At 38.4% G+C, this 288,358-nt stretch overlaps 5 protein-coding genes across 19 annotated transcripts; all 5 read left to right on the forward strand.

The window, feature by feature from the left end:
- The first annotated feature begins 36,388 nt into the window (after nt 1–36,388).
- Nucleotides 36,389–39,293, forward strand: rpl29 (ribosomal protein L29). The gene is made up of 4 exons (XM_084928653.1): nt 36,389–36,465; nt 36,939–36,991; nt 37,138–37,202; nt 39,116–39,293. The coding sequence occupies exons 2-4, from the start codon at nt 36,955–36,957 to the stop codon at nt 39,206–39,208; spliced, it is 195 nt and encodes a 64-aa protein (XP_084784779.1). The 5' UTR covers nt 36,389–36,465; nt 36,939–36,954; the 3' UTR covers nt 39,209–39,293.
- An 856-nt stretch (nt 39,294–40,149) lies between these two features.
- Nucleotides 40,150–98,360, forward strand: iars1 (isoleucyl-tRNA synthetase 1). Its single transcript, XM_084928650.1, has 34 exons — nt 40,150–40,629; nt 41,724–41,847; nt 43,304–43,460; nt 43,561–43,680; nt 44,138–44,220; nt 46,847–46,964; nt 47,102–47,249; nt 52,057–52,144; nt 53,757–53,817; nt 54,018–54,113; nt 55,468–55,590; nt 61,320–61,411; nt 63,451–63,549; nt 69,590–69,716; nt 71,700–71,773; nt 73,592–73,786; nt 74,071–74,157; nt 75,058–75,141; nt 76,831–76,975; nt 79,185–79,305; nt 79,540–79,631; nt 80,048–80,125; nt 80,662–80,783; nt 83,231–83,333; nt 84,080–84,163; nt 86,798–86,972; nt 88,772–88,881; nt 91,003–91,098; nt 92,613–92,789; nt 93,090–93,210; nt 93,466–93,591; nt 95,730–95,876; nt 96,715–96,867; nt 97,381–98,360. The coding sequence occupies exons 1-34, from the start codon at nt 40,527–40,529 to the stop codon at nt 97,461–97,463; spliced, it is 3,912 nt and encodes a 1,303-aa protein (XP_084784776.1). The 5' UTR covers nt 40,150–40,526; the 3' UTR covers nt 97,464–98,360.
- Nucleotides 55,601–61,312, forward strand: vimr1 (vimentin-related 1). Its single transcript, XM_084928651.1, has one exon. It carries the CDS (start codon nt 56,418–56,420, stop codon nt 57,549–57,551), a length of 1,134 nt encoding a protein of 377 aa, XP_084784777.1. The 5' UTR covers nt 55,601–56,417; the 3' UTR covers nt 57,552–61,312.
- Nucleotides 98,361–102,878: 4,518 nt separating the features above from the next.
- atp2b2 (ATPase plasma membrane Ca2+ transporting 2) lies at nt 102,879–234,184 on the forward strand. 14 transcript variants are annotated; one of them, XM_084928657.1, is made up of 24 exons: nt 140,986–141,197; nt 146,664–146,730; nt 161,927–162,666; nt 183,542–183,742; nt 187,627–187,884; nt 188,312–188,437; nt 190,284–190,409; nt 190,816–190,848; nt 192,755–192,847; nt 195,117–195,158; nt 198,652–198,816; nt 201,860–202,074; nt 202,486–202,728; nt 215,107–215,348; nt 216,250–216,484; nt 221,427–221,606; nt 221,756–221,843; nt 221,979–222,085; nt 222,899–223,090; nt 223,322–223,535; nt 223,627–223,838; nt 223,974–224,081; nt 224,187–224,369; nt 230,255–234,184. In XM_084928657.1, the coding sequence occupies exons 3-24, from the start codon at nt 162,468–162,470 to the stop codon at nt 230,564–230,566; spliced, it is 3,774 nt and encodes a 1,257-aa protein (XP_084784783.1). In that variant the 5' UTR covers nt 140,986–141,197; nt 146,664–146,730; nt 161,927–162,467; the 3' UTR covers nt 230,567–234,184. The 14 variants fall into 14 exon arrangements, with proteins under 14 accessions (XP_084784782.1, XP_084784785.1, XP_084784783.1 ...); XM_084928658.1 differs by having other exon boundaries at nt 161,930–162,666; XM_084928662.1 differs by lacking the exons at nt 140,986–141,197; nt 146,664–146,730 and adding exons at nt 226,458–226,647; nt 226,960–227,009 and having other exon boundaries at nt 161,508–162,666; nt 230,255–230,367.
- A 15,985-nt stretch (nt 234,185–250,169) lies between these two features.
- slc6a11b (solute carrier family 6 member 11b) lies at nt 250,170–277,800 on the forward strand. 2 transcript variants are annotated; one of them, XM_084928669.1, is made up of 15 exons: nt 250,170–250,467; nt 250,990–251,217; nt 251,806–251,940; nt 252,167–252,307; nt 252,475–252,556; nt 254,758–254,890; nt 260,950–261,084; nt 266,911–267,014; nt 268,154–268,278; nt 269,554–269,666; nt 270,455–270,592; nt 273,446–273,548; nt 274,220–274,320; nt 274,713–274,883; nt 275,442–277,800. In XM_084928669.1, the coding sequence occupies exons 2-15, from the start codon at nt 251,007–251,009 to the stop codon at nt 275,583–275,585; spliced, it is 1,836 nt and encodes a 611-aa protein (XP_084784795.1). In that variant the 5' UTR covers nt 250,170–250,467; nt 250,990–251,006; the 3' UTR covers nt 275,586–277,800. The 2 variants fall into 2 exon arrangements, with proteins under 2 accessions (XP_084784795.1, XP_084784796.1); XM_084928670.1 differs by having other exon boundaries at nt 250,993–251,217.
- Nucleotides 277,801–288,358: the final 10,558 nt, after the last annotated feature.

A 288,358-nucleotide genomic window follows, 5' to 3' on the forward strand; every position in this document is an offset into this window, starting at 1 on the left:
AGCTACCAGAGTGCTCATGACACAATTAAAAAGAGTAACTTAAAACGGTTCCTTCTGTCATATTTGATGGCTCCATTTCATTGAATTAGATTTTTGCAAAAGCAGCATTTGAAATCAGTTGTTGTTTACAAACACATTGCTTGGTTTGAAGGTGCCCTGGTCTGTAACATCACACTGGGCTGAACCACTGCGGAGGCATGGGTGAGCGGATGACATTAACGATTAATGGCCCGGGGGTTGGTTGTTGTCGGTGGCAGATCGCCTGATGTCTCTCCAGACTGGCAGAACGATGATGTCATGCTTTAGAGTATCGATTAAACTCTCCCCTCTTACACATCACTTTGTCTCTCTCTTTTGCTGTTGTTCCCCACGTTTTACTCTTCACATCTGCCTCCTCTCTTCCCATATGGAAAAGCAATAGTAAAAACTTATAAAAGACTTGCATAAGATGTGGCCTACTTCATAGAGGGAATCATATAAGGCTTATATGATTTACTCATGAAAGTGGCCACTTTCTCATTACTTTCATATATTGTTTTAGTAAATATCCAAAACATACACGTTTCATTTATATACTTTTTAAAGGGATCTTATATCTGTTTTCACTCTTGTATGCTTTTCATACAAGTTTTACACAAGACAGATACAAACTTTATAAGATTTATATATATCTTTTCCATATGGGTTGTGTCCTCTTCTCCCTGCTCCTCTTCCCCCTACAGTGACCTCATCAGGTCCATCATCAGAAACCAGAAGTGGCCACTAAAACAATAAAGCTCCCCTCCACAGAGTCATAAAACACATCATAATCAGATGGTACATGCCAGGATCAATATTTTCCAGCTAGACCCAGTACCCTAGAAGGCTGTTTTGGAAGCTTTAGTAGGATGCAGAGGGGGCTGATGATTGATGGGGGCTGGGAGTTGGGTTACAGCTAAAGTGCACCAGAGAATCGATAGTTTGTGGAGGCCCTGGCACGCAGTCAGAGTTATGGACCGGTCTCTGGTGGGATCGTGAGCACACAGGCCCTGACAAAAACAACAGATTGTGTTTCGCTTTAAAAAAGCATTACACGCGTCATCAATTTGGAATCAGCAGTATTGTTATACAAATTGTGTGCACCTGCTTTTATTTATTTATTTATTTATTTTTGTTATGGTCAGTGGTGGAAAGTGTAGAAATACTCTCATACAAGTACGCAGATTTACCATAAGGATGTACTGTAAACGAAGGTGCGTGTTATGGTGCATTGGTCATTTCAGAATATTGTATTGTATTTAGTAGAACACACTTCTACACTTTAACTGTGATTATTTTAATTAATTTCCATTTATATGCTTACAAAGCTTTTGGATCAAGAAAGTCTTACCTCTTAATATATAGTACCAGAGGCGGAGCCAGACATTTGAAACACCCGGGGCTTAGCCCTAAAGGGTAGTATGCATGTGGGATTTTTTTTTTTTTTTTTTTTTTTTTTTGGGAGGGGGGGTTAGAAATGACTGAAAGATGAATAGGCTCTGTTTTGAGTTTTGTTCAAAAAAGAATGACTTCATATAGGGAAAAATATATATCACATGTGCAGGACACCTTAAACTAGTTTTTTAATTAAGCAGCAAGGCAGAACAAAGTCGGGGCTGTATCAAGGCACGAGGACTAAACCCCAATTCAACCAGACCAAGAACTGATCCGGAATTAAAACAGGACTACAACAGTTCAAAATCAGGACTACTGAGGACTTAACCAAAACAGAACCAGAATCAGAACTAGATGATAGTAGCACTAAAAATCATCATAGACCTGTACTACACTTGTTTTTTTAATTCTACCAAAGTCCACTATTTAGATTGAGAAAAGTTTATATAATTATTTAGCCTTGTTGTGCAAACAAGCCTGCATAACTTAATAAATGTAGAATTTGAAAAATAACAAACCTAAAAAGAAACACTAGGTACAAGATACATGAGGACCTATGATACGGTGATACTTTTGGTAAACAACCATTTGACTAACATGTCTGTCTCACCTGCTCTTGTTCCATCTCTGTTCTGTCCTCATTCTCCATCTCCCTCTCTGTTCCTCTCTCTCCCTCTTTGTGCTGACAATAATCAAATATACAGATATTTACACACTCTTCAGATCAAAACACAAACACTTTTTTAATTGTAACATCAAATCAGACTAAATGTTTATTTTTTTTAGATTGATAAATATAAAAACATATTTGTTAACTTTAAGAGTAAAGAGAGAAACTATCTGTATTTCTTAATTGCAAATGGCACCAAATTGTATTCAAAATTGAGCCACACTTATGGAGCTCCACAATTCTTTTTCTGGTGTTTTGGTTGACATCTCGTGATTTTCCCATTTCAAAGAAACAGGCTCTGTGTTTTGCCTTATATGCATCCACAGGTGTGCCACCAATTTACTCACATGGACTCTACTAACCAATCAGAAGCTTCTTCAGCTCAGAATGGAATCGTCTGGAGTTTTCTTATTAATTAACAATAAACTTAGTGTACATGTACTCCTAAATTTGATCAAAGTGATAAAAAATAGACAGCTCTGTCTCTCTTTATTCTGACATTTAACTAATTCAAAAGATATTTCAATATTTATCTAAAACAAAAGTTTACTCTAAATTGATGTTGTACAGTAAAAATGTTTTATGTTTTCTCCCTAAAGTGTATGTAAATATCTGGTTACCAATGTGAATATCCTGCTGTGTACTGAAATCCCTCTTGTTTTGCATAGAAATATACTGAACAACATACAAAGCATAATATATAAAATAACATTTACCTGAGTTTTTTCTTTGAAAGAACCCTCTAATGTCCATTCTTATATTTCAGTACATAACTGAAACCTATTTAGTCGGGGAGGATAAGAACTGAAAATATGAAATAAACACACTAAGCTAAGACTCTCTAAAAAAATAGCATTTGCTCGGCTTTTCATTTCGCCATTTGTTGATTCACTTGAAGAGCAAGTAACGTAATATTGGTCAAGTGATCAGTTTGATATCAATCTTTCGTGATACACCGTCATATTTACATTATTTGTACGGTACGAATGATTTGCTTTGGTACCTGGTCAAACTTAAGCTCTCCTTGGTATGGCTGGCTCCGTTTCTCCAACAGCGCACTCACAGGCAGCAGCTGCCCCGCCCTCTCGCTCAGTCGCTTAGTGCCTGAGCTCGGATCATACCAATATCAGGGGGGATTCACGCACAGTCGTAAATTCCCACAGTGTGCACTATGTGCTTCGAATATTGTGTGTACTTTTTGTTTTATACAGTTGTCAGCCAGGCATCTAACTATGAAAAAATTACACTCCAAAAGACCCCGGGCTTCTGACAAAACAACCCGGGCTTAAGCCCAGTAAGCCACCCCCACGCTCCGCCCCTGTATAGTACATTGCATTGTGTCTTTGTACTTACTTTTGATCACTCCACATCTTGTGATAATAGGAGCTCAGGTTAGATTTTGGTTTTGAAGCTTTTAGTAACAACCATCCCACCAATCTAAAAATTCCTGTTTATTGCTACAGTTTTAGAAAATGTTGCACCAAAGCAGCTTCCAACTGTTTTGGACAAATACAGCATTCTTGAAAATTTCCAATCTAGCTTACGCAGAAACCAAAACAGCTATCCTTAGAGCACAGGGGTCCGTTCTTCGTACCTCGCTTACTACATCCAAGATCAAATGACACATCCAAGATCAAATCATCGCGCCAACTTTGAGCTCGCTATTCCGGTTCTCCGAACACACCTGTTGTTGACGATTAGTACAGCTGGATGAAGTAATGTGAGATCACTGGGTGGCTTAAAAGGGGCTACGCATCGATAGTAGAAACATTGATCGGCAACCCTTTGATTGGTCGGCGAAAATGTCGAAGGAGCGCGCTCAGTATTTTTCGGCAGCAGAGCAAGAACTCTTGATTGAGGGATTTCAGGAGTTTCAGAGTTTAATTAAAACGCAAGGGAACACTGCAAAGGCTGCAAAAGCAAGGAGAGAGGGCTGGCAGAAAGTTGCTGACAAATTAAACTCGTAAGTAATTTAATAATAATAATAATAATAATGGATTGGATTTATATAGCGCTTTTCAAGGCACCCAAAGCGCTTTACAATTCCACTATTCACTCACTCTCACATTCACACACTGGTGGAGGCAAGCTACAGTTGTAGCCACAGCTGCCCTGGGGCAGACTGACAGAAGCGAGGCTGCCATATCGTGCCATCGGCCCCTCTGGCCAACACCAGTAGGCGGTAGGGTAAATTTATTATATTATATTACATTATATCATATTATATTATATTACATTATATCCTCTTTCACATTAGAGCCACAACAGGACCCACTAGAACATGGGAACAAGTAAAAGTGAAATATAAGAATATTCTACAGAATGGTAATATTTATCACTTATATTGCTTTTAGTCTCTTGAAAAGAGACCCTGAAATAATCTGTTTGTTTGTTTATAACAGCAACCAAGAAAAGGGCAGAGCAAAAAAAAGACAGGTGGTGGTCCTGCACCCCCTCGTCAACAAGTTGGTTAAGTAAATAATACCCTCACGGGAAAATCGATATCTCTCTATGAGCACACTGTCGCGCTGAGCTAAAGGATCCTGTCTATCCCGCAATATACGCTGAATTCTGAAAACTCTCCTTATCAATCTTGCACCTTCCGCAATGGGTTGCTCGCGTACAAACGGACAGGACATGGCTGCGACAGACTTCCCAAATCCACCTTCGCTTTTATAGCCGTGGTCTCTCATCTTGATTACACGAAGTAATTTACTATTACTACTCTAAAATATGAATTACATCTGAAATGATCAAATACATGAAATAGAATGATTAATAGTACATTTCCCTTTTTTTAGGAAATGACCTGTATGTATCTGTATGAAATCAATAAAAGAATCAAATACTGCATTATCTTTAGTTACATTGATAATATTTATTTATGGGAAAAACAGTGGAAAAATATCGCTGTTGCTTTCGTATAAATGAAGCGGACATACCTGAGTGGCCGCGATCTAATCCTGTTTACATAAAGTAAGCCTGCTCCCAAGCAGGTTTACGCTTACGGATCTGTTGCTATGACAGCAAGTCCCGGATGAGCTTCGGAGAACCGAACGATCCAAGATCACGCAAAATCGTCAACAATCAAATCCAGCTAACTTACTTAGCGAGGTACGAAGAACGGACCCCAGGTGTCGAGGGCCGGTGTCCTGCAGATATTAGAAACAGGGTGATATCTAAAACCTGCAGGACACTGGCCCTCGAGGCCTTAGAGGCTCCAGTGACACTTTGATGTGAGGCGATGCAGGCAAATGTTCTGCTTTTCTGATCTTGGACATGACCTTTCCCTTTGATACTGTTTACCATATGCTCAGATACTAGGTGGGTGTAATAGGTTGTATTTTGGAGTGGTTCTCATTTGAATCATCCTTTTCTGTGGTTGCTGATAAGTTCAGATCCTCTTCTCTTGCCTGTGGTGTGCCACAAGGTTCTATTTCGAGTCCCTTGAAATTTCTGTTGTGTCTGCTCCCTATATATTTAAGGACAATTCTTGTCACTGCAGATGACATTTAGTTATATATCTAAGCTACAGAACTCACATAAGTTCCTAGACTAATAAATATTGAATTGCTGATGATGTAATCCATCTTAAAGAAGCGAAATCAGAAGTCCTTGTTTGTGCCCCCAACAGCTTTGACCTATGATAATGGAAATTCTAGGTCCCTTTGCCACATGTGCTACATTTTCTATCAGGGACTCTGATGTCTTTTGACTGATCTTTCACTCTAGATAGAAACATTTAATCCACGGTTTGCTTTTGCTTTTATCACTTAAGAAATATTGATAAGTTGAGTTCCATTTTACGATTCTCTTGATTTGGAAATTGTTTTTCATCTTTATTTTGTCAAGTCTGGATTATTGTAATTCATTGTTCACTTGTCTTAACAAAACTTCTTTGGAACACCTACAGGTTGTTCAGTATATCACAGCACTTCTCACAGTCTTGTCAGGCCTGATTTAGACTTCTGCAGTGAATCTGTGTAGCACCTACATCATAACCTATAGAGAAATAAAGGAGACCAAGCTTTGGCAACAGTGGCCCCCACTGTGAGTGAAACTCACTACCAGTGAGCCTGAGATCTGTGCACTCTGTGATCCCTTTTCAAAAACAGCTAAAAACATTTTAAACTTGCTTACCTGTAATGTTTTTGTTTGTTTCTTTTGATGTTCTGGCATTTTTTTCTAAGCACTGGGATCTTTATCTTGAAAGGTGCGATATAAATAAAATTTATCTTACTAATATTAATTTACTGATAGCTTTTTAGCCTATAGCATTGTCCGGTCAAAAGCCTCTTGTATCAATAACATGAAAGTGCCAAAACAGGAGCCAAATAACTGAACTCCATTATATATAGCCACTTATCTATCTAAAAGGCTACAGGGATGACACACAGAGTGACACAACCAACAGATTCACACTTACCGGCAGTTGAGTCACCAACGAGCCTAGCCTGGATATCTCTGAACTATGAACACTGAAACAGCCAGTGGAAACCTATAGGCAGAACAAACTCTGCATTTAGTAATGTTTACATACATGTAGAAAATTGGTGCTTCAATGCTCAATTGATGCCTCAATATTTATGGAAATTATAAACAAAGATTGTCATAATATGATATAATCATTGACCAGTGTTTTTACTATGTAGGAAAAAAATTTTGTTTTTGTGAAAAAATGTCTAGATCATTATTACTCATCGGAATCAAGGATTTCCTAAATTGCTTCTTTTACTGGAATTTTTACTAATGTTTCTTCAGTTAATTAGGTGAGGCATGCAAACATTTGCACTTAAAAATCCTTAACTGCATAAATAATTATAATTAATTATAATTAGTGTTTTCCTGTGACAACACTGCACTGCACTGAAATAAAAATAAAGAATAAAGAAAGAAATGACAATTCTTTATTTAGGCCCTACCAGGGAGAACAAACTCCCTGTGAAATGTTTGTGCTTCAATCTTTGCAGTATTTATTATTGAATGAAAGATTATTGCACACTAGCGGAAGCTACTTAGTCACTTTGGCCAGTGCTATTAGGGTATGTTGTTTACCAATTTTTTATTTTTTATTTTTGCCATAAACATGCACCAAAACAAAAAGACAAAAAGAAAAGAAAAGAAAATGTAGTATGTTTTCTCCCATGTGAAGGACTATGGCCTCAGGAAGAAAATCTATCTCTGTCCATATTTCTCTCACATTCACAGTTTAACCTCTAAAAACACATCAAAACCCAACACTGTAGCCTTGCGAATTTTGCTATCCCTGAAAAATACAATTTCTTTAGTTTTTTTCTTCAGTTCAGAGGCTAAACAAACAAAGTATCTGCTCAAGGTCTACTTGGATCCTTATAACTGAGACCCAGTTCAGGAGCTGGTCTGGTTCCAACCAGCATGCCTCCTCTAGTTCTGAGTGTGCCACGATGACAATGCCCCAGTGGTTGTTAGTGGACTCAGTTCTGGTTAATTTTTTTCTAGTGAGCATCACAAGATCACAGGATGTTTTGTGAGACAGAGGCAGTGCCCAGAATTTCTCACTGCTTACTAAATAATTCACGACATTTACTCCCTGCCATTATATTTTAGCATCAGTGTTAGTGTCCAGAAATAAGAAAAACATCCAAAAGCTCAGGAAAGGACAAAACAAAACTGTACAAAACAATAGAAAGCTAGGTAGCACTTTCTATTACAGCTCAGTAATAAAGTGGTAATAGTAGGATAACAAGGAAAACACAAGGACATAATAATGTAAAAAGGTTATTATCACTCAATTACCCATGGTAGTTTCTGTGCAGGAAACAGAGCTGCAAAATGCAAAAATGCCTGTTTCTCTTTAATAACATATTAATAACCTATGAAAGCTAATTTAAAGAAATGTGGTTATCACCTGGAAATATCTTGGGTAGTTTCTGTGTAATAAGCATGTCCACAATTTTACCCGTGTTTTGTGGCCCCTATTATCCTATTACATTACATAAATCTTAGGGTAATATTACTCAACTGTAACCACCATACCATACCATAATATTACTTAGGATATTACATGGTTATTACTTTGGTAATAGCATAGTAATAACTTAGAAAGGACCACATTATTATCCTCTTGTTTCCCCCTTGTTACCCTACTCTTACCCCTTTATTACTGAGCTTTATTACTAGAAAGTGCTACTGAAATCTATTCTTTAAAGTTTGTCTGAATTTACTTAAATTGTAAAGCCTTTTTCTTTTTAATGTTTTCTCACTCTGGCCTCTGCTGGAGTACCAACAACTAGTGTGCGTTTGTCAAGGATTCAAGGAGGATCAAGTGATCATGTGACTTTTCACAGATCACTGTGTTTCATTGAGGATGTTTAGACACAGCCAATGATTCTGCTCGACCACACATACACTTATACACACACACACAAAACCCTGCCCTGCATTTGCCTTTCTGAACTGCACTGTCGATCGAGCTCCATTCATAGTTAATCAGTGAAGAGGAAATGTTGATTGTAGATTTTAATTATTATTTGAAATGGCCTGTTTCCTCGTAAATCCTCCCCTGTTTTCCTGATCTTTTTTATCCTTCACCCACCTCTGTCTCGACACTCCGTTTCCCACTTCATTTCACCGCCTCTTTCATATACAAACCGGATTCCAAAAAAGTTGGGACACTAAACAAATTGTGAATAAAAACTGAATGCAACGATGTGGAGATGGCAAATGTCAATATTTTATTCAGAATAGAACATAAATCACAGAACAAAAGTTGAAACTGAGAAAATTTATCATTTTAAGGGAAAAATATGTTGATTCAAAATGTCATAGTGTCAACAAATCCCAAAAAAGTTGGGACAAGGCCATTTTTACCACTGTGTGGCATCTCCCCTTCTTCTTACAACACTCAACAGACGTCTGGGGACTGAGGAGACCAGTTTCTCAAGTTTAGAAATAGGAATGCTCTCCCATTCTTGTCTAATACAGGCCTCTAACTGTTCAATCGTCTTGGGCCTTCTTTGTCGCACCTTCCTCTTTATGATGCGCCAAATGTTCTCTATAGGTGAAAGATCTGGACTGCAGACTGGCCATTTCAGTACCCAGATCCTTCTCCTACGCAGCCATGATGTTGTGATTGATGCAGAATGTGGTCTGGCATTATCTTGTTGAAAAATGCAGGGTCTTCCCTGAAAGAGATGACGTCTGGATGGGAGCATATGTTGTTCTAGAACTAGGGCTGCCACAAACGATTATTTTGATAGTCGACTAGTCACCGATTATTTTTGCGATTAGTTGACTAATCAGATCATGAACGTAAAACGTACAGCTTATTGCACCAGCATGCATCTGCTCTTATATAACTATCATTAGCTTACAGCTTTAAGTGTTTAAGGTATGTGCTAGGTAAAAATAAAGACAAGATGATAGTTTATTAAATTTTAATGACATTTGTAGATTGTTTCGGTGAAGTTTAATAAACACCTTGCTATCTAAAATATAACAGGACACCGGAGTATATTCTCGAGCATCTCACACTTCTGATAATCAGTTGTCTGCTTGACATTTATTCAGCTGTGTAAAAACTATAACTTTAATCTCAGCCAAACCGATTTACTTAGGAACAAATAAAATACTGAAAAAAAGCCAAACAATAACATTTTTAAGTTATCTAAGTGACTTATATATCATGTTTAACCTGAGTAGCGAAAGACGGCGGTGGGTTTGAAAACGATTTGCCGGGAGTCCGGTGTTCTCACCGGGTCTACTGAGCGTTAAACCCCGGCTAGCTATCGAGCTAGTGGGTAACAGACGTCTCCGAAAACGTCGGAGCGCTTTTGAAAATATGTGGTGTCTTGATAAACTGAGCAGATATTTGAAGTTTACACAGCTACATTCCTGCCTGAAAATATGTTAAACGTTTATTTTGTGACCCAGAAAGAATAATAAGAGTAATATTAAAACTAACTAGCTGCTGCCATTGTTGGAAACTGAGCAGGGCTGCGCTGTGAATTCTGGGACACAGTCTTCTTCTTCGGGGTTTAACGGCAGCTGGCATCCTTGTATATGCAGTGCATGCAAATCCTACTACTTATTCCTGCATCTTTTGGGATCTTACAACGCTTCAAACGATGCGTCGACTATTAAATTAGTCATCGACGATTTTGATAGTCGACGTAATCGTGACTAGTCGACTAATCGTGGCAGCCCTATCTAGAACCTGAATATATTTTTCTGCATTGATGGTGCCTTTCCAGACATGCAAGCTGCCCATGCCACACGCACTCATGCAACCCCATACCATCAGAGATGCAGGCTTCTGAACTGAGCGTTGATAACAACTTGGGTTGTCCTTGTCCTCTTTGGTCCGGATGACATGGCGTCCCACATTTCCAAAAAGAACTTCGAATCGTGACTCGTCTGACCACAGAACAGTCTTCCATTTGCCACACTCCATTTTAAATGATCCCTGGCCCAGTGAAAACGCCTGAGCTTGTGGATCTTGCTTAGAAATGGCTTCTTCTTTGCACTGTAGAGTTTCAGCTGGCAACAGCGGATGGCACGGTGGATTGTGTTCACTGACAATGGTTTCTGGAAGTATTCCTGAGCCCATTCTGTGATTTCCTTTACAGTAGCATTCCTGTTTGTGGTACAGTGTCGTTTAAGGGCCCGGAAATCACGGGCATCCAGTATGGGTTTACGCCCTTGACCCTTACGCACAGAGATTGTTCCAGATTCTCTGAATCTTCGGATGATGTTATGCACAGTTGATGATGATAACTGCAAAGTCTTTGCAATTTTTCGCTGGGTAACACCTTTCTGATATTGCTCCACTATCTTTCTGCGCAACATTGTGGGAATTGGTGATCCTCTACCCATCTTGGCTTCTGAGAGACACTGCCACTCTGAGAAGCTCTTTTTATACCCAATCATGTTGCCAATTAACCTAATTAGTGTTAATTGGTCTTCCAGCTCTTCGTTATGCTCAAATTTACTTTTTCCAGCCTCTTATTGCTACTTGTCCCAACTTTTTGGGGATTTGTTGACACCATGTAATTTTGAATCAACATATTTTTCCTTTGAAATGATACATTTTCTCGGATTAAACTTTTAATCTGTCATCTACGTTCTATTCTGAATAAAATATTGACATTTGCCATCTCCACATCATTGCATTCAGTTTTTATTCACAATTTGTTTAGTGTCCCAACTTTTTTGCAATCCGGTTTGTAGTTTTTCTTCCAAATTTATCACATATCGCCTCACTTCATCTCTGTCAGCTTCACTTTTCTGCTTCATTCCCTGTCATTCTCCTCATCCCGCCATCTCCACCACCAAGACACATTTTTTGGTTGAATGGCATTCAAACAGTAGCTAGCTGCTGAATGGGAAGGCTTTGCTGACACCGCCTCTCCCCTGCTCTCCTTCTCTATCTCTCTCTCTCTCACTCGCATACACATATACGCCCATCCATATATCACTGAGTAATGTGCAAGAGGGGATCAAAGGGAGCATTAATTCCGCAGCACTCAAAATATACACACATTTGCGCACACACACACTCACTGTGCTGAGAGCTATTCATTCATTAATAGAGTCACATGCTGCACATCTCAGTTTCACACATCGCTGGCTGTTAGTGGAAGAGAGGGAATGAACATGCCTGTGTTCATGCATGTCCGAGTATACTCTCAATATGTCTGGCTTTTGTTTTTGTTTTTTTGGTACATGATCGTGATTTTGTGAGCACAGGAACATAAGTGTGTGTGTGTATAGCTACAGTAGGTGCTAAAGACTGTTCACTCTCACGCTTCGGGAAATACATTAGCAAATCATAAATGCATGTGTAATTATGCATGCATACTCTTGTGCATTGTTGTCTATGCACTTGCTTTCTGTCGCCTGCTTGCCTAGATCTGCTGTCACATGGCTTTAGCTCACTATCACACGAGACAAAAGCGGTGCACAGGAAAATAATTGTACCTCACATTGCTAGGGGTTTTTTCCACCTAAATTCTGCAAGTTGGAAACATTTTGGTGTTAGAAGGCTCTTGAGTTTAGCTCTAAAACAGATTCTCTTTGACACTAACCATGAGATATTTTTTTCAGTGGTGTGGTTTTGATAATAAAACAAATGAAAACCTCATCAACCATAAATGTTTTGGCTTTTATATACCTTTTATTTTAAACAGTCCCACCTGATTTTTGATCAGCCCTAAACTCTTGCAAATGTGTCCCTTCCACAACACAATGTTTTCTGTTGGAAATCTATCTGCCTGTACGAAATTACACACATGCAGCCCTTATGGATTAGTTTCTGCTACGGGACCTGAAATTGGATAAAAATGTCCCTGTTTCCTCGATAGTTTGTATGGTTTCCCTAGCAGCAGATACAGACCAAATGGTAACATGTCTGATTTCCGAGAAGCAGTGATAGGGTTACTGTTTACAGATCAGATGTGGATAAGAGATGGCAATTTATTCGGTTGCTGATATTTACCAGCTGCAACAGCCTGGCTGGTATTGCTTTCACCTCACATGTATGTATGTGTGTGAGTGTCTGTTTCTGTCTGTGCGTCATCACGGCAAAATGCGGTCCCGGTGGCACCTACTGTAGCAGGAACTACAACAAAGGCAGTTTAAACGGGACAGTGTTTGTATGTCTTTCTGTGGACAGATTTTTTTCATATAATAACGTCACAAGTCACAGGTGAGTGTGGTTGAGAACAAAGCACTATGTTGCAACCTTACTGTAATATGATCACTGTTGTTGTGATTTGGCACTATATAAATAAAATTGAATTGAATTGAACTGAAAACTTAATTTTAAGAAAGATAGAATGTATACATTGTTACTGTATATAATGTACATATGACATTACTGTATATATGGTTCACTGGAAGGGTATGAACAGATTAAGCTACGACCGTCATAGCTGAAAACTGAAGCAAACGCAAAACAACAAAAAAACTGCTGTTTCTCTAGATGCCACTTGATGCCAGAAGTCAGTTCCCAAACACTCCAATGTTAAAATGCCAAACCTTACAGCATTAAAAAGCATGTTTACAGCTTTGGTGAATTTTTTAATATTGTCATTCACTTTCCTGGATAATTGACTCAGGGGCATGACCCTGCTGATAACCAGATGTCCCCTAAAGTCTGTTAGGCCCTATCCACTACTTTGATTCATTAAATTGGACCTCTTCACTGTGTGTGTGCTGTTTAACCCTTTTGGAGCATTTGTATTGGATTTTCTGACTGTGGCGTGCTCTGTGATACAGACCATGGGGTGACTGTAGCTCAGGAGGAAGAGCAGGTTGTCTACTAATTGGAAGGTTGATGGGTCAGTCCATGGCTTCTCCAGCAGAAGCTGCTCTGATGCGTTCAGCTGTGTGTAAATGTTAGCCACTAAGTATTGAAAATAGTGAGTGTGTGATTGTGGCATGTTGTATAAGGTAGGAAAGTGCCTTATAAGAACTATTCCATTTATCATGCAACAAATTTGTGTTTCATTTTTGGTGATTGAAATTCTGATATTTTATTGATCTGATACTAATTAGCTGATATGTGCGTCTAGTATGTAGTTTGTTGGGTGCAGTTTGCTAAACAAGCTTAGATATCTATAGCCACCTCTCTCTTTTTTTACTCTCTCTGGTAGAGACACCGCTGTACTTAAGTGAAATCTTTGGCACCGCCACCAAGATGTTACTCAATCATTTCTAGACTCTGCATTTCATCTAGGAAATATGTTGTCAGTTTTCAGTAAAATGCTTTATCACCTGTCAGATTTTTTTTTTTTTTTGCATCATTGCAAAAACCCAAGTTATAATAAACATCACTCATTCTTTAAATGTGCTCTACAGATACAAGATTCCTAGAAGATACAGAAATTCAATAATGACACAGGAGCCTTTATTCCTCTGAATATTGAAAAGTTGAAGTAAACTACAGTATTACTAAATATAATTTTCTGGGATATATTTAAGCATAATATATATATTTCAGTTATAACATGGACACTTCAAGTTCTCAGACAACACTGCCATTGTGGGCCGGATGTCGGAGGGAAACGAACTGAAATACATCAATGACTTTGTCAGCTGGTGTGAACAGAACCATCCTCGCATCAATGCCAGCAAGACGAAGGAGCTGGTGATTGACTTCCAGGGTTTGGACACTGAAGCGGTGGAGGAGTATAAATACCTGGGTGTTCACCTCTATAACAAACTGGATTGGTCCTTTACAAAAAGGGCCTAAGTCGTCTTCACTTGCTACGGTGTTTGAGATCCTTTGGGGTGAACAGGACTCGTCTTACGACACTGTGGTAGCATCTGTTATGCTGTGGTCTGCTGGAGTGGTGGAATGGCAGAGAGGGACAGGGGGAAACTTAACAAATTGGTCAAGAGGGCCACCTCTGTCCTGGATTGTCCGCTGAAGTCCATCGAGCAGGTTGGGGAGGAGAGGATATTGTCTAAGCTAACATCCATTCTGGACAACACCTCCCACCACCTGCATGAGACTGTACGAGCACTGAGCAGCCTGTTAAACAGTAGACCTTTACACCCACAGTGTAGGAAGGAGCACTACTGGAGGCAGCTTCCCAGCACCTGTCAGAATCTATAACACAGTTTAACATGGTTATCTTACTCATCACCTGTTTAACTGACATATCACATATTTTTAATTGATGCTACTCATTTGCAGCTTGTTTGTACACTGTATAGTTCATCAGGATCATTCCCTACAGGGTGAGCCTACAATGGCTACAAATAAACCAGATACATAAGTCTATAAAATAGGAATTATTTTAGGGGTTTAAAAAGAACAAGAAACTATAGGAGAAACAATGGAGTGCAAACAGACAAGTAGACAACTGTAGAAATACAAATATCCAATCCACACACAGGGCTGATACCCGTGTAAATAGGGATTCTTCCCCACAAATGAAAATCGTGGTGTTCCACAGTGTTCTGTGCTGGGATCAGTGCTTTTTACTGTTACGGCCAGAGGCCTTGGAGGGAGTGAAACTGCCTTTTTGTTTATGCAAATCCAAGAGTGCTAGGACTCGTGGAGGATTGGCTGCTGGGAGTCCGGTGCCAGCCTTCTTTTATGCAGATCGCAGAGTGTCAGACCTCACGGACGATTGGCTGCCGGGAGATCCCATGGCCACTCCAAGACCAATTGACTGGCTGATTGTCTGCACCTGGGAGTATAAAAGGCTGAAGATCCTTCACACTATGGGGAACTGCTGCTCTGAAGTGACATGCAGTGTCCTCCTCGTTGCCTCACACTTGAACGTTGTTTGTTGAAACTGTTTGCTGTGTTGCTCTTTGTTTGCTAAACCAGCTGAACTTAGTTTCATTAGAGTTTTGTGATGCTGGCTTGCCTTAGTTAACCCCTAGCTTTTATTTTGTGTGCTGCCAGCTTGCCTTAGTTAACCTTTAACTTATACTCTTGACTGTTTTTTCTTTATGTAATAATTGTTTGCCCAGTGGTCTGTTGAACAGCCCTGTCGGTTTTCTGTTCAAAGTTTGAGATTAAAACCTTTTTCTTTACTCAGTTTTGTGTTGGGGCTTGTGTATGTTACTCCTTCCCTGACGCCTAGCAGAGGGGGTCGTAACATTTACATTATACATATTTCCCTTAGGCTCTGTTGTTAATAACTATTTAATACAGTTTTTATTGCTATGCTGATGATACCCTGCTTTATTTATCCATGAATTCAGATGCAGTAAATCAATTACTAAAATAAAATTTAAACTGGACAACTGGAGATAAAGTCATAACGTCCTAGATAACCTCTAATTTCCTACTTCTAAATTCAGACAACCAAAAATTTGGGTCTAAAAATTCTAGAAACATGGCGACTGACCAGATATTTATTATGGATGGCATTACCTTGGCTTGGATGTGAGAAATCACTGCGTTCTTTTTGACCAGGATATGTCCTTCAACTCTGTGAAATACATTTGTTACTTCTAGGCTGGACAATTGCCATTTGATATCATCAGGTTGTACAAAAAGTTTCCTGAAAGACTTAAATAATCCAAAATACTGCAGCAAGAGTTCTAACAGCGACTAGAAATAGAAAGCATATTTCTCCAATAATTGTTTGTCTTCATTGGTGTTGTGTTAAAACTAAGACCTCTTAAATTCAATTCTAGGTTTTTTTAGTACTTTTGTTTCCACATAGTTCCATACATTTCTAACAGAGCACTGTGCTCTCAGATTCCCTCTACTTTTAAGCTTGAGAGTAAAACTTTCCTTTTTGATAAAGATTATAGTTAAGGCTGAGTCAGGCAGCTCTGAACCCTCTCTTCCTTATGCTGCTACAGGCTCAGACTGTGCTACATTGTTTCTTTTTCGCTCACCTCTTTTGAGTATTAATATAACATTGCTGGATGCACCGTGCTGTCTCCTGAATCAAAGGGAACCAAAACTGAAAAAATGTTTAACAGAAATGATGGAGTTGCAATGATGGAGCTGACCACAACCTCAATATCAAAATCCTTGAGCAGGCCTGTAGCTCCTGCTTTCCCCTTTTTTACCAACGTGCTTAATCAACACCTTCAACTTGCAGTGAACTGCATATGTGTGATTAACCAGAAGAGAGACCTACTTTTTCCTCATCACACAGACAGCACCGGGGTTTCAGCTGTAAGCACTGGTCTCGCTATAAATCCAGTGTGTGTGCTTCGACATGTATAGGCCAACCGCTGAACAGCTTCCACTGTAATTAGACACACACTGCCAGAAGATTAATTCATGCTATGAAATAGAACAGACAGAGAAATGAAGGGAGAGAATAAGAATGAATCAGCCAGAGTGGAGTGACTTAACAGGTTATGGCTGTGTTTCACAACTAATATGTTTATTAAGGTGTAAGCCATTATAAAAACTATGTAGACCCTACTTCTATGAAGTGTGTGTAAATCTTTAAGTGATTCCCTGTAGATTTTGTAAAAACTTGCCTATAATTGTTATATAATTGCCTACAAACACGCATGAATCTTCTGAGACACATTTCTATAATAGTAATCCTATGAAGTAGCTATAAAAGAGAACAACAATGATGAAAACATATGTTTCCAAACATGGGCTTTATGTCATGTAGAGCAGCTGTCTAAACAGGGTTGCCCAGACCTCCATCTCCCCAGCCAACGCCTCCGGCTCTTCCAGGGGTCACCAAGCCATTACCAAACCATCAGAGATATAATCTCTCCAGTGCATCTTGAGTCTGCCTCTTAGGCTCCACCAGCTTGGACTGAAAGCCTGAAACATCCTAGAGTGCATTCTGGTCACATGTCCAAACTTCATCAATTGGCCACTTTCCAGGCGTATGTGCAACAGCTCTACCAGAGAGCCTGTCCTCGTTCTACCTGTAAAGTGTGCAATCCAAAATGTTATATTTTATGTTATACAGATTTAAATATTCTTTTATTTTATCTCCTATATTATCTCATATTATCTCCTTAAAGTTCTTAGTCAGTAACATTTACTGTATATGATGGTCTTCTTGGGCTACTTTATTAGTAATGCTTGTTTAGTTTTGTCATATCTGGCTCTTTAGCAGCTATATGCAAAACTATGTTCACCAGCCAGCTGCCAACTTTGTTTGTAGGGTTGTGCTGGTAATGACGCTCCAGTGTTATTGGAGCTGTTTTTTGATGTAAAACACTGATGCTTAAAATAGCATAGAGTTGGCTGGCAATTTTCTGTAAGTTCATCAATATGCAAAGGTAGTTTCTGACTAGATAAGTCAACCCAGGCTTTCTCAATCTGATATGTATAAACTTTCACATAGAAAGAGTCGAGTAAAAAAAAATACCACCTGCAAACAGTGACCAGTCCAACAGTAGCAGCTAATTTTAGCAGCGATAATGTGAAGAGGTTAAACACATAATACAGGTTAGAAACAGCACAGCTGCTGCAGCTAAAGCAACAGTGTGAGTCTGATTGGACAACCACTTAACACCTTATCCCTATACTACTAAAAAAACAACTCTATGAACATGTGTGTGTTTTGGTTTGTCAGTAATACAGGAAAACTCTAGTCCAAATAAAAAAACCTGACAAACAAATGCAGCATATAGACTTATCAGTATTCCTGCCCCGTCATTAAGACACAGATGATCTGACTACAATTAGACCTGCATATTCTGTTAGACAAATGTGTTTTTTTAAATGTATTTCTAATCTCCTGCAAAGTTTTCAGCTTTTCTTTTATCTGAAGTCTTGTTGGTGTTAAGAAGTCCAAGGGAAAAAAATAGTACAAAGTGTTTGTTAAGTTTAACAACCAGGAATAAAAATGCTTTAAAATTGCTTGCAGAAAAAACAAAGGGTTTTCCAGTAGGTGGTAGTACCTGGTCCCGGGTACTTTTTAAGTACCTATTTGGCTGGGGCTGGCCAGACTGCGTACCACCAATTGGCCAGTCACTGACATCTCTCGGTGACTCATGAGCAACTCCTTCAAAAAAATCAAAACCATAATTTTTGAAAAGCAGCAACGAGGGAAATGGCTACACGAAAACCATCAAAGTGGTCCCAGAGCCTAACAAAAAGCCACAGATCGAGCAGCAGGTATACTATTACCTGTTGTGTTGGGTTGTGTTTGTGTCACATACAAATGACATCATGAAATATGACCCCATGCACATGGACGAGGTTCTCAATTGCAATGGAAAATGACTGAAGCCAGTAGAGTAGATCTCACAAAGTTGATTCTGTTAATCTGGACGTAGCGTTTTCAGTGGGAGAAATGTTTCATCACTCATCTAAGTGACTTCTTCAGTCTCAGCTGACTGCAGGTTTCCCTAACTTTATAAACAGTACATTTGCACAATGACTGACACTAGCACCACTGACTAACAATGGTCTCTGAGGTCAAAGACCATTGATCAATGCCAACTGATAAATAACCATGAGTGCCATTCACAGAGAGTTGGGAATGGCTGCAATCACAGCATTGTAAGATGGTGAAAGATGTACCCTTAGGCCTCCTTGACTCCCCGCTTAAATCACCGTTCCTCCTTGTCCAGGGAGGAATTGATCAGTTGACCACTGATCAATTGTAATTGATCAATGGCCTTTGATCAGTGGTTGTTGATCAATGGTCATGCCAATTTCATAATAATGATCAATATACTGACCTCAGAGCTCATTGTTTGCCAGTGGTGCTACTTTCAGTTTCTCTCCCTGAAAATGCTACGTCCAGATGAACAGAATCAACTTTTTGGGGATTTCCTTACCTGGATGACTGAGCATGCATCAAGACAATTAAAGTGGAGTCACATTGAGTAGGTACTAGTGGAAAAGAGGCTTACGGTCTGAGGGATCTTCCAGGAATAGTGACACTCTTTTCCAGAGAACTAATTGGTGAGCAGGTGTTTCCTTTGTGCATAAGATCTCTTCCGTTCAACTTAGTCTGCTCTGGAGCAGAAACTTTCCAGTACTAGTTACTCCTAAAAGACTCAGGGTTACATCTGAAATCACCTTGGAGCGCTCTCTTTTATGCTTTTGGTTTTGCAAACAGTGACACACAAAGCTGATCAAAATTAGTTTAAAATTGAATGCTGTGTACAAATGAAAAAAATCAACAGATGAACAGCTTGCTGGCACAAATAAAACTATTATATCTATTTATGTTTAATTACCTTGCTTTTCCAGAGTATTGTTTTTCTCCCTGAACACTGATGTTTTTTCCCCCTTACATAAATAATGTTTGGGGGGCATTCAACCTAGATACGACAACATTTGTGGATTCCCTAAAAGCCAAGGTAATTGTGATTCGTTTCCACAGTGGTTTGAGCAAATTAATTGGAAAAGGGTTCAGTATGTAAGTCCTCTTTGATGACTGAGAAAATTATTTGAAAACCACACATATACAGCTGACCAATCACGAGTGGTTTGGTCCAGCCCTGAAGAAAAGAAGCAGGATAATAATCAGAACAAACCCAGAGCAAACAAGTGCATCAATAGACATGACTCAACCCTCTTTGGAGCCTGTCCCTGTTAGACCGCTGTGTGTTTTATTATTATTATTATTACACTGTATCTCTTTACATGGCTTCAACAAAAAATACTCAAGGTTAAAAACAACCAAACAAGACCATCATAGATTTCAATATTAGTGCTGTTTTTCCAGTGCAGAAAAGTAAGGCACGGTCTCTACATAGAAACTGAAAGTGGACAACATTTAGAGTAAATGAAAGTGATTCATAGTATTAAAGCTGTACTGAGGCTTAACATTCATCCCAGAGCATCAAACATGAATTTATTTTCAGTTATCCAGCCTCTTGGAGCACGACCTAAGTCGTCCTCATACTTAGCCATTTTCTGTGTAAAGCATGATCATTCTACTGGAATATATACATGCAAGCTGGAGAGCAAGTAAAAACACCTTTCAGTTGGGTGTTGATCAAATGCTTCTACTAAAGAGAAAAAAAGGAAGGAGCATTCACACTGGAAGACCAGACACCTTTATATGTAAATAAAATGCAGCAACGATGATGACAGATGAAATAACCTTTAGGATTGAGAAAAGCAGGTGATGAGTTGAACTCAGCCCCACTCAGCTTTGTGGCCAGTGTAGTGCTATTGACAGCCATGATGGAGTGGTAGCTCTGAATGTTCAATACTCTGACCAATAGTCAGCTACAAACGAGTGTGCGATGAGCATTATGGGGACTGGGTGTCAGGATCTATTAGAAGAAAGTCAATCTGCTGATATTTAAACAAACAAACAAAAAAAAGTGGGAAGCTTTGTGAAATGTAAGTAAAAACTGAATGCAAATCTCATGAAACAATATTTTATTCACAGCAAAACATAGAAAACACATCAAATGTTTAGAGAAATATTTTCCCATTCTCGTCTGCTCAACAGCCCTGGGTCTTCTTTGTAGTATTTTTCACTTCAAGATGCCTCAAATGTTTTCAGCTGCTGAAAGATCTGAAGTGCTGTTCAGCATCTGGACATTTGTCTTCAAAGGCCATGCTGTTTGACAGATGCAGTATGTGGTTTAGTGTTGTTTTGCTGAAAGGTCCTCCCTGAAAAAGACTTATAGATGAGATCATACATTGCTCTAAATCCTGTATATGCCATTCAGCATTGATGGTGCCTTTCCAAATGTGCAAGCTGTCAATTCCATAGGCATCAGTGCATCCACAAACCATCAGAGATGCAGACTTTTAACGTGAGCATTAGATGGTCCCTCTTCTCTTTATTCACATTTGCCAAAAATAATTTGACATTTCAATTAGCCTGACCACAGAACAGCTTTCCACTGTTCCTCTGTGAATTTTAATAAATATGCTTTGGTGTAGTGAAGACATCGGTGTTCCTCTTCTTTGCGTGATAGAGCTTTAACACAGTGAACTGTGTTTGCAGACAATAATTTAACGAAGTGTTCCTGAGCCCATGCAGTGATTTCCATTACAAAATCACGCCTGTTTTTAATGCAGTGCTGCCTGAGGACTCAAAGATCACAGGCATCCAATACTCATTTTCAACTATTTCTCTGGCTCACACAATTTTCTCCAGATTCTCAAAAACATCTAATGATATTTAGCATTGCAGATTATTAGATATTCAAAGTCTTCACAATTTTACATTTGGGAACATTATTCCAAATTTGTTCCACAGTTTGTAGACAGTTTTTCAGACTGATGAATCTCTTCTTTCATCTTTACTGCTGAGAATCTCAGCTTCACTGTTTTTATACCAAATCATATTACTGACCTGTTGCCAACTAACTTAATTAGTTAGAAAATGTTCCTCCAGCTTTTTGTGTTTAGTTTCACTTTGTTATCACTCACATCAAACTATAGTCCATTTTCCTACAAACTTATACATTTGGATCCGCGGTTTGTACTTTTGTAATCAATATACTAAATAACCTTGTTCCTCCTTAGTACTCTACAAAGGTAATGTATTACACATTACATTTTTTTAAAGTAATGCAGTTCCTAAGTTACACGCCAGAAAAAATAATTAGTTACACAACTCATTCCATTACTTTCTCATTACTCTGTAAAATGACCTGAAATACACAGATAACTTCTGTGATAAAATGTAATGCAAGTAACGACATAACTGTAACTGCAGTGTAAATACTGATTTCAGTACAGTAATGGTTTCAACTGCTACATTATTGACAAATGTAATATGATTGCAGTAACATGTCCCTTTTTAACCCGTTACACCCAACACTGGTTTTTAACTTTCATGCTTTGCTTCTGAAAAACAATGCTAACAACTGTATCGATTCAAAGTGTTAATTTTTGTTTTCAACTTCACATCGTGCTTCTGTATGTAAGTGCCATAAGTTTAGCCCCAAAACTTATGACTCACTATCCATGTGCATATTCAATCAGTGTGAAGTGCCAGATGCAATGTTTTATATTAACTCTCACATCAAAACCTACAGCAGAGGTGACAAAGGTGTCTGTTACCAAAGAGGCGTGGGGAATGATTGACAGAAGCAGTACAGTAAGTGGAAGAAGTCACATATGTGCACAGCAAATCCAGCATGTCCAAATTAACACTGTCAGATTTGATTTCAACACTATTAAAGTGTCTATATGGGTCCACACCAGAGAGTGTTAATTTAACTCTTTTTGGAGAGTTGGTACGTTAACTCTGATTTACTGTTAAACACCAAATCTGTCTGGAGTTGATAATTTAACACTTACTAATGCTAACTAGGTGTTAAGAGTTTATATATTAACTCTCAAAGAGTATTTTAGTTTAACTACGTAAGAGTTATCTTCTAATTAATTCTAAAAAGCAGGAATTTTACTGTTCTGAACTTCTAGAAATTTCTCTTGGAAATAAACATTTACTAAAAAGACGCAATGGTTTTTGAAAAACATTTATTCTGAACTGTGCACCACAATTTCAAAACATTTTCTGATAGATGTAACAGTGTACATGGTCTCACTTTCATTAGAATTTTGTTTATCAAAAGGTCTGACATAGGTGAGCTGGTAAATGCAAATAACAGCATTCTAATCACTTATTTCAATAAATACAAAATACAATATGCATGTCCTTCATTCATCACTTTGTGGAACTGCAACGCACGTCTGCTCTCCCCCATATTCCATCTTCACAAGCATATCCTATGTGGAGATTGAATAAAAATTAGTTGACACTAATTAATGGCACAAATAATCCAGTAATCAATTGCAGCACAGTAAAAAAAAAAGAAAAAAGGAATCCTTTTTGAGCCATTACTTGTGTAAAGTATTTTCCCAAAAGACAAGGACACAGGCAACAGGTAATACTGAACTAAATGTAAAACCTCAACCTTTTTCATTTTTACCTAAACCGTGTGCACAAAACTCTGGAGGGATCTAAATGCTAACGTAGAACCCAGTCAGGACGTCTGCTACTGCTGTTTGCTTGGGGTTTTTTTATTTTTTTTTTATGGGAGATCATTTTCAGGCTTCAAGTAGCACCATTATACCAACATTTCACATTCTAGACATTGTTTTAGGTGTATTTTACCAAAAATTTGACTGAAAATTCACATGCAAGCTTTTTTTCAAGGCTGTACTATTTGCCCGCAAACAATACCTTTCAGCTAGCTAAAACAGAATATTATGCTATCACCGAGCAACATGGCTAATGCCTTTCACACAGCTTTGTCTCAGCTCCAAAGAGCCACAAAAGTAAAAGCTAATAATAATAATTGAAACAATCTTTGAAAAAATGACTTACCAAGCATGGCAAACAACTCAAATATGTAGAGCAAAGTGTTCTGAAATGGCTTCACGAATCTGACTCTACTTAGAGTAAAATTAACTCTACTTTTGCAAGAAGACTACTAACACCAAAACATTTAACACTTTTGAATTTGCTGTGTGATATGATAATTATACATTTAGTTTAACTATGATTAGATACAAAGCATAAGGTATAAAATATTGCTTAAGCAAATATGTAGTGTATTCCAGGTTTGTGTAATGATATTTAAACATTTCTGTATAAAGTAGTATAAATATTCTAGTTTTTGGTCATCAGAATCATTCAATCGCAGAAACCATAGACACAGGATGCCAAACTCATTTTATATGGTGGCAGACTGTGAAGTAGTCAGACTGGAATGTCAAGGAAGGTGGTAGGGAAGCAGACTACACAGACATTTTGGGTTTCCAGAGGTGAGCAATTTATTTACAGTGAACTCAATTTAATGTGTAACTTAAATGTGTCATGTGTGACATCATCAGGACTTTAAAATGAGGAAATGCTAGGCGGGCGTTTCCCCACACCTGACCTACATGAAGACTGAAAAGAAAGAACAAAGTAAGTATGAACAAATGACTTAATCTGTAACATAATAAAATATAAAGAAACATGTAACTGAGTATTTGCCTTAATTTGAAGAATGTTTGATTTGCCGGCAACAGAACGCTTACACGAACAAACCCGGGATAGCGAGTGCAGCAATGTTACTTGACAAATAGAAAATCATAGCAAATAAATAGAAACAGAATAATGTGCATAATGTGCAAAAAAGGTCAACACATATGGGAGAAATGGTGAGCATTGCAACTGCTCATCCACTTTGTCACATAGACCAACTGAGTTTTTCTATATTATGAAGAACAAAAACCATCTGTTGCTGTAGCAAACAAAATAAATCTGTGAACACGAGTCTTTGGGCATAATAATTAGCAATTGTAAAAACAAACAGAAAATCTCTGTGGTAGATCTCTCTGCCGTAGGAAAAGTTGCAAAATTTATGAAAATACAGTTAACAGTCCGAAATGTATGCTCTTCTTTTGTAAAACTGTGTGGGAGTCTTTGCCTGATCAATTGTGGTGCCCAGGCCACATGTTTGCCATATTTGGGAATATCTAGAGCAGTGTTGTCAATCACTAGCATCTCTTTAGGCCAGCAGTGTAGCAAAAAGCTGCTTACCTTCATTTTAAGCCCGGGTTTTGCTCTCAAACATTTTATTCTTCTCTCTGCATAAACTCTAATTTAATGTGCCCACAGACCTAAATACCTCAGGACCACACATTCAAGTATAGACATCGTATATCTGCAGATGCAGCACAAAGTCCATAACAGATATCCAAATGTTATGACCCACAAAAGTTAACACTGATGCAGAATAGATACAATAAATGCATCACGCAATATCAGCTGTTCACTTGGATCAGCTGTTCACTGCAAAAAAAAACATGTTTTCTATAATGATCAATGTCTGTGAAGGTTCTCAGTCATCCAGGTCAACGTAGTCTAAGGAGCTTGGAAAGAAAAGCGTCTGGACTTCTTTAAGTAGCTTGAAGACGTTTCACCTCTCATCCGAGAAGCTTCTTCAGTTCTAGGGTCAAATGGTGGAGAGTCCCAGATTTAAGCTCTGTGGGAGTAACCCACCAAGAGGGACAAAGGACTCCCTAATGATCCTCTACCTAATCACAACAGAGGCACCGCCAACAGAACACTTTACAGATGGTATTGCATGGTGGATTAAAATCTTACTGCACTTTTCTGCATTCATAATTCGGACAAAATCCCCAGCACCACTGGCTGAAATGCAGCACCAAATCGTGCCAGTGCCTCCACCGTGTTTTCAGACGGCTCTAGTCTCTCCCTGTTGTACCTCTTGACCTGTTGCCACTGATTTTCAGTCCACTTCTAGTTTAATTTGGCATACCTGAGCCTTTCTCATTGTTTCCCTCCCTTAACAATGGCTTCTTGAAAGTCATCCTCCCACTGAGACCATTTATTACTATTTTATATTCTTTTTCTGACGAGACTTTTGGCAAACAGCAGATGGAACAGCTGGAAGTAAAGACGTATCTCTTATTTCCCGTGTCAGGTCTGTAGTCAAGGAGCTGGATGGGTTGTTTTTTTCCCACCTTACTCTACAGGACGGGTTTATTATTTATACAGATCTCTCAAAGCAGTACACAGAAGGCTTGGTCTGTGTTGGGAAGGGAAAAGGTGGCTTTTAGCTGGAGTTAAAAAACTGCTGTGATCAAGTGTACTTTTTTCATATGAATTCTTTTACATGTTTGACTGATTGAACTTGTGTTCTGCCATCTTGCTTTTGCATTCACGTTCACTCTCTCTGGTCTCTCTATAAATACAGGAGGGGCCGACAGTTTTGAAAGAGACGACTCACATGAATGCGTTACTGAACCAGCCACCAAAACATAAAACAGAGAACAGTGCCTGTTTGTGAAGCTAGTATCTTCCCACTGAGACAGAAAACAGGTCAGTTTGAGACTGACTGTCCATGAGATGCATATTGTATAACAGGCTACCCAACAACACTGTGTCCTAAAATACCCAGTGCTGAGCTGTAAGGTGTCCAAGTGTGTGCATGTGTAGGTGTAGGTGTGTTGCGAAAACGCAAGCGTGTGTGCGCTCTGTGCGTGCGATAAATATGTGTGTGCTGAGTGGATAAAGAATGAGTGAGTCACCAGAATATGATTAATACAGTTTCTTTGCTTCACATTTATTGCCTCTGATTTAACCAACGAACTGCTTCAACTGTTTCAATTCACTGATTGATGAATCGATTGAGCTGTGTCACCTATAATGATAAGGAGGCGCTTCTTTTGATACAGGTGCTCCAAATAGGAAAGATTAAATCCTGATTAAACGATCTACTGAATCACATCTGTCGCCAAGATAATCAGTAGCTTTCAGTGATGAAGTGGCTGGTTGCTGAGACTGGCATTTCAGCTCAGCCACAGGTTAAAGTATGTGAACACTCATAATCTAATAAACCGGGATGCTGAGCTCAGCTAGAGTTGAATAGTGCTGGTGTTTTATATGCTAGTTTTGTTTTGATTTAATGTGTCAGCTTGGACTACAAACAGACGCTACATATTCCTAAACTAAAATGAAGCAAAAATCAGTGATAATCTAAAATGGGATGTGGTCATTTACTTTTGCACTGATGACAGATCACAAATATCGGTTCCAAGACTTGCACTTCCTTAGGTGGGTCGTTGGTTTATTTTTACAATATAACTATGGTTCTAAAAACGGCAAACAGAGGAAGGATCTCCACCTCTGTTTATGCTCAACTAGCAGGGCTAGAGGCAGAAGTTATAAGCAGAGAAAGATGGTGGGTGACATTACTATAGTGATCCCAGTCTAGCTCCATTACATTCAATAGTGAGTTGTGTTTGTGCTTCTGAGTCACTTTGTCTTTCATTCAGGTTTAAGTTAGTTTAAGGATCAATGTGTGGTTTTCACATTCAGGTATGTTTACTGCGATTTTTCTTTTAACATATTTAATATAGTTTTTTATGCTTTGCATTAAAATTTCATTCCTCATACACTTGCTGTATACTGAATGAAAGCAAAAGTCTGCCTTTACCCCCTAACCTTAATTACTGCATAACCATGACAAAGACACTCTAACCTGAAGTGCTTTTTTAAACCAGGTGTTGTCAATGTTTTGATGACTGAGTGACAATTTAGGAAGCTAGTATCCAGGTGAGAGTGGGGAAAGCAAAAGCAAACATTTACTTTTTGAACGTTAAGCTTCCAGAGAAGCACAATTGAACCTTTAGAGTGGCGGTCACATTCCTAACCTGGCAGCGAGGTGTCAGATTGTGCTTTTTAACACCATAGTAATAAGCTGGCTGTAGTGGCCCATCTTTCCCATCATGCCTGAAATGGACTGAGTGGACTGTACTCCACTGTAATCTGTTTCAGGTTTCTGTTTTAAGTTAAAGTTACTTTTAATTAAAGGACATTGAGCCAGTTTATGTTGGGATTTTTTTTGTTTTGTTTTGGGGTTTTTTTTTTTACATATACAGTACATATACTGACCTCATTATTTTTCAAGGAAAAGAAGAAAAAGCCCTACTTGGTTAAAATCTTCACATTTTTCTTGTACCCATACTTGGACATTTTTTCCACACATCTTAGCATTGCACATATCCTTAAGATACTTGAATTACTGCCTGTGTAACAGCGTTGCAACGATTCAAAAATCTTAGAAACTAATATAATAATTTTCTAATTTTATAGATTCAGTGAATGAACAATTAGGTGAAGTTATTACAATTAACATCTGTAGCAGCAGCGCTTTACTGTGTGTGTATTTTAAAAATGGTATACATGCAAATGCAGTTATTTTCATTCTCACAGTATTTTCCTGTATACTTACAGTTATGTGATAGTAGAGAGCAGAGCCAAAATGAGTCACGGCACTAACCAAGGACAGATATTCGTAATTCATGTAGAGTACATTGGTATGTTTACATATACAGATAAATGACAAATATTCGAAGGTTAAGCTTCTCAAATGTGAAGAATTGCAATTTGTATAATAAAAGATAAGTAAATTCAGTAAAATACTGTCACCTGTGTAAATCTATGAATGCCACTGCTTTAATTTTTCACTGATAAAATAATTAAGCTAAAAACAAACTGGTTAATAATAATGTAATAGCACAGATATAAGATCAATGAAGTCTTATCTCTGTGGCTGTCCAAATAGATCCAGAAGTAGCTGAATTTAACTGAAATAGGAAGATAAAGCACTCCTTGTAGGGAGAGCTCAGATAACCTTTAAGCTGGCAAAAATAAATTGGTGTTGAGTCTCAACTGAGTTTCCAATAATGAGATACCCCGTCTGATACCCTGACATTGCCAAGAAGCTACGATATAAGGCTCAATGAGCATGTATCCAGTGCTGAAAGTTGATATATTGTGCAGCGATGCAGTGCGTGCTTTGGTAGTTAGAGAAAAGAGCCAGTGACCAGAAACAAAAATACTGCCTTCAGTTTACTAATATTGATTTTCTGGCTGCTGTGCTTTGAATTAGTTTGAGATCAAAAGCACTTAAGACAGCTATACTGGCAGAGATAGTAACATGTCTTTTCTAGGTCACATAAATATGGTGGTTCAAAAAGAAGACGACTCAAAGTCCACAACTTTATTAACAGTATTGAAGTAAACAGAGGGTGAAGGTTCAGAAACCAGAGAGCAATTAAACTACCAAAGGCAAAGATCCAGAAAAAATGAAAAACCAAACAAGAAAACATAACAGGAAAAATTAGATAAGGAATGGTCAGGAGTTTATATATTCAAGGGAACAACTGGATGACTGAATTCAAGTGATGCATAAAAGAGAGCAAATAAACATAGAAGAGAAATTTCAAAATACAACAGGAAATGACTTAAAGAACCCACTAAATATCCAGAACTGATCACAGGTATATTTCTAAGAATATAGTTTAAAAAACTGATATTTGGATAGTGATCATGTATTCCCTTAATGTTCAAAAACATGAACATTAAGGGAAATAATAAATATGATTTATTATCAGATTACATAAGGATAATGCAGAATGAGAGCTTTCTTTTCCACATCTCCTCACTGTTTATCTTGACTTTGTTCTGTTTGATTTCCATGAAGGTTTTCATTGTTGCAGGATTTTATGGCATACATAGTACACTTACTGGCATTTGTATCTCTCTGATGTCCTGACCGACTGATTAATGCAGACTGATGTCTGTTGATTCCATTTGCCAGAAGCAAAAAATGCACAAAGTCAAAAATTATGTCCAAAGTCAAAGAAACAATATGAGTGATGGGCAAAGAACATAAATTTAAACAAAATTAAAGGGTAATATATGCTACTCTACATTTAAAAATATGTATTTTTCATTACATTATTGGCACAAATATAGAATGCAAGGCTCCTAGGAAGCAATCACAAGCTACATGCTAACTTTCTAATATAGATAGATAGATAGATAGATAGATAATGACCTCCCTCTATCTCACTTCCCTTCTCCTGTCATCCCAGTGCTGTTTCATGCTCTAATTCCTTGTGACATGTGGTCTTCATTCAAATCTGTGCAGTTTCATTCATCACTCCCCGTTAACCAATAGGAAAGCTCGATGTTAGCAATGTCTGCCCACCTCTCTCCTCTGTCTCTCCCAGAGCAAATGCATACACTCTGCTGCCGTCGACTCCTTTCTCATTCGTGTATTTTGCCTTTCATTTTCATACACTGGTCTGTGCCCTTCAACCACAGTGAATGAAGACAGCGCTGCAGAGCGAACATGGTGTCAGGAGCCGTATGAGGAGAAAGATGAATAGACGGAGAGAGCAACAAGGACAGTATGTACAGAGAATAATTGGCCGTGCTGCAGGGCAGGCGAAAAGGAAGCTCAAAAACTATATCTGCATTCAGACAGGGTTTGACAGACATTTAGGACACACACACTGATGCACATAGCAAAGCTGAAAGAACCACTTAGTGAGTCGTTGTCGATGGCAGTTTGAAAGGGGCAGACTTTAGTGTAATGTACCGGCAATGTTCTCTGGTGGAGGACGGAGTTTTGTGGCAAACTAACACATATCTTTTTTAATGTGAAAGAGGACTTTCATAACAGTGTGCAGTTTTTTGGAAACTGAGGCTTCACATAAATTGCACACCACAGCTTCATCACATTTCTCTTACTGAGCGGCTCCACTTGAGCAATGAGTTGACTCATTGTGCTGCTTAAGATCTCCTTTCCATAGAAACTGAAAATACTGAGAAATACAGGATATTAGTATTTTTTTTGCTAAAGTTTTGAGCCACCCTTCATGTCTTTGTATTTCACTTTCACAAAACCAGACTGTCTTGTAATAATTTAAAGTGGTTATGGGTAATATTTCTCCGGCCTTTGTGAAGGTCTTTCAACTGGCTGCTTTTTCAACTATTTTCAGTCCAGCATGCCACGTCTGCCATATTCAACCTAATCACAGGAGTGTCATGTCATTAAAATGCTGCAGTACAGAAAAAGTGACAGATTTACTATCACACGCTCAACTGTACAAGCTCTTTTCCAAACAGTCAGGGCAAAAACTGAGATCATAGAAAAGCCAGTTTTTGAGTGAGGAAAAATGTTATCTCCCATCTCTGTCTTCTCATTAAAGTAATAATTATTAGAAACACATTATATAAATATATATATTTGCTGTGAACAACATCAAATATAGTTACCATAATGTATGTCTGTGCTTGTAAATTTAGGCATGCTCAAAATTCTTATGTAATACATCTAATTTTGAATTTCAGAGTACATTTTCTGAGATACTTACAGGATATTACGCCACATTGTACAATATTGTGCAAAAGTCATGAACCACCCCTCATTTCTTTGTAGTTTGCTTCAAGGATTCTGAGTTTCTTGTCATTTTTAAAAGTGATTTTCTGAAAATCTTTCAGAGTTTTTATTTGCACACCAGCTGCTTTTTCACTCGTTTTTATTTAACTTCTCGCACCTGATCATTTTCAGAAGAAGGGACTCCTATTTATGTGCTGCAAATTCTCATTTCAAACCAAAATAAAGCACACATTACATTTTCACAACCAGCAGGTTTTTGTCTGTTTATTATATTCATTTGCACAGATGTATGTGAAAACTAATGTATCATCCACTCTATTATCCTACATATAATACCTCCAAAATCCAGAGATATAATGAGCCGCCTCTTTCATGTGTTGAGCTGAAGTGAGCCCTTGGAGGATTAACTTTGTGCTGCTTGGATAAAAGATTTCCTCTTACAGATGAAAAGGAAATGAAAGTGGGTGGGGAGGGAAAAAAAGACAGAATGGAAGAGTAAGAGCAGTTCAGAGGCAAAACGGAGAAAGAGTAAAGGGGTGAAAGCAAAATTAAATAAAAAGAACAGGACAGTGGATGAGAAGGAGGGGAAGGACATTCAGCAAAAATGAATGCAAGTAAAGAAGGAAGGATGTTATATTTAAAAAGCAAAATACAGTCAATCAGCGATCAGATTTTATTCATGCAGCAACATCACTGTGTGAAAATATCACAGTGTTGTGGGAAGTTTGCCGAATCTCTTGACAGATTTTCAAGTACCTGCTTTTCTTCTCTACCCCTCCAGGTTTAACATTTGTAGTTTCTAGTGAAGTTACTGAGTGGATTGCTATAAAAATCGATTATACATTCATCGAATGCTATAACACAAATATCTGAAAATATGACTTTTCCAAATATTTAAATGAAGACAGGATTTGGTTGTATTGCAGGCTTTTTTTTTTTAATGATTTGCACATTGAGATTAGCACATAGCTTAAATTTGCCCTATTCCCATAAAACGTCAGTCATGCAGGCCTAGAGACCAGTTATTGACCCTTTATGAGAAATTAGAAATATATTACATATAATCATTGTACTACAAGTACTCTACCCAGATCATGCTAAATGCTAAACTTTCTGTTATGACAACATATTTCTCATAACAGCATTTTAAATCAAGATATCCCATATAAATGGATCATGACTTGATTGGAAGAAGCAAAAGTAATAGATTTTCATCTGATTTTTTCAATATCAGGAAACCAATATAGCACCATGTGTAATAAACATAAACAATTATAGGAGTGCATATGTGAAGATTTTTTGCTCATAAGGGGAAAACACTTCCAATCAGACCCTCAGATAAGATCTAATGTCTCTGATTGGGTTAGACAGCAAGCAAGAGCTTCATATCCTGTAACTGTAACCAAATTGGTGTGACTGTTTTGTGGTTGCTGCTGTTGTCTGCGTATTTGTAGGTGTCTTTATAAAGAAGACACATGTTTTTCAGCAGTTAAACAAATATATACATAGAAAATTCCAGTAGTATGAACCGCACAGTTCTCATTCCAAGCTGATAAAATAATGCTGACTGTCAAAGCTACTTTATGTCTCAGTTTCATACAAGGTGCCCTTTATGGCTTTACTGAGATGAAGCCGTCTCTCTGAACACCTCGTTTTTTAACTAAGATTATTGTAGTATAATTTACCCAAGCATTAATAAATGAGTGGTTATTAGTGCCTAGTGCCAGGTGAAAGAAAAAGCAAAAAGCCAGTGAAAAAGCAGCTGAACAGTAGGCTGGAAAAAAGCTAAACCAAGTGCAAAACACAAATGGCTAAAAGGGAGACAAATCATGGCTGCTGCCATCCCTACAGCCTCTTTAAGCAAACTTTTTAGCTCCCTATAATCAGGCTAAAATCTCTCAGCTGCCAAAATTACTGTAACCAGCGTGTCAAGACACCTTGCTGTACATAACGGTGAGACACAGGAAGCATCTGTGCTTTCCAGTTCTAAGTAAGAATAGAAACATGCTATACAAGTACCAGTCCATTTAATTTGTACCATGTAAGTAGCCCTGGTTTTACTTACATGGCACAAAGCTGGGCAGCCAACTGCTCACAGACATGGAGCTGCACATACAGACAAAGAATACTTTAGGGAAGGTTTTTCCTGCAGGGGACATACGAATCACTTTCGAGAGATTTTCTTTTCTTCCAGACGTTACCGTTTGTCGGGGGAATCTTCTAATTTATTCCCTTATTATGATCATTTTGAGTTTCACTGTAGCAACTGCGAGAATATAACCTCATTATTACAGAGAAAAACATTCACAGAAATGTGTTCATTTCACAGTATGAACTCACCACGGCACATAACGTGTTCAAGATAACAGAGGAAATGGAAACCAGTACGCACGCCACCACGATCAGATCAAGAAGAATGTATGAAAGAACACATGTAACCAAATCTGTAATTGACTGAACAGATCTGAGTGCTGCAGAGTGGAGTGTGGGGATTTGTATGATCAAATGGGGGGGGATCTAAATATAGGATACTGCTGCATGATTTCCTCCGCTAGGCCTGGGATTCACCCAGCTGAGAAAGAAAGAGGAAAGGAAAGGAAAGGAAAGCTAGGGCCACACATTACAAGACAGATACAAGGAGAGATGTAAGCTTAGTCACATGGCTCTGCATCCATCCCCATCCATTACAACACAGTGGAGTGCCAGCAGCACAGTAATCTCTGAGGATCTGTCTATTAATGCTGGCCAGTGAACAGTCTGTCTATGGTCTCACCATGCTATGAGTTGTAGTAATCAGCATCTTCGGCAGGTCTGTCAGAATGAAATCTCATATAATCCTGGCCAGGCTTAATTCCGACTTTTGGCAACTGAGGATGATTTTCTGCCAAACAATATGTCTTTAAGTGTTTTTTCACAATACTGTTGTCCACTGTTTTCTGATATATGTCTCGTTTTTGGGGCTTTTTTCCCCCATTTTTTGTTTTTCCCTATTAATAGTTAGTAAGTAACTCGTGTGTGTGTTTCATCTTTAATGATAGAAACCCTATTTTTGTAGTGGGGTTTGCAATGCAGTTTCATAAGAAATTCAAGCTCTGGTGCAACCAGGTGCCACTCAACTGTGATCAAAATGCAAATTTTCACAGATCAATTCATGTTGTGTAATTCATGATCCATGTGAAAGCAGCAGAAATTTTGAAGATACAACAGCACAGAGTTACACATATTAACACAATTCGTTTATGTAATACGCCACAATTTTTAAAAAAAAGTCTTATTCAGCAGCTGGTGGTAATAGACTCATCAACCAGGTCAAGGTTTTGCATGGGCTTTTTATGTGGGAGACGGAAAGCGGCAGAATAAAAGAGTTTATTCATTTTTTCTTCACATTATGTGCCTGTGGAACTTTTTTTGAAATTGATGCTGATATTGTATTTTAGATTATTTTTAATCTAGCGTAACAGAAACCCAGCCTTTTTTAAGTTTGTGAAGCTTTAGAATTGAACAATTAAGGCCTTTAACTTACTGGTTGTCTTTTTTTCATTGTAACCTTAATTTTAAGATTTTATATATAATACAACATGACAAAAAAAAAGCTTTAGCTTTAAATAACTTTAAGATGGTCTCACATTTGATCCTACAATACTTTGGTATACAATAGAGTTCTGATATTTAAAAGTAAGTAAGATTGTGTATTTACTTTTTACGATGTTGGACATTAATTTCTCATTTTTCCTTTTATGGAGAAGATGGAGTTTTTTAAGATGTGCAGAAGTACTAAAGGCAAAATAGTAAGTTCACTTAGTCTACTATAAAAATAAGATCAGGTACAACCAGTGACTGTAGAAAACAATCTTTTCTACAGTCATTGGGTACAACCAAAAAGTATACTTACCGAAGAAAAGTGGATTAGAATTAAATAACCTTAAATGTTCTTTCATTTTAAAGCACCATCTCTGCACTTGCCCAAATGCAATATATCGTATTATTTTATTTGTTATCTTTTTTTCCTACATCTATCTCTATGGTTTAGCCCCACAATAGACTGGCCACCTCTCCACGGTGTCCAACCTGTCTGCGTCCCTGAAGTGAAAATTTAAGAAAATGGATCGATGAATTTTATTTTGTTTGATAGTCAGTTTCTTAGAAATCATAGATATCTAAAGAACAAAAAGGCCCACATGCAGTATACATCTTTCTGTAAGGCAGGTATGACAACCCCGTTTTTATATTGTGGGCCACAACAGCCCGCTTTGATTTCATTTATATAGCACCAAATCACAACTGTCACTTCAAGGAAAGACCAGTTCAACTCCCATTCTGTCGGTATAAGGAAGTTTAACTGCACATTTAATTATTTGAAGATATCACTGTATAAGTATATATCTGTCAGCATGACTTGGGTTTAAGTTGTAGGAAATAAATGTGTAAAATCACACTCAAAACCATGCAGTGGACAAGACTGGAGTCTTTGCGTGGCTAATTCTGGCCCCTGGGCCTTATGTTTGACACACCTACTGTAAAGGTTTACAAACCAAGAATGTTTGAGATGGTTAACTTAATCTACAGCAGTGTACGGGAGTGGCTGTACCTCAGGTGGTAGAGCAGGTCAGCTGCTAACCGGTTGGTGGTTTGATCCCAGGCTCCACCAGTCTGCATGCCAAATATCCTCGAGCAAGATACTAACCCCATGTTGCTCTCCAATGCATCCATCAGAGCGTGAATGTGTATGAACGTTAGATAGTAAGAAACAATTTAGAAAAAGTGTTTGTGTAAGTGGTTGTGATTGGGTGAATGAATTAGTTGTATAAAGCGCTTTGAGTGCTCAGAGTAGAAAAGCGCTATATAAGAACCAGTCCATTCATGACAGAAAAAATACCATGGAGAAAAAGGAAGTGTACATTCAACAAAATTGCATTTATATACATTTTGGCCTGTTTTGTATTTCTGATGCTTTTTGTTCCTTTTATTTATATAGTTCTGCTCCAAATATATACTTTCCAAATGCAAAAACAAAAGTGAAAGATTATGCAGAGGAGAATCAGTCAAAATCAAATCAGTGGGTCTTATAGTTACAAGCAGACCTGTCACGTTTTCATTTGTGAAACAGAAAGGCTGTGAGTGACATCCAGTGGCTTGTCGTAGACTCCAGCCTGTTGTAGAAGGACCCACCAATCAGCAGGAGGCGCTGTCACCATCCACATCTGTTCTTCTGCCGCTGACTTCCTCTCTTGGCTCCACTCTTTATCTTTTTCTGCTCGCTCGGGTTTTCTTTCTCTTCCGGTTGTCGTCTGTTCGTGTGGCAGGTATCTATTTTCCCCAACCCGGGGACTCTTAAAAAAATCCTCATCAATCTGAGTGTATTTCATATGTTTGCAAAGAAACAGACAGTGATTTAGATGAGGGGCTTTCTTAATGATGGATCCATGGCAGTATTGTTTAGATGGGATCCCAAATAAAGCCTGAAAATGATGTTCAAGGCGTGCTAACGCTCTGTGTAGCAGAGCTGTAGCTTCGCAGTAGCTTCCGACCACCAGGCAGTCTTTCTGAGCACAGCCGCACAGTCATTTTACGTAGTTTTTTTTAATTATTATTTATTTCATGTGTAGTTTTATATCGTAATTCTGTTGCTACCCAGAATTTTTTCCGACAGGCACAGCTTGTTGAAATGAATGAAGCATCGTTAGCCACCTGATGCTAATCCAATCCCAGTTAATACTGATGGTAACTACAGATTAAGGTCTGATGTGCATTTCTCCCTCCTTTTCTTTACTTTTAGATTAACCAGCGTCGAAATGGCCAAGTCTAAGAACCACACAACCCACAACCAGTGTAAGTAACTGCTGAAGTAACTGGAAAGTCGTTTTAACGAGATGTGGCGCTGTTGCGTTAGCTTTGAGGTTTAGCTACATGCCTGTAGTTAAATATTGCAAAGCTAGCTGCTTTGTATTAATTGTCGCTCCTTTTTATTTGAACAGCTCGGAAACACCACAGGAATGGCATCAAGAAGCCACGATCACAGCGATATGAATCTCTGAAGGGGGTGCGTATTGTTACAGTTTTACATGTTTGTATCTTTGAAAAAAACAAACAAAAAAAAAACAGCAGCTCATGTTCAAATCCTCTGTAGTAAAGTGTGTTTTGTATAACTTTTGTAATGAAGTGAGTAATTAGGAGTGGGTGTTATTGCCTTAAAATGTAATATATGGAGTATCTCTAAATGTAAACCGTTGCATTTGCGCTTGCTTGCAGCAGCAGCATTTACAGTTACAGCGTTTTCTGTCAGCCTTTTCCAGTGTGCTGCTGTTACTAGTGACTTTCTAATTTGAAGAAGGAATATTTTGAAATAAAACGACAGCAGTAGTATTGATAGCATTATATGCAGTGACATAAGTTCAATGTGAGGACAAAAGTAGCCCAGGCAGTGTTTTCCCTGACAATTTCTTGTGAAATTATAAAATAGCTGTTTAACAATAACAAATGGTAACTCATCAGGTATTGTACATCTGGTCAAGCTTTTTAAAGAGTAGTTTAAAGCCCTGTTTTTCCAAAATGTGTTCACAATTGTAACTACTTACATCCATCATTTGTTCTTCCTAGAGTTGAGGTATTTATTTACATTTGGATCGCAGATCAGCAGCAGTTGGCGTAGCTTGATTTGATTCAATAGTGTTTTTGCATGAAATAGCAAATACCAATCAAAAGGACCGAAACTGTGAAGCAAGCTTTCTTTCTATGTTTAGTTGGAATAGTTTTTTGCGTATTTAAGTACTGGACCCTTATTAATTAAAGTTATTAATTAATTAAAGTTATTTATTTATTTTCAAGTTGTTGAAGTAATTCCCTTTGGTAACAAATCATCTCTGGAGGGTGACAAGTGGTTCATGCTCTAAGACAGGCCCTACCTAGTCTCCTTGGGGTTTCTTCCTGTTGAAAGGAAGTTTTTCTTTAGCACTTTTGCCCAGTGCTCGCTCATAGGGTGTTTGTTGGGACAGTAGGGCCTTTACCTTGCAATATAAAGCACCTTCAGGTGACTATTGTTCTGATTTTTGTAAATACAAGTAAAACAAACGCATTGAATTGAATTGTTGCAAGCATTAGCAACGTAAAGACACACCTTTGCTATAGCAGTAGGCTCGAATCATCAGAATGTGCATTCATTAATTATTTAGCTACCGCCCACCCAAGCTAATTTATTAATTCCTTAAGATGGTTGCGTTCTGGATTGATGATTAATTCAGAGACCTGCTCCCAATCAGGCATAAACACAGAGAGACAAGTTGGTTTGAAATTATACAGATAGGCCAGTTAATTGTCATATTGAGACTTAGTGTAATTCTTGTCTGAGAAACCTGAGAAATTATTGCATTACAACAAAATAAAACTGTAACCCATCTGTTATTCAGAATATTCAAGTCAAGGCCCCTGCACCTGACTGTATAACTGTGATCTGTCCATTACTGTAAATGCTGCTGCTTGTGTGTGAAAATAAAAATGTCAGAGGTCTGTCTGACATCTTTTGGTTATTTATAGATCAGATTCTGTTGGTGAAAACTGTCTTTTTTAAATTCCTAACATTTACTTAGGATCAGTATTTATTTACTTTTTTTTTTTTTTTACATTAAAAAAATTGATCACTGCTGAAAGACCTCCTGGTTATTATTATAATCTGGTTATTAAAGTGTGTGTGAATGTGCAGAGTAACAGAGAGGTCCTTGGTAATTTTGGACTGTTGGATTAGGTAAGGTTTATCAAAGTTTCATTTAGGTTAGCACTGTTTTAATACATGATACAAAGCTGCTAACATTACTCTGTCTGTCCAAAGCTCTCCCTAACCTGTTAAAATGAAATAATTATTTTTGCATTGTGTTATTAAAGTTTATTTTGCTTCGAAGAAAACTTTCTGAACTTTCAGTTCAGTGAACCTGCTAACTCTGCTTGTTTACTTTGTTGCAGGTGGACCCCAAGTTCCTGAGGAATATGCGCTTTGCTAAGAAGCACAACAAGAAGGGCTTGAAGGCAGCACGGAAGGCCGCTATGGAGAAATAAGCAGCTAGCCCATCACCTCATGTCTGTCAGAGTCCATTTTGTGTTACCATCATCGAAATAAAGCTATGCTTTGTTAACACACCAACATCTGATTGTTCTTTATTGAGGTTCCTGCTTCTCTCTGGTTCTATAGAATAAATTGTGTTATTGGTTATTAAGGGTTTATTTCTTTCTAATGTGTCTCTAGTTTGTTCATCAAAACTGAAAGTATGTAGAAAACTGGATAATGGTTGAGTTTGAAATATTGCAAAGATTGGGGGGGGAACGGTTTTAATCAGGATAGATGAAGTTTGCACAACCTCAATAGAAATAAGAACTTTCTCTAGATTTCTAAAATCACTAACAAGCTGTGACAGAAATATATTCTAATAAGGAAGGGAGTTGAATAAATCAAGTTGACTTCTAGCATCTTTTTTCCCCTTTCCTTAATCCCGTGCAAAGATTTGAAACACCATGAATGGAAGTCATCAAAGTGTGATATTACCATGTGAACACAAAATCATTGCACAGGTGTTATCACATGGGTAATAACTAAAGCAATTCAACAGCAGGAAGTGAAGTGATGGACCTCCTTGCTGCCAGAAAAGCTTCACCGTGTCTTGACAATGATATTTACTCATTTCGTGTTTTGATGATGTTGTCGGTCTTTAACATATGGCTGCCCACTGAGTGAATGGGTTAAATGCAGAGAGGAATTTCCCCACGGGGATCAATAAAAGTACACTTTCTTCTTTCTTTCTTTTCTTTCATATTAGACCCAAACCGCCCATACAGTGGGGCTGAGATCTGATGACTTATAGCATTTTCACATCTTTTGTGCCCTATCCGTGGCAGAGAATTGTTATTCCACAAAAAAACCTGTAGAGGTGGAGTCAACTAGAGCAAATACCCCCCCCCAAAAAAAAAAAAATGCATAGAGGCTGAACATAGATCTATATTGCACTTCGTAAAGTCTTTGTATCTTAGGAAGTAAATTTACTGAAAATATAGGGTAGTCCAAAATGTTTAAGTTTTTTTTAATTGGAAAAAAATGTTTAAAACTTGTGGTTTATTTTTAAACCTTTAGTAGATGGCATATAGTCACAGGAATGAACAGAATAAAATATAAAAAGAAAGAACCAAAGTGGGAACAAAATATAATTTAGTCGTAGTAAAAGTTAGTAAGTAAAACAAGTAGATTAATAGTGTTTTTTAAAAACACGAATTTCATTATTTAAAAAACAAATCACTGAATTTGAAGATAAGATTAGGAGATGTTTTTGTGGAGTTTTGTTTTGTTGTTCCTGTCTATGTAATTTAGCGTTTTATTTTTATTTTCATGCAACAACGCTGTTTGCCGTCCATTAGTCGTCACTTCCGCTCACGCTCTGACTCCAGCTTGCATCATTTCTCGTGTCTTGTCAGCCGGGTTCGGACAGCATGTGAGTACCTGCATTCAAACTTAGTAATGGCCTTAATATGAAGGTTTGGTCGCAGCAACACTGCGCTGCACGGCTGTCAGTGTGAGTGAGCGACTGAACGTAATTTTTAATAAACTTTGCGTTTCCTTCAGCTACAAGCTAACTAACTGAAGCGCCGACTTACTAGCTTAGCCTTCCAGCTAACAACAAGGAGGCGTCATTTCTCGGATGCGAACTGACTGCTGTGGAAAAGTGATTTATCAGATTTAATTATCACTTTGGTCAAATTTAGAGTGATTATATGTCGGAGGTAGAAATAACGTATAGCTAGGCTTGACTTTAGGGTTAAACATGATTCCTAGAAAAAAGGGACAGCATGTTTTGCTAAGAAAGTATTGAGCTCTGACAGGTTTTTGGCACATCAAAGAATGAGAGGCAGAGTTATTATAATTTTTTAGGTTTTGCATTTAGTTTACAAATTGGTTTTGCCAGTTTCAGTTTGTTGTTTGAAAATGTTCTCTGTTTTAGTCCTTTTAGTTAGGGAAGTCAGTACAGTGTTACAATAAAATACAGAAGTCAGTGAGAGAAGTTGACTCACAGTGTTGCATACCTCCAAAGTCTCAATAAACATGACTCATCAGGCAAATTGTGATTATTATTATTATTATTATTATTATTTTTTTTTTTTACTAATCTAACAAATACTAAAACTACTGTAGTTTTGTGTTATTATTTTTGTTAACTTTTTTTTCGCATGCAGCTTTAGATTTTAGTTTTATTTTTAGTTAAGAACCTTTATCAGAGGAGCGTGAAAGGCATTCATTTAGAAAATATGCTTACAGGTAGTTTCGTTAGGCGTTGGCTCAGTTTAGTTATTTGATCAGAAACTTTTGCGTCATGGAGTCTAAAAGTTTTTAACTTGAAAGTGAGATTTAATTGTTCACTTTTATAAAATAGGGATAACTAGGGATATTTTAATAGGTGATCCTTTACAGTTCTAGTTTGTTAATGCATTAAAAAAATTGTGCATGTGATGATCTTGGCAGGAAGCACAAACTATAATTCCTGTTCTGTGAGTGTATTAAATAACATTTGAGTTTTGTTTGTCCTCACAGACGCAATGGTGGAGCAGGTTCCTGAAAACATTAACTTTCCCTCTGAAGAGGAGAAGATTATAAACTTTTGGAATGAAAAGGACTGCTTCCAGGAATGCCTCAAACAGTCCAAGAACAGACCCAGGTAAATCCAGTTGCAAATTTCCATGTTCTTCTTGTATCTGTATGGGTTTTCTCTAGGTGCTCCCATTTCCTAACGAACAAAACATATTTACACACAAGCTGTGAATAACCTAAGATAATCCTGAAATTTGGTTGAAGTGTGTTTAGATTAAGTTAGCTTTTTGCTTGGAATGTGTTGGTTCGGACAATCTCCAGTATAAACGTCTAAAAATCCACCATTTATTATAACTTATTGTAAAACACAGGTCCATTGGAAAAAACAAGGTAGCTATGAAAAGAGTGTATGGTAGTATAATATCAGAAAGTACAAATACTGTGTTATCATTGCGTCACAGCTATGATGTTCTGGATTCAAACCTGATTATCAGCTGGGCCTTTTTTGTTTGAAATTTGCATGTTCTTCTTGTATCTGTATGTTTGGGGGTTTGTTTGTTTGTTTGTTTTTGGAGTCAGCTCCAGCCCCTCGTTGACCTTGACTGGATAATTGGTTAAGAAAATAACCTGTTGTTTACCTCAGGTTAAAACTTGGCTCTCAAAAAAAGTGTAATGAAAGTAAAAGTGAAAGTAAAGTGTTACACTTCCCATTATTCTTTCATAGCTTAGGATCATATCTGTGTTATTTTCATATTCATTCTTTAAATTTGCAGATCAAATCAGGAAGCTTTTCTCAATCTACACTCTTAACTAAAGTTAAAACATTTCTTTTCATCAGCAACTGTGAGAAGGTTATTTATGCTTTAATTACATGCAGACTGGATTACTGTAATTCATTATATGTTGAATTGAGCAAAACACTAATATCACAGTTGTTATTACTGGTGTGTCAAAGTGCAGCTCCTAGACTCCTGACTGGTACCTGGAAGGATGATCATATTTTGCCTGTTCTTAAATCGTTACACTGGCTTTTTGTGAAAATATTATTACTCATATATAAGTGCTTGTAAGAAAATGATCCAGGTTATGACCCATGTCGCTCACTTAGATATCTCACTCAGATATCTTGTGTCCCACATTGCTCACTCCAGCGATAAGCAGATTTTAGTAATTACAAATTCCCGATTGTCTCATATTCCTGACAATTGTCTCATACAGCCCAAGTCCAAAACTCTGGAATTGGGTCATCTACCTACTAATAGTATTTAAATACCAGCTGAAATCATACCTCTTTTTAATAGCTTTCTCAGATTCTGAATTACAGTGTCATTCTCCCTAATGTGTCTCTCTTATTATTTTATGATTTATTATTCTCTAAATATTAAAACTTTGTGTCTTTTCATTTGATTATTTTTATTGGTCTTAAATTATTTGTTTTTCTTTTAATTATTGATAGATTTATTTGCTGTGTGCTGTATAAATAAATGTATAGCATGTTGCAAGTTTGTTTTATCAGTTAACAAAAATGCTGTTCCACATAGCAGTATTCAAGATTTGCATTTGCTACCTATCTCTCAAACCAGGTACACCTTCTATGATGGACCTCCCTTTGCCACTGGTCTACCCCACTATGGTCACATCTTAGCTGGTACCATCAAGGACATTGTTACTCGCTTTTACCACCAGAGTGGCTTCTATGTGGACCGGCGCTTTGGATGGGACTGTCATGGCCTACCTGTGGTAAGAATTTGCCATAGCTGTCTTTTTAATGTTTCAATTCAATGTTACAATGTGGTCCGTTAATATTTAGTATTTGTCAAATCCTGTGTGTTTTATGTAGGAGTATGAGATTGATAAGACTTTGGGGATCAAAGGACCGGAAGATGTGGCCAAAATGGGCATTGCTGAGTACAACAAACAATGCCGAAGCATTGTAATGAGATACTCCAACGAGTGGGAGGTGAGTCCAGTTTATCTCACTAAGAGCAAAACACAGTTTACACTAAATAGTAGGGCAGGGGTGGGCAACTCCAGGCCTCGAGGGCCGGTGTCCCTGCAGGTTTTAGATGTGTCCTTGAACCAACACAGCTGATTTAAATGGCTAAATTAGCTCCTGCAGTTCTCCAGAGGCCATGTGATTCAGGTGTGTTGACCCAAGGTGAGAGCTAAAACCTGCAGGACACCGGCCCTCAGGGCCTGGAATTGCCCACCCCTGTAGTAGGGCTAGGTTCATGTTGAATGTTGTGGTGAATTTCTTGGCATTTGTAAGCCTGCATAACGAGTGACCTTCTAAAGTAGTTGTAAATATGTGTTACATCTAAATTCATATCATAAAAATCTATAACAAATCGCCCTGCATATATTTACCATGGTAATTTGTTCTTTTCATTTTTACGTGCATTTGTAATTGTATCTAGGCTTCAGTAAAGCGAATGGGACGATGGATTGACTTCCAAAATGACTACAAGACCCTTTACCCATGGTTCATGGAGACTGTCTGGTATGTATGTAAAAAGGGGAAAAAATGCACGTTTTATAAAGACTTGTTTTGACTGCAGCAATTGCAAAAACATGGTGTGGGGCTATGGAAGGGTGTTTTTGGATTGGCAATGTGCAAATTTCTGAACACAAATGCAGCCAGTTTATTTCAACAATGAGCAGCAGAATCTACCAAGAGCAGTGCAAATCAATGAAATGCACCTGAAAGAGAATCTGTATATTCATGGGGACTATGTAGGGTCTCTGAGGTTTTGGGTAGCTGTTATCTGGCTAAATCTGACAGCTCAGGCAGAACGCAGGATTTATCCTGAGAGGGGGTGCTTTGTCATTAAATAAGACCAACACGCATGATGTGTGTCAGACACACAAACCATTACTTCATGTTAGGTCCTGACTATTCGGGCATTAAGTTGCAAATATATGCTGTACTCTTGAGTTTTTGGTTTCTTTTTCTCTGCATGCTTTGTGACAGTGCAGTTGTTTGTTTTAGCCAACCGAAGTAATCAGACTGATCTGGTTGCACCAGCTTCTGCAAAATCCCAAAATACATTCAGTGAGACTTGACCATTATGTTGTAGAATTTAAACAATTGCCTGTTGTTGTGTTCTATGTCAGTGTGATCCCACACCAATTCAGTAATGTTGTCTGATATGGTAAATGGATACTTATATTATGCTTTTCTACTCCAATTGAACACTCAAAGTATTTTGTTTTTCCATTCTATGTTCAGATTTTTTTTTCTATCCATCTATGCTTTTACTACGTGGGCAGTATGTTTGGGATCATTGTAATGAATGAAAATGAAGCTGTTGCCAATCACATGCTTTACTGGTGGTATTGCATGGTGGTGTGACAGTACTTTGCAGCCTTCATAGTTCAATCAATTTTGACAAGCTCTTCAATGCCACTGGCTGAAATGCAGCCCCAAACCATGGCAGAACCTCCACGTGTCTTACAAATCACTGTAGACACTCACTGTTGTACCTGTCTCCTGACCTCCTCCATACATATTGATGAGGAGAAATCTCCAGTTTGGATTCTTCACTCAGTCAGACCTGCTGTCACTGATTTTCAGTCCAGTTCTTGTGCAATTTGGCATACCCCAGGCTTTTCTCTATATTTCCCTTCCTTATGAGTAGATTCTTGACAGCCATCCTTCCACTGAGAGCATTTCTGATGAAGCTTCAGTGAAAAGCAGATAGAGGGACAGATGCATCTCTCAGGTTTCCCATAAGTTTTTAAGGACACACTTTACAGCATGTTGAGATACACGATTTTTCATCTAAAATTTGCTCTTTCTCAAAGAATCTGAAAGAATTAGTTCTCCTCTAAGTTTGACATATCATAACATAACATTGACAATAACAGACAACTTGCAGGTGTAAGAAACTATGACTAAAAGGCTTTTTGTCAATTTTTAACCAACAAATTATTGAGTTGACCTTGAATACCTTGGTGGATGCAATATATAATTTAACAAGTAACTTTACCCCACTCTACACCCCTACAAAGTTTTATCAGAATTCATTCAAAACCTTTTAAGCTATTGTGTTTAAAGACAAAATTGCATGCAAACACTATGAGGTGTGGCTCAAGAGATTTGCACGCTATTGAAAATGAAAGTTATTTATGGATATAGAGCCCTCTGTATGTACACTGCAAAAACTCAAAATCTTAACAAGTATATTTGTCTTATTTCTAGTCAAAATATCTCATTACACTTAAAATAAGACAAAATCAGCTACAAAGCAACATTCCAGTAAGCTATATGAACTTGTTTCAAGACAGTGAATCTTGTAACTAGAGAAAAACTAAATAATTTTCACTTGTTTCATTGGCAGATTTCTTTTCACTTATTTCAAGTCAAAATATCTTGTATTAAGTGAAAAAAGCAACATATTTAGCTTGTGTTAGGCAATTGTTTTCTTCCTTCAGATGCTCAATGTCAAGATTTCCTCTGTAACATTTAAATAGCCATGTTGAGGGCAGGAAATATGCTCTGTTCTACACATTTAGGTCTGTGAACAGTCAAAACAACATTGTGTTCACATAACATTGTGCACAGCTTTTGTAGTTTATTGCATATTAAGATAAATGTAGAAGAGTGCAAGTCCCAGCTTTATGTCTTTGTATGCAGTGCTTGTGCACTGTTATATATTGTAATAGTTGCATCAGAATTCACTCTCTCGTGATTATAAATGATGCAGTTGATGCAAAATATATCAATGGATTCCCTGTGAGAAGTGAGGATGAGCATCCCTTTGCACTCATATTGGTTATTAATTAAAGGCTTTAGCAGGAAAATAAGTTTTGAAATTCATCAGTAATACAGCCTGTGGGAGAATATAAAATGGTCTTTAACTTAACCTTCTCTCATTTCTTCTCACCACTGGCCCATGACCTGACTCTTTTCATAAATGCTCTGTCATATTTGATGAATGCTATGTGGGAAATCAGTCTGAACGATTTTTAACTGTTACCAGAGAGATGAAGCTAACAATTTTATGTATTCATGTGTGAAACTGTTGCAATTTAACTTACTAGACACAGAATCTTTGAAACTTGTTGCGTTTTGTGGAGTTGATGTTTTCTTCTTTATTTTAAAATGTTTGTTTTCTTTCTCTCAGGTGGGTTTTCAAACAGCTGTATGACAAGGGTCTGGTGTACCGAGGTGTCAAAGTTATGCCTTTCTCCACTGCCTGCAACACCCCCTTGTCCAACTTTGAGGCCAATCAGAACTACAAGGTTGGCACAGAACATTACCTCTTTACATATTTGCTGGTGTAATGTAACACGGCTATGGTTGCTTCTATTGTAAGTGCAGGTACTGTACTTCTTAAAACAAAGTTGACCTTGTTTCTATGCTTAATGCTTGTCTCCAGGATGTTCAGGACCCCTCGGTGATTGTCAACTTCCCACTGGTTGAGAATGAGGATGTTGCTTTGATTGCCTGGACAACCACACCATGGACACTGCCGAGCAACCTGGCCCTGTGTGTGAACCCAGAATTACTTTATGTCAAGGTCAAAGGTGAGCAAAGAACATAGCACACGTCTTGTGCTACAACCAGGTACGCTACAAGGGTTGCTGTTTCTTCAAGTCATTGCAGTTATGCACATTGTTCCTTACAATCAGTGGTTTTACACTTTTTTAACTCAGCCAATTACTAAATGCTACAGTAAAGAGGAGCAGGTCATGGAGAGATATGAAGAAAATGAGAGAAAATATTATGACAAAAAGCAACACTGTAACTGTAAAAATGTAAACAAGGAATGCAGCAGAAAATAGTTAATCTTGTAAATTGGTAGATCAGTATATTTATTTTACCACTTAATGCATACTTGGTATTATCATTTACTGATAACGTGACATATGTGCTCTTAATGATTGATACAGTTGAGTATAAGTGGAAGTGCATTCAAAAATGATTCAGTTTTATGGTGAAGGAGTGAGTGATTTCTCCCTGTGATGAATGCCAATAGACGTTAGTTGCTTTATCAGCAATTTAGCCTAAAACGGACTCGGGTAAGGAGAATTAAGAGTCTAAAGAACAAATGTATTAATTTTTTGTATCGTCTACTGTAGTGTTTCCCAACCTTATGGAGCCACGGCACATATTTCACATTAGAGAAATCACACGGCACACCACCAAACAAAAATGTCACCAAAAGCATATTGATGATTTTTCTCCATGCACCAGGCATAGCGGTTTGTCCCCAGTATACCTTTTTTGCTTTCTTCTGACCACTACTCTTGCTAGGGCCTTCATCTGGGTTGAAATTTTCTCCAGGACCCAGGTCAGATTGACTACTTTTTCTTTTCAAATATTTATTTATTGCTATTACGCGCAGTGTTATCTCACTTGCAGCATGTCCTCTTCTGTTTACTGGCAGTTGGCAACCTATTTAATTGGAACAACAGGTTGTACTGCCCTCTAGCGGAAGAGAATGTAATTGTTCTGCCCATTACTCACGCAGGTCGCTTAGAGTACCAATCAGGTGAAACCAGATAATCTTCCACGGTACACCTGATCATTTCTTGCGGGACAGTGGTTGGGAAACACTGATCTACTGAATGCATATAAATTCCAGTGGCACTGTGACACATTTAGTTTATGGAACTGTTAACTGCACAGTCTCATTTTGTGACATTAGCAGTATACGACATAGCAACTTTAGCATATGTAACCTTCAGCTGAAAAATTCTCTCACTCTTATCATATCGCCATGATAGAATCATGGAACATGGTGATTAAAGGCAGCTAAGGCCAGCTGTGTTTAGTGAAGTTGTTTCGTAATCTAGCCAGGTTAAATGAAGAAAACAAATAACAGCCACCTTTGTGCTGCTGAAAACTCTAGCTTCAGGCTCGACATACCACTCTAACCCATTAATCTTCCTTTGCAGTGCACCACTCAGGACAACTAGTTTTGTTAAATGATAGTGCTTAAATGCTGATGCCTGAGGCAAAACTTTTCTGACTGAAAATCTTGTTTCCCTTGTGGCTTTAGTGTTTTGGACCACAGTATCAGCTGATAGATGTTTGTTTTCTTTTAATTCAGAAAGAACAAACAAGAACAAATTAGCTGAAGAGGAGTGCTGCCTTTGCAAATTGCACCCGTAGGAAATAATGGACCCGTAATGTGTTGGTGTGACTGGAACTTTGTTTTTATCTTCAAACAAAACACACAGGCAGTAACTTGCATGAACATCCGTTATGATCCTGCAGGATTTATCCTTAAGTGAAAATACAATCACCCACCTAAATTGCTCCTTTCAGGTTTAAACAACAGAATCTTACACAAGACTGTTTGCGCTAATGGCCAACTTGCATTAAAGTAAAGGCATTAAAGTATTTTTGCAATTATAAGCAATAACTTTTAAACAGAAAGATCTAAAACTTTCTCTATAGTCTGCAAAAAACGAGAGTAAAGCTAGACTACAATTTAATATATTACAAATGTTTTGTTTACTATAGTTAAAAGACACATTTTTAACAACCTTAATCCAGTTTTTATTCTGCTGAACAACAATACTGTACACGAACACATTTTCCAGTTTCTTAATGAAAACTAATGCAGTAGTCTAATTCAACATTCTTACAATAAATCCTGCTTTCATGAAGGTCACAGTGGTTGATGGAAGTTTCAGAAAAAGTGTTTGCTTTTGTTTGTCATGATTTAGTTTGCGGTGCTGTTATTTTGTTCAGTCCATTCATTTTAATTAATTGCATGGCTGTTGTATAAAGAGCTACACCAATGAAACCTAGTTGATGAAACAAAGTAGACATTTTTTCCCAATTTTTTTAAATGCAAAAATACAAAACTTTTGCAATAATTAGAGGGTTAATTAATTATATTTATATAGCCATATATAAATCATTTTACAGCAACATGTTAACAGGAAATGCAAATGTATAACTAATAACCTCTGGAAAAAAAATCAGCTATTGTTTATTTATGGCATTAACACTTGTTTTTCCTATTTTAATGTATCAAGATGTGTTTTTTGGCTTTAGCTGGTAGGGGTGCGTGTGTGCGAGAGACATTGTGTAGCTCAAACCTGAAAATGTGGCTGAATCTCAAATCAGGCCACTCAAAAAAAGCCTTGTCCTTGTTCAAATATAAAAAAAAAAACGATACTCAAGAGAGGTGGCTACTGTTTTTCTGTTACCCTCCTGCTGTAGGTTTTGGTTCCCTATGAGAGAAACTGGTGGGTTTTTAAAAGGATGACCTAGATTCCTTTTACTTTGGCGTAGCGCAGATGATACTGTAGGGGGCAGTGTTGAAGCACAGTCTGTTATCATTACTGCACCGCCTGTGCTGCATGGGAGACCGCCTTGGAATACCAATGAATGTGGTCTTTTTTTTATCAGCTCAGTCTCTTTTTATCTCTCCTTGTTCACTCACTCGATCTTCATCCCAGTTCTTCCTACTCTTTTCTTATCGCTTTCTTTCCTTTCAAATCCACCTGTTTTCGTCCTTCCTTGTGCTTATTCCTTCTCAGTCCGTCTCTTTTAACGTCTGCCTGTTTCCCTCACTGCTTTTGTCGCTGTTTGAGTTGGGGGCTGTCAGCAGGTCTGAGCTGTGCAGTCATTTGTCACACGACTGAGGGGAAGAAAGATCTTTTATTGATGCTGCCCTCTCGTCGCTCTTTTTTGTGTCTCAGTGTCTCAGGCCATTTGGTTTTTGCCCTCTTCACAAGTGTCATCTTTGCTGTTACTGGGGACTCGTCTTTTTATGTTTCTTACAATCTGTTTTTGGCTGTATGTAGAAGAAGGTTCAGTTCTCCCCCCTCAGTGACGGCTGTATGACAGCTATCATTATTATTATGATGATGATGATGGACCCTATCAGAAACAAGATGTTACATCACTGTTACTATTATTATTCACAAATCGACCTTCAGACATGAATACAGCACAGCTATGAGACGAATGGATCTGAGCCATGTTGGATGAGTTTCTATTTATCATCACCTGAAATTCAGGTCAATAAAGATAAATCATGCTGCTGTGGCTTTTTACATGACAGACTTTGAAAAATCACCAGGATACCCCCCACGCACCACATCATAGAAATCTGCCTTGTCATTCCCCCTTTATTATACATACTGTGAGATTTCAAAACTATATGCAAAAAGGGGAAATGCAACAGGGACCTGGTTTCATTTTTAGCTATTTATACTATGGGATTGAGAAACTGGAGGACCAGGTCCACTGTCGTATCTTTTTATTTGTGCGATTTTTATTCATTTATTTTTTTCCCCAGTTCTATTTATCTAATTTATGGGTCTGCTCTGGACTTGCTAAATGTTCAAAGATGGTGTGATGAAGAGCTGAAAACAGCCACGTTTTTCATCACAAGAAAGGAAGGAATGAGTAATGATGGAAAAAAATAAATAACTAGCTGTTGCACACAGTCAAGCGTAAGTTCTTATATCTGTTTATACATATGTACTTATGTACATTTATTATGAATTTTAGCCAAAATTAAAGATTAAGAGGTTTAAGATTAAGCGATCACAGTGTGGAACAGTCAAAAGGCCCCGAGCTGGTGACTGGTGAGGCAGATCGCTGTAATAAGGTCTCAACAGGTCCGTTAAACATACAGGAGCCTGGCCGTGTAGGGCTTTATATGTAATTAAAAAAACATTTTTTAAGTGCATTTCTGCATTTCCCTTTTTCCTTTTGGATGCTAATGAAAAAAAGCAAGAACAGAGGTGATGTATGGCCATCGGCTAATTTGTTAGCAACCTAGCTGCTGTATTCTGGACTATTGAGAGGACTGAGCAATGAAAGTAAAAAGTCTGTTGCCATAATCTAGTGTGACAAAATGTAATTGTCTATTATGTGTGTATTAGTTCCAAGTTGTAGGAGTACATCCCCAATGCTCTAAATGACTGTTAAGTAAAAAATAAAGATGTTTATGTTAATAGTGTTATCACACGTGAAGAAAATGCACTAGTTACATCCTCAGAAATCTTTGTTGCTGACCAGCAGTGCACGCCTAAAGATATGAAGTTTGCTGTTATATGTTCTTTGCTTAATGAATGACCATTTGTGATCCATTTCAGATGTAGACAAACTAAAAATTTGTCAGTCAGCTCGCTGAATAACTGTTGAGTCATTGCAAATCTACATCGTTCTATCGCCTGACATTGAAAGTGTTTGTGGTTAAAGTGCACCTACATTTAACAGTAGCAAATTAATTGGTAAAAGGAGTCTTTGGTTAATGATTTATCTGGATTGATGCTCTCCACAGCTGTGATGGGAAATTTTGAAAAGCAAGAAAATTACAAAAAAACTAAAACCAACGTGATTTTCTATTTTGTCTCTTAGATAATACCACACACAAGACCTACATCATGATGGAGGCCAGACTGGGGGCTCTGTTTAAGTCGGAGAGCGAGTACACTATCCTTGACAAGTGAGTACAAAAGCTATATAAGTGAAGAAAAAGATAAAAAGTTCAAAGGATTAAATTTTTAAAAATGTGCACACTTCAGTCTGTTGGCACCAAAGTGCAGCGGTCTGTTGCTGAGCTACTGAGGAAGTAATTTCCCTTAGGTGAATATACTGTACAATACAGTCTTACTTTATTAACAAGAAGTCAGCTAGCAACCAGAGCTGTGAATAAAGGGTACACAAAATACGAGCCAGCAGCTGCTGTTTCTTTTTGTTAGGAGCATTTCTAGATTTGTGCCCTGATTGCTGGCGTCATGACTTACGTTAGTTGCCTTAATTTGCTTTCCAAAATTAAAGCTGTTTCAGCTGACAAATGCTTCTGAAAAGCAATAAAGAGAAACAAACCGTGTTGTGTTATGTAGTTACTGAAGCATTTCCAGATTTTTATTTTTTGTTTTTAGTCTCAATTTAATTAGAAAAAGTTGAAGTAAAGGTCTAGATAGCAATACATGATTGTTTTGGAAATATAGTTGTTATTATATAATTATAGTTATTTATGTAATGTTAACATTTTGTACTTGAAACCCAGCTGCTGCCTTTTTCAACGAGTAAGAAACTTGTATTTAATGTTTCTTGTCAAAGGTTTTTTGTTGAGTTATGACTTCTCTTCCAGAGTGGCTAAAATTTGTAACAGCCAGATTAGGAGAGGTTGTATTTTACCAGCTAAGTGTTGTTCTTTGCAGCAGAAAGGGGAACAATTCCAATTTCTCAGCTCACTGGATGAGTCTGGAGCACAGGGAAAGCACATAGCAGAAAAAAATAAAGCGTAGTGAGATGACGAAAACAAGTGAGTGAATAAAGACTACAGAATTTACTGAAACCTGATGGAGCAAATTTCTAGGCATGATTTATCCCCTCTCATCCTGTATATCAGATAACTGAACCGGTGATGTAAACAAGACAAAAAAAAAAAGTCCTTCCTCTTCTTCTTCCACAAGGACAAAACCCTTAAACACAGACACAGACGCCTTTATTTGAACTATGATTACAGAAACGGTGCATCGGGACTGTCTCAGCTGCCAATATGAACGCAGCCCTTAAATGGAGATCTCACAAAGATCCTGAGGCAATTTCTGTCCTTACCAAGTGAAATCACCTCCCTTTTTAAAAAGAAAAACATTTAACATCTATCCTTTACTGTGAGATAAGTTATAAAAACTGTATCGTAAAGATGATTTGTCTGAATTTTTTGGTGTGAGCCTGAGAGGTGAAATTCAAGGCTAAGAACGTCCTCAAATTACTCTCTGCTGCTTCTAAGGCTTAAACACCATTACATAAAGCTACTGCTCACAGTTCTAACTCAAGGTGACTGAGATAAGTCCATCAACATGTTGTTCGGCTCCTTTCTTCTCATTTATTTTGTATGAGCTCAACAGTTGGAGGGACACTGTTTAGAAAGATTTTGGTGCGGAAAAACAAACTGGTGTCTGGATTTAAAAAGTGGAATCAATATGAGGAAACTTCTTTTGTCCTGTGAAGCTGTGCTTGTACAGCTTTTCTGCTGGTTTGTGTCTGCAGTAATTATGAATTAAAGTTATTGTAGGAAGGTTTCAAGTGTTTTATTTGCTTTTTAGATTTCCTGGTAAGACACTGAAAGGGAAAAAATACAAGCCTCTTTTCCAGTACTTTGCAAAGGTTAGTACAGTTTTTCTTCCTGGTTGTTTCACAGTTATGTCTAATGTTTTTCAGAAACTAAACAGTATGCCTGTCTTTAATTAACACAGCACAGTGACACCTCTATTTACATCTAAATGCATCCATGCGTTTGTATTGTTGCTGTACTACTCACCCTGTCCTCACCCTTCATCTAATGTCTTGTCATTTTTTAAATTCAGTGTTCAGAGAAAGGAGCTTTCCAGGTTTTGACGGATAACTATGTCAAAGAGGAAGAGGGCACAGGAGTGGTCCACCAGGCACCTTATTTTGGAGCTGTAAGTAGGATCTTTTCTAAAATCATGCAACTGTGACAACATGCAATGCTCATTACATAAGGGGGAGCTGCAAAAAGTAAAATTAAATGTTAAAGAAGTGTTGCTCTTGGTTTGTAGTAATCATAAAAAGCAGAAAAATTAAAGGTTCAACTGATGAGTTACTTCATAGATTCTTGGGATGCTATTTTAAACAATTATCTTATGAGCATCAACATCTTATGTGGATTTATTGGGTGTTTTTATCTGATGTAGGATGCTGTGTTTCTTGCCTGATAATTTAAATTATTTTAATTAAATGTATGCATTTAAGATGAGAGGAAATGAGCACACACATTTTCGAATTCATTTCAAGTTGAGGTGTATTGTTGTCGAGGAGTGTTTGTTTTGAGTGCTATGGTATCAGTGTATTGAGTCCAATGCAGTAGTGCTATCAGATGTATTGGGTCATTGCTAATAGGTTAGATGCCCTTGCCAAGGGTAGACAAGTGCCCCAGTGGCTATAGCCAGCTTTGAATACCAACCAACCGTCTTAGCTTTCTGTACAGCAATCTCTGAACTGTTAACAACACCCTTGTAGTTAGCATCTCATTTAAATTTGCATTTAATTTAATTTACTTAGTTGTCACAATAATTTTGATTTTCAAAAAAAATGAAAAAGATCTTCTTCAGTCAATAATACCATATCAAAAACAAGCACATTAGCTCTGAAGTTGTACAGTAGAAGGGAAAGAACTGTCAATTTACGTTCTTCAAATTGTATTGTATGACTAGATGTGAAATGACCATGTGGCACATCTGTCTTGGGTTTTGACAGGCTGTTTGAATACAAATTACATCTGCAGCCGGACAGTGCTCAGATCTTTCATGCATAGCTGTCACATACCAGCAGTGCTTGTTTCAACACTGCAAAAAGTATCCAGCTCAACAAGGAATTTAATATGGAGTCATAACATATCTTTACACTGTCGAAACTGGGTTCACTTTTGGTTGCACCTATATGCAGTAATGGAATTGTAAAACAAGCTTAAGATGAAATGATCAACATTAAGATTGTGTAGTCTAATTTATTTCTTAAACAACAGAGTTAACTTAAAAGTGCCACAGGCACTGCATAAGGGCCTTATACTAGGCAATGCAAAAGTTTATATATACAGTGAAAAAAACAAAAGTAAAACTGTAGTTGACATTGTGCAAGAGGGTAGTGCAAATTGTATTTGTAAAATAATAAATAATATGTATAATATAAATCTAAGAAAAAAGCCGTGAAAAGGTATAATACAGAAGACTATATTGATAATAAAGATGCCAGACCATGTCAAACCCATCTCTAAACTGTAATATTATCTCTCTGTAGGATGATTATAGGGTGTGCACTGAATACAACATCATCCAGAAGGACCAGGCTCCTATCTGCCCTGTGGACGCCTCGGGCTGCTTCACTTCAGAGGTCACTGACTTTGTGGGACAGTATGTCAAAGTGAGTGACACTTCATGCATTTACATGCAGATTAGGTTAGCAAACATTGCATGTATTCTACCCACAATAGGAGCCGCTGATATGATACACATGATAAATATTTAAACATTATTGATAGCTGGATTAATTCAGTGTTTCATTTTCTGCTTTGTCAGTTCACACTCCTCAACTGTTCTCCATTTCCTCCATTTGTATCTTGGAGATGCATCTTTTCTTAATAGACTTCTCTCTTTCTAAAAGATTTCATGATATGTGCCAAATTTCTGTTGTTAGTCCTCTTTAGAAATATGCTTTAGATATATTCTCTTTAGCTATACCTGCAATAAAATGTTTTACCTTTAACTAATTCTTAACTCAAACTGTCTAAATGTGAAGTTGAGGGAATCTGTGTCAGAGCAGTCTTCTGGAAAAACTTGCTGCCAAAGCACATTGTCATTTACCAGCGCACTGGATAGCCTCTTCAAGTCTGTCACACCCAACTAGAGTCCTAAGAGAATAATGAGTTAAAAAGAGCATTCATATATGATCTCATCACTATTTCACATCCTGGTGCAAAGGCCAGGGAGTGACCTGCCTGGCCACTAACAATACAGCGTTAGCTAATAAAGAGTGTGCAGCCACAGTTCTCCGAAAGTCAGTCATAATCCACTTTTGAAATGTGTTAAAGCGTAGCGTGAGTTTCAAGGGTGTCTGAGACATTCTTTATCACTGCATAAAAACTCAGAGACAGTCTAGGGGGCTGTCAGTCGCAATATTTGCTACACAAGAAGCCAAAAGAGCAGCCACTCTTTTGTAAATTGAAAAACAAAGCCGGTATCTTACACAACATGAGAGCTGCATCTTACAGCCAGAAGAGTCTGCAAGTTAGCAGTGCCAGCAGAGCGAGAGTTCAAAGTCCGTCACCTTCCCGGTGCCGTGGAGCTTCTTATGACAGCCGGGGACGCTCGGGTTATCATGGAACTGCCATCGAGGTGGGCACAGAGATACATCAGCACCATGCCAATGAGAAAGAGGAAATGCAGGAACTCAATGTCAAGTTCGCAGGATACATTCAGAAAGTTCAGGCGCTCGAACAGAGAAATGCTTCTCTTCAAGCTGAGCTAACTGCCCTGCAGAGCCGCTATAAGGGAGGCCCCACGGGCATCGGAGAAGAATACGAGCTCAAATTTAAAGAGGTGCGAGAGCTAATTGAGGTCCTGACTAATGAGAAGGGAGCAGCTGATATTGAACGTGGCTACATCGAGGAAGAAGTAGAAGTTTGGAGACTTAAGCTGGAGGAGGAGCTGGCACTTAAAGAAGAAGCAGAAATGATTCTGAAGGAGTTTCGTCAAGATGTTGACAATGCCACGCTGCAGAAGGCTGAGCTGGAGAAGCGCATAGAACAACTGGTGGCCGAAATAGAGTTTCTCAAGAAGCTGCATGATGAAGAAGTGGCTGACCTCATGAAGCAGATTGAGGACTCAAAAATTAGTGCTGAGATGGATGGCGATCGCCCTGATCTGGCTGCTTATTTGCGTAACATGCGTGCAGAGATAGAAGCTGTTGCTGCTCGCAATGTCCAAGAAGCAGAGAAGTGGTACAAGACCAAGTTTGACAATCTCAAGGACCATGCTGGCAAACATGAAGAACAGATGAAAACCATGAAAGAGGAGATCACCACCTTCCACAACCAGGTGACAGATCTTCAGAATCAGATTGATGGTCTGAGGGCTCGCAATGCCGCCCTGGAGCAGCAGCTGGAGGACATGGAGATCTCCCACATGGATAAGGTGGGGAACCTAGACAGCGTCATCGCTCAGTTGGAGTCTCAGCTCTGTGATACCAAACTGGAGATGACCAAGTATCTCCAAGACTACCAGGAACTGCTGCACATTAAGCTCAAGCTGGATGCAGAGATTGCAACCTACAGGAAGCTGCTGGAAGGAGAAGAGGAGAGGCTGGGAATTCCCAAAGATGTCTAATTACATGGGAGCGGTTCAGCGGCGAGTTTAAAGAATGGTCACAAAGAGGATCCGCAGAGTATCATGGAGTTTCAAGATCAGTTCACTCTATTTCTTACCCTTCTTCTTTCTGCAGGCTTTTTAAAAATGTGTTTTTCTGAGCACAGATGCCAACACTTCTCCTGACACTTTGCCTAGACATGACTCCACTAATCAGGTGTTATAAATTTTGGGTACATATTTTTTGATATGAACTCTGCCTGCATCATATAAGGAAGAGTTTTGATCTATTCTTGTAATCTTATATGTATGCTTGTGTAGTTTTGGATACTCTGTGCTGCAGACAAATTTTCCCTAACAGTTTATTGAGATATAAGACCCAGCCCTTTCCTACCCCTTATTTGTCTGTGATCATATTGTCCTTATGTATTCTCAAAATGATCTTCATTCCTATTCATTGCCTTCCCATAACTCTTGAATGTTTGGGTTTTTTTAGAGTCCTCATTTCTCCTCGTTGCTTTCATTTGCTCATGCTTATGCAGCAACCCTGCTAAATTTATCTTCTGTCTTTTCTGACAAGTCAGCCCCACTGTTGTACCTTCTCTGTTATCACTTCCCTTTGCTACAGTTTGTCACTTTTTGCCATCACTGTCTCTCTTTATGAAAGTTTTGGACCCGTCTGTCTTCTAAATGAAACACTCAACTCAAGCAAAGCAATATATAATCATAGTATTGTGACTGATCTTTACAGCAACTCCAGTTAATTCTAAATGTTTTGACAAAACTGTTGACCATTCACACTAATGTTGACCAATTTAATAAAGATTTAAGTGTGTGCATACAAAATATTAGTAATGAATGTTCTTTAACATGTTGTCATTTCCTAATTTGTCTTTTCCTACAAATAATAAATTGAGTAGACAAACAAATGCCCATTTAATACATAGCAAACCAAATCCCTCACGCAATTTTTCCCTGATAAAATAGCATTCATAAAAAAAAGATAAATTGTTTTTCATAGCAATTCAAAAATATAAACACTACAAAGAGTGTTTCTGATTATTTGCCACATTCAAGTTCTTATCAAAGTCCTAATAGGAAGACTGAGTCTTTTTTTTAAATGCATAATTTGCTTTTCTTTTAGTGGATAGGTTTCACATGATTTTTGTTATTCAGAGCTGTTTGGAGGTGTCAGGGCAGGGTCGGGTTAGGACCGTTATCTTGCACTTAAGAAAACCCAGATTTTTACTATGATTTTTCTACAAATTCAAACGATGCAGAAATAGATTGGGCTCATGTGGTGTTTCTTTAGAAATAATGTTCTTACAGTCCTCCTTCATCATTTATAGCAACCTCTCTATAAAGGTGATAAAATGCAGCATCTGAACAAGTCAAGCCCACTGAATTTGGATTCTTTTTGGTATTTTCTATTCTTCATTATCCTGTAAATAAACTGTAAATACTGTGGGTGTCACAACGGGACTAACTTTTATGCAAATCTATACTTTCACCCTATATTATTTTCATCTGTGCAAACTGGGTTTTGGTTGTGTAGCTGGGATGCACAAACAGAAAATAAATGAGTATTTTGGAACCTTAAATCAGATGCAGATTAATTGCAAAGAAATCACATGCATGTGAGTAATTTTATAACATACTGCTTAAGTCTTATTTATGTTGAATTGGCCAGGTGGTGAAATTATTTAATTTTCTCAGTGCCAAATTTCCTGTGCACATCACAGGTGTATCTTCATGCTTTAATGAGCATGGGTCAGGACACAACAAAATTTATCCCTGGGTGAAAGAGGGGTGGGAGGCTGGCATGGGAACTCTCTGCAAAGAGGTCACGGCCACCTGCCAAGCACTTGCTGAAAAGTCGTATCTATGAGCATCCTGTGAATTGCACTTGGCTAGAGGGACATAAAATATGGGATGATAAGACCCCATATTAGACTGTTTGCCATAAACACTGAGCTCCATTTTTCATAGTTGTATGGGTAGACTGACCTTGGTTGCAAAATTACCTTGGATTTTCTGCAAGAAAAGTCATACTCATATTGAAGTTTTCAGAGAATTCCTCTGATCAAGGTCTATGTCACCAAGTATTAAAGGTATGGTAGCCCTGAAGTGTACTGAAAATCTTCTAAGAAATAAAATGTAAAAACTGAAAGTTGCTCAGTAAATGTCCCATAATAACATGCTATTAGGATATGTGAAATATGTTAGGTAGAGACAGTTATTATTGATATAATACTTTGGAGCATAATATAATGTAGCGCTGCAGATATCAGTTATTTCAGTAATAGAGTATTCAATCGATTATTCCTTCAATTTGTCAAGTAATTGGAGAAAAACTTATTTTTGTCTTATTAATGAGAAATAACAGTTGTTCAAAATGAACTATTCACTGGTTTCCATTTTAAAAATACACCAGTGCCTGCCCGAATAAAGGCTCCGCCTCTTTGCTCTTCATCCTTTTTGTGTAGGCAGACTCTGGCTCCACATTAAACTGCTCACATGGTGACAACTGAGTGCTATGGAGATCTTTCGAAGCAAAGAAATTTGCACCGATGACTTTCTATAATGAAATTATTCAAGTTACTCGATGAATTACTGCAGCCTTAATTGATAGAACTAAACTTTAAATTATTTCACTATTGTCCACTGTATGGTGACCTTGACAGTATAAAAAATGGACGCAACTGTCACCTGTCGGTTTGTGAAGTCCAGCTTCGAAGCTGCAGTCATCTTCTTGGTAGCAAACAGTAGATGTGAAGAGGAGGGGAAGAGACTGTGAAACTGCATGCTCAGTGGATCTCCATTAGCCAGTGAGTGGCTCTCATTAGCCAATGAATGCACAGCTTCATAACACAGATAATCCTCCAGTTTGCTGCCAGATATGACCAAGATTTACAAAATTGACTTAATTTTTTTATTCACTATAATCCAAAATGAGTGACTGAGCCCTTAAGGTCAAGAGGAAAGTGTTTACAGAGGCCAGGATAGACAGCTGTTTTCTCATAGACTTGTATAGGACGAGAAGTTTTGCTGCAACCTCCATCTGGTGGTCATAGATTGATACAATGCATGTTTAAGGCTTTTCCACGGTGACATCATTTGTCTTGCCCAGAAGCTACGTCTGTCTTTTATACTCTGTGGTCTGTAATAAGGGCTCGATTTAATTCTGTCAATTTATACAGTGCATAAAATGACATTGTGCCACTTATTTTTTACTATTAAATGTTTAACAGTGCTGAGATATTGTATTTATGTAATATTTATTTATTGTGAAAAAAAAAACAGTGCTGCAGGTTTTTTTTTAAAAAGACGATATGACACAAATAGTGTACTTAAAAACACAAATAAAACGTTCACTGCAGTTTTCATTCAACTAGATACAATTATTGCATGATCTGAAGTGTGTTTACTGTTAGATGCTTATTCATTAATTGATTAATTCATTTTTGTGCATAGGTGCAAAGAGCAAACCTTACAGTGATTTTATAAAAGTTAACTTTGAAATGAGCTGAAGAGCACTGGCAGATCTCCATGGATTTTTTTAACTTTTCACCTTGCAGCTGTGATGTACAGATGTACTACTCCAGACTCTTTCAGTACGTTGTGACATGACAGTTGGCTGTAGTTTAAAGTGTAAATGCGCACATCTGTCCATGCCTAGCCAGCTGAAATCTTTGACCCTAAATGACATTGACATGTGGCTCTTCAGCCCTATTCTGTGCTATAAAGCATTCTCTAAACAATGTCTCATGTTTGGTGGTTCTGTTACAGGATGCTGACAAAAATATCATCAAGTGGCTGAAGGAGAACAGTCGCCTCATCAATGCCAGCTCCTACAAACATAATTACCCCTTCTGCTGGAGGTGAGACATGTACAGAATTCAAACTGAAAAGCTAATGTTACCTCCAGCATCCTTTTCTGTGTCACTCAAATTAACAGCTTAAATTTTTGCCTTTCACCACGGGGCTTTTAAAGCACCAGTTGAAGAAAAACTCAAACTTCTGGACACAGGAGATTTTTGTCACAAATGTTAAGCCTGACTCAATGAAATATTTTCTCTTTGAGTGCCATTGGCCTTATTTTGTTGTAGAATGTGTGAAGTTCAATGTTTAGCATGCAGGAAAGGGGTGTTCATACAGAGGCTTGAGTGTATTCACTGTAACATTGGCTTTGTGGGGCTCTGTGCAAGTCCAACATCACGTACAAACCATCAGGCACTTGTAGAAACACACCATCAGGCACTTGTAGAAACACACAGCTGTCTGTCGGTTTTTGTTTTTTTGAATTGACTAAGGCTACGTTCACACTGCAGGCGAAAGCGCATCAAATCCGATTTTTTTTTTTTTTACCCTATGCGACCCATATCCGATCATGGTGTGACAGTGTGAACGGCACAAATCCAATATTTTCAAATCCGATCTGGGTCACTTTCGTATGTGGTACTGAATCCGATACATATCCGATGTTTTAGAAAGCGACTGCTGTTTGAACGGTCATGTCGCATTAAATCCGTCTTTTACGTCACTGACACGAGACAGACGCCAATTATCAGCGCCGGAGAAGCGCCCAATAAGACATCGCAAACGCTTCCTGGCCATCCAGTGTAGATGTCAGTGAAACTGTTGGGAAGACAACGTTGGAGAAACGTGAACATTTTATTTGTACTGTATAATCTGCAGATTCTGACAGAAATCTGCAACAATCCTTTGAAGCACAGCTCCTCTAAAACAGCAATAAGGATCATTATTAGGTTATCTACATTATTATGTAAATAACAAAATAACTTAAAGCAAAAATTGGGAAACGTAAAGTCCGAAGTCTTTATATTAAGGGCCATCAGTCAAACAATATTGTTTGCTCTGGGTCTAAACAGAGCGCGTTGTGTGTGACGTCTTCTTTTGCACATGCGGGCCGCTTTGAGCGTTCACACTAGAGAGAGTTTGCTGTCGCATTTTATTTGTAGTGTGAACAAGCAGACAAAAAAATCGGATTTGATCAAAAAATCGGAATTGAGCATTAAGACCTGCAGTGTGAACGTAGCCTTTGTGACTTTCTGACTTTGAGCAGCTGCCCTGCGACCTGAGCAAGATTAATTAACCTCTGCAAATATGAAGAGATATTTTCTCTAAGTCTTTAGAAGACACAAGTTTGTAGAGATCAAAGTAACCATTGGATGAACTATTCGCTGCCTAAAAGGTAAAACTTGTGTTTTGGTGGTTTTCTGAGCTAGAGGATGAGATCCATGTGGTATGTGCCATAACCTTTGAGCTATCAGGTCACCCAAAGAAATCCAATAATAAATACAGCAGATTATTGTAAAGAAAATGGATAACGAAATACCAAGTAAACCTGTATTTTACAGAAGATTTTTTAAATATATATTTTTAAGTAATAATAATAATAATTTTAAAAAGATTGATAAATTGTTTTTACATTTTATGGCTTGACAGTAAATATAAATGAGATCAATATATTATCTGTATTGTACAGGATCCTTTTGTTTGATTTAAGACCCTGAAACAGCTTTATGTCTCAACTTCAAAATAAAAATACACTTTCGAGTATAAGTAAAGTTTTCGTTTTAACCTTTGTGCGGTGTTTTGGTCTTTCATTTTCAGTATTTACCAAAAGGAAAATTATGCGATTTATTTAATTTATACAGCACCAAAACACAACAACAGTCGCCTCAAGGTGCTTTATATTGTAAGGTAGACTCTACAATAATGCATACATACATATGTTATTTGTTACTTTGTTCTTTTTTTTGTCCAAACACTGTCACTGTCAAGCGCTCGCACAAGTACAAAAAATGAACACTACACAAGGGTAAAGTTTATGTGGTATGCCTCTTTGATCCTTTTTTTTTCTTTCTTTTTTTTAAATCTGCTGTTGTTTTTTCAGATCTGACACACCACTCATCTACAAAGCCGTCCCCAGCTGGTTTGTCCGAGTGGAGCACATGGTGGAGAATCTACTGGACAACAACGGAAAATGCTATTGGTAACTTTTTTTCTGAAAAAATGATAACTGGCTTGGAGGCAGTGAAGTGGCAGCTGCGAGCATCTTGCCAAACAAGTGTTCTTAAAAACCATGCCAGACAGCAGATAGAGTCCCAAAACAATTACAGCCCTCCTCTGCACTACTAAATCAAGTTATTGGACTGTCTCTGCAGAACAGCTATCACTGGGTATAGTAGTTTTGAATGGCAAAGAATTCGATTTTAAATAGATGTTGTTTTGATTGTGGTTTTTTTCTATATCTGACATGGCGTTAAACTCTTTCTCAAGGAATTTTAACATGAGTCAACGGGGACTGGTGGTTTCTGTAAAACATTAGCATGATGCTAATTGCAGTGGCAGAACATGGAGAAAACGTAGGCATCAGCATGATGGCTTTGCTAAGTGGTATTACCCCTGGTGCTCCCAATGCTCTTTTCTGAGCCACAGTAGCTGCCTCCAGTAATGGGACTGTCAAACTGAGATGAATGACTAGCCGCTAGGAAGGTGAAGACGCCCAGACACACACATACAGAGAAGCTGAGACAAACGCACACACTACTTTAAAGGCTACGGTCCTTATCTAAGAGGTACTAGTGTTGCAGGTTTTTTAGGAACATCTAGCTAAATGTTATGTAAAGTAGAATAATCCTTGCTTTGACTACTCTAACGATTTATAAGTTATGGCCAAGATTATAATAGAAACACCTGTGATTATAGTGTAAAACTCTTCGCCACACTGCAAACTGCAGCCTCCAACTTTATCATATGTCTTGATCAACACGTGTTTAAACCGTTTCAGATATGTACTGAACATGTTTAAAATGAGAACCCCAACAAAACTAGCATTTATTATAGATGAGCACAACTGAGATAATCATAAGTGCTGAAGCTAGTGATTTAAAACAAAAAAATTGTTTATTATTTGCATGTTGTTATGTTACTCAGTTATGTCCTCAGAAAATAGTGAAGAATTTGTAAGCCAAGCCTCCATTTTTTAAATTTATTTATTTGATTTTTTTGTTGGTTTTTTTTTGCAAACATTGTCCCAAAAAAGCAACTTAAACAAGCTCCTTATCAAAATTTTCATTTTCTATCAAATTGTTTTAGCTCTGGAGTAAAAAGTAAAAAGTTAAAAGGTGTTTTAATGACATGCAACATTGACACTAACTTTAACTTGGCTGTGTTAGTGTGGCTGCATTCTTATGCAGATTTCTTATTAGGTTGATATTTTAAACGTATTTTTATGTATAAATACATATTAAAAATATAAATAACCTTCTTATTTTTTTATTATTAGACTCCATTTTCAGACTCGAGTTCTTGTCCCATAAAGGCCGTCTGCCTGTCAGTCAGGGTTGCCAGCTCATCAGCTTCCTAATGAAAGTAAAGTCCTTGTAGAGTTCAATACATCTATATAAAGTTCATATTAGCTGATGAGAGGCTTAAAAAAACTTGAGAAAGCAAAGTTCTAAAGTGCTAGTTAATGTATTCTCCAAGTGATTTGTTCATTTTATCTCAAATGGTGCAGCGCAGACAAAGGCTAAGTGTCTTTTCAGAGAGCTCGGTTTGAATTCTCCAGATGCCCGTCTGTCAGAATAAATGAACGACTAAATTTTTGAATGCTCAAAGGGTGGCTGATTTCTTTTGAGGTTCAAGGTGCAGACAGCTCGGCCACTGACATGTGAATTTAGCACATTATTTCGTAATAGGTAATCAGCTTAGCCTGAAAAGACTTGGGTTAAATACATTAAGAATCAAGTATTATATTTCTAGTTCATTTTTTTTTCTTTCTTTCTTGTCTGTGTTTTTTTTGTCTTTCATTTTTTCAGGTATTCATTGAGTTCATTCATTCATGTGCTCACTGACACACTTAATTCTTAGTATTTGTCTTTATTGTGACAAATGTATAAAAACCTCCTAATTCTAAAAAAATGTAGCTAACTTTAGCTTCACTACTTATTTAAAAATAACATTACTTGAGCAGCTTTTGAGTGGTTTTCCTGCTTAACCTTAAAATTTGGACATTCTTGACTTGGGAACATGGGCTAAGGACTTTGCTTTGCAAACACTGAATAATAAGTCTGAATTAGTATAGAAATTATATATTTATTATAGCGTTCTGTAATGCCTATACAGTGGGGAAATCTTGAACTATACATAAGGTACAACCTTATATAGTTGTGTGAAATATACCTTGTGTAAATAATCAGGAGTTTGAGTATTTTGTTGCTAGAAGTTGATGCCATTTAATAGTGTAAAATTGATTGCAAAGAAGTCTAGTGTGCTACACTAAAAACCTTGCGATTGCTTTGCTTAATTGCTGGTTGCCACAGTTGCCCATAGTTTGCATGGAATACGACGACTTTACCGATTTCAAAGTAACTGCAAATGTATTTGCTGCTGGTGCATTGAACAACTTTTATTTAGGCCAACGTGCTCTGGTTTGTATCACACTTTTGTCAAATTTCAAAACAGCTCAAAGACTAAAGTCTGGCGAGTGTGGGGGGCTACCAACCTGTCTCTAGGCCTGTGTGACTGCGGCCTTCCAGTTTAATATTCCTGTTTGTTGATCCATGCATTTTCTTAGCTAGTTATCTAATGAGGATCAGAGGTCCAATAAAGCGTATCCTAGCTAAAGCTGAGTGATAGCCAGCCACCCTGAATAGCTCACTCAATCATTTTAATAGACCTTTGCACTATTTTGCATTTTTGTAAACGAGTCAAACCACCAGTTATCAGTATGCTTTTACATAGCTTTGAACTGATTAGTTGAGCCTTGTCCCTCTGTCTTATTTAACCCCCCCCCTTTTTTTTTTTCCTAATAAGTCTTCTGTGTGTCTCGAGCACAAGATCGGACACTTTAAATTCTACATTTAGCATGAATAAGGGGTGGAGGGCGGTGGTGAGCAGCAGCAGCAAAAGGGAAAAAAATCATTAAATTGATATATTAGGAGCCTAAATAGAAATGCCTCCTACAAATGGGAATTGATGAACTCTTTGCTTAGCGTGTGGATCCTGAGGCCAATATATCCCCCCCCCATAGCCCCTTGCACTGTTCTCCTAAGCAACACAGACTGCTGCGGCGAGAAACGGGGACAGAAAAAAATTAGCGAAAGAGGGAGAGATTTGGAGATAGTGGCAAAATAAAAATGAAAGAGCAGAAAGGGGGTAGAAAAGAGAAAGATGCCTCGGAGGGAATGTTAACCTTTGCAGTTGAGCTTCATAAAGGGGCAGTTTTAAATTTATATCCTGGGCTGAAAATAAGGAGTAGTAAAGATGCCAGCAAGGAATAATATTTTCTTGTGAGAGACTGTGTTGCACAGTAATATACAGGGTATGGGTAAGTTTGTGTCTTGAAGAGTAATGTATACAGTTTTCATATAATAGACCTTAGAGGATATTCACAAGTCTAAAATTTAATTTACACATCTCTTAAAATTTCCTTCCCTGCTGGAGGCCATACAGTTAGTTACAAAACGGATTTGTCTTTGACTGCAGTGTGTCAGGAGGCTCTGTATACATATGATCATCACTTTGACAGGCTACACCATCAAAGTGGTAGAAAACACTTTTATCAGTTTTGCTGGTTCTAGTTGCTGGGAAGCTCATCAACTCAGAGCTCAGTAACTGTTGAATTTTTATCAAAATGTAGGATGACTTAATAATTTTAGGTTAAAATGTCCTTCACAGCTTTTGTGTTCACTTCATATTAATATACATTAGATTATCAAAAGTATTCACTCAGCCATCCAAATTGTTGAATTCAGGTGTTCCAATCATTTCTGTGGCTGCAGTTGTTAAAATCAAGAACCTATGCATGCAGTATGCTTCGTCGCTCTTAAGGCGGTGAATTACAGCATGCAGTCCAGTTGTGAAATTTCCGCGCTTCAAAATATTCCATAGTCAACAACAATAACTCAGCCATGGAGTGCTAGGCCACGTAAAATCACAGAAATTGGTCAGTGGATGCTGAGGTGCATAAAGCCCAACCTTCTGCAGAGTCAATCACTACAGACCTTCAAACTCCATGTGGCCTTCAGATCTGCACAAAAACAGTGCACAGAGAGCTTCATGGAATGGCTTTCCATGGCTGAGTAGCAGTATCCAAGCCTTACATCATCAAGCGCAGTGCAAACTGTCAGATGCCGTGGTGTAAAGCATGCCACTACTGGACCCTAGAGCAATTAAGACGTGTTGGAGTGATAACTTCTAATGCTTCAGCATGCTGAGAATTTTTGGACAATTTCATGCTCCTCTGTTTGTGGGAACAGTGTGAGGATGGCCCCTTCCTGTTCCAACATGATTGAGCACCAGTTCACAAAGCAAGGTCCATAAAGACATGGATGAATGAATTTGGTGCCCTGCACAGAGTCCTCAACCTCAACATGATAGAGCACCTTTGGGATGAATTAGAGCACAGACTGCAAGCCAGGCCTTCTCATCTAACATCAAGGTCTGACCTCATAAATGTGATTCTGGAAGAATTAGCAAAAATTCCCATTAACACAATGCTAAGCCTTGTGGAAAGCCTTCCCATAAAAGCTGAAGGTGTTAAAGCTACAAAGGGTAGGCCAACATCATACAAAATCCTATGGAATAAGAAAGGGACATCACTCAAGATCACATGAGTGTGGAGGCAAATACTTTGAAAATATAGTGTATTTTATAATCTCATTAAGAGTTATCGTTGTACGCTTTGGAGAACGACTGGGCGACAAAGAAATATGGTTACTTCTGGTTTACATAAATGGTAAGATATTAAATTGTTCTAGATGTCATTTTAAAAGTATTAAGGTGACCCTTATAATCCTACGGGCAATAATTGTTTTTTACAAGCAGTGTTTGAGTTTGATATTTTCGGCTAGAGGAAGTCTGAAGTGGCAGAAAAGTATGTTAGGTTGCTGAAGGACATGAGGACAGCGAGGCAGTGGTCAGATATGCAGGAGTGACAGATAGGTTCAAGGTAGGGATGGGACTGCATAAGGGACTGAGTCCAGTCTTGTTTGCAGTGGTGATGGACAGGTTGACAGATGAGGTCAGGCAGAAGTCTCAGTAGGTAATGATGTTTGCAGATGACATTGTGATCTGTAGTGAGAGTATGGAGCAGGTGGAAGAGAGCCAGAAGAGGTGGAGGTATACTCCAGAGAGAAGAGGGGTGAAGGGTAGAAGCAAGACAGAATATGTGAATGCGAGGGAGACAAATCGATAGGTGATGATACCAAGAGCAGAGGTAGTGAAGGTGGATGAGTTTAAATACGTAGGTTCAACCATTCAAAGCAACGGACAAGGTAAAAGAGAGGTGAAAAAGAGAGCACAAGCAGGGTGGAGAGGGTAACGAGTGTCGGGGTCGACAGAATGATAACAGCAAGAGTGAAGAATTGCTTCCCAAAATTTAATCAAAAGAACTAATTTAGGCGTTAATTTTACTGCATTTTTCCTTTTTGTAATATGCTAATTAGTGTGTTTAATGAGGCATTGCCTCATTTGCACATTTTAATATAATTGTCAGAAAACTTGTTATACAAAGACAACATGTATGTCTTAAGTTTCTTGTGATGTCTATTAGTTTAAAATGTAAAAATGTTATAGTATAAATGTCACAATACATTTTTTTTTATAAAAATGAGTTGTTTTGTTTTGTTTGTTTTTTAATACTCTGAGCCTACTCAAGTAGCAGTTACAGCCACTAGACATTCCCTTTTTATACTCTGACGTTTTTTTACAGAGTCTACAGAGGGAGTTGTGTATATATCATTCAGAGCCATAAATGTATATTTCTTTTTCATCCTAAAAGTATTCAAGATATTATGTTTATTCATTATTTGGATGTTTTCTGTGAAAACATATCACTTAAAATCTATGTCTTAACGTATATCGCAAAGTGGGAAAGTGAGACTTTAGTTTTGGTTAAACAAGGATATGATGGCAGTCTGTCATCTCGAGCAAAAATACCCCGTTGTTGGCCATGGAGGCCTGACGGTCCTTGTTTGTTTTATGTATTTCTCTTTAATTATAAAACGTATCTTAATGTGTCTCTGCAGGGTTCCAGAGTTTGTGCGTGAGAAGCGTTTCGGCAACTGGCTGAGAGATGCACGCGACTGGGCAATTTCAAGGAACCGTTACTGGGGCACACCAATCCCCATCTGGGTCAGCGATGACTTTGAGGAGGTCAGGAAAACACATACATGCACTTCTTACTCTTTAGTAGAGTACTTAATGCTGATGATAAGTCTTTATACTTTATCACACATTTTGTGTCCTTTCCAAATACCAAGATAGTTCTTCTTTTCTAAAGAGGTAGCGCTCAGAGTTCAATCTGGGTTAAGCAACAGAGGCAATAATTGAAAAGTTAAACTGTCACTTTATTTATCATAGAAAAGACTGGGGCTGCAATATTACAGAAATCAGTTCTTCTCAGAAATTGCTTCTGTGAAAATGTTTCTCTGTAATGATTTAGCATATTAAAATCTTTGTTGTGTATGTGGAGGCTTGTGTAGCAGAGACTTTTTGGCATGGCAGAGCGAGGTGACCATGGTGTCAAGCCAGAGAGTGTAGCATGACTCCGTGTTGCAGTTAGCTACCCTTAAGCGCATTAAGTGCCTCCATAAACTCAACACATGAATGATTCATTAATGTAAACAGCAAATAATCATGAACTAAATTGTCTTTGGTTTCTTTTCATGCCAGTTGAGGTAACTTCAAAGCTCTTTCAAGACAAATGGCTTCTGTTTTTGGAAGAGAGGGTGGTGGTAAAGAAGCTACTGAAAAACACAGCAAGAAAGAGGGGTCAGAATAGAAATGAAAAATGAGAGGTGAAAGAAGGGGAGGATAATAAATGAATGAGTTAAAAGAAGCAGACAGTGAAGAAGCGAGCCAGACTGTAAGTGTCCATTTTGTTATGGACGCTCCTTGCCAAACCCAGCTGACTATGTGAAGTAGACTGAACCAAATAGAGATGTCAGAATTGGGTTGTTTGAGCATTTGAAAAATGAAGTGTTAGTCCCCCGGCTCAAAGAGGGACAGCCAGCGACCTGCTTGCTGGAAATAGCTCTGACTGTTTCCAGAACACTCGCACTCCCTGGTGCCTCCCTCACTCACCCACTGCAACAAATAACACACCCAAATCTGAAGCCGTGAGCGAGCGTTATACGTTTCAGTACAACTTCAGTCTCATCATCACCGTTTTCTTTTGTTCTGTCGCTCTGTGTTCTTGGCTTTTTGGGTATGTTTTTTTTTTTTTTTAATCATTCTGTCTTCTGCATTTGACGGTGGTGTATCTGGGCCATGTTACCTGGTGCTCCAGTAAAACTAGAGCGGAGCCTATAGGTTAGCTCTCTGGGGAGACCAGATAACACACTTTACCATACTTTCGAAGGTAAAGTTACTCGGGAGCTGTGTAGGCCTAGTTTTAAGTTCCGTGCAACAGTACAAACATGTAAAATTTGCTATCAGAGAAGATTGAGAACAGGCACTTGTTACATTTTTAAAAACCAAAGCTCTCAAATTGTTACTTAAAGTTGTTTAACTGTGTCAGCTGTGATTTAAAGAAAATGCACTGTATTGTATACTGCAATCAACAAAAATATGTATTTCTCTAATATAATGTGAAGCTTGCTAATAGCTGTACTTAATACAACTGCAGTGTTTTTTTTTCTTTAATTAAAATTTGTAAGAAAACAAATAAAGGAGTATGCCAAATAATAATAGTCAATTTGAACAGAAGGAGCACGGTAAATAAAGAGTGATTGGGTTGTTTGCTCTGTATTATCATCAAGAAAATTGCATCTATCCACTTAATCTAATGCTTACATCTGCTGCTTTATATAAATTCACTTTTTTGTTATTTCAGTGGGCTGGTGTATAGGGCCTAAAGTGTGGTTTCAGACAGTGTGAAATATTTTAATTTATTTAGATTAATTCTTTGTCAGACCAAAAAAACAAAAGTAATAATTTTTCATTCTAGAAAAAAAGAAAGTTGGTACATTCTCAAAACAGCGAAGCATCAAATTATATTTAGTTGGTAAGTGAGATGTTCTCCTGTTGATCAATTGGTTATATAATTGATTAACTTTCTAATATTTATAAAACTTTAATGAATGTGGGGTTTTTTGCTTACTGAAGATATGCTCTGTGTGTGTGGATACTCATTAGGTGGTTTGCATTGGATCCATGGCCGAACTAGAAGAGCTGACTGGAATCAAAGTGACTGATTTGCATCGGGAAAAGTAAGTCACAAATGAGCAGCTATCCAGTTGAACACGTACTCAGTGTTACTACTGTAATAGTGAGTCACACCCTTAGACTGTACAGGAATCGACGCACGGTGATACCTTTTTGTGAGGTCGTGTGTGTCATTGTGCAAGTTTATTTTTCAATTCTGCATCAGATTCCCCGAATGTGACCTGTCTTCCTGAACCAGACGGGTGTTGTTGTGCATAGATCACCTTTCTCTTCCGCCCTTCATCTACTAATTACCTTTAATCGCTTCCACAGGGCTGGCCATCTTTAATTGATGAGTGAGAAAGGGCTTGCTTTCACCAAGCTTCCGTGTTTGTTTTTCTATGCAGGGCATGACGTTTGTAACAGTAATCTGAATGATTTTAGCAGCTTTCAAGATTAGAGACTCTAATTAAAGAATATCTGATTAGCCATTTAGCAGTCAGTTGGATGTTGTCTTTTAATGTCTGAAAAGTCTGCAATGTTTCTAAAAACTTAAAATGTAGAAGAACCTTAGGTTCACACCTTTAGATAACCTGACTTTTAATACACTTCATCTTTCAAGACCCAAAAACCTGGATCCATGGCACAACTCAGTGTGGGTGCATCATTAAAAACTAGCCCTAGAGGCATACTAAAACAGCTTCAGTGCACCCTGGCATTGATTCTCCAAATCTCTTGAACACTAATAGATGAATTAACACAGTTTCTCAAAAAGATGTTTTTACTCATCTGGTATTTTGATGGTGGTTGCTGAATTTGTTAGCTTAACATGTTGGTCCAAAATTTCCCATTAGTGTGCACCTGGTTGAGATCCAGTCACTTCAAAGGCCATAGCATATGATTGGCATGTTATTTTTATATTCATCTAACCTTTTTGGAATGAGTGGAGCCAGATGATGCCAAAATGTCCCGTCAGTTTCACCCCGGTCCTTCATGATAGAAATCAAGGTTAATATTTTGCCTCATCTACTCATCTACCCAACTGTAGATGATGACTTACACCATGGATGTGACATAGTTCATCAACAGTTAATTCTGATCTAACCAGTCCTTAACATGTACCCTTTAAAGAAATCATTTTCTTTATTTAAAAAAAACAAACCAAAAACTATGAAAAGATGCTCATGTGGCGTGACCAAATACTGAAGATTATACTTTTGCCTGCATTGCATGACAACCTGCAAAAATAAGAGCTGATGTACTGCTCAGAATATGTTAACTTATTTTTATTTTTCACATCCTTCCTTCAGTAAATTGAAAAAGAGGCTTCTTAAGAATAGAAAAGCACTTTTATGTAACTGCTTAATCTACTTTTCTTTGGACGTCCTGGGTTAATGTTTTTTTGTTCTTGCTCTTATAAATAAATGTTTAACGGGTTTTGGGGCCTTTCTTGCTATCTGACACTTGATAATTAAGAGAATATTCAGGTACATCTGTTTGTCTCAGGTTAGCTTAATTTATCAAAAAATAACCAATTTTATTTATTGGCTGAATCTGACCAGATCAGTAAACCAGTAAAAAAAGAAAAGAAAACTATACCCTTTTTTACCCAAAGCTGTAATAAAAAAGCTTAATCCAGTAAGAGCCAGCTTTATATTACCATTGTTCTCCTCTTAAACCTCATTCTCAACAGTGAAAGCCTATAAAATCCTTGTTCTGGTCTGCAGCCCAAATGCCTCAAAACCTTATTCCATGTAATGCACATCTGTTTAAGAAGTGCCTTGTGATGCTAACCAAAGTCAAAATGAAACAGAAGTCCAGCTGTAATTGCTTCTTCTTATTTTCTGCTGGTTAATTTTTTTCTTTCTGCTTTATCTGCACAGCATCGACGATCTGACAATCCCCTCACGGCGTGGTAAGGGCGTGCTGCGGAGGATCACAGAGGTGTTTGACTGCTGGTTCGAGAGTGGGAGTATGCCTTACGCTCAGGTTCACTACCCCTTCGAAAACAGGAAGGAGTTTGAGGACAGTTTCCCAGCAGACTTCATTGCTGAAGGCATTGACCAGACCAGAGGATGGTAAACTGAAGATGAATGAGTGAACTGATGAGTGACACATAAGAAGTCGACACATAGAGAGCTCCCTGAGTAATTTAATTTAGGGAAATCATGAGAAAAGATCATTGGCAGATGGAAATACAGTTCGGATGAGTGTGTTGCTGAAATATGACGTACATTTATTTTTAACTGTATGAAATTATATTATTAAGAGTGTAATTTTAAAATCTCTGTCCAACCTAAGAGGGCAAATTAATTTTGTGTTATTGTCGCCCTGACCTACTTGTCTTTGTACTCCACTGTAGGTTCTACACACTGTTGGTGCTCTCCACAGCCCTGTTTGGGAAACCACCCTTCAAAAATGTCATTGTTAATGGACTGGTGCTTGCCAGGTAAGCTTAACAAAACATCAGTTTACTTACTCAAAAGGTGACCCGTTTTTATTTTCTTCATTATCTGCCCTAAATATGCTGTTACTAATCAATGAAAGTAAACATAGTGCATCTCCTTTAAATGAGCTCGTAAAATGTATTTTAATTAAAGAATAACACTTTTTTTTAAAGTATTTGGGTCTCCTGATATTTGATAACTTTGAAATACCATTTGCAGCTTATTCATTTCTTCTTAAAATGTTAATTTTCACAAACTCATCACTAATGTGTAGTTTTCGGGACTTAATGGCAAACTCGTTTGCGCACTTGGGGCGATTTTGAGCTGAAGAATTGTGCACCGAGGAGTATTCATGGCAAAACTGGGACTGACTCAAATAAACCTCACTATTCATTTTCCCAGTAATCAATGGATATTTCATGTACACAGAGGGGAACTGAGGTCTTTGGAACAGAATAAAATTCAGTAGCAGGCTCATATTTGTTTTCATTGTTTAAGAGGATTTGCTGACAAAGCAAATATTCCGGGCTATTTTTCCTGCACGTTTTCTGTGCAGAAATTTTCTATTTCCCAACACATATTGTGTTTTGTGCTCTCCCCCCACTAAATCCACTATTTACTTCACCTCATTACCACCATTTTTATTTTAGTTTTCTTCCCCCTATTTATCCCATCTTTGTTTTTCTTTTCCCCTTTTACTCTTAATCAGTGTGATGTGTGTATGCAGCATTTAGGCTTCAGAGCCGCTGCTTCTCTGCAGCCTTGGGGTCTAAGTGCAGCTCTATGTTTGCCGGCCTACTGACCTGGAAGGACTTGACTAATTTGAATATTAAGTGCATGGTTTCCAACATACACTTTAATGCATGCGTACATTGATAACTTTGCTTGTCTCAATCCCACAGCGATGGACAGAAGATGAGCAAGCGCAAGAAGAACTACCCAGATCCTGGACTGATAGTGCAGAGCTATGGAGCTGATGCCCTCAGGTCAGCTCTGTGAGCAAGTGTGTGTTTGTGAAGCGTGAGTGCTTGTGTGCGCCGGTGGCAGGGTGTGGGCTAACTTCACTTGTGTTTTCGTTTTAAAAAGTTTGAATTGCTGTCTATGCTTAAATACAAATGGGCCCACTCCTACATACGTTACACACACACACTCATGCACATTACATGCATACAAATGCCCCTCTTTATACATTCTCCTTTGCCCCGAGCAGGAAGAGCACTATGGCCATATGGCCTAATGAATAAACCACTATGCAGCTGCACCATATGCTCACATATACACTGATGGGGAGAGAGCTGCTAAAATGGAGAGGAAAAAGGCAACAATCTGATTCTATTTGAGACCTTCATTTTTCACTTTTCTGGCTTTAATCAGTGCTTACAGTATAACCATTATGGTGTATTGAGCTTCAAAAGGCAGACTGATGTACAAACTATAAGGACTTTTTCTTAGTACTTTTGAGTAGTGACAGCTACGTCTCCTACATATTTTAGCAGTCGGAGATTCTGCCTATTCTGTATTTTTTTTTCTCTTCCAAATGAATCTCAGTGTTGCTGCTATTAAAATTACTCATTGCTTGTTGCGTGAAGTTTCATCATCATTCAGCTTGCTTACAGAACCCCCCCAAAAAAAATGTCCATCAGTGTGCTGATGCCTGCCAGAGAATATTACGCTAATATGTGTTATTTGTCAACTGTGGCTTTAATGGAGGCAAGAAATTAATTTGCACTGTGATGGATGCTGCTGGTAAAATCAGATTTTGGCACAAAATGTCCTTGAAGCATTTCAGGGTGGACATGTGTAAATTTATATTGAGAAAATGCACACTGTCACATAACTTTATTTTAGTACTTTTCAGAAAGTATCCAGTAATGTTTTCCTAGCATTTATAGAGAGTTTTGTTCATTTTTAACTGAGTTTTGGACAAAACTCAGACTCTTTTGTCAGTGCAGCTGGGAGCTGATAGGGCTGCTTAGAGGCTTTTGCTCATACCTCCATACACTGATTGGCTGCTGGTGTGTGTTTAATGTGCTTAACAGAATTTTAAAAGAAAATCGCTTGTGTTAGGTTTTAAGAACACACTCTAATCCACAAATATTGATCTTCCAAAGTGGCGTAAGACAGAAATGAACATAAATCAAACTTATTAAACCATAGCTTTGGTTCAGCTTGTAGATAGCCCACTGGTTTCCATAAATCAGCTTTGGCATCTTTGCCAAGATGTACATGAACTAATACACTAAAATAAAAACTGTCACATCATGCATATATTGTTGATGTGAAAATTAATATCATGCATCATGTTCTATGTAAGTCATAAAGTCATGACCCTCAGCTGTGTAGTGTAATAACCATTAGAAAGACTGAATGTAAATGAAAGTCACTGTGTATTTAAAATGGAACTGAGAAAGATAGATTTTCAAAAGTGAAACTCTTTTCATACTTTGGTTGTAACGAGTGGCATTAATGAAGCACTTTCATCCAGAGAACTGTCACTGGATATTTGCCTTCTCTGTAAACCTTCGAGATGGTTGTGAAGGAGTCAAGCCATCAGCAGGGGTTGGTTGGGGTTATCCTTATTCAGTACCTGTATACTCTCTGTTTTCTCTATTCTCAGTTGCTAATATTTGATCTGCACTCACCACCTCCTTCACTTCCACTGTCCCTCTCTGCAGACTGTACCTCATCAACTCTCCTGTAGTGAGAGCAGAGAACCTGCGTTTCAAAGAGGAGGGCGTGCGAGATGTGCTAAAGGATGTCTTCCTGCCGTGGTATAATGCCTATCGCTTCCTGGTGCAGAATGTTCAAAGGTTACAGAAGGTACATTTGCAATGAACAAAAGTCAGACTCATTATCTTTACAATTCCTGCAGTGTTCCTCTAGCTTTTCCTGCTTCACAAACCACAGCACTTTCTCATAATACATAAGTTTGCTACAAATATCTGCCAATTAATTATTATTTGGTTGTTGCTGGAACAAAAAAAACTTGTTGTTGTTAATCCAAAGTCTGCAGTAATAACTTGTATTATATATAGTGTTATATTATATATTATATTAGTGTTTAATGGATGGCTGGGTATTTCAGCCTAATTTGAAAAACTTGGAAGCTAGATTCTGCTGTGCATATTTATATAAAAAAAACATTATTATTATTCATTTGTATTTGCTCAGTATCTTGACTTGCCTAATAATGGGATACTTACTGAGAGTAGCTTTATGTGGCATAGTGCTCCTAAGAAAATAGTAATTACCTGCAACTGCCTTTAAGAAATAACTAAGTTTAAATATAAAAAAGACAGGAGAATTATGCGATTTGCCAGTTCTCCACTTGTTCGTGATGACTTTTAGATTTGCAGTCCTTAGGGAGAGTCATGGAGTACAGTTTAAATCCAAGTTTAAAACCAGAACTCAATAATGCCAGAAAAAAACCATGAATGAAGGTGCAACTTCAAGCTAGACTGACATCAACAGTGGGTTCTGTGAATTTTTAAGTCAGGTGCTATTAAGCTATTGTTAATGGGATGAGTTGATTAAAAGTTCAGATTCAAAAAGATGAAATAGTGCAGCACCTGTGTGTGCTCAAACTTTAGAGCCCATGAACGCCAACATATTCGATTAAGAGCAATTGCATCCTCTCACTGCATTTCCCTGCAATCTATCTGCTGTCAAGTCTGTTTAAAAATGCCAAAACGCTTAAAATACCTTAGAAATTGTGAAGAGCAGATCTTAGTTCTTGAACCATTTAAATATCAGGCTGTTTTAGGCGCTTTACAGTCAGAAACAAGAGTCTGTATAATACTTGTCCAGAGAAGCAGTTGCCTCTTAATATCTTTCTGATTAGTGAGTGCCAACTGCAGTTATAACACTGTGCATGGAGATGGCACGGGTATCAAAACTACAGCAGCAACTGCTTTCCTTCCCTGTAGATGGTACACATCAGCATGTTCAAACTGATATACCACTATTTTATTCAACTGACTGTGCCACAGTTTAGAAAACAGCACAACTTCTGCAAATCACCCATAAAACTAACCACATCTATGAGCTATATTTAAGGATTGTGCTCATACGCAATTTATACCTGTTTAAAAAATTTGGTCCATAATGCTGCTGTCATACAAGAGGTGGAATGGTTGGCGATTGTGGCATGACCAAAAAGTTCGCACTGCGCATATTATGAGCTTTGGTTCTTTTTGCCTTTAAAGTGGTGACTTAAAAAAGGAGGCCAGGTTTGCGACCACTTGCAGTCAGTTGGCATCTTCAAAGTGACTTTGGCACGCCAAGACAGCAATAGGACGACGATAAAACAGCAATAAAAAGGAGTCAGTCAGCTATCGGTCTGCTGTTGCAATTGTGTGCAATCTGTTGTTGAGGAATTGGCCAGTTGTATGCACAGAAATTCACATTAACTGCTTAATTCAGATATAACCTTTCTTTTTATAGGAATATTATGGCGAAGAGACATGTTGCAGGCATCTTGCGCTTGTTAGTGCAGGCTCAGATTGTTTGCAAAATGTTTGCAGTCTGTCTGCATTTATAAATTAAATAGAAGTTATTTACAAACCTTCACTAGCATGTCAGAGTGTGATTTCAGTCAATCTGAGTCAAACCAAGATTGTTTGGAGATAGGTTGTCTCCCACCAAGATACTGGTGTGATGACCTTGAACTGCCCAGAGGTTGAGGGTGTGGCATGCTCTACCTCTGGGCTAAACTACTTGCAGTTTGTCTTTGACAGCAAAACGAAAAACAACAAGAAAAAAAAACACACACAGCATAATCAGTGGGTAACCACAGGTTTTCCTTGGTCACAAGGAGACTCCCATCTTATTTTTATTCTGTGACTGAGCTGTAAGCGTGGCGGTCCAAACTACTGCTGCTTCTACTTTTCTTATTGATGCACGAAGCATATTTTTGGCAGGTTTTCTAATTCTTCACCTCATGCTCTTGTAAGAGGACCGAATAGCATTAATTTGCATCTGTGCTTGAGTAATGATTTTATATATATGGCTGTATGTATTTACATCTTAGGAGGAGAATATTCACTTCCTATACAATGAAAACACAGCAAAGAAGAGCGACAATATCATGGACAAATGGATTCAGTCATTCACGCAGTCCCTCATACAGTTCTTCAAGGCTGAGATGAAAGGTGAGACAGACGCTCTTAACACATGCAAATGTTTCAGTCATTTTACGTGACAATGACTCATAATTCTCTGGAGACTTATCCTATCCTAACCCTAACCTTAAACCAGCAGGGGTTGAGTCCCCACCACCATTAATAGATTTATATCTAACTCTTATATCCTTAAGTCTTGCGTGCAACTATTTATGATGTTTCTCTTTCCAGTGTAATTAGACTGACAGTTTTTTCTGGTCACAGCTTACCGCCTGTACACCGTTGTGCCTCGTTTGGTCAAGTTTGTTGACATGCTCACCAACTGGTACGTCAGGACCAATAGACGCCGCCTGAAGGTGAGATCACAGCTCTAAATCTGTTCTTGTTTTTATGTAAAGAAGATGTGGGTGAAAGCAAATGATATATCACACATACTAAACTCTAAATGATGACTCAAAATATTACTGTATACAAAAATAGATATACATATTATTACACTTTGCGGAATATTTTCTTTATTTGGTGCAGAATACAGTCTTGTAATTACTAAATGAATAGTATTAATTATTTATTTAAACTACTGTTAAAAGCATCGTTAACACATCCTTCACCTGTGAACATTTTATAGAAGTGCGTTTTTAGCCATGCTTGTGAATAATTGGTTCATTTCAACTCAGGGCACATGCACTAATGTCAGCGAGGGCATTTTTTTTTTAATCTTTTTACTGTTCCAAGGGGAAAGAACTTATTGATGTGCATGCGAACTTTATAGGGCGAGAGTGGCACTGAGGACTGCTTGTGGGCGCTGGAAACCCTCTTCAGTGTTCTGTTCTCCATGTGCAGGCTGATGGTGAGTCATCCGCTTTCTGTGTTTTAGTGTGTGTGAGACTGAGAGAGAGGGAGAGAGAAGAGATTGCATGAGGAAAATTTCTTGTGGTGAGGTTGTGCTTTTGTGTATGCAAGAAATAAAAGCATAAAGCTGCTATTGTAAAGGTGTGTTTGTGTGCACACTTAACTATGAATAATTCATGAGTAGTAGGAGTTTTTTATTTATAACACATTGATGTTTGCATGTGAGGCATGAGGCTCGCTAAGAATCAGTAATCCTAACACAGATCAATACAGATCAGCTGTGTGGTATACAAGTTAATTAGCCATGGTTGGAATAGAAGAGAATCACATAAGAAGTAAACTCACAGTGGCACGATTCTGTTTGATCTTTAGCGACAGTTAAGGGGGAAAAAAACTACATAAAAATTGCGCTTCTGACTTTTAGACCTTCTTGTCTGAAAAACGTAAATTAACTACAGTGTCACTCATCCAATAAATTTTCCTCTTTCTCTTTTTCTCCCTCTGTACTTGCTTTCTTGCCTTCTACCCCTTCAGGCTCCTTTCACACCCTTCATTACCGAGATGATGTACCAAAATCTGCGTCACCTCATTGACCCTGCTTCTGTCGAAGAGAAGGACAACAGCAGCATCCACTATCTCATGCTGCCTCAAGTCAGGTTGGAAAAATCCTTTCAGTAATCTGAGAGGAATTTTTTTGCCACTTAATGTGTTTATTATCATTACTGTCAACAGTAGATCACATGGATACGACAAAAACAGAATTCACAGCCGAGGGGACTCTATTGAGCTCCGCTCAGCTCTGCGGTGTTTTTGTCACTGCTGTTCAGGGGAAAAACAAAAACACTAGGCGAAAAAAAATGAAAAGAAATCACATAGAATGGGCCAAAAGTTGTTCATTTAGTAGCTTCAGTTCCAGATCCAGTTATCAATAGTTGTTGGAGATCCAGACAGAGCTAAATAGAGGGTAATTGATGGAAAATCCAAGTTGCTGGAAACACAGTTGAAGATGTATTCTGATATTGTTTAACGATTTGAAATGAGGAACAACCTTTCTTGAATGAATATTAAATGGTACTCTAAATCAGGTTCTCATCTACAGATAATTCAAGTACATTTTCATATAGATAATCAGCTGACCGTTTAGTAATACAGAAGACAGAAGTAACTCTTCTATCTTGGCAGCAGTAGTCCTTGTTCTGCTGTGCAGTCTTGGTTAGTTTGGCATAGCAGCACATGAACCATGCTCTGGTCAGAGTGGCCCTCCAGCTCACAGCAAATCTCCCAGAAAGCAGAAAAGGTCTACCATTGCTAGTGGCAGTTCATCATGGTGTCATAAAAAGAGGAAGTGCTATGGGCTGGCAGGTTAGCATGACTTAACTTTTAAAACAGGATTGAAGAATGTGGGGAACCACCTCCAGCTGCAAGTATATTCTGCAATTTAGGTGCATAAGTAAACTAAGAATCTGTAACTGTTCTTCAGCCATTTTAATCTAACCAAGGTCAACTGGGTTCATTGGCTTTTCTTGGCACATGGCACTCAGCAAAAACAGAGAGCACACTTGTGTTAGCTCCTTTTCTGAGAGGATATCCACTGCTTATGTAGTCTAATCAGGGTCAGGCACAGTGTGTGGCTGTACTTTATCACAATTGTACTGAACTCTTAACTCTTCAAAGTAGATTTGGAGAAGTTTTCAGTATTTTCTTTGTAATTTCCAGGCTTTTCTCATTCTGTCCCTTAATTCCTGTTGTTCTTCATCTTCATCCATTTATCTTTGAATGTTTAGATTGTTTACATATTGAACACAGTGACCCTAGTTTTTAAAAAATGTGCCCCTCATTACATTTTAAAAGAAGAAAAACAATTCTTGATCATTCTTAAAATTGCTATTTGAATGGAATAGCCAGCTAAGACTCTTTGATATCGAGAGTTACTTTTTCAATTTTTTGTTCACTGCTGTTTTCTCTAGAAAATGAGTCTAATCCTGTTTGGGGTTTTTAGAGTAATATCTTTTTCTGTCTTTAGACAGTGTTATAGTAGAGATTTTAGAAGAGGCTGAGAAATATTCATGCAGAATTGCACAGACCCTTTCTTGATTGTCGGCCCTGCAGAATGGATATAGCTCACAAAATGTGTTCTTTTCATTTCCTTTCACTTCAATTACTCCAGTAAAAATTGTGGCTTGGCGGCTGATCAGTTTTGTAATGCCTGGGAGGAATTTCTAATTGCCCAAACTTAATTGCATCATCTTTAACTATAAAAAAGTTCTGACGTGATTAAATATCCATTTGATTTAGCATAAGGAAAATAGTTTGTGTAATGGTTCATATAATCTCCCCTGTCACTTAGGCAGCCCTCAGGGCTGATGCTTTATTAGCTGCTTGTCCTTCCTGCTGTCAAATGAGAGTACTTCACCTTCCTCCCAAAGGTCAGCTACCAATCAGCTGGTGGGAACAGCCGCTCGTCAATCACCTCATTAAATGATTGGTTGTCCCTGGCCACCCACTCCTCTTGTTTTACTCCAATGTGGCGTGCACACTGAGAAGGCACAAGCCACGAGTAAATGAACAAGCATTGTGCATAGTTCTGTGTGCCTGCAGATAGTTAGGGATAATATTGCTATTATGTGTGATTATTAGTGGCTGAACAGCTCTAATTTGAATTCAGAGGTGGAAGTCTTGTTGTACCTTATTAGTGGAGCTAAATAGATGGTTCTGAACTCTGTCTTTTATATATGCGGTACTGACCCTGCTGTTCTCTAGTGTTTTCCTCAACAGATAATCCAATTAATTTCTTAAATCACCATTAACGAAAGATGAGGATTGCTGCTGTCCACCCAAGTATTCCCTACACATAGTTTTACAGAATAATGTATATTTATCCTAAGAGGATGTGTTATTGTTATGAGTGGAGACTGACATCACATGGCTTAAATGAACAGAGCTCAGTCACTTCTAGTTTCAGTTGATGGTACTCCCATTCCCAATCTCATTCTCTCCGGTGTCACAGAATAGGCTGAGTTATCCAAACACTGATTCTCTCACTCGGTGCTGCATATGATAACATGAAAAGTATGACACTCAATATTTTTTTCTGTTTTTACAGGGAGAATTTGATTGACAAGCGCATTGAAGGCGCCGTCTCTCGGATGCAGTCTGTGATTGAGCTGGGCAGAGTGATCAGAGACAGGAAGACCCTGCCTGTCAAGGTAGATTACCATTTTGACCCTATCCACTTCTGTAATCCACTGGGATCTACATTGTGCCTACTCTATAGGAAACATGATTTAAAATGTGGCAAGAAGAGTCTTTACTCACTGGTCACGTACTTCATTTCTCCAGGACTTTCATGCACATTTTACATTGTTTATCAGTAGATTCATCCATTGCCTTCTTGTGATGTGATTGAAAGCTTATGAAAAGGCTCTTTCAGATAAAATGTTGGACTTAATTTGAAAAGCACCATTGGAGCTGCCAAAAACAGAAATGCATTCAGAAAAACAAAAAGAGACACAATTTAAACACAGTCAGATTCAATCAGATGTGATGTAATATGGACCATGTCTGACTCAGGTGCTGGATCATTTCCTGAGTTACTGCCATATTATGTTTGTTTTGCTTGGTAGTAGTATTCTTTATTTATTTTGGGTAAAAACAAAAAAAAATCATAGAAGACTCAATAGATGTAATTGTCCAAATGTAAATAATAATAATACTATATAGAAAGTTCTGTTTAAAAAAAAATGATCCAATATATAGCCAAACACAGGATTTAAGAATTGCAGTTTTGCTTTTTGTTGCTCATTTTCTTGTAATTGCAGTAGATTGACCCTGTGTCAAAATGTACTTACTTTTCATACTGTAACAAGGTTTATGATGAATTGGTATTTTACTTTACAGCTACATTATCTAAATGCTAGTTTGCATTGTTTTAGCTTTTTGGTTTGTGTTACAGTACCCATTGAAAGAGGTTGTAGTCATCCACCAGGACCCAGAGGCTCTGAAGGACATTGAGTCACTGCAGAAATACATACTTGAAGTAAGTAAATAGAACACCCAACCGTTCAGACATTTATATTGTATTGTGTATTCATATTGCATTTTTTTGTTTTGTTTTGTTTTTTGGTAAATTGGGGAGATTGATTTGCTTTTACTCATGCACTGTTGGAGGGGGTATTTTCTTGTCACTTTCTTGCAAAGGTTTCCCCCAGCCTGTAATTCTGTTGCTTTACTGTGCTTTGAGCAGTACTATTTAACTTATAATCTAAAGAGAAACATCCCTGGAACCGTGTTTACACTCCAAAGCCACTGCTGTTGATTTGATAGAGGGGATGAACATCAGAGGGAGTACATGTTCACACACTACTTGGATCTTTAGCTGTAATTGAAATTTCAGTGTCTGTTTCGTGCAAAAAAGAGGGGCGAAGCACATGCCTCTAAATGTTATTTAACATTTGATCTACCTTAGTTGCCACATTTCTCAACTACAAAGTGCAATCACAGGCATGCTTTCTTTTTTTAAGAGCATATCATAAGTCTTCTGTGTACCAATGTCAGTGTGTGCTTATTTACTAGACAGTGAGGATCGATTCAGGTGTGAGCTGGATTAATTCAGGTGTTTAACAGGCTTGCAGACTAATCCCCATTGTCTTTAAATCCTTGAAGTCCTTACCTTTTTATTTTTCCAACAAAAGAAGACATTATAGTACTGTCATAAAGAAGAATGTTCTCACCTTTGCAGGATTTTTGTACGTCTTTGTTTCTTGAAATTGGAAAATTGATTCAACCCCCCACATGACTGCGTTGACGAACATTAACACAACTTTTACAGAAAAGAGCTTCTGCTGCGTCTTCTGCTGGATCCTCCAAGCTTTATCTGAGTTCTAGCCACTTCTTATCTATCACTCTGTTTTATTTCTGGTGGGGAGGACATTTAACCTTGTCAGCCTCTAGCTTTCCTGCCAGTAAACAAGGTTTATCCAGTCAGAATTGAGAGCAGTGGAGGCCGTGCAGCTCGGTAAACAATCTTTGGAAGCTGAATTTTTCTATTGTTTCTTAATTTCAATAAAACCACATTAAGTATAGATTCATCTTTAAGCACAACAAAGATATTTTATGTTTTAGGTTTGACCTTTTTTGTGGCCTGTGTTCGTGTGTCTGACATGACGAGTACTCAGGAGCAAGAGAAATATTAACTAAGATGCAAAAAACGATTTACATGTTTTTATTGTCCTTGTGGAACAGGTAAACATTTAATATAATTGAATGAATTCTCCTAACATTCAGGGAGGAGAGGTTGGAGGCAGAGTGAGACTGGCTGTTGTGGCCATCTGAATTTTAGCTTGGGTCAGCTTTGCTTTGTTGACAGTCTTGTTGGTGACTCTGTCAGCTTAGTTTCCTCTGAGCTTTATGTCAAATATGAAATGAGTTGCTTTTTTGAGCTGACAGCCTTCCTTCATTGTAATGCACCAGCACACTAAGTCATCACACACACGCTCCCCTACACAGACTAACAGAACCTCAAAGCCATATTTACCCTCAAGATTAAATGAGCTATTTCTTTGTGAAATCAACCCATTGATAGAATCCCATTTTAAGTAAGCTTATATTTTCAGCCCCCCAGTGCCCTTAAGGTTTATACATCGACCCTCTACAGTAAGCTTATCTGTGCTCTCTGTCAGCAAGTCAGCTGTGCTAGAGCTTGATCTCAGTCACAACCTACAGCATTGTGATTGACTGGACCAATGGATGGCAAGGCCGGGCGGGTGTCAGTATGGCTAAATTAAGTATTGCTGATATGACTGGATCACAGATGCCCCACCCCCCTCCCTCTCTCTCTCTCCAGACTGAAAAATGAAATATTGACTGAAAAGGGGGGATGGCTTATTGGAGATTTACAGATTGACTGGCTTGCTGACTATTTGATTTCAGGGCTGATATACTCTTTGAGTGAATGGTGATCATTTTTGACTTGCCCTTTACAACACTAGTATATAAAGTTTTTAACTTTTGTATTATTTCAACTGAATAGAAGTATCTGCTTGTTTTTCTACATAAATAAATAAACCTTAACCATTTTCTCTGTTAACAACTGAAGCCCAGTGAGTTTATTGGCAGGTTCACATTAATTCTCCTTTCTGATCTAATGGGAACAGCCTTTGTAATGGGCAATGAATGAACATTTTTAAAGTAAAGTAAAGAAGGGATTGGAGAAGGACCCTTCAGCCATGTTGCACAGTTTGTCTGTTTGTTTGGAACAACAGCGCCAGAAGAGCCAGCTTATCCAAGCAGTCAGGAGATGCATAAATCAATCATTTATCAGTCAACTTCTATTAACAGCAAAACTTGAGTCTATAAATCTTGTACATTGTGAGTGTTCATGTACGTAATCATATGTGTAGTAGTAATAAAAGTACAGTAACTCCCCTGTAACAGTTTACTTTAGCTTAGGTTTTGCTTGAAGTATAGCAGAATAAGATGTTGGTATGTCATTACAGTGAATTTTATATTGAGTTCCAAGCACATCCATAGTACGAGTGACCTACTGTGCACTGTTTTTGTACCTGTATCAGTCTTGGGCAGATGACATTGTATTCCCCAGTGTGGGATATTAACAATTTTGCAGCCAACTAAAAGACAATGACATGGTGTTTGACTATTCTTCATTCCCTAGGAGCTTAATGTGCGACAGTTGACACTTTCAACAGACAAGGACAAGTATGGTATCCGCCTGAGAGCCGAGCCAGACCACATGGTGCTGGGCAAGAGATTAAAGGGGGCCTTCAAAGCCATCACTGCTTCTATCAAGGAGCTCACCAGCGAACAGCTTGAAGCCTTCCAGAAGAAAGGTGACTAAAAATTTTAAAAAGTAAATAATCACAAAATTGTTTCAGCAGTGTTGCTGAAAATTAGCGGCCTTATGTTCTGTATTGACTTCATCTTTATATATCCTTTTTTTTTTAATGTTTGCTTGTTTTCTAGCGGTGTTATCAAATTATTAATCAGCTGGCAGTGATATTGCTAAACAAATAATAAAGTGGTGAAGAACAATCAGTTAGTGTTAACGACGAATCCTCGACGAGGAAACCAGTTTATCCTCTGAATCCAAACACTAGCTGGTCTGGAACAGGGTAGGGATCAAAGCAATGCAAGGTATCTTGTCTCTCCAATTATAGAAAGATGAGGAGAGCCCCCAAAGTCTTTGAGGAAGGAGGCAGAAGAGGTCAGCTGGACTGTGGGAACTTAAGATTTCCAATAACTTGCATGTTTGAAGTCCAGCCAGTTGTGAGGTGGAAAGAAGCGATGCATGGAAAGAGACAGATGGTAGAAAAATGTTGGAGAGAGGGCACAGAAAGAAAAAAATGTTTATAGTACTGCAAAGTTACAGTTCATCAATTAAAATCGAACGCAAGCCATGATGTGAAACTGCTTGCTACTAAACTAAATGGAAACTATGAACAACAGAAGTCCTTTGTTTTTGGTTTGCAGATGAGTTATATTGATCCGCTAGTGGAGCATTTTGTCTGTCTGAACAGTCAGAGTGAATGAATCTTACCATGGAAAAAAGCTAATGGCTCACACTTGAGTTGAGTCCACTTTTAAACTTTTTGTGTAATTTCCATGACTCTAAAAGCGAGAGATTGACCGTTAGGCTAGAAAGTGATTGTAGGTTGTGGCCAATATTCATAACCTATACCTTTTGATGCTATTACTTTCATGAGGTGGAAGAATAATGGTTAAGATAGAAGATGTAAAACAGCAACAAAGCAGGGAGGGACAAAGGAAATTAAAGCGTGGAAATCTCAGATTAGAGAGAAATGAAGCGACTGTTTCACCGAGCCTCCAGGTGAGGAAAAGTGAAGAGCACAGGAGAACACGGTCATGGTTTTTAGTCAGAACAGAGATATGGGTAATTGCTGCCACTGGCAAAATGGAGATATGAACCTGAGCAGATTGCATTTGCTGTATTGTTTTAAAGCTCAGATCTAGTGCGGATGCAGCTAGAAAGACTTAAGTTTTAAGTAATATTAAAATACAAACAAACATCAGTCCAGACCCCAGAAAACAAGAAAACAAATTAACTTTCAAGTTATAAATGTAAAGAGAGCACTTTATTCATTGTGATTAAAACTCAAATCTTCTTTAGAAGTCCTGTCAGGATATGAACTCTTCCACCAAATCATTGGGCACATTTATTTAAACAGAGATATAAATAGGTTTAATCACTTTTAACAGTGTCTGCAGCCAGCTTTGATTCATTCACAACACACATCAGTAATCATTATGGCAAACCTTTTTTAAAACACTTAGAAATAATCCATTATCTCTTGCCAGCATAGTAATTCTTGTAAAACTAGACATTAGAATAGAAATGCAGATATTTTGTTGCATTAATTTATTATCAATAATTTTAATCATACACTAAGTATAGTGTTTAACATGGTTATACAATCCACATGTCATCCTTTTTTTTCCTTAGGAAAAGTTGTTGGACTAATTACTATTTATTGAGATTAGAAAAGAAAAGATTTGTGGTAACCAACATTTTCTTACTTAAAATACTCAAAAACGTTGTTTATCTTGGAATTGATGAACGTTATATTGCTAAATGTATATATTTATGATGAATTATTTGGTTAATTTGTAGGCTCCATAGTGGTGGATGGTCATGAGCTCCATGAGGATGACCTGAGGCTCATGTACACGTTTGATCAGAGCTCAGGCTCTGCACAATATGAAGCACACTCTGATGCACAGGTAAACCCAGTGCTCTTGGTATTACAACCCTGTATCCAAAGAATTTTGGCCACCATGTGAAGTTTAAATAAAATGCAAAGAGGAGGTCTTGCAACCTCTTTGCTTTGGCTACCTGTCGATGTTGACTATATTCAGGTGCTCAGTGACTAGATCTTAAAAAAAAAAAAAAGAACTACTCTGCTGCTGTTGCTACACCAAGCTGCCACATGCTGTAAATGCATTTATGTTTCTTTACTGTGAGTGTGATGTATGAAATTATTTCGCAGCTAAGTGGAATCAGTATATATGCATTTCCCAGAGGCCCTCTCTAATCAGTGCTCTTTCAACCGCATACATGCCACACGGCTGCAGCTTAATACCAGTTTACTGAGCTGGCTTTTTAATTCTCTGTTGCTCACTCGCTCACACTGACTCTTCAGGTTCCATCTGTCTGACGCTCTGTTCTCTCTCATATTCTGTTTCTCCATTGTTTTATGTGTACATTCACTCATCTTTCTCTCCTTCTATCCATGATAAAATGAGAAGCAGACAGTATATCCTTTACTGCTGCCTGGATGTTGTCTTACATTTTGACACTGTAAATGTTTGGGCAATAGGATAGCAGACTAACTGCTTAAAGACTGCTCTTGTCAACTCTAAATGTTAACCTTTTCAAAGTAATAGTTTGTAACAATGAGGTAAAGGACTGGATGGTTCAGTTTTAAAGTAATTTAATTACACTCACTGGCGCTTTTATGTATATCTTCCTAGTACTGGGTTGAACGGCCTTTTGCCTTCAGAACTGCCTTAATTCTCTGTGGCATAGATTCAGCAAAGGACTGGAAACATTCCTCAGAACTTTTGGTTCATATTGGCACGATAGTATCAGACAGTTGCTGTAGATTCGTTGGCTGCACATCCATGATGATAATCTTTGGTTCCACTGCATCCCAAAGGGCCTCTGTTGGATTGAGATCTGGTAACTGTGGAGGCTGTTTGAGTTCTCCTGTTAGAAGGAGCCATCAGAAGATGGGTACTGTGGTCATAAAGAGATGGACATGGTCAGTAACAATACTCGGGTAAACCGTGGCATTTAAACAGTTTAAACGATGCCATGCACATCACCACATCACCACAAGCAGTCTAAATCATTGATACAAGGGAGGATGGAGCCATGTTTTCATGTAATTTATGCCATCCAAAAGTTGAAGCGGATTCAAAGTCATCTGATGAGGCAGTGTTTTTCCCAGACATTTATTGTCCAAATTTTGTTGAATTGCAGCCTCAGTTTCCTGTTCTAAGCTGACAGGAGTGGCGTGGCAACCAATGCAATATTTTGTTCCTGTAATCCAAGTTTGATATTTTGTGCATTCAGAGATGCTCTTCTGCTTACCTTTGTTGTACCAAGGGTTTATTTAGGTTACTTTTGCATTCCTCTCAGCTGGAAACAACCTGGCATTAACATTTTTGCTCATGAATTGCCAAAAAGTGTTGGCTGATTAGATATTTCCATTAACAAGCATTTGAACATCTGTAGAAAAAAACATGGCCACTGTATGTGTATATTAGGAGATTAGTAATGCTTGAAGATCTTTATTTTGTGTGAAATACTTTCTTTTTATGACTCGTATTCAGTTTTTGTGGCAGTTTTTGTATGCCAGGACGAGCACATTTCACCTCATTGTTTCTTTCTATTTAAGAGTATTATTGGAAAACACAGCACACAGTTAACTTGCTGTGCAGACAGTGCTATGTACATTTTTCACAGTTATAGCTACATTAACTAATGGTCTTCTCACTTTCTGGATCAAAGTACCTGACATATCTTAAAGACATAAAAGCTTGGATTAGAATAAATACTAATGAAATTAATTAAACCTCCAGCTTAAATATTATTCCAAACAGCTTCTTTAATCTAAAATAAAATAATAGTAATAATAATGTAAAATGGCTTTTTTATTTTTTAAATTTGATAGACCTGTTTGAAATATTAAGTTATGATCACCCAGAATTTAATCTTGTTTATTAGAGCGCCACCTTCATCTCAAGTCACAGAAAAACATCAGGAGAGTTCTGTCATAAATTTTGCTAAGAGTTTAATCTTCCCCTCTTCTCTTCTGCTCATGATCTGTTATCATTTAGGTCCTGGTGCTGTTGGATGTCACCCCAGATCAGTCTATGGTGGATGAAGGCGTTGCCAGAGAGGTCATCAACCGCATTCAGAAACTACGCAAGAAGGTGGGGCATTTATTTCTGGACCACTACTAGCTGTGGAAACAAGAGGGACACATAACACACCACTCCTGAATTTTACAATCCAGTGTTTAATAAGCAGAACCTGACGTAGTTGCAACAGCAAAACAAAACATGCCACTAAGGCAGTTTGAGTGGTTTTGCTTCAGATGTGAACTTTTTGAGGATGTTTCCTTTATTTAAACAAACTAAACAATCCCCTGCTTTCACATGTATGATCATAGTCCTTTAAACCACTCCCATTTTAGTTAATCTGATGATGTTTCAAGACTGCAGCGTAGAGTCAAAACAGAAACTTTGCTTTTTGTTATATTTCCGTCACCCCAGTCCTCCCCCCCGTTCGTCTTTATGTCTCATTGTATTGTCCGGGCAGTTTTGAAATCTTTCCACTGCAGCGTCACAGTTAGAGGTTTCTCCATCATAAGGCAGGCTTAATGGAAGCTTAATTACAGTCTGGCCCCTTTCAGATTCTAATGTTCGAGCTTTGAAGTGGTCTGGGGAGTAAAGACGGATTAGCCAACAGCCCCTTGTTTTCACAAGCAACAAACAGTTTTTTCCGTCCCCCTATAGCAGTGGTGTGCATTGGCTCCCTGCCAGGTTAAATTCCTCCAGTTATTTCAAACTGAGATCTGTCAGGAATTTTCCACCCTGTGGATGGGAATTAATTTTTAGCAATTCTTGTACATGTTTGGTAGTAGTTTGGTGGGTTGCACCTGTTATCACTGTTTGCGTGGGAGGCAGAGTTGAGAAACAGGGGTCACCATTTCCTTATTTTTAATGGACTGTTCCCCAACTGGAGAGATCTGTTGCTTTATTCCCCCCCCTCTCTTCCCACCACACACACTCATACAGAGGCTCATGTGCACTGTACTAGCCCCATCAGGGTAGGATCAATTACCTTGACTTGGAGAACCCTTTAAACCTTCTTCCTCTTATGGACTTCTCTGTACCTGGCTGTCTGTCTGCCATTGAGCCAAATATTGCAAATGGCGTGTTTGCAAGAATGTGTGTGCTACACTGTTGGTACATGTGTGTGTGGCCGTGCATGTGTGTGCCCAGCTGCACACTCAGAATAGGATTAGATCAATGTGTTTGATTATGTCAAGGTTATTGGAAGTTTGCGGCATACGATGCCAAAATAAATGGGCTGTCATCCAGTAAAAATGTCCCCTTGTTTGCTTTCACCTTTATTTCTTCCTGTATGGTCTCTGCTTTTTAATCCAGCTATTCTACTCTTCTGTTCATCTTTTCATTTTGTTTGCCTCCTTCTTGCTTTCAGGTAATCATTTCCTCCAGATGTAATTTATTTATAAAGGAGGAAAAAAAACTTTGAAGAGAGTTACTTGTGCTAAAGATTTTTTGTGTCCTTTGCAGTCATTGGATTTGTGTTGTTGTTTGAAGACCTACTGAAGCAAGACTTTTAGCCTGTTTACTCACCTGCTCCAATAAAGAAAAACTCTCACTTCTCATGCCACCTGTCTCTTAATGTCTGGTCTTAGGGGCATTTGGTGCCATCAGATGAGATAACGGTGTACTACCGCTCCCAGCCAGAGGGGGAGTACTTGGACTCTGTGATCAAGGCTCACACTGACTTCATCCTGGCTACCACCAAGGCTCCACTTCTCCCCTTCCCTGTCCCAAAAACTGCCAGCGTCATCATAGATGAAAAGACCCAGGTATAAAAGAATAAGTTCAGACCAAGCAGGGTTATATATGACTGAGTTTTGTAGCAGCTTGTAGTCTGACACAACCTTAAAGCATTCATGAAACGTGCTGTAAAGTATTTAGCATATACATAATATACACAAGGAGCACTCAAATTGGTTTTACAGTAATAAAATTTGTTTTAACTTTGTGTTTAGTGGTTACCTTCGTGCATATCTCTTAAGTATATTTGTTGCAGTTGTCATGAGACTGAAACTTATGTGTGCTTTTCTCTATTGACTCTTTCACTCTTTGTTCTACGTCTGTTGCAGCTGAAGGGTTCAGACCTGGAGTTAACCATAGTAAAGGGATCTTCAGCCCCTCGGGCTCCTCTAAATGGACCAGCTTGCACATATGTCAACCTCCAGGTGAAGGTCAACAACAAAGAACAAGGTAGCACATGGGGAGAGAATCTGTTTTTCTCCAGTTTAAGTGGTGTAACAGGAAAACTGTAACTGTCTAATTTTAAATAGAGTTAAAATAAATCTTCTCTGCTGATGATTGAGATTATACATATGTGCAACCAAATGCACATATAATATTAAATACAACTATAGTATAAATACAGTAACATTATCTTACCTGTGATTTACTTTTAGTAACTGTTTGGCTATGTTAATAATCCTCGTGAACTGCTTTCTTGTGCAGAGGGTGTAGTGCTGTTGGAGAATCCCAAAGGGGATAACAGGCTAGACTTGGACAAGCTGAAGAAAGCGTGCAGCAGCATCTTTGGAACCAATAACACACAGCTCAAATTCTTCAGTGACGGAACTGGTGAGAACTAAACTCCCTTCTTTTTTATGAGAACATTTAATCATGTTATTTAAAAATGTACATCTTCTTTTTACCTCCAGATATTTAATAACAATGAAAATTCTTCCTTTATTACCAGTCGGTTATTTTATCTGTCATTTATTTCACTTTTCTTTTTATATATTTCTGGGTCCTTTATTTTGGCTGTTTTCGTGCTGCACTTTAACCATTTTTAATTTTATAGTTTTTCCACAGAATTTTGACTGTTTTTTTCTTTTCCTCTTTTCTGATCTTCTTCATAGCTATAATGTCAGTAAAAAATAACAGAAAACACGGGTAGTTACACACAGTGTAGCAAACTTTCGCTGTAAAACTCCACTTTGCAGAGCAGTTCATTTTTAAGAGTAAGGATCATTTAAATTATTATTAAACAACATAATATTGTACTTTTTTCCCAGCAAATTGAAATCAAAGAGAACTAGAAAAATTTGCATTTCCTGCGAAAATGCTGTGTGGATGCCTTAACGCGTAAGATGTCTGCTGAAAAAAGCTGAAAAAGTTAAAAAATTGCAAAAAGTTGTATGGCGGTGAAGAAACTGAAAATTTTGCAGAAAACAGGTGAAGAAGCAGAAATTTTTTGCTGAAAAGTGGTGAAAAGCAAAAAATTCTACTGAAAGGGGTAAAGACGGAGAAATTTTTGCTGAAAAGTGGTGAAAAAAAAAAGTTGCCCTGAGCCGGATTCAAACCTGGCCCTCCTGGTCTCAAGGCAGCCACTTGTCTCACTGAGCCAAACTCATTCCTACAAAGAAGAGGTGGAGAGACTGACAATTTTGCCGAAATGAGCAGAAGCTGCTGAGAATTGTGCTGATAAGAGGTGAAAAGGCTAAAAAATTTTCAGAAAACAGGTGAATCAGCAGAATTTCTGCTGAAAAAAGGAAAAGAAGCAAAAAGTTGCGCTGAAAAGAGATGAATCAGCAGAATTTCTGCTCAAAAGGTTTTTTTCTGAAAAAAGCTGAGATTTGTGCTAATAAGAGGTGAAAAGGCTGAAAATTTTGCAGAAGAGGTGAATAAGCAGAATTTGGGCTGAAAAGAGGTGAAAATTCTGCTGAAAAGAGGTGAATGAGCAGAATTCTGCTGAAAAGAGTTTTTGTTGAAAACAGCTGAAAAAGCTGGGATTTGTGCTGAAAAGAGTTAAAAAAGTTTAACTGTTAACTGAAAGAAATTTTGCCATAAGCGGGATTTGAACCCGGGCCTCCCAGTCTGAGAACTGATGCTCATCTCACTGAGCTAAAACACAGGTCAACCCGGCAAGGAAAATCAGTGAAAAAATTCAATATCTCAAAAAGTATAGAAGTTATGAGCACCAAAAGTCATAGCTGGAAAGAGCAGAATTTTTTAAGATTTGAACGGTGAAAATAGCACAAAAACTGCGGGAGTAGTTAAGCGCCGAAAAACGTACGTAAGCAACTTGAAGATGAAGAAAAGATAAAGAATAAAGAGAAACAGGATCTCAATAGTGTGGGGCATCCACACAATTAATTAATTAATTATTTAGTCATAAAATGGTTCTTTCTGTTAAACTGTAGATAAACATTTCATAAAGCCTTCTGACATAAGCTAGAGCACTTTATCATGCGAGAAATGCCAACAGAGCTTAGTCAGTTTTTTGATTTCATTTATCATGACAACAGTAAAAACAAACATTATCCTGTGATAATAAATGTTAAACGAATTTTATCTTTTAGGCCCCAGTCATGCAGGCCTAGAGACTGGTACATGACAACCACCAGTCGCTAGGGAAAAATGAGTATTCCACAAAGAGGTCTTCTGTGCTGAGACCTCGTTGTGATTGCTGTGGTTGCCATGGACGTAGTTTCTGCCGACTTGTCTGCAAACACTCGACAGCTACTCACTAAGCAGTAACTGTGATGCAAACCTAAAGCGAATACTGCCTTGCCTTCATTTTATCCAGCAGCAGGCAGGATGAAACAACCACTGACTAACTGGTTAGAGAATAAGCATTGCTCCCTAGCTACAGGTGGTTGCCAGGGGGTCTCCACCAGATCTCTAACTCTGTGTGACTGAGGACTTGTTGGTTTTATAGATTTCACAAAACATCATGAAACATATGTATATATGTAACTGTCTGTTTCTCACAGAGCTGACCAGCAAAACGGACCTGAAGACTCTGACTGGTAAAACTTTGTCAGTGACTGCGGGAACTGCGTCACCTGGCCCTGCCCCCTCCACCGACACCATCGTGTGTCCTTATGTAAACCTTCTACTATGCAACGCTCAGCCAGCTGGTGAGAGAAGCAGCCACAGAAACTGAATTTATGTGCACAACACGCTTTTCTCACTCCTAAAGATTAATCCTAATTAATCTTCGTCTGACCGACGTTTTATTTGAGAGAAATATTGAGAGGATTTTCTTTGTTTTGTTTTGTTTTTGTCCTTTTATATTTGCATTTATATTCGAGATTGAACTAGTTTTAAATGAAAAGTTTGACATTGATTTTGCTCCAGGCCAGATTTTCTCCACTGGGGCTTCAAACATTGATTCATATAATTATTCATTTATTCTGTACTTGTGCCTGCACAGCCACTTAGATTAGCTTACCACCAAAACTAAAAATAGTAAAGTGCTTGCCTGTGGTCATCAGCACCACAGGCAAATGGTCATCAAGATCATTTTTCATTTTTTTGTAAGTTAACCAGCTGTTGGTGGAGACAGAGTGGCATCTGTCTCCTCATCGCTACCATCAACTACCATGTATATGGATTTCTTGTCAACATTACAGTTATTCCTATTATTTTAAGTTGATATTGACAAGGAGTAACTGTAGCTGTATTTAGGTTTTTCTTCCATTTCTTCCAAGTCATGCATGCTGGTTGTGCAGTTATGATGCACTTTTGTTTCTACTGCAGGAAATTGAGTATAATCCAACTTTATCCTTTGAGTCATTCAGTCTCAGTCCTTTCACCTTTCCCTTCTACTCAGCCAGGATGTTTTTCCTCATCTTTTCCCAGCTGAAGCTTGTATATATGCCCTCTCAGGACAGAACTAGCCTTGCTAATAAAAAACATTGTTAATGATGTAACATGTGGTGCAGTTCTCTTTAACACCCTCCCTATCTCTTCTAGAGTGCCAATCAGGAGACGTGGGTACCCTCCTACTGGTCAACCCAGTAGGCCAGAATCGGCTTAACCACGAAGGCTTGCTCTCTGAGACTGCCAAAGTTTTTGGCCTCCGCAGCAGGCGGCTCAAACTCTACCTGGATGAGGACCTTACTCAGGGTAAAAAAAAAAAAAAGATCACTGAAACAGATTTTAAGGCAATTAATGCCTGATAGAGATACGGTAATTCCCCTCACACTTTCTCATGAAAAGTTAGTAAAAACATGTAAATGTATTTGCCAGACTTTCCTTAAAATACTACTCAGTACCTAGTAGTACATGCAGAAAAATGGCTTCTGTGACTGGAATAGATTTTGCAAATCTACACATAGGCAGATTTTTTAAAAAAGATTTTCAGCTTGTAGGGAAAGCTGTAAGATTCTAGTTGTGTATGTTGTTAGATGCTAAGCTGTGTATTCTTCATTGTAACCAGTAGGACGTCCAAATCAAGTATAAAACATGAGTTAGTGCATTGTCATTTTAAAAAAATCGAAGCATTTTCCTGAAAGACACCAAGTTTCTTTTAACTTCTTTGATAAAGCAAAGTAACTTTCCTTAGCTGTAGGGTTTTAAAAGTTTTAAAAACTGCTCTTCTCAAATGTAATTTTAGCCATAAATATTTCTGTTTTCCAGAGCTGCCAGCTGATTCTTCAGTCAAATCTCTTGACACCAAAACTCTGTTTGTGAGAGTTCTTCCTACGACCGCTGAGGCATAAATCCACAAACCACCTGAAGAGCATTTGTCTCTGACAGACCACATGTTCCCTAAATGAAGGTTTCTACCACTCAATAGCCCGATTGATGTACGATGGAGTAGCATGGAGTAGCTTCATATGTTTATGATGCTTTCTGAATGCAAATCAGGGGTTGTCTGTCAAATTCAGAACTGTTAAAATGCGGAGTCACGAACAGCAAAGTCTTTGTGTAACATAAACTCAGATGGAAAAAAAAGAAGCACGTTTTGCGATGTCTTTATATTTAAGTGGGGTGGGGGGGGGTCTTTATAAGAGTCGATGGTCTCTCTCGCTCCAGTTTCCTCCCTGACAACCACACAGGTTTTCCCTCCTCATATTATCCTTGTCAGCAACTGTAAGTAGCTGTTTCTGAAAAGTATCTTGTTAGGTCATATTTAATGTGGACCAAGAAGGGATTTTTCTGGGTGATGGTGTACATTCTCTCCTAAAAAGTGGGTTCACCTCTGTAACACAGTGATGGTTCATACATAACCAGCTCTTTCCAGGTTTCGAGGAAACAGTTTAATTCGATTAACTGTCAATTTTACCAGTGGATGATTTTCTTTATTATGATAATGATGCAAGCTACTTCTCTTTGAGGCTTATTTGAAGGCAGCTTAGTCCAGAGTAATTATTGCTTTGTCTCATAATTGGAAAAGCAAATTTGGGCTATTGTGCTTATACACCATTTTGAATTTAACAGATAAACTCATTGTGCTCACTGCATTGAGAATCCTTTGACAATGGAAAAGGCATTTAAAAGGTGAAATGGGTTTTTGGGCTGCTGTACCTGGGGACAAAAAGGTTCTGCAATGAAAAGAGCAACAAATGAATAATGTACTGTTTTAGGTGACTGAATAAATCAAAGGTGACTTGGAATCAGCATGTTTTTTTTTCTTGTCTCCTTTCTGTTCACTTAAACCTCTTCGTGGCAGTGAGAGACAGAATGTTTCTGTGGGATCCTGCAGTCTGACATTTTGAATGACTGATGTTACTTTCTTTAGCAGCAAGGTCAGGGAACAAATGCATCAAAATGCATTACAGATGCTGTCAGCTGAGGTAAAAGTACACTTTGGCATGTGGACTTACTTTGAAAATGAGTTACAATAAAATCTCTGAAGCTAATTTCCCTCTTTATTTTAACTCCACGTGGGTGCTTTACTTTTTTAGGCGACTCACTTTCTAAACTGAAGTATTAAAGTTAATGCATAATTTAGACTGTAGCTTCTTGTATGACACACAGGTACTCTTAAGGATTTGGCTGTTCAGTTTCTGTTTTCTCCTAGTCCGAAATAGCATCACATTCACTATCACAGTGAATTAACAAAGCAGCCCATGACCAAGATTAGATGACTAGTGCTAGCATAACTCCCAGCTGAACCCTCTGATCCAGATACATTCATCATTCAGTTGACTAAAAACAGGCCAAAGCAAGAAGACCTAATGTGTGAGTTGGACTTCTGTCGGAAGTAACAAGGTAACTGGAAAGCCCTCTTAACCCTACACCACAACCTGCCACGTCGTTGCAAGCTGCATCGATACCATGCATCGTGTTGCAAGTTTCTTGCAGAGATTAACTGTGATCTCACAATAACTAAGTCCATCTTTTATATATGGTGTAATACTTTGTTTCTGCATTTGTTTCCATTTGAGCCTATGCAAAGGGGTTTTCACCCTTTTGAGTACTCAAAGGCATGTAGCTCCATGTAGATGATCCTATGCTGGGGCCAGGGACAAGCACAGATGGTAGCATCAGTGGATGCTTTTCATTGTTTGCAACACTGTTTAATTTCAGCTTTTTGTATGTTATAACTTCTTGGCTCTTCTTAGCCAAAAAGTTATAACTTAGTAAGGACCAAGGGACAGTACAAGCAAAAGTACTATCCTGAAGTATTATCTTAATCTCAGAAGTATTAATCTTCCCATTAGGTTATTCTTTTGGCTCTATTGCTTATTGTTATGTCTGGGCCTGTTTTTAATTCTGATTACTACAGAGCATGCATTAGACACTGATTTGGATGATTCCACAAGTGGTTTTCATAAAGCATTTACCGGGCACAGTGTGAGGCTGATGTGGCTTTCCAGTGGATGTTTAAATGGGACTTTTATTAATCCGTGTCTGCAAAAACCAGTTTCCCGTTGGTTTGGTTGTTGATTTGCATATTTTGATTATTAAAAAAAGCCAGGAGGAAGAGCAGTCTACTTTGGTAGTTGAGGTAATTCTCAGCTGGGGGCGCTGCTGCAAAACATCATCTTCTACACATCCTTGCAACGCCATACCATAAATTTACTATTAATTTACATCCAAATTAAATGCATAAATAGTCCATTAATCTTCTACCGTGCAGCTAATGCTCATAAACATTTCTTCACCCTGCACCCTGCTAAGTCATCAGCACCAACACTGTATAGTAAACTGCTTCCATTCACAGTTACCCATAAATACATCGACGTCATTGAGATCCACTGTGGAGCACCTGTGAACACATAATTTCCTCTGGGATTAATAAAGTATTGTGTGATGTGTTATGTTATCCACAGAGTGATTTTACATATTAGCATTCAAAGTTATTCTCATATTAAAGGAACAGTGTGTAGGATTTAGTGGTCACAGAGTACAAACAACCAACTATTCCTCCTTTAACATAAAAAAAACTTTGGCTTATAATGTAGCTAATTCTAAGCTAATAAAAACAATATTCAAAGTACATGTGAATATATACTAATTAAAACCTAATTATCGATATCATAATTAATGTCTGGAAATAGTTTTCTCTAAATTTCCCCCATAACTTGTGGAAGGTGAAGTGTAGCTACTCAGAATCTTGGGGTGGGGAACAGTGATGATGTCATTTCTGTTGGTTTTATGTTGTAGGATGGACATTTAGTATGTATTGAGGTTTCTTTAAAATCTATATATCTCATTATTATACCATATGTTATTGTACATTTATTACCATTTATTTGTTAATGAATTGACCTTGATCTGGTTTTTGTATTTATCAGGTCAGCTAACAGGAAAAATGACATGAAAAGGATAGCAGAGAGGAATAACACAGATTTAAGTCAATTATCTTTATTTGGTTGTCAAAACTCAACATGCTCCACAAAACATGTTTTTGGTCATAACTCAAGAATTCATGCGCAAATCAAAGCATGATTTCACACAAATTTAGTCAAATTTACTGATCAGTATGATAAAGTGATGGCATTTTATATTCAAAACAATAAAGGTTAATCTTACTGTGGCATCGGTTCACATTTATCTTCATTGTTTCCTCTCAATTCTATGCAGTACATGAAAAAGTAAGTATACAGTTACTGTTTCCAAGTACCTTACCAATTAGAGTAGTAGAATACCCAAACATTATTTGGTGAGGCCATATGTTCAACAGCTTGGCTCAAATCGGGTGATGCAACAGGACGGGGCAGCAAATCTACAATAAAGGGTTTATACTGGTCTTTTTTGGTGTGTGTGTGTGTGTGTGTGTGTGTGTGTGTGTGTGTGTGTGTGTTTTAACTAAAGTTTCTTGCAACCTAAAAAATACTTCAGTACATCATAATTTGAGTATAGCTCAGTACATGATGCTTCTTTTGAGCACAGTATTTTCTACCTTTGATTCCAGCATCCCTACAATCAGTGTTATTTCATTGTGATCATTTTCTCCTCTCCCCTCCTGAGAGGAACAGCATGCATGTTCACTGGTTAAATATTAAGTACACAGCTCTGTCTCATCATCCTGTCATCCATCTCGCTCCCATCTGCTCCTGCTGCTCCCTTTGTGCCTCTACACACCTCAGCCTGGGCAAGTATGCAGGTCGACGACCCATCTGCTGATAGGCATTACAGAAATACACTATGCTACACAGATGAATTGAACATGAACCCTGTCGTGTGATTCTAATGACAGACAACAAAACTCATTATAGTGTGCTGCAGTGACAGAGAAAAAAGAAGTTGCTTGTGCAGAATAAAAACGGGTGTTCTTTCACGATATATAGCCAATAAGGGTCGTTTCTAACAATCTACCCTGGCAACAAGTGTGCTGTGTAATGGAAAAATCTAAATCTCTGCCAGTAAAACAATTTTCAGTGCTCTGCATGTTGCCAACTTCAGAATGACAGCAGCAAACACTACCTAGTAAGCACAGCAGGTAAGAGGATAAAAAAAGAAGTTGTTACTTTGGATGCAGAGCTTGGTAAGCCAAATGAGGGGAATACACCAGCCACTTAATTTAAAATAAGTTATAGTGGATGGCAGCATTTTACCAGATATGTATGTATATTCCTTGCAAGACTGTAGTAAAATAAATAATAGACTCTCAGTGTGCTACATACTAAATGCTGTGTAATAGTGGGAAGACCACAGCACATTGTATGCTGACGTAGAAAAAGAAATAATAGTAGAGTGTTATATTGAATTTTATTCAGAAGCAGAGATGCAGTTAGATCGGTCAGTTTGGATCCGTACTTTACATACACGATCATTTATTAAGCCTAGAAGCTGACATCAATAAACATGTTTCAGATTAGTATTGAAATAATAATATTAAGATAGTACCTTGAAATTTTCTGCACTGATGGGGAAAACAGGCTTCCACACAAAGTCAGAGATGTTTTATTTACTTTTTATCGCTGTGTCCCCTGGATTTAATTATGGCATGTCTTGAAAACGTTTTTTTTCCAGAACCTTTGACTGCATAATTATCAAACTGTGAAATCTTCAAAAAATCAGGTTAATGAATTTTGTTACTTTTGTTAGGTGGGTACTTTGTGTTTTCTTGAACACGCCACACATTTCTTCTTTTGTGGTCTGCCTGCAGCCATCTTTATTATGACAAAAAAAAGAGGGAAAGGGTGTATTTTATGAGAAATTTAACATGTTTCTCCTGTGAAGAGTTCAGGGGAATATGAAAATGTCCTAAAATGTGGTAAGTGTTGATTTTAAAGTCCGACTTGTTGTAACAGAGAATAGTTAGCTTTAAGGTTTGTTTTACTAGCTAACGAATGCAGGTAAACCTTAAAGGATAGCAAGAAAACAATTAATTAATACATAGATGAAAATATAAATTAATAAATAAACAAAGAAGATGCATAAGAAAAAGAAATGAAGTATGACTACCCCCAAATGGGTGGTGTGGAGTTTTATGACTAACATTTGGATTCGTTTACATGAATAAACTATAGTATTTGTAGTGAACCTGACTTGGTATCCTTGCACCTTGCTTCAGCTGTGGTCCATTTTCTGCTGTTAACTGGTAAGAAGTATCCAATACAAATAAATAACAGGCAGGCTCCGGTAAATTGGATTGAGTCTTTTTTTTCTTTTTCATACTAAAGCAGCTGTGCGTCAAAAGTAACCGTCAAGCACAAAGTGGATAAATGCACTGGCGACGTGCATCGTGACTGTGGAGGGAGCACCAGATCCCAGCTATCTCCTGATCATCTAAATGCGGCATCTATCTACATCCTGATGCGCCTGCTTCTCCTCCTCCTCCTCCTCTCCTCCTTCCTGGAACGGCAGAAACAGGTAGGACACGCTTCCGATTTGAAAACGCATAACCCACATATGCAGCTCGGGGGTGGAGGTGGGAGATAGTGCTTTTACATTCTAGTTTGTACGTTCCCTTTTTAGTTTGTCCATGTCGTGGTTGTTAGGAGACCGCTGTCAGATGAGGAATCGGTGATAATGGGAGATGTCCTGGCATCTGTAGTGAGATGCGTCGGCAGCAATAACACACTGTTGCTACCCACGCTCTCTTTGCCACAGAGACGTGCGTTCTGCCGCAGGTATGCGGTGGAACAGAGGGGATGGATGCAACCAATTAGTTTGGTCCAGTATAGTTCCACTTTTATTTGCGTGCATTTCTGCTGTACCTTTCCCCCCCTCACATTGTACAATTTGAAAACATCGAGGCTAGTATAGGGCGACCCATTTTCTGTTCTTCTATCCTTATAAAGAAAGCAGTACAACTCAAAATAGCACAATTTGAGACTCTGCATTAACACACTTCAGTCACATCTAATTGTTTGCTAGCACATGCTACCTAAGCTGCAATACAATGTTTAATGAAAAAATGCTTATAATCTCCCACTTTTCACATTGTTCTATTTATAGACTGACAGCAGAACTTGTGCAGCTCCTACTATGTAAACTGTCATCAGTTATGAGGCCATATTTCAATTTATACTTTCAAAGGGCATGTTTTGTTATTTTGCATGCATTTACGTATTTCTTTTCAATGGTTTTGGAAATACCTTTGCTTTGTTACATTGTTGCTTTTACTGTACCTCTTATTATTCTTCTGTTATACCTGCGTAGAAGGATTTTTGGTGCGTACCAAAGAGGATTTAACCAGAGCCACATCATGGTTATAAGCCCTCTATACTTTAATTGTAGTTAACAGTATTTTTCTTTCTTTCTTTTTTTTATTCAATTTTTTTGCTGTGTTCAAGGTTATTTGTGTTATTTGTCGCTTTTGTCACATGGTATACTTTGGGTTAACTGATTCCCTAGTGCTACAGTCTCACTAATGATGGCAGTGGTTGGAAACCATAGCACGACCAAAATTGTCACTGTGTGCAATAAACTTGGGATCTTGTTGCTTTTGAAATTGTTGATTTGAAGATGGGGACCAGGTCTGTGGCCACTCTCAGTCAGTTGTCATCTTCAGGACAGCGATAAAACAGCAGTAAGTCGGTCTGCTGTTATCGGTTCATGATGGAATGAGATCAGCTTGGCAATTACATGCAATCTGTTTGTGATGATGCAGCGGCTGACTGTGATAAATCAGCAAAAATCACTATCTTCTGTTACAAATTTGTTGCCATCAGCGTATACAGAAATTCACAGTAACTACTTACATTCAGAGTCCAGTTGTGTTTCAAATCCACCAGAATACAACCAGCTGGCAACCAGCTGAGTCGGGTCCCCTATTGTGAAGCGATAATGTCACAGATGAGTTGAGCGATCAGTCTGACTGCGTTTACAAATTAGACCGAAGTTATTTGCAAACCTTTTCCAGTCTTTCTGAGAGTGAATGCAGTCAGTCTTCAATAGAGAGACAGGTTACCTCCCAGCAGGGGATCTATGCAATTACTTTGTGATCGAAAGTGATTACCGCAACTACTTGCAATCAATTGCAGGATACAAAAAAATGAAACTGGCAGTTTTTCCTAGTGCTAAAGAGATTGTTGTCCTATTTTTACTTTAGTATGACTGAGCCAGGAAAACCTAACTGCAAAACATTACAAAGCTGTTACCATCTTTAGCATAACAGAACCCTTTTTATCCTTATACCAGTGGTCTCTTCCAGGATGACAGTGCCCCCCATCTGTGGAGACAAGGTGTCAGTTGTATGATGAGTATGAAAATGATGTAAAACATCTGCTGTGACCTTCACAATCAGCCAGATTCCAGCCTAATTGGAGCATTTTAGAAAAGCATGTTCAATTGTATCAACGTGGTCTGTCCTTTACTTTTTCAAAAGTAATAGATTACTCCTGTAAGGTTATTGTTGTAGTACGTTGTAGCGTAGTGTAGTGACCAGTTCACCTGGAAACTACAGGTGAGGGAATGTCTTTCCTTTCATCCTTCCAGTGGAGTGCCATAGATTAGGAGAATTAATGCAAAGGAGCACAACCCCAAACTAACGCACTGTTTATTTCCCTGCTAATTTGTCACCAAATTGTCTTTTAAAATTGTACTTTGAACCGCACACTGTAATCCCTATTGATCTTGTCACAAGCAGAAGTTCCCTCGGTATTGCTCTTCTGACACTTTCAGTAAATAATGCATAGTTACTTTGTTTTGGGGGTTTGTAGTCCAGCAAGAGCACAAATCTATGTGTGTGTGAAATCTCTTGAAGGCTTGAAAAGCATGAGGCTGAAACACCGAGCACCTTGGCAACAGTTATAAGTGATGGGTAATCCATTTGTGGGAATTTGGGCAAACCAATGCAAGCTGAAGAGCAATAGACACTCCAATCAAATAGCATTTAGGTACGTTTGGAGAAAAAAAATGTGTTCACACAAACAGCCACTCATAAAATAGTTGATTAGTTAATGAAATCACGAATTGTAATGAGCCATTTAGGACTGTTAATTACTGCTGCACATTCAGTGCTCCTTCTGTCTGTCATTTTCATATCACAGCCCAGTGTTAGAATTAATTTTACCATGACCAATTCTCACTGCAACAATCAGAAACACGACTGCAGGCATAATGGTCCTCACAGAATCTCTAGACAGATGGATGAAAAATCAGACTGTAATTATTTCATGTGTATTTTCCCTCTCTTCTCTCTTCCCTCCCTACTCGTCCTCTCTTCATTCCACTCAGCAGCCTGATTAAATGTATTTTTTGTCCGTGGTGTAATCAGTGATAAAGTGGATCATTGTTTGCTCTGTCCAGATGTGCCAATTAAAAACTTGACACCACAGTTATCTGTTTCCAAACCATTTTCAGTGCTCTGTTTTATAGCGGCAGAGCACGCATGTCTCATTTTTGTCTTTAAAAAGAAAAAAATACATCTTAAAATCAGTGGATAGGCAATGTGAATTGTGGTCAGTGCTGTGAATGGCATTTTCACACAAATTACAAGCCACAGATTTCCCTGGATGAATACAGCAATTTTCCTTTGATCATTCTTTTCGTTAAAACCCCCAAAGAGAACAACTGTGGAGTGTTTGTTTCACCGTTTTGATGTAAGCACTTACTGTCTCATTACATTTGTTGGGTTGGTTGCTGTTAAACGTAACAGCTTAAGTTCAGTGGCTATTGCAGCTCCTGTTATACACATCCATTCATTACTCAATTCTGCTGTTAACCTTATTACGTAAGCTGAGTGTTACGCCGTTGTTAACCTGATTTCTGAGTCTTGGCAAAAGTGGACTTTCAGCATTTGCAGTAAGAAAATCTGAACTCCAGGGTAAACTGCACATTAGAGGGCTTACAGTGAGCCGTTTGGATTTGGAGCACTCGGGTCAAACCTTTCGCTCGGCAAATGCTCCAGCGCGACTAAAGGAACTCACAGAATTACACTTTACTATAATGTAAGTGACAAACTTGTACGTAGACAATGGTTCTGTGCTATTGTTGTGTCTCTATTCCATGCGCTCTATAGTGTGTGTAAGTTGTTTGCATAGTAGTATTTTTCATACCCTTACTTTGTAGGCTTAAAATTCCTGCCACATACGAGGCACAGCAGTTACCTCCTTCCTGCTGACTTGCTGTTCTTTGTTGCATTCTCCCAGAAATCAATGTGCTTGTCTTCTGGGCATTAGAAAAAAGTAGAACTTTTATAACTTGCATGGTGAGAGTAGCAGACTTCATATTGTCGGCTTATTGGAATATGCTCAGTGACAGCAGCTAATTTAAAAACTCAAAACAGATGAAATAAACAGTGTTTTTTAATTAAATATATTTTTTAGAATAAATAAATAAGGTGCTGATATAAAACACAAACTAATTACTCTGAGCTGCTACAATATGATATATGGATACTTTTATTTATTTATATATTTATTTATTTGCTACTGGCTATATTCTGAAAAAATTTTGGAAACTCATTCTTATTTATTGCCTGCTGTGTTTGGCAGTTTTTTCTTGCCAAGATAATTAAGCTCAAGAAAACTTTGAAGGCCAGTAGGAAGGAGGGAAATGCTTTAATGCCTATGTTGGACAATAGCCGATACAAATATTTCATTTATTTTTATCATTTGTATCTATTTTTGTTGTAGTGAAACAATGAGAAGTACTTTATACCAAAAACAACAGCGACAACAGCAACAAAAAAGATTCTTTAAGGTCTTTATTTGGCTTGGTCAAAATTAATGTCACACAACGGACAACTGTCATAAACCAGTATCAGTTAACTAGGCCGATATTGGGTGATACCAATAATCCCAAAGTAGTCCTGTGATGTCACCCAAAAGCAGTAATTTTATGTTATTATCACAGAAGAAAAATTAAAAGAGAGCAGGAATTAAGAGAAGAGTAGGTATTGATAACCTAGCCACCTCTCACGTCATTGTGGAGGAATTTACACCAGTGTTCTTTATAACATTGCTTCAGTTCACTGATGTTTACAGACGTGTATTCATGCACATCTCTCTAAAGGTCTCACCATCAGGTTGGGGTCTGGACTTTTGACCTTGATTCTCTACATTTTTCAGCCATTCTATTGTGGAGTTGCGGCTGTGCTTGGGATCATTGTCCTGTTGCATTGTCCAAGCTTGGCCGTTAGACACATGCCATTTGAGTCTAGAATACTTTGGCATACAGAGGATTACATTTCGATTCAATGGCTGCAAGGTGCCCCAGTCCAAATCGTCACCCCCCAACTAGTATGGGATTTTTGTGCTGATACAGTGTGCCGTGTTTTGTTTTTGCCAGAGTTGTCACTGTACATTTTGGCAAAGTATTTCGACATTGGTCTGGTCTTATTGCAAAAGTCTTCTCCTAAGAACCTAAGGTGCCCTGCTATGTTTTGTTGCAGATAATATACTTCCCCCTGACAACCCTTCCAAACAAGTCACACTTGCTCAGTGTTTTTTTAATTGTACTTGTTACTGTAACTAAAAAATTTGTCATGCTAAATGAGATAATTAGCTAACATTACAAAGTCTATGTAGTATGGGTATTTTCAATGCAATGTAAGACCGCCCTGTCCTCATGACAGCATTAGTAATCTTAGCAAATACCCAAAAACACCATATGTTTCCAATCGAACCAGAAAGACCTCTAGCAGCCATACATATTATAAACAGTGTTGGGGAGTAACGGAATACATGTACCGCCATTACGTATTTAAAATACAAAATATGAGTAACTGTATTCCGTTACAGTTACAGTTTAAAAAGGTGGTATTTAGAATACAGTTACTTTGTTGAAATAAATGGATTACACGGCGGTACTTTCCTGTTTCATATTGTGGCGGGTCAGGACTGTTTGGGTTTTGTTTGACAGCTATGTTCTGTTGTTCCAGGCGGCAGCGTTATGGTTGCCATGGTTACAGGGTGACGCTCTCTCTGTGTGTTTCCTGGGTGAGAGAGCGCCTTTTTGTTGTTGTTTTTGTTGTGCTAAGCTAATAGGCAGAATGCTACAGGTATAGCTCTAAAGAATGTAGCATCATGGGTAGGGATGGGTATTGATAAGATTTTCACGATTCCGATTCCAGTTTCGATTCTGTTTAACGATTCGATTCTTTATCGATTCTCTTATCGATTCTTTTTTTTTAAAAAAAGGAGAACACTAAGGTCGATTAGCTTAGAATTTTGTTTTATATCTTCTCTTTGAACAAGATAGAAATTTAGGAGTAACATGGCCTTACAAACCCAACAGTGAGATCTTAACAGATCCACAGCCTATGGCTCTTCCATGGGGTGTCACAGGGTCCCCAGGAAAAAAAAATAGTAAATGTAAAATAATAAAATAAATATTCTTCTGTAGCAATAACAAAGTATAACATAAATTATTCTGTAGCAATTACACAAGAATATCCAGTAATGTCCCTGCCTACAATTAAACACATCCACTTACTGAAAATCGGGGCATCTGCTGTGGCAAATGGGTGCAAGCCTTTTACCACAAACTTAGTCACTGCTCGGTGACATTCGTCTATCCTGGCCTGAAAGGAGACGCTACCGGTAAACTGCAGCGAGAACTGCCAGCATCTGAGCCAACCAGACTCTGTCTGTCTCTCTCATCATGGTCACCTAAATGCACAGTAATGGCAGGTTTTGTAATAAGGCAGATCGCGCTAACATAATATGCACTGTTAGTTGATTATTTACCTGCCGCATTAACGGGAGAGGACGTGCAAACGTTACCGCTGCTGCTGGGTTGAGATTCACGAGTCCGGAGCGGAATTAAAAACACGACATTCATTTAAGGTCCTCGCGTGTTTTGTGAGCAAATACTTTTGCATATTCGTAGTGTTTCCTCCCTTAAATGAAATATCTACTTTGCAACTATTGCAAGTTGCCCTGTTGTCATCTGTTCTCGTAAAGTATAACCAAACTTTTGAGCGTTTGAGCCGCCATGTTTCCTGCCAGGTAAATGACGCTCCGCAACGTGGTGACGTCATTCGGGGCGACTGGAATCGACAAGGGAATCGTTTGCAAAAATGGCAAACAATTCCAAGGAATTGAATCAGTGGGAACCGGTTCTCAACAAGAACCGGTTTTCGATACCCATCCCTAATCATGGGCAGTGTAGTCCGTGCTGCTGGGAGAATGGCCTGCCATGTGTCTGTGAGCGAGGGAGGGAGAAAAGGGAAAAGTACGAGCTGTCACCGAGCAGAAACGGGAGCTGGAAGCATGTAAATATAATAATAACGACTGCAGCCAAGAAGAGAGCCTGACGAGCCCAGTTGTAAGTAAACTATTAAGACTCGACTGTACACTGTGTTCGTGTTTTCCTCTGAAACAATAAGTTTCGTTGCAGCAGCCTTTCAACGCCTCTCTCTGTCTCTCGCTGCAAAGTTGACCCAGACAACAAAGTAAAGCTAGTTTTCAGCTACGAGCCTGACAAGAAACCCACCATATTAGCCAGAGGTCCCTTTGCTACGGTTCGGAGCCGCGGACCTTCAGTAACAGTAATAAATCACAGCAATAGTACATTCACGTAGTTGTAAACAGCATATATTAAGTAATCCAAAGTATTCAGAATACGTTACTTTCATCGAGTAACGTAACGGAATACGTTACAGAATACATTTTTGGGCATGTATTCTGTAATCTGTAATGGAATACATTTTAAAAGTAACCTTCCCAACACTGATTATAAACCATGTCTCCTGGGAGAAAAAGAGGAAATAGTGTACTATTTTTATGGTACCACAGAGTTAGCAAAGGGTCAGGGTGGCAGCATGGGGCAACAGAATGTTGGACAGTAGAGGATTATTGTTTAGTTTCATGTCTCTGCTATGAGTTATGCTTTTCTTTACCCCAAAACTGTTCTCACAGTGTTGCATCATGAGAAGTATACATTGTGATTGTGCTGTGAGTTTTTTTTCTGAATGAGTTTGGCCTAACATTTCTTGGTTGTTCTACATCATACCTGAACTCTACAGTCTTTTCAGGTTAGAAAACTCAGATTTCTTTTTTAACAATTGAAAGGTAAGATTGTCCTGCCAATCAGAAAAATCCATGTACGTGTTCCTCTATAGGGGAATTACAAATCATACGTTTTGGTATCTATATTAGATGAGTTGTAAAAATATTTAGTTAGAGAGGGAAACGGACATTGAAGACATATCAAATTGAACTTTTCTGTTTAAGATCAGAGACAGTGATTGGAGTATACTCGCTGTATGTAACACTAACGTAATGCTGAATGTCATGATGGAGTCATCTAAGCAAACGGCAGGGAAAGTGCGTCTCTCTGCTGCTTTTTGGGGTCAGGCATGGCTGCTCAACAGATGGTTTACCACAGCAGCATGGGTAGATTACTGGTTTTCTGTAGATCTGAAAATGTGTTGACAGCAAGGTTGAAGGATTTGCTCTTGTTTAGAGGTCACCTCTACCTTATGTTCATCTATGAAGGGCAGCTGCTCATGCTGTAAGTAGCAGCCAGTGTTGAGGGTCTCTACTAGCCCAATATGAACTGGGACATGAAACATTATGTGGCACGGACAGATACATGTCAGTAATAAAATATGATATATAGAGTTCTTTTAGGTCAGTGTTATGCTACAGTTTTTGAGGTTTCATAATAAAAATTATTTAGTGGGACTGGACATATGAAGGAATCTCAGCGTGTATCTATGGGTGGGGACAGGGTGTAACGTGATGCTCATGGTAATTTATGATCATAAGGCCATTTAAGCATCAAATTCATTTGTCATTAAATTGTGGCCTTTAGGTTGTCCTTGTATTGTAGCTTTTGTCAATAATTTTACAGAACAACCTGCTCTGAAGCACAGCCAAAGCACACAGGTGACCCTGTTACGACATCTTTATTCACTGCCATCTTCCATAAAATTGCATAATATTAATTCAGGTCAGTTTTAGGAGACCTGTATTCCACTAGTATTTAATAATTTTTCATGAAAGCACATTAAGCCCCATGGATGAACCAGTGCTTGCTGAGTGACACAGACTCTCTAAACACCACTAAAGCTGTGCAATGAGATTCCTGCAGGGTGAAAGGCATTTGGAAATCCATCTGTCCTTACAACTCTCCTCTGTGAACATGTTTCTCTTGTATCTTTGCTCTCCCTCTATCCTCCTTCATGTTTTAACCACTCTGTATCAATTACTCATTAATTACTCACAAATAGTAATGTAGCTACAAATACACATACGAAACAAGTTAGGGCTTTGGATTTGAAATAAACAGCGGCCGCTTCTAAGCTTGTCACTTAGCCTGGGGTGCTACTTCGGTCTAAAAGGTGGTGATGGGAGGGAAAAGTTATCTGCTAACACAAGCTCCTTATAATTATTATTCCTGAGGGAACAGGCTAAAATCAGATATATCTGATCTGTTACTATCACTTTGCACTTTTCTTTGTGCTTTCTGAAGAACTAAAAACAATAACAGAAAAGAAAAGACAACTTCACATCCAATAAAAAGATGAATGATGTGTGTCACTGTAAGCAGTTGAGAGGATCTCCTCTGGGCAACATGCTGTTGCTTTAATTCTGCCTCGATTTCACTGATGTTCTGTCCTCATAATCTAATAGACTAAATACAGTCTGGGTGCTTTTTGGCTGCAGGGATCTGAAAAAAGAGAAAAAAATCAAGACATTGCAATAATTGTGTGAGTTAGTGCGTTTGTGTTTACGCAGCTTTCTGCGCTACCTAGTCTGAGGCTTTTGTCAACAATTACACCAATCTGAATGGTAATATTTTAGGCTACATTAATTTACTGTACTTTACCAGAGTGTGCTGCAGTGTTTTATAGTACAGTAATTTACTGTGCAATCTTTGAAGTGGCTTGCTCCTGACAAATAGTTCAATAAAACCTTGTTTCTGTTCTGTGGTATGGCTATTAGACCCCTCCTGACATATCATAAACTATTACTGTGATCTGTTTGGACATTAACGGTTACAGATGTTCCCTGAGCTTGCCAGAGAGCCCGGAAGCTGCACTGCATGCAGGGAAGTCTGCTGCCGTACTGTACTTTATCAAACCTATGCAGGACAGTGAGTGTACAACTTTCCTGAGTTGTACTTGAAAACTGTTCTACTTCAAGCATTTTGTCAAATTGAAACTCCCTGTAGTCAGAGGGTAGACGTGGTTGAGTCTCTGTTGAAAGAGTCAAGCTGAATGCCCCTTCTCACTGTGGGAGGAGGTAGTGTGAGTACATGGCAGCGGGCTGAAGTAGGCATCTAAGTATAGTTGTGTGTGCGTGTGTGTGCGTGTGCGTGCGTGTGTGTTCATGCATATGTGTTGTGTATGAAAGTTTTTGGGGTACTGGCTATTTACAGCTCAGCCTGTGGGAGATGTCCAATTCCAACAGAAAGGGCAGGGGGGCATGGGAAGACCTCCACTCTGCCTCATGTGTCATCCTCTTCTGTTAAGACTTGAAGCAGTCTGTGTGTGTTTGTGTGTGTATGTAGAGTTGTGTATTTGTGGGTGTGTACACACTGTGTGTTGTGTCAAGGTTGCTGAAAACAGTCTTGAAAACAGTATAAGAATATGACACTTTTGAACGCTCATGCATAGTTGTTCAGGGAGATTTGTCTAACAAGACTTGAAATTTCCTTGTGGCTCCCTGTTGTTTACAAGGCCAAATACTTTCTGTTCAGTGAGTCATTTTCAGAGAGGGGGAGAGAGGGATAAAGAAACAGATACAAGAAACTTTGATTCCACATTATTTTTCATTGAAGTGAAGAATATTTCAGTGCCTACATAAATGCGCTGGCCTATGAAGAAAACAGTTTGTTTTTCTATGTAAATGAACAAAATGACAAAATAATTTACTGTCCAGTCTTTTCACCAGTTTCACAGTTTGCTCAGTTTTCAAAGCAATGGCTTTGAAAGAAGATTGTACTTTGACTCTGTGGTAAAACTATTGTTGTCTGTGTTGTAAAACTGCTATTTTCAAGTAAATATTTATCTTTTTTCACTTGACTGTAATTCTTCTACTGGGGGGATCAAAAGAGAGCTACAATGCCAGAAGTCAGCCTAGGAAAATCGAAAACCATGCCTGATGTAAATTTGATCTTGCCTTACTGACCTCATATTTGGTCCATGCGTTAGATCGATTTTGCTAAAACTACTTGGTGGAGTCTCTGACACCTGGAGGAAAAGTGAGGGTGAAAAAGGAACCCATTAGATTTTGGTGCAGATCCAGAAAGTTTTCTTTAAAGTTGTGAGTTATTAGTTTTGATGGAAGAAGGCTATGGCTTGTTTTAAATACTAGCAGATCTCATTTCACTCCTGTGAAAAACAAAGTTTTTATGGGAATCTATGCAGTCCTATGACAAACCAAGTGCACCATTCATCACTTATGATTCAATAGTAACCAACTTTTGTATGTCTTTAGTCTTTGACCCCTGTAGAGGAATTATGGACTATCTGTTTTTACAGCACGCCTTCAGTTCTGACTGGTCTGCTCTCATCTGATTCTAGAATACTTTAGTATACAGATGAGCTCGTGGTTGATTCAGTGACTGCAAAGTCTCCATGTCCTGTACCTGTAGAACAAGCCCAAATCAGCACCTCGTCACCACCGTGCTTAACAGCTGTTTTGAGGTGTTTGTGCTGATATGCCGTGGGTTTCTCCAAACATGGTGCCGTGCATTATGGCCAAACATCTCCACTTTGGTCTTGTCAGTCCAAACGACATTGTTCCAGGGGACTTGTGGTTTATTCAGACTTTCCAAAGAGTTTATGTGGAAACTTTCTTTTTCACATGAATGTTCGCGTTGAAATCAGAATGTTCGTTTGGAATATTAACAAATTCTTAATTAATAGCAGTAATGTTTTTTTTAAAGAAGTTGTGTTGGTCTGAATTGGGGTGTAAGAAGTGGGTCCTCATTTTAACAGACAGAAGTGATTTCCATCGCATTTCTAAATCCACATTTCCAAGAAAATGCAGCTTGGCAGGGATTGTTGATACCCTGCTGTGATAAAGTTGATGCCCAGCTGTTTCTAAAAGTGCACCCTCCCCGGTTATTTTATAAAATGTGTTTAGTATGCGATATTGACCGTTTAGAAGTGCTGTTATTGAATAAAGGTCAACAGTTTTCTGTCTGTTGACTCCTGCATTTAGACTGTTTTTCTGGTTAATTTTTTTAAGAGTTCAAATCATGCTAAGCACAAATAGTCATTCGACTGTTCATGGTATTTAATTGGGATTTTTCTTAGAAAAACATACAACTGTGAGAATTTTACAATTTTTTTTATTATATTACATTTATTAAATTAATCTTGTGTGTGATGTGGAGATTCAATGACTTTCTGTACTATTGCGAGGATACGAAGCCTGACAGGTGTATGCCTAAGAATTGTTTAACTTGACTGACAGGTCCCTCATATTATTTACTTCAGTTGTGAGAATTATTGTTTGCTTGAACCATTAACTCTGCCTAAGCTCAACCCCCCAAATTACGACTTCATTAAAAAAAAGGTAATAATGCTATTCAGCTTTCAGAAACCTGCAGGAACATGGCATGCATCAGTTGTGTTTTTCTATGATCTTTCATCTTATTTCAAAATTTTACGGTGCTTTTTAAGTGGAATATATTGAGGAAAGGTTAAGGACTGATTATAGCTGTGGTCCTTTGCATTACTTTTTCATTTATGTGAAAGTGTAACTTTTGTTTTTGTCTTAGCAGTTAACATAATACATCTTTTTGAGAGCAAAAGAAACCACAGAAATTGCCAGCAACCAGATATACACTCAGTTTCAGAAAAGTTAACAAATGTTAACTGATGTCCAAGATAGAAGGTTTTGACTCTGTGTTTGTGCCAGTGTACATACGCTCTTCACAAGAGGTCATGCTAGCTGGTCCTATATACACACGACACCAGCTCTCTCCCTCGCTGCCTCCCTCTCTTTCTCTTTCTCCATCTCTCCCCTCTCTGCCTCCCTCCCTCCCTTCATTTGTTCTAGGGACAGAGTCCTAGTGTGAAGCTTCTTGTTCTTGTCCTTTCCCTGTACTCTGCAGCTTTTCAGCCATCCAGAATGAGTTTCCTTATAGCAAATACACTGTACATGAGACGTGGAAGAGCCTGGTTTGGCCCGCTCTGTGTTCCCGCTACAAGCTCTCTAGGTTATATTTAGCCTTCGACAGGCCACCCTGCTACTACAACTATCATCAGCACCAAAAGGGATATCGGGGGAAGCTGTACCAATTACCGCCAACACATTTTCCTCTCTGCTGTTTCATTGTAAGTAAATCCTTTTAAAATAATGTGTTTGTTGAATTTGAGAGAGCATCAGTATGTCACTACAGAGAGAGCATGAAGGAATTAGTTGGAAGCAGTTGCACTATAAGTGACATGTTGTAACGTACTTCAGCTCTTGTAGTCTTTCAGTGTTATGCCACATAGGCCAGTCTGTCATTGTTGTGGAAATGGTAAACTTGACTGTATGTCCCTGTGTTTAAGTCTGCTTTTGAAAGAGGCTCAATAAGCAGCATAGCTGTGGAAAGATTGCAGTGTCATAGTGTATGATTTATTTGTTTTAAGAGATCTGTTTGTATGTGGATCTGTGGATCTGGGTATAGAGCAATACTATTTGGAGCAGGCTGATGGTCCAGTTTGACCTTGGTAGCTTTAGTTTTTCAGCTTGTCACCATATCACTAAAATATCAAATGAAACCTGAGGTATGAAAAAAGTATCTAATGTGATTTTTAGCTCTTGGTAATATTTCTACCTGTTTTTTGGTTGTTGTTTTTTTTTTGGTCACACACCATCTTTGCACTGTTTCTAAGTAAGGAAATGCTACAGTTAGGTACATATTTGTCTGCAGGGAGAACATTTCTCTTACTCATCAGTTATAGCGGGAAGGGAGGGGGTGGGATTTGGGCAACAGTTATGCTTGCATTTGACTGAGGAAACAGGCAGCAAGACATGGAAAGTTTAGTTTCTCATCCCTGAAAATGGAAATTTAGAGAGTAGGCAGATGCAAAAAAAGGGAGAGAGGGAGAGATAGAGAGACACGGAGACAGGATGGTGGGAACATCTGGAGAAACAAGACCAGTGAAAAAAACCCTGTGACAACACGAGGGGACTGGAAAGTCTCTGAAGAAAGTCTTGAACATAAAGAGTTGTACAAGTGCATTCATGTCAAAGAGTACACTAAATTATATGATAACATATATGATATACATGATTGTATAAATGAAAATGAACTGAATTCATTATTAAGTTTTTTCTTTTAGATTTAAATGACTTAAATATTTATCCTTTTACTTAATTTGTAAAATAATCATCAGTTTAAGCTCAGGGAGCTGTAATGGAAATATGAGGCCTCTCACCTACTGTACTCTACTTTGGCCTTTTTAAGAAGATGCCATGGGACTTTATATTCTTTATAGATTTGTATAATCCAGTTTCACATTTTAATCCTTTGCTATACTCCATGGGGAATCCTATACAGCAACAGTAAGTACATTAAACATGAATTAATTATAATTGTTGCTTATGGGTTTTATCTGACACTTTTTAAATTATAGTAAACAGGCAGCATTACCATTACTGATGGGATTTAAGATATTCACTTATATAATTGCTGCATTTTCTACCAGCAGGTAGAAAATGCATGTTGTTTTCTTTCATCCATCCATCCTTTCGTGACCACCATAAAGAGTTATAGTTCATGATAAACACCGAACATGTGTGAGGGATGGGGTAGACTGTAGGTTGTGAGAAGCTTTCATAACACCAATTAGCTGCAGTGAAGATGCTGTGTGCTTCTGTCTCGATGCGTCTAGAATTATTCTCCGCAAGTCTTTTCCCATACTTTACTGCAGGTAAAGAAGCAGCATAATGGAGTACTCCCAGCTGGAGAATCACACTTCCGGCATATTTGATCTAAGTCTTTCTTCCTTTAAGAAAGTGGCTGTAACTGAGGTGGTAATTAAGGTCATCTACAAATTGGAAGGTTAGTGGTTCGATCCCTGGCTGCTCCATTGTGCGTGCCCAATGTCCTTGGGCAAGATACTGAACTGCAGGTTGCTCTCTGATGCATCCATTGAAGTGTCAATGTTATATAGGAAAGACTTAAGCACAGAAAAAAGTTGTTGCTTGAATGAGTGAACGGGGCATACATATAAAGTGCTATGAGCGCTCAGGTACATTAAAAATGCATTATATAAGAACCTGTTCATTTACAGCTTAAAGGAAGGATGGTGGTGGGTGGGGTGTACATATGCTACCGTATGGGCATAGATGTACAGTAATTATTAGTCGGCCGAGAACTTCACGTTTTTTTCCACCACCAGTTGTTGTTCTCAAACTGGACGTGACAGTTGGGGACAGATGTGTTGGTAAAACTGAGTGTTACCGCACAGCCATACGGTAACAAGTTTTCAAATACAAGGTAGGCCTGCGTAGTCTAACAACTGCTTTATCTTCCTTTTTGACTCTAACGTTGACCATATGTTATATATAATATTCAGAAGGACTTAATGTTTTGTGACTGAGACTGTAAACTAAGTGTCTCATGTTCAAGACAAACATTTGGCCTCAATTTTAAGACCTGGAACCTACATCAGTCTTTTATATATCATTTATACATATACATATAATGTGCCGAGGTACACTTTTACAGAACATAGTTAGAAGCTGGAAGAATTTTTTTTAACTCAGTTTTTTTTCCAGCTAACATGTAACGTGTAGTATGTAACCACCTATAATGCAAAGAGAAATTTGTTAGAATCAAGTAGACTTTCTACTACTTTAATAAAAAACAATTTTTTCATAATTTAAAAAATGTTATGTTACCAATATCCATTAATCCATGGATGGATGGATATTGAACTGCTTTTTAATATATATACATCAAAGCACAGTTGATGTGTGACTTCTTTCTCCCTGTACGGCTGCACAGTGTATAGGAAATAATGGAAAAACACAGCTTGCCATATTCTTACACAAGTTTTAAGGAGTCAACGGAAAAATCCTGTTTGGTCAGTGGAAATAGCCCCTGAGAGGAAATAACTTGACCATGCTAATGCTGGGTTCAGAGACGAGTGTACCACGACCATTAAAGTGCCAGGAGAGAGATACAATCAATGAACCCACGCACTCAGTGCACTGTAGAGTAGCACAGGACTGAGCGAGGAGCTACCTGAATGCCTGCGCTCACACAGAGTTGCTGCTACACAAAAAGTATAAGGACTCTGCCGGCCGTCTTTGTTTCTGATGGGGCTGCAGGATTAGTTTGATTCACTGACCGGGCTTTCAAAAATAGCCAGCTGCTTCTTGTGATGATTGCAGCTACGAGAAAAAATAGCATATAAGTAAAAAGAACAGGAGAAATGTATGAAGACCTGGTGATGAAAAGAATATGATGTTAGGGAGGAGCAGAAGAGGTAGAAAAAAAAGCCTTGGGAATATTATTAAGCACAAAACTGGAATTTTCCAAACAAATTGTGCTGCAAAGTTTACCTTTACTTTTAGTGCAAAGTAAATATTTGATCTTCTTTATCATTTTTAGGAAATATGTTGGCATATGAAAATGGCTAATAAGTAATGACTTTAATCTTATTTCTATGTGTGTACATTTACATACCAGCACAGGTTGAAGCCACAGCACAAGTCAGCACGTTGCTCAGTAAAAACATGTATTGATATTAAACAGGAAGAATTGGCTATATGAGTGTACTAAAATATGGCTGTTTGGTCATTATATCCAACGTAATGATAATGTAAATACCAATATTTACGTTATCATTATCTGATGATGATTCTCTGCTATAATTTGTTTTATAATTGTTCAGAAGACAACAATTGGACATAAAAATAGTTTTTAAAATTTCTATTGAAGAAATGATAAAATGATTAATTTGTCTTTAGCTTTAATTACAAGCTTAATATTTTTGTCTTGGTAGAGTTACAAAACAGGTTGTTGTTATTGTTTAAGAAGTATTTGAGTATATTTTTCTATTTGTCTATGCTGCTCTTTAGATACTTTGTCATTTTTGAACTGTTTGTTTTATACAAATAAAATAATAGACTAAACTAAAATACTTATTAACTGCACTAACCCATTCAAGCTTTCATCATGGAGGTTACTGACTCTTCATATGAGTACCAAGTCTTATGCGTACTGTTTCAGCTGTTAAAACGAATGGTTTTGCGCACTTTAGCCCATTTAAAACAAATATTTAAGCAGTAATATGTACTTACGAAGCACACAGTGACAAAATCCAAATGGTTCGGTTTTAAAAGCAACACAGAGTTGTTATGAAAGGAAAACTTAGCTATAGAGACCAAAATAATATTTATACCAATGTTCCAGTCTATAAACTTCATTTTATGTTGCCTGTCATGAAACTTAGCATTTAACATGCCAACTGAGGCCTGTAAAATTTGAGCCCTTGGGTTTTTTGCAGTGCCTCTGGGCCTTGCACACTCTGACCTTAGGGTGAAGTTGCCTTGATATTTACTCCTGGGAAGATAGTGACATTGTGTTAACACACACCTGAATTCTGAATTCACACGACTCCACCTCTTTGTGCAAGAGAAAAAATACCGCTCCAGTTTTCCCTACATGCATGTTAAATTAAACTTCTTGTAAATATTAAAACTGCTCTGCTTGACTAAACTACCTGGCAGTTTTTGTGGTAATGATTTAGTGTAAGGAGATGTAAATAGAGAATACAGACACTTAGTACTAAATTGTCAGTTAAATATGCGAGTTTCCTCTGAAATCCATATAATAACCTTTTCTAGTCTTACCAGGCTTTTTCAGTTTTATCTCATTATAGACTTATTTAGCTAAGGTCAGAGAGACGTGCTAACAACCTGCTGTAATGCTAAGTGTGATGCTTACATGGAACAGTGGAGGCTTGTTAGCCTAGTTTAATGTCCGCATACACAATTTATTTCCAGTGTGAGAGCATATTATAGTTAGAATGTTGTAACCTACTGTAATCTGTAATACAATAGGCTACAGTATGATATAAGTGAATATAATTAATTCTTGTGGGCTTTTTTAATTACTTTTTTATGATTCATTATAGTTATTTGCACTATTTTATGTGTCTGCAATGAAGAATGGTAACAGTATGCTAATAATATTACATTAGTTAACTTAATGCTTCTAGATTCTGTATTAAAAAGTAAACAATCAAAGCAAAGAAAACCTTAATGCTCTGACTTGACTGCTGGGCTTATAATAGGAAGAACCACTGAAGGTGCAAACCACTTACTCCACAGTTTTAATGTGTGGTGACAGTAGAAAAGGCATTCCATTGCACTGAATTTAGGAATTGCAAGTGATACATAAAATGCTTTGTGCACATGTACAGAAGAAATTGGCCTCTCAGAAACTCCAGGTCGGAAATTCCCAAATGCCCCCTGCAATTAACCAGGACCTAACATCATTTAAATATCGAGTTTGACTAAATTGGGCCAAGTGTCTTGGGAAAATTCTCATTCACCAAAATAAATTCTAAGATGACAGTAAAACAAGTCAGTAATGTGGAATTTATTAGTTTACATGCTTCAGGGTACATTTGCTTTGTTAATTTTCCTTTCTTATTAATTCAGCTATGACTACAAAATAGTATGGTTCATTGATATGCCCAAGACTAAACATGCTTCAGCAAAGCAACACACATTCACTGCAGGTTTAACATAATCATGATTTCGTGCAGTCGCTTGTGCCTCGGCCTTGTCCAACACAAGGACATGAGTTTTCCTCCTGTGATGGACAGTTTGCTTCTGTCTTTAAATTCCTATAACACCACAGCAGAGACTCAGCTTTTGAAGAACATTTCCTTTTACCTTTTGTGTTGTTGTGCTGTTATTGATATTTAGAAATAGTGTGCATTATTGTAAGAAAGAGCTGTATTATAACCTACTTTCTTCTTGCACATTGTGGAAACTGTAGTGGAAGGGCATGCATTTCTTTTTGTGATTGATGACTGACATTTAATATGCGTTAAGTTTCCTTGATTTGGTGTCTGGTATTGCTCTTGACAATGAGAAATATTTTATTTATGCCATATTTGGGAAGTAATTTTGTTAGAATATCTATCAGATGATTCCTTTCCAGACAGATATATAGTATTATAGAGGGTGATGGCATGTGGTATGAAAGATTTCCTATATTTGTCTTTGTGGCAGTGGAGCTGAATCAGTCAGTCAGAGAAAATGTGCTCTGCTGCCTGTCCAGTAAATGGTGCAGAGTGTGGTCAGGATTATGATGGATAATAGTTTGTTCAGTGACTTCCTCTATACCAGAACTCTCAAAGTGTCCAGGTGACAGCGAATCAAAAACACAGCCATCCTAAACAGTCAATTCAGTCTGTTGGCGCCACCAGCCGTGATGCTGCTCCCCCAGCAGAACACAGCAATGCCCACTGCACTCACCACAACTGAGTGGGAGAAAATCTCCATCATTTTGCTGCACATATCGAAAGATCTCAGCTCAAATAGAGCATGTGCATCAATTCTTTGGTATACAGCATTGGTCTTCAGGTTCAGCCTATTGTGCATCTGGATGCCATATCAACATCCTGTTCTAGGACAGATACATGTTGTGTAGCTGCCCTCTTCTATATGAAGTCAATAACCACCTTTCTGGTCTTAGTTATATCACATCCAGAAACAGATTACTTTGCTCAGGCCAATCTAAAAAAAATCATCTCCTAGTATCCTGTACTCTTCCAGTCCATCACGAATATATGTGACTTGTGCAGAATTATTGAAGTATTTCTGTGGGTCACATGATCTAAAGTTGCACTGAACGATTGAGTTGTACAAGGTGAACAGGAATGGAGACAGCACAATCTCCTGTAGACCTTCTTTTCCGTAGAAAGGCGAAATACAAGATAGAGGATCATACAGCAAAGTACAGAAGACAACATACAGAATTTAACTCGCCTCACATGTCACTCTGCAACATGTTATAAATTTAAAGTGAAAGATGATGAGAAGAGTTAAATGTTTCTGATCATAGTAACACAACAGGGGAGAGTTTGAAGTAGGTTTGATCTCAATCTGGATGACACAGCAGAGGAATGTATGCTGAAAGATATAGGAGTGACCCATGCTGATGAAGAAACAAGGTGCGACAAACAGATGCTGTTTCTGCTGGTGAAATGCTGTTGGTGGTTTCCATCAAAGAGATGTGATCCAACCTATACAGGAGACAAGCATTTGCCATTTGTTTAAATCCCAGCAAGAGTCCCACATGTCTATGATTAGAATCACAATAAAAGAGTTAGTGTAATACTAGCACGTTTCCAGGAGTGTGAACCATCATGCATCACATGTGTTTTAATTACCTCAATAACACCCATTTCCACCAGGTATAGAAACAGTGAGCCAATCAGAGCTTTTTAGGCAGGGTTACATTCATGAACAACATAGCTGACTACAGATCAATACTGTATTCCAGAAAACAACTTCTTTAGAAATGGTGATGAGAAAGAGGAAGATTGGCAGTCTTGTACTGGTTGTTCCATGCAGCACATCCTGTGTATTCTATAAATTTCCTTGAACATTAGATCCTGTATTGACTGAACTGATGCAAGACTGCCAAATCTTTTGCTGCACTCATAGCTTAAAAAAAGAATGACACCTCTTCCACCTTTAAAAGGAAAATTCACACTGTGCAGCAAAAAGTAAGTAAGGAATAGCCTCTGCAGCTTTCACTGGAGATGTAAGAAATGATTTAATGATGAAACACATAAAAAATTACATTTTTTAGTATTCAACTACTTTTATTAACTTGTATAACTTTTCAGATTGGTTTCATGGTCACTGGTGTGGTAGGTCAGTAACGAGCAAGACTTTGGTTCTTGCTGTCAACTAAGCAAAGATTGCTCTGTGTTGTTGTTTCAAACCGAACTAGTGGTTGTTGATAGACACGAATCCTGTAGGCTCTCTAATGAGGTGGTACAGTATCAACTTGATATCAGTTGATGCAGCTGGTATCAGTGGATGGTTTTAACCAACTGTATGTGCTGGTATTGATGTTAAGATATCCAATGCTCGCTATATACATACAAACAAAACAGTGTATATTTGTTTAACGCTAAACTAGTCCCTAGGAGACTAAATACAGCTTCTTTTGAAGCAGCTTTTGACAACGCTAAAAACAACAGACAAACTTTGCTGATGTTTGTCATGGCTCTTTTCTAATTTCAGAGCACAGCTGGATACATTGTAATGATTTTTGTTACAGAGAACACACTGAACATACAGAGGGTGAGCCACATGGAGACTGTTTCATCAAAGAGATGAAACAGCTGATGACTCTGGGTTTCTTTCTTGGGAAAATTTTGTATTCCCTAATGGGAAGCTGTTTCCGTAATGGGTTTTTATAGATTTATTTTGTGTATTTATTTCCTGGTTAATTGGCAAATGCAAGATTTCTTTAGCAGTGTTCTGCTTCATTTTTTTTTTCCTTTTATGTTTTTTTCTTAGTTCCATGTTTTGAAAGCTGATGTGCATCTTTGCAGGTACAGCAACAGTTAAACTCCTACATCAAAGATGTCTTCATGTCCCAATCAATCCAAGCTGGATTGAAGCTGGATTGCTAACAGGGTTGCAGGGACATAGCATGTAGTTTGGAAATATGCTACTGGAGTCACACTACATACATTTCTAGTTCTAGTTTTTTTAAGCACACTTTTCAGCATTCGTTTCTGATGGCTTTTAATAAATAATGGAATTCAAATGCAAAACATGTAAATGTAACAAGTTAAAGGCAAGAGACTTTGTAAACAGTTTTAGTGAGACTAGAAGATAAATAAGTCTGTGACTCAGCAATTGTTGAAAATCAAAGTTGCTTTGGTTATATGCAGTAGTGCTGACTTTGAAATTCACTCCCATTAGCATTATTATAGAATCATCATGGACATCAGTATGAATTTATTCAAGCATCATCTTGCTGTATCATCAGCATCATCAAAGTTCAAATCTCAACATCTTCCTCTCCCCTTTCCTCTCTCTCACCCTCCTTTCCTAACACTAATCTCATCGTCTTTCTTTTTCTCCTCCCCTTCTACTTCCTCTATTCCTTCTCACTTCCCTCTTCCTTTAATCAGCCCATGTCTTCTCTCGTCCTCTATCACCTCCTTTTCCTTCTTCCTCCTTCTCTTCCTCCTTTTCTCCTCAGTTTGCTGCAGTGCATCACTGGCAGGCACATTAACATCTCATCTCCATTACCCAGCAATGCCCTGCCCTCTCTCACTGCTTTTAACCACCCTTTTCTCTCCTTCTTTTCTCTTTCTGTCGGCGCTGTTCCCGTTTTCCTCTAAATTTAACACTCTCATGCTATCCCTGTTTTCTTTTAAAGTGTCCATTATCATCCCTACTGTCTTTTTTCTCTATAAATGTGATCATCCTCATTAAGGGGGTGCTCTCCTCTCCTCTCCTCTCCTGTGACGAGCTGTGCTGTAGTGTTTCAAGGGAGTGGATGCCCTTGGTGTGACCATGAGAGAGATGGGCTAAAGCTCTGCAGTAGCGAGCCAGTGAGTGAGCAAGTTGGTTTCACTGTGTATTTGTGTGTATGTGTGAGTGTGTATATTCAGCTAGTAAGATGTGAGGAGTGAAAAAAGCATAGCTTGTGTGTGTGTGCATGTGTGCGCATCCTCAAAAGCACCGGTCTGTGGTACTGGTTTAACACAACTCAACCAGAAAACCATAGTTAACATTCACACCAAGCTGTCTTTCCCTGGAAGCCCACCATCCCCAAACTAACGTTGCCTCACTGCTCATCACACGATTCCTGGTCAGGTAATCCGACTTTCTTCTCAGGAAATGAAAAGCTATTTTTTTTTCCGCATTTGTTAACACTGGCTTGTGTTTCTCACAAACACTGCTTCCATCCTTGTTCACTAGACAGGATTTAAGATTGGTTCTACTTATAGTGTAACACAATATAATAAAAAAATATACTGTAGAGGGGAAAGGAATATTGCAAGGACTTTTTCTAAACTGGCAAATGGCACTGAAAGAACATTGTTTGTATTAAGACAGTATATCAAAGCTGTGCAGTTGTAGTCTTAAGTCAGGAGTAAGCATTCAAGTCTCATCCCGAGGACATCCAGTAGACTAGAAATGGCTAATGATGTAGTGATTTGCCATTACTTTAAAAGGATTGGGGCTTCTGTCTGATTAGTTCCTTGAAGGTGTCACTCAGGATTAGATTCTCTATTTCTTGTTATATTTGTTTTTCTCTGTCTCTGTCTTTTTCATCCTGTCTTTAACCCCTTTGTTTCCAACTCTGCTTCATATGCCATAATTATTACATATGTACACCTATATATAGTGATAGTGGCCACAAACCCTGGTCCTTGCACCTAAACAGACAAGTACCAATAGTGCAATTTTACAGAGTTACACAATGACAATGAAATTTGCACAGAACCAGTTGAAAAATGTTACTGAATTGAACTCAGTTTTCTGTTCTAGCTTAGCCTTAACTTAAACTTTCTCCTGGTCTGCATTATTTTAAATTGGGTGTTTGATTGAGCATAATTGGACACATTAAGGGAAATTTTTGCAAAAGCAAGTAGGTTATGCATCTGTGTCATCATGTTGCATCTGCTAACCCAGGCACTGGAATTAGCCTGTCAGTGCAACTTCAGCCAAAGTTTAAATGTTGGAGCATTTTCTCGAGAAATTTGACCAGAAATCAGTAAGGATCTCTAAAAGTTGGATTTCATGATCATGAAAGCACATATCACTGGAAGTAAATTCCAGCATGTGTTCCTTCTTCACCAAGAAGCCGACAGTGACGCACAGATTTTACAACAGGATCTTTGAAGTTATAGGCTCCAGCCCCATCTGTATCCCTGAACTGGTTTAAGAAAATTGATGGATAGAAAGTTTGACGTTATCACTGGAAAGCAGGAGTGTTTCTTGGATCAAATCTTTACAACGGCTTAGCCCCCAACAGTGTCTTGCAATTAGTATTAATGGAATATTCTGCTTGCAAACATATTCAATCCTTTTCAGCTTTGCAAACTGCAATTCAACAGGGTACATATTACAATCTTACCTTCAAAATCAGTCTAATTAGTTGGATGACCTAGTGTCTAAGAATGCTTCAGAACGAATAATCACATTATTTAATAAAATACTATGGTTTTTCAGTGGCCACTTGAGTTATCAAACCGGAGGCAAAGGCTCAATCATGTTAAACAGAATTTTCCAAACTAAGTTAAAAAACAATTTGTTGCAAAGCAAGTAAGAGGAGAAATATGCTGTGTAACCGGTTTATACACCAGTAAAATAAAAGAAAAAAAGTTTTTGAATTTATGTAAACACTACCTTTATTGTGCAGAATTAACACAAGATATCAGGTACCAAACAAAGAGTCGAGAAAAGATTTGTATTCTACCACCTTAATGTAGTGGCAGCCATCCTGTTCAAGCCATGTTTGGACTGATATAAATCCTTTGGCCAATTACAGATTACATCCTTCTGACTTTTTCTCTGGAGACCTGCTGAAGCCCACTTTGACCAGAATAGGAATAGGACACTAATAAAGTACATCAGCTCCTTGGCTGGCAACTAGCAATCTGACACCAGACTTTTTGCTCAGAAAGCTAAAGTTAGCTAATAATCCTTAGCGAGCTAGCTTAAGTTAGCTAACATTTTGATGCTTTAGAGCAGTGGTCCCCAACCCCCGGGCCTCGGACCGGTACCGGTCTGTGAGTCATTTGGTACCGGGCCGCGAGAGTTGAGACTAAGGTGTGAAATGTGTGGTTTTCAGGGTTTTTATCGGTTTTCAGCGTTATTTTGTTATCGTTTTTATCGTTAACTCGGTTTTCCTGGGTCTTTTCACGTGTGTTATGAATAAATCTTCTTTTTTTCGGTACCGGTACTAGTTTTATTTTGTTGTATTTATCCGTGACACCTTAAAGGCCAGTCCGTGAAAATATTGTCGGGCATAAACCGGTCCGTGGCGCAAAAAAGGTTGGAGACCGCTGCTTTAGAGAACAAATATACATAACCAATACTTTGTACATCACAGCAGTGACCCTGTGTTGTCAGAAAAGTGTGTTTTGAATCTGCACCACAGATGTAATTACCTCCCGAGGTCTAAACTCATCAATCCTGTAAAGACATTTTTCACTTTTGGAGAATAAAATGTTTCTTCTTCTTTTCTCTTTCTCCTCATCCCAAAACTGTTATAGTATTAAGTGCCTTAATTGGGTTTTTGTGATTTGGCACTATATAACTAAATGTGAATTTAATTTAATTAATTTAATTATTCTTTGTAAAAACATGGTTAATATAGTCTTTTGAAAAGTACTGAAGAATAATTACTCCAGAATTTTTAAAAAGTAGTTATTTGCATTCTTTTTTATTTTAAATGCTTTGCATCCAATTAAAATTTTAATTTTCTTTAGCTATTTTCTCCCCTTTATGCATTGTAAAATATATAAGTAAAAATGTATTAGTTGCTATCATGTCCTTTAGGGTAAATCATGTAAATACTATCCTGTTTATTTTATTACATTTTTACTGTCTTTTCTGGAAGCTTTTGGAATCAGTAAATAGAACAGTAAATAATAATAGAAATTACTAGACAAATGAGTATTTGTTTAGTTTTTTCTGTTATTATTCATAGTACATGTGTAACGTTGCAAAGTCAGATTTGACAGGCAGGAATGCAAACAGACAGACAGAGGGGGACAAAATAGGAGATCAGGACAGTATTTGTCAGTACTTTTTAATGTTAGATCGCTTATCAGGAGAGAGTGTGGTGCAAAACTGTAAAAGTCTTTCATTGTTATAAAATAATATAGTTGAAAGATGTATTTTTCATACTATTAGTATTTTAACAACCACAGGATGTAGGCTAAGAGCTGCTGTGTGTGTGGTGTGAGGGGGGTTGTACTCTGTGTAGCCTGTGTGAGCTAGCATTATTCTCAGTGCCAGGCAGATCAGTTGCATAGCAACAAGAACTTTTGAGGGCAGGAAATGTTTCACCAGTGGAATGTGTCAAGCACAAGAACAGTAAAAATGGAAAGAGAGAGATACATACTGTACATGTCCCAAAATTCCATATACAGCTGGGGAAAATTACATAACATAAAAGACATTTAAATGAAGACCTGAAGAAATCATAACTGGTGGTAATGTCTGGCATTAAACTATCATGCAAAAGACAATCTTGGTAACTATAACTAACGATATTATAGCATCATATGACAGCCATAAATTTCCATTACATCCAGCATAAAAGTCATAAGAATATAGACTTTCCTTTTTATGCTCCATTAAAATTGGAGCTATCAGGCAAACTGTACTGTACTCTGTGTTACCTAAACAGGCACATAACAGTCAACAGCTGAGGTATTTAAAGGCTGACTCCAACAATGTTAATTAAAACAGTTGCAATAACTGATAGAAACGTTAGATAGATTTTGTGTGAACTTATCTTTCAGTGTAATGAAGCATTGTGCTGCATGCTTTGTTCGTACAAGTGCTTGGGGTAAGACAAGCTTCGTTTTATTGAAAACAAAAACCATTTAAAAAGAAATACCAACACGTCATCATAACAAAAGGACAGACTCAGTCAACTTCCAGAGACTAACAAAAATACATCTATGTGTTTTTCCACATTTGCAACACAGAACTTGTAAAGAAGCATAAACAGTGAGTCTGCATTGCAGGTTGATTGACCTGAGTTTGCGTTCTTATTTTAGCTAGCTTACCAGGGTTTACAACAATGTGTTACAAGCCCAGCTGCAAATGGCTGTAAGCATCTAGATTTAATTATCTATTTGTTTAGGGTTTTTTTTCCCCATTAGTTAATGTAACATATTAGCCTATTATTCCCATTATTGTTCCCCATTATTGTAAAAACTGCTAGAAAAAGTATCAAGAAGTGAGACGAGACTCCTTGTTCTGTTTTATTGACTTCTTCATACCTTTTTCTGTTTTTACACTTCCAGTATTTCCCTTCATATTGAAAGTAGGACATAAACTCCTTTATGTTTCTCCGACCATGTGTACAGACCTGCATTTAGGCTGTCCTGCTGTTCTATCTGTGCCACCACACAGTCAATTATTACAGAAGTGAATAAATCAAGCAACTTTCCTCATGGAAAACCTTTTCTGTATTTTAGTTGTTTGTAGTCCCTTTTTGGTTAGATAGGGACAACAAAAATACCTGTTGGATTTAGGAAAGGTTAATCATCCATCCATCCATCCATCCATCTTTTTTAAACTCCACTGGGCAGACTTCAACCTATTCTAGGCGTCATAGGATGGGACGCGTGGTACATAATAGACAAGCTGCCACTCTGTGGCAGGGTTAAAATGAAAGCTTTCAGAATGTTAACCAAATGTTAGAAGAAACGCTTCTCACATCAACAAACTTCCTCCGTTTTCTTTGTGTTATGAGTTCCACCCCTTTTTCTAAATGTCTAACATTTTACATGCACTTATAAACTTAGACAAGTGCAAGAGTTAACTTACAGAAATCACATTCAGAAATCATTCATCAGTTTTCTGGCGAGGTCTGTTGGGGTTGATTACAGCATGAAGTCAGGCAACTAATTAGTTGATCTACTGCTGAATTTTTATGAATTTGACATGCAAATTAATTGATAACTTTTGTGTCATTTGTTTTGTTTGGGTTTTTTTGGTTGATATTCTATCTCTTTCCACTGAAATAAAACTACCATAAAAAAGACACTATTCATTTGAGCAAACTTACAAGGGACCAAAAAGTTATTTTCCCCACTTTGTTTCTGTGCTCTATGCTCATAGTCTGCAGTGAAATTTGACATCACCATAAAAAGAAAGCTTATTGGAAATAATTCAGTAATGGATATAGTGTGTCTGATGTTATGCTTTAAAAAAGAAGTAAATGTAAGCATAATTACGCACTAATAGGCTGCATTAAAGTGATATTCTATAGGCTACTTTAAAGCTGCAAAAGTGGCTGGAGTAAGAAGCGCTATTAATGACCCTGTAGAGTGCTTACCTTGCAGGGTGTGTGTGTGTGTGTGTGTGTGTGTGTGTTGAATGGTGCCAGAGGTCAGTGCAGAATCAAGTTAAACAACCGTGCTTCTTGCTGCAGATTATCCTCCCATCCTCCTTTCACCTTTATTTTTGCCACTTATTTTCACCTCTCTGTTGTTCATTAGTGTGAATGACCAGCTGTAACTGGAAATGATACACTAAATGACATTGTAGAGTTTCTCACACCCTTGTTGTCTTGTTTATTCTGTTACAAGTAATTATTTCTGTGAAGGGACTGTAGATTGTTGCCTTTCCAGTAAAGAATGTATCCCTGGCTGTCTTGTATATCCAGCTTCTTCCCTCTTCTGTTTCTTCTGTAGGGATATTCCAGGCACATTTCTCAGTTAACTTTGGACATTTTTGGTGAGAAAAAAAAGAGCTGACTGATTGTTTTTCCATCATTGAGGTTTCTTTATGTACCTTACAAACATAAAACTAGTTCAGCTAAAGAAAGAACAAGTAGACTTGCATTTGAACTCCACCTTTACAGATAATAGTCCCAACCTTAACTTGTTGTCCCACCTAACTTACCTCCTATGGAACTTTTTTATGCCTTATGCTGCTCGACGGATCTGATACGCAGAATTTGCTGAAATGTCCTGACACAGGTTAGCTTTAAGCCTTAGGAAGAGAACCTACAGAAGGTGTGTATTTCTAATTCCCTCTTACAAAAACTTTACATTCTTCTGAAAAATGATTTTATTCTTTTTGTTTGTTTGTTTTATTTTTGTCTATTGTTGCCAAAAGTTTGTTTCCTAGCCTTGAGGTAGGTTTTTAAGGTACAGAGAGGTGGCCAACATTTTCACTTTTACTGCCCCTTACATATTATTATTATTATTATTATTATTATTATTATTATTATTATGCAAAATAATTATTGCCTAGGGTAATACAAAATTAATTATATTAATAAAATAAAAGTAAATAAGTGAATAAAATATTGTAAATTAAAGTAAGTAAGTAAATTATGTATTTTATTATATATTTTAAAATTCTGCTTCAGTATTGGAATAAATGTACTGTGCTATTGTTCAATAGTGGACTAAATCAGTGGTGAGAGTAGCATTGTCAGGTTGACAGTACTCACAGTACCTGCAAAGCTTTTCGCTGCATATTCAGTAACAAGTGCCGAAAACCATTATTTTTCACTTGACCTGGGTTCACTGTCTCCACTATAGTGTCTCTTCTCTGCTGTCTGTCCACTGTACATATCAGACAGAGAGGAGAGGTTGTGGCTTCACCAGAAATTTGACTTTGTCAACCTTTTTATTAAAAAACTGGAAGAAAGACCAGCTCTTTAGGGAATCTTGACTTTGCTTTAGCAACTTAATATCACAGGTAATTGTGATCTGTGTGTGTGGCTCCATGAGGTATTAGTTAACCCATCTCTCTTGCAGATAAAAGATCATGAGTGTAATAGTTTTTTTTACTCACGACAGTCCATCAGACCGTGATCAGCATGCTTATTTGCACTCAGTGTCTGATATTTAGTTTTTTATGTCAACTTTTAGCAACTTAAAAATTGTTCTGACCTAATACACATTGTCTAGTGTTGTTGAGAAGACTGTTTAACTCAGAGTGAACATTTTCTATCCGCTTTTTAGTCAGTGATATATTGGCGTACCTAAAACCTTTTAAACTTTCAGTAGTGCATCAGTTTTTATTTGCTTTTGAAAAGTGACAGAGTATTTGGACTCAGAAATAACTTGTGTGTTTGACGTAACAAGAAGATTGGAATTGCCTGGAAATGCTTACAGACATGCTAAACCGATTAATCATGTAGCACAGCTTGAGTCTTACACCTCACCAAAACAAAACCTTTATTTCTCTCAGAGGTGAAGGAACAAGAGCTACATGGACTCTGGAGAGATTGAACAGGTAGTCCAACTTCTCCAGGATTACCCGTGAATATGTGCCATTGATAGAAGGTCCGAATCCTTGGACCCATTGTCAGACTCTACACTCGTGCGGTGGGTCCAGGGTTCCTCCTGGTCCACAATAACGCCTGGCCTCATGTGGTGAGACTATGCAGGCAGTTCCTGGAGGATGAAGGAATTGATAACAGTGATTGATCCCTACGCTCGCCTGACTTAAATCCAGCAGAACACCTCTGGGGCAATATGTTTCAGTCCACCTGACACCGTCAGGTTTCACCTCACACTATCCAGGAGCTCAGTGATGCCCTGTTTCAAATCTGATAGGCGATCTACCAGGACACCAGCATTTTAGTTTGAATCTAATATCATTTTACATTAACGTTGGTACAGTACGGTGCGTACGGTGTACATCTCCCACGCGTGTGATCATTAAAATCATCGTTTGACTCAACCCGGCCGGACCAGTGTTGTTATTGTGGTTTTTCCTCTTGTATCCATCCCCAATATTTGAATCCGTAACAGTAGACATTCCAGCCTACTGGTTTTGCTGGGTTTTTAAAGGTAGAGTGGTGCCAAGAAATAGTTTATCATTCTCTTCTATTTGGATTATTGGTGCCAAAACAAAAAAAAAGAAAAGCTGTTAATCCCCCTCCCCATGGCTCTGATGTCGAATTGTTAGTCTTCCTCGGAGCTCTCAGTGGGCCAATTGTTTTCCTGGAAACCACTGCTTCATGCTGTGAATCAGTCAAATCAGTTGAGTGGTGGGATTTGCAGTTCTGGACTCAGAGAAGAAATACTCAAAGAATGTTTTCTGTTGGAACATTCGTTTTTAACTTTTACATTTAATCCACATTTCAATGCACCCTTGCTCATTTACTTTAGGCTGATAGATAACGAAAGGCCAAGCTCTGACTGTAGACAAATAGGCAATAGACTAGAAAGCATCTGAGTGTCAGCAGGCATTGGATAGGTCGCACTCTTCTCCATGCAGTCAGGTAATCTCTCTCAGGCTTCTTTCTCATTCTAGGCAAGTGCTGCCTCTCTGTCACTCTTCTAATCGGAACGTCTTCTTCTTTGTATTTCGTGTTCGTCCTCCCTGTTCCTGTCTATCATTGTAACTACTTGGTTTAAATTAACTGGCTGTTTTAAATGAAATAAACAAAGAAAAAAACAAAACCATTGCCCTTTAAAAGTTCCCATCATTTTAAAGCGGCTGATGGAGTGCATTAGTGGCTAATCATGGATAATGAGGCCACTGATGTTGAGGCAATTTTGAACCTGTTATCCTCTGTCTGTACTCAACATGCTCTTTCAAACCTCCTCAGTGGCAGCTGTTTGCACTTTTATACCATTTATCACAGCTTCAAAGCATTCTGACAAATTAAAAAAAAGGAATTATTTATTTATCAATTTACATATATGAGTTTTAATATGTGTCATTGTTGTTGTATCTGGCATTTTTGGTGTACACTAATGACTTTGGTATAGTATGAATGACCATGAAAAGCTGTGAAACTTAAATAAAATATACAGTAAAGGTCTGAAATCTATGTCCTCCTTCACATTTTCCAAAGCCAACCAATGGCCGAATTAGAGACTTTTCCGGGCAGATTCTGGCTCCTGGACCTTATGTTTGACACCCCTGCATTAAACGGTTAAATTATTTATTTATGATCTATGAGGATATTAATTGATAATCACTGTGTTTGTCACTAACCAAGCAGATCTTATGAGAATGGCAATATAATATTAAAATGTGCTTATATAATTAAAATGGGAAAATACTACACAGTAAAAAAGCATCACACTCATTACATTATTCAAGCCACGATTCATTATGTTAAACTCGGCTGAGGATGAATTGTATTCATTCACTACCCGCTGTACCTATCCATATGCATGTTCCTGTCTTTTTTTAATAAACTATCTGGAGCTGTCTAGCTCACAGACGTACACTACTGATTAATCTTCTGGCACAGTTTAATCCTCACACCTCACCTCAGCCGCCCATTAATTTCCCTTGGAAATGGAGGAACAAGGACTGAATATATGGCTATTTAGGAGAGAGTATGTGTGTCAGGAGCAAGAGGAGTTGTAAAGGAATAAAAAGAGCAAGGTTGTTTAGATTAATAGCTTTGGACATCCAGCTTTTCTCATCTGTACGCCGCCCAGCTAAACAGGCTTCTGGAGCAGACTGCTTTGTTGGGTTATCACTGGAACAATGTTTCTGCTTTTAAAGCTTTGCTTCCAGGGGGTAGCAAATCAGAGACAGGTGATGGGTTCTGCCAGCAGGACTGGGCTCAAAATAGACTTCTTCCTAACAAATACCCTAACTGTATATGGTGGCATAGCTTCTTTAAACAAGTGGCTCATTTTGTAAAGTGACAAGTCCAGAAAATAAAATCTTCTCCTTTTACGTTGTTCTTTTTTATATGGATTACTAATTAGCAAAGGAAGAAAAGAAGATTAATTTGAATTTTAAAGACACATGTAAATAGACAGCTGGTGTATGCAATCCCAACCTCAGTGAGCTGAGAGGACATTTTCCCCTGCTTTTTGTAGAAATTGCAGTTACGAATGTCAGCAGTGAGTATTGCACCCACATCGTCGCGCTTAGCAACACTCTCTATAACCTTCTTAAACTTCTGTGTTTACATTTGTTAGGCGTTACAAATGAACAGTTAACTCATTCTTTCAACATAGTCACAAATCGCCACAAAGCCAAAATGTCGGAGCACTTTCTGCATCTTAAACTGTGATGCGATTCAACAAAGGACACTGTATTCTATTGAATTCGGTATGCAATACTCACAGTCTAAACTGTGTCCTTGCTAAAATGACTCAGCAAATGTAGTGTGAAATATCACAGAATGCCAGCATTGAATAACAGGTTATTTAATCTGATTGATGCAGTGCTAGCCAGATAACACCAGAAATTAATGTACTGTGAATATTTTTTCACCCTTTTTATGCTGGACATGCTACTGTAAGTATAAAGGTGTTCTCATTTGTTCCAATACTGCCTTGTATTATTAAAGTGGTAATGTGTATTTCCATGTGGGTCTACCCCTCGGAGTCATACAGTAGAGCCCATCTTTGTTTCTCAGTTGACCCTTGGGAAAGAATAGGATTAGCAAAAAACATGGAAAGAGGTGTTCCCGCACAGGACACATTTTTGGTTTGGTGTCCTCACATGACAGCACGCATAGAAAGACAATTTCTAAATTCATCTTGATGGCCAACTTCCTGTATTTGACACCAAGGATACAGCCTAAATTGGAAGAGCTACAGTGAGTGTTTGCTGATATTTTATGTACTGCTTGCATGATCTGTCATTGTGTAATATCCTCTTGTCCTTTGTCTCTCCTTGCCTTTGGGTTTTGTATGCATGAAGCTTAGCTAAAGACAATTCAACCGAGTTCACCCCAAGAGTCAGACAATGTCTCCCTGTCCGCTGGCTCTGTTTGTTGGAATGAGTACGTGGATGTAGGTGTCTTGAGTTTTTGTGTGACTATCAGGGTTGTATATGTGTGTTTCTATTAGTCTTAAGGCTTATAGCTGTCCTTAGGGAGCTGGAATAAGTTCAAAATTACTCACGGAAAAGGACCTATAGTAGATAAAAGTGAAGAAGAACTGGAAAAGAAGAAATAAGACAGGAAAATTGGATTGTATTGACTTCTATGCCGATTAGGAATTGGGAGTCATAGTATTAAAGAGTATTAAAAAGCTGGATGCTTTGCTTAACAAAATGTAGACTCAAAAGTCTGTTACTCCTAGCAATATTTATGAACATACAATACTGTACAGTTTCTCTATGTTTTGAGCAGTATCCCTAGGCTTTCTGAAGATCTGTTTTTGTTTACCCACTTAAGATTGACCTATGAATCATTCAAACATAGAAAAAGGCAGCTACAGTGACTGAAGTGATGAACCACTGTTGTCTCTACACATAACAGACAACTTAGCAATTGACCAGTTTTGAATTGCACAATGCTACTACCTGTCACAACAATATATAATTTTTTCCAATTTCTTTAGTTGAATCTTTGAAGAATGCAAAGATGACAAAGTTTGACAGGCATAAAATAGCATTTTTGCGTGGTAATTACAAAGTAATTCCCAAGGAGCTTTTAGCCAAAAACTTGTCATATTGTTGTATTGTGTGCAGTGTGTCCTTAAAAATTTTGAGGAAACTGGACAAGAGGAGGAGAGGAGACAGTAACAGGAACCCAAGTCTTTAAGAAAAAATCTGACACAGGACATGAGAGATGCATGTGGCCTTTCAGTTGATCCATATACTGCTCACTGAAGCCTCATCCAAAATGGACTCAGTGGAAGGATGGCTGTCAACAACAATAATGAGATATGCTAGATGACACGAGAATTAGACTGAAAATCAGCAGAAACAGGGCTTATGGAGGGATGAATCCAAGTTTGACATTTTTGGCTGAAATCATTGTTAGTTATGCTTGGTGAAGGTCAGGATAACAGTCACCTGTGAAACACAGTGGAGGCTCTGTCATAGTTTGGAACTGCATTTCAACATTAATGAAATTATGAACATGTAACAAATACGGTCATATTTTCATCTTCAATGCAATACCATCTGGCAAGCATCCGATTAGTAGCAACTTACCTGGATAGAAAAACAAACAATGGGGCACTCAGTCATGGACAGAGCCCAGACCTTAATATTACTGAAGCAGTAGAAAAGAACAGAAGGCCTTTGAATGTCCTCCAAGAAACCCGGAGAACTATTCCTGAAGACTTTTTAAAGAAACTACAAGAAAACTTGTCTAACAGAGTTTAGGCTATGTTGAAGAATAAAGGTGTCCATACCAAATATTGACATTCAGCCAGACTTTGTTTTAAATATTATGTACTGTATTTTCATGTATGTTTGCACTTTTTTAATAAACAACTTGACCTATTTCCCATTCCCCAGAAAAATATTAAGAAATGGAAGGTGTCTCAAGATTTTTGCACAGCACAGTTGTAGACCAGTTGAAGTTTCACTTTTGCTAACTGTTTAAATTTAAAGGAAATACAGACATGCAGCACGTGGGAAACGTATTAGATAAGAGTTGGGGATGCATAATGGTGACCTCTCATTGAGAGAGGTTAGAAACCTTTGGGAGTCATCTCATTAACTGCAAGCATGTGTGCCTGCCCATAGATAGACACAGCCCTGGTCTAATTTTACTCCAGCACTCAGGAGATACTCTGAGGCTTCCGCAATTAATAAGTCTAATGGTTATTGGCAGGAGCTAGAAACCACTATATGGGATGTCTGATTGACCTGAGGTAAACATGACACTTTACTGGTTAACAAATCCCTAAACTGGAAGGAAATGGAGCTTTTACTGATGGAATATAAGGTGCCATTTATAGAAAATCACAGAGAGTATTATACTAATGCGCCTTATAGTCTACTTGCATGGTTGTGATTTAATTAAAACCTATGGCACAAATTTTTCTTAAGCTAAATACACCTGGGTTTTCTCTGGTGCAAAGGCAAGCCTGCAGCATTTTTTCTTTAATTTAACTACCCTGCAGTATTTGACGGAGCTAAAGCTGACTTTCATGTTAATGAGACAAGTGATAGTTTCATTTTAAAAGTACAGCATCTTACTTTTTAGCAAGTGCTTTAGGATCTCTTCATGAGACTTCACTCATAAAGGCAAGCAGAAATATCAGACAAGGAAAATGATGATTTGCCACGATTCTTCCAGGTGGCAGAAACTATTGATGGTTTGTTGGACGGATATTAGCTGTGCAGGACTGTCACCTGCAGCTCTGATTGGCTGTGACGCTACTGTGCTCTTTCTCCCAGGTTTTGGTGCACTGCAGCCCTGAAGTCTTGTAGACGTGCTGCATTGATATTCAGGGCCTGTTTCTGATCCCCATCACTGCTCTCATTCTCTCTCTCACCATACTTCACCATAAGCTTCTTAACTAAACTAAGTCACTATACAGGAAATAATGTTATAAAATGTGGTGAAAAGTTATCCAGTCACTACAGTACTATATGGATCCATTCTAGGTTTTCTGTTCTGTTCTGTTCTATTATAGTCATGATCCCCACTTTTGCAAAGATAATTCTATTCACATTATCTGCTTTGTGTTTGTTACCTGCCAGAAACGTCTCTTCACTTCAGACACATTTGCTTCTTACTTCCCTGCAGTTACTTCCCGTTCCCCCAATCACTCCCCACCACACAGGACGCTCTCGTATTCTGTCATTTTGAAGGATGTTTCATTTCTTAAGGATGAAAAAATGTAATTAAAAGCATCTCATTTTCAAAACCAACTCAAACATTCGGTGTCATTGTTCCCAAACAAACAAGCAAAAAAATTATTTTTCTCTGTCAGTCATTCTGTTGTAGGTATTACTGCTGTATTTGGAATCACTGTCTTGTTGCATGATTCAGTTTCAGTTAGGTTTTAGCTGTCAGAAAGATGGTTTCACATTTATCTCTAGAATGCTTTGGTATACAGAGTTGTTCACCTTACAGTCACTGAGTTGTGACTGTAAGGTGTCCAGGTCCTGTGGCTACAGAATAAGTCAGAATCATCACCTTTCCACCAGTAAACTGCCTGAATTTCTGCTTTTATAGACATGCTCGCACTTGCTGATGATTATTTAACCAAGTGCATTTGATTAGCTGTAGGTGGACATAAACTGCATGTAACTGTAAAGGCAAACTAATATTTGGGTTTGCATCTTTTTGCCTCAGACATTAGAAAAGGTCTCAACTTTAAAATTTTACTCTGCACTCTGTTGCTTGATGGGAGACTAGAGTACCACATGACCCAGAGTTTTTAAGTCAGGGGAGATATTACCCTAGTTAAGTGATCAGAGGGTGGAAAGACTGTCTTAATATATAGTACTGCAAGCACTGCAAGCAGCGTGTGCTCCTTCCATACTTACTTCCACAGCGGAATGTTCAATGCTATAGAAGTGGCGATCGTGCATGACTACAAGCACTTGTTAAGGTGTTGTATGTGCATAATTTGATATTGTGCAACCATAAGTGAATGAATCCTAGCTGAATTAAGAGCTGTTTGTCTCTAACCTGCCTGTGTCTCAAGTCTTGTGTCTGAGTATTCTATTGTGTAGAACTTGCATTGGTTGAGTTTTGTTATTACTACTAAGAAAACCTGATGATAATGCAAAACTGTCTAGAGCAGACTTCAGCCATTATCCTGCTTTTCCCTGTTTGTTGCAACCATTGTGCTGAATGTTTTGTTTTCTGACTGTAAACCTGTCAGTTAAAACAGGATGCACTTCTTTTCAAATGGTACAATTTTGCAGTGTACAGTATGCAGGCAAAATTGAGACCTCTACAGTATACCCTTGGCACGGTATGTCAGAACAGGTAGTGTATTGTATTGCTGTCCCAGCCCAAGCCTTCATGTGCCGAGCTCACCTCTGTTTAACATGTTTTCATCCTGGTGGGAATCCTGCTGGTTCTGTATAACATCTTACATCTACATATTACACTTGTGACACAACACGAGAGACAATGTAATGTACACGTTGAGCAAGAGACAGGAATATAGGCATTGGTAAAGCAGAGTGTGTGTGTGTGTGTGTGTGTGTGTGGGGGGGGTGATGAAGACATACTAAAGAGTGTGAGGTTGTACCCTCTCTTCCTCCTCCTCCTCCTCCTCCTCCTCCTCTCTACCTGCAAGCTGTGATAGGATAAGATCTGGGATTCATGAGTGACAGTGTCATGAAACTGTTGCTGTTACCTTCTTCTGGAGCGCCTGGCTTACACAAAGGTCTTGTGTCCTGCAGCTATAATGTCCACTGGGGTGAGCTGTATCCAGGTCTGTGGGTCTTATATGGGAATCCCGATCTGCAGAATGCAAGAATGACGCATGCCCTTGAAAGTTATCCCTCCTCTCCATTTTTATTCTCATACTGGCTTCTTCTTTACATCTACAGCTTTTTGTCGCGTTTCTGTCTTCAAGGCATTTCAAATTTTGTCCAATCACCTTCTAATTTCTAAATTCTTTGCCTTTCCTTTTTCACTTTGCCCCCCCCCCTTTCTTTTGTACATCGTTTATTTATTCACTGTACGTCCCACCAGCCCACCCCTCCTCTTTTTTTTCTTTCCTATCTCTCTTCCTTCTTCTGTTATTTCTAAAAACTAGGTTGCATGCATGTCTACACTGGACCTGCTGTTCTGTTCTCGGGGCAAAATGTCAATGAGAGGGAGTAAGAGACCCACAGGGATGTAGAGAACAGGATTCACCATCATATCCTCTCCTTCCTGTCTTTTATCCTCTCTATTCTTATCAATCCAGTTATCGGTCTTTCTGTCTATCTATCTTGAGTGATCCAGTCAGATAGTGGAAGATCTGCTATGCAGCACTGTCCACAGACACACACATACTCTCTCTCTCACGCACACACACAAACACACACACGCACGCACACATACATACGCCCACCCCTGCTGCCTGCCGACATGGTACAGGCTGTGCATTGAGACAGCCCCAGCTGAGGCAGTAGCAGTGAGAGTGCAGCTTAGCGAGTCTCCACACACACATGCACACCTACACTCACTCACACACACATGCACGCACACATATCGCACGTCGCTGTTGTGCCTAGTCCCCTGCTGCATGTGCCGTTGCAGTATCGTTTTTAGGTGGGATGGTTTTCACGTCACGGTGACGGTGCTTTTAACCTTTCTGCCATGTAAGTATGCGTTGCTCATGTATGAAAATGTAAATTAATCAGCACTTTTGTTTCGGGTATTTTTGTGTGTGTTTGCTGGTTCGATCATTTGCTTTTGATTCTGTTAAATAAATCAGCTGCATGTGAAGACACTGAATTGTACACATTGTTCCATGTGTGTCTCTGGTTTGTGACAAAGAGGACAAAGATAAAAATGTAACCCTGTACTGTTATCCAAAATGGTCTAGGAGCAGGTGGTCTGTGAGAGAGGGAGAGGAGAGATGAGGAGATCTGTTAGAGCTGTCTGCACGATCCATCAACACGTGCATAATATATGCAGCGGTGACATTTTTTAAATATGCAGATATGTTGTTCAAGTTCTACCGGTCAATGCTGTGTGTTGGTCTTTGACTTTCAGGTGAAATCAAATGCCCTTGTCTGCAGTTTCTGTATATAAAGATGTTTTATTGCACACCTCTTCTCTCTCTCAGGCCATCTGTTAGCAGAATAAACTCTGCAGTTTCTCTTCTCTGTCATACTTACTGACTGGTTCTGGCATGGCAGCAGGTTTCACTGCTGTAGCTGATCATGTGTTTGCTGTCATTACTGCATTAGCCAACTGACTATTTGGCATGGCCACTGAATTAATTGGGAACATTATCACTTCTCCTCCTTACTCTGTTGGCTGTCAGTTTTTCTTGTCTTGCTGGCTGGCTCTGTGGCACATTCCAATCAGTGGTCAGTGAATTGGTAATTGCATTGGCTGGTTAGTTGATTGGATTTTTGCTTGTCTGATCAACTGACTGGACTGATCATCTCTGCAACTGACTGACGGGGTCAATAGCTTTTTGTCTGGTTGGTTAACCAGAATCAGACACTTTGGTTCACATGCAGTCAGTGTGACAGTTGTAAAAAAAAGTCAGCCATTTGCATAGCCACCAAGTTATTCATGCATTCATTCATACAGTCAGTCAGCAAGTCTGCCGTCCAATCATTCAGCTGTACTCTAAGATAGGCTGTCATAGGAAATTGATCGTGCCTCTATTGGGGCTGCGATGACTGTGTGACCTTAACCATCAGCTCCACTGCACCAAGACAGCCGGGCAACTCAAAAGCAGAGTGTCCACATTTTATTGCCGTGTTCTTGCTTTTTTCCCTCTTCATGTTTTGCTTGCTCGTTATGTTCAGATAATAAGACATAGATAATAAAAGTGCAAACATGTGTGCATAAAAATTAAAAATGGAATACTTTGGAGGCAAAAAGAAGAAAAAAAGTAACATATTCATGAGAATTTAAAAATGTGCCAAATTGTGTATCTGTTTAGAGTAAACCTTGTGAATTCAATGTAATTACTTTAACCAAGTTTGTAACTCGCAAAAAAGCCCAAATAGTAATTTCCATAGCCACTTGTTCCCCAGGATGGAAGAGTCCCTACAAATTAATACATTTTTTGTGCATAATGACCTTTAACCTGTGAAGAAATATTTATACACTAATAGTAATGGTAAATGGCCTGTATATGTATAGCACTTTTACTAGTCCCGCCTAGGGACCCCAAAGCGCTTTACACACCCAGTCATCCACCCATTCACACACTGTTGGAGGCAAGCTACAGTTGTAGCCACAGCTGCCCTGGGGCAGACTGACAGAAGCGAGGCTGCCATATCGCGCCATCGGCCCTTCTGGCCAACACCAGTAGGCGGTAGGTGAAGTGTCTTGCCCAAGGACACAACGACTGAGACTGTCCGAGCCGGGGCTCGAACCAGCAACCTTCCGAGTTACCTTACAAGGCGAACTCCCAACTCTTGAGCCACGATCGCCCATAATAGTGGTGGTCTTTCCTGGATGATTGTCCCTCCCTGCATCTATGGAGGTTCACTGAATTATGAGTATGAGTATTATGATACGATTCCCATTTATGACCTTCACAGTCATATCATAAATGCACACAGAATGTGCTCTCCACCCTCGTTGAAAAAAAGAGTACCATCCTTCCAAAAGATTTTCAGAGAGCTGGATAATCATTTCCAAGGCACATTGGATGAGTTTAGACTGCATGTGGCAAGACTTTTTGTCATTTAGTTTCTTGCCTGTCTGTAAATATAAATTATTTTGTCATTGTATGATTTATTTATCACTAGGAAGGATAACTAATTACAGTCAATGCTTATCACCTACAGATACAATCCATATGTTGCTCTGCTTTCTTATAAACTTCTGTAGCCGAGAGTGGTGCATGCACCTCATTATTTTTGCTGTGTCATCATCACGTCTTAGGATCTTACAGCTTAAAGACAAATAAAAATGGTAAGCAAGGCTAACCCTCAACCCTATTTTACCTTAAGAAAGAACTAATCTGTAATGTAATGTGATTAATTCTTGCCTTAAATGACAGGAATTGATAGATAACATATAGCAACTTCATTGCTTATTTTTCTTTTGTAAGCATTTCTGTCAGTGAAGGAAAGCTATTTTAAAAACCTGATTAGTGGAAAGAAGAAAAAGAGGAGACTGAGACGTATAAATATAGGATTTGGCTGAAAGGGACAAGGCTGCCATTGAGCCAGTTTAAATTCAATTCTTACTCCTACTTCAGCCAAACAATATCATGTCTGGAGTAAATGCAGCAACGAAGGCAGGAACAAGAATAAAAGGTGGAGAGGTAAGATGAAACTGAATGAAAGAAGGAACATTGCAATCCAATGAGGTGACCATCATTTTCTAGGGTTAGTGAGTATTGATATACAGTTGTGTGTGGATTGTACAAGTTAGTGGAAGTTTAAGATCTGTAATTTAAAAACCAAAATGAAACCAAAGAAAAATTAATTGCATGTAATTTCCATGGACCAGTGATTTATTGTGCTTTATGTGCAGTTTAGAAACATTAAGTATATTAAGTAAGTTATATATTGTATATATTAACCGGAGCTCCTTAAATAGAAAAGGTATTCTGTTAAGGACAAATTCATATCAGGTACCATATCCATGCCAACTTTATTTATAAATCACTTTAAAAACAGCCTCGCAGGTAGAAGTGCTGCAGGTGATGGAATAAAAGTTTGAGCACTTTTGTTGTTGATGGTTTTTGTTTCCTCCAGTCATGAAATCTTTCAAATTTTTGAAAGAAAAATATTTTGGCTGGTGAGACAGTGTGAAAAAAATGCACCTCTGATAACAAGTGTTCATAAGATGGGTTGAAAGCCTGGGTGTGAAGCAATTGAAGACAGCCACTTGACACTGACACCCACTTGCTTTGAGTGTAGTGACACATTAGAGAGTCCAGTGTTTTTTCTTTCCAAATTTTTCTCAGGTGAAAATACTTTTAGTTTCGCCTACTGTGTGAAAATCTGACAGCACAAAGTGGGTTTGTACATAGGTGTATGACACAATGACTAATAATTTTTCCTCCATGTCTATACCTGTCTTGTAAGTGATCATATTTTTGGTGTCATGCCTGCTGATTGTTTGAAATCACTTTTTATAGTGTCCTGGTGATTCAGGACGTGTTTGACATGGTGAGCTGTGACCTAGTAGTTGATGTTATTTTCTCGGCTTTCCTTTGTGTAAGTGTATAATCTGAATTGATTCCATAAATTGTTGATTCCATAAATTAAAGTTGAAATGAGATATAGATAGCCGTGTGTTGAGGACTAGAAGCACGCGTTGCTGTTTGATAATGGGACAGCAAAGGCTGAAACGTTCAGATCTTGCATCTAGGAGCTTGTGCCAATACAGCAGTGTAACACGTGACATTTGTTGGATGTGGTATTCTCTTGAAGTGAAATTGTTTGCATTGCTTCTGATAGTATTTTTTCATCTACTTTGCTTTCTTCGCTGCTAAGAATCATTATGGGGAGAAAGGAATAGTGACGTGATAAACCCAATAAAATATCATATCATCAGCAGCTCATGCTTGATGAAACATTGATGCCACACTTGCTAACACTAACACATACATGTAGTGTTAGCAAGCTTTTTATAAGGTCTTGGCTATTGCTTTACTGGTTACTACTACTGGTTAAAAAGACCATCTTCATTCATCATGAATTGATCATTGCAGCATGATAAATGGATGCTTTTTCTATTTTCTTTTTCAATGTATTTGATATTTCTGTGAGAAGGTAATGAATATTTGTAATTATAATTAGGATATTTGGATTATTGCATAGAACGTGTTGAATTTGTTTATTGATGATGTGTTTTTATGTGTATTTCTATTTATTTAACTGCAGATGGAAACTAAATGTGGTGAAGTGCATCTTTCTACTTAGATGAATGTTTTTTCATACATTGCCCCTGACAGAAAGAAGAAGGAGAAAAAAGTCTAAAAAAATCAATAAAAAAATCTAATCGAATCCACACCATAGTTTGTAATCAGCAACTCTATTATTTAGACCAGTCAGCCATTTCTAAGATATTGCAAATCAGAATGTTATTTTAACATCAACATTTTCTATCGTCCATGAATCATGTCGTTTTTGTAGCGGCAGGCTCTGAACAAGCTAGCTTAAGTTGATGTTTATCAATTTAGTAAAGGATCTCAGAGTTATGGTTGTATAAGTACCTAATACTTGAATTTAAAGTATGATAAATTAAATTATGTTTTAGATTATTAGTATTATTAGATAAAATTAAATGTAATGCTGTCAAATGTAGAAATGTCGATCCATAAAGTTATATAGGCTAACTACTGTTAAAGTTAAATTAGTTACTACTAATAATAAAAAAAATATCACATTTTGTTTGAATGACTTGAAAAAAATTGTATTTACAGGCAAACTTCAAAGGAAACTGTAGTGCTTCCCTTCTCCCCTCTTCTCTTGTCTACTCTCCTACATCACAGTTCGCTTCCATGTGTTGAATTTAAATAGCCCAATAACTCCCTCATGATTTTTACAGCCTCATCTGGAGCAAGGAGAGGGCCACAGCAGCCTTTTTTCTTTTCGTCTAGCAGTGACCTTGCAGTAGGAAGTTAATATAACATATGTGTGTGTGTGCAGGCATGTTTGTGTCCATGTGTCAGAATGCACAGAATACAGCTTATGCATATATATAAGAAGTATGAGGTCTATGATTTTGCTTAATAGACTATAACTATGGGTAAATATACATGAATGAATGTATATATGGCTAATATGTCTAAATTATCAGTACATCCAATTTCCACAGGGGAAAAACAAAAACAAATCAAATTCTGCCTTTCAGTCTTCAGATTGCATCTAATCTTGATACTTAATCAAGATAAGAAAACTATGTGTCACATTATAATGTGCTTATTCAGTTCTAGTTTGAAACATGTGAAACTGAACAGACTGCTGCTGGTGCTAATTCAGGTGATAAATGGGTTCTGGTGGACTAAAATGGCTACCAGTAAAGCTTTTGTAAGCCCGCTCTTTCGTTCTATTAACAGTTAGATAGATGTGCTCTACTGCATGCATACTGCAGCCAGTATTACACAATTTCAGTTCCTTCTTATCTTCCCGCAGACAGCTGAATTCAACGTTGTCTCTTTCTCTATTTTTGGACCATATCTCAGTGAAACCTGGAACATCGGTATGATTCCTTTTATTCTTTTGCCTGAACAGATGATTTCTACACCAGACACAGACAGTGACACAAACATATCACCACACTGAGACATTTTAGCTGTTTTGTAGATGTGCATGGTCTCATCAGGGAGATTGGTTACAGAACCAATTTGTCACATGCATTTGTCAAACTCCGCCTAATGTAAGATCCTAACAGACTCTAGTCCGTCTCCAGGAAGATTCCAGCATTATATAATGAACCACTGGTGGGCAGAGAAGCACGCAGGCACAAGGAGGTGAGCCGACAAAGGAGAAGTTTAAAGAGAGCACAGGCAGACAGATGGGATGGTTTATTTAAATCCAAGTGGGGAACAAGGCAGGAAAAAAGTAGAATAGTTATATTCTGATATTTAGAAGTAGACATAAAAACATAATACCTGTGAACTGATTTGATGTCACACAAGACTTTCTTTTTGTTTTCATGACACACACACACACACACACACACACACACACACACACACACACACACACACACACACACACACACACACACACACACACACACACAAAGATGTGCATAAGTGTGCATATGTCATCTGATAGGTATAAGTAATTCTAGCCACAAGTTTGTTTGTGACCAGTATTTAAAACAGACCAGGCTTGTATAAAATGAATAAATGGATGACACAGCTGGCGCTAATTAGCTTTCAGCTGGAGGATTAACAGCTTTATTTGCTTGTTTTCTGACCTGTATGTGATCATCAGTTGCACCGCACTGATTTTTTTTTAGACGTTTAAATCTTGCAACGTTAAGTCCAAATGGTGACAGGCTACAGCGTGTGTTTGGATTAGATGCTGACGAGTGCTCGCATTAGATGTTGTGCTTCCACCACACACAACACTTTGTTTTTTTTGTGTATGACTTAGACGATGATGAACGAGGTCTAGTAGTCTGCGATCCTTTTAATCCTATGCAGGCTTCCCATGTTGGACTTGTTAAAGTTAAATGTGACACCCAGTGTTTACAGCAATGTTAATATTCTAAAGCTACTTTTGGCTGCTCCCTTATTTACAAGGGTCACCACACACTCTAAAAAGTAATTCAGAGGCTTAGTAAATATCACTATAAATATAAGTTAGATGAGCCTGATAAAATCTATGAATATCCTTATAGTAATTATCTGAGTTTGATAAGTTGAAATAAATGTCTAAAATATTAAATTATATTTTGTGTTAAATTAAGGTATTCATTTACATTTATCTCAGACAAAAAATTCAGTATGTGGTTCACAGAATACCTTCTTTGCATGTACTTAATATTTTTGTTTAAAATTGAATCAAAATATTTGAGAAATAGGTATCTATACTCATCTGTATCTTGTACTAAAATCATTAATTATTCAAATCAATATTATTTATTGTCAGCAACTACAACTGAAAAGTGTAAGTAAAACACGATAACGTAGAGTAATTGAGTACCATGAGCCTTTTTCATTGTTTTGTTCATTTTGTTTTTTAAATAATCTGAGCTTTTGTGTTTTCTCTCTTGGAAAAATGTTTAACATGTGGTCATTTTTCATACATGTATTATGAAAAACACAACTACATATTAGTTTGTTTGGTTTTTTAGACTTAGACTACCAGTGAAATACAATAACATTCATATTTGAATGTTAGGAGGCGGTCGTGGCTCAAGAGTTGGCAGTTTGTCTTGTAATCGGAAGGTTGCCGGTTTGAGCCCCGGCACCGATAGTCTTGTTGCCTACTGGTGGTGGTCAGAGGGCCCAGTGTCTGGCAGCCTCGCCTCTGTCACTGCGCCCCAGGGCAGCTGTGGCTGCAATGTAGCTTGCCATCACCAATGTGTGTGTGAATTACTGAATGATTCACACACACATTCAGGATGACTGAATGTAGTGTAAAGCGCTTTGGAGTCCATAGGGACTAAGTAAAGCGCTATACAAATACAGGCCATTTACCATTTTTAATATTAGGTACAATTTTAATTATGTTCAGTTTACAATATTAAGTAAATGGAACAAAATTTTGGATTAACTGACCAGCTATATTTCAGTTACATTGACCAAGCATGTCAGTGTTATTTACTCAATTTTTTCATGTTTGTGTAACAACTACAATTATTCATTTCAACTTAATATGTTTAAGCTTTAGTTATTCAATTGATCAAGTATATTGAACAGATTTGACTGGTTTTGAATCTACTCAATATTTTTAAGTGTAAAAGTGTTGCCTCAAAAATTCAGTTTTAGTTTTTAGAGTGCAGTGGGTACCTCCACATGTTTGATTTGTCAGATTTTTAATTCTTACGGAAGCTTGTTTCTGCCACTGAAAAAAAAATAAAATAAAAAATCTTGAATATTATGTCAAATGTAGGGCTTAATAACTCAAAATTTGAAGATATCTTCTTAATTTCAAGCCATTTTCTCAGAAGTCTGAGTTAAGAAGTTGAAATTTTGATACCTGATTTGAAATTTTGATGATAGCCTGAAATGTTGAGATAGTAATTTGAAATTCTGACTTTGGGATGGCAACAAAGGTATTTTTCAATAGCAGAATCAAGTTTCTCTACCTTCCTGACTAAACACCAAAGGGATTTATCTCTCTTCCTGGCTGGAGATCTTTGACTTCTGAAACTAACTGGTAGATCACTTGGACTAAACTGAGTTTTGATACTTAACATTTAGTACTTATATAGTAGTGCTGGTGTAGTGACAAATTAATTTCAGGCTCTATATTAAAGTCATCTCTAAAAATTGCCAGAAACTAGAAGGCTTCGGGCCATTCGTGCGACTCTCATGTGTGGCTGTGCACATTTCCTTTTCTGTGACATCTACAGATGTGAAAGAATTGCTCGAGCTGTCGTCTCTACTTCCATCATCATATATTGTAGGTAACCTCTTCTGGCAATGAAACAGCATGAACTTTTGACATTTGACATAAACCACTTTTTCTATAAACCATTGCTTACACGCTAGACTTGGCTTTAGTGGCATTTGTGAAGAACCGACATAAAATTTCACTGTCCGTGCACATGCTCATATGAATAGTCAGAGCCTTAGGTATATCATTATGTCAGAGATTTATCCCAAAACCAGACCTTACAAGTTGGAATTCACAGTCTCTGCCTCATGAAATCTAAGCTTTGAGCATTCATCCTTGAAAATGGTGGTGACTCAAATGCTTTGCAGGCTCTTTCTTGGTTTGAAACCCTCTGCAGCAAGTGCCAGGCTCAGTGTCTTTTCCTATTCACCATATTACGTGTGGACTGGACCATGTGACATAATATGTATGGATTAGTAAAATCCCCATAAGCACATGTGTCATTCACTTGTTTAATGTGATACTTTCCTCGAGGAGTAAACCTGAGTTTGAAATAAAATAAAAGAGACTTCTTGTAGGTTGGACTAGGTTCAGGCAGGTAAGGTTATGATAGCTGGATGTGAGCCTGAAGCTAAAAGGGTGTGAAAGTTGTTATCCATCAGAAAGGTCAAAAGTGAAAAGGTTGACCCCATTACATTTTCTTGGTTCTTTGTGCTCATGTTTTAATTGAGTCTGCCAGGTATTGCCTGCCATACATGTTTCTGGCGATGTTCAGGGAGACTGTTTAATATTTGAACAATGTACCACAGATATGGGTGAGGCAGTTTAAACTGGCTTTAATTAAGAAACAAAACCTAGAGCCAGATTTATTAAGCAGTGCAAATTGGTGTGATGCTACAATCTTCAAAAAACACACATGGAAGTGGAATGTTTTGTAGGTGCCCAAATTTCTATCCAGGTCATTTTATTAATGACAAGTGCAAGCTAATTAGAGCTGCACAAACTATTAAAATATTGAAAGAACAATAAATAAAAGTGTATTTATGATGTTGCAGAGCTGCAAACCGTCCCACTGGCTGTTAAAATGAACACATCAGTGTTTTAAGTAATGCATCCCTGGCTTCTTGTATAGGGAAACCATATATTCTCTCTTCCTTGTTAAGCTCTGTTACATTATAAAAGTAGCGTTGCAGACCAGAAATATGCAGGGTCAGCTCCAAAGATTTAGGACGAGTCAGTGGAGAGCTACAGTACAGAGCCAAAGCCTTGGCAAAGTGTACACAGCAATCCACCCGTGCCAGTTACATGCCCATTTTGATAACGTCGCCCTCTGTCATTCCAAATAAATCCACACACCTAGTGGTAACTATTACATATATGATGTTTTGTCACTATTGCATTGTAATGTTTGCAAAATAATACGATTCGTTTTTGTTTCGATAATAAATAAGAAAGAAAATTTAAATTCCCACCTGAAACCCTTAGTTACAGTTAAATCGGTAGATCCATCCATCCCTACTGTCATAACGTGAAAGGCAAGCTACAACCTAGGCAGGTCACCTATCTATTGCAGCTCTAATACTGAGACAGGCAGTTAACTGTTCGCACTCACATAACCCTAACACCTAACCTAGAGCGAACCCACACAATTATGCTGAGAACATTTAAACTCCACACGGAAAGGTCGTACGCGTCAGAAGGAACGATTATCCAGGTTGTGCGTATTGGCTAATGGTTATGTGACTGACTAATGAGATCGACCCCTTGCTAATTTTCAGTTTCAGCATCTCATGGCCTCATGTAACATAAACAACTGAAAAGTTGAGAGAGACTTGAATAAATAAAGTAAGGTAAAGGACACAGCTGGCTGGAATTGCCTGTAATAAGTAAAGCTAGTAATGAAAAATGTAGTCCTTATTAGTTATGAAGGGCGAATTAGAGCTAATTAGAGCAAAATAATTTTTGCACAGGGCTGCAAATGTATTCACTTGGGCTCTGTAATGAAAGTACAAAAAAGTTATTTGTTGCAAGTCTTCAAACAATGAACCAATGTTATGGAAAAAAAATGCTGTTCTTAAAAATAACGGGAGAGACTGAGAGTGTCCAGGCAGTATAAGAAGAGCATAAAAGCATGGGCATGGCAAGAGAAAATGTCACATCGCTGTACCTGCCAAAATTGTAGGGTGTGCTTCAAAAGAAGAAAAGCAAAAGTAGCAGGTGGAAGTCAGGATGCAAGCAAGAGATGGCATTGCAACAGCGACACACCAGAGATGCAAACTCATGGTCCTTCAGCAAAATATGCCTTATTCTGTCTCACTACTAAACAAGTTAACCAACAAAGGCAGCGAGTATTAGCAAGTCTGAATGGGAGTGCAGGTTGGAGAAAAAGACCTCAGTATACACGTCCTTGTTCAAGATATGCTTGTTCTACGAGTTCTAACAATTCGATGATCAATAGTTCGAAGGTATGACATTGATGTGTTGGTTATTGTAGTGGTGGTGAGATCAGCAACAATGTCTGCTTATCACCTTTTATGTGTTTTTTTGTGTTCCATTTATCACTCTAGCTGTTGCAGACGTCCTTGATCCCTCTCATCTTTCCAGATCTATCCTTTTCCTCTTTACCTCTTTGGATTCTTTGCATCACGTATGATTGAGACACCAGTTGTCTTCTAAAATAATTCTTTTTCTTGTAGATCTGAAAGATGCCTTTCATGAGAGCTTCACTATTTGGTGCAAATCTTTGCATTACTCACTGCCTTGTCCTCTGTCCTTTAGCCCAGTCATTTTACAGCTATAGCATATTATCATCAGGTCTCACCTATTTGCTTCTTAATCTTAGTCTGGAGTGACACATAGCAACCCCTGCAGCCATTCGCATTGTCTGGCCAACTGACTGTCTTCAAAAGCCCCTCATCAGCTACCCCTAGCACACAACCACAAACAGAGTTAGGTCCATAAATACTTGGGCAATGGTCAGTGGATTTAAAATCAAGATGTGATTGAACTGCACACTTAGCAATTTAGAAAATTTAGAAGATACAACCCCTTTTTCTTATATTTTTATAGACATTTCTCAGTTGTAAAAAAATAATTGGTTGGACTAGCATCATTTACAAGGTAAGGATTGTTTGTTTTTAATACGTGGGTGAAAATTCTTTGCAGTCATCCTTTTGCAGAATGCCTGAATTTTAGAGCAAATCACCAAATGCTGTTTCCTCCCCTAAGAGGCTTTGCGAGGTCTTTAGTGCAGCTGCATTCAGTTGCTTGTTTACAGATCACAGTATAGCCTAGAGTATAGCTATGTACACTTCAGAAGTCATCCATGTAATTCTAACAGTAATCACGTTACCACCAAAGACCAGTGACCTGTTTCTACTGGCAGCCATACATGCCCATGCCATAGCATTGGCCCCATCATGTTTGACAGATGATGTGATATGGTTGAGATCATAATCTGTCTCTCTTTCCATCATTTTGATGCCGGTTCATCTTGGTTTAATCTCTCCTAAGATTGTTTTTATTTTATTTTTTTGCTTTCAGATCTGTTCGACTCTGACCTTCCTGTTTTCAAGCGTAACAGCTCTCTGTATTTCCACTGATGAAGGCGTCTCTTAATTGTAGATTTTGACACTGATACACTTAGCTCTTCAAGTGTTCTTGGCTTGGTTAGAGTTTGTAGTTGCTTTTCTCAACCATAGAAATAATTCTGTCATTTTCTCTTTAACTGTCTTTTGTGGGCTTTCAGGCCTTTTGGAGCTAATGAGCAAGCCAGTGCTTTGCTTCTTTTTAAAAAATAAACCAGACTGTTGATTTGGCCAGTCCTAAAATTTTTAACTGTCTGAGAGGGTTTATTTTAAGCCTAATTATAGCTTCGAGATCTCCAGTTAAAAAATACGAAATGCAAGTTTAATACTTGGAATCATCTCCTGATTTTTTATCTGCTTAATGTCTCATGAAATATTGAGGGATCATGCCTCACCTGGCCACGAAACTGCTTGTCAGTCAATTCTAGTGTTACTTTTGTGCCTCTGAAAATAGTAGACTCCTTTAAAATAAAGCTTTAAATCTGTATTTCAATCACATCTTGATTGTTTGATTTAAAATCAGCTGCGGTGGTGCACAGAGCCAAAAGGATACTACCAAGTACTCATGGACTAACTGAACAAGGACATATTCACATGGGTATTTGTTGCTCTTCCTCTTCCTGTGATACCTTTCTTGCTTTCTTTATCTTCTTTTTGGCTTGACATGGGTTGGATCTGCAGTCGTTATCGAGCTCCTGCATTGGTTAGTGAAGAAAAAATGTATTTATTTTTCATCAGGCTCTGTCTGCACATAGTTAGCGTGACAGCTGGTTTCAACCCAATTAGAGAGCACTGATGGTGGCTGAAAGAAGAATCTCTGTGTGGTTGTTATATAACAATTCACCTCTGAGACAATGTCAGTTAATGTGTCTTTCTCTCTGTCTGGTTGTGTGTTTGTGTGTGTTTGTGTGTGTATGTGTGTGTATGTGTTCCACAGCAGCTGCTACCTAATGCACCATGTATTTGGGGATTCCCTGAACATTGTGCCACTGCTTATGCTGCTTATTATTTTCTTACCCCCATTTTATGAGACAAACTGCCTTTTTTAATTGCAGAAACTGGCAGCCTTTTGCAGGTTATACAATATGATGCTGTTTTAGTGATGGAGTTTATTGAACTTATTGTACATCACTGTTTATAAGTCTTTGCATTGTAATTCAACCCCACTCAAACTACATGCAATAAATGGTACATTTGAGAAGCTTGTATTATATTTTTTTGAGACTTTGGTAGTATGCTGTTCATTTTTTCCTTTCTGTAATTTGTAGTGGCAACAAAACTGTCATTGCAGTAGAGTTATTTTTGTCCCACCTGCATGAACGCCTAAAAAAAAAGAGTGTTTTTAACATTTTATAAATTTAAAGCATGATGTGATTTCACAAACTTGTGAGCATTTGTAAAACTGAAATTACGATGTGACATCTGTGAACTGTCAAAGGTGCAGAACAGCTCTTACTAAAGTCTTCTGCACTATTTTATGTCACAGGCAGGGGGGGCTGTATGCCAGCTATGCTGGTGGCAATGTTGCAGTGGGCACAGCTCATACCTCAGCTCTGCCTCACTGTGCTCAAGGACATTTTGAGAGGCACAGAGAATGCACATGACTTCACTGGAGGGCAGCAAACTGCCCACTTCTTGTCAGACCAGGAACTTTACATCAAGGAGAAATCAGCAATTATTAGAACACAGTTTCATCATTAGCACTTGTTCTTTACAGTCACAGAGCAGAAAAGAGAGACCAAGGAGAGAGAGGACTAAACATAATGCAATACATCACAAATGTTAGCATTAAAGGTAAGATCAATTTTAAAGTTAAATATATATTTTTATACTGTACATATTGTGCAGATTTGAAATCCGTCCTTCAAATGGTTGCAATAATGTCATCACGCTGCATTTCAAAATATTATAACCTGTATCCTTGAGTGAATCTCAAGCTAAGTGTCCTAAATGGAAATCTTGCGAAGCGTAACGGTTGAAAAATAGTGATAAGATAGTGGGATGACAATACATTAGTGGACTGTGCATGCTATTTGTACTCCATAAGTACTTAGAAATCTCTATCTGTGACTATGACATGTCACAAGCTTTATAGATAACAGCTGTTTGGTTTTATGTAAAAGGCCTTTTTTGTGTCTTACCGATAATGCGTTCCTCTGTGATTTCTTAAGAGTTAGTTAGAAGGCAAACACAATATAATGTATTATGGTCAGATGCTCTTAGCATCTGGTTGCTGGGCTCCACATTTTAATGTTGTTCCCATATGGTGTTTAAGTTCATAAAGTCCCATTAAGTGCGTTACGCACTTTAGATAAAAAGCTGTTAATTTTTGCAAAATGTGCACTTTCTCCTTCAGTGTTTAATCAGATGTTACTCATTACTCACTGTCAGCTCATGAGGGGCATGCCAACAAATATGTAGATGAACTGGCACACAGGCAGGGAATTAGACAGAAGGATAGCACAGCAGGAGGAGTTTCAGTCAGGTGCAAATAGACAGGAAAGCAAGAACACTACATCGAAATTTGTCATATTGGGTGGCACTATATGGAGAAAAACAGGTTGGGGTGGTAGCAGTAGAACATATTGGTGTCATCAGGATGCTAAGAAATCAACAAAAGATACAAATCTTTAGCACTTTAGTTAAGAAAGACGCCTACAACATTGAAGAATGATCATACCTTTTATCAGAATTTCATCTCAGTTCGTAAGACCACCAATGGCTCCCTTTGCAACCACAACCTCCCTTCCAAGGAAAGAGGAAATCAATTGTGCGCATAAAAGATAGTGTAAATGTCTGTATGTTTGCAGTCCATAAAAAGTAGAGCATCAGCTGCTTTGAAGTTACTCGGCTCAGGTATTAACATTACACCTCACCTTTATCTACCCTCTGCTTTGCACTTTCTCTGCTTTCCCCTCTTTATTTCATGATTATGTATCACTCATTCAAACTCTTCCTTTCATCTATGCCTTCCTCCATCTTTCAACTTTCCTCCCTTGGCTGTCTCCGGTCTCCTTTTTTCTCTCTCCCTTCCTCTCATCTTATCTCCCACTCTTGCATGTGACTATAATTTAAAGATAGCCAACTGCACACCAGCAGAGTATAACACCACCATCACCAGCACCAATGTGACAACATGAAGCTTGAAATACAAAGCTTCACGTGGTCCGTAATAAACAGATGTTGTTAAATGAGCTGCACTGACATTCTGCAGTATACTAGTCACGTTGCGCTTCATCCTGCAAGCCAATCTGGAATCAAGCTCTAGTATGGATTAGATTTTAGCAACTTGTTGATTTTCCAGTTTTCTTTGGCAAGTTATTCCTAAAAAATGTCTTTAAACTAGTTTCAGACCAATCAATATGTACTTTAAATCCTATCATGGATTGATTAAGCAGTGTTTTATCCCTTTTTATCTCTGTGATTAGGGATGCACCCATTCAACTTTTTTCATCAATGATAGAATATTGATACCTTGAGTACCAATCTGATACCAGTGTTAAATAAATAAGCTGTATTTGTGACAGAAGGGTAGCAACAGGAGTCAAAAGAGATGGTTTACAAGATGTTAGTGAGACCTGCTATGATGCATGGTTTGGAGAGGGTGATGCTGAGAAAAAGACAGAAGGCTGAGCTGGAGGTGGCAAAGTTAAATATGTTAATATTTTTGTTTCGAGTTAGACTGAGATAGTTTGGGCGTGTGCAGAGGAGAGAAAGAGGATATATTGGACAAATGACGTTGAATATGGGAGGGTGAAAAGGGGAAGACCACACGGAAGATTCATGGATATAGTGAAGGAGAAGCAGAGGGCTAGTGTTACAGAAGAGGAAGCTAGGGACAGGGCGTTGGAGGCAGATGATCCAATTTGGCGACCCCTAAAGTTAGTAGCTGAAAGCAGGAGAGCAATTTCTCACTGTGAGGCTGTGAAACATTAGTTCATGTGTACGTTTCCATCAGGATTGACTTAAACATTGCTAAATTTGCTAAATAAAATCTAGCAAAAAATCCTGTCCAAAAAATAACATTTCCTACATTGATATTTATCAGTAAAATTAAAGAAGAGGCAAGAAAAAATGTATTACTTTAACAGTTTATTTGCACTCATCTCACTTCAGCTCAAATGAAGTCATTAGCCTTCTGCATACTGCAGTCATTTATAGTTGCAAGTTAAATGAAATCTTCCCAATAAGTGTGAAAACAACACTACTTTTTCCTCTCTGACCATGCATTAGAGAAAGTGAGCCAGAAAGCGAGCTGGAAAGAGAAGCTTAAGCACTCCCTCATTGGAGCTTTTCCATCACTTGAACGCACAGTTAACACACTTCGCAGTTAAATAATAAAACTTGTTCAAACATAAAGAGAAAAGCTGTTGGTCTCCAAACTACTCCTGCTTTCAGCTATGTTAGCTAAGCCTCAGATGCTGGTAAATTAAATACATAACAACATAGACCTGAACTGAAAGATCAGCCCATACTGTAGATCGACAAGTTGTCATCAATGTCCGATCCAACCTTTTGGATCAGGACTCTTCTGATATCTGATACAAATGTGGGATTGTTGCATCCCTACTAATGATCAATACTCAAGTCAGGTCTTTTGATCTAATGATCAGTTTTTCTTAATTGTTATTGGGTATGCTGGTAAACCCCGGAACAGTCTGTGCTTTGCCAGTTCAGATTTGCAGTTTCACAGTCTACAGGATGCACAGCCTAGTTTGTTTCCATTTGTCTCATCTGATTATTACTTTGGCTTACTGACTGATTTGCTGATAAATATAAACTTGCAGGGCATGATAATCTTTGTTACAGTGCAGGTCTACCAGCATAAAAGTGATAGTGGCCATGTCCCTGTCTTTTGCAGGTGGTCCATCTGGTGCAAAAGAGAATTACCTGTGATGTCGTTTCTGTTCTCATTCAACCACACACACACACATTCTGGGAGAGCATTTGTTTACTTTCATCTGACAGTTTTGGAGGATCTTGCAGGCGCAGATGTCTGCCTTGGCACGCACACAGTAACGCCAACATTGATTGGACCTGAGGGGCAGGCGAGGGGTAGGGGCGCAGTATAAAAAGTTTGAGAAAAAACAGAAAGGAACATCCAGTCTTTCAAGTTCACCAAATAAAGAAACCATCAAACACTGTTCATCACAAATGTAATTAATATGCCGGTTGTTAAAAACAGAACATTTTTCTGAGTTGGAATCACGTTCTGTAATCAGCTTTACTAAAAGGGTGAACACATTTGTTAACTCGTAATGTCCGAGTGGCTTTGCCATTGCCGTCTAACTCTATAACTTCAAAAACAGCTGGAGCTCATTAGCATGCAGCGCTGGAGCCTGTGGAGTTACACAGTGCCTCCATCCCACAGATGCATATTCACATGTTGGCAGGGTCTCTCAACACCATTCTGTGACAAGGTCGTGTCCTGCTGTTTCCAAGCACACTGTTGTGTCATTGTGTGACTAGTCCTATCATCACACTTGAATGTACACCTTGCTCACTGTGTTAGTCTGGCCAGATTAAGCAGGTATATCCCTAGTAGTTTATTCCCATGGCTGCTTCCAAACAGGAACAAATGTGCAGACAAATGTCATAATGTCCTACCGTCTTATAAATAGGGACAAACAGGGCATATTCAATGACATTATAAAGCATACAAGTAAAAAAGTAGCTCTGTTATTTTTCAGTTACAGGTTGCACTTAAAGTCTCAGCAGCGATCACTGGGAATGTGTTTTAGCTGCTTCTTGTTCACTGAAATCACTATGGATACACCTCATTAATGACAATTTATAGCACAGATTTGCTCCATTGGCCTTTTACATGTACAAATTTGTTGCTTAGTAAAAAGGTGAACTCTTATCGCCTTAAATAAAAAGAATACTGTGTGTGGCCTCATAATTTGTGGGATGGACTGACAAGATATTGACCAGCCATGCTATTAGTTTTTTGGGGGGGGCTGACTGTGCTTTTCGGTGTGATTATATTATCTGAATAAGCCAAGTGTCTCTGAGGGCTCTCAGACAGAAATTATTTGCAGTATTGATGTTGTGCAGTACAGATGATGGATAGACAGTATAGTCATTGCAGCATTCAACCAAATACAAAATGGTGCTTTGATTCCAGGTCCCCCCCTGAGTGGGTGGGTGGTGATAAAGGGCAGCTGTGAGGCAGTGGTTGACTTTGAATAAAAACATCAATAATAGATAGATAGATAGATAGATAGATGTTACTCCACCATAAACAACAGATAAACACTCACAATAAAATGAAGAGCAAAATTTGCACTTCAGAACAAGACACAGAACATCTAATTGGCATATACACAATATATACATTTAAATCAGTAACACTAATGAGAAAAAGATCAGTGAGAACAGTTATGCAAAAAGGCAGCAAATTAAATATGTAAGAAAAACAGGGTGTTCAGGTAGTATAGCAAAAGGTACACAGTGTATCTGTTGTTAGTTTTACACGGAGGGAATGTGCAATGTTTGTCATGGAGGGGTGCGCCGATTGTGTTGAGGAGCAGGACCCAGATGCAGACACTGGAAAGAGGAGTTGGTGGTTGAACAAAAAGTGATCTTTTATTTGGATGACGGCAGCAAAGAACAAGAAAACAATGAAACTTAAGAAAGAACTGAGAACAACTATGGACACTGTGTAAACTAAGGCTACTTTGAAACACAGTGAAAACTATGAGAAAAACCTACAAAACACTATGGCTAAGACTGTGGTGGGAATAACAGACGACCTGACAATGAGATACAGCAAACAGAGGACTTAAAAACACAGGAGGTGATTAGGGGAAGTGGGAACACGTGGGGAAAGCAGCTGACTGACTTGAACATAATGACGGGACAGGGGAAGTGAAACTAAATACAATGACAAAGGCACAGTAGACTCCTCCAAAATAAAACAGGAAACATGGAGATGTAGACATGGCATTAACTTGACAACAAGAACCACACAGACATGAAACATGACAGATAGACGCACCATGGAGACTTAGTATAGGGGAGGATGACAAAAGGAACTAAGAGACAAAGGACTAAACAGCAATCTAGAAACTAACTAGATGAGCTAAACTGGAACACAAATAAATAAAAAAGAAACATAAAAACTCAAACACTAGGCCACACGACCCAGTACCATGACAGTGTTAATATGAAAGGTAAAAATAACTTAAAACATTTATGGCAGCAAAGCTGAATGTGTCTGTTTCAGGCTCCGCCTTTTTCTGTCTGTGATGAATGTTGTGAAATGGGTCGTGCATGATATAGAGCAGTTTCTTCAGTAACCTCCTGACTCCCCGTCTCCAGGTTTTGACCAATGGTAGTTCTACCTTTGCAAATGAGTTTATTGATCCTGCTGGCATCTCTGGCACTGATGCTGTTCCCCTGCAGACCACAGATGGTACTTTGCAGCCACAGATTGGTACCCAGCATCTTGTTGCATAGAGCGAAAGATCTGGGCTTCCTCAGAGAAAATCGTCCGTTCCTCCCCTTTATGTCAACAGCACCAGTGTTCGTCCACCCATCCAGTCTACTTATGAAACGTACCCAAGTATTTGTAATGCTGAATTCTTACCTCGTCACCTATGAGGATTAAAGGATTGTTAGAAAGGGTACATGCTACCACATAGAGTCTTTGGAGACTTTCTGTACGTAGCATGAGTCAAAGTCATCCTGGAATTAGAGAGTCTCTTGTTACATGTGTATTTTACTAGCCACTTCAAGCCAGGAGGTCCCTAGTTGAATAAAACAGGGATGCTTTAACAGATAATTAGCAGCCCAGATGAGAGCAAATGCCCTGACTCCCATCCTGAGGAGTTTCTAGATTAATCTAGTCAGGATGCGATCAGCATGTGGCATGCTGGGTCACTGATGGTACTGATTAAGTCACTTAAATTATAAGGTATAAAGTATTCTGTATATATCTGTTGTCAACATATCATGCAAATTGTTGCTTTTTGGTTTATGTAATACAATAAAAGAAAACATAAGCAAACAAGCAGAAAATGAACAACATGAGCAGTCTGGGTGGATGTTTATTCCAAGCCCTGGTACTTAAGATCACCAGATGTCTGTTAACTCTTATTTAGTGATTACAGTCGTCATTGCTTTTACATGTAAATGCAAAGAGAGAGGCGAAAGAGGTGGAGACATTGATCCAGTTCATTGCTGCAAAGCATTATAAGACAACAGGTGGAGAGGAGTGTGTCACTGAGGCAGAGTGACTGCATAGAAAAGGTCATATACTGTAGTATGAGGAAGAACGAGTGGTGAGATAGCAGCAGCAGCAGCAGCTTCACAGCTCAGCCCATCCTCCCATGACAGCGCAGAGCTACGTTCTGCCTCTCCGCTTTGTCGTCAGAGCAGCCCCAGCCTCCCGCCCGCGCACAACTCCTCTCCGCTCTGCACCAGAAAGGAGCATTCTCCTCTCTCCCTCGTTTTCATATCCTCCCCCCCCCCTCTCTCTCTCTCTCTCGCTCTATCTCTCTCTCTTTTTCTGTCAGTTAGTGTGTCCTCAGAATGAGGTTAGCGGCACCAGCAGCAGCATCAGCAGTAGATAGAGACAGCAGAGGAACAGTTACTGCAGCAGCCAGGAGAGGCTGTCCTTCAGCCGTGCACCATCTACCGCTGCATTCACCCCTGCCCTGAGAACGCAACGCTCATCCCTGTGCTCTCTTTCTGTGCCTCTCCCTGCTCCTCCCTCACCTTCTGTCCTCCTTGAATTCGTCTCCTGAATTCACCCCCCACCCCTCTCTCTCTTCCTCTCTTTCTCCATAGCAGTGATGGGGGAGACCACCATGTAGAGACAGAGAGGCAGCGGAGGCAACAGCAGAATAGCAGCAATGGGAAGCCACACATGGAGCGGGTCTGGACTGCAGCCGTGGTGAGCCTGAGACCGACAGGACTTGCATCTACCATCACTGCCCTTCTCAGGACCTGACCACTGGGGCTGTCCAGTGCTTACCTGGATGCTCCCCACTTGTGTTTTTTCATCCCCTCCTCTTCTCCTCCTCTGCTGCTCTCTCTTCTCTTCTTCTTTTTCTTCTCTGATGGTTTTTTGTCTGCTGAAATCTGTCTTTCCTGAAACAGAGAAGCTGCTCATCAATTTATCACCACGGATTTTTTCCGCTTTTTAATCCCTGTATCTGCTTACTTTTCTTTGAAGAGATTTTTTTTTCTCATTTTGTTGCTGTTGCCTCATTCACACCTATTTTGGATTTTTTTTTTGTTGGAAGAGACTGAGCTCTCTTGTGAAAGCTTTTGTTTGATCTATAAGCAATAAGAAACACTAATCTAACTGACTTAACTAGCTGACATCATGGGAGACATGTCCAACAGCGATTTTTACGCCAAGAACCAAAGAAATGAGGGCAACCATGCAGCAGCCTTTGGCTGCTCGCTCATGGAGCTGCGCTCGTTGATGGAGCTGCGTGGAACAGAGGCGGTGGTCAAGCTCCAGGAGGACTCCGGGGGAGTAGAAGGACTGTGCAAACGACTGAAAACCTCACCCACAGAAGGTGAGTTACCGCGCTTATTTATGCATGTGCGTGGTTGTGAATGTGAAAATGGATGCAGTGGTACTTATTGTACCAAAGACCATTTCTTGAAGAATATGTCCTCCTATGCAGACTGCAGATTTCCAGTATCTGTTCTGTATTTTATTTTTTAATTTTATGGATTACCATAACCTGCTGTATGGATAACCTGCTTCTTTGATACCAAAATCACTGATAAAATCACAGACATGCAGCAACCTTGTAAAGCACCTGGAGAAATGCATAAACACAACATCAGCAAAGTACACATGGGAGGGAGTCCCGTTTGAGGGGACAAATGAAAATTCTTCACAGCCAGCTATGTTAGACCTGTTCAGTATGCACAGAAATCTCTGTGGACAATTTAGCCCCCCCTTACTCCCCCCTCCCCTGCAAAAGCATCCCACCCTCCCTTGTCATTCTCTTTTTCAGCCAATTGGCTATAGCCTGAAGGAGCAGGTCGCTGGAGCAACACGGTAGAGATTTTGGCCATGTGGGATGTGCTGCGGTTCTTGGGCATGAGAGAAATGGCATAAAAATATCCAAATCCTAATCTGTTTCCTACTTCTTATTTTTAATTAAAAAATAAAACAGTAAGAATTTACATGCAGATGTGCCTCTATGGTTTTACCCTAGCGTGCGTAGCATGTTTGTTCTTACAGATTTTCATTTAAGAACATGATGCAAAAATCCATAATGGTGGTTGTATTTCTGCCAGCCCAATCACTTAAAGCAGTTTTTTTTAATACATACCTAACATAGCTTTGTCATCATAAATCATTCATTTAAATATATACACGTCTAGTTATTCTATTTCTACGCATAACTTGCTTTTTTATGGGGGTTGCATAATCCCCACAAGCAGAAAAATTGGCCTCTCGAATAGCTACACCAGCGTATTGAATATTTATCACAGTACTTAAATCATCTACCTCCCCAGACATTGGGATAATTGATCAGTATTCGTGTAGTGTCACCAGTGTGACATCAGAGGTAGCCTGTAACGTTATAGGCTGACACCCAAAGAAGATTGTGTTTCCTGATCGTCTCATTTCTGTCAGACCATTTCTAGGTCAACTCATGGTTACGCCCACTGGCTATAAGAGCAAACTAGATAAATTTAGGGAAACTTTAAAAAAAATGTTTTTATTATTATTGCACGGTTAAATAAATAGTGAATAAATATTTTAAAAGAGATGGAATAAAACAAAACTGAACACAGAATCAGATAGAACACTGATTCTTACCCTTCAGTTTTCTCAGAAGCCTGGTTCCTTGATGTATACCTACACCCGTGATGTAGTGGCTGACTGGGAGGTGAAGAGCTAGCATTTCCTTTAGGCAGCCAGCTGGTGAATGGCACGAGTCATTCAGGGGCTCGATGGGCTGTCGGGCTACAGCTTGGTTTCCAAGAACAGTTGGCATTGAGCTGCTTGGTGAATGACCTGTTTTCCTTCAGATAGGAGAGAAGACTGTTGGTGGATACGACTGTTTTCTCAAGAGACAGTAGAGACATGCAGAACGTCAGTAGGTCCACCTTGGTAGAAAGCAAAGAAATACGAAACTATGGACAGTGTTGCCCCTTGAGGATTGGGGGGATGGAGAGATGCTCGGGGGATTGAAAATCTTTAATACTGTGGAAAAGCAAGAGTAGGAGGGTCTTTACCCAGAAGAAATTATTATAGTGCGGAAGCCACAATATGCTCAAAACACCGCTGTAACACCCATAAAATTGCGAGTGAGCTTTTCAGGAAAACATGCCCTCACATTTGGATAAAATTCCCTAATTAGAGAAGAACCAGTAATGCTGTAAAATACTCACTATTAAAAGGTTACGCTTCAGTTTATATTATAGTGCCACTTCTTTAGCCTTGTGCTGAATATCTAATTGTGGTGACTACTGCTCATCACCATATTCGCAATATGAGCAGAAACAATGCCTGCAGTGTTACAGTGATACTCAAATTAAATTGAATTTGAGCTAGCAATAAAATTATCATACCAGACATAAAATTATAATTTCATTTTCCCATTCTCACGAGGATCATGATTACATGATTGAATACTACATTTTATCAGTCAACTAAATACTAACCCAGGATCACAGCCTGCCGATGTGCAATAACACACAAAAATTTTTAAGCTAATGTAATAAAAAGAGGGGACTTGTAATCATTAACATACTGTTGTCTACACCCATACTTAATTACCTTAAAACATTAGACAAAAGCAAATTAATCTGCTCAAGGAATAATTACAAATGCATCTCATTTAAAACCTATGAAGGTCTCACATTAAATCACCCAAAACGTCTGGCATTAGATTATCGCCTTCAAATGTAGAACTCCACAGTCCTTCAAAATATACTGCTTTCTGCTTGATATACCCAGTTTTTACAATAAAATAGATAAAAGAAGTGGAAAAAAATACATCTATGTGGTGCAGTTAACAATATATATGAGTCACATACTGACTGCATTACTTAAAATAGTACATCACATCAAATGTGTGCACCATTAATTATTAATTCACCATAGAGTATGTATCATTTAGTGGATTTACTCTGAGTACTTCAGCTCAAGGAGGTTTACCCGTATCATATTTATTTATTACTACTTTTAGCTGCTTGTAGGGGTCACCACAGCAGGTAAGTCTGAATATTTTATTTGGCAGATTTTTACAATATACACCCTTCCTGACACAAACCCCCTTGGGATTTGTGTCTCCAGGGATCTTTCATTTGTCAGGCATATGTGTCAACCACTACACTATAGACACACTATCACATTTATTTTAGGATATACCATATTTATTTATTGAAGATTTTTAATTGGTCAGTCCATTTAACAAGTCATTTTTTCAGTTAGGGTCTGAGCTCTATTGCTAACAAGCAGGCTGTCTTCTCCCTGGTGCCTGGTTAGGCTTAATTACTTTTGATAAATTAATTGTTTTCTTTGACAGGATCAGTGACTAAATTTAAACTGAGTGGGTGGGTGGTGCAATTGTATATTAGAAAATACATTATATTATATTAGAAAGATGATCCTGGTAGCTCTTTCAAGTTATTTTATAAGGCTTGCCGTCATGTGTGTTGTGTAATATGAATGTGTCCCATGGGGCTGTGTTAGATCATAAGAGACCCCCGTGTTACATTGTTTCTATGATGATTCATCCTGTATTTGGAAGCAAATTCCCAGGTCTTCAGGTCTGTGTGACAAAACCAGCTGAAACCAGTCAATCAAGCTCAAAAACCAGCCCAGTACTCAAGAATCAGACAGTCAAGAGCAACAACACAACAGCGTGTATGCTGATCTGGAGTCAGTTCGATTAGTAAAATTTGAGTGTTAAAAATATTACAGTCATAGTATGCTTTGAATTTGTAGCTATAATTTTCATGCAAAACAGATCTACCAAACTGGTGGACACGTCATTCAACCTACAGCAACTCTTCAGCAGTAACCCAGTTCTGCAGTCAAACCACCAGATGTACATTATTCATACAATCGCTATAAAATCAGCACATACAATAGTTATATTTCTGGGAAATACACTGCACTGAAATACACTTAAATTTAAAATTTCTGGGTTCTCCAGTTCTTAGCCTTCAGAGGTTCAGTACCTTTACCCAGGATGTAGTTACCAAGAAGGTGAGTGTAGGAGTGAAGAGCTAACGTTTCTCTCAGGCAGCCAGCAGGTGAATGACATTAGTCATTCAGGGGTCGGATGCGCTGTCAGGCTACAGCTTAGTTTCTGAGAAGATATGGCATGCGGCCGACCAGCATATGACCTGATTTTCGGAAGACAAAAGGAAAAGGTGTTTTTCGTGCGAGTTGACTTGCTGGTTTCATAAGACACAGTAGAGAGCTGCAACACATCAGTAATCCTCCTCGGGAGGAACGAGAAATCAACAGAGAGAGCTCAGCCGTTCCTCGAGGGTCTGGATGATAGAGAAGTGCTCAAAGCATTGATGGTTTTTGATGCTGAGAACGAGGGTAGGAGGATACTTAGGCAAACATTTGCAGGGAAGCAGTTGTAAATATAGATGGGATTAGAGCCCACATTTTATAGACAGTTTTTCTACATTGCAAAACTACAGTGGTAATTTACATTAAATTAAGCAATAAATACTAATTAATACATGAGAAACTTTGAAGATGCAACAATAATAGTAAAATTCAGATTTTCTTTTTTTACACAACCTGTTTTAGCCTCTCTGAGTCTGAATAATTAAATTTCATTTCTTCAAACTCACACCTTTCCTTTAAAATGCTTTTCTTTGCCGTGCCTCATTTATTTATCACTGTTACCTACAACTCTCAACCTCTGCTTGGACACAACTTCTAGAACTACATAGACCGTTTCACACCTGTTTTTGAGTCCTAACTAATTAGCTACAAACCTTAACTGCACTGCAATTGTGTATCTAACAGGATTATGCTCGCAGCTTGATCATTTTAATACCACGACCTCATGTCTACTATCCACCACTTTCTTGCCTCTTCTTCACTCTACAAAAAGTTAATAGGACTATTTCAAGCTTGCATGGGTTTGAAAAAAGCTAATCTGGTTCATTTTATACAGACAATGTCAAGTTTTTCAGGTGTGAGGGTGACATTTTTCAGTTCAATTGTTAGAACAGAATTTGCGTAACCAAATGGGATCTTTAATTTAGGTCAAATGTAGAGGTCTGTGCACTTAAAAAAGTATGGAAAGAAGCTAAATTGCAAGTGGCAAACAAGAGGGATATTTGATGATTGTGCATCACGCTGGCTGGCTGTTTTCCCCACCCTCTGTGCTAAACTGTTATCTGTCTGCAAGAAAAAAACCTGCAGATCTCAACATATTGAACTGACCTTTTTAGAACTGGTAAAATGATTTGCTCTCACTTTGCAACCATGCCATGGATATCTTCTCGCTTACGTTGTCTTACTTTTTACCTGCCTTTGTCTTTATTTGTCCTTCCTACTTCCACCAAGCTTCCTCCTAATCAACCCCCCCCCCCCCAGCTGCCCTTTATCTCTGTCTCCCATCCCTATCTATCACCACACCTTACCTCTCCCCCTCTTCTCTTTTCTTTCCTCTGCTCCCATTTCTATTTCAGTGTACTGGTCGGTCGCTGGTATCCCAGTGGGCCAGTGTACAGCGTAGCCTAAATAGACTTGCTCTAAATCTATAACCTTCATCATCTCTGTCTTCCATTCTCACTTCTTTTACTAAGTTAGCAACAATACAATAATGCTATGAAAGTAGCTCCAAATTTTTAAACTTGTCTGTCTCTAACCTAGTAAAATATTTTCACATAATATAAACTTTACTTTTTATCGATATAAAAAAAGACTAAATTTCATTTTAAGCAGATTGGCTTTCATAAACCACAGAGCATAGTAGGCTTTGATGAGTAAAAAACATGACTGTAACTGAGTGAACACAGATCCAAGAAGGGGACTGCTCCTGCATGGCCTTGTGTGGCAGTAATACCAGCGGCGCATAACCAGATGGCACATCATGCACGTTGCCTGCACTTCTCATGGGAAAACTTGGTTCTTGAGTAAACAGTTCCATCTCTAAAGTGAAAACTGAGCTTATTCATCAGAATGTAATTTGAAACCAGATTTGGATTGCCTCCTCACACAAAGACACAAGTTAGAATTAGGTTTACACAGCATCAAAATCCTTGTAGAGGAAAATCCACATTCCACATTTTCAAACAACTCTGTACACTTATTTAGATGGTAAGTTATTAAACATTATATAAATAATATAAATAAATATATAAATAAATGGCAAAAGGACATAAAAACTGCATGTTTAGCGTCACCAGCATGATTATATTTCCACCCTGTTTTCTGTTGTTGATTTAAACTGAGAATTTTTTGAGTTTGATGCTCATTCCCATTCTGTTTTTTTCTTTAGTGTTGTTGTCCTTCATATCTGTCCTTGCTTTACTTTAGCGATGGACATAGTTACCATGATGTCACCTTCTGGTTTTTGAAGTCCTATTTTGATACTTCGAGATGAGCCTTTTTGCTTTTGCCATGTTGATCCAGATATAAAAATATCATTTTTTTATTCAGTATGTTCTAAAATCAGTGGTTAAGAGTAACCATAAAAGGTAGCCATTTATATTTTTCCGTAGATTTCTACAGGGCTGGAAGTATTTTTGCAACCACAGCTATCGCCATATGGTGGCCTTCAAATCAAATGCAGGTGAACGTGCTTGAAATCTGCATTCTTTCTAATGGCCAGTAGGGGTTGCAAAAAGATGAACAGTTGTTTGGAAGTAAAGGGGAAAATGAGCCAACTCACTCCTTTTTTATACCCCTGTGAACACTTAACTGATTAGTTTATGGTTTCAATCACTAGTTTCATGTCGTATTAAATACAACATGATTAATCTTTTTTGTAAATGATGGTCTCCTGTCGAGTCAAAACACAGGGTATGCCTAAGGGTGGGCTTAACATTTGGCATATGTTTGGCTACAGTACAAGAATACGCTCAGTCAGATCCTCTCGTTGTGCAGTTTGTAAACCCAAGATGACAGCAGCCAAACTGCTTAGCTCGAGGCTTTATAATATGATTTCACCAACCGAAAGATTCCATCTTTTATATACAGTTTATGACTTCATTACAAACTGTCCGATTTGCTTCTGTTCAAAATATCAGCTTAATGTGTTTCCACTGCTGAGACCACTCATTCCCTGAAAACAGTCACACAGGAACCACTGGTTTCTTTTTGTACTATGCTGTACTGCTGTTACTGCTTCTAATCATGCAACTCTACACACTTTAGTCCCAATGTTCTGTACTGTTGCTGTAATGAGGGCTTTATAAATTCTATACATAGCCCAGGAGAGTGTTTTCTCCCCTCATCTGTCATCTGCTTTTCTCACTTCCTCTTTTTCTTCACCTCTCCTCTCTCTTTCCCTTCTGGGACTGCAGAGTTCAGTTGAAACACACCACCTGTTCTCCCATTTCATCGTCTTTAGTCCTCATTCTAATGCATTCACTCCCATATTCTCTTTGTTTTCCTCCCTGCTTGTGTTCTCTTCACATTTCAGTGTGCATTCTGACATTTCTGCACATTCTCCTCTTCTGATCGTAACCTCCATTTTTCTCATCTATTTGTCCCTCATCACACCTTTCCTCCTCACCCCCTTTCTTTTCCACCCTCCCTCCATCTCTCCATCCCCGATGTTCATACTAATCACGTCCTCCAGTCGCAGCACCATGAGCACGTTCCCCTCTGACGCAGTCTATTTAATCTCTGTCCCACAAGGGATCTCTCACATGGCGCTGCCGTCTCTTTAATAAGGACAATTTCTCCTGCTCTGCTCCTCCTCTGCTCCTCTTGTATCTGCCCTCCTCATGCTCCCTCCTCCCCTAGTGACTCTGTAAAAGGGCTGGAAGAGGTAGGGGAAAAAAAAGAGAGACGGAATGAAATTGGAGGCAGCGAAGAAGGGAGAGAGAGAGAGATGGCTCTCAGAGGACAGATTATAAATGATACACAGCCATTTTGCTCTGTGAGAAAGCAAAACCACACTGTGGGCAGACACGCACACGTAGACATGTACACCACTACTCACACAGGTGTTCTGCAGTGTAGTAGCAGTGACCTTGAGGCAGACTGAAGCAGTAATCTGGCACAGCAGTCAGTCACTGCAGTACCACTCTATATGCGGTATTAAGAAGATTTACGCTGGTGCCCTAATGAGTGGTTCATGTAATACTTCGGATGTCATGAAAAAAAGTCTGTTTTCAATAAAGGCTCATCAATAATTCATCAATTCTTTGCAAATTAGTGATAAGCAGTAATCATAAGAAAACAACATGGGCTTGCTACAGTGCACCCACAAACAAAAGTCTCTCTGATGTCTTTTTCTTGTATTTTTGCACGTTTTTTCCCCTTTAGCTCAGCTGTTGTGAAATAGTGACCAGATAACAGTAAAATTAAACTATATAAAGCACGATATCATACATAAATCCAGTTATTAAAAGATGACAAAGTGCTTTTAAATGATCCTAGACTGTCAGGAATGTGAAATCAGGAAAAAAATAACCTTTCAGCTGCACTGACACTTGAATCTGAAAGCTTGATAGCGTACTGAAACACGAGAAGTCAGCTACCTCACATGCCATCAAACCTAGAGATAAAAAAAACTTGGATGGCTTGATATAAAAGAGAAACCCATAAAGGTTCACCCTGGCAACCTAAATGATTCCAATTAAACTTTGATAAAAGATTAGAAAAATTGCTAGTGAGAGCTAATAAACCATTTGCATGCCTTATTACAAAACTAGTGCAAACTTTTTTTTTAATTCGGTGTAATAAAAAAGGACTAACAGATGTTAGGGAACAATAATAATGGCTGGTGAATCTTTCCACTGCGCTGGGAAGTGCAATCATTTCTCAGAAGCTTAGACTATTATCTTAGGCTTTTATCGCTGTTCCTAGAGAAGTACAACCTCAGCTACAGGGATTTGTTATGTAAGAGAGTGGCCTCCAATGTATACATTAACTGTATACTTTATTATTGATTTCCTGCATAACAAATGTGCTAATTTTGGTTTGAAGATATTACCAGCCATGTCAACGAGGTGAGTCTGTGTTTGTTTTCATGGTGACGCACCTCCTGCAGGAACTACAACAGAAATGGTTTTGGTGACTTTGACAGGTTTTTATATTTGTGTGTCTGGACAGATTTTAGTCAACATGATGACTACTGTGAAAGGTATAGTCAAAATGAAGGGCCACTTAAAAGATGGGTACAGTCTGACTCATGAGCACTGAATAAAGGGTAGCTGAATCATGTGCAAAGAGGCAAGATTACACTCATGTTCCTACATTGGGTTTAATTCAAATATGGTTGTGGTCTTATAATGCGCTGCAATATGTATGTATTTAAAGTATCTATATCCCCTTGTTGCATATGCGTGCAACTCTCTGATGAAATCACAGCTTTAGAGGGAATGTCAGAAAGATACACACACAGATGCTGGGCATGTCCCAAGAGATGCCTGACTGAATTAAGAGGACAGCTGCCAAAAACCAGACTCTACTGGCCTGTTCCCATGGAGCCTGGTGCTGACTCATGACAGTATACAGTATGTCTGTCTGTGTGAGTTTATACTATAGTGTACAGATTGGCACAGTAAACATGGCTGAAGATGTAAAATTTCTTTTTAGAATCCAAAAAGTGACTGTAAGCTAATCCAGTGCTAATAAAAAAAACAAGACATGTGCTTAATAAACTTTTACTTGGAAATTAATTTAGAACAAACTTAGGTGCCCTCTCTTATGGATATAACCTTATATTGGATCATATCTTTATTTGAAAAATAATTTATTGTGTTTGCTTAGAGCTATTACGCCTATTAAGTCTGGCTTTGTAGAAGTATTTAGATCTTTGTCCTAGGTTGCTGTTGTATATCTACATGCAGTTCTTGTCTGCTGAAATGTCTTAAATCTGAAATGCTGGAAGTCAGAAGTATCTGGATAGGGAGTTGACAGGCACGGCAGGGCTTTTAGCTGGATATGCAGAGTCCTGTATAACCGGCTTGTTTCTCTCCATGTCAGCTCTTTTCCTGAGTTGACCTCTCTCCTCTCTTTTCTCCCGCTGTGGGGCAGAATAAGGGTGTTACCACTGCTGCCAAACAGACAGACAGCATTTCCTTCTCAAGGGCACATAAACAGATAGTCTTGAACCAGATCCAGCCCTGCCTTGCTCAAGGGCACAGAGCAGCTGTCTCTGAGCTTTGAGTTTACCAGTAGTTGAAAACTGTATAACAAGCCTGTCACATCAGAAAAGACAAGCACAAACAAGGAGATAGAAATAAGCTTTTCTGGACCTTTAAAATGTGTCTGTCTGTGCCATACCCATGATCATAAAGCAAGCAAAAGCTTAATCTTGCCTATTTTCAAATTTTTACAAAACCTTATTCAATGCATCCCTATAAACTCTTGGAGACTTTAATGATATTTGAAACTATTTAGGAGATTTTATAACTTAAAGAATTTACTGAAAATCCTTTCAGTAAATCCACTTATCTAGCCGTTGTTGCAGGTGTTGCTGGAGACTCTCTGAGCTGTAAAAGGCAGGTTACACCCTGGACAGTTTGCCAGTCCACTACAGAGCTTACACAGAAACAAATGTTCACGCTCACATCCACACCTACACCTACAATTTAGAATCACCAAATTATGCATGTGTTTGGACCGTGGGAGGAAGCCTGAACACCTGGAGAAAACCCACGCAGGCACAGAGAGAACATGCAAACTCCACACAGAAAAGCTGGTTCAAGGAGTTTAGTTTGCCTTTTTCTCTGTGACAAATATTTTACCAGTATTTAATTATTTCACTGCAGAAGCAAAGCAGAGGCTTCTGACACAACTGCCAAGGTGCAGAGGTTTCAGAGGATAAAGATTCAGCAGCACTCGTAGCACATTAAAGACTTTTATTATGTTCTTCATTGTGTTATATGTACTTCAAGTGCTGCAGTGTTCAGTCAGTATCTCTACATCACTGTGTAAGTTAGAAGCACAACAGCAGGTGTATCTATTTGTGCAGTATAACTGCAGTAAACAGGCCCCAGGTTTGAACTTCTAGGCTTATATAGCTTATATAGATACCAAAGTTGAAAATACAAATGTAAACATTTTTTGAAAAAAAAAAAAAATATATATATATATATATATTTTTTTTTTCTTTTTTTAATGGTAAAAAGAAATAATTACATATATAAAGCAGATGACTTCGTTTAATAAAGGTCATTGAATAGTGATGCAGAGTCAGCATTTTTTATTTTTATTTATTTCACTGGGGCATTTCTGTGTGTGCAGTTCAGATGTTCTCCCTGTGTCTTCCTTCGAGTGCTCTGGTTTCCTCCCTATGGATAGACATGTATAAGCTGTAGGTTTGGATATGGGAGCGTTGTCTCTCCTTGTGTTGGCGCTGTGTTTGTTTTGTACCCCCCGTCCCCTGTACATGTCACTAGTGAGAAAGTGACTAGTGATATGTCTGGGGGGAGGGGGAGGGGGGGGGGGATGTAAGGTGGGATTGGCTGTAGCCTCCTGTGACCCTAGATAGATAAGATATTTAGAGGATGGATGGATGAATAGATTATAGCTTAGCATTTTAAAGCATTGTTTTGGCTTTCTAGTCCAATTTCCTGCACCCAATGATCAGAAACCCAAACTCTGTTTTTTCCCTGCGCTTTCAAACAGACAGATGATAAAGGGGGCATTAGAGTGTGTTGATTTCCCTTACCTGTTATGACTATTTCATGACTCTCTCTGGTAGTTTGAATTTTAATAGCTGTCCCTATTGTGTCCGGAGCTTATCTGAGCCCCTGGGCGAAACCAGAGACTGACACCCAGATGGGAGACAGCAGATAGACCACTGTCACTCTCCCTTTCAGCCTCTTGGCCCTGGATGCTCTCCCTTTTCACTCCCAGGGGGGAAGGATTGTAGATTTGTGTGGGCGTGCATGCACTGTGTATGTGTGCAGTTAGAAATGTTGGAAAAGCCCGGGTGACAAAATTAGAGACATCAAGACTATTTTAAACTAAATTCTTTGAGTTTAGTTTAAAATAGTCTTTAAATTGTCTTACTGCTTACTCTTGTATTCTTTGAAAACAAGAGTAAGCATCACTGTCTTTGTATGCATTTTTTTCTCTTTCAATTTTCAATATATACTGTTACACCATTTTATAAGCTCATGCATGTTTTACATAATCAAAATGCACTTATATTTCTGCTATTATGAATACAGCAGCTCATACATAACTGCATTCACAGCCTGGTCATACAAGAGTGGAGTAGGCAACAGATGTGTTTCTTCCATGCATGTATGCATGTGTAAAGGAGAAAGTGAGAAACAGATGGAAAAAAAGTCAGAGAGGTTGTTTTTTTTTTGGGTTTTTTTTTTACTGTAAGTAGACACCTACAGCTTTTATTTATTTGATCGTCTGTAAGGTACAAAGAATACAGTAGCAATAACATTTCATGAATGACTGACTTTCAAAAAAACATAAATAAATAAAAAGCAAAAACTCAGTAAATTTGTGTTAACTGGATGAGCGAAGAAGAATGAGAGCTACATGGTGGATTGATTGACTGAATAAATGGTTGAACGGTCTGGAATTACAGGATGAAGTTACTGACCTCATTACACTTTGCCCTTATCACTAAGTTGTGTCTAAACATGCTGGCAAGGTCTCATTTTCCCTTACAATGCAAACACACACACACACACACACACACACACACACACACACACACACACACACACACACACACACACACACACACACACACACACACACACACAGGCTGTAAACAGATGTCTCATTAATGTTGTGTCCACATCCAGGGCACTGGAGCCAGCTAACTTTACAGTACTTTCAGGTGGTGGAACAGATACACTGTTGACTAATAAATTCAGTCAGGCACTTGTATTTTTCTTCTGTTTTTTCACTTTCGGTGGATTCATTTTAAGATAAGTTTCCACAATTTCAAACTTTTTTTCTGTTTAATTCTGAAAATATTTTGAAAGTTAGGTTCAATGCAGCATCTCTGTCCATTAGAACACAGCAGAATTGTTAAGAATGAGATTGCGCGGAGATCTTAATACGATGAATCGTGCAGCCCTAATGTACGCCCCCGTTTGTGGTGTGGACCTCGCCCATGTGCATCATTTTCACAGAATAAATAACCGTGTAATGAATTTTGAAAGGAGCCATATGAACTGCTTATGAGTCACAAGGAGCCTGCTCCCCACCCCCCACCCCTACATTTGCTCTCAATGTGCTACTTTTCAGGCCTCCAAAAAGATTTTCGAAGAGGTGTAAATTAAACCTCTGGGCATTCAAATTCTGTGATATGAGCATCTGTCACTTCAGTAGAGAGAAATACTTCATGATTGATTTTTTTGTCATTCTTTTGAAAAAGCTCTGCACAAAAGTATCATTATGGAGCTGTGTATACTGGCTCAAAGCTTTAAATTAAATATTCAATGGTTTATTTATGTTTTTAAGCCTGTATTTTTGGTTCCATGTTCATTCAATTGTCACTACACATTTTCCTTCCAACATTTACGCTGATATATGCTGCAAAGTACGAATGATAAGTAATTATCAGTTATCCTGCAGAGTGCCTGGTGTGCGTGTTTTTGTGTATGTATGTGTTTGTAAGAGAGCGCGAGCTGTGAGCTGCGTTGTCTCACTCCACTCTGCCATTTCTCGCATGAGTCAGACTCATAGAGCACAGTGCCTGACAGCAAAACTCACCCACTTGTACAGCTGCCCCCACAGACTCTCATGCGCACACACACATGCACACACGGTCACACATTAGTGAATATTTTATTTTCGGCATTGCAACATACATTTAATTGTGGTTGGTGGGACACACTGCTCTGCCATTTGAGCCTTTTAGTTATTAGCAATTTATGTAACACCGGGGACTAAGTAAAGATTTAGCATTTTATTTGTCTTTGTAATGAAAACTTTTAAGACCAAGTGAAAATTGCATTTCTAGTGAGCTTGTATGTGAGCTTGTAGTAGCTAAATAAAAAAAAAAATCACCTCGGCTGTGTAAGACGTGGACGTGTAGATGTCTAAGACTAATGATTTGACATTTGGAGAAAAAAAACCCACAGTAACTTAGCTGAGTTGTCCATTAGTTGCATGGCAACCAGGCCCAGTAATAACCCGACTAATAAAATGTTGAAATGTTGTATTTTTTCATATCTTAATTACTGACTTTTAGAGGCACTGTTAGGTGGATTTAGTTGCATTTGGACTGAGCCAGTTTAGCTTTTGCCCTCTATTTTTAGCGTTAGTCATGCTAAGCTAAGCTAACAAGCTACTAACTCTATATCTATCATATATGTATAGAACTGTGCAAACATAAATGGAAATACAATATATAAGGCAAAAAAGAGTTTGTAGGTTTCTAACTTCCCTGAAAGTCAGTATTTGGTATGGCCACCTTTAGTCTTCACCACAGCCTGAACTCTCTTAGTCAGGCTTGTCCTTTCTTTAAGTAGTCTTCAGGAATAGTACTTCTGGCTTGAAAGCTCTTCTTTGGTTGTTGACAGGCTTGTGTTTTGAAGATGATCGGTCAAGGTGATTTCAGACTACTTCAATAATGTCTAGGTCTGGGCTCTGAGGAGGCCAGTCCATGACCAATAGCACTTCATTGTGTGTTTTTCTATTGAGGTACGCTTTTAGTCCATTGTTCGGGATAATTTTCACGCTGAAAAATGAACAGTGGATCAAAATGTTGAAGACTTTTCCTTGTTCTCGTTTGACAAGATCCCCAAGACCACTGATCTCAACAAAGCCTACATTGTGTTTTACAGATGGCTGCAGACACTTACTGGACCTCTCTCCTGACCTCCTCCATTCTGATTATAATTTGATCTTGAAGTTTCAAATTTGGATTAGTAATCTGGAACAAAGAAGACCTGTTGCCACAGATTTTCAGTCCGGTTCTTGTGCAATTTGGCATACCTCATCTTTTTTCTCCTTTCCTTATCAATGGCTCCTTGACAGCCAACTTTCTGAAGAGTAAACAGTAAGATGGATAAACTGAAGGGACAGATGTTTTTCATATGTCAGCTTATTGGGAATCACCTTGTTGGAGCAAAAATACTATTTTATGCCTGTCAACCAGTATTTTCTTTGTTGTTATTGAAAATTAAACAAAAGCAGATATAATATAATAAGATATGATTTAAAGGTTGTACTTTTTATGTTTATCTGTTATATGTGGACACAATACTGCTTCACCCCTTCAGTTAAGTGCCTTTTTTAATGCTTGAGTGAGTTACAGGTCAGTGTTAAGTGGCCCAACAAACAAAAAAGATTAGTCTGAAAATAGCCAGCTGTATGGACCGACCTGAAAAATAATGAGAAAAAGGTTAGTTTGCAAAGAAATTGGTAAAAGCCCTGCAGAAAGCCTGAGTAACTATTGCTCAAGACCACTTTAAGCAAATTCCAAGAAAATCTGGCTTTTTGAGAGCAAAATATAAAGAAATAAGAGGTGGCTCTGAACTTCTGGACAGCACTATTGTGCACTTATGCAAAAACCATGGTTTTGCATAGTTTCAGTTTCCAGCCTATTAGCTTTTAGCTGGGGCTGACCATAGGAGAAGGAAAGATAAATGTATGCTTGTGCATGTGCATGTACTCACATATTAGTGTTTGTGTGACCTTGAATCCTCATGAAATGAAAGAATTTTCATTCATGCTTACACACAGAGCATTATGTTTCCTTGCATCTCTGGCTTCTGAAAATATGTCTGATTATAATCTGGTCTCTGAGCCAAACTGTAAGATTGCATATGTGGTGCGTGGAGAACAAGCCTCCTGCCATGGCCTCTTCACTCTGAATCTTGACACACTGTGGAGTCCCTAGAGAATCTGTGCACCCAAGCACCGATTAAATAGTCTATAAATCTAAGACAAAACAACTCTTTAAACTAGAGTACACTCATGTCCATCAAAGACACTGTTGGCAACCCCAAATATTCAGTCATACCATGTTTAAAAGACGTGATTGCACATATTCTCTTACTATATGTGGATACCGGGGATCAGCATCTGCAGAGAATGAAAACAGTATTTAAAAAACCCCATCAGCTTAAACATGTATGGGCATGCATGCATACAGTAAAAGTATCAGACACGCTTTAAGCACTGTTTGTGGTGAATGGCAGAGTGTCCTCTTTGCTGGAAGCAGACACAGTTGGGGAGCAGCATGTGAGACATGGGTCAGCAGATCTAATTCAGGCTTTTGCTTACTTCTATCTCCTCACATTTATTTTATTCATTTATTTATTTATTTATTTTTTGCAGGACTCTCTGAACTTTATTTTCATCAAAAAAGAAAACAGCTTGGCAGCATGTGTGCTGTGAGAAAATGCATCGCCTTGGAAACTGAACTTTGATTAAATATACTATATATTAAACAATATCACTAAGCCATGAACCATTTGCATCAGTGTTTACACACAGACTAACTGATTCACAGTCAACTTTATTGGCCAAGTATATGAAATATATTAAGCATACAAGAGTATTTTAATACAGATGCGTGAATAAATGTAAAGAATTAAAGATATAGCGTAAAAGCAAGGACAAGTAAAAAGTCATTCTAAAAGATTTTTGGAGGACAGAAAGGTGTTTCTTTTTTTTGCTTGTTACATATGTTTTTCTTCCTTTTCTTGTAGTAATGTGTCCTTATCTAGTATTCTCTGAATTTTACATTCCTACCTTTGTCTGTCTCACATCCTCTCTGCAGCCACAATGCATCATTTATACCGGATTTTTTACATGTCATAGTGTTTTCTTAGAGTATTTTATACCTGCCCATTTTATCCATGTTGCCTTTATTCTGCCTTTGCACACACGGTAACAAACCTCTTCTCCTTTATGGCATAAAATGATGTCATTATTATGGAGGTCATTCTCAAGGACACTGTGACACATTTCTCCATCAATCCCTCTTCTAATAAGAGCATGATAATTATCCACATTTTATCCACTGATGGGTTATTATTCATAGAGTTACTCCACATCCAGCCTAGTCCCCATCTCTCTGTTCTTCTTGTTCTCTTGCTCTTGTGCTCTGTGAGTCACACCTCAACAGCGCCCCCCCCCCCCCCCCCCCCCCCCCCCACTTCCCTTTCAAAATGGTGAAAGCTGAAAATAAATGTTGAAGCTATTGATTTGCTTTTTTGGGGGGTGGCGGGGGGATCAGCATCATCATCATCATCATCATCATCATTGAATTGTGTTGCCATGGCAACTTGTTTTGGACACTTTAGCGCACAGTGAAAGAGGGGAAAAAAAGTTGAGGCAGACAAGTGTAAGGGGGGGGGGAGTGTGTGAAGGGACCTGCTGAAACACCTCAAAAAACGACCTTCAGCTCACTATGTGTATTTTTAAAAAAACACCCTTTGTTTCCCGCACAACGCTGACGAGCCTACTTTTCAAGGACATTTAGAGGTCATCTCGTTATTTCGGTCTGCGCACACACAAATACGCAGGCATGCGTTCGCTTTAACACAAAACACGCATACGAAGCGCACAAAAACTGACACCCACTTACTTATTCACACTTTCTCTGAGGTTGAGAGTTGCGGGTATTTCCACTCAACGAGTGGGATGCATAGTGTTTCCATGGAGATCTATTTTTAGTTGCTGACAAAAAAAGGGCAACTGTTAAAATATGCCATCATGTTCCCTCTGAGTGCAAAAAAAAAAAATCTAATTTCGTTTCATGCAGGGGTTTTTTTTGTTTTGTTTTTTTACAGTTCCTTTTCCTGTCCCTTGTCATTTGGAATTCGGATGTTAGGCCGATGCCATTTGCCATTGTGGATTTTGATCTCAGGTCTTGCTGCTTTTGACTGATAAATATATTGCCAGGAATTTAGTATACGAGAAGAGTCGTCGGGGAAAGGTAGAATTGATGCATTGCTAATAATCCTCACTGGGAACTAAAAAACTGCTTAAAAAGTTTTCTGATCACAATGAGCTGAAAATGTTTTTGTAGCCAAAATCTCTCTTAGGTTACAGAAGTTTGGACAGCTTATCTTAGCCCTGAACCAGAATACCAAGAAAAGTCATTACTGATAGCCTGTGATGCAGTCTTTTCCACGAGTAATAAAATAATCTAAACGTTTATCGAAGTGGGAAAAAAACAACAAAAAAAAGGATTTGTTGTTGGTATATTAATGACATTTCCCTTTTCTTTCCCAAAGGATATTTAAACAATACTGTGTAGTTATCTTATCCCACTATTCCATCAGTATTGTAGACATAAAGTGACTTTATGTCTACAATAAAGTCCGGTTCCGGGTCGCTGCTCATGCGGCTGACCGGCCAGCTACCTAGTCTGACCTGTCTCCCCAATGTGATGTTTTTGTATTGTATGTGCGGTCGGCAAGGTCAGTCTCTCAATTGCCCCTCAGGGATAAATAAAGTCTTCTGAATCTTAATCTGAATCTGAATTTATTTGTGTAGCACTTTACACACAAAATAGTTCAGACAGTATTACAGAAGGAAACAGAAGAGGAATAACAAATAAAAAACATTGTAAAAATGAAAACATGTTTGTTTAACAAGTAAATGAAGAAAAAACAGACACATGATCAAACACAGCACATAGAGGTTATATAAAGATATCAGCTGTTAAACGGGAACTGCTTACGTTTGGCACAGCTACGGGCTAATGACTCTTTAAATAGCAGTGGAATTGGAAAATAGCGGAGGAAGAAGGGCTTTACAGTCTTAGAGGTAACACACTTTAGTGCTTTGTAGACAAACCTCCGTGTTTGGTACAGTGAGGTGGAGTAGTGTTGGGGTGATGGAGACAGAAGGGCTACTGAAGTTATGAAGGCAGCGGAAAAATGACAATGAAATGAAACCATCAATGACTTTAATAAAAGCAGAGAACTGTTTGACATTTGATTTAAATACCTTGGGGGGTTTTTGCCATTCGCTCATGTTCTTTGCATGCTGTTGACATTATAGCTTGTTGTGTTTGAGTTTCATTACTTGGTAATGAATGGTCACACAAAGACTCCTTTGCAATCAGCCTTGATCCTTTCTGAGAAAGTTGTGACTCATTTGTGTGTCACCACAGTTTAAACTGCCTCCACTGCCCGAGCAGTTAGTTGGGTAGACTGACAGCATTTACATGGCAAGCAATATTTCATAAAAGGCCAAATAGATGTTTTTCTGTAAGCAGTATTGTAATCAGTGATCCGGGAATGAAAGATAACTAAGCAGAGGCTTTTCCAGGAAACACTGAGTATTTAATGACTGGGGAGATTGATTACAGTGTAGCTTGCATTTCAAGGGCATTTAAGGAGAATGTAGTTTAAAGTTTTAACAAGGTTAAAGGTCATTTTAAACCAAAGTAACGCCACAAAGAATTTTGCCTAATACATAACAGGTCAGATATCATCTAAGTGAATGCTAGGATTAGTATATGCATCCATTGTTTTGTCATATTTATTTTAAAAAACATATATCACTGCAGTATCAGCAGAAATTGACTTTTTTAAAAGATAGAAAGGGTTCATGTAAATATGTATTTATAAGCAGCGTTTATTTTTGTGTGTGTGTGTGTGTGTGTGTGTGTGTGTGTGTGTGTGTGTGTGTCTAACCAACTGGAACTGGCTAAAGCCCTGTTATATGAGCTCTACTCTTACTGTTTGATATTGCAAGCAACTGCAGGCATGCTTGGCCAAGCTTATTAAACACACACGCACACATGCACACACACAAAGCTCAAGCAGTCGCTCAAGAGTCACGAGCTTATACTCACACACATGTGCGCACACAAGCACATACACATGCTTGTGTAAGATGTGAGGCAGGATGCTGTGGAGATCAATGGATGTACATGCTAGGTTTTCTCAAGAGACAATTAAAAGGGAATAGATAATGAGGTTATTTATAGACTGATCTATTTGTAACCGGGGCATTCTCCATCGTAAGAGCTGGGAATTGTTCTCTTTCCTGCCTTCCCTCCTTTTGTTCCCATCTCCTGCCTCTCTCCTACACCGTCTCCGTTTTGTATATTTTTGCTCCTTTCTTTTTTTAAACAGCTCTGTCATCATTTCTCGTTTCTCCTTTAGTGGATGACCACTTATTTTCCACAAATGTTAGTAATTTATCGCAGGGAATCGGTGCGCATTTACATGTGAAACATTGTCATGCAGCAGCAATGTTATCAGGTGCAATCCAGGGCCACTCCTGGGAAACCCAGTGACGCACTATGCATGACATAATGCTGTGGTAATGTCTGCATTTGTGGGGGAAAGAGACAGAGAGAGCAACCGTGAAAACACACTGGGCTTATGTGCACGCTCAGCAAACACCGAACAGCGGCCGGGTAGATTAATGCAGCTTGATGTAATGTCTGTAATAAATCAGATTTTATAGATGAACATTTATATATATATTAAGTTTAACATGTTATACACAAATTTGAAGGCCATTATGTAAGCGAAGAATGCTGGTAAGAGATACAAAATCCACCACAATGCTTTTTTTTTCATATCATCCCCTGAATTTGATCCCCTCAAATCAATAAAACTGTACAGACCAAAACCTTTTTGCATAGATCTTAACCTTCTGTGATTATATAATGTCCTTATTATTAGCGTTATAATGTTCAACTGTGGCTCTTGTCAAAGCATTGAAACTGTTGTAATTTGGGCTCGTGTACGAGAATCGTTTTCTGGGCTGTAATCTAAAAGTAAACTGTGCCTCAAGCAGCCAGTATGAATTTCTTCACATAAAAGAGCAAAAGATATTTATGTGCAGTAGTTCATGGCATACGAGGAGGTGGATGAGGTCAAAGCATAAGGTCCTTATCTCCCGAGCAGAATTATATAAGGAATGCAGAGCTGTAGTCCACCATGACTCAAACTGGTAATTAGAGATATTTTGTTTGTGGTGCTATGTTATGCTATTAAAAAAAGATTGCACATTTTCCCATATCTGTGTGGATTCTCTCCAGGTACTCCTACTTCCTCCAACAGTCCAGAGTCATGCAGTTAGTGGGGTTAGGCTAACTGGTGATTCTAAATTGCCCATAGGTGTGAATGTGAATCGTTGTCTATCTCTCCGTGTTAGCAGGGCGACAGATTGGCAGCCTATCCAGGATACTCTGCCTCTCACTCTATGGCAGCTCGGATAGGCTCCAACCTCCCCACAACCCTAAATTGGATAAGCAAAATAAAATTGATGGATGCATGGATGGATGGATAAAGCATCCACGCAACATTAACTCTTTATCTGCTTCTGTCTCCCTATCTATTTCTGTCTTCCATTTTCAGGTCTTGCAGGTGCCCAAACTGACCTGGACAAGAGGAAAGAAATATTTGGTAAAAACCTGATACCTCCAAAAAAGCCAAAAACCTTCCTGCAACTGGTATGGGAGGCCCTGCAGGACGTTACCCTCATCATCTTGGAGATCGCTGCCCTGATCTCCCTGGGTCTCTCTTTTTACCACCCTCCCGGGGAGACTGGCGGAGAGTGTGAGTGAAACAGCTCCTGTGACTTTAAAGTCTGTACATTTTTGCTCTGCGCCATTATCTGTGGTATCTTCTCTGTTGCGGGGAATGGAAGTGGGGCTATAATTGTGCTGGCGCACTGGCATCACTTCCTCTGACCTGACTCGCCCGGGCTAACGTGCTTACACCTACATGTTTGCACACACACTTTTTAATTGGCGAGGCTGGTCATACTTTGTTTGTGGCCTTGCCTCAAGAGGTCAAGTGACTCATCAAGCATAGGGCTAATTTTTGGTTGTGCGTGTGTGTGCTCGTTTGTGCAGATTATGACTGTGTCAAATGTGTGTAAGAAAGGTACTGGGAAGGTTAATGAAGTGTTGAGTAGAGAAATAACCTTGAGCTCCCAGGGCCCATACATCAGCCTTGTGAGCCGTGAAACAGGAAATGAAGACAGAGACCATAACGAGGTGCTGAGTCAGCTACATCAGTCATTGCGCCTTGCCTTATCACAGTAATGGAATTCAGTTACCCTGCCAAAGGGACAAGTCATAATTTTAGGGGGTTTAAAAAGTCTCATCAGGCTGGAAACATTAGAAAATGAAGAAGTGGTTACCATTGCATTAGTTGGATGTGTTTATTTAGTAATTTCACAGTTAATCCATGTTTAGTTGTTTGAGCGTAGCAAACAATACATGATTTACTAACTCAGTCAAATAATTACACTATAAATTTGCCTAATTGGAATCTGATCATCAGTTATGATGTCAAGACACTTGTTTCTGTTCTTTGTGTCGTTTTAGCTGCTTAGCTTTATCAAAGAACTCCCTGTATCAAATAAAGCAAAGAAATGCCGAGGGTATCGTAATGCTAATAACTGCACTATCTGTAGATACATTATCAAGCTTCTCTTTAACCGGCAGCAGAATAGGTGCCAGTGTGCAAGTCTCTTTTCACAGATGATATGAATATGTATGGATGTAAATCAGGGACCTAAACTGTTATGAATAGAAGCCAGTATCAGGGCGATTGAGATAGATATGAATTCAAAGCATTTTGTCTCACCTAATTCAGAGAAATCCCAAATGAATATGTGTTTGTGTGTTACAGACAAAGGCAAAGATGGACATAAGGTCATAGAAATGGAAGGATACTTAGAGATTCAGATCTCTCACAAAATGTGAGAACAAAAACAAGGATGATAGGATGATAAGGATGATAATAATGAAAGAATAGTCCACAGAAATGATTTGGATTGATGCAATAATTTCTTTCTTTTTTTTCAAATTTGACCAAATAAAATGGCAGAAATACTACGTATAAATTAAATTAATGCAGTAAACTGCATTTTAAAACAAAAGAAAACAAATTAAATATATGTGATAAGCAAATATTGCATTTCTTCACCTATACATTTGTCCATATACATATACCAAGACAAAGAAAGTCTGACGACAAGAAAACATATTTATGGCGTGTGTGTGTTTGTGTGTTGGGGAACTAATACGACCCCCCCAATCTGATCACACACCATCAACCCACACATCTCTCCCTGCTCGTTTACTGTTTTTATAAATAGATCAAAAAAGCTCAAGAGTCCAGAAATAGAAGCTGGTGGGATGACTTAATGCTCATTTCCATATGAAAAAGATTCACTGCAGTTGAATCAGAAGGCTCATTATTATGTCTAAGCACATAAGATGCAACATAGGAAAACTTTGAAAGACCCATATAGAAATCAGCATGATTAAGCAAAATGTGAAAGTTCCCTTTGGAGCATATAGAAATCCACCCATTCATCCATTTTCTTAACTACTTACTCAACTGGAGTTCATTCTAATAGTAATAAGGCAAGAAGGAGAGTACACCCCATGCAGGTCACTAGTCTGTCACAGGTTTGTGCACATTTATTTAATCATGTCCTTGACAAGGTCAGCTGCAGTAGATGCAATATTTTGCTCTTCGTCTTTTTCAGATGCTTTAGTGCTTTGCTGCATTAGTGTGTGAAGAAACGTCATTTCAGTACCATGGACAGCTACTCACTGACCGTGTCACCATCAGTGTCTTGCCAAGCAGGATAGACCAAACTCAGTATGACCACAGTTACAAAAAAAGAAAAGGGAAGGGAAACTACTGCAGGACTATTTGATGATTTAACAATGTTCTTTAAAAATAACAAAGTACTATTGAATTGCTTTAGATCAGATCAGTGTTTTTATTCATTTTGTTCTTAAAAGCTTTATTGGGTACTTTTTTGTTTGCCTAACACACCCATGTCAAAATATGCACACTGTTGCATTCGTAAGTATCAAGCTGTCTCTCACAAAAAGAAAACATAAAAATCACAGGATTTTTTGTGAGGGGGCATTTGTCCCTGCTAAACGACATAAAACTAAATACCATGTTTGTCTAAATGTGTTGATCGTAGCGAGTACATAGTGTATGGTTTTGTACGTTTTTGTGCGTACGGATGGAGTACAAATCAAGGAGGCTATAATCTGTTAATTAATGTAGTGTATCTACTTAATGAACATCATATTGATTGGAGTCACTATGTTGCATACTAGTTGGTCCAAATTGCTTCTTGGAGTCTGGTTTTTGGTTAAAGCACATCCTGCATATGTAATGTCTGTAACATGGGGTTTCTGCTCATTCCCTTGTGAGCTGCAAGTGTTTTACAGTGCAAAGCAAATCGCTCCGCTGTGGGCTTTTGAAGTCCGCTAGCCAGGAGTGTGCAGCTCAATAGCTCCGAGAGAATTACATGAAGCTGCACAAGGAGGGCTGGGAATAGGCCTTGTTTCATTCCCATATATACCCCAATATGTCAGGGCACAGCCAGTAGAATGCAGAGCCGCGTTTGAAGTAGAACAAATATATCAAGAGAAAGAAGAAGTAAATACACTTAAGGTTTTTTCAAAGAGAGTTCATGTAATTTCACAGTCATTGCTCATATTGCACATACAAATAATTTCCATAAGCCAGTTCATAAGGAATAGATTATTAAATAAATCTAAAATATGTACGTCATCTGACCTTGTCACTGCCCACACTCTAGCATCAACCTGAAATCAAGAGAGCGTTTTGAATGAGAGTACAAGCTTCCCCCTAAGAGAGAAGACAGATTTAGAGCCTACATTTGAATGTTCACGGGCTAAGCCTGTGAAATGCTGTCATCAGTCGTATGAGGAATAATTGGCTATAGTTTTCAGGACTGCAGTGTGTGCAGACAGGCATCAAAGAGCGTTATGCTTTTTTTTTAGGAAGCTCCAACACTGAATAATATGGGAAAATAAATTTTTAGATTGCAGTATTTTCACAGATCAAATACTCAAATTTCATAAGGGCTGTTAATAAGTTAATTTTTTAATAAGTTAATTACTAAGACTGTATACCCTTACTCCTTTTTAATGTGAAGGGAAGTTAAGTTGTGTTCCCAGAACTTGCTGACATTGAGGCTCAGCATAATTTATATGCACTGCAATTGCAAAGACATTACACACACAGTCACAGCTGTGTTTATGTGCAGCTTCTCTGTTTCCAGTTTGAGCTTTGATTACATCTCTTTGTATATTTTTCTGAAGTGTTCATTAGTAGTAAATGTAAATACCTATGTATGAAATTGTTGATTTCATTTGTGTGAACAGAGTACGTCAGCATTTATCCATGTACGAAAATGCAGTGTGCTTACATGTGCATGCATATCTATCTATCTATCTATCTATCTATCTATCTATCTATCTATCTATCTATCTATCTATCTATCTATCTATCTATCTATCTATCTATCTATATTTACACACACACACATATGTGTGTGTGTCTCTGTGTGTGTGTGTGTGTAAATATCTAATGTATCTAATATACTTTATTTGACTATGCTTCTCTTTTCTGTCACTGTTCTGAAATTGCAGCCTGTGGCGCAGCAGCAGGTGGAGTGGAAGATGAGGGTGAGGCAGATGCTGGCTGGATTGAGGGTGCCGCTATCCTGTTGTCTGTAGTGTGTGTGGTGCTGGTGACGGCCTTCAATGACTGGTCAAAGGAGAAGCAGTTTCGTGGGCTGCAGAGCCGCATTGAGCAGGAGCAGAAATTCCAGGTGGTCCGTGGTAGCCAGGTCATCCAGCTGCCTGTGGCTGACATAGTGGTGGGGGATATCGCACAGATCAAATATGGTAGGTGCAACAAAACTGTCAAGATTACAATAATTGATTATGGACCAAAACTAATCAAACTTCCTAGAATATTTTGATTAGTTTGGCTTCGTTGGACGTGCTTACTGGCTACCACAGTTGGCTCTGTGTAAAGTAATTTTCTAGGTTCATAAGCTGAAAATAGACTACAGCCTCATTTCCAAAAGGGGATTAAAGTTGTGAAGTCCACCTTAAGCAATTAAACATAGTTAAGCTACATTCACGCAATTAATTAGCTGCAGACTGACCCCATGCATGCTGAGCAACACATGCACATCTTCAAATTCCATAATGTGAGTGACAACTGTCAGTAATGCCTCACAATGGTGCAGAATAAATGTGGTTATCCTGAGTGAGCCTGTTTTTTTTTAGTACTTAGAAAGCAACAAAGCCTCTTTCATTGTTGCAGGTGATCTGCTTCCTGCTGATGGAGTGTTGATCCAGGGTAATGACCTGAAGATTGATGAGTCATCACTGACCGGAGAGTCTGACCACGTCAAGAAGTCTGCAGATAAGGACCCAATGCTGCTGTCTGGTATGGATTCAGTTTAGTGTAGTTTATGAATGTTATATAGTGTTTGTAACAGCCATTTTTCCCTGCATGTTGTTTGGAAAAACAAAACAACAAATAGACAAGTCTGGGGGATTTTTCTGCCAGTGACAGCTTGAAAAACATTGTTTTTAATCAAATGTTTCTCTTTACCTATTTTGCTTTTTGGTGCAGCAGAAACACAAGCGGGGTTCTTGGACTACAGGATTATTAGAATTTAAGAATATTCCTGATAAGAGAAATGTGGGATAATCGGATCATATTAGTATGTTTTGCTGCAGATAATTAGCTGTGTGACTTTTTGCTGCCTTCTTTAATTACCCTCGTATTCACCTACACCAACTTATTTTCCCCAAGGTTAATGATGTTCTGTGTGCAAATACAAGTCTGGCACATTATTAGTGTGTTAAACTTGCCACTCTAGCACATTTTATATGAAATGAAAGAGAGTTTAAATTATTACTCATGATTTTTGAAGAACTCTGTCTTTAAGATGTTTGAGACTTTTAATCCCTTTGACACATATAGTAATCCCCCATTTTTAGGTCAGTGAAGCCACTGATGTAAATTTGGAATCAATATGCACTTTTTCCTGGCTTCTCACTTTACTTGTGATCGATGAAAGCCAGCTTTGTGTTCTGGTTTGATTCTTGTTGCTTGTTAATATGTGTGATGTCACTGTCATGCATAAATGAGCAGAAGTGACAGAAGACCATAGGTGGCTGCACAGCATGGAGATTCAGAAAAGCATGTGGACAGTTCCTTAACAGCGACATGCCCATCATGTCTTATTACGTGAATCAAAGGCCTGACATCAGCTACACTGATATATAAGCCATTCTAAAGTAACAGTATAGGTAATGCAACAGGAGAGTGCTGTGTGACACAGCCTCCTTTAATCACAACAACCAATTTGCCATCCTGCTGTAACGCTAATCATCAATCACATCAGTGTTTTCCTCCTCCTGAATCCCTCCAACTGACCCAACACAAAATAAATAAATAAAAAATGTATCAGGCCAAAAGAAGAGACAAGCTGCAGCCTTGTGGTCCTGACAAACTTTACCACACATGATGCTTTCCTCTTACCCTTAACTAGATTTGAGCCCACTGGATATAATGAGAAGGATCAATCTTCAGTCAGGAAGCATGACACACCCGCTATGCAACATGTCACACTCCATACTGGCTAGTTATGAACATTAGATTAGAATGTTAAATAGAAGCAGGACATAATGTTACCCTCACCATAACCAAATGTAACCTTTAAAGCATGCCTTCACCTTACTTGCTATCCAGTGCGTCAAGACTCCCATTTTACCCTACTGAGTGCACTGGTCACTGTTAACAGTCTAACTCTGAAAGAATAAAAAAAATACCAAATACCCAATCTGGACAGTTCCCAGTGGGTCTCAAGATTGCAGTATCAATCAACGTATTCCTCTTTTGCTCTCTATGCACTCTTCACATGGATACAGCTAAGCCCACTGTAACAAGATTAGCCAGTATTACTCTGTATATAAATGGAAGCCAGACAGCGTCTGCTGCTATAACCTTTCTCCTAGTCTACAGGTTCTGCATATTCATTGATAGATATGATTTTATTAAGATTGGGACATAACAAGATCAACTAACCTGTTTGTAAAGCGCTTTAATGTTATTGATTGAGCAAGTTAGTCGCATAAGTCTTTGTATTAGGAATGAGCTGTTATAGAAATTAACAGTCAACTTTTGCTAGAAAAGCTCTAAAAAGTAACAAAAGTGTTTATCTTTTTTTAAGTTACTGAAAGTATGCATATCTGTAATATAGAAACTGCTGCGCTTTCTTTAGGGACCCATGTGATGGAGGGCTCGGGCCGCATGGTGGTGACGGCTGTCGGTGTCAACTCTCAGACTGGAATCATCTTTACACTGCTGGGGGCTGGCGTGGAGGAAGAGGAGAAAAAGGAGAAGAAAGGTAAGATAATTTGATCCTTATATAATCTTCTTATATATAACCTGCTCCATACTCAGGAGTACTGAGTAATTTGCTTTTGTGTCAGTGTTGCCCAGCAACATACCCCTGAAAACAAGCTTTTCTCATTTCATTACCTTATGATCTCAAAGTCTGTATACCTCATTGCACAATATCAGTGTTTTAACTGTCTTTGTAAACAGAGGGGTTCTAAAGAATGAACTCACAAATGGACAAATGTCCACCTTTTGTAGGTGTTTGTAATACAGTATTCAACACTAAGTGAATGTGTATAGATACTGTATGATATCAGTATTGGTGGCTCAGTAATCAGCTGCAGTATGCAGGTTCTGTGGGTTCAGGTGCATCATTGTCCTTACTCTCTTATCGTTCCAAATTTGCCTCGAAGGAGGGGCAGTGGAAGACGGACACCAGAATACAGGTAGAGTATCACCTTTCTCTGACCCCTGGGAGTGGTACAGTACTTGAACCTTTTGATCTTTAACCCCTAATGCTTACCAGTAAACCACTGTTGCTAGACTACCCTTTTCTCTAACAAAGCAACCTTGCTTCTGTTAAACTCCTCACTTAAAAAGAGAAGCATCATAATCACAACACTGCATCTTTTTAAGTGTTGATAGATAACACATTTCACAATGCATAATCCTCTCCTCATATAACAGGCTCTGCACTCATCAGACTAACTAGCTAGCATCCAACATAAGCCCTGCTTCATAGACGTGTTGAATGCCATGAATAAGAACGGGCTTTCAGACTCATCTCATTGCTGTATTACAGAACAATGATATGAGAGCAATAGCCTTGTGGGTGCACAACACATGTACCAGCAGTAGGGTGTAAACTAGTTAGTACAAGCTTGTATAAGATGTACTTTTTTACATCTTAATATGTATATGTGCACAGTTTATCCTTTTAGTAGTGTCTTTGCTACCACTTCCGTATTTTCATTAAATTAAAAATAGCTTGCATGGAAACATGTAGTGATATTATAAAAAGGTAAAGATTTGTTAGATCATCCCTCCAGCTTAAATCTAATGCTGTGTGTCTTTTTAGTGTGATGTTTATAATAACTACAGTTCTTCAACAACAATACGGTTTTAGGTGCATCGCTGCTATAATATTCATTCATTTACTTTTTTGGTTTTTATATATCTAATTTGATTGGCTAAACCAGGGGAAAAAAAATCTTCTATGATGATTCAAAATGAATAATAATTACTGATCAACAATGATAATTTGACAATTTCATGATCAAAATCATACCAAAATGTTGCCACACATTTGAATATCCTTTTGCATTTAATAATTGATTCACATTTGGTCTAAATAGTACAGCTCTGACAAAGTTAGGATTAAGACTTTTTAAAGAATCATATCTGCCAGATGTTGGATGAGATGGATCTGCTGTGAAAATTTGAGACCAGAATCACAGAAGTCCTGTGTTTTTAAATGAGATGACTGAAAAATTAAGTTATAATGAAACTGACAAACATTTATGCACCACGCTTTGTTTTAATTTTGCTGAAACCAAAAGGACACTAAAACATAATAAAAATTTCCCATGTTTATCATTTAAAAATAGCAACTATAACAACTATGGAAAATAAAAAAAAAACTGATATATTACTATGTTTCCTGTTAAAGATCACTAGTCTCTTCACTTAACTGGCTGGCACATGTGTGTTTCACTGGCTAATGAGGTGGATCCCTCTTATTTTTTGTTTAGTTTGGACTGGGGAGTTTGACTTTAGTTTTAATTTTAGCTCATTTGTTTAAAATTTTTGGCTCAAATTAGGATTTTTGTTTTGCTAAACGATATTACACGAATAACATGGTTTTGATAAAAGTTAATATCGCTAACGGTTTGGGGCACAATTGACAATACATGAAATTTGATGGGTAAAATGCATTGCACAGAAACAAACAGGTGTCTAAATTTGTCTGACAACTGACTTACTTCTAGTGTAGCTGTGGTTTCATGTTTTATTTTATTGTTTCCCCCAATGTTATGTTCAGATTTCATGTTTCATGTCCGTCCACTGTTATACTTGTCTTATTATTAACATTTGATAAAAATCTTCTATCAAATCTAACATCAGCTAAATACATAATAATAATAAAAACATTTGCAAATGCATTTTTTTCTCCACACTAATCACACGGTCTTCACACAGTCTACATATGATGAATCTCTTAAATGTGCTATAACCATGTTATTTCTGTTCACTGTCTTGGGTGTGCACGTGTGTGTGGGTGTGTTTGTGTGTGGGCGTGCGTGTGTGTGTGTTTTTGTTTATTCATGTTTGGCCCTTATTGTTACTGGCTAGACTGCTCCCATCCCCCTATCCACCCCATCGCAACTATAGCCACGGATGGGGCTGCAGGCATTAATGCCCCTGGCAGTGCCAGCCTAATTAATGGTAGGTCGATAAAACCTCTGATCTCTGATCTCTCTCTTGTGACTTTTGACCCCTCCTACCTTCTTCATTCTCAAACTGCCTCCTCCTACCGTGGGTGCTCATCTTTTGCTTTTCTCTCTGTTGTTTTGTACCTTTTTCGTATCCATGCTATCAGTGCATGCCATTATTATCTGTAGAAACTGTGTTTCTTGTTCTTCTCTATATGCTGTTGTTTGTCTTGTAAGAGTTTTAACGAATATAGCCATCATGGACACATTTCTAACGTTTTTCCTCTGCATGAATCTTTAAATCAAGACTAAAATAAATAAAAGTCCCCAGGTCCATGGGTCTCTATAATGTTGAAAAGCAAGGAAGATCTTTTGAGCCTTTTTATATTGTCAGGGATAACACGAATAACATTAAAAGTGACTTCATTCTGTTTCTTGCTCAGAATCTGGTAAGAAAAAGGCATATAACATATAACCCCTGCAGTGTTGTTGCTACATATGAGTTTTTGAACGATTAGGCCAGGATTTACAAGGCACTTTTTTATTTTCAGACATAGACACACTAGTCTTTTCCCTATTTTATAGTCTAACTGACCTCTTGGCAATAAAATGGTGCATTTGGATAGTTTCCACATTTGAAACCCTTTCTTTATATTGTACTCTTATTTTCCTTCATAGTTCAAATTTGATTTAATTGTTGAGATTTGAAAAAAAAAAAAAAAACACAGGTTGATGACTGATGGAAAAATCTTACAGTAGGTCCAATCCCCTTTAGTCTGATGTCCCCTGAGGTCGCTTAGTGAAAATCCTTCTGTGTTAGCTGGACACAATGCAAAAAGATTAACTTCATTGTGGCACTGGGTTCTCTCTTATCTGTTTCCCCTTGGAGAGTAGCCCCAGTGTGTTTGTACCCAAGGCAGGAGTGGTAAGATTTGTGCTGTAATGGTGACCTTGTGCTATCCTGGGCTGGAACAAAGCGATTTGTCATCTTCAACTTTATTGTGACTCCGGGGAAACTGGCTAAAGTGGAAGTGAAGGTGAAATGAACCAGCTCTGGTCTGATGTTCTTACAGCTCTACCTGAACAATTTGTGACATTTATGTACAAATCCCTGAAAGACAGATTTGGTCAACTTTCTGGCCTGCCTTCCACCGACTCCAAAAATAATGGGATCAGAACTGCAGTACAAAATAAAATGTTTCTTCTTTTTTTGGCACACTGTGTATCTATTTTGCTTGAAAATGCAAGACGCTTTACTAGATGCTTAGTCTTATCTTTCACCGGCTGCAAAATAATATATATTTTTACTTCTAACAAGGTCTTTCACAGCTCAATTAGACTACCCCCAAGTTGACTGTATAACTTAAACAGCACTGTGTGATTAAACTGCACATTTAAATTAAGTTAACTCCTTTTGAGAAGAATCCAACAGCATAATAAATTCATTGTCTCCAAACTTATTTCAGTTTTCTTCCAGTTGTTCTTATGTAACTTCACCATGTGGGAGGCTTTCCCTTCAGGCTCTCTCTTTCTCCCTCTGTATTGTTCACATTTCCAGTCTGCTTCCCTTTAAGTGTGTGATCGTGTGATCTTGCATGCCTGAACTTTCCTCTTATGCATGCTGTCTCTTGTTTCTGTGTACTGTACGTGTGCTTTTGGTGTACCCTCTCTCACTGTCAGTGTTTGGTGTAATGCCTTATCTGCTGTTTGTCTTATATCTCATTTGATAACCCGACAATTTGATTCATGTTGTTGCTAATGTTGCGTGGAATTGCCTGTGCTCACAGTGTGAGTATGTCATTCAAAACAATACAAAGAAAATGAAGAGATTTTTTAAAAAGTGCAATTTTAAATGTGAATTTTACATCACACTTAATATACTTTGAAGAATTTTTTATTTTTTTTTATTTTAGAAAGGCCCTTAATTGATTTTAATTACCTAATTAATTTCTTATGCAATGAAATAAAGTGTATCAAAACAATGGTTTCTCCCATTTTGCAGTAGTCTACACAGCAGTATGTCAGTGATCTGTTAGAATAACCCGTTTAGTACATTTTAGTCTTTCTAACTCCTTGTCAGCTGTTGTAGCTACTAGTTGCATCATTTGCTTATCACAAGCCTTTCTATGTGACTGTCACAGAGATGTATTAAAAGTCATTTTCCTGTCTCCCTGTTTGTGAATTTTGGTTCTCATTGTTTGTGCTGTCTCTGTGGTGATAATTTGTTGACCTGTCTGCCTTGGTTATTTTTGTTGTTGTTGTCTTGTATGTCTCCATCATAGGTAAAATGCAAGATGGCAATATGGAGAGCAACCAGATTAAAGGTAACCAAACCATATCTTTCACTCTCTCCTCCTCGTCCCCCTCCTCCTCCTTCCTTTTCCTCTTCTCATCTCTTCCCTTTTATGGTGTGTAGCGTAAGCTCTGGGTCAAATGCAGGTTACTTTATTTTTATCAGCCCACATTGTTCTTAATCATGGTCTCTCTAAGCATTGTGCAGTGCTAATTCAGACTGGATTCTGCTCATTTTTGTGACTGAAGTCTATTGCAGGCTGAAGCCAATCCCAGACACTGTATGTGTTGGAAGGAATTAGACCTTTTATTTGACCCAGGTTTTACCCACAGTCAAATTATGTTAGACATCCTGCTCTTTCCCACTGTCTGTCACTGCTGTGTCGTCCCTGGTCTGTTGTTCTGTTCTTCTTGTTGTTTTGTTGGCTCATCTTGGTCTTTCTGAGAAAATAGCAACCTGTCCCTCAACTATCCCCTGTCAGCCTTAGCCAAGTCGCCTTTTATCCAGGGACACCGACAAGTGTCCTCTCTATAATAAAGTTTTCCTTACAGAATTTGATTTAAATTGGTGTCAGATTAAAGGGATCCTCTTTCATTTTTATTTATTGTTTGGTCTCTGTAGGGGTGTGGGTAATGCTGATTTATATTATATCAGGTTAGACTCTGGAAAGAAAGCACATAACACAAACACCATAGGGATTTCTTCAAATAGTATAATGTGGCTGACAGTCACAAACCACTAGGCAATTAATTTCTCGAAAATATTAAACAAAAAACAAGCTGCTACTGCTCTCAGATTTTTCATACAAAGGTTTCATTAGAGGTATGTTAACCTTAGCTCTGCTGATTGATTAGTTGCTGCTTGTCACATGCTTATTTGATGATGTCAATAAAGGTGTGACAACATACAATAGAAATGATTAATTATTATATTGTTAAACTTTGTTAATCTTTCCATAAATATAGGAATTATGTAGAAAATAACTCAAAGAAGACTGTTTCATGAGTAAACAAGAAGCATTCAGAGAGTACAAACCAATGCCAAGCCAGCTCACACGAGGCAGTATTCATGTTTAAGAAAGCAGTCTTTTATTTTACATATATTCCATTTGCTTTCTTTGTTCTTTTTAAACTTACTTCAAGAAGTTTGTAGTGCAGTAAAAATAATGTATTTTGGGCAATTCTTAATCTTAATATGATATTTAGAATCCCAATATAACAGTATAATTTAAGGCAGTAAAATTTTAAGCATATTTTTAAAGATCAAAGACATTTTATGAAAGATTGACCTTTTCTGACCTTGAAGATGAGGTCGGGGGTCCTGAAGTATTGTGATTTTAGAATCCTCATATATCATTCCTTATATGTTGTCAATGAAAACAATGGCAGTAAGAAAGATGGTTTTTATTAGCTCTTCATAGGATTATTGTCACTTTGACCTTCAGATCAATCTATTGACCTTGAAGTAAAGGTCAGAGGTGAAATGTGACATGATTTATTAAATCTTGATATGGTGCTTTCTACATGTTGATATACACACCACACATGTAAGAGTCATAGTTTCAAAGTTATAATGTTTTAGTCAATTTTCGAACAATAAATTATTAAGTTGGCCTTGAAGACTTTGGTGGATGTAAGCCAAATTGTAATGGATTGTTAACATGACCGTACTCTACACCCCTTAATGTAATGTAAGCATTTATTAGTGAAGGCGATGTGTATATTATATTCTATTTTATGCTTCTTGACAATATGGGTATCTGCAAGCCTTGATGTCATGGCAAATATAATAAAAGCATGGTTGTATAGAATAACAGACACAAGCTGAAGAAAACCCATATCTTCAAAGAATTAATACTTTCCTATAGTAAAACTGTGGGGTGTGGTATGATTACGATGATAATTATTGCTAGAACGCTATTTAAAGAACAAACAGTCTCTTTCAGAAGATGAACTTTAGTCAAGAGTGTGTTTTAAGTAATGCTCTTCTCCTGAATCCACCTGGATACGGGCGATATACTCTGTCTTGTGTCGAGGGGGTGAAAGAAACAAAATGCGCAACCGGAGAGTATGACAAATGCTCAACATTAAAAGGTTTTTCATGACCATCAAAAAAATGCCTCATTGTGATTGGGAAACTGGGCTGAAATGATTCTTGGTAATGGCTTACATTAACAGAGAGGTTCACTTAATGTGTCTTTTCAAGGGGAGAGCACAAGAGATGGAGTAAGGTAATTGTGGACTGGTTTTACTGCCTAAGAGGGTTTTTTTTTCTCATAACGTACATAAAATATCAAATACACTTTAAGTGGGAGTAGAAATTGCATATATATATTATACATGGGCCAAAAGATGTCTTAGACAACAGTCTTTAACAGCCCCTTTGAGTTGAATTCATTTTACTTTCACTGTGTTATCTTTGTGTTCCAGTCTACTCCATATGCATTATTTCAGTTAAAAGTATAGTCCTACTGATTATACCGTCTTACATGATTATTAAAAACACACTTTTCAAAATTTCAGATACGTTAAGTGATTCTTTTGCTAGAAAAGACCCTTTTTTCACTGGGTTTCAACACTACTGCCAACTATCATGAGTTTGAATGTTACTCAACTGATTAGGCCCAAGATATATTTCTGGCAATCAAGTTCATCATATCACTAGGAGCTTGTCTACAAATTGTTCTCAGTGAGGGAAAAAAAGAAAACAGTTAAAGACTTGAGCAGTTTTATGCCTATTTTGTAGATAACAGCCTTTTACACTGATTTTGAATTGTTCACGTTACCTGAAACAACAACCCAAATATCAGCAATTACAATTCATCCTGAGAAACAATGACTGTAATATCCGAAAATAAGTTTTTCTATCATTTAATGAAGCGATCAAAAATTACGATTTTAGATTTAAGTCATTTTGTTTGCATGGTGTGAAGGCAAAGACTTTTTATTTATCACACTACACTTTGAATTAAACCTTCAGTGAGTTTTACGCTAAAAAGAAGATATTTACTTCTCATGTTTATTTAGTTTATCTTTTACTTTTTTGTTAACTTTAAATTGTGCTCTTCCTCACTATTATTTTGTATTTTTATATACAGTACAGGAAGTGTAATTTTCACGTGGTATAAATGATCCTGAAATGCAGACTATTAAATACTCTGAAGGTCTAGATTTTAAGATAGTTAATGTATGGATAATTTATGGTAAATATGTTTTTTTGATGAACGATGGGAAGAATAAGTGTGTCTCTTATACTATGGTACATGCTATAAAAGTGCAACATGTTTTAGTTTTCTTACACATCATACAGTAAGATGGTCAGAGCCAAGCAAAATGTCATTGGATGTAGTTATTTTTTCTTGGTTTTAAGTCTAAACTGTTTGCCAGTGCCGAATGGTACTGGTGCGAGTAGCACACCTGGGTGTTAAGTGAAGTCCCTCTTCCTCCTCATTTTATTGGTCTAATCTCCTTATCTAACACTGGTGCTGTCTGTTTTTTGTTGTTTTTTTATTGTTGTGTTTACAGTGAAGAAGCAGGATGGAGCAGCTGCCATGGAGATGCAGCCTCTAAAGAGTGCTGAAGGCGGAGAGGCTGACGAGAAAGAGAGGAAGAAAGTGTCAGCTCCGAAGAAAGAGAAGTCTGTGCTGCAAGGGAAGCTGACCAAACTGGCTGTCCAGATTGGCAAAGCAGGTACAACAAATTGCACACAGACAAGTCTATCACTCAGTCACGCAGATAGATCCGGGAAAAAAGAGGCACTAAACCATCATCCTGTCCATCAAAGTTGCACAGATAAGACTGCTTTTTATTTGTTTGAAGCAATCAAAGGAGTTTAGAAGAAACCTAAGGTATCTGAATTACAGAGCTCTGGAAGAGTGTGTTCAGTGTTTTGTTTTGTTTTTCCCCACTGCCCTTGAGAAACTGCTGAATCATTGTACTAGTAGAAACAGAGATTTTGTCATGCAGGTCGCCCAGTTTTGCAATGTTACACACAATATCATAAAATGTTGTTTCTAATATAATTTAGGGTAGGGTTTAGGCCACTGAGGAGCTGATGTGAGGCACATTTGCAGCATGTGAGTCCTTTCAAATGAAGGTAACACATCGAGAAAACAGGACCAGTGTGAATATCGTATTTGCTTTTCTTAATCTGCCGCTTTTTCTCAGAAATCTTTAACCTTTAGTGCACCAAATAATACCTGTTTTTAAATAACTGTTTGATTTTTCTCCCAGACATTCGTATACCACGACAGGCCTGCTTGGGTAACAAGTGACTGCATAAATGTTTTAGTTCCAGCTTCATCAAAATAAGTGAGATTTCCCTTTACACAATCAGCTCACTATATAAGGCCAGCCATTTTGAGTAGAGATTCAAATCTGTTACTGCCTGCAGTGCAAAGATAATCCACAAGTGGGCAGATTGTTGGGAAGTATTAATTATGTTGATAACATACAGGCCTCGAAAGCTTGAGTGTACAAATGGTGCTTCTGTCCTTAAAAGCTGTTTAGGAAGTTAAGTAAACAGAGCTTCCAGTGTGCTCTAGTTCTTATTTCTCCTTGTAAAGAGTTGAAGGTTTTACAGCTTCAAGAAGTCCCTGTTTCTACAGTGTGCTGTTACATCAAACTGTTGGCCTGAGTGATGGAATGAGGACACTGTGTCAGAACAATGAAATACCAAGGATGGATTAGCATACAAGCAGTGCTTGTAAGATCATGTGGCATATTGGGGAAAATACTGGAACTTCAGCATCTGTGTGTCTTAAAAAGCCACACCCAAAATGTAGCTATTAGCTGTCCTCCTTTAACAAGCTGAGAAAGAATAAAGACTGCAAATAGTTGTTTTTATTTACATTTAACTTTCATAATTAGATAGTTATGGCCATTAAAACATGCCCAAAGTTTATAATAATGAGATAAGCATGTAAACATATATAAATATGTGAGCCAAATGCACAGCCTTCAGTACATAGAAAATGATCCAATGCTCTTAATTATGTTTGCGACAAGCTGCCCCAAAACTGTGGTTTTCTTGATCAATTTATGTATATGTTCTTGCATGACAAGCACCATATAATCAGTATTATAAGCTTTTAATGTACTCCAACATACAAACAGTCAACTATGCATGGAGATATACAGTTCTCAGGAATACAGTTTTACCAGCTATGATACCATCAATGTTTCTGACAGCATACATTTTCCACTTCAGTAAGCTTTTCAGCACATGCCTATTAAAAGGGGCTCATTTTGATAAAGATATATTAGATATATCAGTCATGAAAATATTATGTCAGCTCAAGCAGGCAATGAGGACAAACGGTGTACCAAATGGAGTCATCCAACTGTATTTCATTAAATGTTTATGCTGACAAACAGGGCATACCACCCCTCAGTATGATTCCCAGTATTGACCAATCATAAGTAAATGTTCTTTTAGGAATGGGGGAATTAAAGAACCAGTAGCCAAGGCTAGGCTGGAGGGCTGAAGGGCTGAAGGGCTCCACAACACTTAAAAAATGTTCTCAACCCTCATAAATATGAAGCAATAAGTTTGAGTAAAATGCAACTGAAATATATAAAGTTAAAGGTTTATTTATTCATATAACTGTCATAATGGAAAATTCCATTTTCATTAAGGAAAATATGTTTGGTATAACATCAGTGTTTACCAGTCAAGTTAATTTAATTTGACCAGATTTGACCAAATTAAAATTATTGTTTTACATTTTACTCATGTAACTAAATTGCATGGAGATTTTTCATGCAATCAAATTACTTAAAGTCAGCATTTTCAGCATAAATATTTCTGAGTGTAAGCAGCATGAAATGCTGTAATTGCAATATAGACATTTTTTTTTAAACTGTGACTCAGCTGAGTTAGTGTCCCAGAATAAAAAAAAAGTTTATTAAAGTTGGAAAAATTACAACTTCTACAACATAATTACGTTCCCCTCCCATAGGTGCATGAATGAAATCCATCTCCATTATTCAGTTAGGTTTAAGTTACAGCTTTTTCCTACCCTAGCTTTTTTGTTTTTTGAACATTTATCAACTTGCAGTTCCTGCATTCAGGTAATTCATCTTAACCAGCATATTTATCATTTCAGTTTTTTTCAGCAGCAGGCAGTTTAAAGTAATAAAAATGTCATAGATTTTGGAACCACCCTTTTAGTTCCTGGCAATAACAGCTTGTCAGATCTGGCAATAAGGTGCTTTGGCTGTCAAACCTGTGTTTCACTATGTGTTTGCCACACAGAGTTTAGCTTAACAGTGATTACTGAGTGAAAATTGAGCACTGGAAAAGGGAGGGTAGCTTGCTCACCTAGCTAGACCTCACTGATCAGTCAGAGTTTTCCTGACACTGATACACATTAATATAACATATATTATTCCTTTGATAAATTATTTTATCAATGAATTTAGTCAACTCAGATTTTAGGCTACTCACAGCAACAACACACTGAGTTAAGTCCCGTGTGTGGCCATTCTCTGTGGAGTCATGATAAAGCGCTTGGCACTAGGAAGGACTTGAGCTGCTCACCACATGCCGCACTGATGGATCGAGTAAGCAAACTGAGTAACCGGATTTGTCCACAGTCATCAGTAAAGTGTAGCAAAGCGATTCTCTGCTTAGACTCCTGTATCAAACTGTTCCCCTCTATAGTTTTGTTTGATTACATGCCTCACTTTGCCATTCCTTTCCTCAGCTAATACTCGCCGTACTTTTCACCAGGTTTGCTCATGTCAGCCATTACAGTCATCATCCTGGTCCTGTACTTTGCCATTGACAACTTTGTGATGCAGAAGCGCCCTTGGATGCCTGAGTGCACTCCTATCTACATCCAGTACTTTGTCAAGTTCTTCATCATTGGTGTAACTGTTTTGGTGGTGGCTGTCCCAGAGGGACTGCCGCTGGCTGTCACCATCTCCTTGGCTTATTCTGTTAAGGTAAGGTAACTTTTAAGCATTGTAAGACTCCATGGTCTCACATTTGTCATTAATAGATTTGTTATGTAGTTAGATATTGTTGTTTTTCTTTGTCTTTGCATATGCAAATGTGTGCACCTTTCACAGAGATGAGACTTGCATGCTTACTTGAGGATTCAGGGCAATTAATTCTCCCAGCTGTGTTAATGTGCTTATTTTATTCACAGCGGCAAATATGTAAATAATTCAATTAAGTCTGACTGTGCAAAGAATTAAATTTTTTTTGAATGACATGAATCAAATTAAAATGTTATATGTACCGACATGTACGGTGGCCATTTTTGCCACTGAAAGTTAAGCAGTGTGAGGCTCGGGATAGGCACTTTATTGAAAAAAAAAATACTTTAAAATGGACCACATTGTTTTCTACAGAAAATGATGAAAGACAACAACCTGGTGCGTCACTTGGATGCATGTGAAACAATGGGCAACGCTACAGCCATCTGTTCTGACAAGACAGGCACGCTAACCACCAACCGCATGACAGCTGTGCAGTTATACGTTGGTGATGTACATTACAAAGAGATACCAGATCCTGGAGTCCTGCCACCCAAGTCATTGGATTTACTTGTCAATTCCATCTCAATTAACAGCGCCTATACCACAAAGATACTGGTAAGTCTTAGAGAACACAGTTAATGTATAAGTATAAAGTTAAGTGAATATTTGAATACCTTATCTGTCACTTTTATATACTAATTCATGCTTGATGCTCTCCGTGAACCAATATTTGGGCTATTGTACTGTACTACACACAGAGAAGATAAGCCTATATTATCCTGGGTTAGCTTCTTAGATTTCAGCTTACTCTGTGTAAACAGTGACACCATATGATGGGAGCAGCCCTGAAACAGCGAGACAGCTCTGCAGTGCTTTCTTTTTGGCTAAGCAGGCAGGCAGTGTCCTTGGCTGCTGCTTTAGATTCATTAGGCATTCACTCAACTTGTCACCTTGAGAACGGTTGTGTAATTTTGTCTTATCTGATATTCAGAGCATAGCAGACTGTAATTGAATCCAATCTGTCTAAGTGCTGGAGATGTTCTCCTGTCTATAGTGAATGCAGCAAGGAGACATTTTCTCTAAGCCAATTAGACCTGCATTCAATAAGAAATACATAGATATATGGAGAAACACACTCATGCTGTTTCGTATTCTAATCACAGAAAATGTGACTAGTCTGCATGGAAATCTTGTCCAGGACACAGGTCTGAAACATTATTTGCATGATAAAGCGCTTGGTTAAACAATCTAAAAGCAATGATTGCCAAGATTAGCATGTCTTCAGCCTGTTGGAACAACATGCCTGAGTAATCCATTTCCTGGCATGTAGACTCACCTGCACACACACACACACACACACACACACACACACACACACACACACACACACACACACACACACACACACTGTTTGTGCCTATCTATTTGTCACCATCCTTGTAAACTCCTGTAGAGTCTATTCATTGATGGTTGACCAACTGACAAATGCCCTTATGGAACTTGCATTAGCAGTGAGCTGAGCAATTAGGACATCTATGAACGAAGAATCCAACAGATTTCACTTCCTACCTTTCAAGACACAAATACCGTGCTTTCACTTTTGGAGACATTGTAAGTGCAGGGACATGGGTCCTGAATGGAAATCTATGAGAGAATTTTGCAACATTAAAGCTAGTGTTTGTCCTTCCCCTGCTACCCAAAGAACCGATCAAAAACTGAACCGGTAAACATATGTGGCAGTCGTGTTTTTGAACACGTAAACACACAATGGAGTTTCATTATTAAATTAAAGATGAAGGTAGGTGTACTAATGGGAGTTATAGCATTTGTTCAAGTGATTAAGCACAGATGCTGCCTGGCTGTACTAAGGATTTACTCAATAATGAGCCTTTAATGCTGTGAAACTTTAGGTATAAACCTTAGAGGGGGGAAAATGTTTTTAAAAACTTATTTTAGAGTATAGTTTCTACATGTGCATTTTTCTGTCTCTTAGAGCATTGATAATAAATGGTTATCTCTCTTACAATTTATTTAGATAGCTCTAAAAAACTGCGTAGATCTTTTGCAAAGATAGCTTTGAGTGCAAAACATGCTACCAGAATGATTTTGGTTGGTCACCTGTGTCTACTATCATTTCAACTTTTCATTTTTTTTATTTGTAAAATTTACTGATAGACAGTAGATTGAATTCAGTAATTTTTGCCATACAATTACCCTTCTTATCATAATGCCAAGTAGTACAGAGATCTGCTTGTGTCCCTTTAATACTAGTTTACAGTATTGAACTATATTGCCAAAAGTATTCACTCATCCATCCAAGTTGTTGAATTCAGGTGATACAATCACTTCCATGGTCACAGGTGTATAAAACCAATCACCTGGCCATGCAGACTGCTTCTACAAAGTGAAGGAATGGGTCGCTCTCAGTATATCAGTGAATTCCAGCATGTTACTGTGATGGGATGCCACCTGAGCAACAAGTCTAGGCATTAAATTTCCTCGCTACTAAATAGTCAGCTGTTAGTGGTATTATAACAAAGTGGAGGAGATTGGGAATGACAGTGACCCAACCATGAAGTGGTAGGCCATGTAAAATGGATCAGTGGATGGTCACCAACTTTCTGCAGAGTCAGTCACTACAAACCTTCAAACCTCATGTAGCCTTCAGATTAGCTCAAGAACATTACGTAGAGAGCTTTATGGAATGTGTTTCCATGGCGAGAAGCTGCATCCAAGCCTCACATCATCAAGCCCAATGCAAAGTGTCGGATGCAGTGACGTAAAGCAACTGGAGCAGTGGGGATTGGTTCTCTGGAGTGACAAATCAAGTTTCTCTGTCTGGTAATACTACAGATGTGTCTGGGTTTGGCAGTTGCCAGAAGAGCAGTACTTGTCTGACGGCATTGTTCCAAGTATAAAGTTTGGTGGAGAGGGGATTATGGTGTGGGGATGTTTTTCAGGAGATGGGGTCGACCCCTTAGTTCCAGAGATCATCTTAAAGTTTCAGCATACCAAGATATTTTGGACAATTTCATCCTCCAACTTATTATTGGGAACAGTTTGAGGAAGGTCCCTTCCTGTTTCAACACCAGTGCACAAAGCAAGGTCCATAAAGACATAGAGGAGCAAGTTTGGCCAGCGCAAAGTCTTGACCTCAACCCCATAAAGCACCTTTGGGATTTGAGACTGCGAGCCAGGCCTTCTTATCCAACATCACTGTCTGACCTCACAAATGCTCTTCTGGAAGAATGATCAAAAATTCCCATAAATGCACTCTGAAACCTTGTGGAAATCCTTCCCAGAAGAGTTGAAGTTGTTATAGTAGCAAAGGGTGGGCCAACATTATATTAAACCCTACGGAGTAAGAATGAGATGTCACTCGTGTGCAAATGGCAAATGGCTGCATTTCAGTCTGCACTCAGTATATAAATGGTCCTTTGATTTGCTCAGTAAGTATTACATTTCCACATTAACTCCACTTCTCAAATACCAAATAATGATACTGCATTTGACCAGGACCTAAACCTGTGTTGTAATTAAGACCACTTAAGCGTAATCTAAGCAGGCTTGAGACTGAGTTAGACTGAATCAAAATCAGCTCATTTCCAATTTTAAGCACTGTAAAGTTTTTGACATTGTTAACTGTTTGTTTTGTGTGTGTGTGTGTGTGTGTGTGTGTTTTATAATCACTGTCAAATGTAATGCAGCTTTAGTTTTAGAAAAGCTTTCAATTACATAGGAACAGGACATTCTTGTGGTTCCAGTTTAATACTGTGTGTTCTGAACAGATTAAGGTTTGTTTTCTTTCAGCACAAACTGATGAGGTAAATTAGTCCAAACACGTCAATATTTGCTATAATTGTGATTACCACTCTGAAAAAAAAAAACATGATTAATTAAAAGCCCTCACATGAGAGGATTGCATATTTTCTCATACATTGTGGAAGATGCACTAGTGGTTCATGCAAATTACAGTACAGTAAATGGGCATGGTAAGCAAGGCCAAAGCAGGCAGATCAGACAAAAAAACAAACAAACTTAAGAGCAGACTGGGACCTCAATCCTGTCACAGTAACTAAGAGGGGGAAAAACAGCAAGTCTTCAAATGCGGGTGAATATTTCTTGTCACATACAGTAGTAAACAATGAGAGTGAGGTTGACTTAGTTTCCTTTTCCCACAGCATATTTCTACTAAGATGTACCACAGTTACAAGATGTTATCCCTTAGAAAAATCTGGAGAAATGCTTTGCAGCATTAGATCAGGCTATTGTACTTCTATAGCTGCTTAGCTCAATGGAATTAAGCACTGGCAGAGCACAGCTTATACGCTGGGGATTAAGCAGTACATTTACTTCTTTCCAGATCTTTTCATTCGCAAGACGTGACCTCACGCATTGAAAGACAAATCAAACTTAATGATACTAACTTACATACCTTTAAGTTCATAACTTGCCAGCTTGTGTAAATACAGGATCGTCTGTCTGCCTACAACTTACTGTAGCTAAGACTACATTTATACGTCTATATCTTTATGTAGACTTAGATAAATGCACGGTATATAAATGTACAATTATAGTACAGAATATAACATATAAATAGTATAAAAATAACATATGTTGTGTTATTTGAGAATGAATAAAAGGAAAGATAAAGTATGGTGTAAAGTACAATGTAATTAAGGAATGAAGTGAATTCACAAAGCAAGATACAGCAGGAAGCTTTTCTGAGGAATATTTAGTCCATCCTTCTTTGCCTCCCCCAGCCGCCCCCACTCCCTCAGCACCACTCCAGCCCTGCAGTATGCTGGCTGGTGTGTTCTTATATAAGAGGCCAATCCTGTGGGAAGCCAGGATAGCTATGGAAGTCTTTGATGGCCACCACACAAAGGCAAAGAGGCAGGCTTTGATACTCATATCAGTCCCCCTATTGCCTCTCTGGCGTCATAATACAGCCACTGGTATAGCTCTGCTTCGTCTGTCAGCACATACAGACTGCTGTATAAAGTGGAAAAGCCTCTTACTCAAGGGAGGAAGTTCGTACGCACTTACACAATGAAACCCTGCACATGGACAGTCGCACATGCTCATTGATCTGGCTTGCATTCATGTTTTCAAAGTATTCTTTAATGCATACTGTAAATACATCTTGGTTGCCTTGGATGTCTCTTGCGGGCAATGACATCAATACACAAACGTCATTTCCAAGAACATGCATCATCCCCAGTGGCAATACCTGCAAAGGACTGGAATTTTCTTTTTGTCCTTTACCTTTTGTTCTTTTAGTTTTTCATTAAGTGTTTGAAATATTAACATAGTCTGTAATGTACAGGAAGGCTGTGTGTAGACACTTGTGAAGGGGCATACATATATATGACACACACATCTGTCATTTCAGGGATAGTGACATTGTAGGAGGTATTGAGATCACAGGTGTTTGTTCGCGCAGCACAGTGGTGTGTGTTTAGCATGGTTGTGTGAGTGTCCCGGGAGCTCAGTTTCATGTAGCTTCAACCACCTGCTCAGGTCATTATTCCGGTCAGGGACAAGAAAGGTAGATAATGCTCCCGTACAAACAAAAAGAGGACAGAAATAGAACTCTGAAGTATATGTTGGAGAACAAATGTCACGTAAAATTGTTGGCAATGTTCCTATAAATTTATTCAACAGAATGTGTCTGCTGATTTGTAGATTTTAGAAAAACTATATTCAGTTTATGTCTACTTGTCGCTCTACAACAAACAGTTTGTAATTAAAATGAACTTTCTTCTTCTTGTTCTCTAGTAAGTGGTGATATCTTGATTTAATTAGCTGTTGCTGACAGTACTTGTGTCATCTGGACATTGCATGCTTGCATGCTTGTTTGCGCAAAAGGAAGGGAGAGTATTTTGGATGTCTTTAGCTTGAAGCACCCAGCCTCTTATGTTTGGAATATTTTGGGAAACTGAGAAGACAGATACACAGCACAACTATGGCCAACAGACTTCTCTTCTCTTCTCTTCTCTTCTCTTCTCTTCTCTTCTCTTCTCTTCTCTTCTCTTCTCTTCTCTTCTCTTCTCTTCTCTTCTCTTCTCTTCTCTTCTCTTCTCTTCTCTTCTCTTCATTTACTTGACAGTGCTGCTGAGATGACAGTGACGGGATTTGTCATCATATTAGAATGACAGTGTTTTGATGTTTCACTGGCATAGCACTGTATTTCTATGTCACTTTACATAATATATTTAATTTTAGTTTTTAGGGGAGCAGCATCAATTAAATACTTAGAAGAGTCAAAAGTAAGGCAAATTGCAGGAAAACCAATGATATTTGAGATTATTTTTATCAAGTTGCATCAATTTGTATAGTAATTGTTGTATAATATATAGCAGTAACAACAACAACATATCACGGTTTACTTGCCAAAAAGACGGCCAGATATCCCGTGTGAATCATGAATAATTTTTTGTATTTGTCACAGCATGTTGACAAAGAATTTTGCCAGTGATTCGACTGAAACAATCTAATTAATAAACTGCCAATCACTCATCAAAGCCAATGCCCGGGGTAATACAAGAGTCCATATTTGGATGTTATCAGTCTGAGAAACACATGATTGAAACACATGATTGCATGTGCATCAACAGAAATCAAACTATGTCAAGGCAAATTTCAGGGCACAATTACCTGTTAATATTCAATTCAATTTTATTTATATAGCACCAAATCGCAACAGCCATCACCTCAAGGCACTTCATATTGTAAGGTAAAGACCCTACAATAATGCAGAGAAAACCCAAACAATCAGATGTTCTCCAATGAGCAAGTACTTGGCGACAGTGGGAAGGAAAACTCCCTTTTAACAGGAAGAAACTGTTAAGAACCAGGTTTAGGGAGGGGCAGCCATCTGCGACAACTGGTTCTGGGTAAGGGGAGGAAGAGAGGACAAAAGAGACTGTGGAAGAAGGCACACTGTTCATTATTATTATTATTAGTTGTAGTAGTATCAGTTTTATTAGTATTGGTGGTGGGTGTAGGGTCAGTAGTAAAGTATATTTACTAGATGTTGATTCTGTGTATTATGACTGCCTTGTGCTTTTGCAGTAGTCAGAAATCTGCAGTAGAGAGGCAAGTAAAGAATATAATGAAATGGAGAAACGAATATGGAGAGAGGGGGATTCAATATGTAGAGAAGAGGCAGTGAAATGCAAAGTAAGGATACATGCAAATCAGGATGGAAAAAGAAAGGGAAACACAAGAGAAAAGACACTCGCGTGACAAGTGTCCTCATCATGCCCTGGAAGACCGTGTTACTGCCCCCCCAGCACTCCTCCAGGCCTTAGCCCAGTTGGCTGTTAGAGTCATGCAAGCGAGCAAGGATATCATCTACTCCTACATGCAAAGAGAAAAGGAAAAAAAGAAAAGAGAAAAAAGAAGGTGTGGGCTGAGGAGGTGGAGCATCTTGTAAGAGACTGGGACAGCTGAAGATGAGGACAGAAAGTCATCCAAAACAACAAAGCAGGATAGGACTAGAGTGTGAATAAAAAATGGGGGGTCGGTGTAATAAAGGCGGTGTAACTAAAGTAGGAAAAGATTGCAGAGAGAGCATGATAAGGGAGTTGGAAGAAGCAGGAGGGATGGATTAAGGAGAGCCCCAGGTGGAAAAGGAAGTAAAGTTGCCAGCACTCCCTCTGGCATATGTCCTTGCCTGCAGGAACACCCAAGGACTAGAGAGAGGGCAGCTGGTCGTTAGCCATGTCCAGGCCAGGGTGTGCCAACAGTTGTCTCGTCATGCCAACACTGGGCATCCCATGCCAGAAAGCGTCCTTGTTCGTAGAAACCGACGTCAAGCTAAACCTCTGCGGAATCTCTGAGAAAACAAGGCAGAGGTGTTTGTGGCTGTCTTCTGTTTATTATCTGTTTACTCACTGCTTTTCCTGCTGTCTTGTTTTGTTATTGAGGTAGCTGTAAATTCCTTTTATTCTCCGCAATACTCTTCTGCTGGAGCAGGAGTTGTGCCAGTAGCTAAGCTGAAGTTAAAATATCTGTCATTTAAATTAACAAACATGGTTAAGTATTTACTGCTCTAATATACTGTATTTGGATTGATGGATGGATGGGTGGATGGATGGACTATGAAGGCAGCCATTACACAACATTTAAATGGAGTAATGACTGTTTTCTGTATGATTTAGTTGATCTAAAAATTACCATTTATTTTTTATACACTGTGCGTTTTTCATTTTGGTCATTTTGTTCAGTCATTTTCATTTTAGAGGTTTAACTTGATTTGGTCTTCTGGCTGGGAGCCTATTCTCCCAAACACTTAGCAGACAGGGCAGATGAGGCCATTTGTTCCATCTCCTCATTTGCCAATGACAGGCAGTGTCTTCCTGATGTAATCATTGGTCATTAGAAAAAGGCATTAATTCTGTTATTTACCATAAACTCTGTATAAAGTATTTATGCTCTTGTCTGTGTCTGTGAGACATACAGCTAGATAAAAACCAGATATGTCAAATTGCTAGGTGAGGATTGGCCAGTCTTCTGATTGGGTTTTAATGATTAATGAGATTTTAGATGACTTTTTCAGCTGGGTCCACTGGCTCTCAGCAGCTGCAAGGATAAGTAAAAAAAATGCCTCAGCCTGAATTAATCAATATCCAATATTCGATAGTCAAGAAGGTCAGAAATATTGAGCTCAAAATATGAGCCTCTAGAGCAAATATTGATAGCAGATACAGTGCTTAACAAATTTATTAGGACCCCTGCCATAAAAACGAGACAACACAAATGTTTTAAAAATCTGTCAAAAACTGAAAATGACTGAATTCACATTTTTATACCCAAATTTGAGCTGGCACAAGAAGTCAGAAATTAATTCAACCATTAAAGCAAATTTTTATATGCAAGTAAATGACTGTAATTTGGCATCTTAATCAAACAATAATAATGTGTTTTTGTGTGTTGATTAAAAGGCTTGCACATGCTGGTGGGTTAACCGTTACAGAAACATAAAAATTGATTTTGGTAATCATTTTAGTACAAATTCTGATAGCTGTGGCATAACACTTTAAAATTTTTTAAAGCACTGTATAGCATTTGATGTGATAAAGTTAAATTCTAGTCAGTTGTTTAGCCTAAAATCACAAATTTACCTTAAATTATTTCAAAACCTGCAAATCAACCTCTTTATTTAGACTTCTGTTTAGATAAGGAAAATCCATCCACATATCCAATTCAGGATTGTGGTTGGGCTGGAGCCTGCCCAGGTCACATTTACACCAATTTCAAATCACCAGTTAATCTAACATGCATATCTTTGGATTGTGGGAGAAAACAGAGTATCCTGAGTCAGACCCCAGTTGGTGGATTGAAACTCAGGACCTTGCTGGGAGTCACCGGTGCTATTTCGCAGCACCACCGTGCTGTTTCACATAAGGAATAACTGGTGAAACGAGGAAAGAGCCCTCCAAGTATTTTCACTCCACATACTTTTCTCTTCTTAGGCCTTTTGTGTATCATTAACCTTAAAAAGGATATCAAAGCAGTTAATCAGAATTCTATCAAAGCCTCGTTAGCATGTGGACAGCTTTAAATGGAGTGCATCATCAATGTTATTAACTATAGTGCCAACACAGAATCTTTATGAACACACTGTGACAAGGACCAAGTGAAGAAAACAGCAGTAAAGGCAAATACAAATCGTCAAAATGCGAAGCTGTCCTTTGAAATCTAATCCCGGTCGCAGGCTTGTTTAACGTAGAACAGCCTGCAGTCAGTCTATTTTGGAGCAAATAGCTCAAGCTGAAGGTGTCTGCTGATCAAGCAACCAAGGTAGAAGCATTATTTTCAAAGCGGTTGCTACATGCTGCTGTGTGTGTATGCGTGTAAGAAGACAGTGTACCCGACAAGCTGTTCTTTAGCAGTGAGTGTAGGTGTCAAACATACTGTAGGTACTATGTAGCAAAAATCCCGGGGAGACTAGCTGTCAGCTCAGTGCCAGCTAATAGGGATCGGGATTGTATTCCCAGATATGATTAACTGTGTTTTTCAACATGTATACAGCCAATATAATTTATTACCACAAAATTATTATTTACCTTTACTTTTTTTCTTAGTCAATTGAAACAGCGAAATAAAGTAAAATTTAAAAAATGAGTTGCAACTACTATGATAATCTATTTGTCTGACTTATTTCTAGAAAATCAGTGATACAGTAAATAGTCATTTTTCATTATTTTCTAACATTATCTGAGCACACTATTTATTTTAAGAGTGAAGTTGAACAGCTTTTTAATTTAGTTTTATGTTTTTATATTTTAGTCAAATGTAAATAGGGTTGAGAGGATGTGCAGATTTGAAGAGGCGTGTTATGAATAATAACAGCAGGGATCGCTCCTGAGATGTGTCTGAACATATGAGTCTCTGTAAGATTCATGCTTTTGTTTCATTGCGATTGGATTACTGCGGTGCACTATACACAAGTCTTAGCAAAACCTCCCTAGAACGGTTGTTCAGTATGTTGCTGACAGACTTCTGATAAAATCCTCACGTGTGACTCAAATTTTGACGCAGCTACACTGGCTTCCGGTTTATTTCAGAGTGCAGTTTAAGATTCTTTTACTGACATGGAGAGCTTTTCATGGACAGGCACCAGGTTACACCAGAGGGCGTCTGCACTCATATGTCCCTGGCAGGTCCCTGAGGTTCTGTGACTTTGGACTGGAATGCTCTTCCTTTGTTTTTTCATGCTTTTTTTGGCCCTTTACTTACTAAGATATTGACTATAGTGAGATTTATCCTGTCATAGTGACAGGTAGTTTCTGTACATGCGTTATTTCTTCCTAAATAGAATAAAGCTCTGGAAATGTTAATGAATGGGGGCTGGGAAAAGATGAAGAAGGAAACGCAGAAGGATTTGAGGATATGTGTGACATGAAATGAGGGAAAATCATGAAAGAGGAATGGAGCCAAGGAGTAAGAATCCCCAAGTGGTCGAGAGTGCACCCTCTCTTTTCCCAAGTCTCTTCGTGTTCTTCTTGTTCTTTTGCCCAATGTTACCATGGCAACGCTGGGCCTTTGACAAGCTGACCGCATGCACAAACATTCGCACTCTTGCTCGTAGCGTGAGTGTGTACATGGTGGCACACATGTACTGTAGCCACCTGCACAGATACTGTATCACACACAAATGTACACACACACAACTGGCAATAGAAATTACTCCTCATGGCTGCTAATAAACTCAAAACACTGGATGCACACCTAAAACACAGAGTACTCATGAGCCTATCACAACACATTTCCAACCATACTTGCATATGTTAGGTAGAAAATGATATTACGTGCTATGTCTATCCACTGACATGTTCACTGAACCAGAGCAATACATGGTTCCAAGTATACAATTACAGATTTCACAGGGTTGAGCTGTGTGCCTGAAATAAGACGATCTAAACCTGATTCCATCTATCTCATCTTCTGCCCTCCCACACAAAGTGACCCTTTCACCTGCTAGCTGGTTAATTATCACCAGCAGCTATTTCAAGCATTACACTGGTCGCACTGAGCTGAAGGAGAGAGAATCTCATTCAGTGAATAGATCACATGAGTGTATGAAATATATTACACTGGAAACTTAATCTCTGTGGCAGGATTATTTTCATTTACCCTATGAGGAAACACAAACTAAGAACATTTAAAAGTCGAAGTGTTGGATTAGGTAGAAACAATATGTGTAACAATGTTGTAAAATTATCTTAAGTTGCAGTTAAGTGAATAACAATTACAGATAGATTAAAAAAAAAAAAAAAGTAAAGCCATATGTACAGTCATGGAAAAAAAGAGGGTAAATTCTCTGACGTCATGGAGTTCTGTGAAAAACTGAGTACATCCCATGACTCAGTACCTTCAACTTGTATTGACGTTTGCAGACATTTGTTTGTGCACAGCTCTCTTAAGGTATCACTGCCGTCATTCTGCCGTCATTGTCCTCTTTTATGACTCATTTTCAGTCAGGCTTTAGCTGTCTGGAAGATGGCCTTATAATTGACTAGAAACCTTTCATGATCCATTCAGGGGCTACAAAGTGTGCAGGTCTGGTGGCTGCAAAACACCAAATCATCAGCCCGCCACCACCATGCTTGACAGTTTGTATCATATATTTATGGTGATATGCTGTGTTTAGATTTCTCCAAAAGTGGCACTGTGCATTATGGCCACATATCTTCATTTTGGGCTCATCTGTCCAAAGTACATTGTTACAGAAGTTGTGTGATTTGTTCAGATGCAACTGCGTCTATGTTCTTTTTGAAAAAAAAAAAAGACCTTCCAAACCTGGAAGATCTTCCAAAACAAGCCATAATTCACTTCAGTCTTTTTTTAATTGTACTGTTATGAACTTCAGCATTTAGTCTAAGATGTAGCTCTTTGGGTTTGTTTTTTTTTTGCAGCATTGCATGGTCTCATCTTGGATCTGATCCCCCACCCCAAATCTTTCTCATTGTAAAATAATGGAGTAAAAATTGTTTGGAAATAGGCTTGTAGTCTTTTCCAGATTAATGTTTAATCCAGATTCTTCCTTCTAAAGAAGCATAAATCTGTGCTTCTTAAAGATCATTGCAGATGTGTTTAACACGCACCTCAATGCTCCAGACAACTTTTTAATGAAGTGCAGTTAATTAAGAGCATTTGATCAGCAGCACCTGGTGGCTGCTGCTTGTTGACTTCCTCTTAGTTCCTATGGAAGCAGTAAGTGTGTATTTAGTTATTCACATCACTGATTCTTTATTTTGGCTTAGTTTTTGTTAAGTAGTGAAAGGTGTAACATGTCATGTTTTGTTGTTCATCTGCGGTTGCATTTATCTAATTGTAAAACTTGCTGAAGACCAGTTTATTTTTATTATTTCCTGATGCGTAAAACCTTAGGACTTCTTTTTTAGCATGCCTACTTAATATTAGACTAAAAATATAACTGAACACATTTAAATCTTTTTTTTCCTGTCCCTCATTTTACAGCCCCCAGATAAGGAAGGCGGTCTGCCGAAGCAGGTGGGCAACAAGACAGAATGTGGCCTGCTGGGACTAGTTTTGGACCTGAAGCGGGATTACCAGCCAATAAGAAACCAGATCCCAGAGGAGAAGCTTTACAAAGTCTATACCTTCAACTCTGTCAGGAAGTCGATGAGCACTGTCATAAAGCTGCCTGACGGTAGCTTCCGGATGTACAGCAAGGGAGCCTCTGAGATTGTACTCAAAAAGTGAGTCTGGTTTTATGGTTTAAAATAACCCGGAAGTTGCAGTTATATAATTTAATAAGGTGCTCTGCAGATTTACACTGCATTCAGTGCAAGTTTCTAGCAGTATGTCTTACAATAATGTCATTTTGCAGGGCGTTACAGTAACATTACAGTGAGTGGTTTTGAGAAAAACCTGAGATGCAGAAGGAGAAATGTGAAATTCTATTGCAGGCATTACTAACATTAACATTAAAGTCATAAAATGACTTGAATTCAATAGTATTTTTTATGTTTCTACATTATAGGCGTTACAGTTAATATAAACAGAGATTCAATAATACAATGTATGAAAGGTTAAATTCACATTTTTGTCAAGCTGACAGGTCCTAAAAGGACGTTTGCATTAATTATGGTTCATTTGCTTTTCCGTAAATGATGTACAGCATTTGTATTTGGCTGTATGCCAGTACACCTGTTTGTTTTCAGTTTGTCTGTTGATATATTTAACTTGTTTAGCAAATCAGTTTAGTCTTGATCAAATGTAATTATCTTTTGGCTACAGTACTTTAGTTATTTAGGAAATGTGTTAGCTAGGAAATTGTTTGTCCTCCATTTGAGCTCTCTACAGTGTGTACCCCAATGCACTTTCTTTTTTTTAATATTGTGGTATCCTGCCACAAAAGGCATATTAGTCTCTATGTCTTTTCTCTTGCACAGCATTGCAGTTCTCAGTGCATCCTTTTTTGATTCACCAGTATTCATTTAAGCAAAGCAGTAATGCCAGGCTGAGAGATTTGACTATATATTTTGTTCTTTTTTAAATGCTGGCTCATTTCCAAGCACTAAAAACACAGACAATACCAATGTTACAGTATATAATTTAAAATGACCCTCACGACCTACGCCACGCCCTTGTTTGCAGATGCAGCCATATCCAAAACGAGGTGGGTGAGCCAAGGGTTTTCCGTCCACGAGACAAGGATGAGATGGTGAAGAAAGTGATTGAGCCCATGGCGTGTGATGGCTTGAGGACCATCTGTGTGGCGTATCGTGACTTTTCCAGCAATCCTGAGCCCAACTGGGATGATGAGAACAACATCCTGAATGACCTCACAGCCATCTGTGTTGTCGGAATAGAGGATCCCGTCAGGCCAGAGGTAGGAGAGATATTTTAGTAATGGACTGAGAGGAGGGGGATGTCGAACAAATGGTTTATAATACCAGCTTTCAGCAGCTGTGTCATAACCAGTGGTGTGTCCTCGCTGTTACTTTGAAGCAGTGTCTCTTTACATAAAGGTTTATTGTATAGATGAGGATCAAAGTATTAATTTGAATTTTAAACACCAAATCAATTCTTATATGAGACCAGCTTATTTCTTCTGATCACTTCTGTAAAATCATCCGTTGAAACAAAAAGAAATGTTCAATGCAATAAGTGACTCATCATAAAGCAATTTCTTCAGGGGTACAGTTTTTAAATGATAAATTTCACATGAAGGAATAGAGTGTATTATAATTGGAAGAAAGAGGTATCTGTGTACAGTAGGAAAGCTGATCTCGCTTGACAGCTCCAGTGCAGGGAGAAGGAAGCAGGAAAATTAACTGACTACTGGATTATTCAACTGCTTCCTTTCATCTTGTTTCCATCCCCCTGCTCTTTCTACAACAGCATTGCTCATTCAGCCCCAACCCAACATGTTTTCTCCTCTCCACCTCTGTCTGTGGTGATGTTCCTCTTTTTGATGACTCCTTTTCCTTTTGCATTTTCTGCAACTCTCTTTCTATCTCTCTATCTTTCTCTCCAAAGCTGAGATATATTAACTGAGAATCCCCTCTTGTATTGCAATATTATGGAAGGGTTTTTGCAATTTGGGGAAAATTATAGTGTTAAGATGAATAAATACAAAAAAAATCAAATATTTAATGCTGAACATACTGTACAGTAAAATGAATATGTAGTGTGGCCACATTTACATAGTGTTTTTATGTTGTTACTGTCCACTCAAAGTGCTTTAACTAGAAGTCATATTCTGAGCATATACCAGCAAAACCCTGCTCTTATCAATCAATATATAAGCTGTCAATATAGTGTCATAAACATCAAACAAATGTACACATAACATAGTTACAATTATGTTGTTCGTTTTGAGATCAGCTACTACACACATATAATTTGTAAGAATTTGAGTGTTATAAAATAATTCCTGAAAATTATTAGTATTCCCTAAACACAATTTCCTAAAGCTATTGAATAATAGAAATTGATAACCCTGCCACCTTAGACAGTTTGTTATAGTTTCATCCAGATTGATCAATGTGTCTAGGAGGAGTTAGGGAAAAGACACGAATACAAAACCTGGAGTTATTATAGACTTATTATTGTAGAGGCCATGGATGTAAACTGTTTTACATCCATGGCCAATTTAGACTCACGTGTTAACCTGATGTGCATGTCTTTGAACTGTGGGTGAAAGCCAGAGTACTTAATGGAAACCCATGGACGCACAAGGAAAGTAAGTAAGCTCTGCACAGGAGGGTCTCAGTTTGAAGCAGGAACCTTCTTCCTAACCACACCACCACTATGCCACCCATATATACCTTGTTAACATAGCCCTTCGCAGTGATGCATAGCCTCAAAGTTTGCAGATTACTCTCTCTACTCAACCCTAGAGGTCACTCGGTATCTGTCATTTTCAATAACCCAGTTGAGAAGCAGTGCACAGAAAACTGCTGCAATCCAGTAAAAACTTTCCAGGCTCTTTGCTAAAACTGGTTAATACTGGAAATTAGATGACATTCCATTATTTTAAAACGGTCAAACAGACTGGTAAACATGGTTTTGGTTTGTTTATTAGTCTCTAATTTCTTCCTCTGTAATGCAATGTCCGTTTAATAAGTGGATGCTCTCTGAGAATGCCCCCAGAGAGACGAGAGAGAATAGTGGAGGGAATGAGAGACTGAAAAATGTTCAAAATCAGATTTCTGTCAGAAGGATGACAGAAGGCAGGAGGATGATGGGTAGGAATGGTAGAGAGAAATGGTAGAAAATGAGAGCGTAACCAGATCCATATAAGAGGCACGAGGTGCTTGTTTCCCAGTCTCACCTACTAGACTCCTACTTTCTTCCTCTGATGGACCAGATTGTATTTTTAATAAACCTCCAGTCTTTTCTTCACCTCCTAGTTTCAAGTGACCAGTCATCTTGAGCAGTACGAGTCCAAGAGAAATGAAAGGTTTAAATAAATAATAGGGATGACAGACGAGCCAAACAGGAACCTGATATCTTGATAACAATGAGTCAATATCTGGATAATATAGAGCATGAGCTTGTTTAACTTATAAAAATCATATTACTACATATTACGTTTTTCTTTTTTTTTTGTTTACATTTGAAGAATATTTAACTTCGTTGACCTCTTCAGAGTATTAACTGGTATACGTATTAGTTGGCTATTTTATTTTGTGTAATTGATGAAATGACAGGCTGATATAGGTTAAAGATGGTTTTGTTGTGACTGAAGCAAATATTGTTCTTCTTCAAATATTGAATTAAATGAAATAAATTCCCTTGTTTGACTGTTGTAGGTTTTCATATTTGGGTTAATTATTTTTGCATGTAGCAGCTGCTGAGCAAAAGTTATGTTGTTCTAAGTAGGCGAAAAAATCATATGTTTTTATTTTAACCTCCAACCTCCAGCTTATTAAAGACCTGCACTCCTCCGCTGTACAGGGAGTGCAGAATTATTAGGCAAATGAGTATTTTGTCCACATCATCCTCTTCATGCATGTTGTCTTACTCCAAGCTGTATAGGCTCGAAAGCCTACTACCAATTAAGCATATTAGGTGATGTGCATCTCTGTAATGAGAAGGGGTGTGGTCTAATGACATCAACACCCTATATCAGGTGTGCATAATTATTAGGCAACTTCCTTTCCTTTGGCAAAATGGGTCAAAAGAAGGACTTGACAGGCTCAGAAAAGTCAAAAATAGTGAGATATCTTGCAGAGGGATGCAGCAGTCTCAAAATTGCAAAGCTTCTGAAGCGTGATCATCGAACAATCAAGCGTTTCATTCAAAATAGTCAACAAAGAAGCGTGTGGAAAAACCAAGGCGCAAAATAACTGCCCATGAACTGAGAAAAGTCAAGTGTGCAGCTGCCAAGATGCCACTTGCCACCAGTTTGGCCATATTTCAGAGCTGCAACATCACTGGAGTGCCCAAAAGCACAAGGTGTGCAATACTCAGAGACATGGCCAAGGTAAGAAAGGCTGAAAGACGACCACCACTGAACAAGACACACAAGCTGAAACGTCAAGACTGGGCCAAGAAATATCTCAAGACTGATTTTTCTAAGGTTTTATGGACTGATGAAATGAGAGTGAGTCTTGATGGGCCAGATGGATGGGCCCGTGGCTGGATTGGTAAAGGGCAGAGAGCTCCAGTCCGACTCAGACGCCAGCAAGGTGGAGGTGGAGTACTGGTTTGGGCTGGTATCATCAAAGATGAGCTTGTGGGGCCTTTTCGGGTTGAGGATGGCGTCAAGCTCAACTCCCAGTCCTACTGCCAGTTTCTGGAAGACACCTTCTTCAAGCAGTGGTACAGGAAGAAGTCTGCATCCTTCAAGAAAAACATGATTTTCATGCAGGACAATGCTCCATCACACGCGTCCAAGTACTCCACAGCGTGGCTGGCAAGAAAGGGTATAAAAGAAGAAAAACTAATGACATGGCCACCTTGTTCACCTGATCTGAACCCCATTGAGAACCTGTGGTCCATCATCAAATGTGAGATTTACAGGGAGGGAAAACAGTACACCTCTCTGAACAGTGTCTGGGAGGCTGTGGTTGCTGCTGCACGCAATGTTGATGGTGAACAGATCAAAACACTGACAGAATCCATGGATGGCAGGCTTTTGAGTGTCCTTGCAAAGAAAGGTGGCTATATTGCTCGCTGATTTGTTTTTGTTTTGTTTTTGAATGTCAGAAATGTATATTTGTGAATGTGGAGATGTTATATTGGTTTCACTGGTAAAAATAAATAATTGAAATGGGTATATATTTGTTTTTTGTTAAGTTGCCTAATAATTATGCACAGTAATAGTCACCTGCACACACAGATATCCCCCTAAAATAGCTAAAACTAAAAACAAACTAAAAACTACTTCCAAAAACATTCAGCTTTGATATTAATGAGTTTTTTTGGGTTCATTGAGAACATGGTTGTTGTTCAATAATAAAATTATTCCTCAAAAATACAACTTGCCTAATAATTCTGCACTCACTATATAGCCATACTTTGTAAAAACAAACTTCTCTATGCTTGCATGCATAAGCAGTTCGATTCGGCAGTTTAATGCATGATGCAAGCGCACATTTCAATGATGGATCCATGTTTTATGTTTTTTATGTGTGAAGGCAGAAAGAATTACTTGCCTGCATGTATGTGTAAACTGATGCAAGTTGTTATTATGGTACGTGAGCACAATTGTTTATGTGTGGGTTTGGAGAGCAGAGCTCGCCCACACTGACCTTTGCAAGGAGAAATATGTGTTTCTGAATTACTACTCTTTTGCTAGATGCTTCAACTACAGATCCATATCCATACATGAGTAGTCATAATTAATTTATTGCAATACTATCTGGAGAACTTAATAATAATGGGGCTTTGATTTACTTGCTTGCATGTGTTTGTGTTTTGTGAATAACTGCAAGATTGTTTTTTCTTTTATAAACACTACTCAAATACTGAAGCTCTGAAAACTGTGCATGTGCCACCAGATGGCAAGTGGGATTTAAAATTCCCTCAGGAGTTGGTGGAGAACAAAACCAGAGAAAACCAGAGAAAAAGTGAAAATCTTAATTTAATTCATCCAGTGGTCAGAAATGCAGCTCCTTCTACTACTGGGTATATCAGAAGGCTTCCTTGAAATAAAAGGTTTGCCAGACCTCCGCACAGTAAAAGCTGGCTGCATTATGCTCAGTCTTAGTATTAATTGGTTAAATTTGGTTAGTGCAGCTTTAAATAATAGGTGAAATATGCTTTCCTTTTTACATATTTCTGTTGTACTGAATTATTGTGCATGTGTCTCCCTATTTTAGGTCCCTGATGCCATTCAGAAGTGCCAGCGTGCAGGCATCACAGTGCGTATGGTGACAGGAGACAATATAAACACAGCCCGAGCCATAGCCATCAAGTGTGGTATCATCCACCCAGGAGAGGACTTCCTGTGCATCGATGGCAAAGAGTTCAACAGGAGGATCCGCAATGAGAAAGGAGAGGTACAGCAAATACTGTCAGTGTGAGAGGAGGTAAAAAGTGAGCCACTCATGGAAGAGAGTTGCAGAGGTTAAGGAAAAATAAGCAGAAGTGTTGCTCTTGTTCCTCTCTTTCAATTTGTGTTTGTGTGTGTCTATGTGTGTGTGTGCAGGTGGAACAGGAGCGTATCGATAAGGTTTGGCCTAAACTCCGAGTACTGGCTAGATCATCCCCAACCGACAAACACACACTCGTCAAAGGTGAATTGGTTGCACACTTTTTGCTCTGACTCAGACAGAGATCATTACTGTTGCCTTTCCTTGTTTCTTGAGTCTTTGTGCTTTATGTGTATATGCACTTCCTCCTATGCTGCTTTGTTTATCTCTTTATTGCAGGCATTATTGACAGCACTATGGCAGACCAGAGGCAGGTGGTGGCTGTGACTGGAGATGGGACCAATGATGGGCCTGCTCTAAAGAAAGCTGACGTTGGATTTGCCATGGTAAGCAGCCCTTCTTTCCTGTTTTGTTTGGCTGTTTGTTCGTGCCTTATCTTGCATTCTTGTGAGACTGATCTCAGTCAACATCTGCAGATGTCTTTTTCACCTCTGCAGTGTTTAAGAATTCTTCTCAGGCGCTCTCACTCTGGCTGTGTGGATAAGGAGCTCCCCCTAGTGGATTTCTTTATTAACGCAGTTATTCTGCAGAAGATTGTTAAAAACGTTATAGCAAAAACCATATATATATATTTTAATAGGTCTTATGTAACATGAGTTGCAGCTCTCTTTCTACACTGTGGTCCTGTAAGATACTGTAAAAAATTATTTCAGCTTCTGTGCTTAAGCAGGAAATCTGATTGAAGGAGATTGGTTTGGGCTCAGATTTCAACCTAATCACGCACATTAATTCATTTAATGAGACATGTTTAAAAAGATGTCCGCATAAGTATTCACTCCACACTTTCACTAATAAGGGCATCCTTGTCCAAATCCAGCCACTGCCTAGAAGGTGCTGCTCGTGCTTCTCCTTCAAAATATAACATAATACAGAAAGAGAGTCCTTCCTACAGTCTTCGCTTTACCTGATTACATGCACACTGACTCCTTAGGTAGCTGGTATTATTATTAAACACAATAGTGACTCATCTACAGGGTCCAGCTTTGTCCAGCTGACTGCAGAGTTGATTATATGCTTCAACGTTATTTTTAACGTGGTAGGCTGAGGAATACTGCAGTGTGATGAAGTTAGAAGGACAGCAGCTGTGAAATAGAAAACTCCAGTTTCTTTCTCACTGCAGCTTGTCATCATTCTTCCAGGGTATTGCTGGTACAGATGTGGCCAAGGAAGCATCAGATATCATTCTCACCGACGACAACTTCAGCAGCATCGTGAAAGCAGTTATGTGGGGCCGAAATGTCTACGACAGCATCTCCAAGTTTCTTCAGTTCCAGCTTACTGTCAATGTTGTAGCTGTCATTGTGGCTTTCACTGGTGCCTGCATCACACAGGTCAGAAGGATGAAAAAGATTGCAACGTAATACCAGCCCGCTATCATGGTCATTTTTAACACAGTTGATGGTGATGAAATGGAATTTCATCCAAGTTGGTTCACTGTTGTAATTTGAAAGATCATAAGTGCTTACAACTTCAAGAAATACACTTGTGTTTCATGCCTGGTTATATTGTAGTTCTATTATTCTATTCTGTTATTGATACATGTTACTGTCACCTTTCTTTAGGACTCTCCTTTGAAAGCAGTGCAGATGTTGTGGGTGAACCTTATCATGGATACTTTTGCATCCCTGGCTCTGGCGACAGAGCCTCCCACGGAGTCTCTGCTTAAGAGGAAGCCATACGGTCGCAATAAGCCTCTCATCTCCAGCACCATGACAAAGAACATCTTAGGACATGGAGTCTATCAGCTCATTATCATCTTCACACTGCTCTTTGTTGGTATGCACGGTTATTTACCGATGTAGGATATTACAGATTTAAAGACTATGGCATAAATCTGACTCCTTGATTCTCTTTCTTTTCCTTCCAGGTGAGCAGATCTTTGACATCGACAGTGGCCGCAATGCTCCTCTCCACTCTCCACCCTCTGAGCACTACACCATCATCTTTAACACCTTTGTCATGATGCAGCTGTTTAATGAGATAAATGCCCGCAAAATCCACGGAGAGAGGAATGTTTTTGACGGTATCTTCAGGAACCCCATCTTCTGCTCGATTGTTTTTGGCACGTTTGCTGTGCAGGTAAGTGGATGCATTAATTCCTGAAATTACTTGTTTTTCTCAGTTATTTTTAATTTTAATTATTAATTGTTGTATATTTTTTTCTGATAAGTAATGGTAATTTTCAGTTTTCTGCGTACTTTATACTTTGCATAGATCGTGATTGTGCAGTTTGGAGGGAAGCCATTCAGCTGTCAACCTCTAGACTTGGAAAAGTGGATGTGGTGTGTTTTCCTCGGGCTGGGGGAGCTTGTGTGGGGACAGGTAATAGGCAAAGTTTTCCCTTTCTAAGTCTTTTGGTCAATTTTCCTGTCTGTGCATCTCTACAGTAAGTACATCACTTAGTGCTTTTACTTCTCTGCGGGTTAGGTGATAGCCACCATACCCAATAGCAGACTGCGCTTCCTGCGGCGGGCAGGGCAGTTAACTCAGAAAGATGAGCTGCCAGAGGAGGATGTTAATGAAGAAAATGAGGAGATCGACCACGCAGAGAGGGAGCTGAGGAGAGGACAGATCCTCTGGTTCAGAGGACTCAACCGCATTCAGACTCAGGTGAGGGCAAGTAACAGAGACAGTTCAATCCCAGTTAATATATGGATACAGCATGTGGACTTTATGGTTACTTGTTTAAAAATCTGTTTAAGATTCCCTTTAATTTTACACAATAATATGCTGAGTTTCATAATAATAATATAATAATTTTGTCCAGTTATATAATAAAAACACTAAAAGGTAAATATGTCACCCCTAATATTTACTAAAAAGCCTCTCTTTTACTGTTTGTCTGTGTTTCTCAGAAGATCTGTTTCGTGTAGGTCTCTCCACCTCAGGCATTGCCCATGAGGAAGTGATAGACTGTATTTTATATGTTGGTCATGTTAGTCAGTCACAGTTTTAAAGTCCTTTTATCTCAAGATGAATTACTCAGGAGCATAAAGATGCCACTTCCCCTCGCTGGACTGCCTAGATCACCGCCGTGGACCTGTGGAAGCTCCAAGAGTTAAATACAAGTATATAGCCACTGAACTGTTTTCACATTTGTGAGCTCTGCAGACCGGTATCACTGTGATATTGCAGACAGTCCGGCTTGTGTGCTGGATCTGGTTTCGTCTCACTGATGTGTTATTGATGGGCCTGGGTGTAGTACTGTGGACAGATGCTGCCTAACATCCGCAAGAGCAAGTTAAAAAACTACAGCCAGAACAGTATCTGTGCTGTACGCAAATGACAGTGTTTAGTGTTAAAGTATAGAATCCTTATTAATAAGCTGGTTATGATCAAATTAAAATGAGTCATTCTACATAGAGCTGTGGTCAGAAGTTTACATACAGTCATCATGGGCATGAATGTCATGGTACGTTGGAGCTTTTAATGATTGCTTTGAACTGTTCTTTTTCCAGGGTTGAATGATTGTACAGCGAATGTCTCTAATGACTTTAAGAAACAATAACTGGGTGCAAAAGTTTGAATTTTGTATTTTCTCTGATCCATATCTAAGCTCAAATATATATGTACACTTTAATAAAGTCTGCTTAAGGTTCTACAATGCCTTTTAAATTGACTTTAAGGCTTAATAACTTCTCAATAGTGATCATGACTGATCAGTCACACTCACATTCAGAACAATATGAAAGACCAAGGAATTCACTGAGGATCCAAGAAGGAGAACTGTAGATTTACACAAGATGGGAAGGTTTCTTTCCTTTCTGGTTGAAGTGGTAAATTCTGCATAATCATTCTACCCTGCAAAAAGAACAGGTCAAATAAATAATTTAAAGCCCCAATTTACCATGACATTGACACCCATGATGAGTACATATAAACTTCTAATCACAACTGTATATGCATTGGTCAGGAATTTAAACAAAAGAAGGAAAAACGAAACCCAATTTGAACTAAATCTTAACTTTCTTCTTCAGTGAAGATGTCACAAAACAACATGCACTGGATGATGTGAATGGCTGCATCTGTGAATTTAATTTGTTTACATCAGATAGTAAGTCAAAGGGTGGGATCACCCAAATTAAAGGAAAACAAAGCTTTTGGCAATCTTCCTCTTATGCTATCTGGCCATGCAGAAAGTTCTGATTTGCCAAGGTTTTGTAATATCATATTTTTAGGTACTGAATACAAGTTTGTTCTGTGGTGCTAATAACGTAGAACAATAATGCACACAACATCAGTGTTACTTTGGGTTAAAAAAGAAACACTATCAGAACGAACATGAAATGTTTGCTTTGTAGAAAGTTCTACTGTAGACTGCTCACGCTTACTTCTCTTAAATTTTACACAAAAATGATTTGTGTTTTTTTTCCAGAGATAAATATTAGCTACTGAATTTTAATAAAATGTTTTTAATGTTGCTCTGTATCAGCATCACGCAACAAATCTGAAGGGAACCCAAAGTATTTGCATGGCCACCATTATAGCTCACATGTAATTTGGGTGAACCAGCTCTTTAGATCAGATTCAGTGTTTTTGCTGTGGGGACACCACACCCTGACCTTTAGCTGCCCTCCATCATGTCATGACTGAGATACTCCCTCTACCACCAGTCACCCTACCAATCAACCTGTGTTACCATTTGGTCTGTGTCACTCTGAGCAGCCATTTGTCCTCTCCTGTCCCGCTCTCCTACAGATTGAAGTAGTCAACACCTTCAAGAGTGGCACCTCCTTTCAGGGGGCAGGGGCTCTGAGACGCCAATCATCCACCACCAGCCAGACCCAGGATGTAACCAATGTTTCTAGTCCTAGTCACGTGTCCTTGTCCAATGCCCTTTCCTCTCCTACAAGCACTACTGCTGCTACTGCTCCTCCCACTACTGGCCGTGAGTCAGAACTCTGTCAGTCTGCTTCTCCACTCTCTTTGCTTCAGGGGTGCCATCCTGTCATGAGCAGAAAGTTATTTTTTGTAGTTTATTGATTTATTTGTTTTTAATTTACAACAACAGTCTCCATCTTGAGGTTGGCATTTCTGAAGATTTTTTTTTTTGTCTTTTGTTCTTGCTATTTGCGTTTTCATTTTCTCTATTTCTTCTGTCTTTTTCTTGTTCACGCTGGATTTCAAATTCATCTTGATATCTCGTCCCATGGTTGGGTGTACTGTCTTCTCATTGGTGAATGTGTGTTTGTTTCCTCAGAGTGCTAGGAGCGCAGGACTAAGGGTGATACCCACGGCGTGACATTTCAGGTTGTGAGTTTGTCTCCCTCTGCTCATCTTCCATCCATCATCCCCTCATCCAAACCTCACATTTTTATGTCTTTATAGACATTAATGTGAACTAATTCCAATCAAATCACCAAGTCACTGGGTGAACATTCAAGTATAAGTTGCAGTGTTAACTTTGTTTTTGTTTTTTGTTTTTTTTACCTGGGAGTGTGACGCTGTTGTGGCAAATCACATTGGCTTGGCATAAAAACAAATTTTACCTCCTACATGTCCTTTGAGCTGAATCACCAGCAGTGACAAGAAAATATTCAGGTAGCGGCGGTATATTTGGCTTAAAATATTTTCACATTTGACTGCCACATTGCAAACTTTGAGGCGAGTGTGTATTTTATTCAAAAGCGTCTGTGTTATTTAATGATTTGCCCACTTTCATCTTTCTGTCTCTCTCACTCTCTTTTTCACACATGGACACACACATCCTCACTGACAACAACCTGCTTTATGAAAATCAAATTAAATCCCATGTGAAGGTTGTGCGAACTGGAATCGGGGCCAGGGTACTCACTATAAGGCAGTAGTGTACCAATAATTCATCCCGTCTTGTTGCTTCATACTGTTGGTGTAGTTGACTGTCATGTTACCATAGTTACAGACATAGATCCTCTGCAGCAAAGTAAAATCAGCCCCCACCCTTTTTTGACACCCCATCAGTGTTACTTGTCAGACATCCTGTCACATGCAATCATCCAGACAGGCTTCTGTTTATTATTAATTTTCATTTCTCTCCTTACACCTACCAGAATGTTTGCCATATAATATGCACTATTCTCAAAACTTTATAAATCTAATATCTTAAAATTAGAAGGAATATTGTAGTCTTAAGGTTTGTGGCAGAGTTTAAATTTCAAATACACTACATGGACAAAAGTATTGGGCCACATTTCGTAATTACTGAATTCGATTGTTTTCACCATAAAGTTACAGAACAAGGTTGTTCTAGCATCTTTTGGGGCCCCAGACAAAAATTCACAGAAGGACCCGCCAACAGCATTTACTGCCACTTTGTTTTAAATAATTTGACACCACCGCCACAAACAATAGTCCGATAAAATGACAGTAAAACATTACTTATGGCAGAGACCATGTTTATTTTGGCAACAATGCCCAAGACTAAGTTAAAAACTGTTAATACTGTAGCTAGCTTCTGTGTTGCTTTAACATGCTAGCTATGCAAACAGGCCCATTGCCAGTGTCCTATCTATGCTGCTCTGCTAGCTAAGTTAGCTAATGTTAAACATCTAAGTAAAGAGAAGAAATAACTTCATGTTAGTGGAAGCTTCGTGATTTTGACTGTCTCTCCCCTACATTTAAGGCTAGACTAGTAGCATTTACTGTAGCTAGTGAGCAATATATTTATTAGCCATTATTGTTTGCTTCATTCCCCACTGTCCTGCTTTTTTCCCTCTTCTTCTTCTGTCTATTTTCACTCCTAAAAGGTTTCCTAACATTTGGCTTGTTTAAACAGACTCATGTGTGCCACTTGCGATGGGAGTGAGTAAAGGTGGGCAGGACCCCTTAGGGAAGTCAGGTCTCAACTACTGGCATTGCAAACCTTGCATATTACCATTGCTGTAGTTTGAGGTTGATCAGACCTTGGGGTCCCCTGCTGGCCTGGGACTCCAGGCAGCAGATTGCCATGCCTGGTGACAAGTGAAGGCGCATAATGTGTAAAGGTTATCAAGTCTCGGCTCCAAAACTCCTCTCGCATTAACATCAGCATAAAAACTGTGCAGCGGGAGCTTCACAGGCATGGGTTTCCTGTCCCAGTATTTTTGTCCATTTAGTGTATTCACTGCTCCTGTGAAGAATGAGAAAACAGGTTTCTTATGTTTAATTAAACGTTTTATTAACTGGAAACACAAAATACATAAAAGCATTGATATGTTGTTGCTACATTCAACAGCAATTTATTTTCATTTCTTTAGTTTCAGCTACTTTAAACAAGAATTGAGTTAATAATGTAAATGTAAAGCCAATTATCAATTAAAACCCAGCAACAATACTGATGCAGTTTTTTCCAAATACCTCACATTTTTGTCATGATTTAGTTTCTTGTAAAACGTTAGTAGGATGTTTTTACAAAATAAATTGAAGATGCACACAGGGTTTATGAAAACAGCAATTTGCCATAGTCTGTGACTACTGTGCTACTTTTTAGTCTCAATAAATTGTCACATAGTTGTTTGGACCTTATACTTGAGTGTTTACTTCGACGTGCATGGACTCAGGAACATGCTTTGACCGTCAGACGTCTGACAGTAAAACTCTTATTTTCATTATTCACTTCCATGTGTTTAGTGTCTATACTCTGTGTGCCGGTGTTCACCACTCCCTCACTGTCCTGTTGTCATGTTGCATGTAGTTTGTGTTTAGCTCCTGTTCATTTTCTGTGTTTGTCACATTTTAACCTGCTGTGTTTGCTCGTTGTCTCAATGCCACTGTTTTGCTTTTGGTTTTATTGTTTTGTTGTGAGTTTTTACACTGCGATGCTTGTGTTGAGCCAACCTCATGCAGGCTTGACTGTCCATTGCCCTGTTTAAGACCATGCCATACCCACCGTGTGCTATACTCGTGTGTTTGTGTGTCCCACTCAGAGTCTGTGTGGATATTGTCCCAGACAGTGTTCTGGTACCTTCAGAAGTTTTTAAACCACTTGATTGGATCTCTCAGATCTAACCTCCTTCCTTCTTACTGACCTCGTCCACCAGATTTCTACAAACTTGCATGTGATATTCTCCTTTAAATTTTCTGTAAGCATTCCATTTATTAACGTGGCTTGTTTCTAGGTATACAGCACATTGGACTAAAGCGTATACTTACAACGAGCATTCGTGTTGCTTTGGTATTTGTTTTTCTTGAAATGTATGATTTTGTTGTGTTTTTTTATGATTGTGTTCCTCACAGTTTTCCTTAGTGCACGCCAAAATTGAATGACTTGTGACTGTAGTCATCTTGTGAAAGCAGAACACAGGCTGCAGTCGCCTTCTCCCTTGCTGTTCCTCCACCTTCTGCTCCTTCTTTAACTCTTTATCCTCAAATGAGAGGATCCCTCCTTCTATGCCCCTTTTCTCTTCAAACCCTCCCACCCCCCCCTGCCTTTTCTTTCATCTCGAGGGTACCTCCAACCCTTTGATATTGTCTCCGGCATCACCTCTTACCATTTTTCTTCTTGTTTTTTTGTTTTGTTTTGTCCCTTTCCATGTCAGATCCGAGTTGTGAATGCATTCCGTAGCTCCCTGTATGAAGGCCTGGAAAAACCAGACTCCAGAACATCCATCCACAACTTCATGACACACCCTGAGTTTAGGATAGAAGACTCCACGCCCAACATCCCCCTTATTGATGACACGGACGATGATTCTGCTCGTAGAAGGATGAAGTACTCAAGCCAGCCCTCGTCCCCTAACAAGAACAACAACGCTATTGACAGTGGCATTAATCTCACTATCGATACCAGTAAATCAGCTGCGTCCTCCAGCCCTGCCAGTCCTCTGCACAGCTTGGAGACAAGCCTCTAACCCTGATCCTAAACTCAGCTCTAACGTCTAATGTTGTTTCCTCACATTGTCGGGACACCTCCTCCAATTCCTCCAGACCTTTAACTGTAACCATACAAGTCTTCACCCCGAAATTTTCACCCAATTCTCAACTTCGAGCTCCCCCAAACCGCTACCTACCGGCAACACAGTCCTGGGGGGAAAATGTCCACCATTTTCCCTTAGCCTAGAGCCCTTGAAGCGCTCTGCTCCTTTCAAAGCAGAGAAAATCTAAGTAATATGTCAAGGTGAAAAGAAAAAACAAACTAGCATACAATCAAAAAAGCGCAACAAAGCCACAAAACCTACACAGCCATCCTGCTTTTGTGGTTGTATGAGTACAGCGGCAGTCATGGTGGCGTGTACGACAATACACTTGTACTGGTTAGCATGTACTGTATAAGCGTGGGTCTGACTGCACATATGTACGAACGGTGTCTTTAGCGGCACTGGGAGGAGGACGATGAGGAGGGAGACTGCTGAGGAGTAAAAATCACACAAGAGGACAGACTTTAAACTCTGCTCACTCTTCCTCTCCTCAACAAAAAACATTGTTAATACTGATAATAGTTTAAATTAAATTGAAAAATATTGTTATTATTCTAATTCTGATTCTGATTATTATTGTTCTTATTATTGTTGCTCCTGCATGAATGTACATTACCCAGGTTTTATTTAAAAGGCTTTTAATTTTATTGGAGTTCTTTGGTTCTGATGGGCTAGGCCTCACTGTGGACTGCGAGTTTAAAGACAGCATCTCTGAGTTTCTGGCCTGCAAAGTCCCCTCTTCTGTGTGGCATGAACATGTACCCAACTGTACAAATTTATTTCATCCATAAACGGAAATGTGTATCGAGGTGGTAGGGCTCAACTTGCACAACAGTTTTGCACCTGTCCGTAAAGAGGAACGCAAAATAATAATAATGATGATAGCATTTATGGGATATATTCTATAAATTTAAATACATATAAATATATTTAGAGAGAGTTTATCTTTGTTTGTTGGCATGTTGCCTTGTTCCTGCTTCAATGGCTCCAATACCTTTGACTTATTTATGTCTTAAAGAGAATGTAATTTGTTTACAACCTCGTAGAGATAAACTTCCTGGTTTCTAGAAGGAGGAAGGCGAAGTCGAAGCTCAGATGGACCAGAGCTGTTTCGGTGTGTTATTACTGAAAAACCCTGTGCTGGAATTTGCCTGCTGTCTTGTCAAATAATGTAGATATTTTTAGAGGTTTAACAACAAAAAGAAACCAAAATATAATGGGATACATAGTAATTGTGGAATCTTAGTATTACTCTATATGATTGTTGGGATCAAGTTGGAGTGGCTTGCCTTTGGTTTTTTTCTAAACAGAGGCCTCCTTTTTGTGACAGAGGGGATATTTTATTCTTTTTATCCACTGCTTCTTCTCTTTTGTTAAGATTATGTCTTATTTTTCTCTGTGCTTCAGCACTGGCCTGGGGTCAGGGCTCGAGTCAAAGGCTGATATCAGGACCTTTATAGCGAACTCTTCTAGATAAACCTGCTTCTTCAAAGGACTTGACGTTTTTAAAAAAACAAAAACAAATCTATGACCATCAAAAGGCTGCAGCTGAGTCATATTAGAAATTTGCAGTTATATTTGGCTTCTCTGTACCGCACGGAAATCAAAACGTTTTGGTTGAAAACATTGAATATTTTTTGCGTTGTGTCTATTTTTTATTTAACCTATTGGTTTATTTTTGTTTAAAGGAGTTTCTTTTCCTCTAGCAGAGACACATGCAGCCACACAAAGCTGCAGACATTTTTAACATCTAAGAAAACAGAAAAACTGACAAAAAAAAAAGAAGAAATGAGAACAAAAATGGAATGTTGCTTTGACTCTTTTTCTATATATATATATATATATATGAGAAAAAAAAGATTTTCTGCACTATCTGGTTATGAATGAAAACTTCTGTGGTGTAATTCTAGATGTGCTTTTGTGTGTTTTAACCAAGCTTGTCTTCCTGCCGTCACAGAATATACAGTACTCTAGCATCTCAACTGTACTCACTAGTTGTAAACTATTTATTGTGCTTTGACCAATCAGACATTACCAGAGAGATGTTACATACAGAAGGCACATTTACCCAGTCTTATTGCACTCCGAAGGACAAGGCCACTTAACTAGCCTGTACTATTGTATTTCTATTACTAATCGAAATCACTGGCAAGCATGACGTGATAGGCTCATTATGCAACTTGAAAAGAAAAAAAACCTCCAGATTTTTCTAAAAACAAAAATTCTATAAGCTAGTAAAGTATATACGATCATTTATCCAACAAGTTCTATCTCTCTTCTTTTTTATATCCTCCTCCTCTGTCATTTCTCAGCCAATCTGTCCATCTGGAGAGGGTGCACAAGCTTTACCAGTCAGCTCAGGCGTGTTGAAAACGTAACATGGACCATCTGAATAAAAAAATCTGTCTTATTTAAGTTGGAGAAAGAAAAAAACCCAGTTTGGGTTCTAATATTTTGCTCGAAAGCTGTTGATTTCTTTTGTTTTCTTTCCATTGTTTTAACTTGACAATTTATTTGTTTCTCTGTAAAAACTGTAAAACAATAAACAAAACAAATACAAAACAATAGCATTTTCAATAATAATAATATTAAAAAAAAAGACTTGAGCCAATATTCTCAAACCACTTTTAAATCCGGGAGGACATTCAGCTTTAAGGGGATGCAAAGAAACTGAGTTTAAAAAATAATCTTTGTAAATACAGCGATGAGTCCATCGAGGACAGGAACTCCACTGGTGTGGACACAGGAGCTCCTCCTGACTACATCTACCATCATGCACCACAATGAGTCATACTGCCGATGCAGCCGTTTGGCTGTATGTGATCGATCACTGCTCCTGTCAGAAAACATCGTGATTACATCCCAATCATAACACGTGCTGTAGGAACCAATAATAACTTTGACGATGACACTGATAATGATGACGATGATGATGATGATAACAATGATACTTTTTGCAATATACTCTCACCTGCCTCGATGTACTGTATTTAGCAGCATGCAGTTTGTGGAACAAAGAAAAAGAGAAATGCCAACAAATAACTTTTTTGGCATACTTAGCCATTTATGGGTAAGTGATTTAAGTGTTCATCTCGTTTTTATGATATTTTTTTTATCTATACAATAATTGTAAATAAAGAACTCAATGTCTTTGTTCATTTAATACTATGCAAAAAGTCATGCTTTTCTGATTGTTACCCACCCTTATTCCTAGATGTTTGGAATGTTTGTGGTCTCAAAAGTCAGTAAAAACAATGTGATGTAAATTATTTTCTAGCTTGAGAAAAAAGTTCAATAATGATGATGATGATGAAATTATTATTATGATACCATTAGGAGAATGATAATAATGGTGGTGATAGTGATGATGATGATAATGATGATGATGAACTGTGACTCTTGCTGCTTGACTGTCCCATTTACTACACTCCTGACAGCGCAAGTGAACAACATAATAAACAAAAGAAAAAAGAACAAAAAAAAAAGGAAAAATCACTAAATAAATCTCCCAGAGCAGCATGACCCAGCATGGTGTGTCCTGGCCCCATCTAACATGTCCTGTTCTGATTTGGTGTACGTCGCCTTGTAATGTCAGTGATGACTTTGATTGTTTCACTGTTTTCTGTTATTTTTTCTTTCTTCAACTTTACTGATTTACTTCAAAGGATTTCACAAATTTTAGGATTGTCAGCATCACTGAGAAAGAACTTCCTGATGTTCTTCACCTAAAATCCTTTTATTTTTATGACCGCTTATACTGAGGAAACACCAGAGCGACCTAGGCGACGACCACATAATTGCTACCTCCTCATTTCAAGTTGGGCCAGGACTTTCGTTGTGAGTCAGTTCTTCTTTCCCTCTCTCTCGCTCTTCCTTTCTTTTTATTTATTTTCTGCTCTAATACACTTTTGCACTGTAACAGGTTCAACCAAAGGAAGCTCTCTACTGTTGCCTTCAAAATTTGATGCATTTTTAAAGTAAGCTAATTTTAACACAACATTTCAAACTAGTACCACGAGTTAAAGGTGCCTTATAGAGTTTTCTTTTAAACTAATATTTAATATTTGAATGTATATATCATAGTTATGTGTGTCCTTAAGGTTCCGTGTGAAACAAAGCCATAATGAGCAGTTGAAACTGGGCTAGTGGCATAGGCAGCCTAGAAGATTGACTTAGCTACAGTAAAATCACCCACTGATTGGTAAAATGAATATTTTCATCCTCGTCATCCTTTTGGAACCAGATGTGACTACAAGGGGTGGATCTAACGGTGAAAGTACACGCTCAGGGATCACTCACTTGTAAGTCACAAGTTCTCATCCCTGCTGAGGTCCTGGCAGTCAGCCTTTTCCATAGCCTCCTGAGACCTATCCTATTCGTGTATGTCCTCTGTAATGGACATTTGTTTTTGGTCTGTATCTTCTTACTTACTTGAGCTACCCTAAAAAGTCCTATTGTACTCAGTAGAGGACATCCTGGCCTTTCCAATGATATCTCATGTGTTTGGGTAGCCTCCAAACATGCAGGAAATCACAAAAACAGTTACAATGAAAGATGCCTTTTTCATTCGTTCTCAGGATGATAGACATTATTTTGCATTGTCAGCTATTGCCTCCTAGTGCCTGAAACAATGCAGGTTTCAGGCACTTCTACTTTGGCTTCACCTTTCGAATCCATCTTTTTTTAACCATGACTAGAAGCCAGCTACTATCAGTCACATCAACTGGAACTCTTCACTATTTTTGTAGTGTTGATGCCTTTTGAGAGTGTTTGCATGTGCACAGTTACTTTTACAGTCTACACAAGAATTTTTCAGAACTTTTAAAATTCTAGTAGTTCTTACAAAAAACAAAAACAAGTGGCCAATAACCAACATATTACACTTGAGGCTTTCGATAAAGGGTTAAACACCAGTGGGTAATGTCACAGCAGCTACATAGCAGCTACATCAATTTTTATGAGAGGTCTGTGAGAAGAAACAAAACAGGAACAGTGTGTATGGTGAATGTGTATGATTTAAAAAATTGAAAACGGACAGATGTTGAAAGCGTGACTATTGATCTGAAACTCCATAGGGTACCTTTAAACTCCACACCAAATTTTAGAGGGTAAAAAGAGCACATAGGGTTTTAAATATATATGTGTACATATATATCATACACTACATCATAGCCGGAACACCACAGACTACACCTGACTGGACCCAGCTGTGTAGTGGAAGGGAAAATAAATACACTGGGTCCAGATACTTTAAAGTCACCTCTTCTCAAAAATGAGCTTTCACCAGTGTCATTTGTCTTTGATGTTGTGTGTTGTGTGAGTTTATCTAGTTTGTTTTCAGATTAACTCACCAAGAGTGGAAAGCTAACACGTGTACTGTATTGCAAACACAACAAGATGGATCTAAAGCAGCGAGAGAGACAATATCAGAACATGAACATGACAGAGGAGAAACAGTATATGCTTCTGAGAGGTTTTTATAGAGACACGTACACTTTAACCACTTTTGGAGGACTAATACAGTATTGGGGAAAAAAATGAAAGTGATGACCAAATGAGTCTGAGTAGCAGTGTGATTTTCTCCTCAATCTTAGTACAGTTTTGGAGGGAGCCTACATTGATATTCACCCAGGTACACCTAAAGCTGCTCATTACAGCAACACTTTTATCTGTTTGTAGAGCTCAAGAGGCCTTGCTCATGTGGTAATGAGGGAAGGGAAAGTATTTATTTTGGTTTGGACAAATTACACAAGTCTATGTTCAAGTACTTACTAAAGTCCAAGTATTGAAATTTTAGGTTGTGCTCGTTAAAGGAGTTGTGTTTAAGTGAAATACATTTAAAAATGTGGAAGAACATCTGCCCATACCTGAAATCTGGTGATGTCCAAAAGGTTCTCACTGGACTGGTCTCCAGCGTTGAGATGGAAGGCTTGATGGTGTCTTTTCCACTAAGTTTGTGTAAGTTATCAGTCATTCAGATCATGGTAGTGTTGGGAGCTTGCCTTCATTTCAAGTTCTCATGAGTTTTCTCTTTACTTTATTAAAAAATGTACTACACCTGCCAGCATCAATATAATCAAACTCAGACATTATTTATTTTTATTTTTTTGTTGCGTAATAGAAAGGTCCTGGTTGATGTTTATCTGAAAGTTTGATTCCACTGGAGGGCAGTATTTCACTAAAGATGGCATATGTCCTTGTTCATCCATGGGAAGATCGCGAGAACATCTGTATGTCTGTATTATGAGACAGAGGTTGTGATGATACAGGCTGGTCATTCTGCAGCAGAGTATGTTTTCCTGAGGTTGTCATCACATCATTCAGTTGGATGTATTAGATTCACTTTGGTGTATTCATTTAGATGCAAAACAACTACCCTTATTTTCTTGTCCTTTACTTTCTGTCATAGGCTGTTATCAGGATGTTTGGCCGCTCTGAAAACAAACTTGAACAGCTTGATTGTAATCGGGAAAAAAAATCACATTTCAAGCAACAACTTTATAAATGAATGACATTGCATGCAGTTGTGAAAAATGAAGCCAGTAATGAGTGTCATTTGAATTTTTGATAATATTTTGATAATACTGAGGAGGAGACTCCTCTGGCTGCAAAAGAAATTCAGGTTTTATAATAGCCTATGAGAAGATGTCCATGCTGAGAGGGAAACAGGTAATGTGATTGAAAATCTCACGCATACACATTGTCACATCTTATTCTGCAAGTTCTCACACCTACAGCCTCACATAAATGAATGTGTTGTTGTGTCAGCTACAGCAGTTACACATTTGTAACTTCTGGTATAAATTAGGCATCATCAGTACTTGGAGTTTTAGGGAAAATTTAATACTCTCATTTCAACCTTTCTCTTTAACTGCTAAATGTTTCACTGTGTTCACCAGCGACATACTGTATTGTTAGCCCTGTTTGGCCTAGCTTTAGCTGTGTTTGTAGGATATATAGTTTTTTAGTTTTTTTCCTTTTAGCAAATAAGACCAAAACAGTACAGTTACAGACAGGGGAATCAAAACACCAAGCTAAAGGGGGCTAAAATGCTTCAGAGGGCAGAAGAAAAGGTGATCATCTGCCAAAAAGTGATTGCTAATGTCTGTTTGTGGGTTTTTTATGTGCAATATTCTTGTTAATATTTGGGGGATACGCTGTAGTCAACATGAAGGGGTTATGAAGGGGTTATACCAAAAATTTTAAAAATGACCTGTTTTACATCCTTATGACTCTGCATTGTTGTAGCTCCTCTGTGGTCTACATTACAATGAATCTTGCCCTTTGTTCCAATTTCTACTCCCCTTTTGCCCACGTCTCTTGAAAAAGAGATGTTTTTTTCTGAATAAAATAAATGATATATGAAATTCACTTAGCCAACATAATGATTGCAGACTTTACATTTGTGACATGTTCTTTCTAGATGACTTATAATAAGTCCTTTTAGACAGTTTAAACACAGAAAAATGAATTATTTTGGCAAATGCCAACAATCACTGTTTGGCAGATGATGACTTTTGACACAATTACTCCCAGTACCATTAGATAATAAGCAATGACATTTGATAGGCAGGTTAATGCATATTACTGTCAATACATTTTTCATGTACTGCAGCCTGACGTTGCTTCCAGTGCTCACTGATAAGAAAATAAAGACATGCCATGGCTGTTGTTTTTCTTCTTATCCCTTTGGTGTATTCATGATGTAGATGTCAACTCATGGTCGCTGTACTTCAGTATCTACAGTAACACAGAAGAGGAGCAAGCATGAACAGTAACTTGAAGTAACAATTTCGAATGCAACTTTTCAAACAGCTCAACAAATATCACCAAAAACACAAACCGTTGCTGAGCAGTTAGCCACAAATGTGTTTGGGAGCTAATGCAATGTAATGTAATGTTACTGAGAGAGAGAGAGAGACATTAGTTTGTGACATTAAGAGATAAAAAGATGAGAGACAGAAGAGGAAATGTGAGATTATTCTCAAAGGTAAGCACTGCTCAGCTGTTAAAAAGGACATTTTTAAATTTTACTGTTATAATTTAAAATTCTTCTGATTCTTTAAATCAGTTATTAGATCTATACATTATGTGTGCCTGATGTGTTTCTATGAACCATCTCACAAAAGAAATTGAAGTAAACTAGATTTGTGTACCACACTGAGCAGTGTGATACGGTTTAGTGTAGGCTAAACTGGTAAGTTGGGCTGACATAGAGCAAATATGGTGTTCATGGTCAATGATAGGTTACATCAACTTCTACCCTTTTAGCATATAGGGTTTGGAAAATTACACATACAGCTTGTTAAACATTTGAATGTGTCTTGTTAAGTTCAGTTGGCTACATCCACAATGAGCAATAAATATAGTACCAGCACAGGTCAGCTGATCACAACCTCACAAAACAAGATGTTATGTGGCTTATTTCTAAGTATTTCTTTTTCTTATGTTTTTAGGCTCCCCACACCTGCAAAATCTCACTTTAACCACTGTTGATAGAAAAAAATAAATCCCGTCTAATCAGCTATCAATTTGCATCATACATGTCATAATGAAAAGCCACAACAGGAATGAAAATTTCTCTCCATTAACACACACAGCGTTTCAAATAAGAGGCTGATAAATTAAAGGGTGCAGTTTCAATCATTGACATGCGGGCTGTTATTTCACTGAGCCATCAGGGCAGAATAAGATGCAGATTATTAATCGACTGCTGGCTGGTTAAGGACACGCTGAGGAGGAGTAGATTCATTGCTGAGAACATTATTAATGAGGCAATGAAAACAGGGTCAGCATCTAATGATAGTGAAGGTGTCCTCAGGTTAATAGATGACGATGACCGTCGTCCCTCATGTGCCACTCACCAACAGTAATGAGTATAACCTTGACACGTGTGTTTGTTTAACAGCTTGTTTAGTGTGTGTTTTAGGAAACTATTACTAGAATGGGACATCCATACTTACTACAGTATAACTGCCCTCTGAGCTCATTTTAAATACCGGTGTGACAACTGTTGGGATTCATTCAGTCTGACAGGTTTTGATTGCAATGCGTGCTTCCCAATCCAATCCTTTTAGCCACAATAGTTTGGCCTGGTAATGGCCCAAACCTGGTTTTGCCAGATAAATAATCAGGCACAGGTACAATATATTAATTACACCCCTGATTTGGCCCAAGTATGCTGGCTCAAGTCTGGATCCTGAATCCAAACCAGCTCTGTCTCTTGCCCAAATTCAGGTCACCATACATGGACCAGACCACACATGATGCTCTCAGCAATTTGAGATGACACTTGGCCTGGCTGTGAACAGCTATCTACTCCAAGTGCATGAAAACTGTTCACACCATTTTCGTGATTTGCACTGGAATTTTTTTTGGGAGTTTGATGCTATACATTTATTCTGGAGGAGGAGGTAAAGTACACAAAAGTGTATTTCACATTAAAAATACAACAAAAACAAAACACAAAGCTATTTACATGGCTTGATGAATAGAAGATTTTAAGTGAGAAATGGCACGTTGCTAATTTATTTTACATCCCTTTCATGTCCTAATAATGTTCTAATATGTTTGCTGGAAAGAATAATGTAGTTCGGTACCTTATTATGGGGAACACAAAAAGGTTTCAACATACCCAAGAAAATATTCACTTGTTTATTCTTTATTACTGGAAACGTTAATTCTATACATCTTAAAATATATCCTTATCCATATTTGCAGAGCATATTATACAAGATGTGTGATGGACACATTAGCATTAACCCTGACTTAGCTTTAGCACTAGCTTAGTGCTGTGTGTAGTGGCATCAGCATGCATGGCCGTGCCTGCTGGGGTCGCACAGCCTGTGAATATAGATTGGACTCCCACAGCTCAGGAGATTAGCCTCAGGCCGCATTCAAGTCCATGTGCGAGGGCTGATTTCCAGGAAGAATAGCCCTTTACTGGGCCCCAAGTTGAATCCTGCTGCTTCCCTTTGGCCCAATAGAAGACTGCGGTAACTGACAGTCCTTTACAATCAGCCAACACTGGTTGAGGTTTTGAGGCTCTCATTCTTTTTTCACTCTTTTTCTTCAAAAGGATTGATTTTGAAATTACTCTTTCTCTGCCCAGTGTGTGTGTATGGGTCAGTATATTTGTGTGCATTCGTCCGTATATGTGTGTGTATGGGTGTGTGTGCTTTCGGACACACACGCACGCACGCACAAACACGCACGTGCACACGTTTGAATGCCAGTCTTGGCAATTGTCTTAATGGGATAAGGGGAGACTATGGTTCCTGTTGGGGGGATGGGACTGTGGGAATGACATGGGAAAACACACACGTTGCATTCACTGCACAAACAGCTATGTTGTTGGTTGATTCAAAACAAAGGTGACTATGTGGTGACTCATTATATCCCAAAGACACCTCAGGGCCATGGCTACTATGCAAACTAGCCAAAAAAAGATATGACATGCCTTTCGGCAGAGCTGAAACTTGCAAAACAAAATACAGCAATAATGAAAGTGTGCGTTGATTTGTGGTTCACGTGTTAGACTGCATTGTACTTGTGAAGTATGAGATCATTTTCTTGTTGCTGATTATTTCACATGCAGCAAAGCTAGGGGTCAGTCGAGGAGACTGAATGAACATCACAGAGAACTGAAGGAGGATGAGTGGAGGGCTGGAGGTGGGAACATGCATCGCAAAATTCTGACCAGCAGAGGTCATCTGTGGCATAATGTTAGGTCTGCCGTCTCTGCTGTTTCTGTTTCTGATATTTCTGACTTTCAGCCTGTTATAACAAAAGCAGCATTCATCTGTGGTTTCTTGTGAAGGATAAAAATCTGAGATACTGATAATTTTAGGAGAAAATGTCTACCTGTTTTTTTAATCCAAAAACAGTTTGGGGCCTTTCTGTGTAAGTTTGCATGTTCTCCGTGTGCCTGTGTGGGTTCTCTCCAGGCACTCCCATTTCTTCCCACAGTCCAAAGACATGCATGTTTGCATAACTGGTGGTATCTAAATTGACCATAGGTACCATAGGTTTGAAAGTACGACTGGCTGTCAGTGGTGGCCCTGCAAAGAGTGGTGGCTTTTCATGCGTTTACTCTCAACCCATGGAACGCAGTTCCACCACCACCACCCTGAACTGTATAAGCAGAATAGGATGGATGGATGGATGGATTTGTTTCCTCTCATCATGTTCATCATTTTAATGTTCATCAAGTACTCCATTGTTTGGTTTGGTCACAATCAATCACACTGACCAGATGAGCATGAATTAATTAGTGAATAAGAAGGAAAACTGTTGATTCAAATCAAAACTTGATGAGTTAAATGTCAGTGGACCCAAAAAATGAAAGAAAAAAAAAAGGTAAAGCTCTGGCGGTCACATTTCTTCTGTCAAATTAGATGCATAACCCAAGAACATACACAAAAAACATCCTAGCCCAGATATTTGTCTCTCAGACACACAATCACACTCAATTCTCCAGTGACAGCAGATGGACAGGTCCGTGATTACCATTCTACCTCAAAACCTCGCAGGCATAATTGCTCCATTCCCCTGTTCACTGTGCCGATACCAAGATGTCACGCAGCGATAAGTGAAATGATAAATTCAGAGGAAGATGCAGAGGTGTCATATTTCCTAGACTGATCAACATTTCGTCTTTATGTACGGATGGACTGAAGAGGGGGAGGACTGATGAAAGTGAAAGAGAGAACAGAGAGGAAGAGACCACCAGCTGCCATTATTTGGGTAATATCTCCAGTTTGTCTTCATTACCTATGGTCCACCACACTCCAGGATGTGGTAATAGCTCATTCATCAAAAGGTTGTCTGGCAGGTGAGCATAGTAGACAGACAGAGCTAAGAATAGCTGAATGTATAATTGCACATCAGGTTTAATATTTCCAGGAACCCATGAGAAATCTCCAAGGTGAAGGGCTTGAATGAAATTATTACCTGGGTAGCTGCTCATCAAGACGGTCATTGTGTGAATCAAAATGACAGTTATCAATACTGACATTTTAGTCTATATTCAACATTTGGATGATAGAGTGGAATCACGACTGTTTATAACTACAACCCCCTTTCAGAAAACCAGTGCATTTTTTTGTGATGGAAGGAGAATTTCCTGCAGACATTTGGGAAATAAATCTTTGTTATTTGCACTAACCCCCAAAATAAAGTCATAAACAAGAAGGTTTTCTGTCATTTTGCCCAGCTGTGTGCAAGATTACATGACAAATGATCTCAGTTGTTGCACCATCTAACTAATTAACACTTCTTTGGAGCCATGCTGCTTGCTGAAAGAAATTTTGATGTAGCGCCGAGGAGCGAGTCTGGTAAAAAAAAGGGTGAACAACACAAGTCTTCAGTGCCAAATCACTTTACAGACACAGTTATTCATTCCGTTCTACTTTTTAGGGTATTATTAAGACAACATTTTAACAGTGTCACACTCGTTCAGTCTTCAGCTCACTATCACAATGCATGGCGAGAAACAATGCCTGTCAGGTAAATGCTGAATGAAGGATGTTTATACCAACAGCTTGGTCCAGACTAAAATATTTGTACAATTACTTGATTGATATTCTTTTATACTTTTACACTCCTGCTATCACTAAGATCAGTAGCAACAGCCTTCTAGTAGTAGTATTAATAACAGTGCCAATGCCAAAGGGAGCATCTTCTTCTTCTTTCAGCTGATCATCATAGTGGATCATCTGCCTCCATCTCTCCCTATCTGTAGGATCCTCCCTTTGCATGTCTTCCTTCACTGAATCCATGAACCTCATCTTCCTCTTTTCCTCTTGCTTGGCAGCTCAATAATCAACATCCTATAGCCAGTGTACCCCTCCTATGCACATGTCCAAACCATTTTAGCCTTGGCTTTCTAAATTTGACCCTGGTATACACATTTGTTATCTATTTTGGTCACTCTGCTACCTTCAGCTTGGACTCCTGTTTTGCAGTGCATGTACGCTTAGCAAGCACTGGAAACACAGGCTCAGGCAGGAGGTCAATCCACATGTCAGGCACAAAGTGTAAAATAGTTGGTTTGATGGTTTCTGGTAGGTGTTAGTGGGAAGCGCTCCCTACCATATTCCTGTGGAACTGTGATCTGTGTTCTGCTTCAAGTCTTTGTTATATCATTTTTGTTTGTGTATCAAGATAACATTTTATCTACTAGATTATTAGTATGACATAATCTTCTTTTAAGGCAGAAAATGAAGATGTTAACTGATATGGGAAGTGCTCTGTTTACTTACAGCCACAACACTGAAAGCTGTTTATTTCTGGATTACTTAATTGACTGTTTTGACTTTGTTTATGCTACTGTTTTAACTCTTTTTTTATGTTTGTGTATAATTTAGGGCTTTTAATCCTGTCCTCTCTGGTTCTAGCACTGTGGCTGTTGCTTCACGGGCATAGATGGCATACTGGGAGTTCACTCACGTTTGCTGGCAATATAATTGGTATTTTCATGCTTGATTAGCATTTTAATTTGCAATGTAGTGTATTTTGCTCAAACATGGAATATTTTCAGCACCCCAGCAGTGGGTAGCTGGATTCCTGCAGATGTGGAATGACTGTCTTCTTGTTTGTTTCCTGCTTTTGATGCTGTTTTATTAAAAGATTAGATTTACCCTGTGTAGCTAAATCTGGCATATTTTCATGATGAATTTAAGCGCTCATATTAATTTATATGCGCGGTCTCTTTTAAATAAACATACACAAATATAAAGGTTTAAATAAATAGCCAGTTATGGGCCTTTACAGTATCTGTAGGCCTTTAACTTAAAATCTCACATTATCTTTTGTATATTTTTTGCATTAGTGTCCAAACAGTACCAAAATATATAAATCAGTCTGCTGCTATAACAACCTTCACCCATTTAAGAGTGCTCACCTGAGGATTTGGGTTATCTTATGTTGACCAAAGTCATCCACGCCAAACATTTAAGATCTTATCCATGTCCACGGGGATTTAAAGAGGCCTTTGAGTGTAGAGAGTATGGAGAGTATAGCTCTGTACATACCTCACTGTTCAGCCAGCTACCTCTACCAGCAATATTAACATCATCAATAAACACTAGTGGCCTAGTTCCACTGGTGGCTGTCCAGTAATCTGCTTTATAAAGTAACCTAAATCAGCCACCTCTCTGCTAAAGGGCTAAGATATAGTTGGTTTTAAGTCATTGCCCTGTATTGACTCCAATCCATGGCGCTGTCCTCAGTGCTGAAATAGTACTGCTGTCTTTTATCTTTATTCTTAGAATGCACTCCACCTTTCCCTCAAGGTAAACAGATTGTCCTCAAAGTCAAAGTAATAATAATGCTGTACAGAGCTATTTAAAACTATGTTTCTTACCCATTATTTGTATTGACAACATATACTGTAGGCTTATAGGGAATGATATATCGGGATTATAAATTAACATTACTTTGGACCTCTGACCTCTTCTTCAAGGTCAAATAAGTTCAAACTTTAATGTCTTTAAATTTGACTCCAAACTGTGTTATATCTGTAAAGTAGGTACTGTCAAGAGAAAGAGAATGAGCTGCCTAGTTAGTTAGAAATATACTGAAGTATAATATTATATAATAAGGTCAAGTTATTCATGTCCAGTTAATTACACCTATTCTTAATCAAAGTTAACATCTGTCATGCTATGCTTATCTGATTTTTACTCCACTACAGACTTGTCTCAGTACGTTTAAAAAGACAAAGAAAATAAAATGACAAAATGTAAATGAAAACCATCCTCTGAGAAGCAAATGGTGGCCAGAGAGAGAGCTGCTATAGCGTAAGGCCGATATTTTCATCGCAGCTGAACATACAGGTGAAGTTGACCATTTGATTTGGTCACACCTTATGAGCAAATGAAGACTTGTCTCTGCAGAAATGTATTATTATTAATTATTATCACATTTATTGATCAGGCCTTTGCATTTGTCAGTGACTTTAGTCTTTATTGAGTGTATTCAGTAAAGTAAGACTTTTTTCGAGTATTGTTTTTTGTCACTTTTATGCTGCTTTAAAACAATGTTCTCATTTTTGTGCATATGCTAGCTAGCCAGCACCAGAAAGATTTGAAGCCTCAGACTTGTATTGCATTTGTACGTGTTGTTGCTTTAGTATTATGCAGCAGTCACTATGAATTAATATTCATCATACCAATATCAGCTTTTCTCAGCTCTACTGGCATTTGCCTGGGGATTTTGCTGGCAGGTCTCACTCACTACTGGGTGGCCTGGTTGGTAGCTACTCAACGCTCCTTTCATGCCAAGCATAGAAAGCTATTGGACTCTCCTAAGAAAGCTGTAAGGTGGGGTCAGCGTGTGCACTGGTGTGTGTGTGTGTGTGTGTGTGTGTGTGTGTGTGTGTGTGTGTGTGTGTGTGTGTGTGTGTGTGTGTGTGTCTGTGCCCACGTGTATGTTTATGACTTGAGATAAATAATCACATTCTTATTGTTTTACACTGTCACTGATAGTGCTAGTCTAATAATGTCGCACTACTGATGAGGGTAAATAATATCTTTTGTTGGACGGCGGGCTAAGTGTTGCAAAGGGATGAAAGAAATGTGGGCTGAATAATTGCTGTGGATTGGCTGCAGCCAGTTTGTTGAACATTAGTTTGGGATCTGTTGCACTGGGCTCTTTGTCTTGCATTTCCCCTGGCTTCTTTTCTTTTCACCTTACCTCACGGTTTCTTTTTGTGCTGGTGAAAATTGTGCATGAATGCAGTCTAAAGCTTTCTCAGTGAAGTGACCCGTGTTTAAATGTTCTTGGGGCATCTTGGTGAATTGCTCAAACAAATTGCTGTTGATATGAAGATGTGGGGTTGTGCTTCCAATGAGATGAAGGCTTATACCCTTGGCACAATTTTAGCATTGCACGACACTGAACGGTTGATGTGGCTGAAGTTATAGCTTCATTCTTTGAGTAAGCTCAGTTGTATCTTAAATATGCCAAATGAAAACTTTCAAAAGAATTCCATTCAAATTTCTCCTACAGAATAATGTTTAATCAGAAAGACTATTCGTCAGGCATAACATTAAACCATCTGACTTATTGTGTAGGTCCCCCCTTGTGCTGCCAGAAAAGTTTCGGGGGCATGGATACAGGACCTCTTGGGATGTCCTGTGGTGTCTGGCAGTGATACTGTAGTTAGTGGGATGTGTGTTGGAGCCGCTATGGATCTGCTCATTCTGGTGTGTTCTGTGAATGCTCTACTGGATGATCATCTGGGGAGTTTGAAAGATGGGACAGCAGTCTCTATGAACTGCTGCTGTGCACAATCTGTAGTGTGTTGGGAGGCATAGTCCAGCTGGGGGAGCCCAATAGGATCAGGGTGGGGTGGGAAATACTTTTTTCTTTTTCTCACAGCTCACATCATTATATTAATGACAAATTACCTAGGAAAATAATAATAATAATAATAATAATAATACGCCATGAGACCAAGGTGTCATGAACAAGCAGTGCCCTTATCAGTGCCCTGGCTCACACACACACACGCACACAACAATCTGTTACCCAAGCAACAAGTTTGCAGCAAAGAAACATTTGCAAATGTCACACATTATGCTTTTTTTTAAATCTACAAACATGACGAGTTAACTGAAAACAATATTTAAAACATAAATAACATTGGGTGAGGATTTTGTTTTAAATCCTAAAATACAAAGTCTGGGAAAGGTTGTGGAATATGTCCAAAAAAAAGATGATGATACACAGACAGTAAAATACCTAAAAAAACACACCCAACAACTGACATCAGCTGCTTTTTTTAACTTTTGATTCATCATTGCTTGACTTGTTCACATGCTTCATTGTTAAACTGCCACATTCTTTCAATCAAGGCACTTTAATTTGTACACATTTTTCAAACAATCCCAGCAGAGTCCTAAGCACTGTATTATGCCATCCAGCCATCCATTCACGTATCCATCCATCCATTTTCTACCACTTAGCCAGGTTTGGGTTGCAGGGGCAGGAGTTTGAGAACAGACCGCCACCTCTTAATACCATCTAATTCACAAAGCACTAAACTCCTACGGCCCCTAATGTAGCTTCTTAGGGCTAAAGCCTGGCCACCAGACACTCACCCTTGACCCTAGGATTGGCTCCAGGATAGGAACCCAGTAACCCTGTCCCAGGGTCTGCTGGACCCTTTATTTTGTTACTCAGCTTAGGGATGGTTTGAATCACTCTTTGTCTAGTGCCTCACCAACATCAGTTGGCCTTGGTCTATGGCTTGCCTAAAACAGAGAGAGTGTTGACTTTTTATGCTCATATTCACGCCTGCAGTCAGCTTACATGCATATATTTGAACTGTGAGAGAAAGGCTCATTACCTGGAGAGAATGGAGAACATATAAACTCCACACAGAAAGGTCCACCGAATCTGATCTTGATGTGAGGCAATCGTGCTAACCTCTCCAATACCCAGTGTTACTAAGATTTCATAATTAAATGAATGACAGAATAAGTTTTTCAGGGAAAAACAATACAGCATCTTCTCAGAAATTCAGAAAAAATGGGATATCATTCACAAGTAAGGGGGGGGGGGGGGGGGGGGGCAGTTACATAACATCATATGGGAAACGGGTGAGATACATTCGGAGTGACAGCTTTATCAACTCTCCCCTCGCTGTCTTTCATTTTCCATTGTGCTTTTTTCCTTTCTGTCTAGTTCTTCCTTCTGTTTTTTGCTGCTCATTCTTTATATGCCTCCTATCTCTGCCTCTAACATACTTTAACTTGTCTGTTTTCTTCAACTATTTTCACTTCCAGTGCCTTGAACAAACACTGATCTTAGGTATCCTGGCAACAAGTGCTTTTTTCCCCCTCACTGTTCTAACTGGACAGCAAAGAGATGCAACTCAAACAGCCAATGAAACAACCACTTTGTGGTCCTTCAGGACTCAGGCAGCCAATTATTTCGCAGCATCTTTGTTGTTTCGGTGTCAGTAGGCCACAAGGACAATGGTTAAGTGGAAGGACCTCCTGACAGCTTGTTAACAGTATTGAATCAAAACTATTTTTTTTTTCCAATTTTTAAAAATTTGCCAGTGTATTAGAAAGCATTGGAATTTATTTGAAAAACTTTTATCACCACTTCTTGCACTGCAGCTACACTAAATACTTTCCAGAATTCTTCTTAGTAGGAATATATGGAACAAACACAGAGGAAAACAAGCAGGCTGAGGCAGTTTCCTTATTAAGAATTCACCTTCTGATAATGTTGTGCAGGGCAACATAAATAAAGAAGTTGACTCTGCCTGAAAAGCACAGTGACTGTTTGCCAGCCTCTTTGGGTGGCCATACTTTTTATGCAGGGCACTTCCTTTAAGCTTCTAATGACGACTGACCCTTGCATGAAGGGATTCTTAGAGACTAGGTCAGGCTTTTAGAGTCAGGGGAGTTCCTAGTGCACCGATCATCACGCCTGGAAACCAGGCAATCGACTTGTGTATGAACAAACCCTATAAACTCCCTTTTTAAGCACATAAGGCGATAATCGTTTTGCAAGCAGCATGGGTTATTAGAGACTTTATGACAGGCTGGTCATTCATCATTAGCTGCTGACAACAATCCAGTGTTTCTCACTAAAGAAATCCACCCGTGTTGTGTTATCAGGTGCAGAGTGACTTCTAGGAGAGACAAAGATGTGTGAGTTGGTATGCTAAAAGCAAAGCTTCAACTGCATTGACATAGAAGACCAGACTGTTGACATCAATTCATACATCAGACAGGGTCACTGCCTCACTGAAGATTAGGACTTGACTTCCCACAACTGTTCAACCAACAAAAACCTTAAGTAAAAGAACTGTTTAACCTGTTGTTACACACACACACACACACACACACACACACGCACAATTTTATCAAAAATTTGTGATAGAGGGCAATAATAATTATGTATTAAGTGACAATCTAAAATATATGACCAGGACAGGGTGACAATCAAACGTTCTTTAATTTAAAAAAAACAACTTTAACTATATTTAATTATTTAAAGGTGAGTAGATGCTCTCTGAAAGTGATTGGCAATGTATGTTTGTCTTATTGCTTAATTATTATAGGGTATTATTAACTAACTGTTATTAACCGTTCCCTTAAAACCAAGTTTAAACAGAAACTTTCTGTCGTGCAGTGGCTCACAACCCAGAATATTAAAAATCTGCTGATATTTGGCAGAATGCGAACACTTGTTAATCTTTGAGGGAAGCTTTTTTTCACTTATTCATGAAGGTAGACCACCAATTATCCACACAGTTCGTGCCCCAGATCGTCCCTGATCCCATTTATGGATTTACATGCGTGTGTTCTCTGTTTGTTAAAGTAGTCACACGACAAACAGTATTAGAAGTGCGGTTATTTTTCAACTATAAACCGCATCCCTAAACTTACATCTCCCCAACTTTTTTCTCGTGCTTGTCCAGTCTCCCCTTATGGCCACCCTGCTCCCTGTGCCGTGGTAACGCTGATGTGAGAGCTAGACTGGTTACCAAATGGCTTTTATCCAAGTAGAGGCGCTTGAGAGTAGACCGCTCGGAGAGTGGGAGCGCAGTCGCAGGTTACCCATCGCCTGGTGCAAGATCAGCCGTTGCTCTGCCACGTCTGCGATCTTCCTTTATATAGACGCGAGACTTAACAAAATCACATCACTCAACGCGGACCCAGATTTGTTTTTCTTTTTCCTCTTTTGCCCCCTCTCGCCTCTTTTCACCCCCCTGATCAGGCTTAACCATCCCGCGCTCTGTAAAGGCAATTGTTAGTGCGCATCATCGCGGGAGCCAAAAAGGAGGTTAGACATTGTTCCATAGGAGACTGGTAAGTAGAGCCACTCCGACTTTATTTTCAGAAAGTTTCATACTTGAGCCAGAATGTTTTAACTACCACGTTTGTTGTCTTCTTGCTCGACTTTTTTTTTTTTAACTTACTGTGCTGCTAACTATCCAGTAACTTCATTTTGAGTCATGGTGACGTTTATATGCGTTAGTTTTTATTTGCTGAAGAGGACGATAGCTTTAACACTCAGCATTTTTTTATGTTTATTTATTGGTTTATTCTAGATTTGCAGGTGGTCAAAGTGCCTGTGAGCCGCAATCATTAACTGGACAGCTTTCACTTGGTTTGAACCTTCGCGTATTATTTAAGTCTGCGCTGGGAGATGGGCGTGGTTTTGCACAAACTGGACACTCATTCAGATGTTCCTTTAAAGATGGAGGAAAAAAGAGAGCTGAATTCGTTTAAAGTCCCGGTTATGTTGTCACCTTTCTTTTCTTGTCGTTTTTGTTTGTTTGTTTGTTTGTTTTTTTCATTTCTTTCTGCTTGTGTTTTTTTCTGTCTCAGCAGGCTGCTGGAGCGTCATGACAGCTGAGAAGAGCGGGCCTGTTATAAACGGAAAACCAGAGGATGGCAGAGACCCGGAAGGGTCAAGCTCCAGCCTAGACAGTGGGGGATACAATGAGAGGGGCCAGTGGAACAACAAGATTGAATTCGTCCTGTCTGTGGCTGGAGAAATCATTGGGTTGGGCAACGTCTGGAGGTTTCCTTACCTCTGCTACAAGAATGGAGGAGGCAAGAAAGTTTCCTTTATTTAGGGGTAGTGGGATGGAAATAGAGTTGCTCTTTAAAAATATAATATAAAATTTTATAAATTGAAAAATAGAGATAAAAGCAACTGCCTTACACGAAGGCAGACTAAAAGAAAAAAAGATTGAGACTATGTTTTAATTTTTTCAAGTTACATAACCAATTCCTGCATAAAAGACCTACAAGTTATTTTTTGAATTCTATTTATTTTGTTGCATCATAGGAAAAGTTAGAACTTTCACTTTATGAAAATTAAACAGGCAAGTAGTTTGAGTAATTTATTATATCATCTATTATGCAGAATATTGTCAATAACAGGCAGGTTACCTCATTAGGCACCATTAGACTGCACAGTATGGCTTTGCCTCATGATCTAAAAATGTCATCCTGCAGTGTGAGTGTGACTCGGTAATGAGTGCTTTCATATGAATTTGGTTGTTTTGCCCTTTACTCTTTTTTTTTCATAGATGCATTTGATGCAGGAATTTTGATCTGCTTTTCTTCCAGACGTTTTACTCTCTTGTATAGATCGCATATATTGATGTACTGTGTGTGTTTTTATTTGTCTACAAGGTGCATTCTTTGTTCCATATGTCATCTTCTTCATCTGCTGTGGTATCCCCGTGTTTTTCTTGGAGACCGCTTTGGGTCAGTTTACCAGTGAGGGAGGCATCACCTGCTGGAGGAAAGTCTGCCCACTGTTTGAGGGTGAGAAAACACACACTTGATATGTTTCTTCTAGTATGCGCTTGACTTTAACAACTGATGAGAAAGCCGATGGAAGACACATTAGTTTGGCTGATAAATGTTGCCTGTTTTATGAGTGCCTTATAACCACTGGAGCAGTGAAGGTTGCAGTCATTTATAAATCTTGCTATTACCTGCATTTTTTTTCCAATTTCCTTCTTTTATCAGCCTCACGTTTCTTTTTCAGGCATTGGCTATGCAACACAGGTGATTGAAGCTCATCTAAACATATACTACGTAGTGATCCTCGCCTGGGCCATTTTCTACCTCTTCAACTGCTTCACCACTGAGCTGCCGTGGGCTGGCTGTGGGCACTACTGGAATACAGGTAGGAGGAAATAACAGTGGAGCAAATTCTTAGAAAAACAAATACGCCTGCGAACCTGTGCGGAGGAAAGAAAACAGAAATTACCTTCTAGGTTTGATGTGCAAAGCCAACTCTACACATACACCTGCATGGTGGTTTCAACATGATAACCTATTGTGTATTTACAGAATACTGTGTTGACTATTATGGAGAAAATGCCACCAACATCACAAACCCTAATGCATCTTCTCCAGTCATTGAGTTCTGGGAGTGAGTACACTTCTATTTCTATATTTTCACATCTGCTTGCAAGTGCAAAACCTCATTATTTTAACTGAATCACCATTTGCCTTCTAACACCATCCTTTGTCAGTTCAGGCAATCTTCAACGCAACGCTCTTCCCCTCCATTCTTAATGTTGCCATATGCTTCAAACGCCGAGCCACTGACAGCTCCAGACTCTTTTGCTGCCCCCACTAACCTTACGCCTGAAAATTAGTCAGCCCTTTTCATATTTGTGTGTCAGCAGGCACGGCCAGCTGTCTCCCAGCTAGAGCCATGTGTGTGGCAACAGATCAGGCCTTGTCAGTGTGTAATGCTGACCACACTTCCTGTCTCACTGCCAGTAGCTGTGTTTACACTGCTGGGTCAAATCAAATGGGCAACCTACTTAAGAATATTTTTAAAACAGCATATTTTGATCAAAACTGTTAGATTTAGATTGTGGTTAGGTTCAAATTGAGAGAGACGACCAACTTAACTGTCATAGAAAATGTCGGATCTGAGCCAGGAACATAAACCGAACCCAGGAGTAAGACATGGCCAAATAGCCAACCACCATGTTGTTGGCAAAAATAGAATCTGACCAGGCTTTGTTCAGCATATGCCCAGATGGACTGCTTTGTACTGTATGTACAGAATAAACAAACCTCAGGCCTCTAAAAACTGTATTTTATTTTCTGTAAAAAAATGTTCTGATAAAAAAAAGCTATTATTGGTCCCTATAGTTTAAAATGCAAAGCTGAGATTACAGAAGAAGAGTTTGAAAGGACTCCTAAACTGACACGTTTTTAGTACTTCCTAATAATTTTGAATAGAAAAAAATGCATAGCGGTACAGTATTATTTAAGGATACCTGGAGTGCTTAGCTTTGGTTTGAACCGTACCGAACCTTTCAAAACTACTAGCCTTCAAAAATACTGAGTGTCACACTAACAAAAGCACGTCAGCATGACTCACCCTTGACCGATTTAAACAATTTCAACAAATCTGAGACCCCACACAACTTTATTTACACACATTAGTGTCCACATCTTGCCCTTTCGGGTGACCAGGGAGGGACAGTGGGGCTGTGTTGGACCTAGCCTGTGGCCGGCCACCAAGAACATGTCACCATGATCAATGGCTGGTCAGAGCCCCAGGGTTGAACTCGGTGGCAAAGATTTGGCAGCACCATGTAGTTCTGTGGCTTCGGCTCCCGCTTCTCATCCTTTATCAATGCTGTTGCCTGGCTGTGTTTTAACAAACAGGAAACACACTGTTGATTCCCCACCACTGATGTCATTACTGCTGATAACATGCTCTGCATCTTGCACCCACACCGTTTAGCATATCGCAATAAGTTTTAACATAAACATTATAAAGGCCATGCAATATGTACTGCTAACACTGATCTACGAGAAAATGGTGATGCTTGTATAGCATTTACCAGTTACAGTAGCTGTAGTGTACCTGTGGTGTCAAACTGAGTACCCAGTTGAGGGCAGACTAGCAGCAAGGCTAGAATTATACTGACAGTTAAGTCAATATAATTCTAGCCTTGCTTTAAAATTTCTTCATGAAAACTTCTTCTTCAGGGTTGCTGGTACATACAGTGTTAGGCCAGCACAGTGCCACCCACTTTGCTGATGTATGATGTATTTCCCCCAATGCTCACAGCTTTTATACTGGTTTGTTATGTTAGTTTTCCAGCAGATCCATCAGAGGGGCATCTGTACATACAAGGCCTGTGATATTCAAAAAGAGAGGACAGCAGTTTGTAAAGCAGTATTTCCCGTGTTGTCCTAACATTTTCAAGAGTCCACTGTAAATATTTATTAAATTTTTTTTTCTTAGCAGAAATGTAGATTAAGTAGAGAAAAATCCACTGCATTGTTGCAACTATTCAAAATTTACCCAAGCAATCTGAAACTGAGCATGACAGTGAAGGTAAAGTGTAGGCTTGCTACATGTAGTTGAGTTTGGAGATGCATTAGCTGAAATTTGGCATAGCAACAGCAGCAATCACTGCTGTTTTTGCTCGCTTAGTTTTAAAGGCAGAATCGGTCTCGGGGAGGTTGCAGAGGCGTTGTTTTTTTCTCCGGTGCTGCTCCGTCTTCCCTGCAAAGTTTTTAGATTCCTGCTCGTATCACCCAAGAATTTGAACTCAGTCAAATTCCAAGTCTGTAACTGTGTTTTCTTGGTCAAATCAGACGCAGAGTACTCAAGATATCAGATGGTATCGAGCACATGGGAGGGATGCGCTGGGAGCTGGCCATGTGTCTGGCTCTGGCCTGGTTCATCTGCTACTTCTGCATCTGGAAGGGACCCAAGTCAACTGGCAAGGTGAGAACAAGTGATACATGTTTAGTGTTCTATGTGTGCCTTAATGTGTTGGTGTGTGAATGTCTGTATTTGATAGTGTGTCTCACTATTTGAAACTGTAAATGTGAAGGCTTTATAGTAATACTGTGTGTAGTAATGTGTTTGGATGCTACTCTGCTTTTATACTACCTCTAGTGTTTGTAAGTTGGGGCAGTTTTAATTTTAAACAGCCCCACTGAAGCAGCCACAAGATAAAACACTTCCCTTCTGGTCCTAAGAGAAAGCTCTCCCACAGGAAGCCAAATGAATTCCCTCCATTAAATGCGAGACAAAGAGGTGTCTACACCACCTACTTCTACCTTTCCTCCAATCACACTTGCCTTGAGTTTTCTCTGGCAGCCATGGGGAGGACAGTAAGGACTTGGCTATGGGTGCGCAGCAGCCCTTGAAAACCTTCTCATAGATTCAGTGAGCCAGAATGAGTAGAGAGATAAAGTGAGAAATAGAGAGGGAAAAAGAGAGTCAAGAGAAAAGAGGAGAGGTGTGTGAGGAAAAATTAATGGGTTCACATTCTACATGACTGGGGAAAAAACAACTAGGGGGACGATGCCTATATCTCCATGAAGTGTCTTTTGTTTGGCTGTGAAGTAAGAGGGGAGAATGCTTCTTCATGGCTGGGCTTTAGCAGCCCGTCCAAGATTGATTCCTGCATTCACTGGAGGAAAGGAGAGCATTCATGAGGAGCATGCAGAGTATATCCTCAGCCTCCGCCTCCGCTGCCTCTCTCTCCCTTCTGCTATGCAAAATTAACCACAGCTCACTCGTCGCAAGAGAGGGGCGCTTTCTTTTCCACAGACCATTCAGTTCCGACTCTGCTAAGCTGTTTGCTTTTGTTGGCCCTGTTTGCCGGCCATTCTCACATTTAAGCCCTCCTGTTAGATTTACGGCAAGGCAGGGGCAAGTTTGACCAGTAAATTTGTGGTGGCTTAAATGTTTACCCGTGGTGAGTGGGAAGGAGCATGCGGAGCATCAAAAGTTCATGGAGAGATTGAATATTGTCCTTTTCATCTCCAGAGAGATGGAGAGAAAGAGGGAGAGAAGGTTCAGGATGTGTAATCGTTTTATTTTACAAATTAAAGGAGTGATCCGCTGGAAAGGAGGCACATTTTCCCACACTTTCCTTGTGGGCCACGCTAGGATTAGCAGAGCTTAAAGTGGTCAGCCTCATTAAGCTTCATGGATGCTGCTGCTGTTCGAACAGACATTTGGTTAGGATTTCATGTATTTAAGCTTTGATTCTGGTTTCAGTTTCACAGTGACTGAGTCACAGTTGCATTCGGCCACACAGAAATGAAATGAACTTCTTTGAAGTTTGATTAAGAAGTTTGCTGTACCAGAACCACACACACAAGTTGGTTTTTAGGCCGGTATCTGTGAATTCTACATTTTGCCTCTGTAGTATGTGCGCACCCACTTATGGGCTGTGAATAAAGTTGCGTGTGTCCGTTGGTGCACGTACTCATGCACTTCTGCGCGTGCGTCCAAGAGAAGCACATTTTCCCACACTGCCAGCATCACTCCTGTGGGCTTCTCCTGTTTAAGAGATGGGGCCAGAGGAGCCTTCTTTTCTTTTCACTCTCCTGGCCTGCCTCTCTTCTGTCCTGTTCTCTCCTCAATTGGACTTTGACTGAGTGCCAAAAAGCCAGGGGATGTATGTTGCCCGCCTCTGCCTTCCAAGAGGCCAAAGTCTTTGTTCAGTGAGTTTCTAAGAGTCTTGAGATGTCTAGCACAGTTCTGCAACACCCGAATAGTTCAATAATATAAGAGTTTAGGTTTGAGCATTAGCAGAAGCTAGCTAGCTACTGTATGCAAGATGCTACCAGATGAATGTATTCTTGCACTAAATGAAACTGCAGTTTCTTGTATTCAATTCAATTCAATTCAATTTTATTTATATAGCGCCAAATCACAACAAAAGTCGCCTCAAGGCGCTTCATAGATACAGAGAAAAACCCAACAATCATATGACCCCCTATGAGCAAGCACTTTGGCGACAGTGGGAAGGAAAAACTCCCTTTTAACAGGAAGAAACCTCCGGCAGAACCAGGCTCAGGGAGGGGTGGCCATCTGCTGCGACCGGTTGGGGTGAGAGAAGGAAGACAGGATAAAAGACATGCTGTGGAAGAGAGACAGAGGTTAATAACAGATATGATTCAATGCAGAGAGGTCTATTAATACATAGTGAGTGAGAAAGGTGACTGGAAAGGAAAAACTCAATGCATCTTGGGAATCCCCCGGCAGCCTACGTCTATTGCAGCATAACTAAGGGAGGATTCAGGGTCACCTGGTCCAGCCCTAACTATATGCTTTAGCAAAAAGGAAAGTTTTAAGCCTAATCTTAAAAGTAGAGATAGTTTCTGTCTCCCGAATCCAAACTGGAAGCTGGTTCCACAGAAGAGGGGCCTGAAAACTGAAGGCTCTGCCTCCCATTCTACTTTTAAATACTCTAGGAACAACAAGTAGGCCTGCAGAGCGAGAGCGAAGTGCTCTAATAGGGTGATATGGTACTACAAGGTCATTAAGATAAGATGGGGCCTGATTATTTAAGACCTTGTATGTGAGGAGCAGGATTTTGAATTCAATTCTGGACTTAACAGGAAGCCAATGAAGGGAAGCCAAAACAGGAGAAATATGCTCTCTCCTTCTAGTCCCTGTCAGTACTCTTGCTGCAGCATTTTGGATTAGCTGAAGGCTTTTCAGTGAGTTTTTTGGACATCCTGATAACAATGAATTACAGTAGTCCAGCCTGGAAGTAATAAATGCATGAACTAGTTTTTCAGCGTCACTCTGAGACAGGATATTTCTAATTTTAGAGATGTTGCGCAAATGGAAGAAAGCAGTCTTACATATTTGTTTAATATGTGCATTGAAGGACATGTCCTGGTCAAAAATGACTCCAAGGTTCCTCACAGCGTTACTGGAGGCCAAGGTAATGCCATCCAGAGTATGAATCTGGTTAGATACCATATTTCTAAGATTTTCAGGGCCGAGTACAATAACCTCAGTTTTATCTGAATTAAGAAGCAGAAAGTTAGCGGCCATCCAGGTCTTTATGTCTTTAAGACATTCCTGCAGTTTAACTAATTGGTGTGTGTTATCTGGCTTCATGGACAGATAGAGCTGGGTGTCATCTGCATAGCAGTGAAAATGTATGCTATGTCTTCTAATGATGCTGCCTAAGGGAAGCATGTATAATGTAAACAGAATTGGTCCTAGCACTGAACCCTGTGGAACTCCATAATTAACCTCAGTGTGTGAAGAGGACTCTCCATTTACATGCACAAATTGGAGTCTATTAGATAGATATGATACAAACCACTGCAGTGCAGTACCTGTAATACCTACAGCATGTTCTAATCGCTCTAATAGGATATTATGGTCAACAGTATCGAACGCTGCACTGAGGTCTAGCAGGACAAGCACAGAGATGAGTCCACTGTCAGAGGCCATAAGAAGATCATTTGTAACCTTCACTAAAGCTGTTTCTGTGCTGTGATGAGCTCTGAAACCTGACTGAAACTCTTCAAATAAACCATTCCTCTGCAGATGATCTGTTAGCTGTTTGACAACTACTCTTTCAAGGATTTTTGATATGAAAGGAAGGTTGGAGATTGGCCTATAATTAGCTAAGACTGCTGGGTCTAGAGATGGCTTTTTGAGTAAAGGTTTAACCACAGCCAGCTTGAAGGCCTGTGGTACATAGCCGACCATTAGAGATAGGTTGATCATATTTAAGATCGAAGAATTAATCAATGGCAGGACTTCTTTGAGCAGTTTTGTAGGAATGGGGTCTAAAAGACACGTTGATGGTTTGGAGGAAGTAATTATTGAAGTTAACTCAGAAAGATCAATTGGAGAAAAAGAGTCTAACTTAACATCAATGGTACTAAGAGTAGCTGTAGATAATATTACATCTGTGGGATGATTACTGGTAATTTTTTCTCTAATGATAAAAATTTTATTTGTGAAGAAGTTCATGAAGTCATTACTAGTTAACGTTAAAGGGATGGTTGGCTCAACAGAGCTCTGACTCTTTGTCAGCCTGGCTACAGTGCTGAAGAGAAACCTGGGGTTGTTCTTATTTTCTTCAATCAGTGATGAATAGTAAGATGTTCTGGCTTTGCGGAGGGCTTTCTTATAAAGCAGCAAACTATTTCTCCAGGCTAGAACCCCAGGCTAGAACCCCTCCCCTCAAAAAAACCACCTTAGATAAGCTGTGAAGCTTTAATGTTCCCAAAAACCTTCAATTTATGTGTCACAAGGATTTTTTTGTTTTGTTTTGTAAAGGTTGCCCAATTAATCACTATCTAAATGGCAAATTTGTATGACAGGTTTCAAATGTGTAGACACTTTGTCGCAGTTACGATGAACTTGTGTTGCCCCGCATAATTCAATAATATTGATTTACTGCATTAGATAATTATTTTATATAATAAAAAGAACTGACCTGAAAGTTAGCACTCTTCAGGTGCTGACGTGCATACTACTTACAGTGTTGGGAATGTTACTTTTAAAATGTATTCCACTACAGATTACAGAATACATGCCCCAAAATGTAGTTTGTAATGCATTCTGTTAAGTTACTCAATGTGAGTAACGAATTCTGAATACTTTGAATTACTTAATATATTGCCATGCTTTTCCCAACTACATGAATGTACTATTGCTGTGTGATTTATTACTATTACTGAAGACTACTCGCCACTGAGCTAACATTGTTAGCTGAGGTTAGTTCATAGACTGCTTTCAGAACTGCACATGATTATTTGCCGCTAGCAGGTTGTTAATGCTATCCATCAAGTCTAACAGTCTGCAGTCTATGAACTAACCTCAGCTAACGCCAGCTAACAATGTTAGCTCGGTGGTGAGTAGCCTTTAGTAATAGTAATAAATCACACAGCAATAGTACATCGAAGATACTGAAGCGGCACATAACCCAGGTAGCTACCACAACTGAAACAAGGTGGTTGCAGTAGGCTAAAGTTAGTTTTTTAAAAAGAAATTACTTCCAGATGTTTCTATAGGTTGGAGTCTTTTGACACTGAGAGCAGCTTGGTTGCTGGCAAACAGAGTTTGCATTGCATGGTCAGATTTCGCCCATCTCTTTCTTCTTTAAATATGAAGTGGTGTTGGAAAGAAAGAAAACAAAACGTGCATTTTATACAAAATACTATATTATAGAAACATATTAGCATGATGGCTCACTGGTTGTTCTGTTAAACGTGTACTTGTGGCCACAGATTCTCACTGACCTCACACTGAGTGCGCTATTATGTAATTAAACAGCGGCCTAATATTTTCCACTCAAGTCCTTTCTGTTTAGGACACATTGTCCTATATTCTGTTGTCTTCACCTTGATATACAACCATGAATCCTTTTAGAGGGAGACAGGGGAAATTTGCAGGTTAAATATGGTGCCAAATCTAGAGAGGGTGTTTGGCATATAACTTGAGGAAAGTGGGACGTGTTAGTGTGTATGACGCAGTGTCTGAACCAGCTCTGTGGCTTCACTCCATATATGTTCATTGAGCCTTATGAGATTTTACGGCTTTTTAAAGTCAAATTTGTGAGCGCTAAAAATTGGTTGTAGCGCTCACATTGCAGCACATTGTTGCTTTATGTTTGTGTGCACCAAGAAAAAATAAATTGCTCTTTTATCCCAAAGATTATTTTCCTCACTTACTTTGCCACAATTTTTCCTGTCTAGGTATTGTTGTTTAGATTGCTGTCATGTCCTCTCACCTTTAGGTCTGAGCAGTGATGTGTTATTGTTGCATAGAATACTGTCTCCCAATCTCAGTTTCTGATGCACTTCTAAAACAATGAGTCGTTGAGTAGTAGCCATGTTTGTCACAGCCCAGCATTAATTATTATTAAGGCTGCAAAAGTCATTTGCAGACTTTTTGTTTTAACTGTCATTTGTAGACATCATTTCATGTTATGTAATAATCAAATTCATTATGTTTGGACAGTAACACTGTACTCATATGCTTGCATATGCCTATGTTTATACCCACAGGTTGTGTATGTGACAGCTACCTTTCCTTATTTCATGCTGTTGATCCTGCTGATCAGGGGAGTGACGCTGCCCGGAGCATTCGATGGTATCAAGTTCTACCTCTACCCAGACATTTCACGACTCTCTGACCCTCAGGTAGGCTGTCTTTCACTAGCGACTCTGCAAAAATCTAAATATGGAAAGCAGAAGCTGTTGTTGTTTTTAACAACTGTGCCATCTAGACGTGTTACTGCTTAAGTTTTATACTGGTTCTTTTGTAATCTTTGCTTGCTTTTCTGGATCCAATCCAGTGACAGAGTGACATCATTTTATCACTGTCCCAAGTTTATTCTATACTTGTGTCCTTGGCAAGGCAGTATGACATTCAGATCAATGGAATCAGTCTGATTGCACTGAGTCGTTTTAGTCAGGTTAGTTATAACAGCCTGAGGACACTAAATTAATGACGGCAAAAAGGGCTATGCAGACTAAGGATAGGAAGTGTTTTTATATCCAAACATAAGGAGTGTTTGCAGTTTGTTTTACACCTATTACTAGTTGTTCTCAATATTACCTCAAAAACTCTGTTTACTCTGCACAAAACAACTGCAGCAAAAACTGTTTAGATTAAATATTGCAAAAATATGCATTTAAATCTAGTGGTTTAGTGACAGTGGCATAATTTGAACTGACACTTCCTCTGGTGACGGGTTAACTGAAGGTCAGGTCAGAAAACCTGATCGAAAGACTTGGCTATGGTCAAAAGATCAGTATTTGGTGCTAATAGAGGGAGTTGCTTTAACATACAATGAATTCACAGAGATACAGACACAAACACACAAACAAGCACACATAAATGGAGACTCCTTGACCTTGTCTGGAAAAGGCAGACGGTTCAAGTCGCTTCGCAACAGAGGGCTAGAAAATGTCACTGGATGGTGGTCATGACAACACAAATTGAGATAGAGTTTCTTAGATAGATAGATAGATAGATAGATAGATAGATAGATAGATAGATAGATAGATAGATAGATAGATAGATAGATAGATAGATAGATAGATAGATAGATAGATAGATAGATAGATAGATAGTAAGTACACGGCTTCAGTGTGATTGTGATATGTAAACATAATGTCTTCATGCTTATAGGTAAACAGAACTATTCCAACTTCCCAATTTGGAAACACATTACAGCATTTCAGGAAACAAAATGTGTCAATATGATGTTTTCCTTCTTGTCAGACTCCCGTCCTGACAAAACACCTTTTTTACACTCTTTATAGCGACACCGGGTGTGATGTCTTGAATGTGATAACAAAGAAAATTTGTTTCTTGGTAATTAAACTAAAGTTTCCCTCAATCTGTAACTATACACCAACAAACCAGCCTGTTTCACACAACATGTTGGCGAGAAAAGGTGTTAAGAACATACAGTATAATGCCATAATGATGGACTGGATGATGTAATGTAGTGTATAAACACTATTTTTTATTAATTAACAAGTTGTTTTTCCATATAATTATTATCTTGAGGGTACCGATGTATCCCATGATCAATTAAGCTCACTATATAGTACTAAAAGCAAACTATCTGATTTGATTCTTTTATTTATTTGATATACTCTCCAACTGCTGTACAGTAAGGTACAGTAAGATAGTTACATTTGTAAACTGATTAAAATAAGAGAAAGGAAACAGTGAAACAGATAAATTGTGACAGATTAAGGGGATGAGGACAGATAAATAAAGACACATACAACAGCACAGGGAGAGCAAGAAGAGTAATAAAGAAAGCTTTTGGTTTTTGCCAGAGGACATTACTTCTGACACCAATGTTAAACTGGCTTCCTCGGGAACAATGAGGGCTCTGTTCTGTTCAACCAGCTTTGTGAAGTGTGTGTGGCTGGGTGTTGCCCTCTCTTTTTACACCCCTGAACTTTGTTGTGCCTTCCACATTTCTCTTCTTTCCTTTCTTTTAGTGATTGTCTCCCCCAATCACCCTCACTCTGCACTGTGCATCACCCCTCCTTTTTGCACTTTTGGGGCAGTACATCTGTTGCCCTGTTTTTTCCTAGCTCCTCTCACAGGATTTAGGGTGAGGTTACAAGTAGAGATTTATGACAGGATCTACTAGGTGTAGCTAGTGAACAGTAACCAAACTTGTTGACTCAATGATGACCTTCAGTAGCAAAAACAAAATGATGATGTAAAAGTAAAAAACCTTTAGCCAAAATATGACAGATAATTTTCACATTGCACATTCTTGGATCCTGAGCTATCCAAGAGATGAATGGTTGTTAGAAACAGGTAAAGAATACACAAAGACTGCTATTCACTAGTCAGGCATATAGTTGTGAAAATGAAAGTTTTCACAAAATTCTAAGCAGTCTTGTGAAAAACGAACTACACCCAATGATTCAGTAGCTTGCAAAAGTGTTGCTTCAATTCGGTTTGTGGCCATTTGTTTATGTACAGGTTCTCGCTTAAGGTCCAACCGCAGCATTGCAGTCAAGCTGAAGTCTGGGCTTTGGCTGAGCTACCTTGATTCTTTACTTTCAAAGCTGCTCTAAGGTAGATTTTGCTGGAATGCTTAGGATCATTTTCCTGTTGCTGTTGAACAGTTGACCACATATTTGACTGTAGAATACTTTGGTATAGGGAGGAATACATGAATTCATAGTCGACCTAATGACCTAAGCTGTGTTGCCATGATCTTTTTAAAGAGAAAACGCTTTCTCCTGGCGAACCTTCCAAATAAGTCATACCTATTTTAATTTTTTTTTTGTAATTGCACTGTCATGACCTTACACAATTACCACATTAATTCTGCAGACTCTCAGATTTAGATTTTACAGTTTCTCTGAGCACTGCACGGTTTGATCTCAGGGTGTCCACTCCTGGGAAAATTGTGGCTTTGTGTTAACAGGACTGGCCACATTTTTGCTTTTATAATGGTGGTTACACTTCCTGATGATCAGTTAATCAAGTGGAATTGACTAGGAGCATCTGGCTGCTACACATACTCTTAATTCCTGTGGAAGTTATCAGGGTATACTTTGTTTGCACTCCAAAGTCCACAGGTTTTTGTTTTGTTTTTGTTTTTGTTTTTTTGTTTTTTACTATATATCAGCTTTGGAGAAACATTTTTCATTTAATAGTTCGAATTAGTTCATATTTAAAGGTAAAAAGGTTATTGCACAACAGCAGCAATATGCATGTCGGTAAAATAAAGGACTGAAATAAGTGATAACTAATAACTACTAATAACTAATTGTTATAGGTCTGTATTCTTTATGCAGTTGTGATAGATTGTGATAATACTCTGGAACGAAATTCCATTTAATAATGCCTGGCTCAGATGTAGAGGAGCACATAAAATCTAATTTCATGTCTTAATGCCTCAGTTCAAATCTATAGATCATTCATAAGCAGTACAAGAGCACTATCTAACAGCCAATGTCATCCAGCTTTCACACAGTAGACAAGTTTCCTGGAGCCACAGTCTCAACATAACCAAACACGAGCCGGCCAAATTAGGCACAACATCAACAAGTGATTCTCTCTGAGCCTGGGCTTTCAAGGTTTCCCTGCACTGTGCGGCCATCAGCCGAGGTTGAACTAAAGGGAACATTAATGAACATTAGGAGAGAAAGGCCTGTTCTTCCACAGGAACAGTCCTGTGTTTGTGAGGTCACAGAAGTTACCGTGGTTACTCCCAGGAGGGAGCGAAGACCTTGCGTTTGTTAATTGTTTCTCAGTGGGGAAATGAGATTAGTGGCTGAATGGTGATGTGAGAGAGTTTTCAAAGAGCCATGCTGCATTAAGTTTGAATTCGCTAGCACCCCATGCTATCCTTGGGTTTCTGGGGTCCTGTGTTCCACTACAAACTAGTTTCATAATGCACATACTAAAGCTTTCTCACTGATGAATTGTACATATGTAAATATCCCCTTTAGTCAATGACCAAATACTATTTTGGATGTATTTCCCATCAGATATATACTAACATTGTCAAACTTTATTGTTTTGCATTAAAATTGCCCCAAGAAAGTTGCCTTTCAGCCCAAAGATGGAAAGACTTAAACTTATTAAAATAACTGAGAGTAGGGAAACTTTCTTTCTTCACAGAATACAAAGTCAATAATAGAGTAAGCTCTCCACATTGGAATTTACTCAGATTTTTACTTGATTGAAGACCAAAACTCCCTCCTACCTAAATGACAAAAAACGTCGGTGACAGAAAACGTGAGATTATTGTTTTACCTTTATCATTACAGTAAGTTTGGGAAACTAAAACTGTAGTTAAGAGAAATACTGGCTACTTTGCAAGAAACATACTTTGGGTACTGTATGCAAATTTCCTAGACTTTCTGAGGTGATGATGGTAAATGATCAAGCTCTCAGTTTCTACTAAGCTTGCCAGGTAACATAAATGAGCCTTTGTATTAGTGCTTATAAAAACAACAGAGTTGGACAACATGGACGTTTAATTAAGAGTGGGTTCATCCAGAATCAAGTAAGAGTAGCTGTCAACTTTGAACTAAGTGATCATTTCAGCCTGTGCACAAAAAAACTAAATTGTCAATGATGTTTTCACCCTATTTTCATCCTATCATGCTGATATTTGATAAATAAGAACTTTTGCCCGAGGCACATTAAAGGGCAAGCCAAAATTTCAAAGTTCATTTGAATTCATATATATATATACAGAATAGGCTCTGTGTCTTCAGACAAGTCCCAAAGTACTCTTTTAAACATTTTGGCAACCATTGTTGACAGCCCATTTGTTGCATCCAGATGTAGCATGACAGCTTGTTTTTTTAAGAGTCTGACCTCTTCACTAGGACATACCTCAGCTGAACAAATGGCCTTGCATCCTCTGGTTCAGATCCAATAATTGTTTGAGGTATTAAGTTATGTTTCTTCCAAGGACCCTTTTGTCCATGTGTCATTAGCCAATTTCTCGCACAACATGTACAGATACAGACAAAAAGACACATGATTGCCCCATTGCACAGCATTGTGCCACAGCACATTATTTGGAAATTAATCATCTAGGCATTTCATTAAAATCCACAACATGCACAAGCTACTGAATCCATTGTCCTCTATGAGATTTTTTTAGGCTGGTTATTGCTTCAGGTGCTGGAGGAAATCTAAGCAGATCACAAAGGTTAATTGAGTTCACTCTTTTGGGACGTCTGCAAAATTGTCCCGATTGTTTTGTGTTAGATAGTTGGTGACATGTTGCCTACTTGAACCAAAGTGACTGACTAACCACCTCACCACCATACAACTGGTACTTACCGGTAGTTATCTGGCTCTAATGCCAAATGAGTGGTCTGGTGGGGTTTTTTTTTGCCACTTTGTCTTTTTTAGGTTTTAAATTCTGTCAAGATCTGTTTCAATTAGAGAGATTAAATAATATTCATTGCTTAATTTAAGCTTCTATTACCCTCCCTACCTCAAATCCCTCCAAACTGTATAAAGTAGTGAACTTAATTTAAATAATGAGCCTCTGAAAAAAGTTTAGAGCTACTTTTAGGATTTTAATTCATAATTCATGCTGCTTCCCTGTCTGTCTGAAGGGAAAGACTCCATTTGAGCTGAGCCATAATTTCATTACAAAGGATTAAAAAAAGGTGGATGAAGGGCAACAAAAGAGATGCAAAGTTTCATTAGAGAAGATAAATGACCCCTAGGTATATCATGGTGATCTCATTTAAATGGGAAAGCATACACAATTCAATTTAATTTGTTTTTTAAATTAATTTTTACAAATCACAAAGACTGGAAAGGGTCACAAAGGATGATGGTGATGATGATGTTTGGTTTGTGGATATTTAGTGGCAAATGAGCGTCCTTAGAAAAGCAGAGTTTATTGACTCGGATCATTTTTGTCAACACCTTAGAAACACTTTATGTTGTTTTGTTCTTTGATCTTGTCTGTTTCTACACATACTGTATATTTTGGTACTTAGGTATGGGTGGATGCAGGAACACAAATCTTCTTCTCCTATGCCATCTGTTTGGGCTGTCTTACTGCGCTGGGAAGTTATAATGCCTACAACAATAACTGCTACAGGTAAGAATGTAAATTCCAGTTGATGGATGTCTGTCTATAAATAAAACTAACAGTAGAAAACAATTAGCCACTATCATGCAGTAGGATTATAAACACATTACAAATTAAGAAGGATGTGAGACACAGGGATAACGTGGACAATATCCCTTTGGCCTTTGGTACTGTTTACTTTCCAGACACAGCCATCTTCAAACTTCCAACTGCACACGTGTTAAGTTACATCACTTTGTCTTAACTGTGACCAAACTCTGTTCAAAGACACTCAGAAATGCCAGAGTGCTTAATTTTCTTTGAGATATTTCCTAGTACAGCTGAAGCCAACAGGTCAGTGTGGCAGATAAATCCCACCTCTCATTTCTTTATAGTTTGCTTCCATGGAGCCAGACTTTCTTGTCATTTTTAAATGGTTTTGAGCCATCACTTTGCAGTCTTTCTGAGGGTCTGGTAGTTGTTTTCTTTTGACATTGGCTGCTTTTTCAGTCATGCCCGTCAGAAATAGGAGATAATCCAGAAGAGACCTGACACAGAACTGATGGCATGAATGCAGCAAACTTGCTCAGATTTTAATAAATTATGCAATACCATCTGGAAAATACAACACAGGAAAAGCCTACATAGATAGAATTACATCACCAGTCATGGATTGGCCTCCCCTGAGCCCAGACCTCAACATTACTGAAGGCAGCCAACACCAAATGTCCTTCAAGAAGCCTGAAGAACTGTTTCCTGAAGACTACTTAAAGAAATTACAAGAAGGCTTGACTAACAGAGGTATCTGTGTTGAAGAGTAAAGGTGGTCATCCCAAATATTGGGAGTTTCATGCAGTCTTTAGCTATTCTACACTTTTCTAGCAAGTCTCTTGATTTCATATTGGAGATGCTGACAGAAAAAACACACACAAACAGCACTGAAATGTACCTCCATCTTGATTTTCCAAAATGGTTAATATATAAGAAGAAAGCCCCATGGGTAAACGGCGAATGTTAAGAATTTATGCATTAGTAAATAATGTATCATTTTAGTATGTCTTTATTACGCAACATGTTTCTGTTCTGTCTGTGCTGCTTCTAGTGTCAGCTGCAATAACAACTCTTCCAATAAGTGTGATCTCTAACTCTCTTTCTGTCTTGGTACTCAGGGATTGCATCATGCTGTGTTGTCTGAACAGCGGCACCAGCTTTGTGGCAGGTTTTGCCATCTTCTCTGTGCTGGGATTTATGGCCTACGAACAAAATGTTCCCATCGAAGCTGTTGCAGAATCTGGTGAGAGAACGACACACAATATAATGACATGTTTCTGAAAAGTACCAACTTTCAAAACCGTAATGAAATCATGTGCTCGATCTAAAGCAGCTACTGCAGATTAAAAAAACAAAAACAAAACTTGAGCATTTGTCTCTCATCCATCATATTGTGCTAAAATGAATAAACACCCGCAGTTATATAACCGCACACTCTTTACCTAGGCTCTTAGACCACCGCATTATGATTTATTCAAGTCAGTATGAAAGATTTAGTGAAAGAGACAGAGCGAGAAATTTAAAATGTTTGTTAGAGCACAGTAAGGACAGAGCTTAATGCTTCAGATAATGTATTTCTCTGGGACAGTCACCAAATGTGGGTGCTAAATAAAGCAATAGCATGACAGCTCTACTGTTCAAGCAGTTAGCCTCACAGTGGATCAGATAATCCCAAGATTAGTCACCTGCAAACTTTGTGTTGTAGATTGAATTTAAAATAGATAATGTGACATTTTACACAAAGCGCTTCAAATAATCCATTGGGAGAAAATATGAAACACATTTTAAATTTCATTTATTTATGCATATTCAAAAATTTCATTTAGATTCTCAGTTCTGTTGTCTTTAAACTTTGGCAACGTTTGGCACTGTTGGGTTCTCCTCATCTGATTGGAAAGGAAGTCTCTATGAACTTGTGAAGTGCCATCTGCAGGAGACCTCTTGAGGCCACTTAAGGAAAGTCTGATGCTTGTCCTAAATTCACTTTAATTTTGACTAGACTGTCTGGCATCCTGAAATGTTCTCTGCAGAAGGCTTCTGACGGCTGAGTTTAAGTCACTTCCTTGAACCCAAACAAGACTTGGCCAGTTGCAAACTTACATGTGGTTTGCTGAGTGATCTCTGTGACCTCTATAATATTTTCCCATTGACAAAAAATACTGGCTGAGAATAAGAAAAAGACCAAAGCTTTAAATAACCGCTACAAGCAGTATCACCTTTCTACAATGGCTGCTCTGCTTCAGCTAGATGCAAGACTAAAATCAAAGCAGTGTCTTATTTGTAACAACAATAACAACAAGAATCAGCCCAGTTCACATAATGCATGCTACCATTAGGTCTCATTTTTGAGGATTTTTGAGAACTATATAATTTTGCAGAATCCTAAAAAGTGAAGTTTAATTTATTCTTTGTAGACCAAGCAGTCTTTGTTTTGCTGTTAGAATTTTGTACTTGTTCTATCAGATACACTGCCAGCAGTCCTGTAATTGAGAATCTGTATTCTTATATTTTCATTCAGGTCCTGGTCTTGCATTCATTGCATATCCCAAAGCTGTTACTATGATGCCTCTGTCTCCACTCTGGGCTTGTCTGTTCTTTATGATGCTAATCTTCCTTGGCCTGGACAGTCAGGTGAGTACTGCTGTTGTGAATATATCCTGGGAATGCTGACTCTTAAGCTTGTGACAAAGTTGAAGGTTTGCCGAGACCTACAGCTTGGCAGACAACACATGAAGCTTATTTCCTCTAGTGTGATAGCATGATAATCTAGACATAGTAAGAGGGTGAACAACCCTGCTAATCCTGTGAGAGTGCCAATATGTGGTCATGAAACACTGTATCTAATGAGTACAAGCTGACATAGTGAAAATCGAGAAAATGAGGGAACGCGTTCAGTTCAACAGTCACAATTTGTATCCTTGCCACATACAATTAGAGATCTATGTGCCTCTACAAATTTTTAATATTTGTGAAGAAATCATATATGCATGACATGGATTACATGCTCTATTGATTTCAGTTTTATATTGTTGTTTAAATTTTTTGTTTTAAAGTTTTTGGTTACATTTGGGTCGCAGAAGGTTTCTGGCAGGAAACATGTATTTCCAAAGTTGAATAAACGAAGGTAAAATGTTAGCACTTGCACAATATGTCAATGAAACGTTGGCAAATCTTAATTGTGAGCAAAAACGAGATCTGGCGATTTTTTCCCCCTCTGTGCAACTTTTTGGTTCCAGTGTTACTTCCAGGTATAAACATTTCTGGTTTCACCACAGATGCATATACTGAGAGGCACATCCTGCTCAAAGATTTTACAGTTTATGTTGATGTATAATATAATGATAATATAATGACCTTATGGTCTTTTTTTCATCAAAGTGTCTATCCTGTAAATTTCAGTTTTATTTTTTGTATCTAAGTTTGTATGTGTGGAGAGCTTGGTGACAGCTGTGGTGGACATGTACCCAGAGACCTTCCGGAGAGGCTATCGCAGAGAACTACTGATCCTAGGCATGTCTATAGTTTCGTTTTTCATAGGACTCATCATGTGTATGGAGGTAAGATAGCTATAGCTTGTCAGTTAAATGTCCCATATGTTAAATGCCTGTATAATATTTACCCCCACCTGCCCATCCATCCATCCATCCACCCATCCATCCATCCCTTACATGAAATCCAATCAGACACACTGTAGATAATAGAAACCTTTTCCTGTTATTTTAATTGTTTTTAATTGTGCCCTGATCTCTTTTATTGATAACCCTTACACACCATTAGATAACCATTACAAACCTATACATATGGACATTTGACAGCAGTAATCTACTGCTGTTACGGGTCACGTTTGACCTGCATCTATTGAGATCAATTTCAGAGCCACCAGTGTAAGTCAAGTCAAAGAAAATGCTGAGGGGCTCTTGAGACTGGGAAAATGTACATGCTGTGTCTATGTGTTTTTCATGGGACGGCCGTGTTAGAGCTCAAGGGAGACCTTAATTCAGTCGTGAGAGCTATCTGTGTTCCCACCACATTTGTGCAGATTGTGCAGAGACGGATTACTGCTATTGTTTGAAGGATCATGGAGGGAACCACCAAAGAGTGTAATAGAAAAACAGCTCAAGGACTGATTGTATATGGTGCACATTAGGAAAATAGGTCATACAGAGGTCAGAGGATGCTTTGAGAGATGGTGCCTTGACATAGACATGAGATCTGATACAGATACAGTGATATGGTGGCAGGGCGATGGAGTGGTTAGCACTGCTTCAAATCCTGGCTGGGGCCTTTCTATAAGGAGTTTGGATCTCTGACCCATTCAAGAGCACCTGGAAGAGGTTTTCTCCACCTCTTCTGCCATTTCAGTGAACGTGGGAAACATGTGCAAGTGCAACATGTGCACATAGATGCAAAGTTTCCTACCACTGCTTTGAATGGTCAGACTCCTTTGCATTAAGCAAGTTTCGTGCTCTATGTGTTAATAAATGTTGAAATAATGCTGATAATTATACATGGTAATTATGCAGATAGTTTTTATGATACAGAAGTGAAGACAGTGTTGAATGTTTGTAATGGTTATGCAAGGTTTTATAATGAATCACAACAGAATTTAGAATTTACACGTCACCTTCCCTTTCAATTAAATGTATTTAAATAATTATGGCTGTTATGTTTTCATGTCTACTATGAAGGTATGGAAAAATGAATGTTGTGTCCTGTGATAGGTTCTTAAATTGCAGCCCTTCTGTACTTTTTAGACCTAAAGATCTGTTTCAAAAGCCTCTTTCAGCCACTAAAAGCATTTCACATTTCTGTCTGCACTGAACTCCATCCATCTCCACTATGAATGTACAGTACCATTCTATAGTGTTCCATAATGGAGATGGCACAGGGGATGAAACTTGATAAAATATGGAAGTATAGCACTTTCTCTCTCAGTCTTTTGTCTTAGAGCTTTCAGTTGATTGACCTCTGTTTTTACTGCCTATTCCTTCCTATTACCACTATGTATAAGTTTTATCACTTTTTAATCAACTTCCACCTATAATTGGACTCAAGAAGCTTTATTCAAAAGCTGACAAAACAGTATGTTGAATAAAATGTCTCAGAGTAGGATTAAACGCAGTTTAAACGCTCTTCTGGGAGTGTGGTGCAATACTAAGATATTTTGAGACGATTCTTAGCTTAGCTTTACTAGCACAGAAAAGCTGTGATGTAACCTTCTGTAAGATTCATGTGAGATTTTATTTATGACGCTTTTAGTGGAAGAGCTGATAACGTGTCTTGAGTGCAGGGGAAGGTAAAATGCAAGACTACCTTTTGAGATGAAATGTGAAGATGTGAGAGAAATACAAACTAAGAAGAGCTGTAAGGCAGGATGAAAAGAAAAAGATTAATGGATGTAGTGAAGAATTGTTGATATATATATAAAATGTTCAAGGTGAAAGTCTAGACCTCAATCACATCTAAATCATTTAATTTAAATCCACTGTGCTAGTCTACAGAGGCATAATTACAAAAAATGTGTCATTGTTCAAAAACATAACTATCAAATTTATGTCCTTATTTTTATTGACCAAAAACTTAACGTATCAGTGGCAAAAAAATATAAAAGATTTTGTTTACTAAAAGAAATAACATAAGACCAGGCAGGAAATATTAATTCTTTAGTTTTAGTGTTTTATTTTTCGTGTTACATAATGGTCGGTGGTGTATTACCTTATATCTTACCCCTGACAAATACTCCAATACATTGTAATGTAAAAAAAAAAACCCAACCTAAAACAAAAAGAACAAAACAATGAAACTAATATGATCTTAACAGCAGTTAAACATGTTTAAGCAGTTACGGCTAAATTGAAACCAACAAACACATTTTGGCAACTGAAATTAACCTGAACACAACTATGGTGACCAATGAAGCCCAGTGGTCATCTTTAAAGCTTTTTAGCACAAATTCACAAACAATTGACTCAGTGCAAGTTTGGCCATCAGAGCGTGAACGGGAGGCTCCATGCAGTCATCCCTGACACACTACACTACAATGCACCAAATATACTGTAAGTGCATCCTTCAGTCAGACTCAAACCAGACTTGAAAAAAGCATTATAGCTGGTGTCCGTCAGTGGCTCTTTTAAAATATTCCCCAAATATTCCTGCTACAAACTGGAGTATTTTTTAGGGCAAGATTAAAATATAAAATATTTATTGTTGTGTAGAATTATTTAATTTTTGGGACAAATCCTTATAAAAATACCAGAGTGTGATGTTTGGAAGTTTATTTTGTTTGCTACCGAGGTCTTGCCATTAATCATAATCATGCACTCATCATTAACTTTATACTTGATTTTGTTCAACTGAGTCTGACATGTAGGGGCTTTGACAGGAAACTGACACTTGTCTTGTCTTGTCAGGGAGGGATGTACGTCTTCCAGCTGTTTGATGCGTATGCTGCCAGCGGGATGTGTCTGCTGTTCGTAGCCATATTTGAGTCCATATGCATCGGCTGGGTGTATGGTAAGATAAGAGTTTTGACCTATACACCTTGAAATATCAAAGCAGTGTTTTCAGTTTTTCACTTCACTTCCCCCTCTTGTCGCTTGAGATTACAGTCATTTGTCTTTTGTCAGCTGGGCAACTGCCACAGATTGCAGCACTGCAAAAACCATCATGTTTTTAAAACTCTGCAATAATATTTCTTCTCTGCCCTCTGCTGGAGATTGGTCTCAAACACATGCAGCATTCTCTTAATTTTGCACCAATCGTTTTACTGATGCATAATAATAAAAGTAACCCTAAAGGAGTGGCTTTCTGTGCTTTTTTAAATAAAACATAAGGTTGTTTTCTGTCTACTTGACTCAAATATTATGCATAAATGTATATTTGATAAAATATACATAAGCAATATACATGTTTTTCCCCCTGCGTTTAGATGTCAATACAATTATGTTACTGTAAGTCTAATTTAAACTGACAAATTGACAACAACTTACAAAGACAGATCTATTATAAGCACAATAAATCAGAAATGAAGAAAAACAAACTGATCTCGGCTTTCTTGATAGAAAGTTTCAGACTAGATTTTGTCCACCTTGTTAAGAGAGTCATAAACTGTCTTTAAAGATTAACCGCATCATTATTTTTATGAAACACACAGAAACTGTCACTGAATCATACTTTTTTTTCAGGTAGTGACAGATTCTACCTTAATATTGAAGACATGATTGGGTACAAACCCGTCTTCTTCATCAAATGGTGCTGGATGATCCTGACCCCGGGCATCTGTGCTGTGAGTGCAATGGCATAATTTCAAGAGCTGTAGTAGCACAAACAACGTATCATGTTAAAAAAAAATTTATAAATTAAAAAAAAATTAAAAACAAAATTCTGAAGATACATATGGATGGATCTGGAGTTTTATACTGAATCAACATGGATCATCATATATTTTTATCACATGTGCAAATAATGAGTTCGTATTGTGTAGCTGCCGTGCTGTGTCACCCGGAAATGTTGATCACAATATTGAAGTTTTTCATATTCTTAAACTCATAAGTTTGAATAATACATTTGCACAGCAATCCACAAAGATTTCAGTACTGCAACTTTAATTTATTTATTAAAGCCGTTTCTTTATGTCATATTGAAACATTTGCAAACTGAATTTTGTTTTTGCCACAGGGAATTTTCTTGTTTTTCTTGATTAAATACAAACCACTGAAGTACAACAATGTTTACGTCTACCCTGACTGGGGCTATGGTATTGGCTGGTTCATGGCCATGTCCTCAATGGTCTGCATCCCTCTGGGTATTATCTGGATGATTTGGAAGACTCCTGGCACCTTCTCTGAGGTAAAACATGCATATGGTACACATACTGAAATCAAATTTACCAGCCTCATATAGAGCTAATCTTGCAGCAGAGAGATATGAAAGTCATAAGATACAGTATATATAATACTTACTGATAATAATAATAATAATAATAATAATACTGATTTCTATATATAATTATTATAGAAATCATACAAATATGTGTATCAAAGATAAGAAAGCTATACACAGGTTAGAGCATGTATGATGATCCTGTTCGAAAGTTTATGCTTCTTCAACAAGTCGTGATTCTTTACTTGAGGTCTCATGGAGGCAAAATAAAGAGAGACAAACATAAGACAGTTAGGTTGTTTCCTGTTAGAATAGTGAAACCTCACCAAACTGAAGGATCATCTCCCCAAATCTCTTACAAATAGCTTACAAATATTACACTCATTTGAATATATAAAATGATTTTAAATGCAGTACATGCACAGTTTTAAACTTACAGTATTGCATTTAGGGCCAAGTGGTGCTGATGCTGTGTTACTGTGTCACCTTCTCATCTTTCCTCTTTGTGTCTTTGGCTCTGTGCAGAGAATAAAGAAGCTAACCACCCCCAGCCCAGACCTGAAAATGAGAGGGAAACTTGCTGCCACGAGTCCTTACGCTGCCAACGATGCAAAACTTAAGGCCGATGGGAAAATATCCACCATCTCAGAGAAGGAAACACATTTTTAACTGACCGCTTGACTGACCATCCAAGCTGCCTGTTGTCTATATAAAATGTCCATCAAACAAAAACAGCATTATCAGCCACTACTCAAAACAGGAAATGAAACAAATGACTCAGAGTGTTATTTTTGTTTTGTAAAAAAAAAATGTAAGAAAAAAGGAAAAGCTATCGTGTCATTATGTAGTCTGTTTTGCACAAACTTTAAATAACACGTTTGATGTTCTTAATTAACATTGTGATGAAAGCAGCTTTTTTCTTAACCAATAATATTTTAAAATCAGTTTAATGACATTATATGGATACAACCTGTCCCGGTACCTTGTCAATAATGATCACGCTAGTGTCTGTGCCTTTAGAACGATACCAGTGTGTTGTGTTGTACAAGGCTTTCACTGTACATTTATTGGCAAAGTGCTGTGCCACCCTATTAGGTACTAGGTACCCAAATGTGACTTTTTAAGATGTAGCAGTTTGGGGACCATATTAAGTAGTTTTGCTTCTTAAGAAAGAATATTTCAGTGGTGTCTATGTACTAAGGCTGTAGGGGGCTGTAGGGGGGCATCAGTTACCCTTCCTTGTAAAACTACACATCAAGAGTTTTGCCACAGAAATCTCACATGTTATCGGTGACAGCTGTGACTTTGAGGCCTGCACACCATTTCTGATCGTCGAGCTGTTCTTATTTACTTGAATTTATTGTTGTTGCAAAAAAAGACTAGCAAAAACTCTGCTTATTGGAATAATGTGAAGGAATTATTAGGTTATTGATTATCATGTTAGCACATATCAAGTCATTTGGGGTTTTGCAGATTTCTGTGGTAAAACTAAATATCCCTGATTAGATTCAAAAACAATAAGCCAATATAAAATACGCCTGGGTTTAAACATTAAAATCACCATTAGTTATAGTTTCATTTTCTAGCGTGAGCTACAGATCTGCACCAGGCCACAAATAGATGTGTGTTTATGTGACTCGCAGGCTGAGTCTAAAAACACACCCCTCTCTCTCTCCTCTAGCCGCCGTCCTATAAGTCACGGATATCTGTCATTTCACAGTAATTATACTGAGCCTAACACAGAGTGACAGATAGATGTGCTTCCAACCCTGCATTTTTATTTCCCGCTCTGCCTGTAGAGGCCCATCAGATGAGCATTTCAAACCTCATCTGTCTTCTATTCTGATTCTTTTTATTCTTCCCTCTTGTCAGTTTTCTTGTGTTTTGTTGCTTTCACCTCTTCTGACTCTTTTTCTGCTTGTCCACTTCTTTCCCATTTTTTTTTACTTCTTTAGCTCTTCATCGCATAACGTTCTTGAAACTGTGATGCTTTTTATGTCATCTCACTTTCATGCTTTGGCAATGCTCTTCCTATCGCTGTATTTTTTGGAAACACTTCTTCTGACACAAACCTCATTAAGAAATATACAGCTTTTTAATTTCGCTGTCTGAGCCACTGCAGGTGTGAAAGCACAATCTGACCCCTGTCATCGATGCAAATGCGTTCAGGGTCAATGAGCTGGTCTCATTATTCAGACCAATTTCTGTCCAGTACAAGCTCATCCTGTCAGCACTACAAGTAATCTTTCTACCCTTCCTTACTTTGTCCAACTCTTTCACTTCCCTTTTTTTCTTTCCTGTGTCCTTGTTTCCTGATGAAAATGCAATCAGAGGAGAGCATCTGAGGGAATGAAAAATTCTCTTATAGTTTTTTCAGGAGGAGGCAAAGAAAGCAGGGGAAGAAATAAGAATTTGATGAGCTGAGGAAGTGTGAGACAGAGTACGTTACGAGGGAAATTGGGGAAGTGTGTAGCGACTGAAGCTCCTCCTGTCTAAGCTGTGAAGTCCTTTTAAAGATGTGATTGGTCCCTCTGGTGTGGTTGCGTTCTAAAATATCCACCTCCTCACTGATATTGTGCAAATTAATAGTTATGTGCATCAGAAAAGATAGCCTGCTGTTTAACACTGATCACTTTAATTGTATATTTTTACATCTATTTCTAAAAAAATTGTGGTCTATTTCCTGAGATGAAAGAATTGATGTAATATTAAAGAATGTGTCCTTTGTTTTGACTTTTGAAATGTTCAAAAGGTTTTGTTAGAGAAATATAATGAAAGGTGTTTTACTGTTCTGTACTGTTCTACAAACATTTTGGTATTCACAGGACACACAAACTGTCTGCTTACTCATTTTTAAGAATAAATATTATGATGGAAAGCGAAACACAGAGTTTGGTCTTTATCTAATATCATCTCACTAAACAAAGAACTTCCTTCTGACATTTTCTTAAAGTCATTCAAATGGATTTCACTGCCTCTGTCTGTGATGAATAGTTTATAAATGAAATGATAGGATCTGATAAGATGACATTTTCCGAAATCCAAAAAAGTGACAGGATCACTGCGTGCCCCTCACTCTCCAGTAGCTTTGTTCCACTTGGTACTGTGATTACTTCTATGTGTCATTTCATAAAATCCCCAGTATAGCTTCGTCTTACTGAGATCTAATCATATAATCATTAATTCCTTCCCTTTTAACAAGAAAAAGCTCCAAACGTGGCTCAAAGTGAATCGTTTTCTGACCAGTGTTTGAAGAGAGGAAAGATGAGTACTGCGGATGAACCCAGCAGAGACCGACTACTGATGAGATCACACCAGCCATAATTCCAGTGTGTTATCAAAACACACACATTTGTGGAAAACAATTGTGAATTCAATACTTGCACCATCATGCTACTCCACAGCATGACTGCTTCTTGTTAACAAAAAGTACCTCATCACTATACCTTGTATAAAGCTTATATGTTTAGCGTGTTTAATATAGTACTTTTTAATATTTACTGTGTAAATGAGCGTATGCTGCTTTTTCCTTTGCATCTGAATGTGTAACGGCTTTGCAATTCTGTTATTCATTGTATAATGCAATTGCAGATGCTGGGATTATTCTCCGGCTGCATGACACAACTGGGGCTAAACTTTAGCTGTTAGACAGATGGTCTCACAATAGACTCTCGAACTGAGAGCAGTGCATGGTCAGGTCAATGACTGCAAGGTCATAATGACTGTAGCACATATATGTCTAAATGTTTGTTCCTGAATTTCTCCTAGATGGCTGGTTCAATCTTGATGAAAATGAAGCCTATAAACTATTCAGGGGATCTAGATTCATAACATCTACATGATTTAGGCAAATATTTACTTTAAATAAAAAAGTGCCTTTTCTTTTCTACTGTATTTGCTTTTAGAAACTGTGGGATTATGGCTGGTTTACCCTGTAAAGTTGGATTTTTAACACCGTTCAAAATAATATTTAGTATTCATTTAGAAGTCATTAAGCTATTTAAGTGTATTTAAAGTGTATATATGTGTTTATAGGAAGATAATTTTTAAAGATCTATATAACAGTAGACATAAATATGAGCCATACCATGTACAGGATGGACATTTTGTCTTTTTTTATAAGTTATATGTTACTATTGCATTTGCAATAGTTCAGAATTGTTAGTAAATCAATATGTTTTCTTTAAAATTCACAGCTGTAACTTTACTAAGTTTGCCAGGTGTGTCTATGTGTCTGCCTTTGACAATGGACAATAACATCCACAAGTTCATTCACTGTTATTATAAAAATAATAGCCACAGATTTAACATATAATTGTGTATAAAGAGCCATACACTGATGGCCATAGCTACTTAGTCTGTAACAGTAATAATTAAGAGCAATGTGGCTGTGAGTACATTATAAAAAAAAAAAACATGCAAAGGTAAAGGACATGAGCGACAAGCAAATGCATCCCATTAAACAAAACTGCGATACATATTTATAGAAATATTTATAGAAATAGGATGATGAGAAATGAGGAAGCATAAGCCAGTGCATGGTAGAGTCAGTAGGAGAAAGGAGAGTAAAGCAGCATTCTTCATTCTCGTGGTGAAGGAATAGCAGATTAGTTGACTCACACAGTTTTCTGGGGCAGTGCTTCGGGACAAAGCCGAGATAGAAACACAACACACGGAGGCCAAAAGTCAGCCGTGCACAAAGATCACAGCAACCTACATTTTTATCCAGATCTTTTGATAGTGAGCAGGATGGGAAAATAAGTGGGCAAGAGCATTTTGTGTAAACACACACACAAGTAACCAATTATCCTTTCATTCATTGCTCTCCTAGTAGTCATATTATTTATAAGACCTGATCATTGTCTGTTGGGAAACAATGATCCTTTTATGTACATTTACTAAAATATGTCATGCTTATTTGCAGTATTGAAACTACTGAATGTCACATAAGTCTATCATACGGTGCCATTTCAACCAAGTCTGACAACATTCTGAATTAATGTTTTCAGTGTTTATCTGCATTTTGTTTGTGGCTTTGATGTAAATTATATCTTTCTCTGCTGATAAGCACCTCGAGGCAAGACGCAGAAGCATCCAAATGACTGTGATGTGGATGATGACAAAGGCAGGGAAAAATGGAGAGAGGCAGAAGCATACGGACAGGCAAATAATGGATAAAAAGCAATAATAGGGCAGGCAAAAGGCCAAAAAGAGCCCAAAACCAGATACCATAAGTCAGTAATTAAAGCCCACGTGCAGTGGTTGATAGCTCAGCCACCTGGAAGGAAGAGATTTTTTTCCTAGAAAACATCATTAAAGAATAGCCTAAGACATATGACAGTTTATAAAACACCCACGTTACTTTTTGCAACCTTAGGTCACCCACAGGTCATGCGGTCGCCTTAGATTTTACACTAAATTTAATCTGTTTTTGTTCGCTCTTGAGTCCATCCTGTTGTGACATGAGGCTGGAGTCATTCCTTTACTTTCAGCAGGGGGCAGCAAATTCCAAAATACCATGACTGAAGAAGGTTGTGCCCCATGAAAATGAAAGTGAAAATGTGTGTTTTTGTGCTAATGCTTCTGCAGCTGACTACATGTTATGATTGACTTTGTGTGTGTGCTTCTAAACATGCGCAATATATTCTCTTCTCAGAAATACATGCATGTGTGCATCTCTTTGCCATTATAGCCAATGTTGCGCTTTATATCCTCACCATGCCTTATATGGCATCATGTAATAACAGGCATATTTCATTCTTGCACCTTCTCTCTCCCAGAAAAGCAGATAAAATACTTTTTAGCTCAACAACACTGAGGACATGCCTCTGCACATCTGTATTTTAAATGTGTGCATGCATGTGAGACATTTTCTGCATGCACCTGAGAGTTAGAATCATGACTTCTTGGGGTTTCACATACACAAAGCAAGCGAGCCTGAGTGTGCTAGATGGAAAGTGGGTAACCAGCAGAGGGATGAGCATGCTGAAAAAGTCAAAAAGCGAGAGATGGATCACGTAGGGAAATAGAGATGCGAGGATCACGAAAGAGAGTAATCTGCTGCGTAATGAAAAAATGTGACACGGTAAATATGGTTTCTGTACTTGGTGAGGGGTGAGGGTAGAGAGGCTGGACAGAAAACTCTGAGGTCAGAAAAGGTTACATTGTTCATCTTCCTCTGTATTAAAGAGCCATACACTGCTCCATATACCAACTGATGACAATATCTGTTTCCATTGTTGTGGGTTTCACACACAAAGCAAAGGATCTGACCATTTCTGAAGACTGTATTCTGTAAATAAGCTAATAAACACTGACTTATGTCTTTTATTCTGTATTAAAACAAACACGCAAACGACATACTGAAAATAATAATGGATTGCATTTATATAGCGCTTTTCGAGACCCTCAAAGTGCTTTACAATTCCACTATTCATTCACTCTCATATTCACACACTGGTGGAGGCAAGCTACAGTTGTAACCACAGCTGCCCTGGGGCAGACTGACAGAAGCGAGGCTGCCATATCGCGCCATCGGCCCCTCTCGCCATTACCAGTAGGCGGTAGGTGAAGTGTCTTGCCCAAGGACACAACGACCAAGCCGGCCTCGAACTGGCAACCTTCCGATTACAAGACGAATTGCAAACTCTTGAGCCACGAACGCCCGATAATAAGTTATTAATAAATCAAAGAAAGCATTTCTTTATATGTATTTGTTTGTTTTATCTCATTGTGTGTCAGGTTTCCATCACTTGCTAGACAGTCGATTTCATCAATTTCATGGGTGATGATCAAATCATTCAAATAGTCAGTCAGTCAATATATCACTATATATTTGGACCAGGTCACTAAAGGATTAGAACTATGTCAATTTCTGTGCCAGAAAACCATAAACACTACTACATGTTCAAATACACAGAAATACACTAAACCTACATGTGAACTTTGAAATGCTCTGAAATAATGAAATGAATTTAAGTTAAATTGTGCATTGATTTCTACTGTAGTGCATTTATTCCTTCTCTGGGTGATCTATTAATTTCTACTCAGAGTCAGGGAAAGGCTATTGCACCGGATGGGGAGTTTGACCCATATGCCAACATTTATTCCGTATACCATTATTTGTGTCAGGAGTTAAGTGTGTACTGTGTAGTTAAGAGGATGAGGGGACTGAGAAAGAGAGAGACGTGGAGAAATAAATTACATGGGTAAGGATGTCAATGAGATCTGCCTTGGCACCTTCTTTGAGTTATCATGGGTCAAAGGAGAAGATGTCTGAAGATGCTCCAAGCATCTTTCTTTCTCGGTCCCACCATCCCTTTCCTCTTCAGTAAGCAGCAAACAGAGTGTAGCCTAAAATTTTCAGCATTATCATCTTTGATGCAATAGTGTTTATTATCCAAGGGGGTGATCCATTAACAAGGATTGGCAGTACCCCATTTTTTGCTATTATTTATTTTAGATAGATTTTCATGCTATTAGCTAAAATGTGGAAAACACCCAGCAATAATCTCTAATCAGCTGTTTTGTCACAATCATTATTTTACAGTCTGATATGAATGACTTTTACAAAAGCTGAGCTGTAATCCTACCTGTGTGCAGCTAACAAGGATGAACAACCGTGAAATGAGCAAGTGGCTGCTGTAAAAGGTCAAACTCTGTGATGTGTGAATAAAAGGAAGGATCAGAGACCGGTTTAAAGCTTGGGGCAAAGTGTTGTTTTTTCACGCCTGCTTGACATCTACATACAGTAAATTAAATTTTATTTGCCACTGAAAGCTTTTCATAGTCCATCTACAAATTTGTTTCATGTGAGGGGGATCTCCTTGCTATATGTTGTTTTTGTTTTTCATGTTTTACTTTGTAAGCCACTAAAAAATACTATATAAAAGCAGTATTATGTGGCATAAGTGCAAATGCACATGTGAATGTGAACTAAATCATTTGTGTCTGCTTAGTAGACTCAATGAGTGGTGTATGCCCATTGGGTAAGCACTGGTTTATGCAGTAATAGCTTTTGGCAGCTGTGTAATTTCTGTTTATTTGTCTCTGACCTTGGAAAATTTTTTTTTTTGCAGTGCAGGTGTCATTGGTAAAATCCACACATACACACAGAGAAAACAATGAGAAATAAGCGCATTTCACACACCAAACATATAATCCACACATGCATATTTCCCAGTACACAGGTTACACATACATGTACAATGTGACGGTAACTCATCATTCAGGGACCATCCTTTGACATTGTTTCCAATTTGACTTCAAGTATAATGTGGTTGTCTGGTTGTCTCACTAGTTCGGTGGGGGCACCAGCTCTGTGTTATATTGAAATATTAGATAATGTTGACTTCCTAATGAAAGTGAGTGAAACAGAGTAAATGGCCACATGTCCGAGAGTAGTTTCTCAGTAATCATGAACCAAAATTAATAATACTTTAATTGGCATTTGTTACTTAGTCAGTGGTTAAATTATGTGCCCAAAATTAAGTGAAATTGCCTTTCAATAACCTTTATTGTATTAATTTTAAAGAAGCTGGCCTTTTAATGCTGGTGTTGTCAATTTCAAAATATAGGCTGACATTTCAGCATTTTGATAATCCGTGCAGATGCATTTAATGATGTCCATGTATCACGTTGTCTTTTTAGATTCCATTATTAAGCATTATGCAAATAATAAAATGTAGATGTATCTGCAGCATTTAAGTAGCATACACATAATGGATGAAATATTATAACTAGCAATATATATAACACATGAAACAATATGATGTAACAAGAATGTAACATCACACTCACAGGGAAATTATTAAATAAATGTAATATATATGATGAAGAAATGGGAATGAGACAAAACATTTTTTTAAAAATCCAATTATTGAAAACAGCACTTGAACTGAAACAGGCTGTTTTATAGCTGATCAAAAGTTTAGGACCGCACCTCCAAAAAAACACCTCATGCCAGTAACGTTGGAAACCATCAGAACCATCAAGGTTACGTTTTTTCTCGTCCGAGAATAAAATTTTGTTTTGTTTTTGAAGCCATTCAGTCTCAGATGCCATCTGATGGTTATGGGGCTGCAGTCGGCACCAGTAACGGCCTTTATTTGGCTTGAGGATGGTCCAATGTCTGGATGGACAGCCAATTGGATCCTCTGGTGCAGTGCTCGTGAAATTTTTTGGGGTCTTCCACTTGACTTTTTTTTTTCAACAACCCTGGAGATCATTTAAGAAATTCCAAATGGCTGCCTTACAGCATCTCTCCTCAGTACGAGAGACCCTGCTTATGTAGTTCAACAACCCGACGACGTTCAAAAAGGGAACTTTTTTTGCCTTTGCCATCAGAACGTCACGACAGTGTGACTACCTGACAGAAAATGTCACTGAATCCACATTTTTGCACATATTTGGCCTTTTAAAGGCATGTAATCCTAAACTGTTGATCAATTGCATGCTCAAAAAATGTTTTGTCTCACTCCGATTTCTTCTTGTTGCATGTTGAAGATCTACTTGGAACCTTGTTAAGATCCAACCATGCAAAATAGGATTTTTTGCCATTGTTCAAGTGGTCTTGAACATTTGATCAGGACTGTATATACATTCATATGTTACAATCATTCTAGTAATGATTCACTGTGTGACATACTTTGATACTAATAACTGTCTTAAGTAAAGAATGTATATAATTCTTACACCACTGTAGAGAACTGTCTAGTTCTGCTGCTCCTTCATTTCCCTCATGACACTTTTTTGTCACAGATCAAAACAATCAATTCTGTCTTGCTTGTTTTACCACCTGTCAGTGTTTAAATGGCATCTATGTGGGTGTCACATGTGATCAATGGTGACAAAAGAAAGCTATTACGTTCCCAAAAATAAAAAAGGTACATCTGTGTTGATGTACTGTAAACACAATTGCACTTATACATTCACAGTGTCACATCTGTATGTGTATCAAATGTATATGCAAAGTTTTACTTGGTGCACACAACATGCATATCTACACAATCCATGCACCACATTCACTATTCTGACTAACTTCTATTATAAGCTAAGGTGAGTGAGTCCTAGGCTTTCCCTGCACCGATTCTCTGTATGCAATAATGTCTTAACAGGAAAAGGATTAAAATCAGAAGTTTTGTATTCTATGATCATTTGTTATTTTTCCATCAAGGTGCATATGGTAACAATTAGAAATCAAGCATAGCACATAATTATTATTACATCATTAGTTAATATTTAAACAACAATTATTACACAGATCATGCATTTATACTAATAAAAAACAGATAAAGATTTAGTTGGGTCTTTTATGATGTTTGTGTTGACTGCTGCATATTTGTTTTATTATTTTTATGTTTATTGTTTCCTACCTATCTGAACAAATGAATGTTACAAAAGCCATTTTCAGAAAATGCAGTCTAATAAAGCTGAACTGCATTCTGCACAAACATTGCTCTTTAATGAGTCTAAAAAGATTTACAGCTGCAACATATCACAATAATATACATTTTAAAAGACAAGTTTGCAGATGAAGGACGTGGACTGAATTTAAGGCAGGCATATAACATTTATATCACAAGCCTGATAGAAGTACGATCCAGCCGATGGCCTCTTATCGTCTGTCTCTTATCTTCTTAAGAGCTCTGAAACCTCTTAGATGGTTGAAAAACATCAAGCTTGTGATTTAATCCTGAATAATATTTGAATAATATCAGTAATATCGGGCACACTAAGAGACTGTTTGAATTTATTTACTTTGCTATTCTGAATTGCATTGAGATAAAATAATAACTTTATATATGCGTACATGCATACCTTTCTTTACAACTGTAACATTTCCCGATAACATTTTAAATATGGTGAATCCTCTTCAGTCAACTCCTTACTCCTGAATTGCTTTTTTATTGTGATGCTCCTCCCTCCAATCCCCATGAGGAACACAAAGAAGCTTAAAGCATAAAGTCTTCACTCCCAAATGTTAATGGTTTCTACTTGGTTATGTTAGTCTATACCACCAAGTGAAATGTTTAAACATACCAAGCAAGCAGTAAATCACATGTAAAAACACTACCAGCACAATCAGTTATCTATATCTGTCATTTATCATAATAATATTATTATTACAGCGCCATAAAATTAATTTGTACATCATCTTCATGACAGTGAAGTTGTGATTTTCTTTTCAGGCACAGCATATGCAAAGAAGTAGTGCAACTTGACCAGTTTCTTCACCTGAGAACCAGAAAGTTCCTATTTTGAACCTTGTGGTCAGATAACCCGAAGCTTAGATCTATGGAGGCCAGCATCAGCAGGATTAGAGCAGTGTAAAGCTCAGCCCCGAGGTGAATTCTTATCTTTTTGAAATTGTATGAGCCACTGACTAATTTAGCCACCTCTCAAGCTTATTTTGTGTTTTATCTAACTGCACCTTGACAGCTATAATAGAAAAACACATACACAGCTTGTTATATTAAACAACAACAGACAGCAAATGCGCAGTTTCATTATTTGCATCTGCACTATATTTGTTTAACCGCAGCAGTGTGTGGTATGCTTGAGACCCAGAGCTGTTGCTCTCCCTTTTCACACTTTTCTCTTACTATAACTCTGGTACAAGTTAATCTTGGTTTCATCTGTCCAAATATTTTTTTCCAGAACTGTGCAATATCTTTTAGATGCTTTTTGACCTTCTTGTTTGTGTGCTTGAGTATAACCAGTGGTTTGCACCTTGTCTTCTGTGGACTTTCAGGTCTTTAGTTGCTGCTGAGCTGTTTATTTAGATTTATCAACCTAATGAAAAAGCTGTGAAAAAGCTGTAACTCATAAATTCTGCACTTTAATAATAATAATAATAATAATAATAATAATAATAATAAATTTTATTTATGAGCGCCTTTCAAGTCACCCAAGAACACTTTACAATAGGATAAAACACTTAGTAAAACAATGGCAGAATAAGAACAATAAAATAAAAGCACAAGATAAAATTAACAAACAGTGGATTCACAGTGAATATGCAGATTTGAACAGATGAGTTTTGAGTTGGGATTTAAACTGAGAGAGAACCAATGTTTCTTATTTCTGGGGGCAGAGAGTTCCACAGCCTGGGAGCAGAGCAGCTGAAAGCTCTGCTTCCCATGGTGGTGAGGCGGAAGGAAGGTACAGCAAGCTGGATAGAAGAAGAATGAAGTGAACGGGCAGAACAGGTGGTGGTTAACAGGTCAGAAAGGTAAGGAGGAGCGAGGTTATGAATGGCCTTGAAGGTGAGCAGAAGAAGTTTGAAAATTATCCGGAATTTCACAGGGAGCCAGTGAAGTTCCTGAAGAACAGGAGTGATGTGCTGGTAGGAGGGGGTTCTGGTGATAATGCGAGCAGCAGAGTTCTGAACCAGTTGAAGCTTATGGAGGGATTTTTGGGGGAGACCATGCAGAAGAGAGAATTGCAGTAGTCAATACGGGAGGTAACAAGACTATGGACAAGAATGGACGTAGACTGGGTGGAAAGAGAAGGAAGCAATCTGTTAATGTTACGTAGATGGAAGTAGGCAGAACGGGTGAGATTATTGATGTGAGATTTATAGGAAAGTGAACTGTCTATTTGAGATATTATGTCTGCTTCATATGTCACGAATAATAAAAAGGAATTTAGCACAAAGCTTTTGTAAAACACATCTAATTACATCTAAAAGTCTGCACTCCAATCGCATCTTAATTGTTTGAATATGCTAAGTACTGAACAGGACATTCACCAGCACATGTCCACTGCCCTAAACACTTTTTGTTGTTCTGTTTAATAAACTTTAATTAAGTCACACCGATGCTGGTAGCAACACACACACACACATATACACGCACACACAAAGAAAACGTGTTGGGTTTGTCATTTCTTGCCTCTTAGAATCATTTAAGCTCTGGGGCCTTTGTAGAGGACACAGCTATCATAAAAAGGATTGACTCTGTATTTGGCCAGGTGATGATGATGGTTAAAGAGAAGAAGAAGAAAAAGAAGAAGAAGAAGAAGAAGAAGAAGAAGAAGAAGAAGAAGAAGAAGAAGAAGAAGAAGAAGAGAACTAGAGAGCTAGACAGATGATGAGAAAGATGGAGCGAGAGATATGTCATAAAGATGTCTGTCCAAAAACACTGCTGGCTATACTAAAATGAGACTCCCTATCATGGTTGTGACCTCTAGTCCCTGCTGTACCAGAAGCCATAAAATTAGATTGTTAAGGCTTCTGTTGGAACTCTGATGGCCAATTGTTATTCTTACTCTTATCTGTTGCTATAGATAGATTTTAATGAGACGTTGAGTATTAAGTTCATACCACAGAGAGAGAGTGAACATCACAGGGAGGATAGACAAAATGTTACAGGAAAAACATAATAAACCATAAAATGTGATAAAGTACCACTCAGTGTTTTGACCATGTTCTCACATAAAAT

The sequence above is a fragment of the Perissodus microlepis genome, chromosome 5 (genome assembly GCF_051167445.1).
Source record: "Perissodus microlepis isolate ML-2025 ecotype Zambia chromosome 5, ASM5116744v1, whole genome shotgun sequence".
Lineage (NCBI taxonomy): Eukaryota > Metazoa > Chordata > Actinopteri > Cichliformes > Cichlidae > Perissodus > Perissodus microlepis.

Coding starts and splice junctions, on each gene's coding strand:
- rpl29 (XM_084928653.1), top strand. CDS start 36,955: ATGGCCAAGTCTAAGAACCACACAACCCACAACCAGT. Junction 36,992..37,137: donor CCACACAACCCACAACCAGT/GTAAGTAACTGC, acceptor TTATTTGAACAG/CTCGGAAACACCACAGGAAT. Junction 37,203..39,115: donor GATATGAATCTCTGAAGGGG/GTGCGTATTGTT, acceptor ACTTTGTTGCAG/GTGGACCCCAAGTTCCTGAG.
- iars1 (XM_084928650.1), top strand. CDS start 40,527: ATGCAACAACGCTGTTTGCCGTCCATTAGTCGTCACTTCCGCTCACGC. Junction 79,632..80,047: donor CCAATAGACGCCGCCTGAAG/GTGAGATCACAG, acceptor CGAACTTTATAG/GGCGAGAGTGGCACTGAGGA. Junction 93,592..95,729: donor ATTCTTCAGTGACGGAACTG/GTGAGAACTAAA, acceptor TGTTTCTCACAG/AGCTGACCAGCAAAACGGAC.
- vimr1 (XM_084928651.1), top strand. CDS start 56,418: ATGAGAGCTGCATCTTACAGCCAGAAGAGTCTGCAAGTTAGCAGTGCC.
- atp2b2 (XM_084928656.1), top strand. CDS start 162,468: ATGGGAGACATGTCCAACAGCGATTTTTACGCCAAGAACCAAAGAAAT. Junction 198,817..201,859: donor TGTCCAGATTGGCAAAGCAG/GTACAACAAATT, acceptor ACTTTTCACCAG/GTTTGCTCATGTCAGCCATT. Junction 215,349..216,249: donor TCTGAGATTGTACTCAAAAA/GTGAGTCTGGTT, acceptor CCTTGTTTGCAG/ATGCAGCCATATCCAAAACG.
- slc6a11b (XM_084928669.1), top strand. CDS start 251,007: ATGACAGCTGAGAAGAGCGGGCCTGTTATAAACGGAAAACCAGAGGAT. Junction 251,941..252,166: donor AGTCTGCCCACTGTTTGAGG/GTGAGAAAACAC, acceptor TTTCTTTTTCAG/GCATTGGCTATGCAACACAG. Junction 269,667..270,454: donor TCCTTGGCCTGGACAGTCAG/GTGAGTACTGCT, acceptor TTTGTATCTAAG/TTTGTATGTGTGGAGAGCTT.